General features: G+C 38.7%; 2 protein-coding genes, 2 long non-coding RNA genes and 1 pseudogene across 8 annotated transcripts; 3 read left to right on the top strand and 2 right to left on the bottom strand.

Moving 5' to 3' along the window:
* The first annotated feature begins 19488 nt into the window (after nt 1–19488).
* LOC150050207 (prefoldin subunit 3 pseudogene) lies at nt 19489–20053 on the top strand (annotated as a pseudogene).
* A 29124-nt stretch (nt 20054–49177) lies between these two features.
* LOC150050204 (uncharacterized) lies at nt 49178–213725 on the bottom strand. 3 transcript variants are annotated; one of them, XR_016538714.1, is made up of 4 exons: nt 213532–213725; nt 154613–154696; nt 137094–137183; nt 135521–136433 (listed from the first exon to the last, which is right to left on the bottom strand). It is a non-coding gene; the product is annotated as an uncharacterized LOC150050204 (long non-coding RNA). The 3 variants fall into 3 exon arrangements; XR_016538715.1 differs by lacking the exons at nt 135521–136433; nt 137094–137183 and adding an exon at nt 49178–49724; XR_016538713.1 differs by lacking the exons at nt 135521–136433; nt 137094–137183 and adding an exon at nt 151245–151503.
* On the bottom strand, nt 84645–89725 carry LOC150050206 (uncharacterized). The gene is made up of 3 exons (XR_016538712.1): nt 89583–89725; nt 85998–86068; nt 84645–85079 (listed from the first exon to the last, which is right to left on the bottom strand). It is a non-coding gene; the product is annotated as an uncharacterized LOC150050206 (long non-coding RNA).
* Ankef1 (ankyrin repeat and EF-hand domain containing 1) lies at nt 89822–107013 on the top strand. 2 transcript variants are annotated; one of them, XM_090352000.1, is made up of 10 exons: nt 89822–90139; nt 92743–93132; nt 96880–97079; nt 98090–98239; nt 99180–99303; nt 100431–101253; nt 102762–102988; nt 105022–105182; nt 105638–105775; nt 106613–107013. In XM_090352000.1, exons 2-10 carry the CDS (start codon nt 92787–92789, stop codon nt 106769–106771), a joined length of 2328 nt encoding a protein of 775 aa, XP_090208126.1. In that variant the 5' UTR covers nt 89822–90139; nt 92743–92786; the 3' UTR covers nt 106772–107013. The 2 variants fall into 2 exon arrangements, with proteins under 2 accessions (XP_090208126.1, XP_090208125.1); XM_090351999.1 differs by lacking the exons at nt 89822–90139; nt 92743–93132 and having other exon boundaries at nt 96991–97093.
* A 506-nt stretch (nt 213726–214231) lies between the features above and the next one.
* On the top strand, nt 214232–286699 carry Snap25 (synaptosome associated protein 25). Of its 2 annotated transcripts, none has more exons than XM_090351998.1 (8): nt 214232–214421; nt 259438–259573; nt 262594–262635; nt 268645–268693; nt 274323–274440; nt 278280–278405; nt 280688–280832; nt 285403–286699. In XM_090351998.1, exons 2-8 carry the CDS (start codon nt 259502–259504, stop codon nt 285469–285471), a joined length of 621 nt encoding a protein of 206 aa, XP_090208124.1. In that variant the 5' UTR covers nt 214232–214421; nt 259438–259501; the 3' UTR covers nt 285472–286699. The 2 variants fall into 2 exon arrangements, with proteins under 2 accessions (XP_090208124.1, XP_090208123.1); XM_090351997.1 differs by lacking the exon at nt 274323–274440 and adding an exon at nt 274618–274735 and having other exon boundaries at nt 214237–214421.
* Nucleotides 286700–288358: the final 1659 nt, after the last annotated feature.

Raw genomic sequence — 288358 nt, 5'->3', positions numbered from 1 at the left:
GAAAGCTCACTAATATAACTTTGGACACATTTCTAAGGATGGCAAGAACATTCATCTTTATTGGAAAACAACATGAGCTGAATACTGGTGGATCGCATCTGTAATACTAACTACTCAGAAGGCTGAAGACAAAAAAAAAAGCATAGTTCAAAGCCAGATTAGGAAAACAAAATCATGAGATTTTGTCTCTAAAAATAACCAGCAAAATACTGGGCTGGAAGTGTGGTTCAAATGGTAAAGCATTCCAAAGTATGCCAGCAAACAAGCAAGCCAAGCAAGTTCAAACTACTGAGTGGACACTTCAATATGGACAAAATTTAAGATCATTATGACCTTCAGAGCAATACAATTTAAATGAAAGGAAGGGAAACGATGAGAAAAAAAGAAAAAGAATGCATCTTAGGGTCCTAGAAGTGACATGGATATATAATTCCAAATCTGATTTTAGAAAATGTCTGATCAGGGCATTCAATTTGTGCTTCCCACGCTAATTTTTCATCTACAAAATAACAGAAGCAATTACTGCTTAGTCCATAGAGTCATTATGATTATCAAAGGAAGTGGTTTTATGGAGGAGAGACATCACATAAGCAAACAGCATGGAATTGGCCCCGGATTTTTTATTAATAACTTCGGATAAGTGTTTTTAAAAAGTACTTATCAAATTTCTGATCAATCATGGGAGAAGTTCATTTAAAATTACAATGTGTGTCTATATTTCATGTCTACCAATTCAAAGTGAAATCGAGGCACCTGGAGTGGTTATTCAAGCTTGACAACAACACACAAATTGGATGTGGCAGTTGTTATAAAGGGCCACCAACATTCCTTTTCCAGGGAAGATTTGGTTTTTAGACCTGGGATTATGGTCAGGACTCAACACTACTGGATTTGCCTCTGACACACAGAATACCATGTTCAAGAACCTATTTGCTACTTAGTCCAGACGCAGTGACTGATAGATATAAAGAACTTACTGCATGGCCATCTTGGTCTAATTCTCATGCAGTCCAGAGGCATCTTTCTTACTCTAGAGGAGAGTGATAGAGCTTAGCTCCGCTTTCTGCTTCTCTCTCTGACCCAGTCTACTTCCTTTCTCTTCATCCTTAGGAACACTGTTCAATACATCTCCTAAATACCAAGCTCTGTCTCAAAAATCTGCTTCTGGAGAAACCAACCTACTATATTTGGGAACCTTGACTAGAAGCACAAATCACTGGAGCCCTGAGGGATTTTTTAAGATTTAAGCTCATTTTAACTTAACTTTATTTTAAATTAATGTTTTAATCTTTAAGTGGACATACAAAGAAGTTTCAATTCAGCATATTGGTTTATGGATGTAAGCCATCAGTATCACTCTGTCCATCATTCTTTCCAGTCTCCCTAAACCCACTCAACCCCTCAATTCTCCTAGTTCCATTTTCACATTTTTACACTGACTATTTTGACTTTAAGGTCCACCCTTCTTCTCTACCTCTCAATTGCTCTCTCTACATATACAATACACACTTGCCCATGTGCACACGTGGGCACACACACACACACACACACACACACACACACACACACACACCACATACATTTTCTTCATCTATTTTCTTACTGAAGAGCATCTGAAGTATTTCTATAACTTGACTATGATAGGTGTGCAGCCATGAACATTGAAAATGTGCAACATAAGGCATTTCTAACTCTGTGGCCTATTAATTCCCTCTGACACACTTCACTCAACAAATATTTATTAATCAACTATTGCACATCTGGACATTTTATTGATATTGGAGTAAATAATAAGTATAATGATGCCTTTTTATTATCTTCTTAGGAAAAGTAACGTAACTCCTTTCTACCCTGAGCCAGTTCATTTCATTTAAAGAAAAGGAGAACATATTTTTCTCCAAGTTTTAGGACCATATTTATTGGTTGTTAGGCATTTTTTCAGGGGTATATTGGAACCTGATCATTTCTACCTTTGAGGACTGGAAGGAAAAGACAGGAACAGAGACACTTTGGGGTGTTTTGTGTTCCTAATGTGTCATTGTTTACATGTCACTTCCCTGGGCATAAATGTTTGCATTGCTATTTACAAAATTGTTGGGAGCCAGAGTGTGGAGTCAGACTGATGCATGAATCTGCATAACTCAGTAAGATAGCCACACAAAGATATGAGCTGTCATGTATGGAGCCCCATGCCTAGGAACTTTTGAGCTACATTGTCTGTATTGTGAGCTCCCTGACCTTATCGGTTTATTGCTTTATTGCTTTAGTGTTTTATGGCCTTGTCCTGCTTAACTGATCTGAGATTTACCTTTGTAAGAATGTAACCCCTGGCAGTTCCCTGGTTTCAAGAAAGTATGTAAGACTGGATTTTAAAAATAAACGGGGCTGCAGTCTTAAGCTCACAGCCTTCTTGGCTGCTGACTTGGGCTGTAGTCCTCCTGAATCCCATCTGTCTGTCTCTTTTCTACTTTTTCCAAGTCCCTGCCCCCTATTTCAGGAATCCTGGTTCGCTGCCGGCTGGTCCCAGCACAAAATGGGAAGGGGTATCAATGTTCAAAAACTAATGTATCCACTACCTGATGAATATAACTGTAACCCTCTATACATGACCCTGACAATAAAATATAACAAATATATATGTGTACATACATATCTTGACTTTAATACTCAGTTAAGCAGATTCTGAAACAGATTTGTGTATAAACTTATTTAGGGCATGAGCTCAAGAAACAAGGATAGTTTGGTTGGAATGAGAGGTAAGAGAAGGAAGGATGTCAGTAAAGGATATGGTAGCAAGACTTACTGTTCTGGAAGAGGGTATCTTAATCTGTGACGAGATCCTCTGGGAATCAGTGTAGAACAATTACCTGTAGCTTCCTCTTCCCAAGAGTGCAAAGGAGCTTAGGTATTTACCCACGGACTCCTCTCATTTATTATTTAGAGCTTTCCTGAAAAGGGAAATTCATGCTAATTTCCTAACACCTCCTGCATCTTCAGGAAGAGCAATTTCTATTGCCAGATCAAAAAAGAAAAATCACAGATGCCTGAAGTTGGAAGTCAGATTTTTTTGGTGCTGAGTTATGTAAGTACAGTGTATTAGCTGGAATCATAAAGAAGAACTTGAAAAAGGAAAAAAACTCAAAGGCTCAAATAACATGTGGGAAACTTCATTTTTAAATATCTATCTAGCTCTCTCTCTCTCTCTCTCTCTCTCTCTCTCTCTCTCTCTCTCTCTCTATATATATATATATATATATATATATATATATATAAAGATCTTGGCTGCCTAATAATTGTACTACATTGGTGAGCTTTGTACCAGTTACATATATCATTTAGTGATATTAGTTGGAAAAATCACCTGAAATCATCTTTCATTAATAGAATACTATCAAATTTACTGTAAATAGATATGACTGTCAGTAAGAGGTAATGCCTAGGTTAAAAGCAAATAAAATTTTTTGCCAGTCCTGGGCTTGGGCTCAGAGCCTGAGCACTCTCCTGGGGCTTTCTCGAGGCTAGAGCACTACCATTCGAGCCTCAGCACCATTTCCGGCTTTTTTCTATGTATATGATACGGAGGAATTGAACTCAGGTCTTTGTGCATGCTAGGCAAGCACTCTACCGCGAGGTCAAATTCCCAGCCCCAGGAAAAATTATGTTGCTTTCAAATTAAAACAGAACCTCAATGGACAAATGAATCAAAAAAATGTGCATATATACTATGAACAATGGAATTCTATATTTTTCATCAGAAAGAATAATATTGTACCATTCATCAAGAAGTGGAAAGACTTAGAAAAAATTATATTAAGCAAAGGAAGTCAGACCCATGTAAACATAAGTTTCATGTAGTCCCTCATTTGTGATAACTAGGATTTGCCTAGGTAAATGACAAAAAAAATACACTTGGATATTGTAAAATATACAGGACTCTAGACATTCTCATAATGAGACTAAAGGAGAATCATAAAGAAACAATAACTGTGTGTATGATCATATAAAATCCTATTTATTGAAATAAACTCCAAGAAATGGAAACAAGAGATTTTGTTTTTTGTTCTTCCTTTGCTATTGTTTTTGTTTTCTACACTTTTTATCTTGTTGGTAAGTTTGTGCAAGGGTAAGAGAAGCACAGAAATGGTAGGAAAAAAGGTGAACAAATGCAGTAGTAATACTTACTAGACACTACTTTTAAAATGAGCTATACGGGGAGTGGTGGCTCACGCCTGTAATCCTAGCTACTCAGGAGGCTGAGATCTGAGGATGGAGGTTCAAAGCCAGCCAGGGCACTAAAGAACTTGCAACTCCTATCTCTGGTTAACCACTAGAAAACTGGAAGTGAAGCTGTGGCTCTAGGGATAGGGCAGTAGCCCTGAACTGAAGAGCTCAGGGACAATGCCCAGGCCCAGGGGTAGTGAGGAAATCTTGAGCTGAAGAGCTCAGGGACAGCATGTAGGCCCAGAGTTCAAGCCCCACTACTGATAACAAAAAAAAAAGAAAATGAGCTATACAACTTGGAATCAGGGTGGGGTTGGGAGTTTAAAAAAACTTGGAAAAATTGAGAGAAGGGTGACACTTTTCAAAAAGAAATATACTTATTGCCAGACTTATCACTTTTACAATAAAAAAAATTATAAAACCTAATGTAATTCAACCAGGGCTAAAGTGGTGCCCCATGGTATAAAAGAACCCAAACTATTGTTACCTTGTTGATAGAGGCATGACTTCCACTCTCAGTGTAATGATTGCTGGATCATTAACCACTTTATCCCCTCACTAACGTCTGAAGAAAGAATGCATGTACTTCCCACTGGCAAGAACTTGTACACATGATCAGAACGAGCCACAAGAGAAGGTGGGAAAACAATTTTATTTCAAACTTACTGTCATATGTCCAATGAAACACAAATATTCATTTTGAAGAGATTTGAAAGGAAGTATTTTGGACATTTGTTAAAAACATAAAATGTGACTTAAAAAACATTAATATATAAGTAAGCTCTTGTAGAAAGTTTTAACTGTTTACTGGGAAGATAGATTTAATACTTTCCTGAATTCATGCTCTGGTCAAAAATCTCATCACTTAAAATAGTTAATATCAAAGATATACTGGATAAACAGCATGAGCTTATTCCAGATGTGTAGATGTACCCATTAAGAAAGATAAATTCTAATTCTACTGGGAGTTCTTTATTTTATCAAACCTACTATAGAGATATTCATACAATTTAACCTGCATGCATGACAGGTGACATAGTACTTTGAGCACAGAGGAAACATTTGTTTTCATAGGCCTTATCTTCACTAGTATAAACTTCCAACTCAAATTATTTGTTTGGCTCCTTCATCTTAGGAGTCTTCAAGTCTTGAAGACAAGTATCTTTAAGTCTCTTGATAATCCTATATCACAAACAGTCCTTCAAGTACATGTAATAAAAGATTTTTGAAGAAGAATTACAGAGATTTTTCAAGGTAAATTTTCCTATAGAAAACAGAAATTAAGGAAAAATTATACCATTGCCATTGTTCTCACTAAAAAAAAATTAAGCACAGATTTCATAGTTAAAAATAAAAGAGTAGTCTTCTGACAAGTAATATGGGTAAAAAAATGTTATTCTTCTTGGTGATTGTGTGGAAAATCAGACACAGCTTTTTCGTGTTGACTGGCCTCCTCTTTCTGGAGACCAGAAAAGGAATCCATCTGGACTTTTGCTAAAGAATAGCAGATGGAGCTGTATCACGTGACAATGAGCAGATCTCTCTGTCATAATCCACCAATGGAATGCTTTGCAGCAATAAAATTAATATATGTCTAAGAAATCATTTTCCCTTTATGTGTTAGCTCTGGAATTGTTATGGCTTGGCTTCCCCTTGTCAGGAGACAAAGTGAGTTATATGTAATCAGTATTTCAGAAAATTGGGAGAATTCAGATAGCATGATTTTGTATCTGGGAAGGTTCTTAAACAATTCATTGAAGGGCCATTTGAGGGCATCTTGAAAATTGCTGTATGTTAATTATATGCAACAATAGTTTTTCTTAAGTAAATCATACAAAACAAACGAAATTGTATAATACATTACTCATTACATATAATATGCAATGGTATTTAGTTTCATGTTTTTAAATTACTGTATTTTATTGTTAGGGTAATATATAGAGGGGTTTGCAGTTAAACTCACCGGGTAGTGGGTACATTACTTCTTGAACACTGATGTTCTCTCTCCTGTTTGGCTCCCATATTCCCTCCCGCCCAGTCCACCCAATCATCTTATTTTTCCCCTTCCCTTCCCTATTTCAAATAAGCATATATATATATATATATATATATACACACAATATACCAGATAACAAAGTCAGATACAATAACTACATGAGATAAACCATAAAGGGGAAAAAAGGAGAAAAGAAATAACTTTACATAGCACATTAAGAACAACCATCACAAAGGTAAACCTCTTGTTTCCACATCCTGGAGTTCATTTTGCTTAGCCTCATCCTATATGACCCTATGCATATAGCTTTTGAACTATTGTAATCCTCTGCTAGGAGAATCCTAGATGTGTACTAATTATTACAAATGAAGGAAACCATGGAGCCTATGTTTCTTGGAGTCTGGCTTACTTAATATGATTTTTTCCCAAATCTTTCCATTTCCTTACAAATGGGGAAATGCAGTTCTTTCTGGTGGCAGCATAGAGTTCCATTGTGTATAAATATCACACCTTCTTGATCTACTCATTTGCTGAGGGACCTCTGGGTTGGGTTCCATATCTTTGCTATGGTAAATAATGCTGCAATGAATATTGCTGTGCTAGTTAGCTTCACATTTTTGAAACTGTCACTTCCTCAAATCTTTGTTTCCATGATCAATATTTGCACAATCCTGATGCTCTACTTAGCAGTTTTTGCTTCACTTACACATAGCTGCCATCCGCCTTTGTCTTCATTACCCTCAATGGTGATCACATTGTTCATCTGTTTTCTGGACATGCTATTTAATCCTACACTATGTATTTATTAAATAGACCAGACTGTCGATCTTCTAAGTTTCCCAGTTAATTCCCTCCATGCCATGCTGAAGAAATCATTTATTTCTTAATTTTTCCATCTCTCTAGTTTATCTCAGATTTGTAGCCCTACTTATTTCATCAAAACCTTAAACTTTATTTTGAAACTTTTTTCTATGATGGCTCAAGGAGCTGCACTAGTTTTTTTTTTTCATTTCCTCAACATGATTATTTAGAAAAATCATGTGACCCATAATTATATGTAAAAGATTTAAGAACTGAAATGCATGGGATAGTAGAAAACCTGCCTAGAAAGGGAAAAGCCCTGAGTTTAAACACCAGCAATCATCTCCATTTTTTTAAAAAAGCCTGGAACACTGTTACATAAACAAAGTAAGTCACTACAATATGGTCAAAAAATATACAGAGGTTCGAACTTGGTAGAAAATATACCTTTTCCTTTTTCTAAAACTGTCAGGATCTATAAGGATGAATGGCATTTTTTTCTGGTCTTCATAGTTTTAATTCCTTTATTACTGCATGCTTTGACCACCAGAGTCTTCATTTCCTGTCAACAGGTTTTCTCTCTGGTTTTCCATTCATTTCCCAGAGACCAAGAGTATTCATTTCGTGGTTCAGATATTGTGAAGCATCCAGTTCTAGAGATAGCATCAAATCCTGCAGGTAATTCCTTGGAAAAATAGTGTCTCCTAGTTTTCAATGTGTTTTATTAATATAAATAAACTCTTAAGGTATAAACTATGAAATTTTTATACCAAGAGGAGAGATATTTCCAAAAATGGGGAAAAAGACAGCATAACACCTCAAGGATGCTTTACATATATATACAAAAAATGACTGTGGATCATAAGCTTATACTCAGACTTCTAATTTTCTACATTTACTTTACCAAGTATTAGGTAATATGCTTTGTTTCTACCTGTTACCATGTTGTGGAGAAATTCAAAGAAACCAGGTTATTTGACTCATGCAAGTGTCATTTCTATAAACAACAATGCTACCCTACACAGAAGCCTGTATGTAAATATAATAGCATATCTATACCTTACATGGGTGAATATAAAATTAGTAGCCATGCTTCCGTTGTCTTACCTTCATTTTCATGCTTTCAGAAAACTGAACAAACAGTAGGAACGAATCACTGTGCTAGTGGAACAGAGTGAATAGAAAGAGTCACAAAGTATAATGCAAAAGTCCACCAAGAAGGAAACATCATGGAAATATGAAAATAGTGATGTAAAATTTACAATACTAAAGAATGGAGATACCTAGTTCTCTAACAGTCTGCAATAAAAAGGTTTAAACTACTAGGGAATATTCAGGAAATTTACAAAGTGGCTAAAATGAGATCTGAAGAATGAGGATTAACTAGACCATGTGCATGATGAGGGAAGGATGAAGAGGATTTTTCTAAGAAAATAAACACCTTGCAAGCAAGAAATTGAGAGGAAGTGAATGTAATCAGGGCTAGATAGCACAGCTACAAGTTTGAAAGTAAAAGGGAGTGTGGTTTAAGGTAAAACTGGAAATGTAGGGATTAAGACTTCTGGGTTGTATGAAATCTTTCAGGCTGTGTTAAGTGGTGCTGGCTGTAAAGGAGCCAAACACCACTGGAGAATTTTAAGCAGGATGTGGGAGGCAAACTTGACTTTGAGAAGTTCACATAGGGATGCTTAGGAGTAGAATGGTTGCAAAACCCAGTTAGGATTCTTGTGTAAGTCCAAGTGGAACAGGAGGAGTCTGGCCAATGATGTACAAATAGAAATGGAGAGAAGTAAATTGGAGATATATTTAGATGGTAGATTTTTCAGAACTTGCTAATGACTTCAATATAATGAAGAAAGAATTATCAAATACAATTTTAGAGTTTCTATTTTGAGGAATTGGGCAGATGTTGTTTAACAGGATGTGGTTTACAGGGAAAGTTCTCTCTCTCTCTCTCTCTCTCTCTCTATATATATATATATAGATAGATAGATAGATAGATAGATAGATAGATAGATAGATAGATAGACAGATATAGATATAGATATAGATGATCTTCTGTAGAGATATTTGCTTTCATTCTCTATGTTAGGCTCAATTCTAAGGCTATAAATGGAAATCTGTGAATTTTTTTGCAGAACGACTATGGAAAATGAGCAAGGAATATGGAATTAAGAAAGGGGGAGGAAAAAATATTGAATTCTTGTTGAGAATAATGATACAATTAAGAGGAGCCTGCATTCATTTTTCTGGGCCTCCAGAAAATGAGGTAGACATGTCTCTAAGTTGTCTCACCTGATGGTGATGAATATAAAACATTTCTACACCACATTATAACCACCAATCGCTCAAATCTTCTTTCTAGGCTATTAGCTTGCTATATGCCTCTCTGGTGCTATGATTTAGACATTAATACTCTGAAAATCAGAAAATGACCTCAGACTTTTTCAAAAACACAACAGAGTGAACAGGAAAGGTAAATATTAAAGGGATATTAACAGAGGTGAGATAGTCTGTTGTCCTCTACTTCTCTCCTTCAGTAGTTTTTGTTTAACCATTTCTCTGAGTTTTTTATGTTAATATTTTTGTCCTTTCCCACTTTTTCTCCTCATTGCAATTTCTTTTTCATTGCCACATTTCAATTAAAGCATTGATACAGAAATTCTCTGACCTTCAAGTGAAAATGGCATGATTCTATTCCATTCCACACTTGTCACTTTGTATCTTTACTATAATAAGATTGAAATATATTGTGGAATCATGCTTAATTCTATGCTGATTAGAATGTAGTTAAAATTTTTTTTAAAAAAGATGGACTTGGCCATGTATACTCAACATAGGTCACAAGGACATAGCACTACAAATAATATGCATTTTAAAAATGCACAAATAGTCTGGGTGCACCAGTGGCTCACACCTATAATCCTAGCTACTCAGGAGCCTGAGATCTGAAGATGGCAGTTCAAAGTCAACCCAGGCAAGAAAGTCCAAACCACCAAAAATCTGAAAATGGAGCAATAGCTGCTATGATAGAGTGCTAAACTTCAGCCCAAAAGTTCAGGGACAGCAAATAGGCTCTATGTTCAAAACCCAGGATGAACACACACAACCAACCCCCCAAAAAAGAAAAAAAGAAAAGAAAAGAAAGCACAAATCACACTATCAGTGCATTAGTCCTAAACTGAAAAGTACAATTTCAACGTGGGAATCTAAATGCAAAAATTAATCCTTATTTTTACTAGTGACTCTCATCAAGAAGTAGAGAACACGGTTTACATTTGTGGCAGCAAGAGCTAGCACTTTGGAAAGCTGAAATACAGTATATAACACTGGGCAAACACGAGGTGCTCCATAAATATTGGGTGATTGCACAATTATACAGTCTTTATAGACATTCTTCACAGATCTGATATCAAACTTTTCTTGGTCTCTAATTCTTCCTTGAATATTACCTGATGTCTTAAGTTGATCAATTTTAAAGACACCTGATTTTGGCTCCTTCCATTCCATTTTGTACATCAAAGGAACTTATATAATAACATTTTTTTAATCATCACTCTCGGTCTCACTCTCATTCTCCCTCTCCCAACTCTTTTCAACTCTTCTCTTCCATGTTTAACTTTTCCCCATTACTTCCATCCATGCTCATGGATGGAAACCTACCCAAGTGTTTCCTAGAGAAACTCACTGGCTTTCTATCATGTCACTTCCCCATGCCTCTAAGTACCTTTGTGAAGAATAACCAGCACCCATTACTTACAGGTCCTCACCTCCAGACATACTAATAGAATGTTTGCCCAGAGAGCACCGAAAATATGCTACGCCAGCATTTTGTGACTTCTCCCCAATCCCAATACATCTCAAAAAACAAAATCACCTTTCTTTATCTTCGTGCACCAAAGCTATCTTCAGCTCTTTTCCAACATATTTTGAACTTCTTCCAAAGTTTTTTTCCATCCTTGCCTTTTATCTTCCTTCTGTAACTTTTTTCACTTGAGAAAATCTTCTACTTCGATGGAATCCACTTACTTAAGCTCAAAAGGGTGACTCATCAGTGAACCCCCATTTTACTACTCATTCCTTAGGCTTTATTTGGTTAGGACCATGCCGTCTACAATTTACAAATTCTCAAAAATTAGACAATTTTGCCACTTCTCTGGCATGCCTTGAGCTTCCCTGCCCCCTGTTTTTGCTTTAAGCTCCATTGCCAAGGGTGTGGCAATTTTTCCTTTATTCAGTGCCTATTTTCCGAGCCCTAAGCATCCAACTAAACCCATCATGGCAGTTGTCACTTTCTCTATAAAATCTGTCCCAGTGTACTTCAAGAAGAATGCATTTATCATCCTGCTGCATTATCTGATCTCCTTGCGGATATGTGTCATATGAGTTAGCCTTATCCCATAGACTAGCCCACTCTAGTCCCTACAAACAACCCCAGATTCATCATACTGATGAACAATGAATTTCCAGATTAGATCATCTACTTCTTCTCCCATAGTCTTAATCTTCTACTTCCTAAGTTCTAATCCCTATTTATCTCATCATCTGGGCTCCTGACACTTCGTGCGGTTGAGCCTACATTTTTGTCCCTGTTGTCTCTCACTAGGATTCGTATCATTGGCCTAAGGAAGGGACCAACTGAATGTCTCACCCAAAGACATTGTCAGCTGTCTCCAAATCAGAAGACAGCAAAATTTAAAAACCCCAATTTGTCTTGAGGTCAGGTTCCAGATTGATTCTAATTCAGTTAACAACAATCCTTTAACATACTGAATGTTTGATAATGGAATTTAAATGAATCCATAGACTTTTCTAGTTATAATAAATGACTGAAAACAAATGAAAGTGAACATAGGGTACTATGAAAATAATAATAATAGAAAAAGCTATTCATTTTGTAGAGTCATCTGAATAAACAATTTCAGTAGGGGCTCTGCACAGCTAAAGAAATTGGACAATATACCAAAATGGGGAAGCCAGAAAGCTCTGCAATTCTATGAAGCTGTTCTGACTTAAAATCCTCACTATCTACTGCTGATCTATAATTTAATGTTAAATTCCATTTCTTCAACTCTATGCTTAATAGAGTTTATATAGGGGGTAGTTACATAATATTTTTAATTGACATAAAAGTTATATAATGTGTGATACATATTCCATATTTAACAAATGTTAAATTATTATAAAAAATAATTAACAGTTATTATGTTAATTGAAATAAAGCACTTAAATAAAAGTCAAAGAATCCAAGAGAAAAGTTACCATCTTCATAATTTTACATATTGGTGGACCTGTGTCACGTTTCTCTCATAGCCAAAATATAGTCAGCAGTCAGCACTGCTTAAAAGAGATCAGATATGCAAACTGTTATAGAAGTAACCCAAGCTGTTTCTTGTGAATGTCCTGTGTAGGTACGTAAAGTCTGTTCCTATAACTGGTAGATGAAAAAAAATAGGATAAAGATCAGGAGAGCCAGTTAATTATGTCCCTGGACTAAAAGGAACACTCACAGCCTCTATTACATGCCATCAGCCAGAGCTCACTGCGTGATTGCAGGTAGTTGAAAGGGGATCTGGGAGATGCAAGCCAATAAAGAAAAGAACAGAAATAGAAGTTGAGGGCATGACGTTTTAGCCATCAGTGAACAGTACACACACCTGCCCTCAGGAATTAGAGGACCATTTTCAGAACATAACTAACACAGGAAGCAGCAAGCTCATAAGCACATTAATGATATCACCAAATCCTCCATCATGAGTTGTTGGTATCTTACCTACTGATGTAGGACCACACAGGTTCAACAGTGCTGGAGCAGGGAAACATGATTAATTAATCAGTTAGTGATTACAGGAGGCCCTACATATTATTAATATATATGTGCTAATATATGTACATATATATGTGTATATATAAACAACTATACACACATATATATGGATATATATATATATATACCCAGATCAACCTGAAACAAAGGATCCTGACCAAAAAAAACAGAGTAAAGTACTCAAAGGAATGAGCCTCAGATATAAGTATTAAGGTTTAAAGCCAGCCAGGGCAGAAAAATCCATGACACCCTCATCTCTATTAACCACCAGAAAACTAGAAGTGGCACTGTGGCTCCAAGAGGTAAGTGCTCACTAGCCTTGAGCATGAAAGCTCAGGAACAGCTGCTAGGCCATGTCTTCAAGCCCCATGACCAACTAACTAACCGAATAAACAAAACAAACAAACAAACAAAAAACTGGAATGAATTACTTCATGATAGGGTCTAATCTATCCTTCACGGACCATTTTGTAATTGTACTGAATGTCTGCCTATCTATCTATTTATCTCTATCTATCCATCTATCTATATCAAACTATATCTATGTGTGTAACACATTTATGTATATCTACACATATGTATGTGCATTTGTAGATATGCTTATATGTGTGTGTGTATATACATATACAGTGTCAACAGACAATAGCTAGCACTAACTTGGTCAGTCAAGTGAGTGAGCTGTACTGGAAGCAAGTCCTCCAGTTCCTGTCAAACCTTCAAATGTCTCTAGCTTGACTGACAAACTTGACTGCAGCCTCATGGGGCATTTTAAATGGAAATTGCCCAGATAAGCTCTCCTAAATCTCTGTCCCACATAAACTGAGACAAGGGAATATTTGATGTTTTGTTTTTGTTTCCTAAGAATTGGGTACAATTTATTGAATGATATTGTATTTATGAAGACAATGTATTATTACACAGCAATTGCTAACTAGTACAATAGAATTTTTTTTAATTTTCTCTTAATGTATTATTGCAAAATATGGTATTATATATACTAAACAATATTGTTGATTGACTAAGCCTCCAAGAACACAGTTAATTGTGCTTTTTACCTTAAGATCACATACAAACTCACACACACACACACAATTTAGCAAAACTACAATCATAACTTTAATTGTTTTACTTCTTCCGTAGTAGATGTCATTTTAATTTTAGAAAAGGACAATTTTCCATAATAAACATTTCAAATAAAAAAATTCATCCTGCAGAAAAGATAGAAAACATTTTTATACTCTGCTTTTCTTTTTACTTGAATATTTGAGCTACACAGTATAATTTTTTGTTTTGTTTTTTTACATCTGTGGGGTTTGAAAGGCATACAAGATAAAAAGATTAAAGGATTATCTAAAGGTAAAAGAATCATTTTATATCCAGAAGAACAAAAGATACCATCTTACATTTATACTGCAAGAGAGAAAAATTTTAAAGTAACCACCACCAACAAACAACTTCTATCATATAAGTGTTTTGAGGAGTAGCATTTGTATGTTTTGGATAGCAGAGTTGGAATAAATGAACTTATAATTTCTACTACCATGCAGCTTGAGTTGCTGCACAATCATAGACTCTGGAACTGATGAGATATCAAAGTTATCATGGTTATGACACTTGTAAGTTAAGATATATACATTTGAGTTTTTGTTGACTTTCCCCTCATACTCTAGCTTCCATTATCCTTACTCAGTTTTCATGTACTTCTAAAAGTACATATTCACAGTTCAACAAGAATTGCCTCAGAATAAAAATGTTAGTATCCTTGGGCCAGGAGTTTGGCCTAGTGGAAGAGTGCTTGCCTAACATTCACAAAGACTCGGGACCAATTCCTAGGTTCCACATACATAGACAAAAGAAAATCTGGAAGTGATGCTGTGGCTCAAGTTGTAGAGCTATAGCCTTGAGAAACCCAAGGACAGTGCTCAGGCCTGGAGTTTAAGCCCTGGGACTGACAAAAAAATATACTTTAAAGAGAGGGGGGGAGGGAGAGAGAGAGAGAGAGAGAGAGAGAGAGAGAGAGAGAGAGAGAGAGAGAGAGAGAGAGAGAGAGAGAGAGAGAGAGAGGGAGAGGACATAAAAAAATACAAAAAGCAAAATAGCAAATACTTCTTGTTTCCATTTCTTGGAACTGATTTCAATAAGCATCATTTTATATGAGTATATGCACATAGATATTTAGTCTTTCTGATCCCTCCTTTGGTATCACTATGTGAATGCTTAGAGTTCTGATTAATTTAGCATGCCCAAGTATAATTTTTTGTCTTTTTATCATGCATTGTGTTTACTTGATTATTATAGGCACATTCTATAGGCATATTTACTCTCTATAGGCATATTTACTCTCTTTACCACAAAGGCTGGGTGCCAGTGGTTCATGCTTGTAATCCGAGCTACTCAGGAGACATAGATCTGAGGATCGAGGTTCAAAGCCAGCCAGAGCACAAAAGTCCATGAGATTCTTAACTCCAATTAACCTCTAGAAAATGGGAAGTGGGGCATGACCAACAAAAAAAATGACTTGGGATAGACAAAATTCATAAAATATGTAGAATTGTACAATCAATATATAGAACTGTATAATATAGCATGCATGTGAATAACCTTCTCATCCCTTGCAAAAAAAACTACCTTATGACAGGAAAGATTTAATGAAGCAATTAATTTGTCCATTCTAGGAAAGCAGCTTAGAATTATGTATTATAAAATTTAGAAAGGCCAAGCCAACACAGTGTCTCACTCCTGTAATCCTAGCTACTCAGGAGGCTGAAATCTGAGGATCAAGATTCAAAGCCAGCCTAGCATAAAAGAATCTAAAACTCTTATCTCCAATTAACTCTAGAAAATAGGAAGTGGGGCTTGGCTCAAGGGTAGGGCGGTAGCCTTGAGCTGAAGAGCTCAGGGACAGCGCCCAGGCTAAGTTCAAGCCCCATGACCCCCCCCCCACACACAAAAAAATTAGAAAGACTATTAAGTAGATTGCACATTTAGAAAACATTAAGAGTGCACTGACAAACAACTTTAGGTAGAACTGTTTAAATACTGTAGCATTCACTTTTAAATAAATCTTGTTAACTGCCTTATTTTGTTGTTTCCAGTCCGAGAGTTTGAACTCAGAGCCTGGGTGCAGAAAAAAACATCTTTGAAGGTGTTAACTGGGGAGTGAATGAGAAACCTGTTCATGGTCAGTACAAACTCAACCACCAGGCCACACCCGCTTGGCAGCCCTCTATATCCACTATTATTCTCCCTCTCTATACTTTTGGCATAGTGTCAGGAAGAAGTCACCTCTCCCATCCCTTAACTATGGAAGTTCACTTTGGTAAATTAGAAATTCAGTGACATACACAAGCATAATGTTTTATGTGAACTTCTTCTTTTATATTTTCATAGTCACCATAGGGCTTATGCTGTTTAATCTTTTGGCCCCAGAGGAAGTGAGAGAAATAACATAAAGCTTCTTCCCCTACGCTATCCTGGGTAAGTAGGTCAGCCTAGAAAAGCATCTCCTACTGACACATAGAAGTACTCACAAAGTCAGCTGAGATCAGCCACACTTGGCTGGAATGAAACATCCCCAGACTTACAACCATTAACCTGCCTCAGGACAGACAAGCCAAAAGATTGTCACAGTATTATTTAGCCAACTGAAGACCTGAACTATAGAGACAATGAAAATAAAAAGAGGCCTGGAACTAATACAATATAAGCCAGTAATACAGGAACTGGGGATTAAGCTCAGTAACCTAGCCTGTGTGTGTCTTGGATTTACTGGTATGGATAGAGAAATTGGAAATGGAATGTGGCATGGATCACAGATTTCAGAGTTAGATGGTTGACAGTACTGACCAATGGAAAATGTAAGATTTAACATCATGGCAGTTACCTGTCTCCATCTTTACAGAAATAACCTGAAATGATAAAGCCAGTTAAATCTCACATGGTAAAAACCCAAAACAATATCCTTTGATAAACATGATAATGATGTCCAATGATGCATAATATCAAAGTGGCCTTACCTACAATTTTTGTGAGCTATCTTTGATCTATCTGTTTCTTACTATATCCTCGACTATAGCTTATGGGTTTATAAGCTCTCAATAACTGAAAAATGAAGAATATACAGGGTAAAAAGTAGACTTTCATAACATTGGAAAGCATGTTTGTGTGAGTTCTTGCCTCAAATTTCCCAGAAAGAAATTTTTACTTTTATGGGAAATCAAAATTCAGTTAAAATTAGGACAGAAATAGCCTTTTGGGGATCTGTGCCTAATTTCTCAGGCTTCTCTGAGAAATCTGGTGTTCCACTTTTATGTCACGATTTTTTTAAAGATTTTTTTACATTGTATTTTGTCAGGGTGATGTATAGAGGTTACAGTTACATTCATCAGGTAGTGGGTACATTACTTTTTGAATTTTGATACCCCTTCCCATGTTTTTTTCCCCACTTTCCTCTCCCCCACCCCCTATGAAGATTTTTTTAAGACTATATTTTAAAGGCAATAGAGTTATGTAAGTCAGGTAATGAGTACCTGTCCTTTTGAACAGTGTTGCCTCTTTCCTCATCCTCTCCCAGGTTTCCCCTCCCAATTCCCATTCCCTGCATTGTATAGTTCATAGTGTCTAGTGGATTTCACTGATGAATTAGTTCACCCTTTGTCCCACCTCTCTGTGCTTCCCCTTCCTCTTCTCAAATCAGATAAACTTGTATATAAATGGTACAGAATCAGAAATTCTACATAGTCAACAGACAAGACAAAATAATGGCATTTGCAGGGAAGTAGATGAATCTGAGTGAATCATGTTGAGTGAGACAAGTCAAGACTAAAGGAACAAAAGGCACATGGTATCCTTAATATATGGCTATTAGATCTAAACAGTACAGAACAAGGACTCAATATTTGCATACCCAATGCTATGGGAATGGTATTGGAAATATAAACAAAACTGTATAGACATAAAAATCTATGACTCCATAGACATAATGTTTTATTACATAGATTAATATGTATCTATGACATACAAATCCTCAGCCTAATTTTAATAATGTTCTAAAATCTAAGTGCCAGTGATTGTATATAGAGATTCCCTTCTTAAATACTTGTTAAATATGTCATTTGAAATATGATATAAAAATCAATGTTAATAAATTCTTTAATAAAAAAACAGTGACAGAGGGGAATAAACCAAAGTCATAAAAGGAAAAAAAAGACAGAGAGGAGAGGGAGGGGGGGAGGAAGAAAAGGAAGGAAGGAAGGAAGGATGTAAGGAGAACCACCAACAGTACAAAAAATTAAACCTCTCAAAAACAACTTTTTTTAGAAACAACAATCCAATTAATAAATGGCCTAAAGACTTAAAGAGAGACTTCCATGAAGAAAAAATACGAATGGCCAATAGACATGTGAAGAAATGCTCAATATCTCTGGCTGTAAAAAGACACGAAAATCAAAACAATATTGAGATCCCACCTCACCCCTTGGAATGGCCATTATGAAAGAGATTAACAATGGCAGATGCTAGAGAGGATGTGGCCAAAAGGGAATTCTACTACACTGTTAGTGGACATGTTCAACTACTCTGGAAAGCAGATCCTCAAAAGACTGAACATAGAACTTCCCTGTAACCCAGCATCTATCTAAATGACTGCTAACCAGGCTACACTATAGCCACCAGCATGACTATATTCATTGCAGCATTGTTTACCATAGCCAAGATATGAAATCAATCCAGATGTTCTACACTGGATGAATGGATCATGACAATGCAGTATATAGACACAATTCTATGCTTCTATCAGAAAGAATGACATTGTCCCATTGGTAAGGAAATGGAAAGGCTTGGGAAAAAATTATACTAAATGTAGTAAGCCAGACCCAAAGACATATAGGATGCATGGTTTACCTCATTTGTAATCATTAGAATGTGCCAATAAATCTACAGGTAGACCCAATGGATAGTAAAAGACAAATAATTACACCTGGATATATGATTATATATGATTAATTAAACGCCAATTTAAACATTCACACAGTGAAAACAAAGGAGGATATTCTTAGGAAAGGATCGCAAGGGCTTGATACCTATGTGCATATGATCATACTGCTTATGTGACAGAGTGCTTGTCTTGAGCAAAAGTGCTCAAGGACAGTACCCAGGCCCTGAGTTCAAGCACCAGGACTAGTTAAAAATAATAATGCCTATGAAAACAAATTTTAATATTATCAGTGCTGCCAGGTTCTAGTGGCTCCTGCTTGTAATCTTAGCTGCTCAGGAGTCTGAGATCTGAGGCTTATGATTCAAGGTGGGCAAAAAAGTCCATAAGACTTTTAGCTACAATTAACCACCAGAAAACCTCTCCTGTGGCACTGTGGCTCTAAATGATAAAATATCATCCTTGTGCAAAAGAGCTCAGAAACAGAGCCCAAGCGTAAGCCCCATGACTAACAACAACAAAAAATTGCTTAAGAAGGGGAGAGACCTATAATTCTGTGATGGCCTTGAACACAAATTGTCTTGAACATTAATTCAACCCTTTGTGTGAACCCTCTGTAAGCACTGCATGAGAAACACCAGGAATGTGAGTTAATTGCTAGCTCATTTTCTTAAGATGCCAGCTACTAAGGATGATGGTATCTTTGAAGATGTGGTTCCAGGGACTGGGCTGCAGGCTTTACTTGAGGATTCCTGAAGCCATGTTTGTGGAAGGTATAGATAACTTCATGAAACACGCTGGGAATAAGATTGCAGATACAGTACTGAAGAAGCTGGATGAACAATATCAGAAGTATAAATTTATGGAACTCAACCTTGCCCAAAAGAAAGAAGCCTAAAAAGTCAGGTTTCTGAAATTAAACAGACTTTAGAAATTCTAAAATAGATGCGGCAGAAAAAAACAATCCCCCAATTCAATGGAGAGCAGATTTTTATTGGCAGATAACCCGTACTGCGAAGCTAAAGTTCCTCCTACTGATAAAAGTGTGTCTGTGGTTGGGGACTAATGTAATGCTTGAATATGGTATTGATGGAGCTCAGGCATTGTTGCAAAAGAATTTATCTACCGTTACAAAGAACTTGCATTCTCTTGAGGAAGATCTTGATTTCTCTGAGATCAGTTTACTGCTACTGAAGTCCATATGGCCAGGGTTTATAATTGGGATGCAAAAAGAGGAAACAAAGATGATTCTACCAAGAGCAGAGCAGAAAGCTGACAACAAAAAATGTGATTCACTTTTACAAACATGTTAGTTTAAATATACCAGTGTTTACCTATGGCCACCTAATCTTTGATAAGGAAGCCAAAAAAATAGAATGGAAGGAAGACAGCCTCTTCAACAAGTGATGCTGGCAGAACTGGTTAAGCACCTGCAGAAAACTAAAGTTGGATCCTTCTTTGTCACCCTGCAGTAGAAATAACTCCAAATGGATCAAATACCTCAAGGTAAAAGCTGACACACTGAAAACTTTACAAGAAGGAATAGGAGATACACTAGGTGTCCTTGGCACAGGTAGAAACATTCTCAAAAAGGACCAAGAAACACAACAAATCAGAGAAAGTCTGGATAGGTGGGACTGCATTAAACTGCAGAGCTTCTGTATGGCAAAGGACATAGCTAGCAAATTAATTAGGACGTCTACAGAATGGGAGAAGATCTTGACTAACCATGCAACAGACAAAGGCCTTATATCTAAAATATATCAACAGCTCAAAAAATTGAATTACTCCAAGACAAATCTTCAAAGACACAACCATCCCATTAAAAGATGGGCCAAAGATTTAGAGTCTTCTCTGAAGAAGAAATAAATACGGCCTATAGACACATGAAGAAATGCTCGACATCTCTGGCCATAAAAGAAATGCAAATCAAAACAACTCTAAGATTCCATCTCACTCCAGTTAGAATGGCCAGGGTCAAGAAAACTAATAACAACAGATGCTGGAGGGGATGTGGCCAGGAGGGATCACTACTACACTGTTGGTGGGAGTGCAAACTCATTCAACCACTATGGAAAGCAGTATGGCAGTTCCTCAAAAGATTAAACATAGAGCTCCCCTATGACCTAGCAGTTCCACTACTTGGCATTTACCCAACCATCCAGAAACAAGGGCATACTAAATCTACTAGCACAATGATGTTCATTGCAGTACTATTTACCATAGCAAAGATATGGACCCAACCCAGATGTCCCTCAGTTGATGAGTGGATCGATAAGATGTGATATTTATACACAATGGAATTCTATGCTGCTGTCAGAAAGAATGGCATCACCCTATTTGTAAGGAAATGGAAAGACTTAGAAAAAATCATATTAAGTGAAGTAAGCCAGACTCAAAAAAACATAGGCCCAATAGTCTCCCTCATTTGTCATGATCAGTAGAAATCTTGGGTTCTCCTAGTAGAGATTTACAATAGAACAAAATCTAGAGACATTAGGCCAAATAGTATGATACTAAATGTAAGGACCTCCAGGATAAGGAAACAAAAGCCATATAATGAGTGACTGTTGTCCTTAATGTACTGTGTTATCTCTCATCTCTTTTGCCATCCCTTGGTTATCTCATATTGTTACAATGTTTCACCTTGTTATCTGATATATTTTATATTTGCTTAACTGGTTATTTGAAATTGGATAGGGAAAGGGGGAAATCAAGATAAGCAGGGGGGTGCTGGGAGGGAAATGGGGACCATGTCATGAGAAAGGGAAGGGTATCAATGTTTGTGAAGTAATGCACCTTCTATCTGGTGAATATAATGTAACCCTTCTATTAATCACAGTAAAAATATTTTTAAAAATATACCAGTGTCTTTCCTTTAAAAGTTGATGGTTTTATTTTTATTTTATAATTGAAATTTAAGATAAACATCCATTTTATTTATTTGTAAACAAAATTTATTTCAAATAGTGCAGAAGATTTTCAAACTAATGCTGTTGTTTTAATCCTTTTTTTAAAGGGCAACTCAACTGAAATGGCCAGAACTGTGATATATGCTATGAAACACTGAATGCTGCACCCTAGTGATTTACTTTTTCTTCAATAGTTGACATTATTTTCCCTTGTTGTTCAATCTGTCAGTATTAGAAACTGCAGTTTCATTATTTGTAAACTTGTTTTTCTTTAATACTTACAGGACATTATGCTGCACTCTCTTTTGTCGTCAGTTCTATAAATGGGATTTCATGGGTTACCACCTAGCCAGTTACTATTATTGTTCTGTACTATTGAGACAACACTTTTTTTAGATTTTTTTATTAAAGAATTTATTAACATTGATTTTTACATCATATTTCAAAAGTCATGTTTAACAAACAAGTATTCAAGAATGGAATCTCTGTTAAACAATCACTGGAACTTAGGTTTTAGAACATAATTAAACTTAAGCTGAGGGTTTGTGGATCATAGGTACATATTAATGTATGTAATAAAACATTATGACTAACAACAATTTTAAGCCCATATAAGTGCACAATGTGTTTATGTTGCCAGTATAAGGGAGATCTTGGCCAATGAGAGATAATATTACATATTTGAAATGCATAGCTGATTCTATATTTTTTGAAAAAAAGGCTCCGTAGCATCGTTAACAGGAATACTTGGACAAATGTAAATCTGAAATGGCTTTAAAAAAAGTTTTGAGCTTTTTCACTCATAAAACTGCATAGCAATAAAAAATATCTGTGAAAAAGCTTGATACTGTAGCTAAAATATTAGATGCTATCAATTCTGGTAAAAGAAAAACATGTTATTTCGTCTTCATGCAATGAAACATATACTAGTACAATATTAGTATACTTGTATTTCTTGTTACTGAGGCAATGATATTGAAAAAAGACCAGGAATGTTATAAAGACTGATGTCATTTGAGACCTTTTGGAAAACATGTTCATTGGACAATTATGCACAAGTATTCAGAAAAATGCATCTCTACATGGTTGTATTATCCATGATTGAACAGGATTGTGAACCTTTGAAAGTAGCTTTTGAGTAAGTATTTTAGCCCTAAATGCTAGGAAAACATCAATGAAACTGTCTAGAGTGAGTGTAAAACTGATGCCATAAACATTAGTATTTAATCACTAGGAAACAAGATGATTCAGCTAGAAGATATAAAATAGTGGTCAAAAGCATTAAAAGAAAATCAATGAAGTCTGATATCTTGGAAGCCATTTAAAGATGTAGAAATAGCTTTCCAATATCAAATACTGTAATCAGTTGAAGTAAGCAGTATTAGTGGTGATAATACTTATAAAAATAAAAAGATGAGATTTGTCAAAATATATTATGTATGTATTTTTATTGTAATTAATACAAGGGTTACATTATATTTACCAGATAGAAGGTGCATTACTTCACATACATTCATACCCTTTCTCATGTCTTCATCCCCATTTCCCTCCCCCCACCCCCACCCCTCATCTTGTTTTCCTCCTTTCCCTATCCGATTTCAAATAACCAAATAAGCATATAAACAATATATCAGATAACCAGGTGAAATACTATAACAATATGAGATAACCAAGGGACAACAAAAGAGATGAGAAATAACAAAGTACATCAAGGACAACGATCACTCATTATATGGCTTTTGTTTCTATATCCTGGAGGTCCTTTCATTTAACATCATTCTATATGGCCTTATGTATGTAGGTTTTGTTCTATTGTAAATCTCTACTAGGAGAACCCAAGGTTTCTACTGATTATGACAAATGAGAGAAATCATTGAGCCCATGTTCCTTTGAGTCTGGCTTACTTCACTTAATATGATTTTTCTGTCTTTCCATTTCCTTACAAATGGGGTGATGCCATTCTTTCTGACAGCAGCATAGAATTCCATTGAGTATAAATATCACATCTTGTCGATCCACTCATCAACTGAGGGACATCTGGGTTGGGTCCATATCTTTGCTATGGTAAATAGTACTGCAATGAACATCATTGTGCTAGTGGATTTAGTATGCCCTTGTTTCTGGATGATTGGGTAAATGCCAAGTAGTGGAACTGCTAGGTCATAGGGGAGCTCTATGTTTAGTCTTTTGAGGAACTGCCATACTGCCTTCCATAGTGGTTGAACGAGTTTGCACTCCCACCAACAGTGTAGTAGTGATCCCTCCTGGCCACATCCCCTCCAGCATCTGTTGTTATTAGTTTTCTTGACCCTGGCCATTCTAACTGGAGTGAGATGGAATCTTAGAGTTGTTTTGATTTGCATTTCTTTTATGGTCAGAGATGTCGAGCATTTCTTCATGTGTCCATAGGTCATTTTATTTCTTCTTCAGAGAAGACTCTCTTAAGTCTTTGGCCCATCTTTTAATGTGATGATTGTTTCTTTGGAGATTAGTTTTGTAGTAATTCAATTTTTTGAGCTGTTGATATATTTTAGATATGAGGCTTTCTCAGTTGTATGGTTAGTAAAGATCTTCTCCCACTCTGTAGGCTTTCTAGTTAATTTTCTAACTATGTCCTTTGCCATACAGAAGCTCTGCAGTTTAATGCAGTTCCACTTATCCAGACTTTCTCTGATTTGTTGTGTTTCTTGGTTCTTATTAAGAAAGTTTCTACCTGTGCCAAGGAGGCCTAGTGTATCTCCTATTTCTTCTTGTAAAGTTTTCAGTGTGTTGGCTTTTTACCTCGAGTTAATCCTGGTTCAGGGTGACAAAGAAGGATCCCACTTAATATTCTGTATGTGCTTAACGAGTTCTGTCAGCACCACTTGTTGAAGAGGCTGTCTTTCTTCCATTCTATTTTTTTGGCTTCCTTATCAAAGATTAGGTGGCCATAGGTATGTGTAAATATCTGGATCCTCAGTTCTATTCCATTGGTCTTCAGGCCTGTTTTTGTGCCAGTACCAAGCTGTTTTGGTCACTATAGCTCTGTAATAGAGTTATAGTTTGGTATTGAAATTCCTCTTGAGCTGTTCTTTCTGCTAAGTATTGTTTTTGCTGTTTTTTATGACTTTATTTTTATTATTTATTATTTTATTATTCCATATGAAATTTTGGATTGCCTTTTCTATTTCTTTAAAGAATGGCATTAGGATATTGATGGATATTGTATTGAATTTGTAGATAACCCTTGGTAATATTGCCATTTTCACAATGTTAATTCTTCCAATCCAGGAGCATGGGAGGCTTTTCCATTTCCTCAGTTTCGCTTTAATTTGCATTTTCAGGGTTTTAAAGTTTTCATCAAAAAGGTCCTTTATATTGTTAGTTAATTCCTCAGTATTTTATTTTCTTTGAGGCTATTGCAAAAGGAGTTGCTTTCCTGATTGTTCCCTCATTCCTCTCATCGTTGGCATATAGGAAGGCAGTTGTTTTTTGAGGGTTAATTTTATACCCCGCTACCTTGCCAAAGTTTTGAATCAGCTCAAGCAGCTTGGGAGTGGAGTCTATAGGGTTCTTTAAATACAGAATCATGTCATCTGCAAAGAGGGAAAGTTTCACTTCCTCTTTCCCTGTTAGGATCCCCTTTATGCATGCTTCTTGCCTTATTGCTCTGGCTAGGAATTCTAATAGTATGTTAAAGAGGAGTGAGAGAGTGAGCATCCTTGTCTCATTCCTGATTATAGAGGGAATGGCTTTAGCTTTTTGCCATTGAGTGTAATGCTAGCTGTGGGTTTGTGATACACAGCCTTTATTATACTGAGGAATGTTCCATGGATTCCTAGTTTCTCCAGAGTTTTTAGCATAAAGGGGTGTTGGATCTTGTCAAATGCCTTTTCTGCATCTATTGAGACAATCATGTGATTCTTGTCCTTGGTCCTGTTGATGTGTTTAATTATATTAATTAACTTGCATAGGTTGAACCATCTTTGCATCCCTGTGATGAATCCTGTTTGGTCATAGTGAATAATTTTTTTGATGAGTTGCTGAGGGCGGTTGGCCAGTATTTTGTTGAGAATTTTGCATTAATATTCATCAAAGAAATGGGTCTATAGTTCTCTTTCTTTGATGAATCTCTGTCTGGTTTTAGGATGAGGGTTATAGTGGCTTCATAGAATGGGTTTGACAAAGAGCCTTTGTTTTCAATTTCGTTGAAGAGCTTGAGAAGTATTGGTGTGAGCTCTGATTTAAGACCTTATAAAATTCAGCTGTGAATCCATCTGGCCCTGGGCTTTTCTTAAGTGGAAGGTCTCTCACTGCCATTTCTATTTCAGTGTTTGAAATAGTTCTGTTTAGTTGGATTAGCTCTTCTTGGTTCAGTGTGGATATGTTAATATTGGCTAGAAATTCACCTGTTTCTTCTAGATTCTCAAATTTGTTGGCATAAAGGTTTGAAAAGTATTCTCTTATGATGCTCTGGATCTTGGTAATTTCTGTCGTGATATTACCATTCTCATCTGTGATTTTATTTGGGTATGCTCCCTTCTTGTTTTGGTAAGATTTGCTAAGGGTCTGTCAATTTTGTTATTTTTTTCAGAGAACCAACTCCTCGTTTTGTTGATTCTTTCTATAGTTTTTTGGACTCCAATTCATTTAATTCTGCTTTGATTTTAATAATTTGCTTCCTACTAGTGAGATTAGGGTTGGTTTGTTGCTCTTTTTCCAAGAGCTTAAGGTGCAACATTAAGTTGTTGGTTTGCAATATTTCCAATTTGTTAATGTAAGCATTCAGAGCTATAAATTTTCCTCTGAGTACTGCTTTTGCTGTGTCCCAAAGGAGCTGGTATTTTGTTTGCTCCTTTTTGTTAAATTTCATAAACTGTTGAATTTCTGTTCTAAACTCTTCGATGACCCATTGGTGATTCAACAATGTGTTGTTCAATCTCCATGAGTTACAGGGTTTTCGTTGGTGGAGATGGGTGTTCAGTTCCAATTTGATGCCCTTGTGGTCTGAGAGAATGCAGGGAATAATTTCAGTTTTCTGAATCTGCACGGGTTTATTTTATGCCTTAAAATGTGGTCTATTTTGGAAAATGTTCCATGTGCTGCTGAAAAAAAATATATTGTATTGTTGCTGGGTGGAATAATCTGCAGATGTCTGTTAGATCTAGTTGGTGTATAGTTGTTCAATTCTGAAGTTTCTCGGTTGAGTTTTTGCCTGGTTGATCTGTCCATAGGTGAGAGTGGTGTGTTAAAGTCACCAACAATCACTGTGTTTCCATCTATGTGTGGTTTTAGTGAAAGTAAAGTTTTCTTGATGAAGTTCGGTGCTCTGGGATTTGGTGTGTAGATATTTAGGATGGTTATGTCCTCCTGGAAGAGAGATCCCCTTATTAGTACGTAATAACCTTCTTTGTCTTTTCTCACTAATTTTAGTTTGAAGTATATTTTATCTGTTATGAGGATGGCAACTCCAGCCTGTTTATGGGAGCCGTTAGCTTGATAAACCTTATTCCAACCTCTCACTTTCAAAAAATGTTTGTTTTGGGGGGCAAGATGTCTCTCTTGAAGACAGCAGAATGATGGATCTTGCTTTTTGATCCAACTAGACAATCTATGCCATTTAATTAGAGAGTTAAGTCCATTGATATTGAGGGTTAAGATTGAAAAATATTTACCAGTTCCTCTCATTTTTTAAAGCTTTCATTGGGGCCTGTGGCTTGACAGTTTTGCGGTAATTAGCTGGTATGATTTTTAGGTGCCATTTCTTTGTCAGTACCCTGTTTGTGTTGGTTTTCAACATGTAGAACATCTTTGTGAATTTTCTGTAATGCTGGATTGGTTGCTACATAATTTTGCAACTTTTCCTTGGAATGGAAGGTTTTTATTGTTCCCTCAGTTATGAATGAGAGCTTAGCTGGGTACAGTATTGTTGGTTGGTAGTTATTTGTCTTAAGGGCATGACATATATCCTTCCAATCTCTTCTTGCTTGCATGGTCTCTGCTGAGAAATCTGGGGTTATTCTGATTGGTTTGCCTTTATAGGTGATTGTTCTCTTCTCCCTGACTGCTTTTAGGATCCTATCTTTGGCCTCTATTGATCCAGTATGGATTATAATGTGGCGGTGGGATGTCCTTTTCTGGTCAGGTCTGTTTGGGGTTCTAAAAACTTCTTGTATCTGGATGGGTCTGCCCTTCTGGATATTTGGAAAGTTCTCTGAGATGATTCCCTGAAGTATATTTCCAATACCACTGACCTCTTTCTCCAGGCCCTCCTCAATACCAATTATCCTTAGTCTCCCTAATTGTGTCTTGGACCTCCTGAAGTGTTCGCTCATATTTCCTAGATTTGGTTTGGCTCATTTTCTGTTCTTTCTCCATAACAACTAGATTGTCGTCAGCTCCGGAGATTCTGTCTTTTGCATTGTACCTGCTATCAGTACTTTCTACTTTATTCTTCATCTCTCTCCCTTCCAATTGCTCATTTTTGATGCCTTGCATCTCTTGCTTGAGATAGTGATGGACTTCTTTAACTCTTTGATTTCCATTTGAGTGGTTAGCTCAGCAGCTTTACTCTCATTGGAGATTTGTTATTTGTGGATTCTATGAATTCAACCACTTTTCTTCGTCTAGCTTTCTCATGTTCACTTAAATCCTTTGTTATGGCCTCCTCACCTTCTTTCTGGTTACATCTCATTTAGATACGGCTTCCTCACGTATCTCTTTCTGTATGTTTTCAAAGTTTTCATTACTCGTGTTTATCAATTGCATTTGTATATCATTTAGAGGACTTTCCTCTAGTTTTGCCATTGATTGCTCCATTGCCTGTTTATATTGGGTTGGAGATGCTATTCCTTGATTTGCTATTTTTCTTGAGTTTCTTGTTCTTCCCATTTGAAAATGGGAGCAAAATTAGTACTGCACACGATTACAATTTTTAAGATATAAGCAACCCAGAACTCTTTAGCTGACCAGACAATAGATGTTCACAATTTTGGATTGGTATTTTCACTCTCTCTCTCTTTTTGAGCACTTAGAGACAAATCTAATACCATCACCAGTCACCGTTTTATGACCCCCCCCAAAAAAAACCCTCCACAATCCAATCTGTATTGTATTTAAGTCCCTCTGGATCTACAGCATAATTGAACACCTAGATTTATAGTATTGCTCAACAACCATCAACTGTAGATCCTTGCACTATTAAAGTAAAAGGATGAACAGAAGACCAGAGATAGAAAAATAGTATGAAAGACAAGAGGGGAGGTAAGAAAAGAGTATGTAGGAGTGTAAGATTAATGTAGTAATGAAGAAAAGGGATGGCATAGGGATAACTGACCTCAGGTGATGGAAAGGTAAAATAGTTGAGTATGAAATTTAGAAAAAAATAAGATAAAACATATGAAAATAAGAAGAGTAATAAGAAGAATATATAAAGAAAAGAGGAACATATATATAGGAGCGATCAATGATAAAAAAAATTTAAAGAAAAACAAGAGAAAAGGTGGGGGAAGATTCCACACAATAGTGAGTTCTTAGACAAGAAATACTAGGGTTAAGAACCAACAGATTAAAAAGCAGGTGACTGTGTCAATAAAAATATCATTTGTATCCAGTCTGTACCCATTGCTGTCACTATATTTCTAGGAACAACCACAATGACTGAAGGAAAACGGGGAAAAAATGAAAAGATTCATAATATTAAAAAAAAGTTGGAGGTAAAATGGCAAGAAAAGAATCCATAAAAATGCAAATAAAAAAGGTAGAACAAAAAAAGGGAGTATTCTTCAATTTGTTTTGTTTTTTGGGGGGAGTAGGGGATGGGGTATGAAACTTGTGTCTCCACTAAATTCGGGATCCAAACACTTCAAAAAGTCTTTTTTTAATTTATTTTTCCTATATTTTTTATTGTAATTAACACAAGGATTACATTATATTTGCCAGATAGAAGGTGCATTACTTCACATACATTTTTCTCCTGCAATTTGGCTTCCTGATTTTTTTTCTGATCCATTTGCTCGATTGGGTAGGAAAAAAAAAGCTGGAGGAGCTGCCAGCAGCTTTGTTTACCAGGAGTGCAGCCTCGCCCAGGGAAAGGAACTTCCGCTAGCACCTGAGGCTGATGTCCAGCTAAGCTGCCTCTGAGAAATCTTTTGACCTTTTGACTGATGGAGCTGCCAGCACCACTTCTCAGGCTCCAGTTGGTTTGGCCGGGTCTTTGTCAGCAGTCAAGATGGCACTGCTGTTGGCTGGTGGGGGGAAGGGATTCCTTCCCAATGCCGTTCAGTGAGCAGAAGTGGAAATGTCCACCGAGGTACTCACAAATTGCTGGATTTTCTGGTTCCGTGAAGCTGGCAGGTCCGCGCCACGGCCGGGTAATGGCTCTGAGCTCGCACATGCTCCGTGTGGCTCTGTCTGTGCTGCTGAGAAGCGCTGTCTGCTCAGGTGCCAGAGGGAGACTTTGTCTCCGTGGTGGCTCCAATGGGCTGGTGCCGCTCAAGCTGCCTTCTTTCACCAGTTTCCTGCCTTCTTCCTCTCTGACTGAGATCTCTGTGGTGCTAAAGCTTACTTAGGATGGATCTTTGGGTAGGAACTTTCCCCTTCGATGCTAGAACTGGTATATTGGTGAGAGCTCAGAAAGACTCACACTGAACTGCGGCCATCTTCTGCCAATCCCTGGTCAAGATATACTGTATGCATATATGAGCATGCCTTCATTGTAGAAACAATTTGATGCTAATACAAAATTCGAGGAAAACACTATACAAATTTAAAAAGCAAGGCAATCAATGCTAAAAACACAGGCCCTTACTATGTAAAGTATATCTGTTCCTCATTACACTACTCCAAATTAGTTATTATTATGCTATTTTACAGAAGAAAAAAGGAAACTGAGAGAGACTAATTAAAAGCACAGTGTGGCACTACTTATTTTTAAGTGTTTGAGTCCTTCCTTCTCCCACTTTAAAAATATCTCACTGGAGGGACACAGCCTTCAAAATAAAATGTAAAATCATTTAGCATACAATATCAATCATTGTCATTTCCAACCATATGTCATACAGTTCAGCAATTGTCAACTGCCCAAGTCTCAAATTGCCTTCTGCTCTCATGTTTGTATGCAGGTCACCAACAGCTTCTGTCATCCTTTTCATTCATCTACCAATATTTATCTTCACACAAGTTTCCCCAGAAACTGTTTCTATAATAACCTGAGGATATAATTTCTGTATGAATTTTGTACCAGGAAGGATTCATAAGAGACAGGAAAGGAGGAATCTTCTACAGGGTACAGTGTCAGCCCAGTTACTACTCTAACTTGCTTCAGGAGTCTTAAAGACAGCATTAAACAAATTTAACTGTCAATCCAGAATTCCAGGCTGTTTACTCACCAACTTCTTATTTACCCAAGGCAATTCTCAGTAGGAAGTCACTGCCCATATCCTTCTCCAGGGAGACACAAGGAAGTCAGTGGGTATGTTCCACAGTCTTCATGTAATGACTCTTTGGGTCAATTATCTATAGCATAGAAAAATTGAGGGGGCATATGTTAGGGTTATGTCAATTTCACTGAAAAAATCACTATGACATATTTGTAGAGTTATTCTATAAACACACCCACTCTAAACCAAAATCAATTCAAAACACGTTCTCCAAAATCTTTCTCCTTCCTTGGTATTCTTTGTCTTTTATACTGTCCTGGAATATCTTCTATGAACATATGAACCACATAATTAAGACATTGTGTACTAAGTAGTTGCCATAGGAAGACATTGCATTTGGCAACAGAGAAAGAGTTTATAAAAAGACTGGAATGAAATGATTAATTACAGATGTGGTGACTGTCACATAAGAATAGCAAATTGGTCACATGCCTGCTTCCTGTCTAGCAGTGTCTTTTTTTTTTTTTAATCAAGCATGGGCTCTTACTGTCTAGTTCAGAATGGGTATTCAAGAGGTAGTTGCCAACAATCAATGAGTTAATGAAAGGTGTTCCTCAAACTTTTTTTTGAAAACAATGAGCAATGAATACCTCCAAGTTAAGCTGGAAATATGAAATCTACTAGGTTCAGAAATCTGGGAAACTATCTCTCTTGACAGGAACATTAGGATGAAGTAATAGTCTTCACCTAGTTGTCACTCAGAATTAAGTCCCCTGTACTCTTTCTAACAGCATGCTCATTTTCCACAACTCAATCAAGCCAATTTTGTGGGCAGAATCATTGTGATTGATCAGATGTAATGAAAATGAGGCTTAAAAGGAAGCTTTTAATCCTAAAAGAAATTCCCACTATGAATTTTTAATTGCAGCAAGCCTAGAAGAGAAGAAACTACTTCCAGAACTCTTGGTGCAGTCAAGGGCAGTATTTTTTTGTATGCCACTGAATTATTCTTAACAAGAAATACAACCAGAAATTTTTTTGCTATCTTCATATTCAAAAATTAATAATTGGATTAATGACTTATGGACAGACTTCTCAGAAGAAATAAAAATGTCCAATAAGACACAAAGAAATGCTCAATATATCTTGGTTATAAAGGAGATACAAATCAAAACAACACTGTAATTTCAGCTCATTCCAGTTAGAATGGCTACTATCAAGAAAACAACAAATGCTGTTGAGAATGGTGCCAAAAGGAACTCTAATACATTTTTGGTGGGAATATAAGCTTGTTCAGTTACTCTAGAAATCAGTATGAAGGTTCCTCAAAATATTAAATATAGAACTACCCTATGACCCAGAAATACCACACCTGAGCATTTATTCTATAGAACAAAAATAAGACCACAGTAAAACTACTGGCACAACTGTGTTCATTGCAACCGAATTCATAAAGATATGGAAACAGCCAAGATGGCCCTCAGTGTACAAATGGATTGAAAAAGTGTGTTATATACACAGTGGAATTTTACTCATCTGTTAGAAAGAATGGTATTCTATCATTCATAAGGAAGCGGAAATATTGGGGAAGATTATATTATGTGAAGTAAGCCAGGCTTAGAGAAACAAAGGTTGCATGATTTCCTTCATTTGGTAGCTAGAATATACCTATGAATCTATAAGTAAAATATATTGAGTGATATGCAAGTTGTTAAAAATGAATTAACTGAAGTATGAGACTCTATGGAGAGCTCGAAAAGTATGTTTTTTTAGAAAAATTATGTCAGAGCCCCACAAAATCCAAGACATCTGTAAATTCAAGGGAGGGATGGGGAGAGGGATTGAAGAATGAAGGATGAAGAGAAGAAGCATGATGTCAAAAATTCATTGTATACATCAACAAAATGAAGAAAACTAAGAAGAAAAGTAACAGAAGGGGTGAGCTGAAGGGCAGTGAGAATGCTGAATGGGTTTATACTGATTAAGATTCATTGTTTTCACAAATTGCTTTGTTATTAAATGTCACCTCCTTTGTACAACTACTTAAAGATAATATATTTTAAAAATAGAAGTTCCTACATGTTTGTCTAGAAAATTTTCTAGGAGCCAGAAGTTCAAAAATAACAAGAACAGAAGAAATTTAATTATTCAGCAAATACAAGGATAGCCTTTATTTTCCCTTCTTATCTCACATTTCTCTAGAAATGGTTTAGAATATTTTACTATATGATCCAGTGAGCCATCTATTGGCTATTGATGGTAATTACAGGATAGTTAATCGTATGTTTTCTTTTTCTTAATGTATTTCATCATCGGGATAATGTATACAGGGGTTACAGTTACACTGGTCAGGTAATGAGTATATTACTTCTCAATACTTGATACCCCTTCTCATGTTTTGGCCCCCCTTTCCTCCCCCTTCTCCTCCCAATCATCTAGTTTTCCCCCTTCCCTATTTCAAATAAACAAATAAACATTTATACAATACACCAGGTAACAAAGTCAGATAAAGTAACCACATGAAATTAACCATAAGTGGAAAAACAGAGAAAAGAAATAGCATAGTACATTAAGAACAACAATATTTATTTTCATTACTGTTAGGTCACCGTATAAAAGTGTTTCAGTTCAATATATCAGCCTGTGGGTACATTGAATCTTAATCAATGTTACCTCTTCTATGTTACCTCAAACTGGAACTTGCTAAACAGCCAAATCCATTGAACACGGAATCCAATGGAGAAGAAAAATACACCCACAACAAGGTTTTCAGAAGCAGGAAAACAGTGTGACTTTGAACATTCACCAGGATCTGAGAGAGACCTGCCGACTTTCAGAAGGGCTGCTTTTGATTGTGCCAAACAGCTTTTTTTTCATGTTTTGAGGAATTATTTTATACAGAACACCTAGGGGATTAAAAATAAGATTTGTGCCAGGAGTGGTGGCTCATGCCTGTAATCCTAGTTATTCAGGAACCTGAGATCTGAGGATCACAGCTCAAAGCCAGCCCAGGCACTAAAATCCGTGAGACTCTTATCGTCAATTAACCACCAGAGAACCGGAAGTGGGGTCATAGCTCAAGGGGTAGGGGAGTAGCATTGAACTGAAGAATTCAGGGACAACATCCAGGCCCAAAGTTCAAGTCCCATAACTGACAAAAAAAAATCTGCCTTTTTTCAAAAACACAGTAATAGAAGAAAATCCAAATCCTATAATGAAAAATTTTTTTTCTCTCCCTCATGTAGTGATAAGGAGTAGAGTAAAATTTCATAGTGTTCTGTTGTGCCCTGCCTATGAGGAGACTTTTCCTTTTGTCCTAGGACCCACAGTATACATGCCTCTTCACCAGAAGTCACCCAGTCATGTGATGGTGATCAGATCTACTGCTTGTGCCCAAATAACACTTTCAGAAAGAAAGAAGCATACCATATTAATAAAATATCCACTACCTATCTTTTCATGGTTTCATTTTATTACTAGTTATTGATAACATCTCCCATGCCTTCTTTATAAGCTAAACTTTATCATATATATGAGTAAGAATGAGAGAGAGAGAGCTTTTGCTCCTAGTCATGCTTTCAGGTTTCCAGCTATCTACTGGAAATCTTTCAGCGTAATGCCTAAGAGGAATCTCTTACACTGCAAAGAATGAAAAGGAATAATATATGGGTCCTCTTATATTTGTGGTACTCTGAGTTAAAACCAGAGTCTTGTTTCTGTTGGCCAGGACTAACCTTAAATATGTGCCCAGCCCTTTGGTTTCTTATATTTTGTTATTGTAGTAGTGTTTTGTTAACTTTACCTGGGCTGAATCTCGAAACTAGGAGTCTTTTGTCTCTGCTTCCACAGTAGCTGGGATTACAGTCGTACATTGTCCTACATGACACTGGACCCTTGATTCCATTTTAGAACATGTTTTCTTTATTTAATGCCAGAATGATGTTATTTTGTTACTATAATTTCAGAGTATTATTTGAAGTCCAGTACTGTGACATCCATAGCACTCCTCTTTTAACTCGGGGTTGCTTTGGTTGTCAGGATATTTTGTAATTGCTATAAATTTTAGGATTTTTGTTTTCTGTTTCTCGGAAGAATGTCACTGGAATATGGAGGGCACTGGCCCTGAGTATGTAAATTACTTCCAGCAATAAAGCCTCTTTCACAATATTAAAGAAAGATAAAATGAACCGTGTAAGAATATAAAAGAAAACCCCAGTGGATGCTACTTCCTTGTGAAGAAGAGTATATACAGGTCCTCACCCCACTGCTCCGGCAGATTCTCACAACCTACTCTGCCAGCTGAGAGCATATCTCTCTGGCTCTCAGACAGCGTATTCAACAATCAGATCAAAGCAGTATTCCGTGCCTGGGAAAAGGTGGGGCTCTGATTGGCTCTGTGTCTCATGACTTTGTACCTCTCTGTGCTAGCACTCTGCCATATTCCCACAGTGACTGTCATTTCACCACAGTTGGGGCTGCAACTCCAGACAATTTTAGCTTCCCTCGGCAGCACAGCCCACACTTCCCTCCACAGCACATGGGTGTTGATGAATCTGTGTTCCAATGAAAACTAGACTTCTGGATCTACACTGACTTTTCACAGGGGTCATTTATTTCACCCGTGAAAATGGGACATTGAGCTGTCGAGATACAAGGAGTCCTGGGTTTTCTGTATTCAGTCAAAGTTCACTCTTATAAACACGGTGACCCTCCATGGCAGCAGAGACTATATTCAGATTTTCAGAGGGATGGAGACTTTGACGGCATCTGTCTACTGCAAACCTCCCTTCTTAAAGTTATTTTCGCAGCACACCAGCTGGTGAGCTGTGGTTTTTCCCAAGGCTTTTCATTCCTCTTTTGCTTGAATCTCATTTCAGGGTGGGGAAAATTCTCCATTTCAATCATTTTATTTAGCAATCTATGTTCAAGTATATTGCTTATTTTATGGATCTACAAATGTCATATTTTCTGGGATTGAGCCCAGCCAATGATCTCAACAAACCTTCAAGGTAATTTCAGTGCATGGCCTAGTTTGCCCACTGACTTAGAAAATTTCTTTGTCGATATCTCAAGATTCAGCAGCATTCTTCAATTCAGTTTTAGCATGTATTTTTTTGAAGCATTCCTCTTTTAAAACAAAGCATTGATTTTAGCCCTAAAAGAAATGGGCTTTCTATCATGAATAGCATGTGGATATTTCCATATTCTGTAATTCTTTCTCAGTTTTGTGGATTCTTCTGGCTCTAAATTTTCATCTCCTGGGTAGCTGATCACTATGGCTCATTTTGTTCTCATGCATTCTTTCTCTTAAATTGGCTTCTTTTGCAATGTCACATTTTTCTGTCCTTTCAACCTCCCTTCATTGTGCTGCAAGTTTTCATATTCATTTTCCAGCAGAAGTTGGACAGAAGGAGGTTTGCAAACCTCATGTTCTTTATGTGCTTTTCCAGCCCAGGCCAAGTTGACACTTCATCATTCAGTTAGCATAATGAATGGCCTCAATCTTTTCCACTTATTGTTAACTAAAATCTATTCAGTAGATATATATCATCTGTCATCTCTGATATATTTCATCTTCTCATGCTGGTGGTTTGCTAGTTATTTCAGCTGCCCAAGGCAATTATTCACAAACCTCAAAGTTGCTTATTTGGTAAATAAGAGTTTCCTCTAGGACATTCTGAGTTTTTTTTTAAAAAATGAACTGCAATCTGATTGCTTCTCCCAAGCTAACTCCAGTCTCTACTTCCTGTACTACTTCACACTCTTCTTAAGTCTTGATTGTTCATTTGTTTGTTTGTTTTTATCTCATTACCCTTCCAGAGTTTAGAATGTACCTCTTTTTGATGAATGAATTTTACTTTACTAAGGTTTTTTACTTTTCAATTCCAAGTTTCAGAAAATTCGTTGATAATATGTGACATTTCTGGTTGTCTGATTTTGTTTCACTCACGTGTGTCTGTGTATCTGTGTGAGACCTGCAAGGCAGGTAACATGCTTCCATTGAAAACTTACTGGTTCTTGGTCCTGTGCTGAGAAGATACCTAAGACATGTAATTTATTGAGCCTAGCAGCCTTATTAGAAAATGCCCATTGGTTTTTTCTTCATAACTTTTTTGGACTGTACAGTGATAGGGCTGATGTTGTTTTGCCAGTCCTGGGCTTGAGCTCAGCGCCTGAGCCCCTGTCTTTGGACTTTCTCAAGTCTAGAGCTCTACCACTTGAGCCTCAGCACCACTTCTGGCTTTTTTCTATGCATTTGGTACCGATGAATCAAACCCGGGTCTTCATGCATACTAGGCAAGCACTCTACCACTAGGCCAAACTCCCAGCCCGAGGGCTGATTTTTTATTAAAGAACTTCTTAATATTGATTTTTGCATCATATTTCCAATATCATGTTTAACAAACAAGAAGGAAATCTCCATATACAATCACTGGCACATAGATTTTAGAACATAATTAAAATTGAGCTGAGGGTTTGTATGTCATAGATACATATTAATATATGTAATAAAACATTATGTCTATAGAGTATGTAGCCCATCTTAAAGACCAGACTCTAAGGTCTGTGTCTGTCTTTTAGCAAATATGAATACAAAGCAGGTCACACAGAAAACTAAACACTCAGAAGCTGCTTACAAACCATATCAGGAGCAAATTATGAGAATTAATGAGCTCTGCAAATAACAAGTAAAATCACTTGGTTGGCAACATCATAGAAGAATTACGAACTTCAAATGCACTACTTTCTCATAAGATTGATATACACACATACATATATATATATACATATATATATGTATATATATATATACATGGAGAGAGAGAGAGAGGGAAGAAGTGAGAGAGAAACAGTGTGTGTGTGTGTGTGTGTGTGTGTGTGTGTGTATGTGTGTGTCAATCACACAAACTCATTAATGGCAGAAACAACAGAATGGTAAAGCAGGCTCCAGGATGAGTTAAAAAGATTAAAGTATATATTGTTAGCAAAAAACAGAATGTTGAGATAAAACTGTAAACTCAATATTAAATTGGTTTTTGTAGTGCAGGATTATACAATAGTGTTATTGCTCTAAAACTATGAGATATATATCATTTTCAATGTGTTAGATCTCCTGATGTTAACATTGGACTTTATAATATTATATATAGTAATATTATATATAGTAAATATTCAATCAAACAAAACCACAATGTGCTAAAGATGCTCTAGCCAACATGATAGCCAAGTGATACATGGCTCTTTTGATTCCAAGAGTTAGTCAACCTTGTATCTATTCAAAACTGAGTCCCTTGGTTGGTCTGGCCACATTTCAGATGCTCAACAGATATCCATGACTACTGTCTACCACAGAGAGCAACTGATATATAAAATGTTTCTGTCTCCATGGTCCCCTCGATGGACTGGACCACTGTGTTCTGGAGCATCATGTGAGCCACAAGCAGGTATGTGAAAGAACCCTTAGATCAGTCACCAGTGGCTCAAGATGATAATTCTGTCTATTCTGGAGGCAGATATCTAAAGATCAAGGTTCACAGTGCACCTGAGGAGACAAACCTCTATCTCCAGGTAATCATCAAAAAGTTGAAAGGAGAGAGAGTTTTTACTAAAGTAGTAGAGCACCAGCATGACAAACAGGAAAAAAAAAGCAGACTGAAATCTCAAGGCTTCAAGTTTCATTACTAGCACAAATGAATAATGAAATAAATAAATACTCTATTAGGAGACAAAAAGTAATTATTGTATAATATTCTTTCAGAATAGGAAGTATAGTTTCAGTCACTTGATAATCTCACTGGAAGAGATAAAAAATTGAGAAGTGTTGTTAGCTGTGCTGACAACTGGCATACCAAAGTATTGTTTTTCTTTGATTTAGTTTTTTTATGATGTGTTTTACTGTGGCTCATCTCAAATTTAACGTATCCTTAGCTCTATGTAGCTAAGATGCTAAGAGACACTGAAGTCGCCCACATATGAGCCTATCTGTAAAGGACATCCCATGACTGATGTATTCTAAAGCTAATTTTGAAAAACCATAGATTGTCTTACACGTCTTAGATTGAATCCAAGAATGTAATAACATGATTAAATCATATTTGGGGATGGTTGTTTCTTTGGAGATTAGTTTTGGAGTGATTCAACTTTTTGAGCTGTTGATATATTTTAGATATGAGGCCTTTGTCTGTTGTATGGTTGCTGAAAATCTTCTCCCACTCTGTAGGCTTCTTATTAATTTACTAGCTATGTCCTATGCCATACAAAAGCTCTGCACTTTAATGCAGTCCCACTTATCCAGCCTTTCTCTGATCTGTTGTGATTCTTGGTCCTTATTAAGAAAGTTTCAACCTGTGCCAAGGAGGCCTAGTGTATCTCCTATTCCTTCTTGTAAATTTTTCAGTGTGTCGGCTTTTACCTCAAGATCTTTGATCCATTTGGATTTAATTCTAGTGCAGGGTGACAAAGAAGGATCCAACATCCCATTAAAAGATGGGCCAAAGACTTAAACAGAGTCTTCTCTGAAGAAGAAAAAATGGCCTATAGACATATGAAGAAATGCTCAACATCTCTGGTCATAAAAGAAATGCAAATCAAAACAATTCTAAGATTCCACCTCACTCCAGTTAGAATGGCCAAGATCAAGAAAGCTAATAACAACAGATGCTGGAGGGGATGTGGCCAGGAGGGATCACTACTACACTGTTGGTGGGAGTGCAAACTCATTCAACCACTATGGAAAGCAGTATGGAAAGCAATATGACAGTTCCTCAAAAGACTAAACATAGAGCTCCCCTATGACCCAGCAATTCCACTACTTGGCATTTACCCAATCATCCAGAAACAAGGACATACTAAACCTTACTTCAGTGTTTAGCAAGAGCCATTATAAAGAATGAATTTTATAGTAATGTAATATTTACATCCTTTTTATGCAGCCTAAAATTGAATTTTTTTCTTTTTTCCTTTTTATAAATTGATTTTTTATTATGGTTCTCATATAGAGTTTTATCTTGAAGTAATATTTCCTCCATCTCAAAGCCTTGATTATTCTATATTCTTCTATGCCACGGAGCTGTATAAAATAAATTAAAATGGTTTTATATTGCAGAAGATTATAAAAGCCGAAGGGTTACATGATATTTGCCAGATAGAAGGTGCATTAATTCACATACATTGATACCCTTTCACATGTCTTGGTCCCCATTTCCCTCTCCCCCTCACCCCTCATCTTGTTTCCCCCCCTTCCCTATCCAATTTCAAATAACCAAATACAAATATATCCGATATATCAGGTAACAAAGTGAGATACTGTAACAATATGAGATAAGCAAGGGACAGCAAAAGAGATGAGAGATAACAGAGTACCTTAAGGACAACAATCACTCATTATATGGCTTTTGTTTCTATATCCTAGAGGTCCTTTCATTTAGCATCATACTATATGGCCTTATTTATCAAGGTTTTGCTCTATTGCAAATCTCTGCTAGGAGACCCCAAGGTTTCTACTGATTGTGACAAATGAGGGAAATCATTGAGCCTAAGTTCCTTTGAGTCTGCTTTACTTCACTTAATATGATTTTTTTCTAAGTCTTTCCATTTTCTTACAAATGGGGAGATGTTGTTCTTTCTGACAGCAGCATAGAATTCCATTGTGTATAAATACCATATCTTGTTGATCCACTCATCAACTGAGGGACATCTGGGATGGTTCCATATCTTTGCTATGGTGAATAATGCTGCAATGAACATGTTGTGCTAGTGGATTTAGTATGCCGAAGTTTTCAAACATACATTAAAATTACCTTGTGATTATTAGTAAGTCATAATCAATCAAAGCTTGATAGAGGTATTATAATTCATGTAAACCAAGCATTACACATAAGTGCAAAATTTTACTGTAAATATATCTCTTAATGAGATGTAAAGCTCTTTTCCAAGGTCATATATTTATGTATAATAAATTATCATAAATATTTCTGATGTTTTTGCTGGTTCTGGGGCTTGACCTCAGGGTTTGGGTGCTGTCTCTACACTTCTTTTGCTCAAAGCTAGTGCTTTACCACTTGAATCATAACACCACTTCCAGCTTTTATTGGAGATAAACGTTTCATAGACTTCCCTGCTCAAACTTCCTCTCCAGACTGATTTTGAACAGTGGTTCTCAGATCTCAGTTTTCTGAGTAGCTAGGATTTGTGGGGCAAGCTACCAGTGCTTTTATATGTTGTGACTGAAAAAAGATTATGTTTATAAACAAGTACATAACATCGGAAGAAGTATTGTGTGTATATGCCAGTACTTGGGGCTTGAGCTCATGATCTGGTGTCTGTCCCTTAGTTTTTTGCTCAAGGCTGATAACCACTTGAATTACACCTCTACTTTCATCATTTTGATGGTTAACTGAAGATACATGTCTCAGGGAATGTTTCTATGGAGCTAGCTGGGACCCTCTGATCTTAGCATCCTGGGTAGCTGGGATTATAGGCATGAGTCACAGGCACCACAGGCTGAAAAGAGTATTTTAAATAATAATGGCATTAAAGTATTTTAACTTTCTTGATGTGTGGAAAAAAAACACATGATCATGTCATTCAAACCTTTGAACTAGACGTGGAGCCCAGGGTAGAGATTGGGCATTTAAGTCGGCATCAATGAGTCTAAACCCCCAGAATCCCCCAAAACAAAACAAAACAAATACAACAAAACAAAAACAAACCTCTAAACATTTCTTAAAGCTATGAGTTTAAGTCCTCAAGCCCTACCCTATCTGCCAAACCCATTGTTATTACTTAATATCCATCTCAGGACCAGGAGTTTGGCCGAGTGGTAGAGTGCTTGCCTAGCATGCACAAAGATCCGGTTCAATTCCTCAGTACCACATACATAGAAAAAAGCCAGAAGTGATTCTGTGGCTCAAGTGGTAGAATTCTAGCCTTGAGAAAGCCCAAGGACAGTGCTCAGGCCCTGAGTTCAAGCCCAGGAATGGAATATATATATATATATATATATATATATATCTCCATCTCAGTTTCTAAAAAACAATAGTGAAAAGACCTCCTAAGAATAACAAAATATGATTAACCAGGTTTGCTACTCTATTTTCAACAAGAGATATTACCCTGATAATTTTTGGAAAATCAACATAGTGCTAGTTTTCATACACCTTTATAAATGGCATTTTTCCTTAAAATGTCTTAAGATATTATATCGTATAAATACACTTTTTTCTCATTAAAATCTCAGCACAACAGAGCCAAAAATAACGAAGTTGAATAGATGATCTAAATGGAAAAGTCAGGTCTTAATTTTAAATCTATTAGCCAAATCCATTTTATGTGTCAGGAAAAGAGTAACATTATCAATACAGATATATTATGATGTGCATGGAAATACCTTTCATATAGGATACTCCCATAAAGTATATTACTGAAAACATGCTTAAAAATAACATTATGGTACACTATGCAGTATAATATGTCAATATGCTACTATGTACTACTTAAAATACAGTTATTCAACACAGTTGAAATGATAAACTTATTTACAAAGCAAGAATATGACAAAAAACATGGTATTTCTTTGAGGTATGTATGTATGTGTGTGTTATATGTATGCCCATACATCTGGTGCATGTGTATATATAATGTATGATATATAGAGATATATGTACATTCTGGTGTTTATTTTAAAGAAGAATTAAATAAAATTTAAAATAAATAATAAATAGAGAGAATTTCTTAAATGACATTTGGTATCATGATCAAACTTTGTGTGTATAATTTCAAGTAAAAGCATAAGCATCTGTGAACAAATTGACTTGGCAGCCAGAATATAATTTATTTTTTTAATTGCAAGAGAAACAATGTGACATTTATAAACTGAAATTAGGTAAGGTCACTGTAATCAGGATAAATACCTAATGGTGCTATTTGATAAAGCAGACTCTGCTTCTTTTATTTAATAGTCACAAGTATGAAAGACTCTTGAAATTTTTCTCTGATATTTGTGCTGAATGACAGCATGATCCTTGAAAACATTCCACATTTCAATGACTCAGAATCACAAACTTGTGGTCTTTTATTCATTCAAAGATTGTTTCCTTCCTTTTCTAGGAATAAGGATTAGCAAGAGACCAAAAACTTTGATTGTTCATAGTGATATTTTTACATGAATAAAACTTGTGTTTTAGCTTCAGCATTTCTCATGAACTGTACTTTGTTTTCACAAAAACTACATCAGGAAGAACTCCATCCGTGACAGTATTCAAGGATCAGAAAAATTAAATCATTCACTCTTGAGTCCTCACTCTGAATGTAGAAAAAAATAATAATTCTGAGGTTCGCAGTTATTCCATGACTACAAGAAAATGAATATGAAATATGTAGATTTTGTTTGCCAAGTGTAGTTATTAAAACATGTGAAGAAACAAAAGACTAACTTACTCAAATAAAGAAAATAGAGTCGGGCACAGTGGCTCACACTGTAATCCTAGCTGCTCAGGAGGCTGCTCTGAGGATCTCCACTCAAAACCAGCACAGGCATTAAAAAGTCCGGGAGAGGCCTGGAGTTTGGTCTAGTGGTAGAGTGCTTGCCCAACATGCACAAAGTCCCGTGTTCGATTCCTTGGTACCACATACATAGGAAAAAAAAGTCAAGCGGTGCTGAGGCTCAAGTGGTAGAGTTCTAGCTTTGAGAAAATCCAAGAACAGTGCTGAGGCCCTGAGCTTAAGCCCAGGACTGGCACACACACACACACACACACACACACACACACACACACACACACACACAGTCTGTGAGACTCTTATCTCCAATTAATCACCAGAAAACTGGAAGTGGTGCTGTGGCTCAAGGGGTAGGGTGATAGCTTTGAGCTGAAGAGCTCAGGGACAGCGCCCAGGCCCAAAGTTCAATCCCCACAACTGACAAAAAAAAAAGAAATAGAAAGATAATGTGTGCAAAGCCAGTAAATAAATGATAAAAGAAATATTCAGATAATGATAGAAATTGTGACTAGAAATAACAACATAATAATAGTTAAGTAAAACCATAAGCTAGTCCGTAGAATTACTATACTTTGGATAGCTTTGGAAATGAAAATAGCATTCTGAATTGCCCTTTAGTATATCTGAATATTTGTTTACTTGTTTGGGATATAAATACATTTAGAAGAATAAATTAGACAGAATTTAAATAGATGAGTAAATTCAAGTAATTTAATTAGGACATGATGATGTATACACGAGATTCCAGTGTTTGGAAGATGGTGAAGGGAAGATGATAAGTTCACATATGGATATTTATTTGGTTTGTTCCTTTTGTTTATGAAATTTTCACATGTGGAGGCTATAAATTCTCCCATTTTACCACAAAATTGAGCAATATTTCCAGTGGATCACACGTAATTAGTCCACCACCATTTATTGCCATGTCTATTTTAATAACATAGTAATTTTCAGGTTGCAAAATTTAAAGAGATACAAACACATAGGCATGATTTGTTCTGTCTCTAGAGCTAAGTTAGTCAAACTCCATTTAAATATGTCTCCATATAATGAGATGAAGATAAAAAGCAAAGCTCTAATAGTTCTGCATCTGACAGCCTCTGATTAGAGCATGACTATTCTGCCTCTAACTACTTACCAAGGACTAATTAGAGAACACAGTGAAAGATGCTGTGTTAGAGATAGGGCTCTCACTTGTTTATTGACATACCTGGTTTTCATTATTCTCCTCAACTGGAGAATTTATAAAGCAAAAGAAAATACATTTATAAAGCAAAAGAAAACAACTGTCATGTTCTGAAAATGCATATATTATTTAATTCCTAATTATAATACCATGAAACCTATGTTTTAATATTTTCCATGAGTGTTTTAAGATATCTCCCTGCTTATAAGAAAAGCAATACAGTACCCATTGTTTAAGAAAATGGACTAAGTAAATTTTTCATCAGGTTTTATTGTTATAAAAACAGTCTACCACACAGAAAATTAGGCTGATATTAATGAAAAATAAAGGAACGGATTAACACACTTTTTATATATTTTTATTGTAATTAATAAAAGGGTTACATGATATTTGCCAGATAGAAGGTGCATTAACTCACATACATTGATACCCTTTCACATGTCTTGGTCCCCATTACCCTCCCCCCCACACCCCCATCTTGGCTTTACCCCCTTCCCTATCCAATTTCAAATAACCAAATACAAATATATCCAATATATCAGATACCAAAGTGAGATACTGTAACAATATGATATAACCAAGAGTCAGCAAAAGAGATGAGAGATAACATAGTACATTAAGGACAACAATCATTCATTATATGACTTTTGTTTCAGTATCCTGGAGGTCCTTTCAATTAGCTTCATATTATATGGCCTTATGTATCAAGGTTTTGCTCTATTGCAAATCTCTGCTAGGAGAGCCCAAGGTTTCTACTGATTATGACAAATGAGGGAAACCATTGAGCCTAAGTTCCTTTGAGTCTGGCTTACTTCACTTAATATGATTTTTTCTAAGTCTTTCCATTTCCTAACAAATGGGGCGATGTCGTTTTTTCTGACAACAGCATAGAATTCCATTGTGTACAAATACCACAACTTGTTGATCCACTCATCAACTGAGGGACATCTAGGTTGGTTCCATATCTTTGCTATGGTAAATAGTGCTGCAATGAACATTGTTGTGCTGGTGGATTTAGTATGTCTTTGTTTCTGGATGATTGGGTAAATGCCAAGTAGTGGAATTGCTGGGTCATAGGGGAGCTCTATGTTTAGTCTTTTGAGGAACTGCCATACTGCTTTCCATAGTGGTTGAACAAGTTTGCACTCCCACCAACAGTGTAGTAGTGATCCCTCCTGGCCACATCCCCTCCAGCATTCTAACTGGAGTGAGGTGGAATCTTAGAGTTGTTTTGATTTGCATTTCTTTTATGACCAGAGATGTTGATCATTTCTTCATTTGTCTATAGGCCATTTTTGTTTCTTCTTCAGAGAAGACTGTTTAAGTCTTTGGCCCATTTATTAATGGGATGGTTGTTACTTTGGAGATTAGTTTTGGAGTGATTCAATTTTTTGAGCTGTTGATATATTTCAGATATGAGACCGTTGTCCGCTGTATGGTTGGTGAAGATCTTCTCCCACTCTGTAGGCTTCCTAATTAATTTACTAGCTATGACCTTTGCCATACAAAAGCTCTGTAGTTTAATGCAGCCCCACTTATCCAGCCTTTCTCTGATTTGTTGTGATTCTTGGTCCTTATTAAGAAAGTTTCGACCTGTGCCAAGGAGGCCTAGTATATCTCCTATTCCTTCTTGTAAAGTTTTCAGTGTGTCAGCTTTTACCTCCAGGTCTTTGATCCATTTGGAATTAATTCTAGTGCAGGGAGACAAAGAAGGATCCAACTTTAGTTTTCTTCAGGTGCTTAACCAGTTCTGCCAGCACCACTTGTTGAAGAGGCTATCTTTCTTCCATTCTATTTTTTTGGCTCCCCTGTCAAATATTAGGTGGCCATAGGTCTGTGGTTTAATATCTGGGTCTTCAGTTCTATTCCATTGGTCTTCAGGCCTGTTCTTGTGCCAGTACCAAGCTGTTTTGATAATTATAGCTCTGTAATAGAGTCTAAAGTTTGGTATTGAAATTCCTCCTGCACTGTTCTTTCTGCTGAGAAGTGTTTTTGCTATACGGGGGATATTAATGAAAAATAAAAGAACGGATTAACATATTTTTGATATTACAAAACAATTAAGGTGGCTTGCCAGTCTCACACATCATATCTTTTACAAAAAAGATATTTTAAAAACATTATCAAACGGTAACTGGACTAATTAGAAAACTAATTTGCAATGAAACCTTTCAGTCAAAAGATAAAACAGCATAAGCAAGTCTTCCAGTTTGGCTTCTACAAAGAGAGAGTCACTCATCCTTGTGAAAGTTCACTCTATCAGCTAACTTATCACTTCCAACAAGCTAGTCCTAGGCTTAGTTGCTTTTATCAATAATCAGAATTTATCCCATGATTCAAATGGGTTAGTAAGTTAAGCTAGATTCAGCTCAGTATTCCCCTTTATGCATATGTAACCAAGGGCTGTAGGTGACTAGCTGCTGGCTGATAAAATTATATATTTGACTTTCTGAGTGTTAAACATTGTGGCCTGAAGCTGACAGAGGGCATTCACACACCAAGTCTCATGAAGTCTATTCTTCGAACTGGTGTATGAATATAAGACCAAGAGGAAAAGGGAGACGGTTTGCTTTTTTTTTTATTTTATTTTTATTATCGAGGTAACATATAGCGGGGTTCCAGTTACATTGGCTAGATAGTAGGTGCATCACTTCTCACACATTGATACCCCTTCTTATGTTTTTGTCCCCATTTCCCTTCCCCTACCCCTCCCAATCATTTTGGTTTCCACCCTTCCCTTTCGTATTTCAAATAAACAAATAAATGTATATACAATATACCAGGTAACCAAGTCAAATACAGTAACAATATGAGATTAACCAAAGGACAACAAAGGAAAAGACAAATAACACAGCACATTAAGAGCAACAATCACTCAAGATAAAGCTCTTGTTTCCATATCCTAGAGACCCTTTCATTTAGTCTTATCCTATATGACCTTATGTATCTAGGTTTTGTGCTATTCAAGAAGATGTGGTATTTATACACAATGGAATTTCTTGCTGCCATCAGAAAGAACGACATCACCCCATTTGTAAGGAAATGGAAAGACTTGGAAAAAATCATATTAAGTGAAGTAAGCCAGACAGACAGACCCAAAAGATCCTAGGCTCATTTGTAGTACTTGGAGACTGTTTTTGAAAACCAATAGGACACATTCACTCAGCATGTTGCTGTTGCCTTTACTTATGTGAGATGGAGCATCCCTGAAGTCACTACTAGAAGGACATTTGAAACACAAGAGCATGAATCCCCAATTGAGCAAATGTAGACCAACCAGAGACTGAAGATGGAAAGCAGCTTGCAGATCAATTATTTTCCCTTCTTTATCCTCGCCAGCCTTGTCCACCTAAATAACATACACAGAGAAAGATTCTCAAAAGATTACAAAATGATGGTGCAGGAACAGCATGACGATGAGGCCACACATGCCATGGGAAACTAGGAGCCTATTCAAAGAGGCAAAGGAATGTTCTTATAGATAAAAGGAGGAGAATTCGGCGATGTATGTTTCAACAACAAGCCTTGGTTGTTAACGTTCATTTGCAAGAGTGGCATCATTCCAGAACTAGGCAGACAGCTGTCGCACAGATGTTTCTGATGTTGATTGGGGCATCCTTTGTGAATCTGTTGTGACAGTTTTTGTTGTTAAGTAGGGCATGTAAAAGATCCTCCATGACCTTCCATAGTCATTAATTAGTCACTTCGTAAATGGCTTCATAAAGGTTTTGATTCTGACAACTCTCACCACATACTCTGAGATGCAATGTCGTTCTCGGGTTCCTCCAGGAAGTACCAGCGTTATCCCAACCATCACAGCTTTCCAAAAACTGGCTAGCTCTGAAATCAACCTACTTGGGTTTTCTTTCACCCCATCTTTGCTTTTGTTATTTTTTTCTTCCAGATTCACTATATTTGCTCTTTACAACAAATCATGAGAAGATTAGGGTTTTTTTTCCCTTACAGAAACAATGCTCTAAAACTTAGTGGCTTAAAAGAATATGCAGTTATATATAAGATGAGACTAAATGAAAGGATCTCTGGGATATAGAAACAAGAGCTTTATCTTGTGTGATTGTTGTTCTTAATGTACTATGTTATTTCTCTTCTCTTTTATTGTCCTTTGGTTAGTCTCATATTGTTACTATATCTGACTTTGTTACCTGGTATATTGTATATATGTTTATTTGATTATTTGAAATAGGAAAGGGAAGGGGGGAAACAAGATGATTAGGAGGGGGTGGGAGGAGGGAAATGGGAACAAAAACATAAGAAGAGGTATAAATGTGTGAGAAGTAATGTACCTACTATCTGGTGAATGTAACTGTAACCCCTCTATACATTACAATAAAAAAGAATACATATTATCTAATATGTAATACATATTATCTACAGTAATGCATATTGTCTAAAATATGAAGTACACTGGGGGGGGAGGTTTTGTAATGGTATGACTCCTGCTAACAGCTAACTTAATAGTTTAACAAAATAAATACCAGAAAGTTGAAACATGTGTTGCTGTGTGGAAGGAATCAAGGGAGTTAGTAGACTAATGATGAGAAAAAGGATATCTAAATACTGGCATAATATTTAATGTGCATGTATGAAAATGGAGCTAGGGAACATGAGAGGATGGGTGGGGTTGAAAGATGGAGAGAATTATGAAAAGGGGGACATTGTTCAAGATGCATTGTACTCATAAACTGATATGTTAAACTGAAATCCCTTTGGACAATCACTTAGATTATTTTAATTTTTTAAAAAAGTAAAATTACCACAAAAAGTCACAGTTCTGTCATTTGGCTGTTTGGATTGGCGTCAGCTCAGCCGTGCTTCTGATCTTGATGCTTCTGACTTTGATCTTCCATGCATAGCTTTGTCTAGTTGCTAGGTTAGTTGTGAGTTGGCTTGTTTGGGACAAATGGGTTCATTGCTGCTCCATTATGTAGCTCATCATAGGTAGGCTCTCAGTGTAGCAGATTGGAAACTCTGGAAAGCAAATAAAGGCATCTATGTTATCTAAGGATTAAGGTTAGAATTGTGACACTTTACATTTACCACATCCCAATGGGTCAAACCCATCCGGCACTAACTCTGACTCCACAGAGTGGAAGTAGAATCCATGCCTTAGGAGGGGAGTGCAAACACATTGCCAAGGTGGGACTGTAAGGAAGGAACAGAGAATCGGAGACATTTTTGTATTCTACTACAAGATGTTGACATTTCTTTACTCTTAGGCTTTATTTTCTATAGGAATATGAGGCTTATAATAGTTATCTATTGCACTAAAATGTGTTTTGAAACCAATGTCCATGAACAAAATGACTTCCTTTTCTTATATAAACACTATTAAGTTAAGATTAATTTTTAAAGTACCATATGCAATCCTGTCACTTCCTTAGGATATGGATTGTGTACGGTACTTTGGCATTCTAATTATTTTATGTTGCTTTTCCATGTGCAAATAACATTTACAGAAATAATTATGTAGGCTCCTTTAGCAAGATAGGGTCTAGGAAGAAATATTACTTGCACCATAGTCTGTTCTGTTTTCCATCTATATCCTTTATCCACTATTTCCACAATCGATCTATCTTCAAAAGTCCTGATGATAGTATAATATGCCAAACGTTGAGGGCATGAAGTTCATTTTCATTTTCCTCAACAGACATTTTATCTGATTCATCTTACTATTGTGGAAGAGTACACCTTGTAGTTTTATCCATGCTGACTTTAGGATAACAGGATCTAGGAGAGAGAGATTTTGTTTTCACCTCATAGATTTTAATGGTGTTTGACTATTTTACAATGTGGTACAATACTCACTTAACAAAAAAAAGTGATATACCAAGAAAATGCTGTCAACAGACATTCAAACTGTTAGACTATCCATTCAAAACTTCTTTCCACAGGCTGTCAGCACCAATTTCCAGGTCTATCATAATGGAATATCCTGGAGGCCTAAAAACTTGTCTGGGAAAACCTGAGCTTGTGTCTGCCTGATAATCATCAAAACTATACGTGAAAGTAATTAACCTTGATACTATTCCTGGAGCCTTCTCATAAGACAAACCATCTCTACCTACTCCAACACTGTCTGCAGTTGGTGACAGAAGCTCAGGAATTTACCCCAAAAAGCTAAAAGCACAAATCCCTGATGGAATTATTGTATTAGCTACCCAATGACCTCAAGTAAAAACGCAAACAAAAACTAAAATTGTGCTAGACGTTTTAGTAAGCTGTCTTACTAAAAGATTATCCTACATTTTACCCTAGTCTATTTTGGGCTCCAGATATTAAAATAAAGGGAGAGGGAACTAAAAATCATATGGGAAAAAAAAACTTTGAGGTCTTTGAATGGAAGAACCCAAACATCAATAGAAGTGACACAGCCTACCACACAAAGAAAGACAAAGCCTATATTAAAGCCTCCAGGTAAAAATATAAACTGAAACGTATTTTCAAAGATAATATCCTACTTCTCTTTTGATCAAACCTTACTTATCTGAAACTGACAGGAAGAACTGCCCAAATCTTTAAGAGTTTAAGATATTCTGGAATAACTGTAAGTCCACACGTATAAACCTAGGGGGGAAATTCCCTCTTAATAGATCAATCTCTGAGCTAGGTAGAAATGTGAAAAATGTGCCGCTTAGAGACAGACTATTCAGATGATAATGAGGAAAATGAAACATGATTTTTTTCTCAAATAAGAAGTTATTCTCAAAGGAACATAGGCTCAATGGTTTCCCTCATTTGTAATAATTAGTACACATCTAGGACTCTCCTAGCAGAGGATTACAATAGCGCAAAACCTAAGAACATAAGCTCATATAGGATGAGACTAAATGAAAAGGTCTCTAGGATATGGAAACAAGAGCTTTATCTTGTGTGATTGTTGCTCTTCATGTACTGTGTTATTTCTCTTCTTCTTTATTGCCCTTTGGTTAATCTCATATTGTTACTGTATCTGACTTTGTTACCTGGTATGCTGTATATAAGTTTATTTGTATATTTGAAATAGGAAAGGGAAGCAAGGAAAACAAGATGATTGGGAGGAAAATGTGGACAAAAACATGAGAAGAGGTATCAATGTGTGAGAAGTACTGCACCTATTATCTGTAACTATAACCCCTCTATCCATTACCTTGACAATAAAAAGTAAAATGAAAAAAAATTATTCTATTACCCTCAGAATCTTTCAGTTTCAATAAACATGTTCTCTAGAAGTAGATGTTGGCCACAATTCTTATTTTCTCCCTTGTACAAATAGACAAATATCAAAAAAAATCTTGGATTATAAATCTCATAGAAAGCCATATTGTTCTTCACTCCCAAGATTTTGCTTTATTTCTTATATTATTCTCCCTCACTTTTCTCTTACTCTGATTTAAGGGAAAACATTCTCAAAGTGAAAATAAGCTGTATTTCTCCAAAACCTACATTTTGATTTTGAAGCAAATTTTCTATGTTATCTGGCAAATTGATGCATGTAAATAAGAAAAGTCCTGAACCATGTTATAGTGAGAGAATCAGATACCCCATTCTAGAGGATTAGAGGAAAAGTTCCCTGCAAGGCTGGAACCACTCACACGTATACCAATCCAGACTCATTGGTATCCTTTCCAGGATCACTTTCTACCTCTTCTTCTTTTCCTTCACCTGTTAAACTAATTTCCTCCATTTGTAGCCAATTTATATCAAACCCATCAAACTGATACCTTTAAGTTTTCTCAAGCTTTTCTGATCTTGAAATCTTCTTATTTTGTTATTATCTGCAGTATTAAAAATGCTTATCTCAACTATGCTTATATCATTAATATTTCAAGGCGATGGTACTTGTTTTCTCAAAGTATATTGAAATGGGTCTTAATCTAAGATCAGTCTACCTACTTATCAATCTATCTATCTTCTCCTATGTATGTGTGTGTGTTTCAAGATACAATTTACCACTTCACCATTTTTACATGCAATTGTTCAAGTATTGACAAATAATATTTTCTATTGTTGATAAGTGATGTGTATCTTCTGTTGTATAAATATGTATATCTTGTTATATATATATATGTATATATATATACCACAATTTGTTTACTGACCCTCAAGTTAAAGAGTTTTTGAGTTATTCATTATGAATGGGACAATTCTTTCTTACCTATTTAAGGCCCAAATGAAATAATGAAATGCCTGAAATATTCTGGTATTTCTTTAATTTTCAGCCTCATTGACACAAGACTCCCCTTCCAGTCCTGTCTTCTGTATAGTATATAATCTGCCACTCATAAATGAAAATCCTAAAGGCTGATACACACAGTGAGAGTCCTTGGCAACTCTTGAGTATTATCTCAGTTACTCTCAGCCAGCAACCCAATGGAAGCAAGAGTACTTTGAATACAAAACCCAGACTTCAGAAGAATGTGGCTTGTATTATTTAGGGATGACACATCCTTTCATAGAAAAGTAATTTTCTCTCATTTCCCTTTTCCTTCCTTTTGGATTAGGCCAGTGAGAAACTGGACTAGGGTATCAGATGATGAGAAAAGGATTCAGAGGCATTCCTTTACCACTCCTTTGGCTTTCCAGTTCTGGAACGAAAGGTTGGAAGCACAGAGCAGAATACAAAAGACTGAGAATGGACACTACCATTTGGGGAAGACAAAGAGCCAATATATCTCTTTTCCTTATTCCCTACAAATCTTATCCTCAACAAAGCTCCACTTCGTGGTATAGTCACTCCCTTATTTATCCAATCAGAATGAAATTATTACTAAATTGAAAGAAATATGAGGGAGTTTAAATATACTTCCAACATAAAGAATAATCAAGATAGGTACTGTCAACGCATCTCTTTGGCTCTATTTTGTTCATTGTTGAACCCATTGGCTTGTGTTGACGAATTGGCGTTTCAGATTCTGAGGGAAAAACGTTCTTCAGAAAGTTGAAACTCCCTTGATAGTCTGTTTTCTTAAGACTGTATCATTATGTTGAATTTGCATATCAGAAATCAACCTTCCCACATGTCTCGTTTAGCTTCCCATGGAAAAGCCCTTCATTAAACTATGCTTTAACACTGGTTGTAATTGAAAGTCAGAATGAGAAATGGCTGTGCTGTGAGGAGTGTGTTTCTGCTGATTCTACAAAACTTTCAAAGATGGCATCTATTATATCCTGATATCCCTTATGTAAGCAACTAGATAAACTTCTCTTACAAGATTTTCTGAAAATGAGACCTCTAGTTTTGTGTCTCTACTTGTCATAATTGCTAAAATGACTGTATTAGATCTGATTTATAGAACACTGCTGCCTTAAAATGAGTCTTTTGTTCAGCTATTTTGAAATTTAGGATTTATTAATAGTATAAATAGGTTTCACATGAAAATTTCAAAGGTGTGTATAATATATTTTAAGCAAGCTTACACCCTCTATAATATGCCTTAGTCCCATTCCTTTTCTTTCTCTTTAAAAATCAGTATTTGGGTGGGGGAGTGGCAAGGAAGAGGTTCTTTAGATATACCTTCATACACACCTTCGATTCTTTTTCCGTTTTTCTTTTTTTATGTGTTTTTTGTTGTTGTTGTTATTGTTATTGTTGTTTTTGGCGGGGGCATCAGTCATAGGGCTTGAACTCTGGGCCTAGGAGTTGTCCCTGAGCTCTTCAGCTCAAGGCTAGCTCTCTACCACTTTAGCCACAGTGCCATTTCCAGTTTTCTGGTTGATAACTGGAGGTAAGTGTCTCAAGGAGTTTAGTGCCCAGGCCGGCTTTGAACCAGATTTCAGCCTTCTGAGTAGCTAGGACTACAGGCGGGAACTACGAGCGCCTGGCTCCTTTGATAGTTAGTCTCCAGGGCCCTCTTCATTTCTTTTAACTCCTCCCACCAATTGAACTCTCCACAAAGGACTCCTTTTGCACTCAACTGCAATTATGTGCTATGTCTTTACATTATTTTAGAATATATTCTGCATATGAACGGAAATATGTGCTATTTGGCTTTGAAAGCTCAGCTTATTTCACTCAATAAAACAACCTCCCGTTTCATCAATTTTCCAGGAAACAGCATAATTGTATTCTCCTTTATGGCTAAGTAACACTTTATTGTGTATGAAAGTATCACGTGTTCTTTTTTTCACTATCAGTTGTCAGACATCTAGGATGATTCCACTACTTGGCTATGTGGATAGAACCCTGATAAGCATTCATTTTGGTGTTCACTTATAATGAATGATCTGTTTGGTTTCTTTGAAAAGCCATGTCACCTCATTTTTAGAAAAAAAAGGAATGCAGATTAAGATAATAAATTTTAATAGTATATATTATGTATCTGTATATTTAACATTGCTAATAGGCTACCCAGCTAATGCTTATTTTATGATAGTACCCAAAATTGACTGAGACATAGATTCTCCCACCAAGAAGATTCATCTATTTCTTATATTTGGGCTTGGACTTCTGTCTAGTTTAAGCAAATACAATGTAAGGAAATGACAATTTTCCAGGTGTGTGCCTAGGCCTCAAAGGAACTTGTACACCTCTATCCTCTCTTCTGTAATCATACTTTTCCCATGAAAAGCAGTGCAAGATAGTTTCCTGGAAGACAGGAGCTCATGAGAAGAAATTGTCAGTCATCTTGACCAAGACCCAGTCACTGCAATGACCACTGTAACAATCCCTAAAGGAATCTGGCTGACCAACTGGTAATCAAGGTAAGTGAATGAATGAGACACTCCAGGCCTGTCTTACTTAGTTCAACAGAAGTACCCGGTTGACCTACAGATTCATATGAAATTTTTTTAAAAAGCTGCATGTTTTATATTACAAGCATTGAGGTATTTTATTATGCAGCAATAGCTAGCTGACACATTTTGAGGGTAAGTCAAAGTACTATTAAACATTATAGAAAAGGAGGATAAAATGTTCTGCCATAATATTTCTTTTAAAAAGCTTTCTTTCTATTCCCAACTCCTTTGCTAACTGGTTGGTGCTCCAAAGAAATTTATGTAGCCTTTCTGGACTTCGTTTTCAATATCTGTGATTTACATAAGATTCTGGAAAAGCAAGAAAGACAGGAAGGAATGGAGGTTCCAGTATTTCCTTTAAGGCCATTTTCCCAATGATTGACTTTCTCCAACTAGACCCGCACTTTTAAAGTTTTGCTATCTCCAGTTAACACCATCGGCTTCAAATTGGTCCTTCATGTAACAGCCTTGATGATCTTTATTCTCATTTCTTCTTTGTTCCTTTTGTCTCAGTCATTTATTTGTCCCCTCCTGCCTTTAAGTGACCAAATATTAGGAAGCTGTGAGTGGAATGATGTGCACTTGGGTTATTTAGAGATTGGTTTGTTCCTGGAGGTTTTTACCACCCCATTACAGAACAGCCTTGACTTCTACTTCACAATTCAGCAGAAATATGAGTAAAAGAGCATTTCCTTGTTTTCACTAAGTGGGATCTTTAAATGAATAACCGATTCACAAAGTTCTTCCAAGATTCTCTTGTATATAGGAAACAAGAACAACCTCACATTTCATGTACAGAATAAGCTATATTGATCCATACAGCATATTGCTCTGTTTATGCATGCATATGTGTGTGGATATATATATATCATATGTATCTATGTATGTATATAAATATATATTTCTGAAAGCAAAAATAAATACTTGAGATTGAGGAAATAAAAACAAACTGGGTTGTTAAACAGTTAACATCATATGTTTCCTGGGATGACTCTCTTGTTCACATTATACCCTCACAGGAAAACTAATGATTTTGTTATTTAGGTCATTATGTAACTTGTTATTTTGTAGGACAGTCTAGGGACTAAACACTGTTAGCCATAGGACATATTTTAATACTGGAAAGCTACTGAACGAGTCTTAGAACTGGTGAGCAACTCAGCAGAGAACTAGTGTAGGGTCATAAAAGTGCTCCGAGGAGCTGCTTTCTTATGATCCTTATGATCTTGATAGCCGATCAACAGAAACACCAGACCAGTAGGTGGTGCTGTTGCTATGCGTAACGCCTTGAAAAACAGAGCCATATATAAGGGAAAATATCTACCAGAAGGAAAACAGTACAAAAATACATTCTCCAAAAGGCAGTGGCCACATTTCTAAGATCCACCAATTATCCATTGTCTTACTGAGTTCAGTTTTTGTGATCCAAGCCTGTATGTCATTTTCATATGTAGATAGCCATAGTTCAACAGATCTCCAGGATTCCTCCTCTGATTTGAAGACATCTTACTCACCTACAGAAAAGGCAAATGCAAACTTTTAAAATAGAAGATGGTAGAAAGTTTCACAGAGTGCATCTGCTTTCTACATCCCTCGGTTAAATTATTCTATAGTTGGTGTTTAGGGGGGAAATGATTTTTAAAATCCTTTAACTTCCTCATGTGCAGTAAGCTTCTGTAAAGTTAAAAATAGCTCCCAAAATGAACATTAGCTTTGTAAAAGGAAAGAGGAGCAATATGGGTAGTTTATAAATAGTAGAGTCTTTTTGGAACATTGTTTTATCTGTGGTAAACCAGTTTGTTTCTTCTCTTTATGGTGGGCAGTACTGTTCCAGTGTTTGTTTTGTAAAAAACCATTTGTTTCAAAGAGAAGTCCAGATGTAGAAAGGAAGTTGCTTGGAATTAAAAGTTTGATATAAGCAATCAATCAGATCATAGTGTGGATGCATTATAAGAGTGATGGCTGGAGACAAATTCTTTGTGACTCCAGTGGGCTCACAAGAGCAGAGTAATCGAATTAAGCACCTTAAAAATCACAAATGACTTCAAAGAATCATAATCAAAGAGAAATAAGTGGTATAGGTTAAAAAGTAAAAAGAGCAACAAAAAAATCTGGCTTTTGTAAATGGTGTTTATGTTGGTCTTGGTAGCTTTTTGGAGAAATATGTGACAACAGATGATGAAAGCTTATCTTAATTGATTACTTAAGGCACTTTCTAGACTTTATATTCAAATTCATTTTTATCTTGTGCAGCGACCATAGAGGTAGATACCATCAATGTTCCCGTTCCCTACAGGAGACATTGCTAGATACTTTCCCAAGGGCAGGCTAGTGAACTAGGCAGGATTTTAATCCAGGCCGTCCTCACTGAGCCAGCGTCTCCTGAGACAAAAAATGGAGAGTAAAGTTGATATAAAATGTTAATTACAGGTGAAGTTGAACTTAGAATCAAAGTCTCAGTGATTTGTGGTCTTCCTTATATTCCATTCCATTGTAATTCAAGTAATACCTGACTTTCCCTTGAAATTAACACACTCTGAATGTATCAATCTAGATTTTCTACTACTTGACTAGTGTGCTATTTGCAATTTCATGAACACCCACTGGCTATAGATGTCACTGGAAATCAAAGATGGAATCTTTTTCAAGACTCATCCCATACGCAAAGCTATCATAGCTGGCTTAATGCTGTCAACAAGGGAGAGAATTTGAGCCGTTAAGACTGCAGATGTGTAATTCTAATGAAACAAATGACAATTGGAAGATGCCTTCACTCATAAGCTTCCAGCATTCTAAAATCAGCTTTCCTAGTCTCCCATACTTCACCAAAGACTAACAAAGAAAATTAATCAGGAGTACAGTAGTCCAGATCTTAAGATGTAATGTATCTTAAATTCTTCCAGGTTTTCTTGATTTATTCTTATTCAAGTTGTGGTTACAGTCACTAAGAAAAAAAATGCTGATCTTTTCAGTCAGCTTCAGCTAAATTACACTGTCATAACGAAAGGCACTCCTACCACTAAATCAGTACAGCTTTCTTTCTTGCTCATTTTACATATCAATCATAGATGGGTTGTGGATTTTCTATCTGGAGCCTAACTCAGGCTGAATGATGACTTCCATTCAGGACCTGCCAGCCTACTGGCTATGGGAAAAGAAGGCTGTTCAAACCACAGAAAGGTTCTGAAAGCTTTTAATTGGAGCTAGCTATCAATTGTTCTGATCATATATGATTAGTGGAAGCAAGTCATATGACCAAGCATGATGTCAATGGATAAAGATATTTAATCCTTTTTTATTATTTATCCAGAGGATCCTATCCTTAGGGCTCTGATTTTATTATTTCCTTATAATGGAAACAATAATAAAATCATCAATCTTAATTTAATTATATTATGGCTGAATAAATTAATAGAGTAGAAGTATAAGAAAGCTACCAGCCTCACCTAAGTCTATAAGAGAAACATTAATGTTATCTAAGCTTTGAACTTCCTCCAAATCTCTCTCAGAATTGCATACTGGAAAGAAAATCATTTCAGACTCTGTAGTTGATTTGAGAGGGCAATACAGAGTACTCAGGGCAGGGGGTTGGCGGGCTGCTGAGCCCACAGTAGAATCATTTATCCATCACCAGCTACACAGCATGGACCAGGTCGCACAGCTTTCTGTTCTGTAACACTGGCAAGACTCCAGGCCTCATTTATAACTCACTGCAATTCTTTTCAGGTGTGCTACCTGGACTTTTAAGGATTGATAGAGTGCTGGAAATGCCATTAGGTTGAAAGTCCAAATATACACAAATCCAATGGTAACATCGTTTAATTCAGAACGTTTGTGCCCAAGTCATTTTGTGATAGAAGCTAAGAGATTTATATTGAGACTTACGCAATCCGATGATCTGAAAAGTAGAAGATATTAAATGCATGGTTTATCTGCAAGGACCAACTATGAGTAAGCTTGAAATTGAGTGGAACTTTGATTGCCACTGGTTTCAAATGTACTTTAAACAATTGGAAATACATTTAGAACACAGAGTTGAATACAGTCTTTGGCAGTCAAAATAATCTGATTTATAATCAGAAAAGAACTCAACCATCAAGGAAATTTTGGAAACAATTTAAAAATGTATTATACTTCTTCTCTTTGTTAATAGATCCAATTATACATACATACATACATATATATAATTACCTACCATTCTTTATTGACTTTTCTCTATAGTTACATTATTTTAACACTTTATTAGTTTCCTTACTCTTTTCTTTTCATTTTTGTCATTAGTTCTCTCACATAACCCATTCTCTAAAAATTACTAAGTAGCCAGACACCAGTGGCTCACTCCTGGGATCCTAGCTGTTCAGGAGGCTGAGATCTGAGGATTGTGGTTCTATGCCAACTGAGACAGAAAAATCCATGAGTCTCTTCTCTCCAACAAACTATTCAGAAAAGGCCAAAAGTGGTGATGTGGCTCAAGTAGTAGAGCACTAGCCTTGAAAACAAGAGGCTCCCGGATAGTGCCCAGGCCCTGTGTTCAAGCTCCAGTTTAACATCCAGTTTAGTAACAACAAAACAAACACACACACACACACACACACACACACACACACAAGTATGGTGGCACTCCTCTTATCAGAGCACTTTACGAGATGGAAATAGGCAGATCTGGAATTCAAGATCAGCCTAGGTTACAGAGAAAGATGCTGTCTCCAAAACATCAAGGGCAAGAGTTATTCAGTAATAGACTACTTTCCAAGCATGTGCAAGGACATAGGTTTAATACCCAGCATAAAAAAGTGCTTGGTTTTTTTTTTTACATGCAACTACAAAAAAATTACAAAATAAAAATCACCTCAGAAGTCATCACCAGAACTGCCCCTTTCTGCATGTGTTTGCAACAAAAGTGAACCTACCTATACTGCTTAAGCTGCTTGTTGTACATAGCAATACTATAAAGACATCCTTCTTGTCAATAAATGTTTTGGTGGCCCAATTTACTTTTTATAGAATGGGAACGAATTGTATGCTAAAATGTAATTCATTTAAGTAGTCTTGTCAAAGAATGCTTATTTAAATAAAAATAGAAGTTCAAGGTCAAAAAAAAAGTGCTATAAACAGCACCAGTTTTTCACATCTATAATCTTAGCTACTCAGGAGGCTAAGATTTGCCAATTCTGTTTCAAAGCCAGCCAGGGCTGACAAACTGTATACACGTTTTATCTCCAATTAGCCAGGAAAAAGCCAGTAGTGCAGAATGATGGAATGCCAGCCTTGAGCAAGAATGTCAAAGGAGAGAGGCCCTAAGTTCAGCCCCAGCACCACAAAAGTTCCATAACCTTTATTTATTGCACACCATAATTCTTGTATTGCATCAAGAAGTTTCTTAGAAAAGGGTAAATAATTTGATAATAAAAGGTCCTACTACACAATGGGGTACAAATGAAAATACAAAGTCTTTCCTCTGCACACACCTGCCTCATTCTTCAAACATTTTCTGATTTTGGTTCTTCTAGTGATTAACTTTAAAACTCTAGCACCACCCAACCAAAATGCAATGCAAACCCATGCTTAATAAGTGTAGCAGTCATATTTAGAAAGTAAAAATAAATAGATGAAATAAAGTGTGTGTATATTTTTAGTTAACTCTATTATGTCCCAAGTGTTATCATTCACATGTCATCAAATATAAGTCAAGTGAATATTTTAAATTAATTTTCAGTCTAAACTGTATTTCAACGTTTATAGCACAAAGCAAGTCAGACTACATACATTTTCAATGTTCAATATATTCAGTGGCTGGTGGCTACCATACTTGACTAAGCAGCCTGTCAATCGACTCTTATTATCTAGTAATGTTGAATAGACACTTCTAGTTTTCTACCATGAAAATGAAGTTTAGCCCTTTCTATTACTGGTTCCTATCTTACAAATCTTGCCAAATATATATATATATATATATATATATATATGTATATGTTTGCTAATCCTGTTCTTGAACTCAGGGCCTGAGCATTGTACTTGGGCTTTCTCAAAACTACTGCTCTACCCTTGAACCACAGTACCACTTCCTGACTTTTTATGTGTATATAGAATCAAACCCAAGGCTTCATGCATGCTAGGCGAACACTTTATCAATCACAAAGCCATGCTCCCAGACCCCAAATTTATTTATATATATAAACATGTATAATTAATATAATATATTATTATACACTATATTTATTATATGTTATAGTATTATATAATAATATAATATGTTATATGATATATATTACATTGTATAATAATGTATTATATGTCATATAAACATATAATATTTGCATATTATATAATATAATAAAGTATATAAATAATATATTATATATTGTAATATTATATATTATTGATAAATGAATATATTTTTTGTCAGTCATGGAATGTGAAATCTGAGCCTAGGTGTTGTCCCAGAGCTCTTCAGCTTCAGGCTACACCCCTACCCCTGGAGCCACAGCTCCACTTCTTGTTTTCTAATGGTTAATTGGAGATAAGAGTCTCTTGGACTTTAGTGCTTGGGCTGGCTTCAAACCATCATCTTCAGATCTCAGTCTCCAGAGTAGCTAGGATCACAGGCATGAGCTACCACACCTGGCCCAAATTTATGTTTTTATCTCTTGCACTGGACCTCATTATTTTAAGACTATATTTGATTGTTTCCTTTATGCAATATCACTACAGAGTATATTCCTATAATATTTTTTTACTTCTATCCACCTCTCTTACTATTCCTTCAAACTCTCGTTGGTTACATCATAACTTTTAAATTGCTGTTTCTATTTGTAGATTTGGTTCCACCCCTATAACAAATTCAAGTATCTTGTGCTATTTTACATCTTTAGAATTCTAAAATTAGGGGCCGGGAGTTTGGCCTAGTGGTAGAGTGCTTGCCTAGCATGCACGAAGACCCGGGTTCGATTCCTTGGTACCACATACTTAGAAAAAGCCGGAAGTGGTGCGAAGGCTCAAGTGGTAGAGCTCTAGCTTTGAGAAAAATCCAAGGACAGTGCTCAGGCCCTGAGCTTAAGCCCAGGACTGGCAAAAAAAAAAAAAAGAATTCTAAAATTAGCCAATACTATTTAGACTATAAAGATTTTGGGACTGTTTATTGCAAAGCCAAGCCATGTGATCAAACCCCCTGGCCTTGCAAGCACTTTAGAAGTACAATTTGAGGTTCTCAATCACTGCCACTTAAAGAAGAAAGTTTCTGAATATTAAATTCCATAACTCATCATTTTCTGCATCTTGTCAATTTCTCAAAATTGTGCTTCAGTTTAGTTTGCTTCATTTGAGGACTCATGGCTCATCATCCAACTCTGTAGTTTTGTGAATTTTTATTACCTTTCAATGGCCTTGTTAGCTAAGAAATATCCTTGTTAGCTAAGAAATTGCTAGTAGATCTCTATTTTGCTTTAATAATTTGAATTTATTTCCTTTGATTTCAGTGATTCTTGGATTTAATTTTTACCCTTTCTTTCCCTTCCTTCCTTCCTTCCTTCCTTCCTTCCTTCCTTCCTTCCTTCCTTTCTCCCTTCCTTCCTTCTCTCCTCTCTTTCTTTTCTTCCTTCCCTCTTTCCTTCCTCTCTTCCTTCTTTTCTTTTCTTTCTTCTTTTCCTTCCTCAAGACCAGTGATCTACCACTTGAGCCATATCTCCATTTCCAGCTTTTGGAGGTTAATTGGTGATCTCCAGAACAGGCAGGCACTGGTGGCTCACTCCTGTAATACTAGCTACTCAGGAAGCTGAGTCTAAAAATCATAGTTCAAAACCAGCCCCAGCAGGCAAGACTATGAGACTCTTGTCTCCAATTAACAGCCAGAAAGTGCACTGTGCCTCAGAGTGGTAGAGTGCTAGACTTAAGCAAAAGAGCTCAGGGAGAGTACCTAGGCCCTGAGTTCAAGCACAACTGGTTGACAAAAAAGATTAAGAATAAGAAGAGGGAGGAAAAGGAGGAGGAGGAGGAGGAGGAGGAGGAGGAGGAGAAGGAGGAGGAGGAGGAGGAGGAGGAGGAAGAAGAAGAAGAAGAAGAAGAAGAAGAAGAAGAAGAAGAAGAAGAAGAAGAAGAAGAAGAAGAAGAAGAATAATTATATTTCATGAACTTTTCTACCTGGATTACTTTGAAACTGATCCTCAGATCCCAAATTCTTGAGTAGCAAGGATTACAGGCATGAGCCACCAGTGCCCAGTTTTACGGTTCTGTTTTTAACTTCATGATTTCTGAAATGCCAGAAATACCTTTAATATGAAGTTGTTTTGTTGGATAATAATCTCCAGTATTTTTTGCCAGTCCTGGGGCTTGAACTCAGGGTCTGAGTATTGCCCTTGAACTTTCTCAAGGCCAGCACTCTACCACTTCAGCCACAGCACCACTTCCAGCCTTTTTCTGTGAAAGTGGTTCTGAGGAATTGAACCCAATTCTTCACACAAGCTAGGCAAACACTCTATCACTAGGCCAAACTCTCAGCCATATTCTCTAGTATTTTAAAGACAAAAAGGAGTAAAGAGTGAATCTAAAAATTAGCTTTCTTAAAAAGGAATCTGTTTCTCCTTCATACTGTATTGGTGCATTTTAATTTTCCAGGAAACACCAGATTTTCATAGAAGCTCTACCTACGTGTTACAAGCACAAGTTAGTACATTTTATCCCTTACAAGTCTACAACTGCAGTGGATAAGCTACATAGTTAGGGGATAAAATGAATTCTTGGACTTCTTTCCATTAGGGAATTTATGGTGAAATAATCGCTAACCCTTGACCCATGGCCCCAGCTCTGTAGAAGCTGGGAAATCAAGTTTTATTATGCAAGGATCCCTGCGTAGATACTTGGAGGAATAACCACATACTGTCATGGTTAGAAACATCCTTTTTTCCTGTCTACAGTTTTTCCAAGACTTACTTACACACTGGATGCCTTTGAGATTTTGAAACCCACCCTTTGGATGAGGAGCCGGGGCAGCCATGTTGACAAAGCTGGTCCTTTTGGTGGTGGATCTCGTGCTTGCTTTGGCCATTGTTGTTACTCTCTATGCTGTTTACCTAATAGCAGCAGCAGGTATTATGATCTCAGTCATTTTCTGTGTCTTCAAAGAAGACACAGGAAATGACTTCTGAATTCAACAAGAACCAAAGCTGGTTAAGGGATTCATGCAGTGCAACTGGGAAACTACTCGGGAGAAAGCTCAGGGATGCTTCCAGTTTACATTTTCCCAGCTGTGGGAGAACCGGTGCTACTGCCCAAAGATGGTGATTCTCTCTTCTGAAGATCAAGATGCTCTGGACAGTGGAACAGCCATGTGGGAATGCCAGTCTATAATCAACCTTGCAAGAAATATTTTTTGTAAAGTGAGCTTGTCAGATGTTCAGTTAAATGCTCATTTTTGTTCTTTAGGGCCGTAGGAAGTTTGAACTGAGGGCCTTGTGCTTGCAAAGCTGCTGCTCTAGCACTTCAGCCACGATTCCAAACTCTGATAGCTTGTTGTTTTCAGGAAGGATCTTACATTTTTATCTGGAGCTAGACTCATACTTCTGTCTTCCTTCAAGGGATAACGGGTGTGAATCACAACACCCCCCTTTGTTTGTTGAGATAGGGATCTTGTTAACATTTTGCCTGGGTTGGCTATGAGCTCCTGTCTCTAGATCTCTATCATTTGCACCAGTCTATTCTTTCCCATATAGTCAGGACATGTGAGTTTGTACTGTAACTCAGTCTTTTGGGGGTTTTTTTGGTATTCAATGCTGTGACTGTTCCTTATCCTGCATATAGATTCTAGTAGTAGAGGCTTCTTTCTGCTAAATTCTAAGTTCAGTAAATACAGAACTTCACTTCTGAAATTTTTCATTTACCAGTCAATCAACCAGGGATACTTTGTTCTCTATTACAAATGACTGCAGCATAGGTTTCAAAAGGACTCTGGGATTCATTCAATTTACTTCTCATCCAATTAAGAAGATGTTAACAATATCCTTGAAAAATAACCATCCAATTTCTGCCTACGCTTTATCATGAGACAAGTTGCTTACTTTACAAGGTAGCCTGTCATTAAGAAATTCTTTTAAGGGCCCCTAGCATGTGGGAAGTCCTGGGTTTGATTCCTTGGTACCACATATACAGAAAAAGCCAGAAGTGGTGTTGTGGCTTAAGTGGTGGGGCACTACCTTGAGAAAGCCCAAGGACAGTGCCCAGCCTTGAATTCAAGCCCCCAAGATTGGAAAAAATAGAAAAGATATTCTTTTAATAGCCAATAGAGATCTGAGTCTCGGCAAATCCCATCTCTCTGTCCTTTTTCTCTGTTAGGTAATACAGAAAATAATTGACTCAGTACAAAGATTTCACTAGAACAATAAATTTGAAAAAGAAATACAGCATCTTCTTATGAAACTTCTACTCAAAACATTGAATAAGTGTCTTTTCTACTACAGATAGGATCCACTTTAATCGAACAATCTTGGTTCCTCTTTTATGACTTCTTACACATTTTTGCTAATTAGCAAGTCTGAAAATTGTTTTTCCAAAGCTTCTTTAACACTGGAAGCATTTCCAATTTGCATAGAAGAATAACATTTTATTAGTGCATTCATAACTATTGAGGTAACACTAATGCACTGACCCAATTGCACAGCATATGAAAAATTTAATTCAATCCCAAATGACTCTCACAGAAATCCATTCATTTTCTAGTGAATGCTATTGGGATCAAATGCATCTGAACATTTTGGAAAATTGTCAATCTTGTCAACACAGTGCTGGTGAACAGAGAAACAGCAGTATTACAGAATGAAGCCCCTCTCGTGAAAAGTACCTTGAGAACAGAGAAAGTAGGAAAAGGGTCTGGCCGTCCCATTTCTGGTGCCAGTGAGATGGAGCTAACCTGGAACTTGGGCTTCAAAGGGCGAGTTACCACGGAGAATTTTTGTGGTTCTGTCATTAGATTTAGGGAAGTTAGTGTAAGAAGCCAACTGTTGGCCGGGAGTTTGACCTAGTGGTAGAGTGCTTGCCTTGCTTGCCTAGCATGCACGAATACCCAGATTCAATTCCTCAGTACCACATACATAGAAAAAGCCGGAAGTGATGCTGTGGCTCAAGTGGTAGAGCCTAGCCTTGAGAAAGTCCAAAGACAGTGCTCAGGCCCAGAGCTCAAGGCCCAGGACTGGTTTAAAAAAAAAATCCAACTGTTTTCTGGCTTTGTGAATGGTTGGGAGAAGGAAATCAAGCTCAAAAGACAAAAAAGAAGCTTGAATCCTGGAAAACATACCCACAGTCATGTTTGTTTGTTTTTGCCTCCAGTGACATTCTTATATAAACTTTGAGATGATTTAAGAGTCCCATTGGTACCTGAATCATATCACTTACTGGAAACTGACTTGTGCCTGGACTCATTGATTTCCTGAGCCTTTACTTCCCCCATCTGTATGAAGCCAATGACTTCTAAAATTCCTTAAGGTCTGAATCTGGAGTCTAGCCAACAAAATCCGAAGCTTGGCCATACAACTTGGAAACTTACACATAGGATCCCTAGACATGTTTTGCTAATAACTGAAACATAAATGAAGTATGGAAGCATCCCAGGGACAAGGTGATAAATATTAGGAACATTTATCAGATTGAAGGCAAAACGCTCCGTGTAAATTTTCTTAACCTCTATGTTCCCTTTGCACCAATTAAAATGTGTCTTGTCACATTTGCATCCTACACGTGTCCATTGTCCCAGTATTACATACAGGCTATCCAACACATCCAAACCAGTGCATTTTCATTCTATCTACAAGGAAGGCACCTTTATGTACTCAGTAACTATCACTTCAATTACCTTCCCTTTAGGATCTCAATTTGTTCATTCATAAAATGAAGATATAGTGCGAACAATGTTATTATCCACTTCTAAGTGAATATTTTATTATTTGAAAGGTATATGGTCTTTGCTGCTCTCTCAATGAGGCAGCTTGGCAAATGACTTTTAAAGATCTCCCATTGTGTTGCAATTTCATGAGATCCATAACTTAGACATGCATTAAAAATTTCAGAAAAAGTAATCAACTAAACAAATAAAACTAAAAGTTTCTACAAAATTAAAAACTCAATAAGGCCTCAAAAGCTTGCCAGCTTTAATTTTATTCATTTTTAATATCCTGTGTTTGCAATGGGAAAATTAATCTAGGCTGTCCAATTGATTTGCATTACAAATCATCTTTTATGCCTTAGAAGACAGATTTTTATAAAAAGCAAGGGGGTGATTTGGCAATGATGTGTTTTGGATGTGACATCAAAGACACAACACAAAAAGTAAAAATTAGGTTTCCTCTCTTTAAAATCTGCTGTACAACAAATATATAATCAATAGAGTGAAAAGACAATCCATACAGTAGGAGAAAATATCTGCAAACCATGTCTCCAATGAGGGGCTCATACCCAAAGTATAGAAAGAACTCCTAAACTCAACAAGAAAACCTGACTAAAGTATCAGCAAAAGCCTTTTCTCAAAAAAAAAAAAAAGAAAGAATGGTCAATATGTCCATTAAAAGATGCTGAGTATTATGGATGGGTGGTTAGGGAAATACAAATCAAAAGCACAACAAACTATAACCACATATTATTAAAATATAAAAAAAGAAAAATAGCAAATGTTGACAAAGATGTGGAGAAATTGGGACACTTATTTGCTTTCAATGAAGATATAAAATGATGCAACTACCCTAGAAAACAGTACAATGTGTGCTCAAAAACTAGCATGGGATTCACCAATTCCATGTCTGGGTATATACCCAAAAGAATTGAAAGTTCTGAAGAGCTATTTGTTTATCCATGTTCAAAGTAATGCTCAACAAAAGAGAAAGCATGGATGTCTAGATAATCATGAGAAAACAATGTGGTTACTTCCCTGTGATTGTTTCAGGGACTTGTAGCTATCACTCCATTGAAATATATCAGGTACACTTATCTAGTGTTCTTTCTCTTCTACACACCATCATCAGTGATTCTACTTTGGTTGATGAGATTTGGCCATTGTAGGCTAGACATTTCAAATCTGAATTTGAAAGTGCAGATTGGACTCAAATTTTAGTCCACAGGTCCTTATCCACCCTCCTTGAACTTACATAAATGATGACCTTCTTATGATGAAGAACAGAGGGTCACTTGTGCTTATTTTTAAAGGGGAGGCTTGGAATTGTCATTTTATCGTTTTGGGTCACATTCCATTGGCCAAAGAATATCACAGGACTGAACCCAGTATCAGTAAGGCAAAGAAAATACATTCTTCCTATGGGGATTATGAGAAATGTGGTATTTGCTAAATAATAGTATACATATAAAATATAATAAAAAATCCACCATAGTATTACTTACTCCTTATTTTACATAAAATAAAATGAGTGCTTATCAAGGGTGACTTTTAATGTAGGGTTTGAGTTTTACAAAACTCCAGGTAAACTAAGTTAAAATTAAGATTGAATGCTTGGAAGCCAAACATTCTACAGCCATTTCTTTTTTTTCTTTTTTGCTTTATTTTTTTATTGTAATTAGTAAAAGGGTTACATGATATTTGCCAGATAGAAGGTGCATTAATTCACATACATTGATACCCTTTCACATGTCTTGGTACCCGTTTCCCTCCCCCCCCACACCCCCCACCCGTCTTGGTTTTCCCCCCTTCCCTATCAAATTTCAAATATTCAAATACAAATAAATTCAATATATCAGATAACAAAGTGAGATACTATACCAATATGAGATAACCAAGGGACAGCAAAGGAGATGAGAGACAACATAGTACATTAAGGACAACTATCATTCATTATATCTACAGCCATTTCTACAACCATTCTTTTACAACCATTCTTCAAGCCTAGAAATTGTTCTATAATGGGTTCTTTGAAGTCATTTTTCCACCTTCATCATTTCTGAGAATGGCTTAGCACTCCCAGAAGGGAAATAGCAGGTGGCAATTGTCAATAGTGCCTCAGGAGAGAAAACAAGGGCTTTGAGGCAGATACCAACTGGATCGATCATAGACTCTGAACGTGGGAAAGTTGCGTAAATTCACAAGTCTATAATCTATTTGGTAGAATTTGTCTGACTAGAACAGTAGTTGTGTCAATTGAGTTAATATATGAAAACTCAAAATATTAACCAGAAAATAGGTAAGCTTATGTATGAATATTTCTATATTTTTACTAATATTTTCTGAAGTCTTTATTCTAATTGTTCACTTTAATATATCTTTAGTAGACTAGTACCATAAAGAGTGGAACAAGAATTTTCATCTATTGATAAGTGATTAACAGTATATTATTAATTTATTGTTCTGAGTTACCCCCAACTAAAATCATTTATAATAAATACCATCTAAAATAATATCAAATATCATGGCTCCAAAATATCCATTTAGCTGTTTTATTTTGTTTTATAAACTTCCTTTAGGACAATTAAAGGACACAATTTTATTGCTAACTCTCAAGCTATGTGTCTCATTTGATTATGATTCCATTTTGATATCTGGAGATTTGCACATTTCCAGGATATTCAATTTTAAAGACTCAGATATAATATTTTCATAATTTTACCTACTTGATATCAACCACAAAGGAATTAATTTACTGAAACAAGTCATATTTTTCTCATTTTTATTATATGTGGTGATTTTCTCAGAAAATACCTCAAGGCTTACGAATATACAATGAACCAGCACTGTTAAGTAAGAATTGTGGAAATTTTCCATTTCATAGTGCATGCAAATGATTTACTGAATGACTGGGATATATGCCTTGGAAATTTTTCCATATTAAGTTTTGATCCATCCCAATTTTACTTAACAGCATCTTTATGAAACCTTATGATTTCATGTCATTGTTCATCTTGACTAGTTCAAAAGGAACAAATGAGATTCATGTTTCTGAAGTAAGCCTGCCAAATTTAGACAAAAATATGAGAAAATATTTTTATTCCCAGGGCTTGTGTGCTTATAGCTCAATTTATTTTACTGGTGGGTTCTTACAGTAAGATTGAGAAAAATAATATAAACATAGTTCTTGTGGAGACACATGGATTGTGTTTATGTGTTCATAAATCCTAGAGAAAATGAATATTTCAGGAAAATAGGCATGGCTGTAAGAAAATCTATCAATAACTGCATAAATTCTCTCTTAAATTACATTATCAGTTTATAAGTGTCAATACAAAACAGAGTAATGAATAAATATTTTTCCAAAAGTTTTTAAGTACAAAAAATACAGATTCTTCCAAAGTTCATACATTACTGTATAAACATTTTTAAGGGGCAGGAATGTGACTTAGTGGTAGAGTTTTTGCCTAGCATGTACAAAGCCCTAGGTACCCTTGGTACCACATACGCAAATTAAGGTGAAAGTAGTGCTGTGGCTCAACGGTAGAGTGCTACCCTTGAGAAAGCTCAAGGACAGTGCCCAGGCCTTGAGTTCAAGCCCCAGGACTGGCAACAAAGCCCCCCACATTTTTGATAACTTCAAAAAGCAGAAGACATCATTTCAACATGGAGATGACAATATGTGGAGATGATAAGAGATTGTAAGAAATCCCAAATGAATGACTTCACAAAAGATTTCACAATGTCTTTTTTATATATATTTTTATTGTAATTAATAGAAGGGTTACCTGATATTTGCCAGATAGATGGTGCATTAATTCCCATACATTGATACCCTTTCACATTTCTTGGTCCCCATTACCCTCCCCCCACCACCATCCCTCATCTTGTTTTCCTCCGTTCCCTATCCAATTTCAAATAACCAAATACAAATAAATTCAATATATCAGATAACAAAGTGAGATACTATACCAATATGAGATAACCAAGGGACAGCAAAGGAGATGAGAGACAACATAGTACATTAAGGACAACAATCTTTCATTATATGGCTTTTGTTTCACTATCCTGGAGGTCCTTTCAATTAGCTTCACATTATATGTCCTTATGTATCAAGATTTTGCTCTATTGCAAATCTCTGCTAGTAGAGCCCAAGGTTTCTACTAATTATGACGAATGAGGGAAACCATTGAGCCTAAGTTCCTTTGAGTCTGGCTTACTTCACTTAATATGATTTTTTCTAAGTCTTTCCATTTCCTAACAAATGGGGCGATGTCATTCTTTCTGACAGCAGCATAGAATTCCATTGTGTACAAATACCACAAATTGTTGATCCACTCATCAACTGAGGGACATCTAGGTTGGTTCCATATCTTTGCTATGGTGAATAGTGCTGCAATGAACATTGTTGTGCTAGTGGGTTTAGTATGTCCTTGTTTCTGGATGGTTGGGTAAATGCCAAGTAGTGGAATTGCTGGATCATAGGGGAGTTCTATGTTTAGCCTTTTGAGGCACTGCCACACTGCTTTCCATAGTGGTTGAACGAGTTTGCACTCCCACCAACAGTGTAGTAGTGATCCCTCCTGGCCACATCCCCTCCAGCATCTGTTGTCATTCGTTTTCCTGATCCTGGCCATTCTAGCTGGAGTGAGGTGGAATCTTAGAGTTGTTTTGATTTGCATTTCTTTTATGACCCGAGATGTTGAGCATTTCTTCATGTGTCTAGAGGCCATTTTTGTTTCTTCTTCAGAGAAGACTCTCTTTAAGTCTTTGGCCCATTTTTTAATGGGATGGTTGTTACTCTGGAGGTTAGTTTTGGAGTGATTCAATTTTTTGAGTTGTTGATATATTTTAGATATGAGGCCTTTGTCCGTTGTTTGGTTGGTGAAGATCTCTCCCACTCTGTAGGATTCCTGATTAGTTTACTAGCTGTGTCCTTTGCCATACAAAAGCTCTGCAGTTTAATGCAGTCCCACTTATCCAGCCTTTCTCTGATTTGTTGTGATTCTTGGTCCTTATTAAGAAAGTTTCGACCTGTGCCAAGGAGGCCTAGTGTATCTCCTATTCCTTCCTGTAGAGTTTTCAGTGTGTCAGCTTTTACCTCCAGGTCTTTGATCCATTTGGAGTTAATTCTAGTGCAAGGTGACAAAGAAGGATCCAGCTTTAGTTTTCTGCAGGTGCTTAACCAGTTCTGCCAGCACAACTTGTTGAAGAGGCTGTCTTTCTTCCATTCTATTTTTTTGGCTCCCTTGTCAAAGATTAGGTGGCCATAGGTCTGTGGTTTAATATCTGGGTCCTCAGTTCTATTCCATTGGTCTTCAGGCCTGTTCCTGTGCCAGTACCAAGCTGTTTTGAGAATTATAGCTCTGTAATAGAGTCTAAAGTTTGGAATTGAAATTCCTCCAGCGCTGTTCTTTCTGCTAAGAAGTGTTTTTGCTATACAGGGTCTTTTATTATTCCATATGAAATTTTGGATTGCCTCTTCTATTTCTTTAAAGAATGACATTGGGATATTGATGGGTATTGTGTTGAATTTGTAGATAGCCCCTGGCAAGATAGTCATTTTCACGATATTGACTCTTCCAATCCAGGAGCATGGGAGTTTTTCTGCTTTAATTTCCTTTTTCAAGGTCTTAAAGTTTTCATCAAAAAGGTCCTTTACATTCTTAGTTAAGCTAATTCCTAGGTACTTTATTTTCTTTGAGGCTATTGCAAAAGGAGTTGCTTCCCTGATTGTTGCCTCATTCCTCTCACTGTTGGCGTAGAGGAAGGCAGTTGATTTTTGAGGGTTAATTTTATACCCTGCTACCCTTCCAAAGTTTTGAATCAGCTCAAGGATCTTGGGAGTAGAGTCTATAGGATTCTTTAAATACAGGATCATGTCATCTACAAAGCAGGAAAGTTTTACTTCCTCTTTCCCTATTTGGATCCACTTTATGCTTGCTTCTTGCCTTAGTGCACTGGCTAGGAATTCTAATACTATGTTAAAGAGGAGTGGAGAGAGTGGGCATCCTTGTCTCATTCCTGATTTTAGAGGGTATGGCTTTAGATTTTTGCCGTTAAGTATAATACTAGCTGTGGGTCTGTCATACACAGCCTTTATTATACTGAGGAATGTTCCATGGATTCCTAGTTTCTCCAGAGCTAAGATCTTGTCAAATGCCTTTTCCGCGTCTATTGAGACAATCATGTGATTTTTGTCCTTGCTCCTGTTGATGTGTTGAATTATATTAATTGATTTGTGTATGTTGAACCAGCTTTGCCTCCCTGTAATGAATCCAGTTTGGTTGGCCAGTATTTTGTTGAGAAGTTTTGCATCGATGTTCATCAAAGAAATAGGTCTATAGTTCTCTTTCTTTGATGAATCTCTGTCTGGTTTGGGGATGAGGGTTATACTGGCTTCATAGAATGAGTTTGGTAAAGAACCTTCATTTTCAGTTTTGTTGAAGAGCTTGAGGAGTATTGGTGTGAGCTCTGCTTTGAAGACCTTATATAATTCAGCTGTGAATCCATCTGGCCCTGGGCTTTTCTTAGGTGGAAGGTCTCTTACTGCCATTTCTATTTCAGTGCCTAAATAGGCCTGTTGAGTTGTGTTAGTTCTTCTTGATTCAGTGTGGGTATGTTAATATTGGCTAGGAATTCATCCATTTCTTCTAGATTCTCAAATTTGTTGGCGTAAAGGTTTGAGAAGTATTCCCTCATGATACTCTGGATCTTTGTAATTTCTGTTGTGATATTACCATTTTCGTCTGTGATTTTATTTATTTTGGTATGCTCCCTTCTTTTTTTGGTTAGATTTGCTAAGGGTTTGTCAATTTTGTTAATTCTTTCAAAGGACCGACTCCTTGTTTTGTTGATTCTTTCTATAGTTTTTTTGGATTCCAATTCATTTAATTCTGCTTTGATTTTAATAATTTGCTTCCTTCTAGTGAGATTAGGGTTGGTTTGTTGCTCTTTTTCCAGGAGCTTAAGGTGACACATTAAATTGTTGCTTTGCGATTTTTCCAATTTGTTATTGTAGCCACTCAGAGCTATAAATTTTCCTCTGAGTACTGCCTTTGCCTTATCCCAAAGGAGCTGATATTTTTGTGTGCTCCTTTTTGTTAAATTTCATAAACTGTTGGATTTCTGTTCTGATCTCTTTGATGACCCATTGGTGATTCAACAATGTGTTGTTCAATCTCCATGAGTTACAGGGTTTTCGTTGGTGGAGATGGGTGTTCAGTTCCAATTTGATGCCCTTGTGGGAATAATTTCAGTGTTTCTGAATCTGTCCAGGTTTGTTTTATGGCCTAAAATGTGGTCTATTTTGGAAAATGTTCCATGTACTGCTGAGAAAAATGTATATTGTATTGTTGCTGGGTGGAATAATCTGCAGATGTCTGTTAGATCTAGTTGGTCTATATAGTTGTTCAATTCTAACGTTTCTCTGTTGAGTTTCTGCCTTGTTGATCTGTCCAAAGGTGAGAGTGGTGTGTTAAAGCCACCAACACTCACTGTGTTTCAATCTATGTGTGGTTTTAGTGAAAGTAAAGTTTTCTTGATGAAGTTCGGTGCTCTGGGATTTGGTGTGTAGATATTTAGGATGGTTATGTCCTCCTGGAGGAAAGATCCCTTTAGTAGTATGTAGTAACCTTCTTTGTCTTTTCTCACTAATTTTAGTTTGAAATCTATTTTATCTGATACAAGGATGGCAACTCCAGCCTGTTTATGGGGGCCGTTAGCTTGATAGAGTTTATTCCAACCTCTCATTTTCAAAATGTGTTTGTTTTTTTTGGGTAAGATGTATCTCTTGAAGGCAGCAGAATGACAGATCCTGTTTTTTGATCCAACTAGATAATCTATGCCATTCAATTGGAGAGTTAAGTGCACTGATATTGAGAGTCAGGATTGAGAAATATTTATTTGTTCCTGCCATTTTTACAAGCTCTCATTAGGGCCTGTGTCTTGATAGTTTTTGTGGTACTTAGATGTTATGAGTTTTAGGTGCCATGTCTTTCTCTGTATTACATTTGTGTTGGTTTTCCATGTGTAGAACATCTTTGTGAATTTTTTGTAGTGTTGGTTTTGTTGCTACATAATGTTGAAGCTTTTCCTTGGAATGGAATGTTTTTATTGTTCCCTCAGTTATGAATGAGAGCTTAGCTGGATACAGTATTCTTGGCTGGTTGTTATTTGTCTTAAGGGCATGACATATATCCTTCCAATCTCTTCTTGCTTGCATGGTCTCTGCTGAGAAATCTGGGGTTATTCTGATTGGTTTGCCTTTATAGATGATTGTTCTCTTCTCCCTGACTGCTTTTAGGATCCTATCTTTGGCCTCTATTGATCCAGTTCGGATTATAATGTGGCGGTGGGATGTCCTTTTCTGGTCAGTTCTGTTTGGGGTTCTAAAAGCTTCTTGTATCTAGATGGGTCTGCCCTTCTGGATATTTGGGAAGTTCTCTGAGATGATTCCCTGAAGTATATTTCCAATGCCATTGACATCTTTCTCTAGACCTTCCTTAATACCAATTAGCCTTAAATTAGGCTTCCTAATTGTATCTTGGACCTCCTGTAGCATTTTCTCATATTTCCTAGATTTGAATTGACTCATTTTCTGTTCTTTTTCTATAACAATTAATTATCTTCAACCCCGGAAATTCTCTCTTCTGCATTGTCTAACCTGCTATCAAAGCTATCTACTTTATTCTTCATCTCCCTTGCTTCTAATTGCTCATTTTTGATGCCTTGCATCTCTTGTTTTAGATCATGTATGGATTTCTTTAGCTCCTTGATTTCCATTTGAGTGGTTACCTCAGCAGCTTTATTCTTTTTGGACATTTGTTGGAGTTCAGTCACCTTTTTTTTGTGGATTCTATGAATTTGTCCATTTTTCTTTGAAAAACCTTTATTATGGCCTGCTTTATGGCTTCCCCTTTTTCACATATCACCTTGTTTATGGTTTCCTCTTGTTTAGCTGTGGCTTCCTCCCTTATCTCTTTATGTTTTCACATTTTTTATTAATGATGTTTATCAATTGCATTTGTATAGCACTTTGAAGGCTCTCCTCTAGATTTGCCACTGACTGCTCCATTGCCTGTTTATGTTGGGTGGGAGATGCCATTCCTTGATTTGACATTTTTCTTGAGTTTCTTGTTCTGCCCATTTGAGGATGGGAGCAAGATTAATACTAAACAAGATTATAATTTTTCAGATATAACCAACCTAGACCTTTTTAGTTGGCTGACAATAGATATTAGCTCTTTTAGATTGGTAATAACACTCTCTCTTTCTTTTTGTATACTTACATACAAATCTAATACAATCACATATGACAATAAGCCCCTCAATCCAATCTCTATTGTATTTAAGTCCCTCTGGACCTAGAGTATAATTGAACACCTAGATACACAACATTGCTCAACAACCATCAAATGTAAATCCATGCATTATAAGAGTTGAAGGATGAACACAGGTCCAGGGATAGAAAAATAATATGAAAGACAACAAGGGAGGTAGGAAAATAATAATACTGGAGTGTAAGAATATTATAGTAATGAAGAAAGGGTATCATGTAAGGATAACTGACCTAAGGTGATAGACAGGTAGAGTATTTGTGTAGAAAGTTTAGATGAACTTAGATAAAACTTATCAAAATAAGAAGAGTAATAAGAAGACTATAGAGAAAAGAGAGAGGTTGATATAGGAGATTTCAATGATACCAATTTAAGAAAGAAAAGAAAAAAGAAAGAAAAAAGAAACAAAACAGCAACAAAATAAAAGAAAACAGAACACACACACAAAAAAAAAAAGAAAAGAAAAAAGGTGGGGGGGGGAGATTCCTCACTGTTCTGAGTTCTTACCCAAGAGATACTAGGGTTGAGAACCCGGAGTTTAAAAAGCAGGTGACTCTATCAATATGAATATAGTTTTTGTTCAAACTGTACCCAGAGCTGTCACTGTGTTTCTGGGAATGACCACAGTGACAGCAGGATTGCGGGAAAAGAGAGGAGAAAAAAAGAAAAAAAAAAAGGAATGAATCATAACCTTAGAAAAAAAAGGTGTCGGTTAAATGCCAAAGAGGAAAATAGGAACATGAAATGGGGTAAAAAAAAAAAAAAAAAAAAAAAAAGATAAAAAAAGGGTATTCTTCAGTTTTTTGGGTTTTTTTGGGGGGTGGGTGGGAGGAGAGGTTAGGAAACGTGTGTCTCCACTAAATTTGGGATCTAAACACTCCACAAAAGCTTTTTCTGTTGTGATTTGACTTTGGGGTTTTTCGGATGAGATTGCTTGTTTGGTAAAACAAAGCTGAAAGATCCGTAGGCGGCTTTGTTTACCAGGTCTGTGGGCGGGTCTGTGGGCGGCGCAGGGGGATGGACTTCAGCAGCGCTGCGACCAGATTTCTGGCTAAGGGATCTCTGGGAAATCCTTTGCCAGTTAGATGGCGCTGTCAGCAACACCTCTCAGGCTCCAATTGCTTTGGCCGGGTCTTTGCCAGCAGTCAAGATGGTGCTGCTCTCAGCTGGTGGGGGATGGGCTCCCTCCCAATGCCGTTCCTGGAGCAGAAGTGGAAACTTCTCTTCGGAGTTACTCACAAATTGCTGGGTTCTCCCGTTCTGTGAAACTGGCAGGTCCGTGCAAAGGCCAGGTGTCTGCTCTGGGCTCTCCCAGGCTCTGTGTGGCTCTGACTGCAGTAGGTGGGTCTGCGCTGCTGTGGAGCGCTGTCTCTGCTCTGATTCAGAAGCGCCTTTGTCTCCCGGCCGCTCAGAGGCAGAGCTCCACACGGTCTTTTCGCGTTGGTATTCTTCCTTTTTTTCCTCTCTGCCTGAGTTCTCTGTGGTCCTAAAGCTTACTTAGGATCAATTTCTGTTAGAGGACTTTCTCCTGCACTGCCAGTACATGAATTTTGGCAGGAGCTCAGTATGTCTCACCCTGAACCACCGCCATCTTCCGCCAAATCCCCACACTGTCTTTTTTTGAAGTAATGATATAATCTTCCTTTCAGTGAAAATTCTTAAGGCCCTGAGAAAACCCTAACATACAAGAAGCAGGATACCTGAATACCAAAGAATATAATCCCAGGGTCAAGATGAGTATCCTTGATCTGAAGTGTCCTTTTAGGAGTCCACATGTATGCATATATGTGAAATGTCATGGAGTGTCAACTCTAAATAAGAAATTCATACATGCCCCATATTCATGAGATATGTTATAATCCCAGGTAATTCTATACATCTTTAATGCAATGTATTAAAAGAAGTTTCATAGTAGGGGATTTTCTACTTGTGATATCCTGTGAGTGTTCAAAACTTTTTGACTGTTGGAACATTTCCAATTTTAGTGTGTTTTTTTTTCTTTCAGATCTCAGATATCTGACCTATAGTAACAAATGAAATATCCATTACCAAAGCATTTCAGTTTTCCAGTTCAACATGGTCTTTGCAATGTGAATCATCATCATATTTCTTTGCCCTTTGCATCTTGGCCAGTTGGGCTGGTAAAACACATTGGAAATGAGGATAAGCATTGATTCCCAGCCTGGACCTAAGTGTTTAGAGACCATGCATTTCTGTTCTGTACTTTGTAGTCTTTCCAGTACCTTTGAAATGAGTTTCAATCAATTTCCTACAGAATGTGAGCCCACATGGAGTGAGTCCCTCACACATGGGAGAGAGAGCTACCAAGGTTATCAGAGGCATGCACCTGATCTGTAGATGGTCACAGGTATACAAGAAAGTCATCTGACACCAGAGGAACCAGCCAGAGCTGAGCCATAAATTTAGAAGCAATAATACCTACTTACCAGCTACTTGCCATTTTTGGTAACCCCAAAGTTGTGCCTCTCAATTCTTTTTGGTTTTAATTCACTTTTTTCCCTGTAGAAATCACTGTTTTTATGCTAGGGATAGGTGCAATGGCTAACACCTGTAAGCTGGGAGGTGGAGATTCCAGTTGGAGACCAGCACAAACACAAGTAGTTTAGTGTGATACTATCTTAACAATTAAGACACGCATGTTCCCATGATCCAGCTAAGTTGGGGGGATGCCCTCCCAGGAGTTATTTCTTTCTCTAGGAATGTGTTAACCATATTGGGGATGAGGATGCAATCTCTCTAGGCTGAGCAGAGTCCCACATATCAAAGCATCCAAATACAAATAGTGTACCTTTCTAATCCCAGAATTCAAGAAGCAGTAGAAACAGGAGAATTGTAAGTTTAAGGCTATCCCAGGATACATGGGGGAATCCTTTCTCAATCAGAGAAATTTTTTAAAACACCCAAGATAAATAAAACAGGGGCTGGGAGTTTGGGCTAGTGATACAGTGCTTGCCTAGCATGTACAGAGACCTGGGTTTGATTCCTCGGTACCCCATACATAGAAAAATGCTGGAAGTGGTGCTGAGACTCAAGTGGTAGAGCTCTAGCCTTGAGAAAGTGCTCAGGCCCTGAGCTCAAGCCTGGGACTGGCAAAAATAAACAAATTAATTAATTAATACAAATAAGAAAACAATAAAACAGAGGTACCCAATTTATACACCCCTATACAAGATTCCTTTTTTAATGTAAGGAAACACACAGAATTTGCTTCATGTGTTCCAAACTGACAAATATTCTATTTGTGTGATATAAATAATATGTGACCCTGCTGTTGGGAGTAATAAAACATCTGTGGCTCCTAGAAAATAAAACACAATTAGGAATGGCATGCCTGATGGAGTCATTATGTTTATGTTTAGTCTGTTTCTAAGTCATTCAAACTGTCATCCATATTAATAACAATGAAATTCTTATAAACAGAAATACCCATGAGGCAAGAAACGTTATAACACTTCAAAGCTACATATTTGGAGACATCATAACCTTGGGGAAAAAAATAGACTCTTCTAAGTGCAAACGCTCAGTTTTGGAGCGGATAAATGTTTTATCCAATGCCATTTGCAATGAAAATTTGTTGAAATATCTTTAGAGCTACCAAAATGTCAGTAATTAAATGGAAAAAAATACATCTTCAGAATGTCTTAGCAAGCCCAACATAAGCATTTTTGCTATTGTAGGTAAAACTGGCTGTTGTCTTTGTTGGTCTCAGCATAGTCCAAGGAAAAGCATTCTTTCCTACTCAACTGAAGAACTACATGAAGAGTGGGCAGACATAGCTTTTCTTTCCAAAATAACACCAGGAAAAGTACTTGCCACTCATATCACATTCTGTATTTCATCTCCTTTGGCTATTTGGAAAGCTTTTCCTATTTCCTCATTACATTATCCTTAACTTTTAATAAATTGTCTTTTAGCTACCCTATATTTTGTGTGTGTGCCATCCTGGTACTTGAAATCAGAGCCTGGGCACTGTCTCTGGCTTTTTTATTTTTCTCAAGGCTAGCAGTCTATCAATTGAGCCACAGTTCCATTTTTACTTTTAGGTGGTATTGAAAATAAGTCCCATGGACTTTTCCTAAATGGGCTGATTTTGAACCAGGATTCTCAGATATCTACCTTCTGAATAGCTAGAATTACAGATGTGAACCACCCTGTATTCTTTTTTTTTTGCCAGTTCTAGGATTTGAACTCAGGGCCTGAGCACTGCCCTTGGGCTTTCCTCAAGTCTAGTGCTCTACCACCTGAGCCACAATACCATTTCTGACTTTTCTATGTATGTGGTACCGAGGACTCGAACCTGGGTCTTTGTACATGCTAAGCAAGTATTCTACCACTAGCCAAACGCCCAGCCCCACTACCCTGTATTCTTAATCATGCCTATTCAAATGTTATGAATCCTAACAATCATTTTCCAGAACAAATAAATCCTTACAAGATTCATAGCTGCAAGTATAAATACCACATATTCTAAAGAAAAGTAGAAATTGATGATGAAACACCAATCAAGAAATAGAAAATATCAGTGGGTTTCTCTTCAAATATTCAAAAAAATATCCACATGTTACATATACATCCATTTGTTCATCATGTTACTCATAGTTACCTTATAAGCAGTTAAGGGGCAGGGAGGTTTTATTTCTAAACTTCCAGCCCATTGTTTCATAGTTAAGCTAAAATGTTAGTTGGTTTCAAAATAATTGGTCTATATAGAGATAGGTGGACAAAGGAATTTAGGAAAAGATGTGCACCTAGCAGGGCCAGGCTCCCCAGAAAGGTGAGCTGGACACAAGGACAAAGTAGATGCTGAACATTTTATAGTGACCAGTTTAATGCCTAGGACTTGCAGGATAAACTAGAAAGACCAAAATAAAGATGATTGTCAAGTTCATTGTGGGCAAGTTGCAAGGGGCAACATGCTAAGTGGAATAGAATTCACCTCAAAAGGGACCTAGAAAGACAGAGATCAGGAATGGTCTGCCAGCTTTCTGAATCCGTTTAGTGAGAGTGGTCACGAGGTTTTTCATGACCCTGAGATTCTCTGTGTTTCAGAATGGCTGGGAATGTCCTGAAAGGCAACTAAGTGAATGGCAGCTGAGAAGGTCCAGGAAAGAAAGTGAAGAGATAAGTGCTTAACTCACAAAGCCGAAGGTGTTCAAGAGGATATGAGCAAAGGCACAGGAAGGGCAGATATCAACCCACAGCGGCAGGTGTGCCTGATTGAAATCTGTATACCCTAGAAATCATGAGCACAGAACCACACATGCCCTTCTAGACAATATCAGAGAAAGGGCCTGTCAGCCACAGAAAGGATCAGGCAAACAGTGGCAGAGCAAAGGAAGCCAAGGCCTCAGAACCAAGCTCTTACTGTGCTTCAAACACAGACCAGCATCTGGGCTTGGTAGAGGGAGGGTGTCTTTCTCTGTGTGTGTGCTTGGTATTCAGCTGCTGCTATTTTAACTTGTGAGCTCTCACAGAGTAATGCCATCTGCCTGCCATCTTATCTATGCAATCATCAAGTAACTTTATTGCCTTAGGTGATCTGTGTTTTGTTTGCTGTAGGGAAAACTCTGAGGCTTTGCTTTGTTTGTGGGTTTTTTTCTTTCCTCTTCCCAATCTGGGAACCTGCATGAGCAGGTTATTATCTTAGTCTTCTTAGAAATGGACACTACAGAATAACAGGAAGGAGAAGGGGTTTTTATGCACTATATAGGGCACAGAAAACTCTTCCACCACCAAAGAGAGATGCAAACAGGGCCAGGTGGAGAAAGTGGAGGTATGGGTACTGGAAGTGATAAAGGATAGGTATTTCCCTTCCAGAAATTGCCATCAATGAGGCAGCAATAGCCTATGTTATACACTTTGTGATGATTATGCTGTGGTTAAAACCTAGCAAAGTGCTTACACAAAACCCACAGTAACAATTTTCTTCTAGCAGCTAAAGGAAGGAAAGGAAGTCAGCTCGAAGGAGCTACATCCAACTCAAAACAGCCATGAAGCACATTATTTGTTCACTTTTACAGAAACAAATCTTCAGCTTGTCATTAAATCTTCCCAATGAAAAGTCTTCTTGACTGTCACTGGAGAAACAAATGGGCTCATGGCTCTGGCAGCTGAACTATGTTAACAACTGTTCAGCTCTGATATTAGAAATGAACACATAGCAGGTATTATTAATTGCACTAACCATGGTTTTGGTCTATTACTAAGGTAAAGCCATTTACAACTGAAGGCTTTCACATAGAAAAGCCAGATGACACTGTAGGAAAACTTGGATTGCATGTTATCGATTTGACCAAGAATGGCACAAAGGAGACAGCAAAGAACTACAAAGGAAATGAGCTCGGTGGAATCACAGACCAAAAACCTCACTATGAGTCATTTCTTTCCAATGGAATTATGAAGCTTTCTTCCATGCTTTCAGGGACTGAGTAAACTGGCCCCATTACCCACTACAGATAAAGCTTCCTGCTGTCACATCAAATTCATCGCCTTCATACATTCAGAGTCCCACAGACATCTCTCCCAGTTTTCTACCTGGCATTCTTTAAAGGAAGCATCCTTGACCAGTTATGACTCCACCTCTAATTATTCATTCTTGCTTGGCTTAGAGTCTTTATTATATTCTCATTAGCATAAAGGAAAGGCTCTTGTTGCTTGGCAACAACATTTCTATTCATACTGAACAACATCCCTATGCTTATTGATTGGAATTTCTGCTTCTAGTTTATTTTTTCTCCTATGCTCTTGGATCTTCTCACTTTTATGACTGAGGAAATCCATTCCTCCCTGTAATTCTGCCCTATTTCTTGTTTTGTGGACTTCTCTACCATATTCACTTTGTCTCAACTGTCTTGAATTCATTACCCTTAATTTCTTTTTCTTTTTCTTTTTCTTTTTCTTTTTTTTTTTTTTTGGTCATGAGGCTTGGACTGTGGGCCTGGGCACTGTCCCTGGGCCTGGGTGCTCTCCCTGAGCTCTTCTGGCTCAAGTCTACCATCCTATCCCTAGAGCCCCACTCCCAATTTTCTAGTGATTAATTGGAGGTAAGAATCTCATGGACTTTGGTACCCAGGCTGGCTTTGAACCACAGTCCTCATATCTCAGCCTCCTGAGTAGCTAGGATTACAGGAGTGAGCCACGTGCCCAGCTCTTAATATCTTTTGTTTGTAGGCATTACCATTAATGCTCTCCCTTTCTTTACAAAGATAATCCCTATTGTCAACTCTTCTTTCATGATTAACAATTCCATAATTTCCCCACTTTTCTTTTGAAATATAGACTATATTATTGCTATCATGATGCAATAGGACACAGAGTTTTTTGCACCAATCTATTGCCCAAAAAACGTTAGAATGCCTTTCTTTTCTGACTGAATAGTATTCCTTTATATACATGCACCTCATTTTCATTATTCATTTATCAGGTGGAACTTTAAGTTGTTTATACGTCCTTTTTTTTCTTCTGTATTGGGATTTGACACCTGAGTCTCACTCTGGCTAGGCAAGCACCCATTATGCCATACTATTTACACTGGTTATTTTTGCGATAAAGTCTTGCTTCCTGCCCAGGGATGAATCTAAACTGCAATACTCCATCATAAACTTCCTGTTGTAGTGTATATGATGGGAAGATGCCGCGACACCAAGCTGAGAGTGGAAGAAGGATCACAAATGGGCCTGGGTGTTCTTTCATTCTATGCCTCATAGGTAATGAAGATTAGTAGCTTGAGGTCTCAGCACATAGAAGGTTTTATTCTGATTCTTAAATACTATGACCAATAAATGTGGGAGTGCAGTTATCTCTTAAGCATGTTAATTTTATTTCCTTTTGATAGACATGCAGGAGTGGGATGAATACATCATCATATGGTAGTTATGTTTCTTACTTTTTGAGAAAACTCAGTAGAATCGTAGTATGCTAGTGATATCCAAGGGATCTTTTACTGGCACATTTTTACTATTACTTGTTATCTTCAGGTGTTTTGGGTTTTTGTTTTTTTAGTAATTACCAGTTTGAGATTTTCTCAATTTCTTGCATTTCTATATGTATATTGGGATTAGCTTGTCAGTTTCTGCAAAAAAAAAACCACTTATTTTATTTTAAAAAGCAATTCAAAGGTATTTATTCTTTTGGGGGATAAAGGAAATGACATTTTTTTATTTCATATTTGTGGTCTTGTATGTTAAAATATGTGTTTTCAGAAGCCCCCACAAGTGATTCGTAGCCTGGGAAGTGTGAGGAGTGCTGCTTTGTTTTCAAACCAAACGAGTAACATTCTACATGCTGCTGCTACAAGGCCCATCGTGCCGATAGCTCTCCAATAAGGATGGGCTTTGCTAAATGACTCAGGATGCTGGGATCCTGAGGGCTGCAGTCTGAAGCCAGCTGGGGCAGGAAAGTCTATGAGACTCATCTCCAATTAAAGACCAAAAGCCATAAATATAGCTATAACACAAATAGTAGAGCACTAGTCCTCAGTATAAAAATTAATAAAAAATTTAAAAAGCTCAGTAACATTGTCCAGCCCCTGAGTTCAAAATTCTGAACAGTGAACTATTTAAAAAGTAAAATTCAAAATAAGGATGGACTTAGTACAGCATAGAAATAGACAATAGAACAAGAAGTAACTGAGTGAATTAAATGTTTTCAAATGACTGGAAGCAGCCAGGTAGTATGACAGGAGTTTTGTTGTTTCTTGTTTTCCATGCAACGATAAATTTGTGTTAAATATCTATTTCATTTCCAAGATAATTGCAATTTAGTCTTTTCCTGAATTTGGTGGATAAGTGAGCCATTTGAAATAATTACATTGATTATGTCAATGTATTATCTCCAATAATACCAATGATTGAAGCAGACCTTGCAAGGACAATTCTGCACAATTCTGCATCCCATTCCAGATTTCATACTGATTACCTCCGTGACCTTGAGCAAATCTCTTAGTGTTTCTAACTTACAGTTTCATCTCCTGAATAATGAGAGGATGGGACTAGCTTTCTTTAGTTTTTAACCTCTTTTGACTGTTTCCTATCCTACCAAATGTACCATTTAATTTTATAAACTTGAACTTCAAAAAAATTAGCATGAAAAAGGTACCCTATTTAGGTGCCAAGGTAGCAAGAAGAATCATCCTAAGAAACATGCCCAGGACATGTGTAGGATGAATAAAAATTTCAAGTACAAACAAGAAAAGGAAAATAAGTCCAAGAAGCTAAAAGTGAAGACTATGGGAAAGCTCCCCCTCCCCCACCCCAGCCACAGGTGCAACTAAGAAATCTGGCAAAAAGTAAGTTGTTCCTGTGCCTTTGATGATGGTAACTCTTGATTCCACTCCAATTAAATATCTGATTTCCTATCGTAACTTCTCTTGGCACCTGTGGAAAGAATGAAATGTCATCACTGGGTGCGTTAGGAACCAACACCAACAAAATAAACAGAAAAGGAACTTAATGCAAACAAGGAGTAAAGTCTGTGAAATAATCATTTTATTCACTAGTTGTGTGCAATGCAAACAGTGTCATGGTTCTTCCTGTCAGTGTAGAACAGGGTAGTGTGAACTAATCAGTCTATATTTCAGTTTTATTATTTATTCTATTTCTATTTTCCATTTTAGATTTAGTTCTATAATGATTGGACAACTTGTGGCATGCTTTTAACTTGTGAGAAAAGTGTCACAAACATCTAAAAAAACCTCCCAATCCATGATTTTACTTCCCTGCTAACTCTGACCCAAATATATTTTTGGATGTAGCTCAGAGGCAAAGTGCTTGCCTAGCAAGTGCAATGTCCTGAGTTTGATCTTCAGTACCAAAAAAGAAAAGGCAGAAAAAATACAGTTAAAAAAGAGAAATGGTATAAAGTTTTGTTATAATGTAAAAGATGGAAATCATTAAACTGATGCAAGTGTCACAAATTATGAAAACAAGGTGCTCAAACTGTACTTATTCCAAACTCATTGAACTGAGTGTGCCTTTTTAAACAAGTCTAATTACTGATTTGAATACTTATTGTATTTAACTACAAAAGAAGAATTGGATAAGAATGTACTTAGTAACAATAGCTAATCAGCTTGAGGTTAGTCAGCCACTTAGTTTGTTTATTCATGAAGATATAATTTAAAAAAAAACAATTGTATGTATGCTTTTCCTGGGCATATTCCTTCATTCTGGTCTATGTAGCACACAAGTTATCTGAGAAATATGTTAGTTGATTTCAGTAGATTTTCCAGAGAATTCTAAATAGGGTAGAAGAGTTTCTGCTTTTGTATATTTGCAAGAAATGTACAATGCCATTAACTTTCTGATTTCATGTCTCAACTATCTGATCAACAACATGGACATTTACTTTGCATTTCTACAGGATAGAAGGCTGGGAAGGAATAGCTATCATATAATGTAAGTCTTTCATAGTTAAATATTGCAAACCAACTGTAATTTTGACTTGCACCATATTTGCATTACATGGAAGAAATTAGCATCAAAGATTTACTGAAGTAAAAGTGCCAGATGTCAATGAATATTTGCTAGGCTCCCTAAAGGATGTTTTAACAGGCTACTTTTGGCCAGAAGAGGCTCATCTCAAAATGACTTAAAAATATGGTTAAGACAAAGTTAATTTCAGTTCCCTATTGCCACGAGTTCTTGGAATTTGCTCTGCTAATCTTCACTGGTCTTCCTCTAGCCAGAACAAGGCTGTACCTTCCCTTACAAAATAGCCTGAAGATAAGGTAGAAACCATGTTATTCCTATCAGCCCACAGATACATGACCATATAATTTCCATAACTAATCCATTCATCCTTGGCACAATTTCTATTTTCCTTGTTCATGGAAAAAAATAAAAACAAAAACAAAATGTTGTTCTATCTATTAATGTTGTTTCACATATGATTTTCTGTCTAATAATATTAAAAGAGCAGAGATACATAATTAGCCACTGAAATTCAAGTATTCTAAGTATTAATTAACATATGATCCATCACCTGGTACACATCTTCCCTGGGAGAGAGAGAAGAGAAGTAGAAAAAGGGAAAAAGAGATTCCTCTTCACTGGGAGACAGTGGTTCCTTAGGGAAACAGCAGGGGGCATGCTGGCTTCTGATGGATTCCTCAGTGTACTATATCCAGGAACTGAGCAGGTAGAAAGATCCATGTATTTTAATAATTACCAGTATGGCTGGTGTCCACGCTTGTCTAGGCTCTGCTTCACTGTTGCTCAACAGCATTCCCCTTTGGAGCCTCCAGGTTGTACATTCTCTTTTTTGTTTTATTTTAAACAACAAAAAAATCTCAATTTTTCTACTATTCCATTGTTAGGCCAGCTCACAACTTGTATTCCTCAACTAATTGCCATGTTTCTTTTGGAAATTCAGAAATTCTAAGGCTCTTGTTTGTTTCTCTCTGAAGGAAATGAAGAAGTAGTTGATTGGCTTTGCCTACCCAAATCTTGCTGGCTCAGCTCTTTCAGGGGGCTGGCTATCTTCAGAAATTTCCATATGAGAAATGGGCATAGTCTGGAATACACATCAGCTTCAAAAGTTTCCTGTGTTTCTATGTGTGTAAAGTAATGCTCCTTCTATCTGGCAAATAGAACTGTAACCCCTCTATTACTTATAATAAAAATATATGAGAAAAAATAAGCTTCCTGTGTAGACCTCGGTTTTCCTTGGGTCTGGCAGAGTTGGTTCTAGTGGTACGTTAAGTCAGAGCCTCAGAGTCCATAAGCCTGGAGCCAACTTCCTCAAATGCTCCCTTTTCTAGAATGTGATTCTCTCTTCTATCATCCTATTTCTTGTTTGCACCTCCTGTGGCATCATCATTAAGGGGGGACAGGGATAAGTCAGGCATTTTGTTGCAAAGTCTTCAAGTTTACCTGTGGATCTTCTAGCTCAGGAGATGATCTTGAGAGAGGGGAAAGCACTGAATAACATGGCATTCTAAGAAATGATGCACATATACTTTATTATTTAACTTCTCTTGTTGCTATAAGAGGACCTCCTCTACTAGGGCTCCGTATGTGCTTTATGGATAGTTTTTCCTTCCAGGTTCTTGGAATTCAACTCTGCATTTTAACCCAGATTCCCAAAAAATTTCTACAAGTTGTAACATACTTTAAAAAAACTAATTATTTTTAAGGTTCTACCAGCTTTTGAAGGTTCAGTGCCCAGAGAAACAAATTAAAATATAAGACTAAACATACGATAAAAATCGTATGAAACTGAAGGAGATTTTCAGTTTCCAGGTAGAATTTATGAAATACTAACCTAAATATGTTTTGGTTATATCCCACACTTCAAAGGTTGAAGAAGAAAATGGTGTGAGCTTTAAGAAAGAGATAACAACTTACATACAAAGCAGGAAGGGAAAAGCGAGAGTCTTATCTGGCAAGACACTGACTATGTTGGTAAGAGCAGAAAAACCATCTCCTGAAGTCCACACCCCGAGATGCCATTCCTCACTACAACCTCACAAGAGACCCAGGACTGAAGCTACTCCTCCAGATTCCTGGCACTCAGGCACTAGCAAATGGTTTGCTATAAAATGAATATATTCACTTACAATGAAGAATAAATGAGAAACTATCCAAGGAGCTTTGCTGTGGTTTTAATTTTCTGATCCATCCAACAACTATGTTAAAAAGAAAAACAAACAAACAAACAAAAACAACTCTTGGCTCATCTATTTTGTCCTTTTGGGGGTTTGCTTTTTGTAAATTTTTTCTTTTCCTCTTTCGAGATGAGAACTTCTGGGAAGGTTTGTAAGGCTGTACAGCACTTAGACGTGGATTCACTTTTGTTGTTGTTGTTTGTTTCACTGCAGCATTTATTGCTATATCCCCCCTCCCCCTATTTTATAACGATGTCGTCGTCGTACTTGTTATGATTGCTTACCGGATGCAGCTTTACTTTTCCCTAATCCAGGTCTGATCTGGAGTAGATGAGAGAAGAGACAATCTCCTCCTGCAGGCAGCTTGACCCTCAGCTAGGCCACCTGGGGGAACGATGGGGTGGGGAACGGGTGGTGGTGGGGCGTGGCCTGGGTGGTGGGTGTGGTCTAGGTGTGGTGGGCGTGGCCTGAGCGAGCCCCACCCCCGCCCACCTGGCGGTTGCCCTAACAACCCAGCCTGGCGTGACTGAAGCTCACAATCCGCCCAGTCTCTGCGGCCCTTATCCCACCCACCTTGAGCTCATCATCCGGTGCCAGTGCTCACCCTCAGCGGGCCCAGGGCCCATGGACACACACAACCTGCCCTGCTGCCCGCGTGCCAGCCCGCCTGCTCCCCCCACAGGGACATCATTTATTTCTGGGAGGCTGAAGTGGGTTCCAAAAGCCCAAGGTGGTGGCTGGGATCCGCGCTGGGCAACAGAAGAAGAAAAGCCCAGGAGACCCCAGACACCCTCCTGGGCTGAGGGGCGCTTGTGTCTGGAAATCCGAGGACTACTAAAAGGTGAGATGGGCCTCCTGGATGCTGCCACCTTGCCCTTCCTTTCAAATTTATGGCTTTACCCATCCTCACTCTTCTGCATTTTCCTGAGGACACAGAGATGTCCCCGAAAGATAAAGCAATCGCTGTGTGTGGGAGGGAGTGGAGTGAGGGGCCAAACCCAGGTTTATTCATTCATAGCTAGTTTCCTTCTAGTTCGCAGGTGAAGGAACCTGGGGGTCTGATTAAGTAGGTGACCCGGTCAGGTTCATACAACCAGCTGGTGGAAGTAAGGATACAAAGAGAAATCACCACAGGTTTCTCCCTCCAATCCTTCACTCCACTGGACAAGGCCACCTTCCTCTAGTTTTCTTTTTAATGAACCTCCCCTCTGTTTTAGACCCCATTGATAAGCTGCTGAGCTCTATGAAGATTTCCCCAGGGAGATATAATTTCAGGATATTCACATCCCAAACCTGGACCTCTGAGTCAAGACATGTTGTTCTAGTTCATTGTCTTTTGAAATTGGCAATTCAGAATAGTGAGTAGAAGTATGCTAAGATAGCCCTGGGTCTGGAAGGAGACAGAGATGTGTGTGCACGTAGAGACCTTTCTACTGGTTATATTATCTATGCCACACCCCATTGATGGGGTGTCTCCAGAGGCCAGGACTTTTATTTCCTTTTTATTTCTTCCTGGGGCAGGAGTGTTAGCTTTTGGTCACTCTTATAATGAATTACAAAGGATACTACATAGGACCTCTTTCTCTCCTCAGTGGGGCTTTAAATAATAGGCTTGCAATCCTTGGTAAATGGAGCCAGGCACTGTTGAATTCTGCATTGTAGCTTCATTGGACAGTTCTAGCATTAGTGCTATTTACCCCATCTTGGGATAACATTGAAGTCTCTAAGAAGTCTCTGTACTCACATTGAGGTAGCATTCATTCAGTGAAGTCCATAAGCTATTAAGAAGCTTCTTAGCCTATTTTGTGCATGTGTGGAATTGACACTGAGCCTCAAACAAACCATAAGGAGAAGCAGAAGTAAATGTCACCAGACCATGCCACAAAAGCCCAAGTAGATGATTCTGAGCTTGCCCTAGTTTTTCATTTGGAGACTGTTTACACAACATTCTATCTTACACACTGCCTTCTCTACTTCCCTAGTCTACCTCATGCTGAAGGGGTTACAGCAAACAGGACAAAAACACTGTCATGTTTAGTAGGATCTTAGTGATGATTATATAGGTGTTTGACTCATTTTTGTGCATAAAAATATTCATGTAAAAAACGATGGGAGTAGGGCTGAGAGTTTGGCCTAGTAGTAGAGTGCTTGCCTAGCATGCACGAAGACCTGGGTTCAATTCCTTGGTACCATATACTTAGAAAAAGCCAGAAGTGGTGTTGAGTTCTAGCCTTGAGAAAAATCCAAGGACAGTCCTCAGGCCCTGAGCTGAAGCCCAGGACTGGCAAAAAAAAAAAAAAATGATGGTAATGGAATCTGGCCTTACCTGTGCTATATTTTTAGGATTTTCTAGCCTTTTGTCTATTAAGAATGGAGTACATGGGAGAGTTTAAGGCCAGCTCTAGTAGAAAATGGGAGTGAAACCCCCATATGGAAAAGCATACCAGGAATGGTGGTACACATCAGTCATCCCAGTTCCGTGGGAGGTATAGGTAGAAGGGTCATGGTGCGAGGTCTACTGAGTAAGTCAAGACACAACTAAAAAGCTACCTATTGCCTAATTGTCAGCGTGTCTGCTCAAAAAGAGGAAGGCTCATTCAAATACCAATGCCTAGAGGTAAAACGAGGGGTAGGAGAGTCTTGATGACCTTGCCCTGGGCACTAAAAGGGTGGCTTTTAACCACAACCACAGAGAGGAAATAGCCAGTAAAGAAACTGAGGAGGAATGGGTAGTAATAGTGCGGAGCTGACATTGTCCCCAGGCTATGGGGACAGATGATCTGGTTTCCTAGGCAGGACCTATCTGAAGAAGGAGTGAGGATTCTAGGTAATGCTTTACCTACCACAGAGATTAAAGACCCAAGGATACAATTTGTGAGGCAGTTCTGTTACAAGAAGGGATGGGAAGGCTACGTTTGGTAACAAAAAAAAACACCTAGCAAGCTAATGTTCATTATGGTGGAGGATGGTTTAGAAATACATTGAATTTAGCTGCAATCCTAGATATTCAGGAGGCTAAGATCCAAAAATCAAGTCCGTGAGACTCTTATTAACCTCTAGGAAATGGGAAGTGGGGCTTGGCTCAAGAGTAGGGCAGTAGCCTTGAGCTGAAGAGCTCAGGGACAGTACCCAGGCCAAGTTCAAGCCCCATGACCCACCAAATATATATAGATATAGATATAGATATAGATATAGATATAAATATGTATATATAGAGAGAATTTTATACCAACAATATTTTTTAATTCATATGTAACTTCTGTTTTTGAAGTTGGCAATAATTAATTATGATTTAACAGTTTACAGGAAATAAACTCTCTTCTTAGATTTTTTTTTAAAAAATGACAGTACTTAATGAAAATAAAGGTGGTCCAAATTAACCCTGTGTTCTTTATTTTCCTTTTGTGTATGTATGTGTGTGTGTTGCTGCCGCTGCCACTGTAGTTTTTGTTTTCGCCCTGGAAGCATTTCTAAGAAGCTGATCAAACATGGCTTTAACAAATAAGAGGCTTGAGAATTTGCAGATCTACAGAGTTCTTCAGTGTGTTCGAAACAAAGACAAGAAGCAGATAGAGAAGATAACCAAACTCGGGTACCCTGAACTGATCAATTTCACAGAGCCTGTGGATGGGCTCAGTGCCCTACACTTGGCCTCCGTGGCCAACGACATAGACATGGTTACCTTTCTTCTCGGGCTCGGGGCTCACCCTGATGTGCAAGACCAAATGGGCTGCACTCCAGCAATGAGGGCGGCAGAACTTGGCCATGAGCTGACAATGGAAGTATTAGCCAAGGCAAATGCTGATATGACCATAGTTGACAATGAAGGACAAGGTAATGGGGCCAATTGTCTATCTAGCAGAATGCAGCCAGGAATTAATAACGTCAGTTCCTTGATTTTTTTTTTTTTTTTGCCAGTCCTGGGCTTGAGCTCAGGGCCTGAGCACTGTCCTTGGACTTTCTCAAGGCTAGAGCTCTACCACTTGAGCCTCAGCACCACTTCTGACTTTTTTCTATGTATGTGGTACCGAGGAATTGAACCCGGGTCTTCATGCATGCTAGGCAAGCACTTTAACCACTAGGCCAAACTCCCGGCCCCCTTGATTTTTTTTTAATAGTACATTACTCATGGTTTTATATGAAAGGCTAGAATCGCACTTTTGTGTGCTAGGGATACTGCCTCCTCATAATTCAAGAATGGTTTAGGTATATCTTAGGGAAAGCAGTCTGGAGAGTTAACTCATTGAAAAAGGAAATCAGAAGTGCATTAATTTCTACTTGGTGGTTTCTTTGAAGTGACAAAATTATCACCATCCTCGACACACACTGATATTACCACAACCACCCATTCTAAAATCTAAAATCTTAGGGCAATTAGCAAGTATGAAGTCCTAAATTCAAACCTTAAGACCACCTAGATAGATACAGAGAAAGACAGACAAAAAATTTTATTTGAACAAAAGATTCCATATGTTTAGAAGTACTAAGGTTAAGACTTTGGACTGATTTTATAGATTCCCAGTAGCAATCTCAGATTTGAGAATCTGTGGTTACTGGTATTATAAACTCCAACTTGTAGGATCTGTTTTTTTTCACTTATCCGGAAACAAGATTTTGAGGATTATTTGGGTGAAATAGCTGTACTTCAGTGTCCTCTGCCTTTCCTGAGTCCCCTCTCAAGACCATGGTATAGTGGTTTACCTAAGCAAATTAAGAGTTAACTCAGCCTCTTGAAAATCACCAAGGTAATACCAGTAGGCTTAATATAAATTGGTAGATTTAATCAGTTGTCCTAGAGAATTGCTACAAGTATCAAGCCATCAGCTTCAGCCCCACGCTAGAGAAATGAATTCCAGTTTACCAGAGTAATGTTTGCTGACAGGAGTGAAATCTACTTTTGTAACTGTCTCCAGAGTTGAAATTTGATAGATGACCTGGCTTAAAACAAAAGGAGAGGACAAAGCAAAAAAAAAAACAATTTTAATATAACCACATAACAAAATAAACTTCAAATGCATATAGAGGTCAAAAATGTTTGAATTTTTTTAAGAAAAGGCCCTTAAATCTTTATAGAGGAGTGTTTCTCAAAGTTTTTTTCCATGGACCATGAAACCACAGTGCTGTTAAGTACTATATGAAAGGCTAGTTGTATTATTTAACTCAGTTACAGATCAGTTGAATCATACAATCTTAGGCATGTTTCTTTCACATTGTTGGACTAAAAATGCTATCATTTCCCATACTTATTTAATCATAAAATGTGACATCTGAAACACTCTGAATTTTGTAGAATATTTGGAAAATACTGCAATGCAACAAAGTTCACTTTCTTGAGTTTGAGTGATTTAAGTCACACTCAAATGTGTACATATAAACAGCACAATGTGAAATTTTATAGCATACAAATCTAAAACTATAAGATAAGCAGACATTGGAAATAAAGTCAAGTATCTACTTGTAACAAATGCAGCAATCATTTAGTTAACATAGTAAAGCTATCTATATAGATGACAAATGATTGCATGAGAAAATCAAGATATGAACACATGGGAACAAACAAAATATAAAATGAGAAAGGTGAACAATCTTCAGTCACTCATTAGCTGACTCAGCATAAGTCATGGTTTGACTGTGACATTGGGTCCTTAGTTAGCTGACACTTGCCAGATTGCTCTGCTTTTTCCACAGTAATCTCTCTGCCACTAAAATCCTATTTCCTGGTGACTTATGTGGCTCGTGCACATTTATTCTAAAGGATAAGACAATATTTAAATGCCTACATGGATCTATGAAGGATGTGAGATAAGTTCCAAGTTCTAGGGTAAGCTAGGCCAGGATAGATTTTAACTATGAATTGTTTTTTATCATCATTCTATATAAATCCATTACATTATCATCTTTTTTTTTTTTTGCCAGTCCTGCGGATTGAACTAAGGGCCTGAGCACTGCCCGTGAGTTTTCTTAAGGCTAGAGCTCTGCCACTTGAGGCACAGCACCACTTGTGATTTTTTTCTATGTATGTGGTACTGAGGAATTGAGCCTGGGTCTTTATGCATGCTAGCAAGCACTCTACCACTAACCCAACTCCCAGACCCATTATCATCTTTTCTAATAATGGCTTTACCTTATACATATCTTGATGAGAGTTCTTAATTTTTCTTTGCAACCAGCATCCTTTTTCAATCTTGACATTCAGGTTTTTCAATTCAAGCAAGTTTTCTTTTATTATAACTTTGTGTCTAACTTTCTGTTATCCTTGGTCTTTCGTACTGACATGTTCTACCTTCCCCCACCCCAGCTCTTGACCATTTAAACTCTTCCCTCTCAATTACATTTTTCTTAATTTCTTTAAGTCTCTGACCATGGTGTTTGCAATTTTGATTTTCACACCATAGTTGTTTTATTGTTTCCCTGCCATTTCTTTCCTGGATTCTGCTTGCTGATTTTCATCTTTTCCTTCTATTCATCCTCTGTCTCCAGTTCTTCTTTTTCTTGGTCTTGGTCTACCTTTGTACTTTCTATTTTAGTTATATTTAAGTTCTTTGGAAGCAGAGAATTGGGTTAGTCAGTAATTTTCATTATCATTTTTCTAGTATGTAGTTATATGCCTTATATTATCTGTTTCTGTACCTATCTTTTAGTGTCTTTTTCATCATGTACATGTTGATATGCTTGTCTTATTGTTTGAATGAAGCCTCTTTTTAGAGTGAGTACACTAAAAGGTTAGTTTAGAGGTCATTGATTACTCATGACTTTTCTTTTTTCATATTTTTATCAGGGTGATGTATAGAGGAGTTGCAGTTTCATTTGTAAGGCAGTGAGTACATTCTTTCTTGAACACTGTTACCCCTTCGCATGTTTTTCTCCCATTTTCCCTCCTCCAACCCCTCTTAATTTCTAACATATCGCCTTGTGCATATCATTGTTACATTAGTTCATCCTTTGTCTTTTGTCTTACCAACACTGTTCGCTGGGATTAAAACAACACCCCTGATATGCAGTACAGTTTTGACATGGATTATGTTGAGGTTCTGTTGGTTAAAGGTGATATTTTTCTCTCTTCAATGGAACAAAATGATTTTCCAAAATGGTAGAGCCATTTCCATCTGTTTGTCTTTTCTTTACAGCAAGGTTCTGCTCCAGATAAATAAGTTAAGGGGGGGGGGCGGGAGAACAAAGGGTGCCACCAGGAAACCTCAAGAACACCCACTCTGCAGATTCTGAGAAGGGCCTGTGTGGGCATAGACTGTAAAACACTAGACCCCATGGTTGACCAGAACTCCCATGTCAGCCCTCTTATTCTTCCATGTGCCAAATTCTATTACATGTCATTTTAATTTTGCTATGTCAACAGAAAAGTTAAGTACAACTTGTACTAACTGTAGCTCTATCAAAGCTTTCTTTTCGTGCCTTTCTTAGTTGGTTTGGTTGGTTTCAGAAGGAAAATCAAGGCAGATAGATGTTCCTTTGTTCTGCCATCTCCTTAGATAGAGTTAAAATTATATATTTTCTCATATATATATATATATATACATATATGCTGTTAATGAAGTAGTTTAAGTGGGTTTTATTTTTCTGCAGGTGTCTTGTTTTACTGCATCTTACCCACTAAACGGCATTATCATTGTGCTCTGATTGCTTTGGATCATGGTGCAGATGTCAACAATTGCACCTATGAAGGAAAACCAGTCTTTCTTCGAGCTTGTGAAGAAGCACATGATGTGAAAGATATGTGCATGACATTTTTGGAGAAAGGAGCCAATCCAAATGCTCTCAACTCAGTATGACGATTCCTGTGATTATAAATATTTCTTTATTCTATTATGGTTCTATTAGTATAATCTTCTGCATTGACATGTACTGAAATTATCTTGTTTATGCATGCGTTTTGTTTCAATTCAAAATGCACAGAGATGATAGTACTCTCATTATCTTCACATCTTCATGACTTTACAGTCTAGTCCCTAATGATGCATATTGTCAAAATGTCATTAGAGGAAATAGCAGAAAATAATTACTGATACTCAATGAAAGTTTGTTCTCCTGGAAAGAAAATAGATAGTTCTGCTATCTCGCATAGACATTCGATTCCCTCTCAATTGGATATTGGGTATTTGGTTGAGTTGGTTTTGTTTTTTTGTTTTTTTTTTACATTTTAACTTCCAGACACCCACAAAATATTCTCATTAGAAAGTAAACGTGATTCAATTTTAGCAAACATTTCTTTTTTAAAAATTTTTGCTCATCCTTCTTTATAAGAAGCTCTTTAGCATGCTATTCTCATAGGATCATGCAGGGTGATTTTGACTGTGATTTTTAAACTTCTACAGTCTAGACATTGAATATTATAGTATTTACTTTATGTTTCCTCTTTCTTCTTTGAAACTAACACCTCTTGGAATAGTGTGCAGTTTTTTTAATGGAAAGCAAAATTGGAAAATAGATTCTACCTGGGATAAAAGTATTAAGTTGAAGGTGAATGGATGGGTAAAGAAGATCAAATACTTGATGCACATGTGTGAAAATAGGACAAGGAAGATTATGAGCATTTTCTGGGAAGGAAATAGTGGGGAAGAGGGAAGGTGATAGAAGAGGTGACTCTGAATGAGGAATGTCATATGCATACATGGACATGTTGGAAGGAAACCCTTATGCAGCTAATTGATGCCAATAAGAACATAGAGAACTAAACTTGTAAATCTAAGATCTGAAAAGTGGGAACTACATTTGCACTGAATATGCTTTTTTTTACAATAATGGGTGTAACAGCACTGGTGTGTTCCACGCCCAGTCCACAGGTCGCACGGCTCTGATGGAGGCAGCAAGAGAAGGGGTACTAGAACTAGTCCGAGAAATCCTGGAACGAGGTGGCAAAGTGAACACATATGACAACGAAAGACATCACGCTGCCCATTTTGCTGCCAAAGGAGGTTATTTTGAAGTAATGATCTTGCTCTTTTGCTTTAAGATTTGTCACTAAGACTTTTGGTTCTCAAAAAGCTCATGTATTGTTGAGGTAGAATGTTCTTTTAAGTTTCCTGACCTGTTACCATTTTAAAACCCTCAAATAATTCTCAAAAATTTAACTGTTTAAACCACATATGCAAGCCTTTGATTCAGCTTTATGTCTTCATGTGTTCACTTGGGTATTACTCATGATATTATTCTATGTTGTCATCTATGGCAAATAAAGATTCTTGCCACCTGAGATTACTTGATTTTATTCATCCATTATGTATTGCGATTTTAACTGTGGCACAATGGAATCGTGGAGGGGTGGGGATGACATCATATTCCATGCATCTCGCCTGGTGCTTGTGTGCATTTAATGATACACGGGATTCTAAACTCTAGAAATTCTGCAATCTTAGCAAAAGATAGCTCATAGATTCAGTGCTATCATAAATCACAATAAGAAAATGCTGTCCTAAATTTAATTTCTGCACTTTATTTAAAAATGTGTTTAGTACCTTTGAGTTTTGACTCCATGGCCTTTATTTTCCCCCTGGAACCACTTCCCTGTTGTAAAGGGCACTGTGATGGGTAAAGAATTTGTTCCCCTGGTATTCTTTGCTATGTTCTGAGGGTTCTTAAAATGTATCTATATGTACCAAAATGATAGTGTCCCAGCTGGTGGTAGGATTTTCAGTACTCCAGATCAGTAATGGTTGATAGAACTTGGACAGAAGATGGAAACATTAAGTGCCTCAGTTACACAATACACTAGCTACATGGTTTTGAGGACTGAAAATATGGCTAGAAAATCTAAAGAACTAAACTTTTACTTTTTACAGTTTTATTTCAATTTGAAATATCTGAATTTTGCAGAAATTACAGATTATATCCCTATTCCTCTACAAAACCCACTGTTTATTTTACAGATATTGAAGCTTCTTTTTGCCTACAATGGAGACATGGGGATCATTGCAATGAATGGAAATACACCACTTCATTATGCTGCTATGGGTGGTTTTGCAGATTGCTGTAAATACATAGCTCAGCGAGGTAAAATTGTCAGCAATTTTGAGCTTAAAGTTTTATGGTTTACCCATGTCACCAATGAATTAGGAGTGCTAGCAAGGTCCTTGTAAATCTCTTACCAAACTTCACTCATAGATAGAAAGGAAACAATGTTTTTCTTATACCATTTACCACTGATTCATAAATTTAGTGGTATAAATGAATAATATCCATCTTATTCAATACTTTAGGTTACTGTTAATTTTCTAAGTTCATGATTTATCAAATATTAAAATGCTTCTACTTGATTGGATTCCTTACTTTAAAAAACATATGTCTGTCCAACAAAAGATGTGTATAGAAAATCATGTCCTTTGTTCTGAATTTTTAATTATTTCATTGTATTTAAAAGATACTGTTAATGTCAAATACAAAAATATTTTTTCTAGAGATCTTGAAGTAATAAGGAAAAACAGCTTGAGGGAGACATGAAATAAAATGAAAAATTTTGCAGAATATTGATAATGCAAGTAATATTTGTAATTTTTGATTTTCCTGTAGCTCTGAAGTAGCTATTAGCTTAGAGACATAAACTCTGTTATGTATGGTATAGCTTAATGAGTTTCTTAAAATGAAAATATTAGGAGCTAAGCTTAGAAATATGAATCTATTTGCTGCTTGCTAGCTATTTAACAAACATAAGGGTTACCTCTTTATTTGAGATGGCATTGCATTTTGTTGAATTTTGTCTGCCTTATTCCAGTTCATGGGAAATAGACAGAAAAAAAGTCCAAAGGCCCTTGAGTAGAACAAGAGTGTTCTGCTTCTCTATCCTCCAAACAGGCAGAGAATTTGAGAAGTCACCTGAATATCCTATACTATAAACATTAACATGAACAGGACGAATAAGCCTGAATAACTGTGTAATTACCGACCCATTTTCCTTTCCTAAATACACATACTTTCCCCAAAATAAACTAATTTTAACAAGTTAAGGAGAAAAAAAAAAGGCAGAGAGCATAATTTGGCACCAATTGTCTGGTTTTTGGGGTTTGTTGTTGTTGTTGTTTTCCACCTCGATTACCAAGAGCGGTTCATTCTGACATCCAACGCTTGGCCGCCTGTCCCTACACATCCGTAAGCTCCTTGACAGTGACCCTTTCTTGTTTCAGGTTGTGACCTGAAATGGAAAAACTTAGAACACAAAACACCCAGAGCTGTGGCCAAGGATGGCGGCTTCAAGGCAGCAGGCAAAGAGATTCGCAGAGCGGAGAGAATCGCGAATAAACTGGCCAAACAGGGGGAGCAAAATCCCAACCCAGTCTGGGCCCTGCGACTCCACGACTGGTCCATAGAACACGAGGACGACCTCCGCGAAGCCTTCGCCATCGTGGACAAGGGCGATGGCACGGTGAGCAAGGAAGACTTCGTGCAGATGCTGGAGGAGAGACAGAGCTACGTCAACGCGGATCAATTGACCTTCGTGGCTCAGCTGCACGAGAAGACCCGAGGAGGGGGCGTCAACATCAACGACTTCTTCAAAGGCACTAAGTACTTGGGCAAGGCTTACGTCTTGGGATCCTACGGGCCTAAGAAAAAGAAGAAAGGGATGGGCAAGAAGCCCAAGAAAGGCAAGTTCATCCTCCCCTTCCCGATCTGTGTCATTCCCGAGGAAGCCTTCCCGGGCCGGCCAGATGGGGGGCCACCCTACTACATGATCGAAGCCTACCAGAACCTGACCGACTGCACCCGCTTCAGCAGAGACCGCCCGCCCGAGCACCCCATCCAAGACGACTCGGCTTGGTACATCGACGACACGGGCAGGGTCTACTCCAACATTAACTTCATCACCAAGGCAGGGGACATGGCCTCTCTGAAAAAGGCTTTTGAGTCCGGAATACCCGTGGATATGAAAGACAAGTACTACAAGACACCCCTGATGACGGCTTGTGCGAGCGGAAACATAGATGTGGTGAAGTTCCTTCTTGAGAGAGGGTACGTGGTTTGGTTGAGAGCGGTTCACTTTTTCTTGAGTATTTACACCCCCCCCCAAAAAAAGAAGAAGAATGCATTTTTAAAATTTCATTTTAATGGTTGGAGGGATTACATATATTTGCCAGATAGAAAGTGCTTTATTTCTCACGCGTTGATCCCCCTTTCTCATGTTTTTATCCCCATTTCCCTCCACCCACCCTCTCCCCTCATCTTTACCCCCTTTCCCTTTTCTATTGCAAATAAACAAATAAATGTATGTACAATATACCAGGTAACAAAGTCAGATACTGTGACAATATGAGATTAACCAAAGGGCAACAAAAGAGGAGAAGAAAAAACATAGTACATTAAGAAAAACAATCACTCATAATTAAGCTCTTTGTTTCCATGTCCTGGAGGTCCATTAATTTAGCCTCATCCTATATGGCCTTATGTATCTAGGTTTTGAGCTACTGTAATCCTCTGCTAGGAGAGCCCTAGGCTTGTACAAATGAGGGAAACCATTGAGCCTATGTTCCTTTAGGTCTGGCTTAGTTCACTTAATATGACTTTTTCAAGTTTTTCCCGTAAAGGTGAAGTACAGAGGGGTTGTGGTTATGGAAGTCAGATACAGGAGTGCATTCCTTTTTGAACACTGTCACCTTTTCCTTGCTTCCTCCCAGTCTTTCCCTCCTGTCCCCACCCAACTGTGGTTTCATTTAATGCTCAACATAGTGTCTAGTGAGTATCACTGCTGCATTTGTTCACCCTTCATCTATAGGCTAAAGACTTAAAGAGAGACTTCTCAGAAAGAGGAGTGAGAATGGCCAAGAGAAATAAGTGTTCAATATGTCTGGCCATAAAAGAAACACAAATCAAAACAGCATGGAGATCCCACCTCACCCCAGATAGATTGGCCATTCTCAAAGAAACTTAACAATAACAAATGCTGGTATGGAGGTTTCAGTTTTGATGAGTCTTCACACAAATGATAGTTATGTATGTGAAAAGGAACTAGGAAACTTGATGTGAGTGGTGAGGGGCAGGGGTGGGTGTGAATAGAGAAATGAACAACTGGGAGGGGTGAGTATACTTGAGATGCACTGAATGCATGATGGACATGTTAAATTGAGACCGCCTTGTACAACTACTTGAAGATAATAACTAATAAATCAATAAATAACAAGACAGACAGAGAAAGTAGATACAAAGTGAAATAACTTTTATTCATTATCAACTCCCATCTTCATGGGATCCTGTTTTATCATTTTTTTTATTTTTAACCTTGGCAAAAATTGGAATCTCTAGGGTCTCTGAGCCTTTTTAAAGCTAAATAAAATGTATACTGTCAAATAATGTAAAATAGAGAGATAGCAAGACCAATTACAGTGCTTAAAGTTTATTTTGGACACTTCTAGGTCACAGCCTGACAGGTCAGTATAATTCTATAAACCTTACTTTACCTTCTTTTAGCCACCTGAGCTTGGAACCTTTGACATTTTTAGTTGTGTGTGTCTCTTATTTTGCAGGGCAAATGTTAATGCAACAGATAATCTCCTGTGGACTCCACTTCATTTTGCCTGCCATGCAGGCCAGCAAGACATTGTTGAACTGCTTATTAAATATGGAGCTTCAATAGATGCACTTTCAATCAACAACTCAACTCCTTTAAGTAGAGCCATTGAAAGCTGTAGACTAGATACTGTAAAATACCTACTTGATTTAGGTGCTAAATTCCAGATGGAAAATAGAAGAGGTAAGTTTATATTATTGATGGTTCACAATAGAAAGAATTCATGTTAAATTTCAAACCCATTCAGTTGTGTTATGTAGAACCCTTATCATTACTTACTGGTGGAAACACAACCCTTAGGTCAATGTAATAGAAGCTTATTACTAGTGCTTCCTCAAATTATAGGTATTAAAGGACCAGTTCTTTATCTTTGCCATCTGTCATGGACTGATGCATTTATAAAATGCAATTAAAATGATGTATTGGTCTATGTTTAGTTTTTTGAGTAACCTCCAGACTACTTTCCATAGTGGATATACTAATTAAGAGCAGTTCAGTACAGTTATTTTCCCCCACATCCCTACCAGCATTTATTGTTGTTCAAATTCAAAATGTTGATCAATCTAACTGGAGTAAGATGGTATCTCATGATTGTTTACATTTGCATTTCCTTTATGGCCAGGGATGATGAGCATTTCCTCATGTGTTCCTTTACCATTCTTACCTCTTCTGAGAAGTCTCTTCCTAGCTCCCCTGCCCATGTAATAATAGGTATATTAAGTTGCGGGGTGGGGGGGGTAGTTTCTTGAGCTCCTTGTATATGTTGAGGAACAGAGGGAAACAGGTGAAAAAGTACACCAGACTTTGATGGAAGTGAACTGTGCAACTCCTGGATGGAGATAGGAGAGAGGGAATGGGAGAAAATGAGGGAACAGACATCACTATGAAAAAGGAAATGTACTTATTTCCTGATGTATGTAGAGGTAACTTCACTGTATATCACCTCTAAAACAACCACAAAGAAAATTGGGAAAAAAAAGACATATTGGAAAAAAATCCATAAAACCTAAGATCAGATTTCTTTTAAATCATTAAATTCAAATGCCATAAAATTCTTCTAATTAAGGTGGTATACATTTCTGAACACTTAATTTTTTTGTGTGGGTCATGAGACTTGAACTCAGAATGGGCACTGTCCTTGAGTTCTTCAGCTCAAGGCTACCACCCTACCCTTGATCCAAGCCCCACTTCTCACTTTCTAGAGGTTAATTGGAGATAAGAGTCTCTGGTTCTTTAGTGCCCAGGCTGGCTTTGAAACTGGATCTCAGCCTCCTGAGTAGCTAGGATTACAATCACCGTACCCAGCTTGGACACTTAATTTTTAATAGCCTTTTCATTATGGATCAATAGCATATTTGGTTTTGGAATTATACCCACTGGCAATTGTTGTCACTGTTTTGCCTTTTAATTCCTGATAATTGGCTCTATGGAGACTGGGACCTTTAAGAATCCTCATAAAGCTGAACAAAATAATTCCTGAATTGAGGAATTCATTATCTAGAGGAAGCACATAAATTTGTACAAGAATAAAATCATTAGAACAAATATTTGCGCTCCTTGTCTGCAGTAGTCATTTTCTTAATCGAAGGCCATTGCTTCCTTTGACTCTGAAGCAATATTTATACTTCTGACTGCTTCAGACCCTGCCCTTCAGTCACAGGGAGTCTTTGTAACATCATCAGTCCTGCCACTGATGCCTCTGCTAAAATGATACTCAGCCACCTGCTCAAATCACTTGTGAGCACTAGCTTCCCCAGACTTGGGGAATTTACTTCCTCCTATCACAGAAAGGGGAAGTAAAATTACCAAACAAAGGAAAAATGCACAAGGTGAGGAGAAAAAAAACAGTTGAGTATTCAAAAAAATCTAATATTTCTAGTAATCTAGTATTTTCTATCTGCATATTAACAAAAGTGGTGAACCAAAGTTTAAAAAATAATTTAAGGGCCAATAAATGACACATTATATCTTGGGATTATGGACAGTTTTTTTGTGGGGAAGTCTTAGCTTCTTTAATTTTTTTATTACCTTTACGTAGTTATACAAATGGGTTTCAATAGAGAATATCTGATCTGAATCTGTAAGCTCATACCATTGGCTTTAATAATCTTCCTGTCCCATGAATAGAACTTGTGACATGCTTAAGTGTTTTTCGACATAGTGTATCATTAAGTCTACATATTATGACTCAGAATTTGGGTTTCTTTGTTAAATAGGTCATAATGCCATGGATGTTGCAAAGGCATATGCTGACTATAGAATCATTGATGTGATTAAAGAAAAGCAAGATAGCATGGCCAAAACAGGAGAGAGTACAAAACTGAAAATGAAGGTGTCTAAAATGAAGACTGATGCTCTTGAACCCAAGAAAGAAGAGGTAAGTAACAACAGAAGACCACAAGACACTGGATGAAAATCAAGAAGAAAAAAATCAAATTAGAAAGGAATAGAAGCATTAAGTAGTAGAAAGTAGACGGGAAAAGTGGTGGGAAAGAAGAGGAAGAAAAATCAAATTCACACTTCTACTATGGGCACCATTTTTATTGTAAAATTCTATTCTCTGGCTAATAGCCACAGGTCAAGAATGAACTTTTTGAAGACTTGGTGTTCTATCACTGATAACGCTAATTAAGTGGAATCATACTATCTTTCTAGGCAAACTATCTTTCTACACTCAAAGTTGTTAAAATACTCTGTTTTATCTCAAATTCTAGCTTACATCATAGCACTTCAATTTATTTTATTTTCCAGGCTTTAAATAACATATAGAATAAATACTATTAGAAATCAGATGCTAGTTTTAACAATTCATTGTTTATATATTGCTTTCAGGAGTCACTTGCATTAAAATATAATATACCACTCATATCAGAAGAAAAGAAAGCACATAAGGACAACGTGGTTTATCTCAATTCATTGATTACCAGTGGTTATACAAAGAAAATGGATATCACATTTGTCCCACGAAGGGTAAGTACTTGGAGGGCTCTTCTTAGTGTGATAGATTCCATAAGGTAATTTTTAAGCATTTCCTATGCCATCATTAAAAAAATCTATTCAATGGCTATCTCTCCACTATTTGTGGAAGTACTTTTGCTAGGGAATGCACATTCAAACCAGTAAGTCTATTAGTTCCCAATATCTTGTCTCTCTCACTATTTCTGTATTAATAATTTTCTTTAAGTCTGAAATCTCTTTGGATTGGTGGTTTTCTCTACTAGTCACCGAGTTCTGTGTTTATTTCAGTACTCCTCAGACCCAATCCTCTCCTTCATACTCATTACCACCAACTGAACTCGGAAATTTCAAACTATTCAAGATTGGATATGTTAAGCTAGTCTGCTGAAGATCTACAATTAAATAGGTAGAGGCACCTTTAGGAGCCAAGAGTTGTCTCTCCAGTTCCTATCTATCCATACTAAATAAGCCAATCCTGCCTCTGTCATTGAATTCCAATTCCTTTGCTTCCCTACTTTGAGGCCCTAAAAATGAACAGACACTGGCCCAAGCATAACTGGCTAGCAAAGTAACTAAAAAATGCTTCTGAGCTCATGTTCAAAGTAGCTCTCATCAGAAGGAAGAGGCTCTTGGCCCCACTGATGCCATGGAACAGGGGAGAAAGAGTGAAATATATTTAGGAAGAAATCCGATCGTTTTAATTGAAAACCTTCTTAGGCGGGGAAATATCACTCAGTTGTGAAGGGCAAACCTAGTGTGTACTTAACACAAACAACATCTTGAAAATTGTCAGATACCCGTATGTACAATGCAGTCTCATCCTAACTGTTTTTGTTTGAATGTTTGAAGACTTGGAGTCCTGAAGCCACAACAGCAGAGCTTATCAAGAAGCGGGAGATGAGGCGAGAGAGGTTTACCTATGAAGTGGACTTTGAAGATTTCATGATGCCTTTCCAGAAGAACATCTTGGAGAGGGCAAAAGCATTGGAGGATGCCCTTAAGATCTAAATCACTACAATTCCTTCTTAGGGTAAATGCTTTAAGCGTCAGAGTCCAATTTTTAGATATTTCCATCAAATTCTACTGTCTCTCCCATTAAGAATTTGTTACCAAATACATGTTTATAACTTAACAACTATAAATATTCTGAGGGGTACAGCGAAGATGTGTTTCATTTTACAATGGATGGCATTCCATTTTAGTCTAACCCTCCCCCAATCATCATCAATAAAATAATAGAATTTTCTGGCTCATGGGTATAGGTGTTAGAATTAAAAAAAAACTTAAAAGGTATACTGTGTTACATTTATTAAAAGTAATTCTATCTGGGCATGGTGTCATATACTTGTAATAGATAGATGGAAGATGAATAGATGGATGATGGATGATACATGAATGGATGGATACAAAGGTGATAGATAGATGGATAGATACGATCTATGATTGATATAGACAGATAGATGAAGAGAGTGCTTCCGAGAGTTGGTTAACATGGTTGTGGGAACTAACTGGCAAAGAGCTAAATCCACAGGAAGGGCGTCCATTTCCTTCTGTGCCTGCCCCAAAATATTTCTAGCATTTACTTTTATAAATGTTAGAGAATTCCATAACCATATTATAACTTTCTAGATTTCTGCTGTTGAAACAACCATTATAATTGTCAATACCATAAACCTAACTGACCTGGAAGCTTAAGCACATTCTTTAAAAATATGACAGTAGAGAAAGCTGCCTAAGAATCAAAAAGATTTTATAAATTTTGCTAACATAAGACAGTCTGGCTGGGCACAGGTAGCTCATGTCTGTAATCCTAGCTACTTAGGAGGCTGAGATCTGAGGATCATGGTTCAAAGTTAGTCCAGGAGCTGAAGAGCTCAGGGACAGTGCCCAGGCCCAGAGTTCAAGCCCCTGACTAATAAAAAAAAAAGAAGAAGAAGAAGAAAGAAGACAGTCTGCCGGTATTACATGAAAACACAAAGTACATTATAATATTATAATCCATACAGTAATATTGAACTTGTAATATGTAATGCTAAGTAGTACTTTTTCTAGGTTTTACAGATTTATGGGATTTTCATTATCAATTATCTGAGTTGTACCATTTAATTTTAACTTACATGTATTTTCTATTTTTTAAAATAATGAACATGTATTACTTTGTAATAAACAACAAATATTTTATTTTTTAATTTGTTTTCCTATTTTAGGCAGTGTCTTGCTAGATAGTCTAAATTGGTCTTAAGCTCTCCACCATTCAAATCAACGGTCTAATCAGCTTCCCCGTCACTGGAGTTAATGGCCTACATCTTTATGCCGACTCAAATTCAGCTGCTTAAAAAAGGGGGTAAGGGAGATACAAAAGCCCAAATTACCAATTGATTGCCAAATTGATTTTTATTAGTATCTTTCTCTTTTATTTATTTTGGAATATTGTCTTCATAAAAATGTTCTCAATAGAAGTCTCTAAGCCAAGAATTCAGGAGCAGGTAATGCAGGGGATAGTCCCTCGATAAAGCAATGTGGGATGAGGCAGAGAGACACAGGACAGGGAAGTTAAAGAAGTCAAGCGAAAATGAGATTGTAGATAAAGTCTTAGCTTCCGAGTAGCCAGGTATGGAGGAAAGGGTTGACTCTAGAACACTAGAGAGGGGAAGGAGAGACAGTTCCTGTGCTCAAGTTTGAAATGATCGTCGAGCGTTACTGGCTAGAAAGCATGGAGAAGCCAGTGGGTACAGTGCAGAGCACAGCAAAGGGTACTTAAAATCAGCAGCTTGGATGTAAAAATCAATGTTAATAAATTTTTTTTAAAAAAATCAGCAGCTTGGAGAACTGTGTAAAAAGTGAAGGGCTTAGGACCGGGATCGTGGCCTAGTGGTAGAGTGCTTGCCTAGCATGCACAAAGACCTGGATTTGACTCCTCAATACCACATACACAGAAGGAAAACAAAAAGTGAAGGGTTTCCCTTTCCAAGGACTGAAAAACCTGTTAATCTCCAACTAGATACAGGGTGTTCAAGTCAACATGTCAGTTGGTGAGTACAATGCGTCTTGGTAAATGTTACCCCTTCTGTCCTTCTCCCCTATCTCTCTCAACTCCACCCTCCTCTTTTATTTGCCTGGTTCCATTTTCAAATACATATATTAAATCTTATAACTACAGTTCCTCTCTCGTCGGTCATCTGCTCCTCTCCCCTGCTTTTCCCTCCACATCACATGTTAGGGTTTCCTGGTATTCATTTCATTGAAGCGTAAGCTCAAACGAGTCTCACCTCTGGAATCCTCTCTTCCACATACTGTACTTCAGTTAAGGTGTTTGTGTATGTATGCATATGACCTTGTAGATGTCTACAAATGGATTTATAATTTAGATGTAATTTCACAGCCTGCTGACTTGGATTGAAGTCTCAGTTTCACAATTTATGAAGCAGAGATAAGAATTCACACATTCCTTAACAGACGTGTGCGAGTCGTGTGAATTGATGTATGTCATTACACAAGGTGGCATTCGGTAAGTGACTTCTTTCAAATCCTCTTCTAATCCCAAGCAGAAGACAAAGGGTTGAGGGCTCCGAGCTAGAAAATCCAAATAGGTGGGGTTTGCTGAAGCAAACTGAATTCTAGAGTGTTAGTTTGATTTAAACATGCACATTTGGGGGATGGGAATGTAGCATTGTGGTAGAGTGCTTGACTAGCATGTGTCAAGCCCTGGGTTTGACTCCTCAGTACCACATGAACAGAAAAAGCCCGAAGTAGCACTGTGGCTCAAATGGTAGAGTGCTAGCCTAGAGCAAAAGGAACTCAGGGACAGTACCGATGCCCTGAGATCAAGCCACAGAACTGGCAAATAAAAATAAAGGACATTTTATCAGCACACTTACCTAATTCATTTAGCTTCCAGTAGAGACCCATTGCTCTTAGAAATATTGACTAATATCTGTAGCAGTAATTTTTTTGGCTAATGGCCCAAAGAGTTATTGATTGATTGATGTAGTTAGTCTCTTAGGGTCTCTTTAGTTACCTGGAAGTAGAGTGCAGGTGGCTGATTCATGGAGGGAGAAACATTATCAGAGAATGCATAGCATCTCCTTTCAATGAAGAAAGAATTAAGACTGTGCTATCAATAGTAACAGAAAGGGAGGGAAAGGAGATAAATAAATGCAATCATGATCTTCAGTATAGATTATGTGGAAAAATGAACTATGCAACTTATAGACAGGGTATGGAGGAGAAAGGGGGGTAATAAAAGGACAGGGTGGCATTGCCCAAAAGAGAAATGTATACATTTACATGAATTATGCAAAGGTAATCCCTCTGTAGAACACCTTAATAATAATAAAATTACATATTGAAGAAAATAAGAGTTGGAATGTGGGCACCGGTGGCTCACACCTATAATCCTAGCTCAGAAGGCTGAGATCTGAGGATCAAGGTGTGAAGTCTACCTGAGTAGGAAAGTCTATACAACTCTAATCACCAATTAATCAGCACAAAGCTAGAAGTAGAGATATGGCACAAGTGGTAGAGTCCCTTTGAATGAAAAAACAGAGGGATATCTCCTAATTCCTGAGGTCAAGGCCCTGTATCAACACAGACACACACACAGACACACAGACACACACACACACACACACACACACACACACATACAGTTGGAATCTATCAGATACACACTGAAATTATATGCATTTTGTAGATTAAGAAGCTGATGTTTATCAAAGTTAACAGATTTAATTTAGCAAATATCATATAAATATTTAAGTCACAAAAATGAACTATGATGTATATTTGCCCTCAATACTGTACTTCTAGTCAACATAATCTCCTTACAATGTGAGAATGTGAAGCACTTAAGCATCTTCCTAATTTCAACATTATAACTGGAATATGACTAATTATTCATCAGATCCACTACCCAAAGAGTCCTCTGTATGATAAATCTTAAGTCCTCCTCCTCCAGTGTCATCAGGTATAAATAAAAAATGAAAGGAAAAGCAAAAGGACTTGGCTTCGATCTTGCTACAGTGCTGCCCATGAAAGGCTAACTTAAGAATGTCAAAAGGGATGACATTGATCAAGACACAGGGCGTTCATAAACTGCTTCGTTAAATAACCACTCTGTGTAACTACATAAAGACAAATAATAAAAAGGCTGCCTAGAGGGGAGCAGGCTGGGCTGCTACCTGGTAGGGAAAGAACCTTCATGAGGATCACCTGCTTGAATGGAAAGGTGGAAAGGTGACAGATGGTTGCCAGGGCCATCCTCCAGAAAGGAGGAAGCTGTGAGCCACTGACCACAGCCTCTGGGTATGGGTCAGCTGTCATAGGGAAATCTGAGTAGGGTCACACCATTTATGGATGCAAAACCCTGCAGGCAAAGTTTTACGAGATGTTCCTCTGCTGAGGACAATCCCAGACATCCACTAATTATTACAAATTTGGGTCTGGCTTACTTAATATGACCATATAAAATGATGCTAATTGAAATGGATGCCAAGATACGGAAACAAGAGGTTTTTCTTGTTTTTAATATACTGTGTGAATTTATTTCTTCTTGCTTTCATTTCCCCCCACTGTGGTTTATCCCCTGTTGTATTTGATTTCGGTACCCTGTGACTTGTTTATATGTTTATTTGACTTGGGGAAGGGAAGGGGAACCACAAAATTGTGAGACAAAGGACAAAGTGTAAAAAGATGCAACAGTAATCATCACAAGATGCTGTGTTGGAAATGAAATTTACACCTTGGCAGGGGATGGGGGAGGGAAAGTGGGAGAAAAATAAGGGAGAAAGTAACACTGTTCGACAAGAAATGTACTCATTACCTTACAATGTAACTGTAACCCTTCTGTTAATCACATTGACAATAAAAATCAAATTAAAAAAATTTACAAGGTGATTCCTTAAGATCATTTTGCAGAGCTTGATTTCTCGTCAAAGAAAATGTCCTTTTTCAGATTTTCTAACTTTGCTAATTCTTAAGAATGAATGATGAACAAGAATGACATTGAGAATGGCATGCTAATTAGAACAACTCATGAATCCCACTGGCAGTTTCTGTGTCTTCCAACTTAACTAGAACGCTATTAATCACGGAACAGCATAAGCATGGGGATGGAAGGAAACAGTCCCATGCTCAGGATGTGATCATGTCTAACTGGTACAAATGAATCAACCCCGAGAAGTTAGTTCAGCCACTTTTATTGAATTTGCAATTTAGGAAATTCACTATGCAGGCATGAAGAGTTCCTAAGGGAACCACTTAGATTGCCTCCTATGTTCAAGGGGAGTGGTATAAAAAGAGATAAAAGGAGAAAAGTCTGTTTGAAATTGGATAGGGAACGGGGGAAAACAAGATGAGGGGTAGGGGTGGGGGGGAGGGAAATGGGGACCAAGACATGTGAAAGGGTATCAATGTATGGGAATTAATGCACCATCTATCTGGCAAATATCATGTAACCCTTCTACTAATTACACAAAATATATGAAAATAAAAAAGGAGAAAAGTCAGTTTCTATACAGCGGTATACATATGAAGGGAGCAGTCATGTGAACCGTGTCTATTTTTTAAGTATTTGTACAGAATATGTTTCTATGGATGTTTTAGTAACAATGGGCCCTAGGAGGATTCACAAATGAAGAGAGAAAAGATGGAGGAAATTGCTAGAATTCTTCCGTGCTGACTACATCGAACCTTTTATTTGGCTGACAAGGATGAACTGTTTCCTCTGTTACATGGAGATTTCTTGCCTCCTAAGTAAATAGTTGTCCATATTGTGTGCTGTGTGTTGATGTGTGTATTTATTCAGGATTGATAATGGTGTATCCCTCTAATCTTCAGCATGGCAGACTTCGAATGGGAACTAATACACAGGTTTAGGGCCATTTCAGCTTTCTAATATGTGGGCAGGTCTCTGGGTTCTGTTCCTCCTAGGGGTAGTACAGCCACCTTTGTTACTAATATTTGGGCTGCTCCTCTGTGACCTGGGGGCCTTGCTGTCACTTCTATCACATGGGTAACTCTATCTTTGCTTTAGCTCCCCTTCACTGAGGAGTGCTGAGTGTAAATGATGTGCACCATCTTTCTCAGGCTGGAGCTTTTAACTTCAGGAACTATGATTCTCTCTGCTGGTGGTGACTGTGTCAACCTAGGAGTTGGGGGCAGGGTTCAAAGCTGCCCTCATGAACAAGACAGTGGGTTCCAAGAAATCAAGACTTCCGATTTCTGATTCTCCTCATTCCCAGCCTTATTTCACAGGCTTGTGGTAAGAACTTAATGGGATAATATAAAGTAGGCAATTGCTGAGCCCTCTGTCACACTGCAAAGTGCTAAATAGACGGTGTTTTCATATCAGGTTAGAATCACTGAGTATCAATATCCAAATCCTACCACTTAGCTTTGGGGATTTAATTTTCAAGTCTAGGGTTACACGATGTAAGTTATCTTTAGAACTGTCTTCTCTGACATTTAACTGTCATAAAATTATTGATCAAGTTGGTAAGTCACAATAGTTGATGATGTGCAAGAATCATTACAAATTTACTGTGCTCATAAAATGAACTCATAAAGGCTTAAAACATACCTAATCTTTCCAAGAAATAAGTATATGCAAATGATGGACTCAACTCTTGCCAATTGCAGTTGAGGGAAATCTTAATGGTTTATAAATGCTGTATTTAGACTTGTAATAAATCCAAAGTGTATGGGTTTAAAGAAAAAAGAAATAACTAAATAATAGTTTCTTCTACTTCTCGCCATTATTTTGTCAAATGTGTCCCACCTATAAGTACAATCTGTATAAATTAGAGCAAAATCTATTTTTACTACTTTACAGAAATTCTTTTGCTGGGTATGTGAGATCTTAATTCCCAGTATATTGTGAGCTTAAAAAAAAACAATATATTTGGCAGCAAAAATAGACAGTCATACTCCATTAAAAACCAACTCCATAATTTACATCTGGCTCCCACACCGATGGTATACTTAGCTTCCAAAGAGAATGAAACAGACTTTCCAATTTTATAATTTCCAGAGTCATGTTTTCTCAATTTTTAAAGAAAAGCATTAATCTTTATATTGTTTCTATGTGCTCTCAAAATAACAGCCTAAATGGTTTGCTTGACATTTTATTGTTTTTTATTCTCTCTGTCACTCTCTGTGTCTCTGTCTCTGTGTCTCTGTCTCTCTCTGCCTCTCTCTCTCTCTCTCTCTCTCTCTCTCTCTCTCTCTCTCTCTCTCTCTCTCTCTCTCTCTCTCTCTCTCTCTCTCTCTCTGAAAAGTAGGGTTTGAACTATGGGCCTTGTGTTTGCTAGGCAGGTGCCTTACCACTTGAATCTAAGTCTTTTGTGCTTTTCATTATTTTTCAGGTAGAGTCTTATTTTTTAGCTCTGACAGGCCATAAATACAGATTCTCATACTTATTTTGGGACCACAGGAGTGCACTGTGCCCAGCTTTGTAGTTGAAATATACTGGGAATTAAGATCTTATATACCCAGCAAAAGTTTCTGGGATTCTCAGCATGTACCACTATTCCTGGCTCTAACTTTACTAATATCTAGATGAGTGTGTTTGATTGCTTGACTATACAAGATATTAATCATGTTGGGTTTTTTTGTGTGCATGTGCTAGTCCTGGGGCTTAAACTCGGCCTGGACGCTGTCACTGGGATTTTATGCCCACGGCTAGAGCTCTACCACTTGAGCCATAGCTCTACTTCCAGGTTTTTGATGAATAATTGGAGTTAATAGTCTCTTAGACTTTCCTGCCACACTCACTTGAAACCATGATCCTCAGATCTCATTCTCCTGAGTAGCTAGAATTAAAGGTATGAGCCACAGATGCTCAACTAATCAATTTTTAATACTGAAAATTTTCTCATAAATATCTAAGAAAAAATATAAATTAGAAAGAAGATACGGGGGGAAACATGACTTGAACCTTAGAGAAAACCATTGTTTACCACTTGAAGACTTTACCCCATTGCCTTGGCCTTACAACTCTTTCCCATGAGGTTCTATGAAAACATGAAGGAAAACATGTTAAGTTTTAATCTTTGCTTCTAATTAGAATGTATATTTATGTAGCTTCTTACAGGGAATTTTGAAAGCAAGAAAATGATTAAGACCGAAAAAAAGAAAAACTCAGGGAAAAGCATCAGAGACTATCTTTTTTTTGTACTTTTAGTATAAAACTGTCCTTGCTGTTTCTACCTCACTGAGAAGATAAATTCTAGAGATGGCCCTTAGCAGTGTAGTTAATATTTTGAAAAATGCAAATGTTTGTTCACTTCCAAGTTGGAGCCCTTGGAGTTACCATGTAATGTATCCCTTTCATTTGCAGTATGGGGCATCCCTATGTGTTAAGGCTAGCTTGGTGCTGTAGCAACTCGATCTCTTCTCCCCCAAGATCTCTAGACAGGTGGATGGTATGGACTAGAAGACAACTGCAATACAATCATGAATGCTAGGACTTCAGATAACACAGGCACTGCATCATGGTATGAGAGAGAGACAAATTCACAAATTCTGGTGGGGAGTGGAGATTTTTAGGGGCTTTGCAGTATAGATGGGCTGAGGTAACTCACAGAAAAAAAGGGGGAGGGGGAGAGGGAGAGAGAGAGAGCGAGAGATGGGAGATATTAAGGGAAGGCTTTATATTACATAAGGACTCTGAATTTTATGCAGAAGCAATGAGGCAATTCAGCAGGGGAGTTGCATCAGCAGGTGTGCATTGAAGAAATAACATTCTCTATGTGTGGTGTATGTGCTTATAATCCAAGCACTCAGGAGGCTGAGGCAGACCCTGAGTTGAAAGCCAGCCTGAGCTACATTGTGAGACCCTTAAGGGGAGAGAAAAGACGGGGGAGTGGGAAAGGAGGAGAAGGGGGGGATGGGAGAGGATACTGGCTCTAGAAAATTGGGTAAACAGCATTTTTTTTTGCCAGATTAGAAAGAGAAAAGGTCTTGGGCCAGTAGTTTGGCCTAGTGGTAGTGTGCTTGCCTAGCATGAATGAAGACCTGGTTCAATTCCTTTTATTACATATAGAAAAGCCAAAAATGGTGATGTGGCTCAAGTGGTAGAGACCCGAGTAAGACCCATAGCACCATTAGTGAAGTCAGAGGGCATGAAGTGCAGATGATGCTGGGCTCTCATCTCTAAAACCTCTACGTAGCCAACTCTAGTGCTGCAAAACAAGTATGAAAATGTTACAAAAGATCATGGTGGGCCTGGGAGTTTGGCCTAGTGGTAGAGTGCTTGCCTAGCATGCACTAAGACCTGGGTTTGATTCCTCAGTACCACATACATAGAAAAAAGCTGGAAGTAGCAATTCCACTACTTGGCATTTACCCAATGGTCCAGAAACAAGGACATACTAAATCCACTAGCACAATGTTGTTCATTGCAGCACTATTTACCATAGCAAAGATATGGAACCGACCCAGATGCCCCTCAGTTGGTGATCAACAGATGTTGTATTTATATACAGTGGAATTCTATGCTGCTGTCAGAAAGAATGACATCTCCCCATTTGTAAGGAAATGGAAAGACTTAGAAAAAAAATCATATTAAGTGAAATAAGCCAGACTCAAAGGAACAAAGGAACATAGGCTCAATGGCTTCCCTCATTTGTCATAATCAGTAGAAACCTTGGGCTCTCCTAGCAGAAATTTACAAGAGAGAAAAACCTAGAGACATAAGGCCATATAGTATGACAAGAAATGGAAGGACCTCCAAGATCTAGAAATAAAAGCCATATAATGAGTGACTATTATCCTTAATGTACTATGTTATCTCTCATCTCTTTTGCTGTCCCTTGGTTATCTCATATTATTACAGTATTTCACCTGGTTATCTGATATATTGGATAGATGCATATTTGGTTATTTGAAGTCAGATAGGGAAGGGAGGAAAACAAGAATAGGGTGCAGGGGTCGGGGGAGGGAAATGGGGACCAAGACATGAGAAAGGGTATCAATGTTTGTGAAGTAATGCACCTTCTATCTGGTGAATATAATGTAACCCTTCTATTAATTATAATAAAATATATATACATATATAAAAAAGTTGGAAGTGCTGCTGAGGCTCAAGTGGTAGAACTCTAGACTTGCGAAAATCCAAGGACAGTGCTCAGGCCCTGAGCTCAAGCCCAGGACTGGCATAAAAAAGAATCATGGTAATTTATCAGAGCTACAGATTGAAGAGAGAATACTTCTAGTCTAAACAACAGTCATTTATAATACATTAATGAGATAGTTACCTAAATGGATGGCTAAAGGGCTTCAACAAACTTGCTAAGTGAAGAAATACATTGGATAAGTATAAGGACTTCACATGTGCCAGGGGTCCCTGAGGTTCAAGATTCATGCTTTTCTTTTGCCATTTTGGATGCTTACTGGATGAGTTACAGAGTTTCCTTAATCTAGATAGCTAGAACAAGAAGCTATATGCTCACCTCTCCTCTCTCTCCTCTCTCTCCTCTTCTCTCTCCTGTCTTCCTCTCATCTCTCATTCTTTCTTTTTTTTTAATTTTTAGTTTTTGCCAGTCCTGGGCTTGAACTCAGGGCCTGAGCAATGTCCTTGGGGTTTCTCAAAGCTAGAGCTCACCACTTGAACCACAGCACCACTTCCAGCTTTTTATTGTGTATGTGGTACCAAGAAATCGAATCTAAGTCTTTGTGCATGATAGGCAAGAACTCTGCTACTTGACCAAACTCCCAGCTCCCGTTCATTCTTTCTTTTTGGTGCAGCTGTTTGCAGATATGTTTATATACTCCCTTTTCTTTGTTTTTCCCCCCCAGCAGTAGGTAAGCAAATTTAACTAAATGGGTGAAAATTTTTAGATACAATATCAGGAAACCTGATGCGTCTTTCTTTTTTTTTAATTTATTTTTTTATTGTAATTAGTAAAAGGGTTACATGATATTTGCCAGATAGAGGTGCATTAATTCACATACATTGATACCCTTTCACATGTCTTGGTACCCATTTCCCTCCCCCCCACACCCCCACCCGTCTTGGTTTTCCCCCCTTCCCTATCAAATTTCAAATATCCAAATACAAATAAATTCAATATCTGATGCTTATTTCTTGAATGCACATTTTGAGATTGATATGGCTTTGTAGTTAAATTTTCACAAAGCATTAAATTTTCTTAAGAAATAATAAGTTAAATACCTTATTCATTCAACTCTGATAAAATAATTTCTTGTTGCTAGATATGTAGCACAAAATACATCCTATCAAATAGCTATAGAAACTTCTACCAAAGAGTATGGGTATCTGCACTCAGTGTATAGTCTTTGTGAGGAAAAGAAAGTTGATGAAAATAATACATAATAGCACATAAAATATCAAAGTTTCCATCAAAGTCACAGAAATTATGAACATAGAAGACAATCATAAACAGAGATTATAATTCCAGCAGTCAGAAATAGCCAGAAAACCAGCAAGGGTTAGAGGCTCCATTGATGGGGAGTCCAGTAGAGGGAACATAAAATTATATCATGGTAAAGAGGCTCTTTTTACCAGTATCATTTCAAAAATTCCTTGAAAAAGTACCATCTAAGCTGGTTTCATAATGCTTTAAAGCTTTTAATATGCTCTCTGCTTCCTGAACTTGCTCAAGGGTAAAGCCACATGTCTCCGGAGAATGTGAAAGGGAGAAACGAGTGAGTCAGGTAGACATTGAGGCTATGGCAAGAAAAATAAGCACTTTCCGAGTTTGAGGCCTTTGGGAATGATAGACCTGCTAAAACTTAACCAAATTTTTGGGGGGATGCCAGGTCATTTTTCATGGAGTACTAATATTCCAAAGAACTTCTAGATAAAGCATCAAGATGTGAAACTTCTCCTTGCACAAGAAGATGCACAGAGTGAGGGAAATTTGTAGCTCAATGCACTTGAGCAAGTTCACTTCCAAAGGGTCCTCTTCACCATATGTGGAGATGACTGAGAGTTAAGTTTTCTAGGCCCCTCAATAAAATGTAAATATCTCTCTCTCTCTCTCTCTCTCTCTCTCTCTCTCTCTCTCTCTCTCTCTCTCTCTCTCTCTCTCTCTCTCTCTCTTTCTCCCTACCTTTGCTTTCTTTCCTTTTATATTGACCTGTATTTATGATTCCTTCCTTTTTTGAGAGACCACAGTTTCCATATACCTTGAAACAGCATTTAGAGAAACTCAGTATGGACTATGGGATCTGTCAAACAATATTTGGTGAAAATGGCCTTGGAAAATATGATGATTAGTGGGAACAGAGTTACAAACTAGACAACAAAAATGTGAACATTAAAAATTTTACCATGTTGGGAGTGCAAATTCTTCAACCACTATGGAAAGCAGTATGGCAGTTCCTCAAAAGACTAAACATAGAACTCCCCTATGACCCAGCAATTCCACTACTTGGTATTTACCCAACCATCCAGAAACAAGGGCATACTAAATCCACTATCACAATGATGTTCATTGCAGTACTATTTACCATAGCAAAGATATGGAACCAACCTAGATGTCCCTCAGTTGATGAGTGGATCAACAAGTTGTGGTATTTGTACACAATGGAATTCTATGCTGCTGTCAGAAAGAATGACATGGCCCCATTTGTAAGGAAATGAAAAGACTTAGAAAAAAATCATATCAAGTGAAGTAAGCCAGACTCAAAGGAACATAGGCCCAATAGTCTCCGTCATTTGTCATAATCAGTAGAAACCTTGGGCTCTCCTAGTAGAGATTTACAACAGAACAAAATCTAGAGACATTAGGCCAAATAGTATGACACTAAATGTAAGGATCTCCAGGATAAGGAAACAAAAGCCATATAATGAGTGACTGTTGTCCTTAATGTACTATGTTAGCTCTCATCTCTTTTGCCATCCCTTGGTTATCTCATATTGTTACAGTATTTCACCTTGTTATCTGATATATTTTATATGTGCTTAATTGGTTATTTGAAATTGGATAGGGAAGGGGGGAAATCAAGATAAGTAGCGGGGGAGGGAAATGGAGACCATGTCATGAGAAAGGGTATCAATGTTTGTGAAGTTATGCACCTTCTATCTGGTGAATATAATGCAACCCTTCTATTAATCACAATAAAAAATTATTTTAAAAAAATCTTACCATGTGGAAAAACATTTAGAAGTCTATATTGTAGGAGATGGCTAACATATTTTCACTCCAAAGGAGAATGTGATTGCCAGGAATTTGTCCTTATGCAGTCCAAGATTTACATTTCTTCCTGTAGGACTCAGAATTTATATAAGCAAAATGAGGCAGAGGCATTAAGACCACTCTCCTCATATTTCTTATATGATCACCTTCTCCCAATCATCCAGATTGCGGTTTCAAGATCACATCCTTACAGAAGGGTTTTTCTAACTACTTAGCAATTTGGATTTATATTATGTACTGAAATACAGCACATGCATGTTTCAAAGTCAAGTAATTAGAAAACTTCAGGCCCTAAACACTGTTGTTTCATAGCAGCTGTTAGATCACTGCTTGTCACCCAAATGCTGTTAGCACTGTCTTCTAATTCCTCCTCCTCTCACCAAGCACCATAACTCTTCCTGGGGGATCTTTCCCTGGCTGCAAGAGCATCATCCAACATGCAGCACAAGGAAGTGTCTAGGAGGTGAGGCCTCGTAGAAGCAGCCTTCACAAGCATCAGATAGAGAATACTGGATTAAATATCCCCAAATCTCATCTTTCTTGGCTAGATCAACCATATGAGGTACAGACTACAAAATTTGCCTTGAGTCTCAGTTGCCCACAGCAATAACTGCTTTGTTAATTTTCTTCCTTCTCTGTCTTCCTTCTTGTTTCCCTTTCTCATCTTTCCACATAAGAAAATTAACCAAACGTGGAAGAAAGTAGCTGAAGATGAATTTGCATTGACAGTAACAGGATTAAGCAGTGAGAACACCTGCATTTAAGATTTGTAGATAACAACCCTGAGGATTCACAGGTGACACAATGTCTCCCCCAGGCCTTGTGGGAATTCATCTGCTGCCCTGTGCACAGGTCTGTAAGCAGCACTTGTTCATTTTTGCAGTGCTGTGACATTTCTACAAAAGGCCAACTTTCATCAGAAATTCACTCCTAAATTACTGCTGTCAATAAACTTGAGGATTGTGCCATAGCACAATTGCATAATTACCAAATTTTACTAATAGTGAATTCCTAATATGGTTATTTGCATGCAACACTTGTTTAATAATGAAACACCGTAGGTCATAGTATTTCCCCATAATAATGAAAAAAAAGTCCTCAATATTTTGTGAGTTTGGGCCCATGAAAACTTGGTGAATGTTAGACCACATTCTATCCCAGAATGACACTAACGTTGGATTCAAATTTCAAACTACCACAAGCAAATACCCACCATTTGGCAGCCTAATACTTACAAAAGAAACACTTTATAAACACATAGGCCCCAGCTCTTAAAAGAGCAAACATGCCTTTAGGGGAAAAGAAAAGGAAATATACACAGCAGTCTCACCAACCTTGGGTTTGCTATTTACTCTTCTTTTTTCAGTCAAAGCTGCTGAGTTTAAGCTGGGCCTCTTCCAGGTCCTTTATCACATTTCTCCAACAGTCTTTCCCCACCCTCGTCTCCACACCTTCCCCGCCATCCCCACAAATAAGAAAAATAGTGGCAGGGAAGAAAGCAATCAAACTTGTGTTAGTGAACCATTCCAATATGATTGGCAGGAAAGGCGTGCAATGAGTTTAATATTCACCATTGGTGGCCAGCAAGTTCTTAACCTTCTCTTCTCAGAAGCCTAAGTTACCTGCAAATGTTTGCAAGTTCATCTCCCCTAACTAGACTATAAAGTTGAGAAGCAAAAGATCCTCCCTAACTTGCCTCCAAATTCCCAGAATATATACATGTCAATTATCCATAGTATGAAGGCCTTGCCAGGGGTGAGAAGAAAGCAAAGACAGGACACCCATCCAGTGTTCCCCTAGGGGCTAAACTTAGTCTGAATTCATCTCCTGCTTGGCTTCCTTTACTTCCCAGTCATGCCTCCTCCTATGTCTCTCTCTTCATTTTCCCTTCCCCTGTGTCTCATGAGGGCCCTTGCTTTATTGTCACTTCATTCTCCTTTCACAGTTGGCTTGTAGAAACGACCAGGTTTGCCATGAATCCATAGAACTAAATACCAGAGCAGGAAGCAAAAGAGATAATGCTCAAAGGAATGACTGTCGTGTTGCTTTCAGGAAGGTTCCTTGACTTCCGTTCAGTGTTCCCTTAATGAAAAGTCTTCAGAAGGCTCTAAATTGCCATGAGTATACTATGAGCTTAGAGAAATTCGACAGTCACCTTTAACTTCAAGCCATAGGAGGATGGCTGGGATTCATCTTTTGCTAGAGATGTTTTACACTGATATAACAGGTGATGTCACATGGATTTAGGTTACTGTGGGAAGAAACTCTAGCCCTGGTGAGACAACTTACTTGGTGTCTCTTAGTGCCATAGGTCTCAATAGTAGAAAGCAACAAAATAAGATCTAAAGCATCTATCTGAAGTCTGGGGTCTATGTCATCCCAATCAGATATGGTCCTGGAAGGAAGGTTATCCATTTCCCCTTCTCCCCCCCATGTTTTTCCTTGTTCTTCCTCAACCCATTGAGACTCTTGATTCTGCAAACACTCCTTCCTTCCCCCAGGACACCTTTCCCAAGAATTCTACTCATGAATAGACATGTCTATTTTTCACTTCTTTATTTTGGAACAAATTCTGTCTGCCAAATGAGTTTTAAGAGTGAAGTAAGCAAAATAAAGTAAGTCGGGCTCAGAGAGACAAAAGATGTGTGTTTTCTTTTCAATGTGGATGATAGGTCTAAATTATAAATATAAATGTAAATACATGTAAGGTCGCATGAACACATGCACAGCATATTAATGAAAGTCTGATCTATGCAAGGCAGGAGTCCAGTGGTGTAACGCCTTTGAACAACTAGCTTACAGTTTAACAAATGAATACCAAGAAGGTGGAACATGTGTTGTTGGGGAGGGGAGGCTGCGGAATGAAGAGAGGAAGGGTAGACAATACCAGCATAATGGTCAATGTACAGATGTGAAAATGGAATCAGGTAGATTGAGGGGATGGGTGGGTTGAGAGAAGGGGGGAGAATGATGAAAGGGTGTCACTAATCAAGATGCGTTGTACTCACAAACTTGAATTGAAACTCTTTGTACAACTATCTATTGAACCTTTCTTTAAATGTCAAAAAAAAGAATGAAAAAATAAAAGGCACACAGATATTTGGAGATTGGTGGGGAAAAAAGTAAAATAACAGTTTGCCCTCTGATCAACTAAAAGGGCAGTTTAAATGTTTCTGGTGCTTACTTGCATTATTCCAATCCTTGAAACACTTAATGCACTATTCATTTTCTGGCTTCTGAAAGATGGCAATTGATCAATGAATTGTGAACAGATTCAACAAGGACTGTTTTCGTGGTTGCGTGCCAAAGTTCTTGCTCTTACTTGCTTAAGCAAATATCTACTTGTGATCTCTTTTGAGAGTTTCTGAACTTCATCAGACCTTTCCTTAAAGTTTAGATTATACTTAGGAAGGAATGCTTATTCATTGCAGGTCAGCGAACATTAGCACTTTCTAAGTACTTGCGTGCCCCAATTTCTAGGCAGTTAACCAGTTCAGCAAAGTCCTGGATCACAAGAAACGGATCTGTTTGCAGAAAAAGCATGGAACCCAATGCAAACTATGGGATCTCACAGAACAGTATTAATTTGTCATCAGCCAAAATAATTTGCAATAGTGGAGCAATTAGAGACAATGCTACTCATCTATTTGTTGGGGGAAATCCAAAAGAAAGCTGCGCCCTAACTTTGAGTTCTGCCTAGTCTTCTAATGAAAACCGTCTTATTAAACATGTAAATTTCTCAGTGATTTCTATTATAAAATGTATGGCAAATATCCTGCTGAGTGTTGCATAATCAGATGAATCCTCTATGAATTGGATAAGTCCTGCTATAAACTTGAAGAAAAGCTTTGCCTTTTTGGGAAGTTAGCATGCCATATACAGGAAAAGCATAGAAGAGTCTCTAGTTTCCAGATGAAATATATTCTCATACTCTGAATGGTAGAAAGAATAATAGCCTGATTCCCAGAAGTATCTTAATCCCTGCAAAACTATGAATATTACCTTACATGGAAAAAGGGGGTTTTAGAGATGTGTTTAGCAAACTTGTAAGCATAATAATTAATCCCTATTATTACATGCCACTGAGATTTGGCAGGAGCCTCTTGCAGTATCATTGTGATGATACTTGATGGATATACCAACTGTCAGCTAAGGAGAAGAAAGCTTTGAGAATCTATATGAAGGAAAGTCATATTTGTAGTATAGCCAAGCTCCCTTGAAACTAGGATTATTTTTTAGTTGCCTTCCTTCAGAGCAGCAAAGCCTGTCTTATCTACAATTAACCACGAAAGGCTGTGTTTCCAGGGGTAGAGCACCAAAGCAAACAAACAAAAAAACTCAGGGGCAGTGCCTAGGCCCGAGGTCAAGCCCTAGGACACACACACACACACACACACACACACACACACACACACACACACGTTCTTTTAAATCTCAGCTTCCATCAGGAGAGATGTTGCGAGTAGGAACAACTCTCTCCCTGTCACCCAACATTTTTATTCTAAGAAACCAAATCACTAGGGCTCATAGTTGAACCCATCTCCTAGCTTTTCTAATATACCTCCCAGAAATGGTGGCATTCATATGGGGAAGGCAGCAGTTTGAGAACTGCCCCCCCTCTCTCTTTTTATCTCTCCAGTTTTGGCTTGTAATAAATCAATTATTCCATTTTATCTATTTTGTGTCATTGGTTTCTTAATTTGAGTTCTATGCATCCAGCGACCACATCCAGAAGCAGGCCTTGGATGGAAACTCTGGTAACTGTAGGAATTTTATCCTAACCATTCCTGATCTTGCCTTCCTCTCTATTGATAAGAAACAGGACCTCTGCCAAGGCCTCCTGCTTCCTTCTTGCCTCAAAGGTAGAACAGATGTCTGAGTCTCATGTGGTCAGCAATCAGTGTAAGACTGAAAGCCAGAAGTAGCTTAAGCAAGGTAGGGCAGGAAAAGTGGAGACGGACTAGATTTGGATGATGTGGCTGGGTGGCTAAACTGCAGGCACCTACCTCCAGTCTCCTTTGCCTGAAAACATGTCTCTGAAAACACAATGTGTCTGAAAACACGATGAGCACATGTGTTGTGCAAGTTCTGTGTGTCACATAGGTTTCTGATGTTGAACATTACACCAGCACTGACCCCATATGCCTACTTTAGAGTTTGGCTTGGATGCATCAGAATGAGAATGCCATTTCCTGTGGGCTATAGAAGGAAGTAGGATGGAAATGTGAGGTTTCATATCTACTGGGCTGCAAGTACCTGTGGCATAGCGGAGAAGCAGCTCTCTCACCCGTTAGCACCAAATCAAAGCTCTCTCTTCTCTGTAACTTAATCTACTGTATCTAATCTATCCACCATTCTTAGCCCCTTCTGTCAAATATTTCCAAATTCCAGCCCGAATGAACCATTTACATGTTTTTAATTCCTAGAACAGTTGTTTGCTTTGGGCTATATGTCCCCCTCAACTGATACATCCTTGTCCAGACCTGCAGGCATTCCCCTTCAGTATGCCTTCTCCCTACAGGGACACTGTCTTCACAGTTCCATCTGTATCTGCTGCAGAAGCTGGGACATTCCCATCATGCATCAGGTCTTTAGTAAGTAGAAATAGCAAGAAATGAATGCAAGCTTACTTTATCTTGTGTCCAGCATCTCACCCAGGTCTATAGGTGTGTGTGGAAACCTGGTTGAGAGATTGTTAACCAAAATAGCCTCGCCCAGGAAGTTCTCTACTGCAGAGGAAGGAAATGAAGAGGGAAATGAGAGCTGATAATAGGAGAAGGAAAGATCAATTCCAAGGTACCTCTGATAACACGGGTCTCTGAATAGTTTAGGCCTCTTGGGAGCATTTCTTTTTAATGTTATTATTATGATTATTATCAGGGTAATGTATAGAGGGGTTACAGTTACATTTGCCACATAGTAGGTGCACCACTTCTCACACATTGATACCCCTTTATCATGTTTTTGTCCCAATTTCCCTCCCCCCATTCCCTCCAAATCATCTTGTTTCCCCCTCTTCCCTTTCCTATTTCAAATAAATAAATATATGTACAATATACCAGGTAACAAAATCAGATACAGTAACAATATGAGATTAGCCAATGGGCAACAAAGGAGAAGAGAAATAACATAGTACATTAAGAACAACAGTCACACAAGATAAAGCTCTTGTTTCCATATCCTAGAGATCCTTTCATTTAGTCTCATCCTATATGACCTTATATATCTAGGTTTTGAGCTATTGTAATCCTCTGGTAAGAAAGTACTAGATGTGTACTAATTATTACAAATGATGGAAACTATTGTGCTTATGTTCTTTGAGTCTAGCTTACTTCACTTAATATGATTTTTTCCAAGTCTTTCCTTTTCCTTACAAATGGGGCAATGTCCTTCGTTCTGATGGTGGCATAGAAGAGGTAGGTCCAAGATGGCCTAGCCAAAAGAAAGCAACACTCTGACCAAAAGATAATTAAGGGAAAAGTTATGGGTCCAGTTCAAGTAGAAGAACAACTGTCTAGCAAGTACAAGGTACTGAGTTCCAACCCCGGCCATGAATTTAAAAAAGAAAAAAAGGGGGCAAGTAGGATATAATGCCCTCAGGTTGGTTCACCCAAAGTAGGCACTGAAACAAAGATCTGAATCCAAATGTCTTGTATGGAAAGTAATCCATGGAAGACTGGGAGAATATGGAAATGACACAGTGAAGGGAGGAAAGCTAACCCAGGTGCTTTCATGAACAAATCACGTCTGCAGGTCACCGGAACTGTGGAAGTTCAGTTTCATCTGCTCTTCCTACACGGTTAGGGTTTGAGATGTCTCCTATCAACTCCCATTTCTCATTGGTGGAAGCTTGTTCCTAGGGGCATTTGGACAGCCATACCTGCGTTACTAGTAATTAAGCATGCTCCTTCAGTCATGGAAGGTCCCCAAGCAGAGAAACCACATGCTCACAGGAAGAAGCTATTGACACATCCAGGAGGGCTCAATGTTGCAGTAAGTGGGGAGGGTGTCAATGGTGTCTTCCCAGGAGGCTGTGATCTGTGGATCAAGTTTCAGAGCCAGCCCGGGTACAAAAGGAACTGAGACTCTTATCTCCAATTAACCTCTAGAAAGAAAGTGGGGCTTGGCTCCAGGGTAGGATGGTAGCCTTGAGCTGACGAGCTCAGGGATAGTGCTCAGGCTGAGTCCAATCCACATGGCCCCCACACAAAAAAAAGTATGATTCATAAAATATTTAATAAAAAGGAACAGTACTTATTATTTAATGTTAAGTGGTTTTATCCAAAGGGAGATCTAAATATCCATATTCAGCATAAAGAAAATATACTTAAACTAGAATCATCAAAACCATTACATATTGTGAAGTTTTGAGTGATCCATTTCTCTGCTTCTTTATAATTTTCTAAGCCTTACATGCTTTCCACAATTATCCTGTGTTGCTGTTGTACGTCCTCATACTATCCTGAGTGGAATGAGGGTTGGGGTTGGGGTATCTGATAGATATTTTGCACAGCCAACAATTTTCTGTTTGTTTTTGTTTTGTTTTGTTTTGTTTTGTTTTTGCCAGTCCTGGGCTTGAGCTCAGAGTCTGAACACTGTCCTTGGACTTTCTCGTCTAGAGCTCTACCACTTGAGCCTCAGCACCACTTCCAGCTTTTTTCTATGTACGTGGTACCTAGGAATCGAACCCAGGTCTTCGTGCATGCTAGGCAAGCACTCTACCACTAGGCCAAACTCCTTGCCCTGCAAACAAAAATTTTTAACCTGATTTTATGTTTATTGGGGTAACATAGAGAAGTAATGGGGTACTAAAGTCCCGAATTCCTCCACACACCTGAAAGCTAGGTTTCTGTTCAGCTGGAAACTTTCTCCTAATTGTCCTACACCTTCACTTTGGTTTTCAACCCAAGGATATAGCCTTGTCTTACAAGCAGAAATAGGTTGCCCATGAATGAATTGGTCAGTATATTATCTGACTCAACTAGCAGAGTTGACTTTTTTGTTCTCATTCCAAGGTGACCTATCTGCAGGGAAGGTTCACAAGAGTCAGATTCTTCCCCCTCCCTGCCCCCAACACCAACTCAGACCAAACCTGCAGCTATCAAGTCCATTTCCAGAAAACACCATGTGGCTTTCCTGGAACGCTAACGCCCTCTGGTGGTTATCTTGGGCTAAGATTCCTCTGATCTCAGCTGCCCTGTTTATCTCCAGCTGAAAAATTCAACAAGCCCTTGGATTTACCAAGAAAAATTAGATAGTCCTTTCTTTTGTTTCTCTTGAAATAGACAAAGTAAATTTATGGGTATGCACCTTCTGATATCAAGTTCCAAGTTGAGCTTCTAAAGACTAAGTTAAATATGGTCCCTAACCTCTAAGATGATTTGTGATTTAATAAACTTTTTTAAAAAAGACACAACTAACTGGGCATGTGGATTAGTGGTAGAGTGCTTACCTAGCATGCATGAAGCCCTAGGTTCCATTCCTCAGTACCACATAAAAGGCCAGATGTGGTGCTGTGGCTCAAGGTATAGTAGAGTGCTAGTCTTGAGTAAAAAGAAGCTCAGGAATAGTGCCCAGGCCCTGAGTTCAAGCCCCAGGGCTAGCAAAAATAAAAAAGCATCACAACCTCTGTGCATCTTATAATGGCTCTTCTTCATCTCAAATACATCTTTAGATTTGTTTCAGAGTTCCCCTGACTGCCTTTTACTCACAGAGACACAAAAGGACCAAGAGGAAAGAACGCGGATTTCCAAGCCCACAAACCAAGGTGCCTTTCCCTGAAAACCTTCTGTGTGTGATTCTAGTCTCCAAGGAACCGCAGCAGGACTGGGAGCCATTACTGCCATTTGTGACTTTGGGAAGTAGGTGAGCTCAGGGTGCAGTTTGACACTGGTTTCGTGGGTCATTTTTATGAATTGATTTGTAAAACCCCAGGGGAAGCTTTGCTAATATAAATAGCCTATATTATGACTCTGTCACCTTCATATGACCCTGGGGAACTCTAAAGAAAAGCCCATCACTTTCACCTGGCTTTCGGCCTGACCAAGCAATTAGGCCACCAGCCAAGAGGAGGCTGAAGGAAGAGATGGAACCCACATCTACACATCAGGTGATACCATGCCCTTGACCAGAAGAAAGAACCACAGAGGATAGCTCTGTTTGCATATAGTACTGAGTTCCTCACAGAGGGCCAGATATCTTTTCTCTTCTACAGATGAAGGAATCACATATCAAAGTAAAAGCCAGCAAGAGGATTAAGATTCAAACTCAATTATAGTTCTCCAAAAATCCTCCTCAGTATTATTAAGACTGGCAGTACTGGAGTTTGAACTCATGACATTACATTTGATAGACAGGCTCTCTACCACTTGAGGACCTCCAATGTGTATGCCTTTTTTTATTTTTCAAATAGGGTCTTGCACTCTCCCCCATCCCCCAGGCCTCTCGATGGTGATCCTCCTTCTTATGCTTCTTATGGAGCTTGAATCACAATTGCAGACCACTCTACCCAGTATTTTATTGCTTGAGGTAAGGTCACACTTGTTTTCTTCCTCATAGATGTCTTCAAACTTTGATCTGCTCCATCGTGTGTGTGTGTGTGTGTGTGTGTGTGTGTGTGTGTGTGTGTGTGTGTGTGCTTGATCTCAGGGCCTGGGCATTGAGCATTTTTTGCTCAAGTCTAGAGCTCTACTACTTAAACCACAGCACCACTTCTGGCTCTTGATTTTGGTGCTTAATAAGAGTCTTGAATTGGGTGCAGTGGCTCACACCTGTAAGCCTATCGACCCAGGAGGCTGAGATCAGTTCAAAGCCAGGCCGGGCACTAAAGTCCCTGAGACTCTTATCTCCAATTAATCACTAAAAAATTGGAAGTGGGGCTATGGCCCAGGGGCAGGGCAGTAGCCTTGAGCTGAAGAGCTCAGGACAGTGCCCAGGCCCAGAGTTCCAGCCCCGTGACTCACAAAAAAAAAGTCTTGTAGACCTTCCCGTCTAGGCTGGCTCCAAACTGCAATCCTCAGATCTCAGCCTCCTAACTAGGTGGGACTACAGGTGTGAGAAACCAGTGCCTGGCTCATCTTAGCTTCTGAAAGAGCAAGAAATACAGACATATCACTATAACCCAGTTTTTGTTTTGTTTTGTTTTGTTTTGCCATTTCCAGGGCTTGGACTCAGGGCCTGAGTCCTTGAGCATTGTCCTCAAGGCTAGCTCTCTACCACTTGAGCCACAGCACCACTTCCAGCTTTGTCTGTATATGTGGTACCAAGGAACTGAACCTGGGTCTTCATGTATGCTAAGCAAGCACTCTACCACAAGGCCCCGCTCCCAGCCCCTGTAACCCAGTTTTAGAACCCACTCTTTAACCAGCCCCTGTCCTCTTACCTCACCTTAGCTTTGGTTTCAGGCTCTTAACTCACAGATTATGTGAACGGTGTCACCCAGGAACTGCACAGTGTTCAGCCTACACATTAGTAGAGTGGCTCAGATCAGCTTCCGTTTTAAAACGCTCACATGCTCAAGATCTCTATCCCAGCTTGTAGTCTAGAGCCTTCTACTTCCTCAACTGTGGGCCCTGGGCTTGCAGCATCCACAGTGCTGGGAATTTTACAGCTGTGATATTCATTTTGTCACCTCTTCGAGTGAATCATTGTGTCCAAGGAAGCAGCCTACAGACAGAGATTCTCAGCTTTGAGGGACACTCAGATCACTTGGGGATCTTGTTGCATGCACATTCTGATTCTGAGGTTGGTGGAGGGGGTAATAGGTTTATTCCTGAACCACACTTGGAATAACATGGCTTTACATAAGTAATACTCTAACTTGAGCCTGTCCTCATACCATCTGGAGGGCTTGCTCGTGAATGCCAACTGCAGCCCCATTCCAAAAGCTTCTAATTCGGAGGGACAGAGATGGGGCTGTGGAATGTGCACTTCTCATAATCTCCCAGGAGACACTGGTGCTGCAGGTTCAGGAACCCGTATTGAACTCAACAGTGCTAGCCCATCCAAAACTTCTTTAGTTAGAAATCAATCCTACTGTGAATGAGTCTTTTCCTCTGTCCATAAGTCTACCTAAGTCCTTGTTTGGCATTTTAGAGCCAAAGGGACTAGCAGAGAACAGTTGGGGTCAGATAAGGAAATCCAGGTGAGGGTCTCACCCAAATCCATACCATCAACCAAGAGGCAGAGCTGGCATGAAGCGTTTTGACTCATGTGCTTGCCTGTTTATCCTGCTGTCTCTCCAGCTTGGTAAATTGTCTGGCCTCCAGCAACTGCAGTCTTTTTGATGAGCTTCCTAACTGAGGCCAGCTTTACAGATGTTAGAGCTCCTGTCATAATGCTCTCCTACCTAAAGCTCTGGGAATAGAAGGTCTTTGGAAAAGCCTGGCAGCCATGCTGGCTCATGTGATAGAGAGAAAACAGGAAATGCAGCAGCAAGCACACAGTGCCAGACAAGTGATTCAGCACAGAGGCCCCTGAAGCTCAAGGCTGTACTGAGACACTGCCAACAGCTGCTGCCAGACTCTCCTGGCATTGGTGAGAAGGTCACTTAACCTTTCTGACACTTTGATAGAGGGAAGACAATACTCATAGGAACACAGGGTTCCAAAGAAAAACTTGGGGTGGGGGTTGTATCAGTTTCTGTTATATGACACCTCTCCATACTCTGATCTTTTACAAAGGCAAATGTTTATTATTCTTACTTCCAAGTCTTTGAGGGGAAAGATAATGTGAAATTTTTCTCCCTAGGTTTGAGCCTGATAAGTCAGCATGTCCCGAGCCAGACACTTCTCAATGGGAAGAACTGTAATATATATTAAAAATTCCCAATTGGCTTCCTGTTACAGATAGCGGGAAGGTTTGTAACCATTCCTGCAAGGGGAGATTTTTTTTTTTTAGATTTAGCAGACACTGAGACAAATATGCCACCTACAAATGGTTTATCTGGGAAATGAAAGAAGTACAGATGGGGGAAAGAGAATCTAGGCAATGCAGAGGGGAAACAGCCAGTAAATGGGGTAAAAACAAGACAAGCAGGCATATTGGACAGTCCAGACTCAACGCCACTGAGCAACTAAGGCACTAGTGTAGGGCATAGACCTTTCTGTTGTCCTACCTGTTGGCCTAGCATGGAAGGAAGGTGGGAAGGACAGAAGGAGCTGGGATGTTTCTAATCAGTTCCTTTCAGACCTTTGTTGAGAGTTTCTCCAACGGGACATGAATTCCCCATCATTTCAGCCTTCCACATGAAGCAAAATAGCTTGAGACATGGGAACCAGGCCTTGACAAAAAAAAAAAAATTGAGAGCTGGCAGCCAGACACTGGCTCCCCGTCTCCACTGTGTACTGACAAATCCATGGCTACTCCTGCACTGTGGTGTGATAACAGAAAGAGACTGCAAGCTCTGGATTTTAAGTTGTTTTCAGTAAGCACTTTTTTTCCTCATAGTCTATGTTTCTATTGTCTTGCTGGCAAAGGCTGAACATGAGACAGCATCACAATGAGTTGTCCAGTGGCTTGGGGAATGAAATGCCAAGAGAGATGCTGGGTTGTCCTTGGACTTAGCAATGACCAGCAGTGGTCCTAGGGGAAGCCACTATCCCTGCCATGGGTAGACAGGACCCCAGGCACTCTCCAGTGCCACCTCTCTTGAGCAGTGGTGACAACAGCAGAGAACACAGAGGAAGGGGTGTAGTGAGGCACAGAGGGGAAGGCAGAGACAACTAGTTTCTAAATATTCAGATTCAGGAAACCCCCAGAGAAACAGTAAGGGAAAAGAAGCCACCCCAGAGGTTTTTGAAATGCGTGCAACATGGGATGAAAGGAAAAGTACGGAAATTGTGGTTGAGATTTATTCTTGGAAGTGTAAAACTGAAATAGATAAGGTTAGCAACAAGGGTCAAATTAATGTAATACTTTTTTTGCCAGTCCTGGGGCTTGAACTCAGGGCCTGAGCACTGTCCTCGGGCTTTCCTCAAGACTAGCGCTCTATCACTTGAGCCACAGCACCACTTCTGACTTTTCTACATATGTGGTACAGAGGAATCAAACCCTGGTCTTTATACATATTAGGCAAGCACTCTAGCATTAGGCCAAACTCCCAGCCCCAATGTAGTATTTTTGTGTGTGCTGGTACCTTGGCTTGAACTCGGCCTTTCAGTCTCACTCAGTTTTCTTACTCATGGCTGGCATGCTACCATTTGAGCTGTGCCTCCAGTCTAGCTTTTGACTGGTTAATTGGTAATAACAAATCCTATGAACTGATGCATTGTTACTCTTTTTATTGCCCTTGCCAACATCATCCACCTCTACTTAATCAAAAATTCTTTACTCTTGCCAACAACAAGAGGAGCAATGCAGAAATCAGGAAAGCAACTACTTTTGCAATAGCTTCAAAAAATAAAGTACTTAGGAATTAACTAAGAATGTAAAGGACCTCTATGATGAAAACTTTAAAAACCGCACCCAGATTGGAAGAATTAACAATGTGAACATAGTAATCTTGCCAAGGGTTATCTACAAATTCAATGCAATCCCAATCAATATCCCAATGTCATTCTTTAAGGAAATAGAAGAAGAATCCAAAATTTCATATGGAATAATAAAACACCCCATATAGCAAAACAATTCTTAGCAAACAGAACAGCACAGGAGGAATTTCAATATCAAACTTTAGACTCTATTATAGAGCTATAGTAACCAAAAGAGCTTAGGACTGGCACAAGAACAGGCCTAAAGACCAGTGGAATAGAACTGAAGACCCAGATATTAAACCACAGACTTATGGCCAACTAATCTTTGATAAGGGAGCCCAAAAAATATAATAAAGACAGCCTCTTCAACAAGTGATGCTGACAGTACTGGTTAAGCACCTGTAGAAAACTGAAGTTGGATCCTTCTTTGTCACCCTGCACCAGCAGTAACTCCAAGAATAAGAGATACACTAGATCTCCTTGGCACAGGTCGAAACTTTCTTAATAACAACAAACACAACAAATTAGAGTAAGTTTGGACAAATGGGACTGAATTAAACTGCAGAGCTTCTGTATGGCAAAGGACATAGCTAGCAAGTTAAATAGAAAGCCCACAGAGAGGGAGATTTTTCCCTAAACATACACCAGACAAAGGCCTCATATCTAAAATATATCTATGACTCAAAAAATTGAATCAATCCAAAACAAATCTTCAAAGAAACAACCATCCCATTAAAAGATGGGCCAAAGACTTAAAGAGAGACTTCTCTGAAGATGAAACAAGAATGGCCTATAAACACATGAAGAAATGCTCGATATCTATGGTCATAAAAGAAATGCAAATCAAAATCAACTTTGAGATTCCACCTCACTCCAGTTAGAATGGCCAGGATCAAGAAAACTAATAACAACAGATGCTGGAGGGGATGTGGCCAGGAGGGATCACTACTGCACTGTTGATGGGAGTGCAAACTTGTTCAACCACTATGGAAAGCAATATGGCGACTCCTTAAAAGACCAAACATAGAGCTCCTCTATGACCCAGCAATCCCACTACTTGGCATCTACCTACTCAAAAATCCAGAAACAAGGACATACTAAACCCATTAGCACAATGATGCTCATTGCAGCACTATTTACCATAGCAAAGATAGGGAATCAACCCAGATGTCCCTCAGTTGATGAGTGGATCAACAAGATGTGGTATTTATGCACAATGGAATTTTATGCTGCCATCAGAAAGAATGACATTGCCCCATTTGTAAGGAAATGGAAAGACTTGGAAAAAATAATGTTAAGTGAATAAGCCAGTCCCAAAGGAACATAGGCTCAATGGTTTCCCTCATTTGTAATAATTAGTACACATCTAGAACTCTCTTAGCAGGGGATTACAGCAGCGCAAGACCTAGATACATAAGGTCATATAGGATGAGACTAAATGAAAGGATCTCTAGGATATGTAAATAAGAGCTTTATATTGAGTGACTGTTGTTCTTAATGTACTATGTTTCACTTCTCCTTCGTTGCCTTTGGTGAATCTCATATTGTTACTGTGTTTGACTTTGTTACCTGGTATATTGCATATATGTTTATTTGTTTATTTAAAATAGGAAAGGGAAGGGGGGAAAACAAGATGATTGGGAAGGGGTGGGGAGAGGAAATTGGGCCAAAAACATAAGAAGGGGTATCAATGTGTGAGAAGTAATGCACCCACTTATCTGTGAATGTAAGTGTAACCCCCCTATACATTACCTTGATAATAAAAAATAAAATGAAAATAAAAAATTCTTTACAGCATCACACGGGGGGACTTTGGAATCAAGTTTGAAATTGTTTGTATGATTAAGAAATATTTACTGCACATTGGCTATGTGATAGCATGAGTCTCAGTTCTTTATTTTTTATTCTTATGACATGCACCCACACACCATTTTTGTCCCCATTTTATAGGTAAGAAAGTCAAAGAACAGAGGTTAAGTCATTTTACCAAATAGTAATATAATTAACAGTATCACTCAGCAAGTATCACAACATTGGTAAATAATCAAAACATTTATTTCACCAACCTTATAACTAGTATTGGTTATTTTCATGCTCAAATGTCTATAGAGTACTTCAGTTTAACTAACTATAAATGGAATGTGCCCGGTAGCCCTACAGTTTCTTGTTGGCTGGGCTTGACTTCAGCTTGCTGGATGGAGTCTGAGTTTGGCACAGATTCATTCTGAGTTACAACAGTAACTCAATAAGTACTTTTCTAATAGATCATTGAGGACAAGAACAAGAATATCTATTCAGGCAAATTTAATTATGGGCCTAATCACATCATGCCTAGTAGAATTCCACTGGCAAAACCAAGACTTGTGGAGATAACTAACGTATTTACCACATCTTTCTTCTGTGTGTGTGTTCATGTCATAATTTCTTCTTACAAGAACATGACTCATTTGACTGCTAGAAACTACCCTATGGACCATTTTTGTCTGTTTAGAGATGCTACCTCCAAAGAGGCAGAGGACATCAACAGATAAGTTCAATACATAAGAAGTTGATATGAGGACCAGATGTTTTAATGTTCATTGACAACTTAAATCTATGCAATAGATACATGTAACATTAACTACAATTTATCATGGTTTTCAATCATCACAATCAATGTAGAAGCAACAATATGTGAACAAGGCACCATAGTAAAACTGCCCAACAGAAATAGTGAAAGAATCCCTAGGAAAGAGGGAGGAAGATACATTAAAGGGGTAAAAGGATACAGTATTTTTATCACACTAATTCCAGTTCATTACTGTGGCTGTGTAATAGATTCTGTCCAAACTTAGAGGTGTAAACTAGAAACCTTTACTTCCTCATGAATTTATAGTTTTGACAAAGCCCTACAGGGTTAGCTAACTCAAGCTATACTTGTCATCTGTTGGGAAAGTTCAAAGTTTCACACAATGATGCCACCTTCCTGTTGAGACTTCCACTGACACATGGAGTTTTTCCCCATGGTCTGGATGTGACCGGGCTCCAAGGATGATGCTGAAAGAGAGCAGATGAGCGTGGGATATGCTTTCTGGTCAAGTCATTCAAAATCACCACTGCAAAGAGGCATGCATAAAGACTAACAAGGTTCAAGAGAAATAGATTCCTCTTTTGGATGGAAATTACCAAGGTTTAGAAGAGCAAAGCACACTGAACATTTCTGTCGTGCTCTTTTCTGGAAATGAAAGTTCTCCATATATCCCGACATTCCCACAAGAAGTTCTTTCCTAGACACTGGATTGGTTATCCTACTCTGGTCAGAACTGGATCTTTATACTGTGCTCAGTAACAGGAAGATGGCATTTGAAGCATATTTGATAGAAAACTTTTCAGAAGAGCTTCAGAAAATATAATTCCAATTTCTTCTAAAACTAAGCACACCTTGGAAGAGGTCAGTTCCTGGATAATCTTTCCATTTTAAAACTCTAACACAAGCAAGTCTCAGCTCTGAACCAGGAACTCAGATTTTCATCTACAAAAGCAAGTTTAAAGATTGAGGGCAGGTACCAGTGGCTCATGCCTGTAATCCTAATTACTCTGGAGGCTCAGATATGAGGATAGTGGTTTGAAGCCATCCAGGGGAAAAAAGTCTTAGCTCCAATAAACTACTCAAAGAAGTCATAGATAGCACCGTGACTCAAGTTGTAGAGTACTCACCTTGAGCAAAAAGAAGCTCAGGGACACTGTCCAGGCCCGTGTGTGTATGGGGGGGGGGGAGAATCACAGTACCTCATCAATTTTAAAGTTCTATGGAAACAGGAAGGGGAGTGGGGAGGAGAGAATGAATTAAGCAAATGGAAAAGCCTTATATTGGATCAAAGACAGAAGCTGCCATTGTTACTTGCTTTATGTTTGAATCCTGTGTATGGTTTTCATTATGGCAATAATAATTTACTGACAAAAAATGCTTTTTATTGAGTTGCCTTTTACTAAAGAGGCCTTACAGATGCTTTTTCACCAGTCAGCCACAATTAAAAACAGCAGTAAACAGAGCCTTTCTATTTAGATTGAAAAGCAACGATTAAGCTGGCCCATCTATAAATAGGAGACAGCTTCAATGTGCCCCAACCAAGCACATTAAACACTTAAGCTTCCAAGTCGTTTGTATCTATGGGATAAACTAATCAATTGTCCAAGTCTGACCTTAAACCTGACAACTTTATAGAAAAATGAAAGAAGGTAAATTATGAATAATTCCACGTAATTACTGGGATGTCTAAGAGGCCAGGAAATCTCCCTGCTCACTGGAAATCTAAATTTACAGGCTTCTGGTTGTTGTTATTGTTGTTGTTATTGGAGTTACCATTATCACACAATGCTTTAGCTCAGGCAGCTTGTCAGGAAAGGCTTGCTTTTGCCTAGAAGGCATGAAAGAAAAAGAATTGATTTTTAAAGTAGGATAGACAAGAGAGAAATTCTTTATCAGTATTCCTATTCATTCAAAGGATGTAATAAACTGATTAGAATATGGGGTGTTTGTGTTAAATGTTTCTTGAAGTTTTCTTGTTTGTGAAAGCTCCTCATTATACCTAGAAACAACAGATGGAATTATCAACATTGATTCACCCCCTCACTCCTTTTCAGGAGGAAACTAGAGGCTGAGGAAGCAACATAAATTGTCCAGTCATAGAGCTTGGCTCTGCCACAGGAAGAACACAATAGCTTTCGTGACCACCACTCCCATGATGAATGAATGAAAGCATTCGCCCTCTTCCCATTATTTTCAATGCAAAAGATCAAATGAATAAGATCTAAGTAATAGAAAGTCCAAAGGCTCTGTAATTCTTGGGGTACAAATTTCCAAAGATGAGAGGAATTTTCAACTTAGAGATAGTGGGTACCCTCTGCTTCAGTCTCCTCCCCCCCCTCATCTGAACCAATAATTTCTTATTTCTAAAAGATCCCAGTAGACTGAGTTGCTAAATATGTATGTGTATGTGGGAGGGAGCTCTGTGTGACTGTGTGTATGTGTATGTCCTTAACAGTATATTGGCATGTATGTACCCAAGACATTTGAATTCAATTTGAACTTGACCATAGGATATAGTTGTATAACACTAAATAGATGAGAATAAGATAGCTTCTTCTTGCCTCTTCCCTGTATTTTGAGTAATTTTTCCTAAGAAAAATGCCTCAGTAAGTAAGTCAAATTGCACATGAATTTTCATTTACAAATCCACTTCTTGGAATTCTCTCCTCAAATACGGACCAGAAATCTCTACTAGAAGTTTGTAAGAGTAGAAAATGATGTTGGGGAAAGAGTATTTGAATGACTAAAGATTTCTGCTGCTCATATTTTGGGGATGGGGGCAGTGATCCCAGTTTTATCTGAGCATTGAAAATCTGGCATTGGGAATATACTATCTGCCCAAGTGTGGGAGAAAAACCTCCTATGCAAATGTCAACTTCTAGTCAATAATATTGACTGGCCAACATTCTGTCATCAGTAGACCCTTGAGTCCAATTCTGGACTGTTACCAGCTAAACTAGAGGATACTTGACTTACAGCTCATTTATGTCTCTCTCTCTCTCTCTCTCTCTCTCTCTCTCTCTCTCTCTCTCTCTCTCTCTCTCTCTCTCTCTTTCTCTCTCTCTCTCTCTCTTTCTTTCTCTCAGAGGCAGTATCTTATTTCCTTTAAGGTTGGCCCTAAAGATAAAAAAAGGCACCTCTTGCTGACCCTTAAGAAGTATGCTATTAGGTAAAAGCAATATTACGGGCTTTCTGATTGGTTTAGCCATTTTTTGACCTATAGCTTGTATTTTATCACTTGGCAATTCCAAGTCTGGATCTATAGGTTAATCCTGTCTAGAAACCCAAATTACCCTGTAGTAGACAAAATCCATTACCACTGCAGTTTAGAATAGTATTTCCACAAAAAAGCAGTTGCTGGTTCTTGAGTGCATGCTACCTACCTGCCATTTTGCAGATGAAGAATCTACAGTTTGCATAGGAAGATTAATTTTCCTAGAGTCTTATGACTGGTAAGTGAGTAAGATTTGCCACAAACAGAACATATGGAGTGAGTCAGATATGAGCTCAGAACCCCCTGCCTTCCTTCCACCATATCCCCAACAAGTCATAGTGTTTCCTACTCTGACTTAGGCTCCAGCACTAGGTTTGGCTTTGATTCTCTTCCTACATGTTTTAGATGCTCTTTCCTAGTTAATTCCTCTCTTGTGCCCACTCATTTTCCCAGAGACTGACCCTTGCTCCTCAAAAATGCAGCTCTGTCTATCTACCATCATCCACCCAGACCAGAGCAGAAAGATCTCTCCTGAATATACACACTGCTTTTTAGAACTTCTAGCTTCAAAGCCCTGCTCACCTACTGCAGTGCTAGGCTATCACAACCAAACCTTGAAACCCTCTGCTACACATTACATTACACGTTCCTCAGAGAAAGAGCCTGAGAAATCAGATGTACAAAGTTTAATGCAGGAAGACTCAAGAGAAGCTTCTAACAGGAAAGCAGACAGAATGGAACCAGGCAAAGATGGGCACTCTAAATTCAGCCTGCTCCCTGAAAAGTTCTGGAGCATTCATCAAAATTTTGACTCCGGAGTATTCAAGTCAAGGCAAAAGAGCTGGCATTATATTCCTTTGTATGAGTTACTCATTGCTATAGGCTTTACTGGGCATCAATGGAAGCTAACTCTTAGGACAGGGTCCTCTGTGGTCCCTTAGCCCCCAACTCCCACAGCAGCTGAAGGCTTGGGGCCATGGCTATTCAACAGCACCTATTACAAGTGCCTACACCTTGAACACCAAACACTGGGATTTCAGCAATCAGCTTCTTTTTCTCACCTCCCACCACCACCTCCCTGTTCCAGCTTCTCATGCTCCTAGCTTCTTCTTATTGCCCACCAGCCTTATGGGATCCTGCCTTGTCAGCTTCCCACCTATAGTTTTCTGTGTGTTATGCCCTCTCAAGTCAACCACACTGGCACCTGATACTTTATTAGCGAGCTAAATCTTTGTTGACCGTTACCAAGACTCCCCAGATGCTGCACAAAAGTCAACAAGGAAATAAAAATCTACCAGCTGGTGTATCAGGAATAAAACCACCACAAAGGTAACAGCTGGCTGTGTGCCACTGTTCCTGGCCCTAAAGGCTCCTCTGGATTTTTTCCATGTATTTTTTATTGTAATTAATAGAAGGGTTACATTATATTCACCAGATGGAAGGTGCATTACTTCACAAACATTGATACCCTTTCTCATGTCTTGATCCCCATTTCCCTCCCCCTACCCCCACCCCTCATCTTGTTTTCCCCCCTTCCCTATCCTATTTCAAATAACCAAATAAGCATATATACATAAGCATATATCTGATATATACAATATATCAGATAACAAGGTGAAATTCTGTAACAATATGAGATAACCAAGGGACAGCAAAAGAGATGAGAGATAACATAGTACATTAAGGACAACAATCACTCATTATATGGCTTTCCTCTGCATATTTATAGTCTAATCTCTCTCAATGCTTTTCTGTGGACACACTCCTCCACATCTTGCATTCTTCTGAACCTTGCAAGCCTCCGGATGGTAAGGCAGTAATGAATTTTAATATGGTTCTATTGCCTATGACAACCCACAGGACAGAAATGAAATCCAATTGCCTGGGCTATCTGTAAAAGTATCTTGGAAGCTGGGAGCTGGTGGCTCACACCTGTAATCCTAGCTACTCAGAAGGCTGAGATCTGAGAATTGTGGTTCAAAGCCTGCCCAGGAAGGAAAGTCTGTGAGACTCTCATCTCCAGTGAAACACCAGAAAACCAGAAATGAAGCTGTGGTTCAAAGTAGTAGAGTGCTTGAAGAGCTCAGGGACAACACCCAGGTCCTGAGTTCAAGACCCATTACTAACAAAAAGAAAAATCTCTTGGAAAAAATTGATACCATCTTTCTCCACTATTTCCTTAATTCTGATATTGAATCCTGTGTTTGCTATTGTATGAAATTAACAATTTCTTTATTTATTTGATTATATTATTTGCTCACTCATTTATTTAGCAGTATTGGGGCAAACACAGGGCTTCATGCTTGCTAAGCAAGTGCTCTACACTGGAACTATGCCCCCAATCCTAAAAGCTAACACTTCAGTGTAGTTCTGAGAAACTTTGTCCAGCTTATCTCATCTGGAACTAAAGAAATTCAGGCTCTAGAGGAAAGCATGCAGAGGATCCAAGAAAACATATAATACCCATTGCCAGTCCGGCTTCATCCTTCTTGGTGTGATTTAAATGGTCACGTGCAAGAAACTCACAAGTTAGAAATACCATTAGGACAGCAACAAGCCTAGGAATTAAAACCTGGATTTCGAACTTGGTTTTAATGAGTCAGAATTGTACCCAAGAAAATCACTTACATTTTCTTTTCTTTCTTCTTTCTTTTTTTGCCAGTTCTGGGGCTTGAACTCAGGGACTGAGTACTGTCCTTGGGATTTCTCAAGGCTTGCATTCTACCACTTGCACCACCTCACCACCTCCTGCTTTTACTATTTATGTGGTACCAAAGAATCGAACCCGGGTTGTCATGCATGCTAGGTAAGCACTCTACCACTAAGGAAAACTCCTGGCCCCCATTCATTAATTTTTTTATATCAACTAAGAGTCTGTAATTGATGTGAGATGACAAGAAGCAATCGCTATGTATTCTGTAAATATTATTTCTATTTCATACACAGTTCAATGCAAATTCCTCTGATAGGTAAGATGCGGATTTCTTCATCTCTTTGTTTATTAAAATCCTGTCCATTCACACATATATGCAGGGGAAGAGATGATGGAAGATAGTTCACAGTCCACTGAAGAGGATAGGCATATGGCCACACATGATTGGAGGGGAATCTGGCAATATAGAGGAGCTATTAATTAAGAAAAAAAAGGGAAATGGCATTGGTGAGCAAATTTAGCCTCTACCAAACCTTTAAGCTTGGCTGAAAATAACACAAGACTAGGCTAAAGTTTACCAGAGGTCAATAATGGGTTAAGTATCCATGGACTGAGGAGAAATAACAGAAGAAACAGGACAGAAGACAAAAATCCTGAGAACCAAGTTCATGACTCCAAATATCTATGATATCTGTTGTTGAACTTTTATTGGTGGTACTAAAATATATACCCCATAGTAAGATAAAGAGAAATATGCTTCTTTCTAGCAAGTACCAGAAGTGTAGGGGGTCTGTTGAAGATTCTGGATTAGTCCACATAGACTACTTAAAAATAAGAGCAAAATGGGCCGGGAGTTTGGCCTAGTGGTAGAGTGCTTGCCTAGCATGCACGAAGACCTGGGTTCAATTCCTCGGTACCACATACATAGCAAAAAGCCAGAAGTGGTGCTGTGGCTCAAGTGGTAGAGCCCTAGCCTTGAGAAAATCCAGGGACAGTGCTCAGGCCCTGAGCCCAAATCCAGGACTGGCAAAAAAAAAATAAGAGCAAAGAGTAATGATAGCAGTCTTTACTCATAGGGGGTAAAAACAATCCATAATCAAAGAAAGGGCTGTAGTTATGAAGGATGAACTGATTATCAGAGAATGATGGTGAGGGGCTGGCAGAATCAAATGTTAATACATTGAAAAGTTGGGGAAGGGGTGGGGGCTGGGAATGTAGCTTACTGGTAGAGTCCTTACCAAGTGCTCATGAAGCCCTGGCTTTGATTCCTCAGTACCACATACACACAAAAACCTGGAAGTGGTTCTATGGCTCCAGTGATAGAATACTACCCTGGATCAAAAATAAACTCGGGGACCGTGCCTGATTTCAAGCCCCATGACCAGCAAAAAAAAGAAAAGAAAGAAAGAAAGAGAGAAAGAAAGAGAAAAAGATAAAAAGAAAATAATAATAGAGGGTTGATGACTCGCAAGGATCTTTGTTTACTGAGCAGTCTTTGCTCAATAAAATCTAGCTTTTAATAATAAGTCAGTTTTACAAGGTGGAATTTTCATTTTTCCATTATTTTGAAGGCATTGAACCTGAGTTTGATGTCAAAACTTAAAATGAGGACACGATTTCCATGTTTTTAAAATATTTTCACACTCTTATCTAATGCAATCACCTTCCTCAATCACCCTGCCCAATATGTGAGAATCAGAATTTCCTAATCCACTATTTCTGGAAGATCATGTAAGTAACATTCCCATCCTATTTTCTCTCCATCATCTGATTTTAGTCACATGCTTGGTAATCACCACATACCTTGGGTGTGTGACCAGAGAATAAAACACTCAGCTTTGGTTCATTCAGATGTTGGATTATTTTCTCTTATAGGGAGTATAAGAAGATGTTTGCAATGAACACTTCAGCTCACCTTGAAGACAGACTCATCTTTTGCCTGAGAATGTGCAAGCTTCAGGTAATAGCATCAGATTTTATTACAGTCTCATGAGGGTAAGTAAATGATACAGAATGTGTGCTTCATTCTAGCTGTATCCCATAGCAAAAGCCTAATATGTACTACAGTTAAGTATTGTACTATTTTCACAAGTGTAAAAGAATGATAGCTACTCAAAATAGGTCAGCATGGCCAAGTGAAAACTCATTTGCATATGATATCCAAGAAACCACTCTTCTTGATATGCCCTGATAATCTCATCTCCTTAATATATAGTTCTTATCATGAGCAAGACAGAATCAGAACAGTGTGACCAAGAATTAGCCTTCAAAATGTGATGTGAAATGGAGATGTGTGACATGGTTTGTAAGAGACCTAAGAAGGTGAGCATTGTTTGGTAGATGAACCCAAAATTCTCCTTAGATGATGTAATGATTTGAAAGAGGTGGCATACCCCTTGACACTCCACCATCTGAGAGTAGATCTGAGTTTCCAACCTATATACCTAGGCTCTGTTATTGCCTTGACTCACCAAGTGCAGTAGAACAGACACTGAGATTTATAAAGCAGTGTTTAATAAAAGTCATGCTGCTTCTTCCCTTTTTCTTGGAACCCTCACACTTGTGAGTCTTTAACTGCCATGTAAGAAACTCGATTATTCTGAGGCTGTCTTATTGGAGATACTATGCAGAGATGCCTCTAAGAGAAACAGTGGAAGAGTGGCAGAGAGAGATAGACAAGAGACAGAGAGATAGAGACCGAGAGAGAGAGAACCAAAAGCCTCTAGCCATTTCAGCCTAAGTGTTGACGTTTTCTAAGCCTAAATGTGGGAGTAATGAAAGCTTCAAAATGGCATTTGCCCTCTAATCACAGATAGCCTCATGCCAGATATGCCTGAGAGATTCAAATTAAATAGTCATTGTTTTAAATCACCACAATGGACAAGTAGGTCAGAAGATATGTGGCGCATAGTATGAAGGAGAACGCAAGCCAGATGATTCTGTTACCCACTAGTAGATATGCATCCATGACAGGCATCACAGCTAACAAAACTCAGAGACAAAGCATGACCTCACAAAACAGCTGACTTGACAGATATCTCTGTGGTTGTTTGAGAGAGACTCACTATAATCTGCCTCAAGAGACTGACCAAAGCTTTACCAAAGTAATTACTTCGATAAGAGCTATGACCTTGAAAACTTGATGAGTGTTAGCATTCCTCAAATACAGTCCGTTTTGAACAATGAACACTCGGGATTTTGAGACAGGACTGCCAAGGAAGCAGAGTGGAGAGCAAGCCTAGTAGATATACATTTTTCCCTTTCTTTGGTTCTTTGGTCTCAAAGACAGATTGTCCTTTCAGCCTCAGAGATAAGCCATGTGATCAAAAGTGCGATATTATATTCCTCCAGCCATTATGATTGGGGTGGGTCTGACTTGTGATCCAAGCACTTACTGATTGTAATTTAGAAGAATATTGCTTTGAAAATTGTTGGAAGCCAATGAAGAAGAAGAAAGGAAACACACAGGATCCTGAGAGTAGAGTGGAAAGAGAAGGAGCAATACTCAGAGGACACAGGAAAAAGTTAGGTCCTGATGTCCTTATCCCCAGGAGACTCTGTATTCCTGAAGCTGGATCTTTCCTGAACTATTTTATAATCAAAGCTCATAAATTTATTTCTCTTCATTGATTTAAGTAACTGAAAATTCTACAAAAAATTACATCAATTAATATGTGTATACTTATTTTTCTTCAACCTTACAATAAAAATTCCTTCTGTGGCTAAAAGCATATTTTGAAATAGCTAATATTTGTCCAGTTGACCTAATCGCTTTTTAAAAGAAAACAGTACAGTCAGAATTAGACTCTTCCCACCTGACTTAGTTCCAAGTAATGCTGTTGCTGCTGATAATATTTCCTGAGTACTAACCCTAGGCTGGGCACTGTTTTGAGTACTATGAATATATTAGCTCATTTAACCATCTCCCTAATATTACAGGATATTCTATTACAATCATCATTTATAAAGGATAAAACTGAATTGCAGAGTGGATAAATAGTGGCCCTCAGCTCACAGAGGAGGAGCTAGATTGTGCCTTCATTTATACTCTATATAACTTTCTGGCAAGGTAAAGATGTCTTTTGAGTCGCCCTGGAGTTCCAGATTCTGTCCCTTGGTCGTGCTCCCATCTTAAAATAGACAACCCAGAATGTCCTTATGATATGTCCATGGAAGAATGTTCACCACGGTGACTTTCCTCCATCATCTGTTCTGATTGCTGCCAATGATTATACGACTTACTCATGTCTGCTCAATTCTAAAATCTTTACAGTGAAGACAGAGATCAAAGGGAAGGAACATTTTTAACTTCAGTTGTCAGCTTACTTCTGAAAAATTATCATGCTTAAAAATATGGCACAGTACTTTAATCTCCAAAAGGAAATAAAACACACCTCAAATCGTAGCTGACTCCAATTCCCTGTTTCACTTGATTCAAGGAAGATGCAATCTCAGTGAACATGAGTTATTCTTGTCCACTCTGAACTTCCAAAATAACTCCAGAAGTTGTATGCAGCATGGAATTAGAAAGTTCTCTCCCCTGTTGCTTGGCCACCCTGTATGCTCATTGTTGAGATTAGGATAGGTCTCAGAAAGAAATTGTTAGACAACGCATTCTTATCAGTCTGGTATGCTGCCTTGAACATTTTCCCAACCTTATGTTGAACTTCCCTTTGTAGACTTCATTTCCATTCTGTTCCAAGGAGATGCAAAAGTGCAGGATCATAAGCTACTGCCTTTCTCTTGTTCTCCATTAAATCCAAACATTCTTACTTTGTGATTTCCTCCTGCCCTTAATACCCTAGCTTTCGACTCTACACTGTGTTACCTTCCATACAACATGGGTTAATGTCTCAATTAAATTGAACCCTTAAAGGAACCATGGGAATTTTAAACATTCAAGCATCATTAATTTTAATATCTTCTTAAACACTTTTTGAAAAACCTCTAAGAAGTCCAGCCAATGTAGGGGATAGTGTGTATTTTAATTGACCATTCAATTTCAGATAAATGTAAAGGAAATTGTAAGTCTCTATAGCAGCTCAGTGACAATTTAAAGAGAAAGAGGCCTTGATTGAAACATTTATTATGAATGTAAAAAGAAGACTCTGATTGGTTGGTCAAAGAAAAGGACTCAAGAATTTGTAAATTTTGTGTTACTTTGCTTTGATGAAGAACTTCAAATGAAGATAGATTTTATTCAGAACTTTGGGGTTTGCTAAACAGATGAATGCAATTGCTTTAGTTTGACAGTGAGAAATCTTTATAACAAACCTTTTCTTTTATGATTATATTATATATAATATATACATATGCATGATATATATATACATATGTGACTGCATATTTTCTTTTCTTTTTTTTTTTTTTTTGCCAGTCCTGGGCTTGAGCTCAGGGTCTGAGCACTGTCCTTGGACTTTCTCAAGGCTAGAGCTCTACCACTTGAGCCTCAGCACCACTTCCGGCTTTTTTCTATGTATGTGGTACTGAGGAATCGAACCCGGGTCTTCATGCATGCTAGGCAAGCACTTTAACCACTAGGCCAAACTCCCGGCCTGTGACTGTATATTTTCTTTTACTATCTTTAAGTCATTTTACAAAGGAGTTGCCATTTAGCAAAGCAGTTTATGAATTCAATGTGTCCTGATCAATATCATCCCTTTCAACTTTCTCATCCATCCCTTGACATCCCACCCCTTCCCTCACTTCTCTTAACTTTGTATAGTGTACATTGAATTCTTGATTCCATTCTATTCCCCATGACCTGGCTTTACTTAGCTTGTAGGCCCAATGCTTAGAAAAAAAACATTTCAATACCTTAGCATCTATTAACGTATATTGTTTAGGTCACATAATCAGGAAAATTCCTGATCAAGGGGCCATCTGTACGCACATAAAAAACACACTTCCCAGTTTATTTTATGACCCTTTGGGGATCAGTGGGTACAGATAGAGAGGGCTCAAATATGCCAATAGTCCATCAAATTAAAAGTTGGGAGCAAGAAAAAGGAAAACACTAGACAGTATTCAAAGTCTTTCTCATTGACTCATTTGCTCTTCTGACCCTATGAGGAGGGTTAAGAACAAAAGGTCAGTAGAATCTCAGGCTACAATTTAAGGCAGCCCCAAATTGGGACAGTCCCCTTGGCTGCTCTATGAATAGCCCAGATTTGCTTTTTTTCCTTATCTAGCCTCATGATCCATTGCTACATTTGGGGGGGGGGGTGGACCTTGGACTTTGTCCACAAGATTTCTGTGTTTAAAGAGTAGAGTTTTACCATTGAACATTCTGGAGTGAGCATGAGTCAGAGAGTGACTCAGGCAGGCCACCTTCTCAGAAGTGACTGGTCATAAATCAGCTTTTGTAGAATGTTAATCTCTTCTAGCTCCTTTGGAAATTTAGCAGTTGTTGGCCCATGGTTTGAGAGAATGTCTTCCAAAGAGGAATGCTAAGACAATGTCACTTCCAAACTCATCAGTGTTAGACAAGAGATATTTCTTCTCTCAAATTTCAGTGGATGGTCTTAGAAGATAGATGTAGAAACATGCTCCTGAAACCCATTATAAATGGCTAAGAAATACATTGAAATACTTGTTTACCTTCAAATGAAGGTAAAATACCAGGAAGCTATTTGACCCCAAAATAGATGGTTCTCTCTGCTCCTGGAATATTTTTCCAATCACTTTACAAATTTGGATATCTGAAAGCCAAGAGCAGACTATAAATAAAAAAATCTGCCCTTGTGCTTTGGTAAACAAAGGCACAGAACTAAGGGACTCAAGAAATGGATTTTGGGTTGTCATCTACTCCAGGCATCCATTGGAATCCAACACGGACATCTTTTTCTGTTGCTTTCCATACAACTAAATCGATAAGTTCTTAAAATTAAGGTTTTCCTACCAGAAGCATCAATATCACTAGAAAACTTGTTAAAATGCTAACCGTGGTCCACAGCAATACTTGGGATAGCTGAGGCAGGAGTATCGTGAACTTGAGCCTAGTCTAGGGCACACAGTGAGATCTTGGCTCACAGAAAAAATATTGACTAAACTAATTAAATCAGAACCTTTAGGATTGAGACTGGCATCTTCTTTTCAAGAGGATGCCTCCAAATTACTCTTATGCTGAGAATTACTGTTCAAATGTGGCCAGTAACAGAGCTAGTTAGTAAGAACTAGGAGTAAGCTGACAGGGAAGATTGTGGTTCAGAGGCCAAACATGTGCTTAGCTTGCAGGAGGATCTGGGCTCCATCTCCAGTACCAAAATATAATTTTTTTAAAGAAAAAGAGCAAATATACCAGTTGGGATTGTCTAGGGATATAAGAAAAATAACCCATATCACAGTGGCTTGATTACTATGCAGCAAGACAAATTCACTTATCCTTCTATCAAATAGAAAACCCCCATATATGGTTCAACGTAAGATTCAAAGCCACTACTGGACACTGTTGCTGTTTGTAGGGAAGCGAGTATGATGCACAGTGTCTTTTCTTCTTCTGATCTATTATATCACCTTTGTACGTGGTAGTGTAAATACGCCAGGCCCAACAGATTGTGAAGAAGGAATTGGGCTAAAGTTTAATGATAATGTCCCTTATTCCATAGACAATTATCAAGTGCTTAAGGACGTAAATTCCTCAACACCATCTCTCTTATTTGAGGACCATTGCTCTGTACCATTGAAATAGGGATTCTAAATCTAACCTGTGCCATCTTGGCCACATGGTAGATGATAGGGTATTATGATTAATGGGTGCCATCTTGTCTTCATGGTGGAAACATGGAAATCCCATCTCCAAGATGATTGGGCATGCCTGAATTCCTAGAGGCAGGGTTGGGAACGTGGACAATAGGTTACTAGACTTGCCAATTTGGGTGGTGAATTCTCAAGCTCCCTGTGACCCACCCCCTCACCTGACCCTATTTAGGCTGGGACCAGCTCAGGAACCATTATGCCATGCACATGTCTCCATGTCTTTATGTCTCCTGGCTCTTCTCTGGTCACCATGATATCCCACTTCAGCTCTCCATTGGAGCTGATCTGATGTGCTGGTATTGAGGGGGGGGGGTTGTTTTGTTTTTCTTTTTTGCTTGTTTGTTTGGATTTTTTTTGCCTTTTCTTTCCTCTCTGGCTCTTATGGCTCAGTTTTCTGACAAGGTTTTATGTGTATTCACAGGGCTGCAGGTCTTTGCAACAAGAGTCGGCCTGCATTTGATGGCCTTCTAAAAAAAAGACTCCCAATTCAACCTCTTAAGATGTAGTTCTCTGTTTTCTTGCTGTATAACACCATCTGTCCACAAGAAATGGCATCCAGTTTTTTTCACCTTTTGGATGGGGAAACTCAAACTCCCAGATTGGGCCCTTGCTGTTCATATTGTGGAACTATGTAAGTTCTCCCTATATTAAGCCCAAATATACTTCTCTGAGAAGCTAATTCTAGAGCCTAGGTCTACCCTCAGAACAAAGTCCTCTGCATGACATCTCAAACTCATCAAACATTTAGAGACAGGAATCCAAGCCTCCTCTAAGTTTTCTCTGATCCTCCTTTGAGGTTCATAATTCATTTTCTACATGGTGCCTCTCTGTTGTAGATTCACTTGGAGTCCGGACCAATCCCTTTCCTAGACTACCTGCCCATTTCCCAGCTGCTCTGAATATTGGATTCTACTTGTAGAAAGTACCCCCAGGTTGACAGAAATTACTGCAATAGAAATACTGTGTTGGCACCAAGTCAAACAGCCACAGACAATGGTAAAATACTATGGAAACACAAAAGCCCCCTTATCTCCAAGAGGAATAATCACAGATATATTCAGTCGAATCCCTTGCTTCTGAGAACCTTCTCTCCACCAATCCCTCAGCGAGAATTCCTATTTTAGGCTCTTCAAGGAAATTTGGCCTTAAACACTGCATAAGCTAAAACATTTCAGATAGCTCCTGTTGTATATTCCCACTCACAAATTTATTTGGTTATGCAGGATTAGAACAAACCACTAATCCCTAAAGGAATAATGCATAAAAGAAGGCTGAAGAGCAAGTCTGACTGATTCCACAGGTTTAATGCCATTATGCAACCCAGGAAGCCTCCCCAAGATACACACACACACACACACACACACACACACACACACACACACACACACACCTTGGTGCCTAGCCACAAACAGACTAGTAATAAAACAGGTCCTGATTTCCTAGCCCTCTCTGTGGGCACATTATCTGCAATGTGATTTTGCAGTTCTGACAATCCTGTTGTAGGCCATCTTCCCTCAGCCCTTGAATCTGGCCTCTGACTTATCTTGACCCACAGAATGTGCCAGAAAGTAAGTTTGTCAATACCAAGTGGTGTTGTCTAGGAGAACAGATGCATGTGTCTGCCCATTAAAGAGTTTAAAGGACAGAAGAATGTTTAAGGTACACAGAGTAAGTTTATTTGAAAAGAGATTATAAAAGACTTTCTATCCATTTGGAGAGGAGCCCAAAGAAGAGTCAAATGGAGTCTTCTTGGAGAGCAATTTTATAGAACAACGGTCCTCCCATATCTTCTCCCTTGAATTTTATACTGATTACTTGGTGGCTTATGTGTTAACCACCCTGCCTCTTTCTATTGGTTGAATAGGCACTCGGGAAATGGGAAGAAGAAACATTTCAGCAAGAGCCAGAAGCACTATGGGAACAAGAAACGACATGATGGAACACTTGTTATCTGCCATGTGTTAGAGCCAGCCATTTTTTTTTATTGCTATCTACAGAGCAATTCCTCACTTTCTCTCCCACAAACCTGATCCTTAGAAACTCATACATCTGGCTTTTTCTGCTAGCCATTTTGCCTATTAGATTCATACAGAGATGATGCAGGATAAAGGAGAAGACAATACAATTATTATTGTTATTTACTTTGCCAACCACAGGACTTGAACTCAGGGCCTGGTTTCTATCCCTGAGCTTCTTTTGCTCAAGGCTAGCACTCTACCACTTGAGCCACTGCACCATTTCCAGTTTTCTGGTGACTAGTTGGAGATAAGAGTCTTTGTAGACTTTCCTGCCTGGGCTGGCTTCAAACTACGGTTCTCAGAACTCGGTGTCTTTAAGTATCTAGGACTACAGATGTGAGCTGGTGCCCAGTTCTAAAATTACATTTTGAGCATCATTTTATTTCTCTCTGAAGCCCTTAGGTAGCACTGTGTAACCGTGCCCAGATTAACCTTCTGGAAAGCAACATACATGCAGCCTTGTCATATTATTCCTCAGACAGCGCCAACTTCCCACCAAACATGTGGGGAAGGACATCTTAGAGCAGCCCAGGGCTCTGATGGACATTGCAGCAAACCAGTGTCTTTGAGAACTAATAACTGGTTGTTCAAAGACACCCAGTTTGGTGAGGCACATTAGGCAGTTAATGGATGCCCCTCAAACATAAGATGCTCTGGAAGAAATCCCAATGTGAGAAGGAAATATTACACTAAAAAAAATGTATGCATGCTTGACTCTTGACTTGCAGAGATGGATCCACAGAGAAGAAAGGGGCTTTGGTGACCAGAGAACACAGGGCCGATGCAGTTCAGGCTTAGAGCCCAGAGGAAGGCCCTACAAACTACAAATAGCACAGCCTGAGCCTACTGTAGAGTCCCCAGAGAGAGGAAGTGATGAGGAGGCAGTTCTATTTTTATTATGTGGTCCAGAAAAAGTACCTGAGAAGCTAGCAGGGAGAAAAAAAATCAAGAAAGCTGCACGATGAGTCCAATGCAGGCTTCCATTTCATGAAAGATGGAGGAGAAAATGACAGAAATGTGAAATTGAGGGCTAAAAGTTGGAAAATCTCCTTTTTGTAGCTCTAGCCTTTTTTTTATTAGAGTGCAATAGCATACTAAGCTGGACAAATATTTGTACATGTAGCTCAGGACATTGATGATATAAGCTTCATGTAAACATGAAGGAACTTTCTAGAACTTAGAAGACTCTCCCGTGCCTATTCCTCCTTTTCTTTTGATAGCCCTGGGGCTTGAACTCAGGGCCTGGGTATTGTCCTTGAATTTTCTCAAGGCTAGCACTCTACCACTTGAGCTACAGCACCACTTCCAGATTTTTCTGTATATGCAGTACCTAGGAATTGAACCCAGAGCTTTCGCACATTAGGGGAGCACTCTACCACTAGGTCACACTCTTGGCCCTCCTATTCCTCTTCCAGAGATACTCCTTTTCTAACTCCAGTCACATAAATCAGATTTCCCCAGCACTGAATTTTATATAAACGAAATTGTGCTCATATAGCCTGCTTTTTCTTTTTTTTCTTTATTTTGAAATATTTTTTGTTTTGTTTTATCTTGTCAGTCATGGGACTTGAGCTCGGCCTGGGCACTGTTCCTGAACTATTTTTGCTCAAAGCTAGCACTCCACTACTTTGAGCCATAGCTCCTTTTCCAGTTTTTCTAGTAATTAATCTGAGATAAGAGTCTCACAGACTTTCCTTCCCTGGGTTGGCTATGAAATGCAATTTTCAGATCTCAGCCTCCTGAGTAGCTAGGGTTACAGATAGGAGCCACCAGCACTGGGAAAGAGCTCAGCTTTTTCTGGTGACCATTTTGCCTATTCAATTCATATATAAAAGAGGCAGGAGAGAGAAAAATTAAAACTAAGAAATATTTTTAAAAATCAGACTCCTTGGACCAGGAGTTTGGCCTAGTGGTTGAGTGCTTGCCCAGCATACACGAAGGCCTGGGTTAATTCCTCGGTACCACATACAAAGGAAAAAGCCAGAAGTGGTGCTGAGGCTCCAGTGGTAGAGCTCTAGCCTTGAGAAAATCCAAGAACAGTGCTCAGACCCTGAGCTCAAATCCAGGACTGGCCAAAAAAAAAAATCAGACTCCTGCATTAGAGGCAAAAAGCAAGTTTAAAAACAATAACAACAACAATAACAACAAAAATCAACAGCAAGCTCTACCCCCAATCACTATTTTAAGTGACAGGAATAAGGAGACATAAGGGGACTGACTTTGCACTATTAATAAGATAAATCTTCTCATGAATGGGTAAAGAGATAGAGAAATGGAAGTTCTGTTTAGCAAAAAAAAAAGTGCTAAAACTCACCCATTAGCACTGTGTTCTGGTGAGCCTTGGTCACGATTCCATGCTTTTGAATAGTAAACTGCACCATCTTACTTACTGGGAACCATCACATGCATGATTTTTCCCAGATCAGAAAGTATAAAGAGACATGGTTTTGAGTATTTACTCCCATTTTCTGCATTTTTTCCTAGCTCCCTCTATCTTATTCTATTATACTAGCATAAATCATTACCAGAACTTCTATCTTTCAATGTGGGTCTCAAATTCTGTGATAATTAGATGTGAAATAGGAAGATAAAAAAAAATCCCTCTAACGGAGCCAGGAGTTTAGCCTAGTGGTAGGAGTGCTTGCCTAGCATGCACCAAGACCCAGGTTCAATTCCTCAGTACCACATACATAGAAAAAGAAAAACAGAAATGGTGCTGTGGCTCAAATGGTAGAGCTCTAGCATTGAGAAAGGCCAAGGACAATGCCCAGGTCCTGAGTTCAAGGCCCAAGATTGGCAAAAAAAAAATCCCTTTATCTATCATAATGACATAAAGAGCATCTAGGGTGCTGTATGTCATAAGAATTATTTGTTTCCGTTCATTCTTCAGTATTCTGGAGCATAAATGTAATATGACATATTCTATTCTGATTCTATTGAACATGTTGACTGTTTCTAGTTTTGGTTTTATAAAATGTACTACTATGAAGATTGTTGTCTGACCTTTTGGAGCATATACACCTTCTCAGTAGCTTGTAATCAACCTCTTCTGGCCTTGGAAATGACGAGTCATAGTCACCATTCACCCTGGGAGAAAGAGAAAAGGGAAAGGAGGAGGAATGGAGTAGGTAGCGTCAGTAACAACAAAAATGGTCTTCAGTCCTCACTCATTTCACATATTCCCTCTAGCAGTTCTCTGAGGTGCTATAAATAATGATATTCATGCCAGGTGCTAGTGGCTCGTGCCTGTAATCCTAGCTACTCAGGAGGCTGAAATCTAAGGATCATAGTTTGAAACCAGCCCAGGAAGGAAACTCCTTGAAACTCTTATCTCCAATTAACCACCAGAAAACCAAAAGTAGAACCATGGCTCAAGTGACAGAGAGCTAGCCTTAAGCAGAAGAGCTCAGGGACAAAAGCTGAACCCTGAGTTCAAACCTCACAAGTGAGCCAAGCACGGTGGCTCATGCCTGTTATCCTAGCTACTCAGGAGTCTGAGATCTGAGGATGATAGTTCAAAGCCAGCCTGGGCACAGAAGGCTATGAGACTGTTATCTCCAATTAACCACTAGAAAACCGGAAGTGGCACTGTGGCTCCAGGGGTAGGGTGGTAGCCTTGAACTGAAGAGCTCAGCGACAGTGCCCAGGCCCAGAGTTCAAGACCCATAACCAACAAAAAGAAAAGAAAAAACACAACTGGTGCTTCCTCAAGGCCAACTTCCCCCTCTTATTTATGTGCCCCTCCCAACACAGAATGGTCACAAGACCTTCAGTGTCCATTAACTTCAGAGTTTCCTATAAATTCAGAATCTTAGACCGCACACTCGATCCATAGAATCAAACTCATTTTAGCAAGAGTTCTGAGTAATTCATATTCACACTTAAGTTTATCAAACCTGGATTCTCCCAGTTGATGCTTTATACAAAATTCTAACAAACAGAAGAAGATTCACTGTGCCCATTTTATCAGTAGGAATTGAGACAGGGAGGAGAACTTAATGTGCCAAGGACAGCCCATAGTCTCTGTATTATGGGAAGTTTCTCTTGAAGGAAGTGCTATTGATTTTCTGAGTATAGATACTTCTCTTATTTTATACTGAGAGCCATTCAAACGCCTATAGTTCATCATGCCAGCCAGCCTGTCCTCTCTAGAAGTGTTCCAGGAACATGTACTACAGCTGGGATTGACATATTTGGGGACTGGCATAAACAGCCACCAAGAAAGATATCCATGCTACATTATGGGAAGCAGGGATTGAGGGAAGAGAAAGAAAAGGAATGAGAACCCCAGGATACATGGCACAGAAGAACAGAGAGGGGCATGGAAACGGAGAGATAAAGTGTCAGCAGAGAGACATTCAGGCCTGGCTTTGCTGTCTGTTTCTCCCCTTGCCTGCAGTGGAGAGGTCTGTGCTGTGACGCAGTCTGTAAGAGGCTGTTGGCAGCCAGCCTGGAGCTGGCCCAGGTCCTCACTGCAGAGATTTTGTTTCTGCAGAAAGACTGGAGGTTGCCTGGTCTACCTTTGTCGGAGCTATAGAGCAGCCACCAGCACTTAAGGGTACAGGATTCTGCAGGAAAGCTGTACAGCCTCCAGAACTACCTGGACTACTGGGTATAGTAACACTGAAACTCAGGACATATCCTGCACGCTAGCAGGGTCTGGGGATGCTAGAGTTTCACCCACTTTTTGCCTCTCAGAAAGTTGCTCCAGGTTGCAGACTCCCTTCATTTGCCTTGAGTGTCTTGAGGCTTGCATTTAACCCTGAACCCCATGAGAAGTCCATAGCCAGCACGACTCTAGCTCAGCAAGACTGAGAGCTCCGATGAAGTTCAAGTTCAAGTCCAGCTAAAGAGGGCCAGAAAAGGTACCTGGAAGCTGCCTGCCCACTCAGAGGGATAAGAATTCTCAAAGGAAACACACAGACCCTCCCACATGCCCCATACAGTGTCAGACACCAATAGCACAGTTAGGGGTGGCTTCCCAAAATCAGGATCTGACTTATTCCCTAACCCACAAAGATGCGGGGATGGGGTATTTCCATCTTGTAAGATAGTTACTTAGGACAGATAAAAAATTAGAGGCTATCCAACTACAATGTACAATGATAGTCCCAATGGAGTATCAGCCATTAACTGAGACAAAAGAGTAAGCTCTTCCTACTGTCGTTACCACCATCTCACTGTCCTTCCTCCCACTGTCAGGTTTGCTGCCATCCATTTCATGCTTCTGCCATCCATAACTTTCCTTCCCCCCATCTTTCCATGAACACCTGTAGCCCATGCATTTGGTTGGGGTCAAACTGTATGTCAAAGAAACTGAATCCAACTTCTGTGCAACAGGAGCAGGGGAGTGCATTGGTGGGTCATAAGACATGAGGACAAGAAGTGGAAGTCACTGAAAAGGATCAGCCAAAACCACTATCTGAGAGTGAGTCATATCTTAAGGAACACAGAATTGGTTCCTACTGAGCCTTATAAAGAAAATTGTTTACCTTCTTTCCTACCCATTCCATCATCTGTTTGGTTTTTTTTTTTCTTTACGAAAAGCAGCTCCAGAATGCAGACTTGAATATCCCCATGCTTCCTCTTGATCCTGAGCCCTGTGAGAATTCTATAGCCAGTCTGAGTCTAGCACAGCAGACTCAGAGCTCACATCCAAGAAATTTTGCTTTAATTACATCTCCAAGACAAGAAACATCTCCAAATTCATTTGCAAAGCTATCATGACAGTGTGATTTCTTTTTAATCTTCATGACAGAAAACGTCTAGCTGCATGCTAGATACAAGTTCATTCCAGAAACCCTGTCTCCCTGAATTTCCATTTATTTTTTACCCTACCCATTCAACTGAAGCAACCAGAATTTTAAAAATCCCACTAAAATTTGATTTTTAAGTCTGCCACTAGCCACCTAGATACTGGTAATCCCTTCCTCTATTTATTGGGATAATAATGATCAAAGACACATTCTGCATGACTCATACTAGTCAGGAGGTCAACACTCTATCATATAGGAATCGATTTGCCCTGAAAATATTTATTAAACACCATCTGTTTACATGGCTCTCACTGTGGGAGGTAGTAGGGAAAAAACAAAGGAAGAGAGTTTTCCAAGGAAGACCTTGAAAAGCTTCAGAGACTGCTGGAGAAATGTTTAAGGTCATAAAAATTTCTTCCCTTTTTCTTTTGTTTTGTTTTTAATGTTGGGCTTGATCTCAGAGCTTTATTTTTTATTTTATTTATTTTATTTATTTATTTTTGCTGAGTGCTAGTACTCCATCACTTGAGCCATAGGTCCATTTTTGGCTTTTGGGTGATTAATTTGGAAATTAAGTTTCTGATACTTCAAACTGCAATTCTCAGATTTCAGCCTCCTGAGTAAGATTATATAAGCCACCAGCACCTAGAAAAATGGACCTTTTCTAATTGTAAAGCTGGACTTTTGTCACAAAAGTGTACGTTCCTTAAAAGCCTCTTACAGACCCCAGACTGTTAAATCCCAACCTGCATTTTAAGACAATCCCCAAAAGAATCCAAGCACATTCAAGTTTGAAATTCACTGATCTAGACAAGGGAAATTCTGGCAGCTCGGAGGAGAGAGAAGTTAGCATGCACATCAATTATTATGGAAACATTCTGCAGGAGTTTGCCTTTGAAGAATGTCTGGACTTTGGCTGGGTACAGAGGGCTCAAGGAATAGTAATTTCCCACCTCCACTAAGTTAAAAATTTCAAAAAAAAAAATAAATCCTATCTCCAGACTGCAGAAAGCACTAACATTTTGCAGATACATTTTCTACAAGAGCAAAAGCTTTCAGTCAGGTAGAATGAATCTGCAAATTTTTGTGGCTGATGGTGTCAGGATTCCCAAATGGCAGCTTGCCTAGTCAGGATAACTTCAAGGTCAGATCACCAAATGTCCTAGAATGGACCTGCCAACAACACAAGACTTCCAGCCTAGCCCGACCTACCTATCAATCAAGTAGATCAACCAATAAGAAACGACCTCATTATTTTCAGGCAGTTACTCAGCCAATCAATGGGCAGCCCCCCACCAATTGAGTCTCTGAGTAATATTATGCCAAGGTTAGTGGGGTGGCTGCTTTATCAGACAACACAAGAGACCAGATAAATCACTGTGAAGTTGTGATTAGAGACTATCGGTACTATGACTGTTGTTTCATATTGGATCAGCCTGAGTGGGTGTTTCAATTATATTCGTGCACTCACCCACCCTTGCACTCAATTTTAGATGGGAAAGTTTGGCTTTAAATTTGAAAACTGAAATAAACAAACCACAGACTCTCTACCATTCTCTCTTGTGTCTACCCACCACCTGCAAAATAAATGCTGGTCCTATAATTGAGTCAAGGAAAGATTTTATGGAACATAATATTCACCACTGAACGTATCACTTTAACCCAGCCTGCTCCATAGTGATAATACCTGCTTTTTGTTTCAGAAGTCATGCCAAGAAAGAACAGAAAATGTGATCCACACTCTCTTTAATCAGAAAGATCTCTCCTTGGTGTGATTTTCTAGTGGCAGGGATGGGTTTGTGTTGATCCATCTCCAAGGCAGCTGACTGGGATATAGAGATGGGATGAGGCAGAGAGACAGAACATAGCTGGCTGGCTTACATAAGGTGGAATGTAGGCCTCTGACTCATCAGCTGATCCTGTTGATGATGCTCAGTTCATACCAGGGCAATCACATCTATTCTAAACCTCCCACCACTGACCACTACTGCAACGCCTCAGCCTTCTTCCCTCTTCACCGAAGTCTTCAGGAAGCTAAAATCATTCCTCCTTCTTTTAACTATTATCAAAGATATTTTTTCAAATGGGCTGAGGTTCAGCTTGAGTAAGATGGAAGAAGGGGGCAGGTACCCACCAAGAAAAGTGGACATCCTCCATTCATATCTGAGGGCTTTGCTCTTTGGGAAAGGGCTTTGTGGTAGGAAAGTTCAAGTTCAGGGGTTCATCTCACCATGTTTTCCAGTGTCTTTCAGAGACTGAACATATGGTGTTGCATTTCTGAAATGATCAAATGAAACTATGAGAAGTCTGGAAGCCATACAGATAAGGAATGGCTGGAGGAACTGATGGTTCAGAGATGAAATGTTATTTCAAATGTTAGAGACATTGAGAAGAGGACAGCAGCAGGTATATCCTCTGTAGTTCCTACAGGGTGAGATACAAGCTCAGTGGAAGGAAATACTCCCTTACAGAGAAACGTCATTCAATAATGAGAGACAAGACCTATTTCTCCTGAGATCAGAGCTCTCCATTATTACAGGCCCTTAGTTGGAATAGAACTGTATCACTATCACCTCTGTAATGCATGAAAATCTAACATGCATTGGGTGGTTCTGTTGGTTTCATATAATATGTATTATTACATTTGCTCCCATTATAGCCCAATAAATTCAGTGTACCTATTATGTTATAGTTTGGCTTGTTCCTATTCCCTCGGTTTGAAAATGTTCCTAGCTCAGGTCTCTGAGTGTCTCCTTCCATTCATTTATTCTGATCTTCTCAGAGTATTATCTCTTCTGAAGGCTTTTCCTAGTTTTCCTAGTGACATGACTACCTCCTATCCCAGCCTTCCATGACTTGCCTTTACTTATTTGTCTGTATGGCATTTGGCATTATCTAAAGTTAGGTTAAAGTTGTATTGGTTTATGATGTAATTCTGTTATTGTTTGAATCCTAAACATCCCCCCAAAGACTTGGTCATCTACCTGGGACACTATTGAGAGGTGAGGTATTTGCTCCATAAAGAGCAACCTTCCCTCCTGGTTTGCCTCATCATAGGTCCCAAAACACTAGTCAACTGACCATGGTCTGAAACTATTAGCCAAATAATTTTTCTCTTTCTGTCTCCTTCTGTCTGTCTCTATCTGTGTCTCTTTGTCTCTGTCTCTCTGTCTCTGTCTTCTCTTCTCTTCTCTTCTTGTTGGTTCAAATTCAGAGCCTGGGCACTGCCCCCAAGCTTTTTCACTTGAAGCTAGTATTCTACCATTTTGAGCCCATGGCACCACTTCTAGTTTTCTAGTGGTTAATTCGATAAAGAGTCTCATAGACTTTCCTGCTCAGGCTGACTTTGAACCCTGCCATCCTCAGATCTCTTGAGTAGCTAGGGTGAGAGATGTGAGTCATTAATGTCTGGCTCAATCTTCTTTGCTTCTATGTAATCTTAGGTATTTTTCCACAGTGACAGAAAGCTGGCTGACAGTCTCCACTGCGAAAAGAAAATGGCCTGGTTGAATACATTCAGTGCTTTGTTGCCCACTTGACAAGTTGAGAACTGGCAAATGGTAGATGCTCAGAACACATAATATGAATAGATGAGTATTCCATGTTATAGATCTTAGTTTACAGGGTTTTTTGCCAGTCCTGGGGCTTAATCTCAGAGCCTAAGCATTGTCCTTGGGTTTTCTCAAGGTTAGCATCCTACCACTTGAGCCATAGTACCAACCCAGGCTTTGTGCATGCTAGACAAGCACTCTACCACTAGGCCATGATCCTGGCCTATTTTATAGATTTCATAGACAGGGAAACTGAGACACTGAAATGGTGAAATCATCTCCTAATGGCCCTGGAATGAGTAAGTAGAAGAGCCAGGATTCAAACAACATGGTTCAAGAGTCTGTATTCATGATCATTACCTTCCATTTGATATTTTGAAGAAATCATGTTCTCTCAAAGAGAAGTTTAAAAGTCCTTGAAGACTCAGTGAGTGGCACGGGATTTTGTTTTTTTATTTCAAATGACTTGTACCTAAATAAGCCTCTGGCCACTGGGAGAGAAATAGAGGACAAAAGTCTGAATATATGAACTACCTTTTTGCTTTGCTGGTCTGGCTTCACAGTAATAAAGTAAGTGGAGGAGGTGGGTCAGAGAGGGACAGAAAGCAGCTTGACAGGGGGCCGGGAGTTTGGCCTAGTGGTAGAGTGCTTGCCTAGCATGCACGAAGACCCGGGTTCGATTCCTCGGTACCACATATGCAGCAAAAAGCCAAAAGTGGTGCTGTGGCTCAAGTGGTGTAGCCCTAGCCTTGAGAAAACCCAGGGACAGTGCTCAGGCCCTGAGCCCAAGCCCAGGACTGGGAAAAAAAAAGAAAACAACAGAAAGCAGCTTGACAGTCACCTGGTCCTAATCTGTCCCTTGGCAAATAGATTGACTGACACAATTCCCATGTCTGGAATCTTCAAAACCAAATCTGCAAACTGAGAACAGGTTTCTTGCCTCTCCAAGAGATCTGAAACCATATTCAATGTCACCTTTGCAACAAAGGAGCTGAATTTATGTTCCTGCTCCCTTCTTCTGAGTAGGGCTAGGATTTTTTCCTTGATAAAATATATTTGAATATTCACAGGTCATTAGAGGGAGTCAACTGTTGACTTTTATAGTTAATAACAAAACAAAAACCAAAAGGAAAGATAAAATTCTAAACATCAGACTAACCTGAGTTAAAACTGAGGTTGCTTCTCTGGACTTCAGTTTTCCAATCTGCAAAACAGAAGCTACCCCTCCTCACATGTTTCTTGCTAAAGGGGATATCCACTGTTGGCTTTCTGTTCAACTGTCAAACCATTGCTTTCTCTCTCCATCTACCTTCTAATCTTGCTATAGCTGGGTTCAGATATAAGCATTATCTAAAACAGATATTAGGATTGAATCCAAAACAGGCAAGCTAAATTAATAACAAAAAAAAGGACATGGACATTCTAGTGCCTTGAGGCTATGGAGTACTCTAATGGCATATGGTCTGTACTCCTCAAATACAAAGGTCAGGCTTTGAGCCATCATCCTACCCCATACTCTGGCTCACTGGAAAGTTGCCTACCTGGCTACAAAGCTTTATCCTTATCAGAGCCTGCCCTGGTTAGGCCATCCTCTCTTAGAATACGTGATGAGAAGTAGAAACAACTGTGTTATGATAGATGTTTTTCAACACTCAGTTGGACCCGAGGGGCTGCCAGAAAATTCCTTCTATTTTTGAGAACTAAAACCCTGTCACTTAGTAATTGCTCATTCAGCCTAATGAACTCTCTCTTAAGAATTTTAAACTTAATATTATCATCGTTTATTAAGGGGTGTCAAATTTTGCTAGCATGTTTCATCCTAACACAAGATTTAGAATATATTTCCTGGGATGTACCTCAGTGGTAGAATACCTACACTTGTGTGCAATGCCCTGCACCAAAATCAGAATCATACTAGCTCATAAAATGCATTGAGAAATATGCCTATAAAATGAATCATTGTGCGTCCACCTGACACAGGCTGCATCACAAAGAAGAGGTGTGCAAAGGGCCACCACATAATCAGAGAGATTTTGTTCACCACTGAGAACACCAAAATGGGAACTTCCTGGCATTGTTATTTACTCAGTTTCAAACAAAACACAATAATAAACTTGATATCTTGAACATGAAATGCTAAGAGGAACTGGCATAGATCAGAGCTCAATAAATAATCTGAATGGATGAGATAGATGAGATAGCATAGTAATTTAAATGAACGGCTAAGTCACCCTGCCTCTGATAGCTGAGTGATAACAGGATTTTCCTGAAGTGCTGATGAAACAGGAAATATCTCAGTGGGTCATCTACTTCTAGCAAAAGATATTTTTTAAGTCTCAAAAAGGAAGGAGAGCTATTTGCCCCATCCCTGTGAGAATAAAGACCATTCTCAGCAATGAGACTGTCGACATTTCAGAAAATGTTGACATCACTCTGAAGAGATATATGGTGATCTTGAAGGAACCCCCCTCCTGTCTCCTCTCCCACACCCTACTTCTCCCCCCACCCCTGCTGCCCCTGAACCCTCCAGAAGGAATTCAACCACATCAATCACATTAATGTAGAACTCAATCTGTTTGGGAAGAACAAGGAGAGGCTTCGAGTTGACAAATGGTGAGGAAACAGGAAATAGGGGTACTGTCTGTAGTCAGGAACAGAACATGATCAAGGGTGTTAACACCGGGCTCCAGCTACCAGAGGTCCATGTACGCTCACTTCCCCATCCACTTCATTCTTCAGGAGAATGATGAAATTTGAGACTTCTTGGGTAAGAAAGACATCCCCAGAATTAATCCTTGATGGTAATGAACTTGTTTCAGATTGCTTTGGTTCAGCAAGAAGGATATTAGAAAAATTTTAGGTAGTGTTTCTGCTTCTGAAAAAGGTATGGTTCAACATGTAGATGAGTAAGATCTAAGTGAACCCAACTTCAGAAACACCATCCAAAATCCTAATACCAATTTTTTAATAATCCAATAGTGCAATAGTAGAATTCCAATGGGGGAAGAAAAAAAGAGAGAGAGAGAGAAAGGAGGAAGCTACTTCTGCTTTAAGTTTCACAATAGATTGATAAATAATAAAAATAATTTTTCTTATCTGAAGGCCATCATTTCCTTGGCCAGGTTTTCCTGAGTATCCCCAATAAGTGACATCAGTTTTGATCTTGCTCCCTACAGACATAACTGATATGGTTTCAGAGTTAATCATGCTATATACTTTTCATATATTTTATTGTAATTAATAGAAGGTTACAGTCTATTCTTCGCCAGATAGAAGGTGCTCTACTTCACAAACATTGATACCCTTTCTCATGTTTTGGTTCCCCCCTCCCGCCCCTCATCTTGTTTTCCCCCCTTCCCTATCCTATTTCAAATAACAACTAAACATATATACTATATATTATATAATATATAACCTAGGGGGGGGAGGGAAATGGGTACCAAGACATGTGAAAGGGTATCAATGTACGTGAATTAATGCACCTTCTATCTGGCAAATATCATGTAACCCTTTTACTAATTACAATAAAAAATGCAATATATATATATATATATATAACCTATATGTATATGGGGTGTGTGTGTGTGTGTGTAATTAGCCTAGGTTTTCTAAACTAGAGAGTAGAGCCACTTGGGACCGGATGACTATATAACTAAGTGAAAGGAGCTGGGTATTAAGGCGGCTTAGCTGAACATTGGATTCTAACCACAGTGTTGTATGTAGAGTCCCTGAATGGACTCTATTCTCCTCGTGTGGCATGCTTACATCAGGCCCAGGGTTATGGTTCCTAAATCTTTGTCTCCAGCCCCACAGCCACATTTGTGAGGAGGACAGTAAGTGCATCCAGACCTTACCAAATACCCCTAGGAGGCAAAATTGCCTCTGGTTGAGAGCCACTGGCCTTGAAATGGGTCAGCTCTTGGATACATTTGAATTAGGAGCTTTGCACTAATTATAAAGCTTCTGAGAATATAGCTCAACTGGTAGGGTAGGAAGCACAAGGCCCTGAGTTCAAACTCTAGTATTACAAATAGATAGATAGAAACATACATACATACATGCATACATACATATACACATATGCAGATTTGTCTCTAAATGATGCCTACCTTGTAGTCAATGAGACCTGAAACAAAATAGCTACTCATGCATGGAGACCAGAGATCTCAAAGGCCATCTAGTCCATAGAAAGGCTATTATGTCAAATGATACTATCACATTTAACTGTGATCCAGTTTTGTTTCCAAAAATCAAACACGCAACAGCATGTCGGTGTTCCACAAAATTATGACAAATAAGGTAAGAGGTGGGTCAAAGGGTGCTAAAAATGTTGAAAGAATGACACAGATCAAGATGCATTGTATACATAAACTGCTTTGTTAAATGGCCAAAAAAAATTCCAATACATACCCTACAAAGTTCAGAAAAGTGAGGGAAGCGGTGGGTTGGGAGGGGAAGATAAGAAGGTTGAAAGAGATGACCTTTATCAAGGTGCACTCTATTCATACACTACTTTGTTGAATGGCCACTCCTTTGTACAACCATTTAAAGATAATAAAAATATTCTTTTCTAAAAGAATCAATTATACTTCTGTGTCTACAAGGTTGGCCAGAGACATGCAGGGGCTATAGGTGAACAAAGGCAACTTTGTTCCAGGAATCTCATGGGGGCAAGAGGAGAAAAGAAAGGAGAAAGGAGAGGAAGAGAGGTGAAGTGGGATAGAGGTAAGAGGGAAGGGGAGGGGAGGGAAAGGAAAGAAAGGGCAGAAGACAGGAGGACAGAAGAGGGGGAGAGGAGATAAGTGGAAGGGAGAGGAGGGGTGGGGGAGGGGGAGGAGAGGAGAGGAGAAAACACATACTGACTTCTAAGGTTTAAGAAAACACATACCACACTGTCACTTCTACTGCCTCATACTACTGGCCTCTCCAGGTCACTTTCTTGCAAATTCAGAGAAAGATAGTAATTTTCTAGGGGGAAAACCCACCATTAGATCTTTGAACTTCAAAGGCCATATTTTCAAAACTACCACTAAAAAGGAGCCCTAGATCCTCAGTTCTCACTAGCCCTGAAAAATACAAAGATGGAGAGGTTTCACTGGCATTCGAATCATGTTTGCAAAACATATTAAGATCTCGGTGGAAAGATACACAACGTACATACCAATTATTTCTGCTACATTTAAGAACCCTTGCTATTGAATCAGAAGCTTAATGATCTTATTGTTTTGTTTTACCCTTGGTAAATAGTGTCATAACCTGAGTTATTTTTCAAGGGAACCTTAAGTACCCATGTTAATTATTGGGTCTGTATTTAGTGTTCTGGTTCTTTGAAGCAAGAATATTAAGTAAATCACTAGCACCTTGACAACAGCCAGCAGCTCAGGGCAGATGTACAAAATGTGTATTTTTGTTCTGCCTTCTTCTGTGCTCTGCATTAGTCATGGCCATATTAGAGAGTACTTAGAGCTGCTTGAGCTTCTCTGTTCTTTAAAGGGAAATACAAGGGAATAAAATGTACCCATCAGCAAAATTAGCATTGGAATGGAATAGATGTTGCCCACTTGTCAGCTCTTCAAGGAGTATCTCCCTTTGGTTTCATTGACTCATCAGTGTTCAAGCTATATTCCCACATATATTTCCCAAGGACCTGATTGAAGAGAACAAATGAGGAAAACTGAATTCAAAGCAAATCTCTATTATTCAAGGTATTCCTTTAAGGAGCAACAACAGACCCTAAGCTATCAGCACAGGTTTCCTGGCTTCCAATCCCAGGTCTTATAGCCCATCTAGTCTGTTTTACAAAATAAAAGAAATTGTGGGTATTTGGGCCTGAAGAAGACATCAGTAATTTGAGCTTTACATATTAAAGTCTCTTCTAATATTCAGAGTACCAAACTCTGGAGTCTCAAATGGACTAGGATAAGGTGACAATATGATAAGACTTTAAGTGAGAATTTTAAGTCTTCCTGATTAAATGTCTGTTCTGTAGGCTAAGCCCCATATTGCTTGAACTCAGGGCCTTAAACTCACACTTAGTTTTTTTGCACAAGACTAGCCCTCTGCCACTTGAGTCATGGCTCCAATTCCAACTTTCTGGTTGTTAGTCAGATATACTCTCCTGAGCAAGCTGGTATCAAATGACAAGCATCCTATCTCAGCCTAAGTAGCTAGGATCACAGGTATGAGCCAATAGCACCTGGCTTCCTGAAGCATAAAAATGCGTTGGCCAGTCCTGAGGCTTGAACTTAGGTTCTGGCTTTTTGTATGTGGTACTGAGGAATGAACTAGGGGTTTTCATGCATTTGCTCTATCACTAGGCCAAACGCCTGGCCCCTGAAATTTGTTTGTTTGTTTGTTTGTTTGCCAGTACTGGGCCTTGAGCTCAGGGCCTGAGCACTGTCCTTAGGCTTTCTCAAGGCTAGAACTCTATCACTTGAGCCATAGTACTGGCTTTTTGCTATGTATGTGGTACTGAGGAATTGAACCCTGGTCTTCATGCATGCTAGGCAACCACTCTACCAGTAGGCCAAACTCCTGGCCCCCCCTGAAGTATGTTTTTTTTGTTGTTGTTTTGTTTTTTGCCAGTCCTGGGCTTGAGCTCAGGGCCTGAGCACTGTCCTTGGAGTTTCTCAAGACTAGAGCTCTACCACTTGAGCCTCAGCACCACTTCCGGCTTTTTTCTACGTATATGGTATCGAGGAATTGAACCCAGGTCTTCCTGTATGTTAGGCAAGCACTCTACCACTAGGCCAAACTCCTGGCACCCCTCCTGAAGTATTTTTGAAGGCACAAACTGAACAAGAATTGGGAATGACAGAATTGCCTATAATCTGCTCTCTGTACAGCAGCTAAACTAACCACAAGATGGGCTCCTCAGTTCCACTTAAAGCCCAATGGCATTCTATCAAGGTGGTAAAAAACAAAAAAAATCCTGAAATCCTTATCCCATCTTCCCCTCCTGCTCCCACAGCTCACATACTTCAGCAACACCATCCTTTTAACACTCTTTAAAATTGCCAATTTAGCTTCCGCTCAGAGCCTCAGTCTTGTGATTTCCTCCTCTTTTCAAGACACTTTTCCATCAGATCTTGCCAAAGTTTATCCTCTTACTTTACCCAGGTCGTCCACTCAAAGGTACTTCTCAACAGTCACCCTCCAATCCAACACTACATCCTGTTCTGACTCTTATCCCTCCCTTGATTTGTGTTCTCCCCAGTATTTATCATTTCCTAAGATTATAGTATATCTTGTTGTGATGATAGTAGGTTCTATAATTAAAACTTGATTTAATATAATGTAATATAAATCGCATTAGCATAAAGAGTAGCATATACAGTTGGCTTTGTGGAATAAATGAGTAATTCCACTCTAATTCTCATAGTAGTCATCTGTTTTTTAGCTCTGAGGCATATAGTTTATAACCTAACTTGGTCTGGATGTCCTGTTTCAAGCACTTTTTGCTCTTGTGTATGTAAAAGTGGGTTTTAAGCATCTAAAAAATCCAACAAACAGGTACTTCTTTTGTGAATTTTGTAGACTGTTCATAGTAGAATTATAATATTCTAATGAAAGATTATATATTCCAGAGATGTAAACAAGCTTTTCTCACATTCTTAAAAGATCCAGTGAATTTGAATCTTTTGGCAGAATTCATTTCTTAAACAATCTGTAATAGGGAGCATCACAAACCACTGCTCAGAAATCATGATATGGGTCCACAATTTAAAAGAAAGGAGGCATCCTCATGAAAAAAATCTTTCTGTCATTTTATCCAACTCATCTGACCACTAGTTCTAGAGTTTAGTCAGCCAAACTTCCCACCGCTCATTCAGAAAGCAGTTCATGGAAACCATTTCAGTCTTTTACCTGTTTATAGCCCAAATGATGAGTTCAAGAGCAAGTATCTGGGTCAAGATCCTGGTGATTAAGATAACAGTGAGAAAAATAAAAAATAAGAATCCTCCTGATATCCACGTTTAGTAAAAGTTAAAAAGAATATATGACAGCTTTTATAAATCTGAATAGCTAAAAGTGGTGAGAATTCATTCTATCATTTGAACATATTCCCAAGTTTGTATCGGAATCTTAATTCATCAGTTTGGCATGTTGTTAGGTGGGGTTTCCTGAGAGATATATGGGCCATATATCCCTCATGAATGGAATAGCACCTTTCTCTCAAAAATGCATCTGTCTTTAATGTCTCTATCTTGTTATGAAGCAGTACAAAGCCTTTACCAAATATGGCTGGCTATCTAATCTTGGACTTTCCAGGATCCAGAACCATGTACCCAAATCAGCTTTCCTTTATACATCACCAGTCCCAAATAGCTTGTAATAGTCACACGATATAAACCAAAACAATCTCCATGTCCATCAACAGTAGAATGGACAAATTGTTATGCAATTCATGTCATGAATTCTGTTACAATAAAAAAGACAAAATGTAACTCGCAAATGCATGCTATAACGTTGATGCATGCTATAGTGTTGGGAGAAAGAAAACAAACACACAAGCTAACCCACTGCCAGGCACTGATGGCTCACAACTGTCATTCTAGCTATTTGGGAAGCTGAGGTTGGGAAGATCTGTGTTGGGGTCCAGCCAGGGCAGAAAAGTTCATGAGACCTCCATCTCAAGCCATAAGTGGGCACGATGTTATTTATCTGTTATTTCAAGCTCCGTGGCAAATTGAAATGGGAAGGATCATGGTGTCAGGTCAGTCTGGGTAGAAAAGATAGTGAGACTCTGTTTCCATGGGAGGAAAAACTGGGCACTATAGCAAGAGCCTGAGACCCTGGTGATAACAGAAAGCCTAAATCTAGGTGGACCATGGCTTAGACATAATGCCCAGATAGGAAATGAGACTTTGGCCTAGAAATAGCAAGTGAAAACAGGGGTGGAGACATGGCTTGGTAGTATTGCACCAATCTAATAAGCAGGAACCTTTTAGTCCAAAACCCCCAGAACCACAAAAAAGTCTACAACTAACTAAATAAATACATAACATGTACTAAATCTTCTATGTAAAACTAAAAGCTCAAAAACATGTAAATTACATATGAAGAAGTCACCTAGTAGTTAGCACTGATGGTTTAAAAGTGAAGGGGACATGAAAGAAGATCATACATCCCAGAACCTCCGGAAGTTGGTAACTATTTCTATACTTAGGTCCTCATTACATAGTTGTGTTAACTTTACCAAAACCCAAATTAATCGCATACTTATAATATATGCATATTCCTATATTTGATTTATATTTCAATAAGAAGTTTACTAAAAGAATACATCCTCATATGTTTAAGGAATTTTAAGCCAAGAAAATCTAAGTCCTCTTGCAGTATTCACAGATTGATCTGCCAATTTTCACATTCATCAAAAACATGTGTTAAAAAGAAGTTGAATTTTTAGCTAAATCTCATAAAAGGGAATTTATTTGATTCTGAAGATGTATAGCATCTTCATGATTGTCAAGATTCAAAGTTACTTTCCAAAATATATCACCCCTGTCTCTTCCTGGCTATTCACCAAAACATCTATATCTTCTTAATCTCTCTCTCTCTCTCTCTCTCTCTCTCTCTCTCTCTCGCCCTATCCTATACCTATATCTGTCCATATTACATCTGTATCAGGTATGTCTGTGTAACTATATCTGAAGAGGAAGACTGATGAAGAAAAGATACTGCCAGTTTTCTTCCACCTCAGCTCATACAATACTTAGAAAGTTATGTCTCATAACTCAATAGGTTGAAATAAGACAAGAAAGAAAGGGATTGAATTAGCAAGCCAACATCCCAAAACAGCTGTAAAACTAAAAGATGAACCATTATTTCTGACATCTTGTGCCCATCTGAGAAGAGATATCTGAGAAGTTGCAAAGGTGTTTTGTCAGCCTCACTGGGTCAAGAAGACAAGAGTGGGACTCAGAGTCCAACTTTCATGCCCAGCTCAGCTTTGAAATGCCTGGGTTTCCCGGATAATTTAAATCCTAAAATTGGAATAAAATAATCATAAATTGCTACTTTATTAGGTAAATGATGATATATATATATAGGTATGTATGTATACACACACACTTCTTTTTGGAAATTCATTATAGGCTAAAGTAACTTGCAAGTGTTTTCTGACGTGTGTAAGTGAAGAAATCAGGTGAAAACAGGAAGAAAAGGTAATATAAGCTGAAAAATTGACATGTCCAGATGCCAATAGCTCATATCTATAATACTAGCCACTAAAGACATTGACATCTGAAGGATAGGAGTTCAAAGCCAGCCCAGGCAAAAGAGAAAAGTTTGCAAGACTCCAACTCCAACAAATAACCAGCAAACAGTAGGGTTGGAAGTATGGCTCAAGTTGTAGTATTGTCAGTTGAGTGGGCAAATGAAAAACAAAACTCATCTTAAACAAAAAGAAAGAGAATTATAGCATATCTTCCTGAAACTTAAAAAGTTGAAATAACTTTATATAACATGTATGTTGACATTTTTAAAAATTGACAAAGATTTGGGGCCAGGAGGGTGGCCTCGTGGTAGAGTGTTTGCCTCACATGCACAAAGACCCAGGTTTGATTCCTCACTACCATGGACATCGAAAAAGCCAGGAGTGGTGCTGTGGCTCAAGTGATAGAGTGCTAGACTTGAGGAAGCTCAAAGACAGTGCTCAGGAGCTGAGTTCAAGCTTGAGGACTAGAAAAAAGACAAAGATTTGTAAACATTTTTTAAAGAACAAAATGAAATTGTATAACTGAAGAACAAATTGGCAAAGGAAAATGATTATAAATGATTAACAAGGGAATAGATAGAGTTAAAGAATTTGTGTATTGGTAGGGTAGAAGAGGGAGGAAAAAAACATCAAATGAAGCATGGAGAGATAAGAAAAATACTAATTTGATCAATAAACTGCTTCATCTAAAATTCTATATCCTTTTTACCATCATCAATCAACAGAACTCTGAATCTATATGCCATAATTCTCAATTCTTTCCCCCAGCATCAATGCATATTTTTGGCTATTTCAGTTTGATATGAAAAGATCCACAGCTGACAATCTTACAAACCACTGTCTGTAGGCTACCTTCTACTTACAGGAGAATTTCATTTCATCTTCCCAGGGTATTTTAAAAAAATTATGTACATGTCTTTTGACTGGGGAAATAGTCTCTAGATAATCATTGTCCCCCACAATTTTATTTTTAACTTCTAATAGTCTGTACTTATATTTTCTGCCTAGAATAGAGTCATTTTGAGTTTCCACTCCATGTGGATTACTAAGAAAGTCTCTTGTGGGGAAGAAAGATATATTGATGTCCCCACCTTCTGGTAGGTTGAAGATACTAGAGTTGGTTGGTTGGTTGGTTGGTGGAGGAGGGAAGTAAAAAAAAAAACAAAGACAGAGAAACAGAGAGAGAATGTTAATTACACAGAATACAGAATCCCCAAAGCCAAAAATCTCAGTACTGCGTTTCTGAGGGCCCCATTCTTCTGACTAAAGCTGTCTTTTGTAATGAGAAACAACTGAGGTAAAGCTCCAAACTATTTCTGAATTCACTACTCACAGATACACTCTCCGCTGCAATCTTAAGATATTTAGGAAATATTATCTCTAAACCTGAGTCAAGTTAGTGATGGAAAGAAAAAATAAAGGAAGTACATGCTAAAGACCAAACATGTGTGGTGACAACTTAGTGGATGACCAGTGTTTCCACTGTGAGATAGCCCCTCTATGAGATAAATCAACTCCTCTCTTCTCATCACTACTTGAAAATATTCATCTGGGACTCAGATTACCTGGCCTAAGATCTAAGCCCTGATCTCTGTGGGATCTACTTGTTTAGAGTTCGTAGTAGAGTTAGCTCCATGAATAACCTCCACATAGCTTTTTATAAAACCTTTTGTCAATTCTGAGCCTTGATGCTTTCACATAAAAGGATCCACACAGAGGATACTTTTGTTCTTGTTCTTGTTGTTTCTAAAATTACTTTCTTAAAAAACACACACAGCAGAATATCTAAAATTCTACACTCTAAAAAGGCAACATTCTATCTTTCAACTTGGGTTGTAGTTATACAATTATTTGCTCTAATATTTTTTAATTGAACTTCGATAACAACCTTCTAAATGTATAATTCTTGACATTATGCTGGAAGAGAAAAAGTAAGTCCTATCAGAGGAAGCCAGTCTAGTACCATTCTTGAATTCATATAAAGTTGGTGTGAATATTGAATGTCGGAGGCAAAAAGCCAAGAGCAGATTGAAGCTTGTAAAACTTCTGAAGCTATACAATACTTTGATGATAAGAAAGAATCAAAGACAGTAGAATGAATTGGAACTTGCAGGGTAAGTAAGATTGTTATAAGTCTATAAAAAGTCCTGTCAATAGTCCTTGGAGGAAATTGAAATCAAAGGATTGGTATTTAATGGTGAAATTTCCTCTTGGCTAATGTGACTATGGACAATGTGGAACAATATAATCTTCTTATAATTAACCAGATGTATTTTTTTTCCTTTTGGCTTTTATTTCTTTTGCAAAACATTTCTCTGGGCCACAACAATATCAAGATAACTAAGATATATACTTTTGAGAAGCAAGTTTACAAATCTCTATGTCATTTAGAACAAATTCCAATTCCTATTTCTACTGAGCTCCCTGACTTCACTTAAAGAATATGCATTCTTCCCTTCTCCATTCCTTGCTAGCACTCTGATACACTTCAGAAAGTGCTTTGCATTTGCTATGCCATCTGCCAAATACTCTCTTCCCTCTTCTTTACATGACTACTTCCTTCTTGTAATTCAGGTTGCTTTTCTGAGTGATGAAAGGGATAATACTGATCAAAATGCATTTTACTTATCAACCCATTTGCAGAATGGCAACATCTTTGTATGATTATTTCCAGATAATGAAATATAATTAAAAATAAAAGCATATAAAAGAAATATTTGAGCTCGGAAGGTGGCTTAGTGGTAGATTGCTTGCCTAACATGCATGAAGCCCTGGATTCAATTCCTTGGTACCCCATACACAGAAAAAGCCAGAAGTGGCACTGTGGCTCAAGTGGTAGAGTGCTACCCTTGAGCAAAAAGAACTCAGAGACAGTACCCAGGCTCTGAGATCAAGCCCCAGAACTGGCAAGGAAAAAAAAGTTTTTCTTGACCTGCAAGATGAAAAAGAAATCTGACGTCCTTCAGAGATTCCCTGCTTCCTCTCTCTAAAGTAGTATTTTTCCCAATCCCTTATATATGAAATCATGTGTTGTTATTTGCTTTTAAATTTTTATTTTTAATCATTATGCCCAAATGGCCAAATCTATGCCTGGCACACAGCAGTCGCACACTATGTATTTTACATTTATTATTATGTATCAGAGAATAGACAATATGTAATATGCTATAAAAGAGCTTTTCAAGTGATTTTTTAACATTCTATTCACTCACAAGATTTGTTTAAATATTATCAAAGAAGTTGGAAGGTAAAAGAAGGTACAATGAGTGCTCTCTGCATTTATGTTTTCTAATATTGGTTGGAGTTATAGGGGGCTCTCTAGATAGGGCCTTTAGCAGGGTTAAGAAAGGTGGAAAGGATTCTTCAAGGTCTGCAATGAGAGAAGATATCCAGGCCAAGTGAACAGCCTCAGAAAAACCACGAAGAGATAAGAATACACAAAAAGTTGCTAGCTCCTCCACTGATTTACAGTAACAGCTTTGTGGCCAGCAATGTCCATGTCAAGCAATTTTAGGACCTTCTATCGTTCATTAGTCATTGCCTATCTAGATTTCAATATAATAATATCTTAGTTTTTTTTTAAAAAAAAAGTTGCTAGCACAGGGGCTGAAAGGAGAAGTAATTCTCGGGCAATGATCTTAGGTAGCTTCGGACTTTTTCTAAAGGTGACAAGGATTAGAAAAGTGCAATGACCTTACCCAATTTATAGACATTTATTCTAATGACAATCTGAGGAATGGATCCTTGCTGGCCTGAGGGACAATGAATTTATGTGTCTGTTTATGCAAGCATATGTGCCTGTGCATAATATTTGGTACATTCACTGGGGAGAGAGAACCCTTCACTTTCATTAGGGCTACCTTTAAAAGGAATTTTAAAATGTTTAAATAATAAATTAAAATGTACACACAGATATGGACATAAAGCAAGAAATATCTGAATTGATAACAATGAGATCTAGCAAAGAAAATGCTTGCCCTTTCAAAGGTGATAAACTGAGTTGTTATATTTTGGAGAAATGCTCAGTTATCCATTATATGTATTATAAGCAAGCATTCATATAGATTGAAATTTTCTAGCAGGCAAGAGAATGACAATTTCGTATTGGTGTAATTTCTTTTTCCTTTTTCTTTTCTTTTTTCACTCTACCTCTTGAACCACACCATCATTTCCAGCTTTTTCTGTGATTAATTGGAGATAAGAGTCTCAGCAACATTCCTGTCTGGGCTGGCTTTTAACCATGATCCTCAGATCTCAACCTCCTGAGTGGCTAGGATTAAAGGCATGAACCACCTAGTGAAAATGGTAATTTCTTAAAGACAGGAAAAATAGCAAACTCAACTCTTAATAAAGGAAAAGAGAACACAATCTATGTGCAAGCATGTACTATGTGATTCTTGTTTGTGACTCAGAACCTGTGCCTTCTTAGGTTGTTGTTTTTCCCTGCTGAACTCTCCCTCCGACCCCCTGTAGATGAACATCCATTCTTTGGTCATCCTTGTGCTACTTTCTGAAGTCTAAAATATCAAAGTTAATCCATCTGCCCTATATTATGATGCTATTATACCAGAAGTAGAAACAGCCTTCAGGTTGAAAACAGTGAAATATTAGTGGTGAGATTAAGGAAAGAAGAATTCAGATGAGATACTGACACCTCAGGAAGATTTGGCATATACACAGCCAATTGTCATCTCTAAATGGGCCAAGGGGCACATTTAGAGAAAAAATAGAGGTCAACCAAGGACATTGGCTAGAGGAGACAACAGGCAGTACCATCAGCTGGCCTGATCCTTGCAGAAGCTATGCACATCCATATGAAGAGGAGGAAGTTGGATTGCAGGAATTGGCGTCAGTAGAAAAAGTTGCAGGAGCCAGGAGATGGAAAAATGTCTGCCATCTGGAGGAACTGTAGAGAGAAGAGTTGGAAGTCATGAAGATTTGGGGCTGGAAAATGGGACAGAAGAGATGTTATAGGGCCAGGATTCTCAGGCTCTGGTCAGGTTTCCTGACAATGTTTTAATTCTGGGAAGCAATGCAGTTTTCACATTTAGTAATGTCAGCAAGAAGAGAAAATAGTTCTGTTTCCAAATCCTCATAAATGCAGATTTTGAACTGACATTTAGGAATGCTGCCTTTTACTATGTAAATGTGATTCACATGAAATCCTATATTAAAAAAAATCCACCGTCACATCTCTGGAACCTTTAACAGCAATTCTACAAAGATTTGTGATTTGTGTTAGTTGTGAAAGAAGTTGTGTCTGTGTTCTGAGATATGAGATTTTCTTATTAGAAACCAGGCATTGGTAGCTCATGCCTGTAATCCTAGCTACTCAGAAAGCTGAGATCCAAAGATCATGATTCCAAGACAGCACAGGCAAGCAAGTCCTTGAGACCCTTATCTCTAACTACCAAAAATCCAGAAGTGACACTGTGGTCCAAAGTGTCCAGGCACTGAGTTCAAGCCCTGTGACCAAAAGAAAATAAATTATGGGAGTAGCCTGATACAGTAAACTTCCAGGGATCAGAAGAAAAAGTCAAAGTGTGATGACAAGTGGAAGCTTTTGAATGAGGCCGTGTGAGATCAGATCCTGCCTCCACCATTTACAAAGTTTGTTATCTTGAACAAACTCTTAGATGCTGTCACTTCCATTTCCTGTAAACCATATAATGAGATTAGGACCCACATCAAACATTTAAGAGGATTTAAATTAAACACAAAAATTTCTTGTAAATTATTCAGTACCTGGCATATTTAAACATTAAATGATTGTTGTATGTCTACTACCCTCATCATTAGTATTCAAGAGGGTTTCCGCAATTATTTGTGAACAATAGCTGTTTAAGATTGAAATCTTTTTTCCAGTGACTTGCTCTACGAATGTCACTGAATGTCTCAACTGCAAAAGAGAAACAGGATCTACGCCCACATTGATTTCAAGAAATTATATCTCAGGCATCATTATTATTGACACACATCTGGTCAATAAGAGTTGGGTTCTTGGTTAACCCTGTAACAAACACACTAGAGGACTAGACATGGCACACAGCCGTTCCAGGTCTCTTGTTTCTTCATCGATAAAGGTGGTTGAATAACAAAATCTTTGTGGTTCATTTGAGTTCTACCATTCTATTACTTTGCATGTTTCACTGTAAATGTGGCACTTGTGAGCCATAAGCAATGTAGCCACTCTTCCCTGGTATCAGTCTGCACTATGAATACCAAATAAGCATGGTATGTAAAGATATGATTTTTACTGGCTGCCTGCTCAGAACAGCCATTTTGTTCTTCCTTTGGCTGGCTGCCTCTCCAGTAAATTCCTGCAGCAGCCCATCTTTATCCCAGCCAGCAAGAGGAAAATGAATTCACCCAGCAGTCCTAGGCATCCCTTCGAATACTGCAGGGAGAGAGCATGCCAGGCATTTCACTGTTAATTATCAGCAGCCTGGCTGCTATGGCCCCCTGCTGTGCCAGTTTGAGAGATGAGACTCTTTACACTGCTTATTAGGCTCAGCTAAATAAATATTACCCGGCATTAGTGTTGTCAGAGATACAGTCTGAATTCAGCTCCCTGGAGTGGCTGTTGGTACCCAAGTTTTTCACCATCAATTTTCCTTCCTGTTTACCCTTCCCTTAGCAGGGAACAGCCTATCTTTTTCCTTTCTGGATTCTAATATTATGAGACTGAAATGATGTCACTGATTTAGCCCCTTTGCTTAAGATAATCAATGACGTGCTATTAGATTAATGGATTCCAGCACTGATTATTTCCTAGTCCTGCTCTTACAAATTTCAAAAATTCCCAGCTAATGTAGTTTATGTTAGAATCGTTTCCCCACTCCTCTCCAAGAGTGGGTTTGGAAAAGCTTTATTGGCTTAAAAATGACTACATGACCCTCATCAGGCTAATTATGGTCCAAAAGAATTAATGCCTAAGCCATTTGAAAAACAGCCATTCTCTTTGTAGCTGAATATTTGGCCTAGAAAATAATACACTAGAAACTGCTATTAAGCTATTTTGTATGCTTAAAGACAAAAACTACTAAGCATGGAGCCAACACTAGAAATGGTAAAAAAAAAAAAAAAAAGAAAAAGAATTAAAGAAAAGAAAGAACTAGAGAAAAGAAATTCATTTCTGGTCCAAGTACTTAAAAAACTAGATCAGGCTTTACTGGAAGCCACCCTAGTCTTTGGACATCTCAGTTTTGCAATGTTTTCTTTGTTATTCAAATTAATTTTAATTTTTCAAATTTTTATTTTAATTTTATCTTTAAGTAGTTGTATAAAGGAGTTGTTATTTAGCAAAGTAATATATGAATATAACAAATATATGAATAAATGAATATATGTACATATAGGTATGCACATACACATGTACATTGTAAGTTATCTCTTCTGCATGCTTATTTAAAGCAAGTGTCCTGGTCATTTTCACTCAGACCTCACTACAGTAATGCTCTTGTAGCTAAATTTAAAATCCTGACATTATATCCACCTCCCTGATTCCACCAAATTGAATCTTAAAAGACTTAAAGCCTCTTGGATATAGAAATTAACTTAAAGGAAGCAATCTAGTAATTTTGCCCCAGTACCAAACAGTCCAGAAGAGCTAGGTAATAAGCAGCCCTCAACCAAAGTCTGCAAGGATACATGTTGCAGTTCCATTGCTCCCTTGGCATAAGACTGACATATGAATTCTACATGCATGCTAGGGTTTTCCATGGGATGGAATCTAATTTATTTGATCACGTTATCACTTTCTCACTTTTCGATTGGTCTATTGGAACCAACTTATAGCTCAGTTACACTAGTACTCCTTAACTTATGATAGGGCTATATACTGATAAAATTATTATCATTGGATGAAACCATTGTAACTCAATAATACACTCAATACCCCTAGCCTACTCCATCTCCTAGCTTGGCAACATACCATACTGCAAAGAAGCATTTGTCTCCCCTTGTGGTCCTCTGCTCACTGCTGCTGACCAGCATGACAAGAGAGTTTCAGATTTATGTCCTTAGTCCAGAAAAATGCAAAAAAATCAAGAATCTGATTTTTCTTGATACGTGTCTTTCTAACATCCTGATAAAGAATTGTAAGTCAACTTATGGTAAATTGGGAATCATTTATAGTTGGGACTTTATTTATTTATACTTGAGACTATAAGGAGTTTGTAAAAAAAAAAAAGTAACATCTGCTTATAACTTCTAAGTGATAAATAAGGTGCTAAAAGAAAGATATTTAAGTAATGAGTAGGTATTATGTTTGGTTTATATTATTTTTACCCTTCCATCCTCAAATAAACAGATTATTTAAACCCAGACTTAGCCTAGAAGGAAGCTATGAATTAAAGACCCATGAAGACAAAGCATTCCTTACCTACAGGTGCTGTCCAAACAAGGAAGATTTTAGGGACAAAAAGAGAAATGAAAGTATGAATTAATCAAGGTATGAAGAATGCTTATAAAGCCTCAGACTTCTGAAGTTATTAATTTGTGGCCTTGAAAAATGAGCAACCAAGGCAGATCTATACTCTGGATATACTTTCTCCCCCATGAAACCTCTCTTCAGCTCCTCAATCCTCCACACTAAGAAAAACAGCATAAGGTATGGTGCACTCCAAATAGTATTTGTCAAATGAAAAAGTCACTTTTAAATAATGCACTCCCTGACTAACTCCCTGATGGGATATTATCTGTAATTTACATGAAAAAAAGGAATGTTAAAACACAGATTCCTTCGATTTATTTTTTTGTGGCACTTTAAGAAATTCATTCACTTTAATATTGATGGGGAAACACCCACTTCTTGACTGAGTTCCTTTCTATATTCAATCTTAAATCCTGGCTGAAGAACACAGATGGTCAAAGGCAATTCCATTGCACTCCTGTTAAAAAACATAATCATAGAACAGAGAAAGTAATACATTCTAGACAAAATGGCTCTATCTTCCCAATAAGGATAGCGAAGACACAATGTCTCAGGAGACATAACTGTACCAGACTTAAAGGATATCTACTCCAATTCACACCTGTAAAGGATGAGGAAAGAGATGAATGAATTAATGACATTCTTTACTCAATAATTCATAGCTAATTAGAGACATTCGATTCATTTTTGTTTTATTTTATTTTGCAGTGCTGGGGAATGAACTCAGGACCTTGTTCATATGAGGAAAGTGCTGTAACATTAAGCCACACCCCCAGCCCAGAACCTAAAATATCTTAAATGCATTACCTTCATACTATCCTCATTAATTTTCATTTGCCTTTTGCTGAATTCACATGCTTGTTTTAAAACCTATGTTAGATACAATATGGGATCTTTATTCTTATAAAACCTAGCATTGTGTCATTGCATTTGGTAGCCTTGGGCTAATAGTTGAATTGGGAAGAGACCTTCCCACAAAATGAGCATTATTACCCAGACATTACCTTTTTTAATCATGGCCTTTTATTCTCCCTTTAGCCTTAGTCATCAGCTTATACTGGAGATTCAATCTTAATCCATTTGGTTTGATGCTCACCTCAGATTTCAGACCCCTTCCTGGGTCTAAGCCCAGGTTCTTGCAGAGCCAGAAAAATGTCAGAAGCCATATGGACTTGGTAAGCTACCTCCTGAATAAGGTTGGATGGTACTCACCTAGAAACCATTTCTCTCCAACAGATAAAACAGATGGCATTCCACATATAAATATGCATAATGTAGACTTCTAAGATTGCTAAATAAGTATGTATTTTTAGAGGGATTCACAAAAATCAAGATTTTTTTAAGTAAATGAAGTGAAAGCCAAGCCAAGGGAAACAGAAGACATTGTTGAAAGCTTGTGCATTTCTCTGTATTTGTTGGCACTGACCTCCCCAGCATGTTCCAACTTCTAGAGAAATCAATGGAAAATAGCCAGGAAACAGTAAGTGGAAACTGCCACAATGTTGACTCCAGAACTCCATGGTATGAGACTCTGGAAAGGCTAGGGATGGCAAAATTTCACATTCAGAAGAATAAGAAATGAGATGAATATTTATTTCCTTGGTTTCTTATTTTCTTTCCTGACCCCTCATTAATAATTACATCCTAAGTATCCTATCCTCAACTCCACTTGCCTCAATCTAGCTGCCCCAGGAACAAGACTGAAAGATCATAAAGTAATGTAAGTCATAAGCCCTCCAGATGCTCCAGATGCTCTTTTACAAGCATCCAAGGGCTTTGAGCTCTTTGCACAGTGATACCACCTTACCTACTCAGTAATATCATGTCTACAGAACACTTTCCTGGTCAAGATCTCATTTGATTTGATCTTTCTAACAACCCCATGAGATAGAGCAGGAATTTTTTAAATTCTATTTTATATATAAGGAAATAGAGGCTCGGAGAAGTTCAATGATCATACCACTGGGGTATGAGCTCATAACTGACTGCTCGATTCTGTCAAGCAGTTACATCTGATCTGGAAGTCACCAAGGAATCAACAGCTGAAAAGTCTTCACAGGAAAATATTTCAACAACCTAATTTCAACAGTTGCTAGAACAATCTAATCCATGAGTTAACTGATTCTAAGAAATTAGAAAATGAGAGGATATAATGCCATGATATTCCCATATGGTAGGGACATTCCAAATGCAGAAACTAAAATCTTATTTATGCATTACCGATGCTAGCCAGTAACTTTTCCCTATATCTCTGAACTTTTGTAATTCTTCTTAGTAGTAGTAGGATGTATTTCTTGCTTCATTGATAATGTGTGTGGCAATGAAATGTTGGCAAAAGCAAGCAGACTGGAAATGGACTCATTTGAGTTTTCCCTCTTGTGTACCTATTAACTGTTCATGGTAATTCAATTGAACAAGGAAAATAATGTAAACAGATGTAAAGTTAATCCACAACATTGCGCCAAACCCATTTGGACTTGCTATACAGGTCATCTAACCTTCCATCAACAAATGATTCATGAATAAGAGGAAAGATTTTTGCTGATAAGTATTGACTGAGGGCTGATTTGTTATAGAATAATAACTGACTGATTTACTACTTTTCTTTCATCTTCTTGCCTCCAGTTCAATGGAACCAGACTCTTTGTAATCATGACTCGCTAGTTCTTTCCAAGCAGTGAATCATCACTTCTAAGTCGTCCTTCAGTAGATGTTTCAAAATCTCATCTCATTTCAAAATGTCGTGATAGAATTATAAAAATTTAATATTAGAGACCAAGATGATAGGTGGCGTAACACCCTTGAAAGATAATACCATGGATGCTACATAAGTATTTAATGAGTAATTAAAAATTTGCAGACATTCAACAGCTACTTTATGTTGAACACGTTATTGCTGTATAACAAGTCCTCAACACAATGGTTTCCAACAACAATCTTTTTATTAGTCATGTGCCGGCAGTTGACTGGAGGTTAGTTTACCTACACTGGAACTGGATGGGTTTCACTCAATACAAAAAAAATCTAATTCCCAAAGTAGGCTTAATTTCAAGAGCCCAAGAAAACAAAATTCTCTAGAAACCAGCCACCATCAGTCTCTAGAAAACTATGTAATTTCTAGATGCTTTATAAGCTCAAATCCTATATTCTCTAAGTAGCTACTATTGAGGTATGGTAGAAGGAGAAGAATGGATATATATGCCAGTCTTGGGCTTGAGCTCAGGGCCTGAGAACTGTCCTTGGACTTTCTCAAGGGCAGAGCTCTACCATTTGAGCCTCAGCACCACTTCCAGCTTTTTTCTATGTATGTGGTACTAAGGAATCAAACCTGGGTCTTTGTGCATGCTATGCAAGCACTCTGCCACTAGGCCAAACTCCTGGCTCCTATAAATTCTTTTATAGGAAAGAGGACTTGTTCTCTGGGAACAAGTTCCTGTAGATAATAAAAATTTATGATAAGATTTACTAAAGAAATAAGGAAGGCAAATAAGTCTCAGCCCCTTCTCTACCCATTAATCCATCATCCTTGCATTTCATATCAGTTTGCTCCATTCTATTTGTCACCCCAACTCTCCCTGACTCCAAATCTATGATTGAACCATCAAAATCCCCTAAGTATATTTTCTGGTCCTATTTCCTTTGAGTCCTTTGGCACAGTGCTGATTTCAGACTTGACTCTTGATACTTATAGATTATCCATTTTGGCTCTCAACTCTGTTTCTAATGTGCCCCATTAGGCTGTTTTATGCAGAACCCCCATCTTGAGTGCAGTCCCACATAGGTGAATTTGATTCATAATGTTATTCTTCCAAATAGCATCATGCTGGGCCCTGGGGTTCTTGCTAGAGCACTTACAAAGCATCTTTTTCCACACGAAATTTAACCCTCACAATGGTGCTTCTAGGATGCAGGAGGCTAGTATGTGCTTAACTGTTCAAATGAGGACTCGGAGTACAAAGAAGCTCGCTGAATTAATATAACAACGCTACCAAGAAATAGACTCATTTTTTTCTACCTCCAACTCTGGGATTCATTTCTTTGCATCATGCTATTTTTAAAAGTACTAGCACTGCTAAAATTCCTGGACATGCTTTATAAGACTCAACCTTAGAAGAGAAAGTAAGTCGTTGCTAAGAAAAGGAATGGTTGGTATGGCTAAAAACTGGCTGCAAGAGAACTAAAATACTTAGAATGCTCTTTTTATTTTCTCCCAATGATTATCAGCCACATTCCAACATATCAATGCAGAACTTAGAGTTCTGTGTTCAACTGGAAAGACTCACTTCTCCTAAAATAACTCCAGATTTAGTGAGTAGCATACACTTCAGTACCGACTTCCAGAATTTCATAAATTTTGGCTTCCAGACAAACTTTCCAAGTCACCTAAAGAAGAAATACCAGGAAAGACTGGTATTTGGAAGGCGTTGTAAGCCTTCCAAAATGTATAGGAACTTATCCTTTTTATAAATATCTACATCCCAAAAGAATTATCTTCCATTCGTTGAGCTTTTGAAATTAGAGGACCCTAAACTAGCACATGTTGCTTAGAAGGTACCCAGCATCCCCAGCACCCATGGTCCAATTCAGTTTCATTCTGCGATTCTTTCCAGATAAGCAGCTTGAGCTTGGGACAAAAAAAAAAAAAAAAAAGCTCTAAGTTAGGAGTAGAGAAGAGTTCTATTTTATTTCAGGCTGTGCCACTAACTGATTGGATGAAATCCAACAAATCTCATGGTCTGTCCTAACCCTCTTCTTCCCTCTCAATGTGCCAGGTATAGAGAATAGAAGAGTTCACAAGACAGAACCTTGGCTCTTGGGAAACTCACATTGTGAGAGTATGTCTGGTAAACAAATACACATATTTTTAAGGAAGGCATGAGATAAAAGCAAAAAGGATTAATGAGGTAAAGCCATAAACAGGATACTGTTATGGATTGGATGGTCTTTTGAGCTGTGAAATAAAGTAAGTATCAAGGTAGGAGGGATAGCAAATAAGAAGGCCCAGGGGCAGTGTCTGGTGAGTTCAAAGAATTGGGAGAAGAACAGTATCCAGTATGATAGGAGCCAAGGGTAGAAAGAGGAAAATGGGCGAAGAGGAAGTGAGAAATAACAGGGACCAGGGATGGAAGGTCTTCTAGATTTAATAATGACCCTGGCTAGGAGGTATGGGAGAGGCCTGAGTAGATGAAAGTAAGCTCTAACTTGGGCTTTCCCAGTGACCTTGGCAGCTGTTTGAAGGCAAAACAGCTATTCCACACCTGGAAACAGACCTATATAGGTTAGAGAAGCAGAGGCTTCCTGTTCCTGTATGAGCTGAGATCTCACAGCACAGGCTTTGTGGAACAAATCTCTGCCCATATTGATTGAAGCACATGCCAGGCCTGAGGTGGTTCCTTCATTCATTTCACTGGGTCAAGTATTCCCGTTCCTCTGCTATTAGGACACAGCTCCTGACTCCACTCACAAGGGGCAAAGTTCCTCTGCCTCAATTCTAATGACATCAACAACTGCTGTGAAACCCCGGGACCCTCTGTAATCTCAGCACCTCTGCAGCTCAGGCTGGTTTTGCTAGGACATACCTTTGGGTATGTTTGCCAGGGACATGACCAGTTGCTTTTCCTCATTTCCATAGATCCACTGGAAAAAGGCAGTGGAGTTAGAATAACGTGGCTTTCACCCATCAGAGCCGTTATTTAGTGGACGCAGAAAGCTTGGAGATTACACTTCCTTTTGCTTTTTCTGAGTCCACCTGCTTAGCTTGTGAATTCATCCAGATACAACCGTATTGATATCCCTAGAACAACCATAAACTGCATTTCTAGTCTCCTGCAGACAGACCGACATTGAAGCTTAGAGTCTGGGTAGGAGGAGGAGGGGTGGCTGGGTTGGAAACAGCACTCTTCTGGCTCTCCTGGAACTGTGGCCTCTCAGGTTTAGCTGCTTCCAAAAGTCCTGAATCACCTCATGGCATGTGAGGGTTCCTTTGTCCCCCCTTTTCCCCTGGTGCCAGCTTCCTGACGTGAAAGCAATACCGAAGCGATGCAATCATCTTCCCTCTGCAAAGACCCTGGGCTGTGGTGACAGTCCCCCTGGGGAGCAGTGGGGGAGGGCACTGGGGACTGGGGTGCGGGCGGGCCGGGCTCCCAGGAGGAGGGGGGGGGACGTGGGGACCGTGGGTGGAGGAAATCTGTCCCGCCAGGCCTGCCGCAGTGAGCTGGGTGACGGTGATTCGTTCTTGGGGCACCGGCTGGGAGGCGGGGTTCCTGACTCACTGCGCCACTGGCGGGGGCCGGGGGGGGGGGGGGGAACTGCCGAGTAGCCAGGGATGGAGAGGTGCCTCCCCCGCCCCCGGCAATCTCGTGGGGGGCGGGGAGACGTAGGCTGCTTTCCAGGCAATCCCTGGGTCAAGGCGTGGGGGGGGGGGTCCTGTGAGCTTTCCAAACAGCGCATTTCCGCTAGAGACCTTGGGGGCGTGGTGCTGTCATCGCCTCGTCTGTGGTTTTCCAGTCTGCTCTCCCTCCTTCCCTCCGTCCTTCCCTTCTTCCCACCTTCACTCAAGACCCCGCGACAGCAGAGGTCCACACCTCCTTGATGAAGTCGGGGTGGGAGGCGCTCGCTTTGGGCACTATCGGAGTAATTAGTAAACAGCAGTGGGGGGTGGCTGGGGAGGGAAGATGATAGGGAGGAGGGGGAGGGAGAGTTCAAGGAGGGACTTTCCTCCACCTCTGCAGAAGTGTATGCCACCTCCCGAGATGACAAGGGACTCTCTTCCACCTCCCCCTGCCCCAACCACCTACCAAGCTCCCTCTTTTACACTCTGGGTTGTCTTGCCAAAGTATGTTTCTGACTTAGTCTAGGTGCTCAGGAGCGAAGGAAAGGCACATGGGATGTCTTTTAAGCTCTTAGAAAATAGCGGGGAGGTCACCAGCAGAATAAACCCCCCAGTGATCCCTGACTGCTCCAGATGAATGTAACCAGAACTCACTTAACTGGCAAGGATACTGAGGGAGGAAGATAGACAGGAATCCAGGTTTTTCATCACTTTGTCAATTCCCTCCCTCCCCACCCCCACCCACCTAACACACAAACAACAGGGCAACCTGCCCTTGCCTTTCCCTGATTGTTCTTTTCATTTCTCCAAAATGAAATCTGTAGTAGAAGGCTCCAGAAAGCTGTTTGCCCCGGAGCTTTGACCTTGCTAGGAGAAGTCATGGAATTCTGGGTGCAGAGCCCCAGACAGCTGCAGCCTCTGAAACCTCCACACACCCTAGGGCTGTGCTCAGCTGTCAGTCCCAACCCTTCCCTCCACCTCCCACCTCCCACCCCATTCCACTCCAGGCTCTGGCAAGTTTCTGGGGCATCTCTCTGCACACAGCGTGGTGTGCCTCCTGCAGCAACAAACCCAGATTTTTGCCATCTCATCCCCACATTTGCAGACTCCAGATGGCTTCTTGTGATTGGTCAAAACTTTTCCCCACTCTGGAGCTATGAGGAGAATCCAGTCCTCCAACCAGCTGGGGGAAAATAACTGCGTAGCAACCGAGATGAGATTGTTCCACTAGGCCCTTATGGGATCCGGGGGAGTCAAGCATGAGCTCAGCAGGCAGAGGGGTTAGGGACTCCCCAGGGTTTGTGTATTTGATCCTGGGGGAAGCCCTTTGAGAAGAGAACTAACCTCCTGTACTTTTCATCTGGTAATGGTTGTGTCATAATGCATTGGGTAGGCTTTCTAGAACAAAACGTTTCTCAAGATTTAATTTGAAAACATTGTTTATCAGGGCTAGAAGCTTGTGTTCTACCTCAGATTAAAAGCAACTAGAACTTTCTGTCTGCCTAGCCAAGTCCCTGTGGTACCTCTGCCCAACACTGACCCTTGGTGGTAGAGGGATGGGGAGAGGCATCTCCAGGATGATGCCCTCATTAGCTAGTAATACCTCTATTGTAGCCATTCTCTGTTCTGGCTCTTCCAGGGAATTTCCTGAAGAGTTTAGAGTGAGACTAGTTTCCAGACCATCCCTAAGACTGAGTAAACCACAATTGGTAAGGTGATTCCTAGCAGATTTCAACTATTCCATGCTCGTGATAGCTCTCATTGTTGGCATGGGCTTTCTGATGTGCTTCCTTTACCTCTTCATCTCCATAACCCAGGGACCCCTCCTAAAATACTGTTCTTTTTTCCTCTTGGTACTAGCAAGTTACTAGTGTGACTGATCTTTGGTTTTTTGTTCTGTTTTGTTTTAGTTCTCCTGGGAAAAGGAATTGTAACGGGTAATGTAAGAAGGTCCAATGAGCATCGTTCTCACTAATGTGGAAACAGTATGTGGGAAGGGAAAACAAAGTCTTGGGCTCCAACAGACATTTTGTTACCACATGGAGAAAGTCTGCTTGTAAATTAAGGCACCATGAAGGGGAAAAAAGGAGATTAAGGATGAAATAAAAAGAAACTAAACCCTATTTTAACCTTATCTGAAGCCAGATTACCCTACCCAACCCCCACTCCTAGTAACAGAAATGAATAGATTTACTCATGCCAATTTGAGCTGTCTCTTTTATGTATGACATCCTAACAGAATTCATCTCTTTCCTACTAGGTATTTCCCGGAAGTACAGAAAACTAAGTTCTAACAGAATATCCAAGAAGTGAGCTTAGATGTTCAAGGTCAAAGATATAGGATCCTAATGATAACAAAAATGGTACTTGACCACTCTCAAGGATGGTGGATCACTTAAAAAGAAGTGAACAGGACTAAACCAACATGTTCTAGCCATTACTTTCTTCCATGAACATCAGGAACTGTGGCAACTTAATATTAGCTAAATATGAAAGAGCTTAACACAGGAAGAAACAGGTTCCAGGACTAAATTTTAATCATGTCTGTTAGAGCTTGTTCAGTCATCAATATGATTAATGCAACCCCTTCTATCCCTAGGCACTCCACTCCTTCCCTCAATTTTCTTCATTTTAAAAAATATACATTAAATTTTATGACTGTATCTCCCCTTTTCTCTTCATCCATTGGTATATAAGAAGTTATAGAAGCATGTAAAACCATTCAGAACAGATCATCAAGACGGTAACACTGGATGGTTTAGATTTCATTCTTTGTCAGGGCTGGTTCCCTGGAAATGTGTCCTTTGTCCACAGGTGCGAGTGAAACTAAAGTACTCACTGAATTGTAGAATGGAAAGTTCTATCAGTGAGTAATTGATGCATAACAAGCCATTCCAAAATTTAGTAAGCCGAGTGGATTACCTGTCTTAACCTTGTCTAGAACAGCTATTTGAGCTGGAATCAGCTGGATGGTTCTTCTGGTGTCAATTTGGTTCACTCATGATTTTGGAGTCAGTTTCTGATCAACGTAGAAGTTCTCTCTCTGAAGTTGAGAAATAATGGCTAAGGTAATCAAGGTGACTGTGACAGATATATCTTAAGTGCCTTCCACAAACCAGCCTAGGCTAGTTCTCATAGTCCTTGTGCTGGTCTCAAAAGTAGGAAGCATATTATACAAGATCTCTTGAGATCCAGGCCAGGAATTGTGCATTTACTATCATTACACCACATTTAGTTTATCAAAGCAAGTCACATCCTAATTTGTGATGGAAGGGACTTAAAAAATTACATTGTGGAAAGCAGTCTTGCACACCCTTCCTCATTTAACAGAAGAGAAATGAAAGCCAATGAGTTTAACCCAGGTTCTCCTCTGATTATTCAGACCTTCCCACTGATACTCTGTCGGCAAGGATGTTTGACCCTGTCTACAATACCACTTGTTTTCTTTTGCTGTTGTTGTTTGCTTGTCAGTTGTGGGGCTAGGACTCTGGGCCTGGGTGCTGTCCCTGAGCTCTTCAGCTCAAGGCTAATGCCCTACGCCTGGAGCCACTTCCGGTTTTCTAGTGATTAATTGGAGAGAAGAGTCTCACAGACTTTTTAGTGCCCGGGCTGGCTTTGAACCTCGATTCTCACATGTCAGCCTTCTGTGCAGCTAGGATTACAGGCATGAACCATAGTGTCCAGCCCACTTGTTGTTGTTGTTGTTGTTTTTTTGAAAACAATTATTTCCCATGAGATGATGGTCATTTGGATCCTAGACACAATATGGTTAAGGCATTCTTTTCCCAAATTTTCTGTCTCTCAATGAAACAAAATTGGCACTCTTACTCTCGAAGTAAATCCAGTTTATTGAAGTCTTGGCAGAGCGGTAAGAACACAACAGAAAACAGGGTGCACATGGTCCCATCTTCACAGAGCAATGGGGTTATTTACAATTTAGATAGTATGGCTAGGACTTGATCCAAGATCATCCCATACTCCTCTGCTTCTATTGTTCATTGCTAAGATTCTCCCCAGGCTGCTTTGTATATCAAAGGCAGTTGTTTCCATCTGAAGTAGTGCCAATGCAGATTTATCAATGGGGCTCCTAGCCCTTCTTCATTTTCCTCTCTATTCCTCACTTCAAAAAGTTCTCTCTGATCACTCAACTTCTTGTCCCCCTGCCTTTGTGGGGTAAAGACTCAGACTTTCTGATGGTGAATCTGCATAATGCATGGAGACCTTTTACAAGAAGCAGGAGGAAGAAAGGAAGAAAATGATAAGACAGGAAGTTTGAGTATGGAAGGGTTGAGGAGAGAACTAGAAAGGAGAGATCTGGAGGCTGAGCGGAACTATAGGCTGGAAAGAAAACTAGAAAGAGAATTATGTTTAACTGCTATACTGAGTTATGACAGCTATCTCATATTTTTCCTCCAGATGTTCAAGTAAAGTTTGATCTCTTATTTTTATTGCTTTGGGCTTCTAACTTTGTTGGATTTTTAATGTAACATTCTGGCGGGCCTGGGCCACATGGGAACTGAGAATTTATCTGGAGCAAGTTTAATTAAGAATCAGGAAAACCAAAGTAGTGCCTTCACAAATCAAATACCTTCCAAATTAAAGCATTAGCTGTTCTTTTCTTTAGGAATAGAAAAAAATAAGCCTAAACATCATAACACATCTAGGTCCAATTGTGTTTGCTCTAATAACATTTTTCTATTCCAAGATTCTAATTAGAATACCACATTACATGTAGTTTTCATGTCTTCTTAGGCTCCTCTGAGCAGTAAAAATTTTTCAGACTGTTGTTTTAGTTTTGTTTTTGAAGGATCTCAGTAGTTTTGAAAAGAGTAACCAGATATTTTGTAGACTTTCCTTCGATTTTAATTTTTCTGATTTTTTTCAAGATTAGACTTGCGTTATGAGCTGAAGGAGGATTACCACAGAGACAAACTGGCTTTTTTTTTCCAGTTCTGGGGCTTGAACTCAGGGCCTGGGCACTGTCCTTAGGTTTTCTCAAGGCTAGCTCTCTACCCTTGAGCCACAGCACCACTTCCAGCTTTTTTTGTATATATGGTACCAAGGAATCAAACCCAGGACTTTGTGCATGCCAGGTAAGCACTCTACTAATAGACCACACTTCCGGCCCCAAACTGATATTTTTAACTTATCATATCATGATATCATATCAAGTATACAATCAACATAAAGTATTACTAATGATGCTGACTTTGATCTTCTGGTTAAGGTAGGGTTTGCCAGGTTCATCTAATAGAAAGCCATTTCTTTTTTTGCTCAATGACATGGATGACATAGTTCTGTGAGATGAGCCATTTCTAGTTTTGGACAGAATGCAGATTTCAATGGATAAACTCTTTTATATCGGCCAATATCATTGGAGTTGGGCTTGCATGCAGTATAGATTGTGAATGCCACAGTCAAATGGACCAAATGTGTTATTCTTCCTGCTTCTCTGTCTCTACCCTGTTTGTAGAACTTAAGTGGAGAGGGAGAGGCAGACGACAACTAAATACAATTATAATCTGAATTATTCTTAATGAGTTGTCACATTAACACTTGTCACTCAGTTATTTTTTAAAAAGGCTCATTTTTAAATTGCATAATTCCTATCAGCTTACATGATTATAATGAAACTAGCCTCCTTTAATTAACAAAATTTTAATTGCAAATTAATATACTCATTGTAGGAAATAAGAGTTCTTATTACTTGTAATGCCAGAAGCTATAAAGCAAACAAATGTCTTGTGTATGTATTTAAATATATGCATAGATAGTAAGCCTCTATTTTGTGCCCTGTTTTTTTTTGTTTGTTTGTTTGTTTGTTTGTTTTTGCCAGTCGTGAGCTTGTGCTCAGGGCCTGACCACTGTCCTTGGACTTTCTCAAGGTTAGAGCTCTACCACTTGAGCCTCAGCACCATTTCTGTTTTTTTTCTATGTGTGTGGTACCGAGGAATCGAACCTGGGTCTTCGTGCATGCTAGGCAAGCACTCTACCACTAGGCCAAACTCCTGGCTGTGCCCTGTTTTATTAACAAACTACTGTGAAAAGTTTGCTCCGACATAAAATATTTTAAAGAACTACTTATTATTTACTTTGAGGTATATGTCAGTTTTATTCTTCTTAAACATGTGAGGTTTTCCCAAATTTTTCTTTTTTTTTAACCACCATACTCAAATCTCAGCTTCCAAGTAGCTAGGGTTACAGACTTGAGTCTCTGGCACCTGTCTAAACTGCTGATTCTTTTTTTTTATTTTTGCCACTCCTGGGGCTTGAACTTAGAGCCTTGGCACTGTACTTGAGATTTCTCAAGGCTAGTGCTCTAACACTTGAGCCAACGCACCACTTCTGGCTTTTTTGTGTATGTGGTACCAAGGAATCGAGCCCAGAGCTTCATGCACGTTTGGCAAACACTCTACCAATAAGTCATATTCCCAGTCCCACAATTTTGTCTTCATAAATAATGCTCTAATATTTGCCAACAGATTTCAAAGCAGTATGGATTTCTTTTGTTCTTTCCTCTTTATATTGGACATAATAGTAGCACTAGAAATATGCCACTGTAAGAGAAAATACTCTTCAATCTGTTTTAAGGAAGTATGCTTTTGTTTGTTTGTCAGTTTGTATTTGTTATGTTGTGGTACAGTACTCAGGGCCTTGCACTTGCTAAGCAGATACTCTACCACTTGAATCATGCCCAAGGAATATATTTTAAAATATTTCTTATTACAAGAGAAATAACATGGACTAATGAAACAATTTCATTGGGAATTTTTTTTTTTTTTGCCAGTCCTGGGCTTGAGCTTAGGGCCTGAGCACTGTCCTTGGACTTTCTCAAGGCTAGAGCTCTACCACTTGAGCCTCAGCACCATTTCTGGCTTTTATCTATGTATGTGGTACCGAGGAATCAAACCTGGGTCTTCATGCATGCTAGGCAAGCACTTTAACCACTAGGCCAAACTCCCGGCCCCTTCATTGGGAATTTTTAATGAATATAACTAGAACGTCATAGATAAAGCTAATCTCCTTGTTCCTATTTATCCTCTCTTTTCCTCTCTCAAGTAACCGACAGTCATAAATCAGGTGGGTATCTCTAAGTCCAAATGTTTATAATTTTACCACCCACATACAGAAAATATACAGAGTTGCTATTTTCTATAGCCAATGTTATTGGCCTGAATATAATATATGGACATTTCTTTTTTATCGTTGAGATAAAGTATAGACAGGTTACAGATACATTCATCAGGTAGTAGGTGCATTACTATCATGCACACTGATACCCTTTATCATGTACATGTGGACATTTTTATTTCCACTCAGTATTTCTTTTTATCACTTACTGCTGCTGCTATGTAACATTCCATGTGATTTAATATATTCTCTTTATATGTTTTATTGATGGTTGGATTGTTTCCAAATTTTCCCTAATTAACTAATACTACAGTTTATATATTAATTTGCTTCCATTGTTACAGACTGCAGAATTTCAGCCTTCTTTTAGTTAATATTTGCCTAGTATAACAAACATCTCTTCTTTTTTGTCAATTGTGGGATTTGAACTCAGAGTCTGGGAGCTGTCCCTCTTTGTGCTCAAGGTTAGTGCTTAAGCACAAACCTGAACCACAGCACCATTTCTGGTGTTTTTGTTTTTCTGAGTAGTTAACTGGAGATAAGAGTCTCATAGGGACTTTTCTGCCAAGCTGTCTTCAAACCAAGATCCTCAGATCTCATCCTCCTGAGTAGCTAGAATTACAGGCATGAGCTACCAGTGCCTAGGAGCAAATGTCTTTTATATTCCTTTATTTCTAACTTTTCTGAGCCTTCTTTTGAGTGTTTCTTTGGAAAGTATCAAATAGATGAATATTTTTGTTTGTTGCTGAAGATTGCAATAAGGGTTTTTTGGGGGTTTTTTTTTGCCAGTCCTGGGCTTGAGCTCAGGGCCTGAGCACTGTCCTTGGACTTTCTCAAGGCTAGAGCTCTACCACTTGAGCCTCAGCACCACTTCCGGCTTTTTCTATATATGTGGTACCAAGGAATCGAACCAGGGTCTTTGTGCATGCTAGGCAAGCACTTTAACCACTAGGCCAAATTCCCAGCCCAATGCAATAAGGGTTTTGCTCAGCCTCTTACACTGAACTATCAGTTTTTACCAATCTGATCATCTCTGCAGTATATGTATAATAATATAGTTATATAAATGTATAATACATAACCATATAAATATAATATATATGTCTATATACACATACACACATATTATTACTGGTACTCTTGGATTCCTCACAGCCATTTTGTTTTGTGCATTTGTTTTAGGGATATTTTTCTGTTTTTTCTCTTGGCTTCTGAAGTTTACAGGGATCCATTTTCTTCTGACTTCCTTTATTGGCTTAGATGTCATTTTTATTTCTACTATTTTAGTGGTTCCTCTTAAATATTTAAACATATACTTTAGAAGTCTCAAATCTATCTGTATCTCTTACTCTATCCTACTCTCTCATTATTATAGTGTAATATATTCTAGCATTTCTATGCGTTTGAGATGAGAGAAGAGATATTTGGATCAACTTCTAAACCTTCAATTGCAAATCTCAGGATAAAATTTCCAACATTTTCATTATGTGAAAATTTTCAAATGTATATGCAGAAAAATTGATAGCATCTATCTCGGGATGGTATGATTTACATTTATTAAAATTCTGAAGTTGGGCCTAGGTGCTATCCCTGAGGGTTTTTTTTTTTGCTCAGAGCTAGCACTTGAACCACAGTTCCATTTCTGGATTTTTGGTAGTACAATGTAGATAGGAATCTCATGGACTTTGCTGCATGTCCTGGCTTCAAACTGTGATCCTCAAATATCAGCCTCATAAATAGTTAGGATTACAGATGTGAGAGCCCAGCCCAAAATTCCTTTCCATGTTTTAATTTTATATGTTTACTTTTCCATAAGGAAGATGTAGAAAGAGGGATGGACAGGAAGAGTTCAATAACAGAAATAAGAAAATAGGAAATAACTTTCATTGCAGCATTGTTCTCATCTCTCTGTAATTTACTTTTCTGCTAATGTCAGGATATTTTTTCAGATTTGTCAATCAAAGGTAGCTCATTTTCTAACATGTGTTGGTTATCAATTGACAATTCCACATCATAGCAAATAATCCGACAACTCAATGACAAGCAACAAAAATCACTTTTTGCTCACAGATCTATGTCTGTTAATTTTGGTTTGGGCAAATAAGACTTTGAAAATGTGATTAATGTAAGGATCTTGAAATGGGAAATTGTCTCATTATCTCTGTGAAAGTGACATAAGCAAAAGGGTCCTCCAAAAGCATTAGCAGAAGATTCTGTAGGAAAAAATGATATGCTCCTGGCTTTGAAAATTTTTTAAATGCCAATAGGTCTAAAAAAGTTGGAAAAGACCGGAAAGCAAATTCTTCCCTATGCCTTCCAGAAGGAATGTAAGTCTTGAGACTCATTCTATACTTTTGATCTCTAGACCTATGCAAATAAATTTGTAAGCTGGGCACTGGTAGCACATGCCTGTAATCTTAGGTACTCAGGAGGCTGAGATCTGAGGATCCTGGTTTAAAGCCAGCCCTGGCATGAAAGTCCATGAGACACTTATTGCCAGTTAATCACAGAAAAACTGGAAGTAGCGCTATAGATTAAGTAGTAGAATGCTAGCCATGAGCAAAAGAAGTTTAGGGACAACACCTAGGCCCCGAATTCCAGGCCCAGGACCAGAAAAAAAGTAAATAAATAAATTTGTGTTGTTTGAGGTAGTGAAATTTGGCAATTTAGAATAGTGATACTGGGAATGTGACCTAGTGGTAGAGTGCTTGCCTAGCATGCATGAAGCCGTGGGTTGGATTCCTTGGCACCACATACACAGAAAAAGCCAGAAGTGGTACTGTGGCTCAAATAGTAGAGTGCTAGCCTTGAGAAAGCCCAAGAACAGTGCTCAACCCCTAATTTCAAGCCCAAGGACTGGCAAAAATAAATAAATAAATAAATAATAAAATAGTGACATTATAAAGTGAACAAATGGAAATATTTGCTTGTCAGATGATCCTACATGCTCTTAGTTGGGATGACTCGAATTATTCGGCTTTATATGTCTCAAACTAGGAAGTCTGGCATTAAGATGGTCTGATTCAAGGGCTTGGCAATGTCAAGTGGACATAGTTTCTTCACCCTGAAAGCCACAGTTCTGGCTTTAATGAATTGGTTTCCCTGAGTGGTCAAGAAATTCGCCATAAATAATACTGAGAACAGACTTCCTCTATCAACAAGACAGAGAGGAGAAAACTTGACCTTCGACTCAAAAGCTTTCTCTTCATTTCCATTGAGTCATCCCAGAAGAAACAAGAGTGAACAGAGGAATTCCTGTGTTGCTGGGCTACAGCCTAAGAGTAGGCACCATTTGTCATTAGCTTAGGTTAAGTGTCATTGCTATAACTAGAGGTAAGTTTTTTTTCTCCAGTCCTATAGATTGTATGAGGTAAAATGGACAACTAGTGAATTATACATATATGTATACATATACATGTATTCTTTGAAATAAATATATATACATATATACACATTCACACATATATTCTTTAAAATAGAAATCATATACTTCGTGTATTGTTCTTAGTATATAAAAGAAAGTCTAACATTTTCAAATCTAGTTTTCTTTCTTACCCAAACTAACTTTCTATATTTTATCACTTGACTTAATCAAAAGCCCTATACAATTCAGTGAAACTCAGTATTTATCTAGGGAGTATCCACTATCCCCATGGAGATATACATATGCTAATAATCTGTGATTAAAGTATTGAGGTTGCAAAATAAATCTATAAGAAATTTAGAGACTACTGGGAAAAATTTTAACACGTTTATTTGTTCTCACCTACCTTTACCTGCCTGATTTTTTTCCCTCCAAGTATAGAGAATTAGGGCCTTCAAACTTAAACGACAATTCTTCACATATTGTTTAATCGCCAATAGAGTGGTTTTCCCTGGCTTCTCTCCAACCCACCACTATTCTAGCTTCCTTTCTAGCAATAATTATAAATTATAACTGCTTATGTATTGCAGTTATAACAACTTATTTGTTTGCTAGTATACTGCCTGTCCTATGCACTAAAGTATAAGGTTTAGGATAGTAGATATTTCAAATATATTGTCCGTAACAGCATCTAGCAGCAGACATGGAGAAGCAAACAAGGCTTCCACTACTGACTAATTTGTTTTGCTTTCTGAATGGAATAATCTTTACATAGGTAAGCACTCTCAGAATATTATCTGGCTCTCCAAATGAGATCATTATCTCTCTTAGACAACAATGATGATGACCTTAGGATGCAAAGATGCTAAGCAACTTCCTCATGGACACACAATAAGAAATTTGAAATTCTAACTCAGGTCATTTGTCTCAAGTCCTGTGATCCCTTCTCTTTGACCTATTTCATAAAGCTCTCTACATTGAAGAACCACTTCCACAAGCCACATTTCTAGAAATCCAACTCTAATTAAAGAGAATAGAGCGAGTAAAGTTAGGGAGATCTGTAGCAACAAGGAACATTCTGGGAGAATTTGGGTGGTGCATTCTGGATATACTTTGAGATAACTTAGTCTTAGAAAATGTCCGGGGAGATAGGAGACTTCTTCAAGGCAAGCCCTCTCTACTTCTCTGGCTGGAAATAAAAACAAATAAACAAAAACACTTTCTATTGCCTTTAGTTGTACCCAGAATAATACTTCCTGTATAAGGAGAGAGTCTGGCTGGAGGACACAGTATTAAGATCACAAGGCAAAGGAGATGATATTTAGCCTTTGCCTTTCTGGAATGCTCCCAGAATTAGCAGTACACAGGATCAAGGCATCTCCTGCAGCAAAGGAAAAATCCCCAACTCTGCAAGCCTGTTCTACTCCTGCTTCAGGGATTCGTGGGGCAATGTATCTGTCAGGAGTCTGGGTAGCTTACCACAAATGAAGAGAGAGGCCAGCAGCAAGACAAGTAATTCTAGCAGGTTTTTTTTCCTCTCAGAAATCCTAATGCCTCTAAATTCGGGTGACTAAGGGAGCTCTGAAACAACCTCACCTCATCTCTGTGTAAGAATCTTCTCACCAGCATGATCCTGCTAAAGCCTACCTACCAGCCATCACTACCCTCATTCATCCTTTGATAAAACTTTATCCAGATGACCTAGGTTCATTATTTGTTTACTATGGCTACCATCACAGGGTAATATAAACCAATAGCTGAAAACTACAGAAATGGAGCCGAGAGTTTGGCCTAAAGGTAGAGGGGCTTGCCTAGCATGCATGAAGACCTGGGTTTGATTCCTCAGTACCACATACATAGAAAAAAACTGGAAGTGGCGCTGAGGCTCAAGTGGTAGAGCTCTAGCCTTAAGAAAGCCCAAAGACAATGCCCAGGCCCTGAGTTCAAGCCACAGGACTGGTAAAAAAAATAAACCCTACAGAAATGTATTGTTTCACAATTCTGGAGCCTTGAAGTCTCAGACAAGTTAGGATGATCAGGATCCCATTTCTTCTTTGCCTGTTCCTAACTCGTACAAATGATAATCAATCCTTGGTATTCTCTGCATTATAGTATTGCTAACACCTACCTCAGGCACCAGAAAGTATTTGTATTTATCTGTTCTCTGCTTCTACCTGCATCTCAGTCTTCATGAGCACTTCATGATTTCTAAACTCATTGGGTTAGGGCTCACACTAATACCTTAATCTTAATTTGATTACATCTCCAGAGGTCCTATAAATTCTAAATTCATAAGTACTGGGGATTACAATTCCTACCTGTCTTTTGCCCTTAAGAGGACAAAATTACCAAGCCTATTTTTTTGTAGGAGACAACTAAATTTCAAAGAAACTAAATGATCTGTGTCACATCCTTGTGATAGAAAAATTGTCACAGCAGCTCCAATGTGTTTGTGCCTCCCTGGGCCAAACTTTTGAATGTGTCTTTCCAGGTTATCTTTGAGTTTGGCTACCTGCTCTGCTTCAATCAGCAGGTCAGAGCATGCAGGTAGAGGGTAGAAAAAGCATTTGTGAATAGAACTTGCCACTGTTTCATATTCTGGAGCTCTGTGACCACCATGCTAGATGACAAGCAACTGTACAGAAGACATCAAATCATTTCTATGTCATCATGATAAATCAACCCGCACTAGCCAAAACTCCAGATGATCACAAATGCGAGTTGTTTCAATCCAAATCCGTAGAACCCATCCATATCTGACTCATAGATGGATAAGAAATCATCCACAAATGTTTCTGTTTGAAACTACAGAATTATGGGGATGGCCAATTACACAGAAAAAACTGATATTGTCACACAAACATGAGATGACAGAGTTGGAACTCAAATTCACTCAGAGACTTGCTTTGATCACAAAGCCCAGGATCCATAGGGTGATAGTTTATAATGTTCCTGCATATCATGACATGAACTCCCCAAGCACTGAGCCAACATGCACAACTGTAATTTCATTAAATATTATGGCTTCTCCTCCCCCAGCCTCCTTTCACATTCTCTTCCTTCTTAACCCTCCTCCTGCTTTTCCTTTTCTTTTTCTTCTCTCCTTTTCTCCCTTCCCTTCTTTTTCTCCCTCCCTCCCACCCTCTCTCTTTCTATGATTCCTCCCTCCTTGGGGCATGACTATCCTTGAACTTTAAAAGAAAATCAGGGCTTGGACTATAATATTTTTTTATTTTCTAACTTTAATGAGGTGGTATTCATAGGGAATGTGGCAAAAAAGAAAATAATAAAGAAGCAGAGTTATTGGACAGTGTTGCCTTTCTATGATGTGGCATTTGATTGCCTTATTTATGTACCAGGGCAGATGGAAGTTCAGTTTTGCCCCTTACCCCCTGTCATAGTAAGGAGACCACCCTAAGAGTTTCAAAAGATTCCTTTTCTCACCGGGCGTGGTAGCTCACACCTGTAATCCTAGCTACTCAGGAGGCTGAGATTTGAGGATCCTGGTTCAAAACCAGTCCAGACACTAAAAGGTCCATGAGACTCTTATCTCCAATTAATCACCAGAAAATCGGAAGTGGCCCTGTGTTTCAAGAGGTAGGGCAGTAGCCTAGAGTTGAAGAGCTCAGGGACAATGCCCAGGCCCAGAGTTTAAGTCCCCACAATTGACAAAAAAAAAAAGGAAAAGATTCCTTTTCTTCTCCTCCCCTATGAGTAAAATGATACCTCTTGAAAATATGCAGATATAATAAAGGAAATCTTGAGAATTAGAGGCCTGGCTGTTGTTAAAATGGGCTGACCTAGTTGTGGCACAGAAGAAGGAGGAGGCGGGTAAGGGAAAGAATATGCAAGGTATCCATGAACTTTTGTTACCGTTGAGCACAGCATCCCAAATTCAGTGAGCCTATGGATTTACTAGGAGGTTCTACAAATCTAGATCAGACGTGGCTGATCGTGGCAAAGCTTTCTCAGAAAGCTACTGTCAGTTGCCAGCTTAGATGTCAGCTCATGAGTGGACTGGGTGCTTTCAGCTGGGATGGCTTGGCTCTATTCCATTTATTTCTCACATCTCTTCAGCAGACTAGCTCAGACCTCTTATTTTTTTTAAGTAAGTGCTAAAACTTTATTTAGAAATTATTATTATTATTATCTAGAACAATTTTGCATGAAGAGGACTGACAATGAATGGATAATGGCATCCTCCAATCATTTCTTCCTATCATGTGAAACTGAACACATCTCCAGCATCTAGGAATGCTATGATTATACTTGTGTTCTCTAAGAAAATACATGTATTCAAAATAAAAAATTATTTATGCAATGAGATAATTAATTTAGAAAGAGAAATAAGTCACCACAAATTATGTCTGAAATACTTGACAGAATCTGCAGTTTAAAATGTAAAAATTCAAATGGAACATTTATTGACTCTCAGAAACATATAAGCATTTCAATATACTAACTGCTAGACCCTAAAAATTCAAATTTTTATTCTATTCTATTTCTTTTTTTACTGTTATTATAAATGTGATTAAAGAGGGGTTACAGTTCAGTCAGGTTAAGAGTCCATTTCTTTCTGGACAATGTCACCTCTCCCTCTTCCCAGTTTCAGAACTTCTCCCAATAGTTTCAAGTATTCAAGAAAAAGTCAAAATCTACATGCACTTTTTTTTGGAGCTCTCTTTTTAAAGAAGGGATCTATGATCGCATTAACCAAGTGTATCTCATGGCATCAAGCAAAATCAATGTGAAAGGTCACTAACGAAAGCTGTGAGTTAAAGAAGGATGATGCCATTGGTATAACAAGTCATTGTCCATGAAACTGGACAGAGAAATGGATTATGGGAAGGAAGAATACCAGAATGCCTGGAGTAAGAGAAATCGGGGCATTTCAGGAACTCAGAAAAGAGTGTGATAGCAAAAATGAAAGCATATTATTGCAGAGGCAGCTAAATAAGTATTCGGGTTACAGATAATCACCACCCCACATACCTACATACAGGCTGGCCAGCATTTCTCTGCCCTCTGTTTCCTACCAGCAACTACTCCTGCATTGATTAAGAAGGAGAAAGGAAAAGCTCCTAGAGACATAAGGGAAGATCCTGTAGGTACTAAGGATTTCCAATATATCAACTTGAAGAAGTAAATTGGTTTGAAAAGAGAGACAGCTGATCATTTCCACGACTTCTGTGGCCTTACAATCACTACCATCTTGCCTATACATGTATTATGATTTCTGTTTCTCAAATTTTTAGAATAAGATATATACCATTCTAATGAAAAAAAAACTACAGGAAATAATCCAAGAATATATAAAATGGAAAAAGTGATGGGGTGTTTCCGATCCCATTCCCAGCTGGTAATTACTGCCTTCAAATAGTCTTTTTCTTACACTTGCATTATGTCCTTTGTACACTATAAGCCAGAACTTAGGAAATGATGCCAGCATTCTGGGCATCACTTCTTGATAATCCAGAAAAAGCAATCACAACTTTAAGCCCTAGGAATGGAACAAAAATAAACAATTTCAAATTGTAATGCTTCATTTTTTGTTTAATAAGAAAAGATTGATATTATAGCTCAGAAATCTTTTTATGCCAGTCACGATCTTTAACTCAGGGCCTGGGCCCTGAGTTCTTTTGAGGCATTTCTTAGGCAGATGATCCTTAGCAAATTATTTAATCTCTTTGGGCTATAAGTTTCTTCATCTTCAAAAGTATTGGCTGAAGTATGAGGCACTTAACCATGAGATACTAGGACAACAATCATAGACCATAATAATCACTGCCAATTGTGTTTGTCCGGGGTCTGTTTCTATCTCTACAGTTTATAGAACATAAGCTAAGAGTTTGAGCTATCTTGTCATCCTTCCTTCTCAGTATCCCTAAATTATTTGAACCAATTTTAGATGTCATAATTGTTTCAATGCCAATTTTCTTTTCTTTCTTTCTTTTATTCTTTCTTTGGTTGGTCATGGGGCTTGAACTCTGGGCCTGGATGTTTTCCCTGAGCTCTTCATCTCAATGCTCTACCACTTGAGGTACAGTGTCACTCAATACCAATTTTCTAGTAGCTGCTTTTCCTTTTGTTGATCCAGTCAGTTCATTCCCATTCCACTTTTATGAGAATGTTCCTGCTTTATTTTGACTTATTATTATTATTCCTTCCAGGTCTTCTACTATTTCTAACTGATTCATTTTTTTCTGCAGTTGTCTCATTCAAATGAGGCTTCTTCTATACTTTTTGTTAGCATACATTTATAATAAAAATCCATTTCTCTTGTTTGAATTTTCTTATGCTTGTATTAAAATCAAAAAGTATGCTGAGATAGATAACATTCCTTTTATATATTAAAGCTTCATTTAAGCTGAGGTAGAGGATGAAAGTAATGCATTCTTTAAAATTACTAAAAAGTTTTCAAATTCCATTGTGATAATTTGTAGAGAAAGGGAATTTATTGTATATTACCAAACCTTTTTCTAAATCATGAGATGCAAATGAATATAAAAAGAAAATAATTATAAAGAAGTCTAGTATTTTTAATCAAAATAAGCCCTATATTAACAAATAAGAGGATTGATGTTTTCATGTTTTTCTAACTTTTTATTTCAATATGTACATAGAGGAGCACGCAAACAGTAAGTGTAGAGTTTGGTTACTTTCCACAATCTTAAGAAATTAAGTAACTAGCCCAAGGGTTGAGTTTTAATCTCATTAAAGAATTTTTTTTTAATTTTTTGCCCATCCTAGGCTTGAGCTCAGGGCCTGAGCACTGTCCTTGGGCTTTCTTAAGGCTAGAGCTCTACCACTTGAGCCACAGCACCACTTCCAGCTTTTCTATGTATATGGTACCAAGGAATCAAACCCAGGTCTTCATACAAGCTAGGCAAGCACTCTACCACTAGGCCAAACTTCTAGCCATCACTAAAGAATTTTTAAGCTGAACTCTGGAAAAAAAACCCTGTAGATTTATTTATATTGCAATTAAACTTTAATAGACATGGATGCCTTTCCAACCAAATTATGTATTCTTCATTGTTTGAGAGTAGGACAATAGTTCAAACTATTTTAGTGTCACAGAGCTAACTAAATGCCCCCAAATGAAAACATGTTCAATACATAAATATAAATCATATTCAGAATGAATTTATTATGCATCAGTGCCAATGTCTTCATGCTTGTTTCCTTTTTACATTCAATATCACTGACCTTTTCTTCTGTCCTCTTTCCAATTCCCAATTCCTAGACAAACTCTTTTGGCAATATCTCTCCCTCCTTTTCCCCCTCTGAGATCAGTTATTCCCAAGACTTTCTGTTTTAGTGGTGATAGTAATGGGATTTGAACTCAGGGCCATATCGCTAGCATTTCCCAGCACTTTACATAATGCCTAGAAGCTGCAGACTTTCAAATATAACATGTACTATTGTCAATTCGTTGCGCTGTTTTCCCAATTTATGTTTTACCATTAAAAAAGAATTTCCCGTTAAGAGACAGAATTTATTTCCCTGCCCATAGAATCTGATCTATTTTTGTAACTTTCTATGGTCGAAGACTAGGAAAGAGTATCAATTGTGAATATAAGCCTTTGCTTACTCTTAGAGCCTTCTCCCGTATGACGAAGGCAAAGCAGCCCACTAACAAAGCAGTTCACTACAAATCTTGTGTAGACCATTACATCAAAAGCCAGTCCTCAAGTCAACTCGAAACTGACCCACAAAAACCCACAGGAGACCAAAAGAGATCACCATACCAACCCGACCTCAACAATGAACCTGAAAATGTATAATACCACTGTAAGCAGTACTATTATTGGCTTGTAACAGAAAGATAGCCAGATTTAACTAGGTATATCACCTTAGAGTTAAATTTAGCCATGTTTTGAATGTCAACCTGATATCTCCAAACAGATTGATCACAACCATAAAACAATATCCCTTAACCAGTTGACTTTGACTGCATGTCTAAAAACCTCCCATTATTCTCCTCTCATATTAGCTTTCATCTTAAAGCTTCATTCATGTTCAGATTTTTGTCCATTAAAAGTTTAGTTTGAGACCCTTAAAATTTTTTCATTGTACTTAGACTCAATTCTAAATTCCTTTATAGTTGGGAAGGTTTTCTCATTACCTAATCCCTGCCACTCTCCAATCTCCCATCTAAATACTTCGTTCTTACTATTTCACCTCCTACCAAGTCTCTTCTCTTGCTCTTGTTTTTTGATTAGAGGATCACTGTATCTTTTATGTATCATATAAAAGATCACCATCTCCCATCTTTTCTGACTATGTTGCTTTACCTGGTTTTTCCTGCTGTACCATATCTCATCCTGCCCAATTCATTGAAAGTATTTTAACAGATGGTTCTTGGCATATTGGCTTAACTATTTCTACTTTTCTTGCCTGCTTTCTCCACACTACCAGCACTTCCATAAAAACAGAAATTTGTGTCTCCTTTGTATCATCAGTGCTTAGTACGATTTTGACCCACAACAGGACTCACTAAACACTAATTAAATAAATAAATGGATTTAGTGCAATACTTCTAATAGCACTATTTTTTCCATATATTTTTATTGTAATTAATAGAAGGGTTACATTACATTCGCCAGATGGAAGGTGCATTACTTCACATACATTGATACCCTTTCTCATGTCTTGGTCCCCATTTCCCTCCCCCCCACTCCCATCTAATAGCACTATTAAGTAGATTTTTACAATCCCTGTTTTATCTATGAGAAATCTGTACGAGAACACTTTTCTTATATATCACTCATGATGCTCAGACCAAGTAGAATGCACGAAAGTATACACAGAGACCAAGGCAAATAATCCGAGAAAGTGTGGAGAATAGAATATAAGTATTGCCCATCAAGATCCTAATCCTTACTTTCACACATTCAACGATTTAAGGACCATTCAATTATGGAGAGGAAATATTACAAAGGGAGATGAAAAATACAGTGTTTAATTGATACTAGGTGTTTTCCACTCTCTTGGACTGCTGTTTGCTCCTGCTACTGCTCTCAGAGTGACATCCTCACAAAGCTAAATCCACATGCAGGAAGGAAAAACAGACAGTAGTCTTAACTTATTCTTTCTCTTAGCAGAAAACAAAACAGTTTCCAGAATTCTTCAAACAATTTCTACTTACATCTCACTGACCAAAACTTGATCCACATCCACTACTAGATAAATGGTTTTTGAAAGTCTCCGAGGACCACATCTGCTCTATATTCACCACCATGCATTTCCACCAAGGCCAGGGCTCACTGACACTCAAGTGCATCAACATCCTGATATTTTTGATAGATGTCTTCTATGGCAACTCCATTGCTTTTATGTTTCTTTTATTTTACTTTATCATAGAAAGTATAGATTTCCTATGTTAAGTCAATGAACTAAGAAACTTAGAATTCAATCTGATGGCATCAAATTTCAACAAAATTACAGTCTAGTTCCCCTAGTAACTGATGAATCTGTGTGCTGTATTCATTCAAAGAATTTCAACCTTCCATCTCCTGACAATAGAAGACATATATATATATATATGTATATATATGACTATGTGTGTGATTAATGATAAAGTAGAAAGTTTCTTGATAAAATAAAACCACCCATGTTGCAAATGTAAATTTAGCACTTAATAAATGACCTAAATATGAAATTACTCTGTACATGTTAACTTTCTAAACTGTACAATATGATATCGCTTCCAAGGAAAGAAGTTAGTCAACTCTAGTTAACTATCAGGGCATTTATAATCTTTTGGCTCCACTTCTATGAGGGTATGGGAGGATTATACATTTCCAACCTATAAAGTAAGAATCTGTATGATTCGGTTTGCATAATTAAATATCAGCAGGGGAGATGTATGTCTTTTTTGGGGGTGGGGGTGATTGGTTTCCCTTTTCCCTTAAATTGGCAATGGTGGAATTCCAGAGTGGAGTCACCAAGAATGAAAATCATTAGAAACTATGTGGAAGAAATGTTCTACTTTGGATAAATACCAAGCTTTTATTATCATATGTCATTATGAACATGAAAGTATCTGTTACTGTAGTCTAATCTAGTCTATACTGACCAATGCATTATTCAAATCCAAGTCATATGATGCCAAATGGAAACAATGGGCTCTGAGTCTCTTATTTCATGATTGCAAATTTTAAAAAATTATGTATACAGACAAAGGCTTAGATAAGGATGAATATTCAAATTTGACATATCCAATCCTATGCATGGTTTCCTGTTGACATTAAATACAGAAAAAGACATGGCTCCCTGGTATGTGATGTCTATTTAAATTCTGCTGTGAGCTTTGGCTATTTTCCAGCTTAGCATTGAGGAAAAAAAATCTTTAAAATTTTCTTTACTGTCTTTCTCAATAAAAACTGATAAACCATAGAGATTAACCTGAAGTTTACTGAGTTAATTGTATTGCACTTGAATTCTAATGACCAGGATCTAAAGACAACCTGTGTTTTGAGAAGGAGAGGCAAAGGTATGAAAACAAAACAAAACAAGAACACAGAATAAAGACAAGGAAAGATATAGCTGGATGGAGGAGAGAGATTTAGAGAGAAGTAAGAAGAGGTAATGAGAAAGATTGGTTTTAGAAAGAAAGAAAACAAGGGCCAGGAGTTTGGCCTAGTGGTAGAGTACTTGCCTTGCACTCAGGTTCAATTCCTCAGCACCACGTACATAAGAAAAGCTGGAAGTGATGCTGTGGCTCAAGTGGTAGAGCGCTAGCCCTGAGAAAGCCCAAGAACAGTGCTCAGGCCTTGAGCTCCAGCTCAGGACTGGTGAAAGAAAGAAAGAAAGAAAGAGAGAGAGGGAGAGAGAGAGAGAGAGAGAGAGAGAGAGAGAGAGAGAGAGAGAGAGAGAGAGAGAGAGAGAGAGAGAAAGGAAGAAAGGAGGAAGGAAGAAAGGAGGAAGGAAGGAAGGAAGGAAGGAAGGAAGGAAGGAAGGAAGGAAGGAAGGAAGGAAGAAGTTAACATATAGTAGAAAAAGAAAAAAAGTTTTAATATTGAAATTGAAAGTTTGACTAAGACATTTACTTTCATACTCTGTATCACGTGCATTGAATAAAAATATATTTTTTAAAAGTACACTGTGTTTACAATTTGTATTGGGAGTTACTAATGGTAAGATCAAGGTGATTGGCACAAAAGACCTAAGTTTTGGGGAGAGGGGAGTTGTGTGTTTGTTTTTAATCCCAGAGCTTACATTTCTACCTATCTGACTGTTACAGTCAGCTTACTTTCCTGACTCATAAATTAAATAGAATCTAAATAGTAAAACTGATCACATATAGTCATAGAGAGGACAGGAGACTATTAGATATAGTAAAGAATCTAGGAGAGTGATTGACTCTAAGTAGAGGTCAGTAATTATTTCCTTTTCTCTTCTATGTTTATTGCAACTGTCTCTTTTTAATTTGATCAGTCGTGTGTGTGTGTGTGTGTGTGTGTGTGTGTGTGTGTGTGTGTGTGTGTGTGTGTGTATGTCCTTCATGAAGCTTCTTGAATGGGAATTGTCTAAGAACAAACTTTAGTTCCAATTCTGCAATGTATTGAGATCCTAAATGAAGCCGTTCATCTTTATGTTATTTCATCTTTACAATAACTTTATGTGAGTCTCCACCTTCTACCCACCCCCACTTTACAGAGGAAGCAGAAGTTTAGAAAGCTTTCCAAGCCCTTTCAGTTTCTTGGAGAGTCTTTTTAGCAATCTATTACATACCTCCCCCACATTCTGAACGATGACAGCCACCTTCTATCTAGCCTGATTCATCACTCTCAGTGTTAACCATTCTGCCCATGTTAGTTAGCTACCGTGGAGCCCATCTAAGCAACTGTAGCACTCATCTAGGCTTTGACACTCTCTTTAGTCTATGACCAAAGAGCAATAAATGGGCTTCAGGGAATAGAGGATTCTCTGGCCCTTAATAAAATTCCTGACTGTAGACCAGATAACTAGCCCTCCCACAACCTGATGCCAGGAATGTTCTTTTGGTTCAATGCCTTAAACTCCTTAGTCTTAGAAGAGAAAAACAAGGAAACCCATAAGAATTCTGGCAGAAAGGCTGCCTCTAACTTCCATGCTACTGACAGAGACTACCAGGGGCAAATATGCACTTCTGAGCCCCTATACATTCAAAGGAAGTAATATTGAGATGCATAATTTACCATAGCTGGAGATTATGGAAATTGTTTAGCTCATCCCCACACTAAAATATGGTCCATATGCCAGCAGCAGCATCACAAGGGAGTTTGTTAGGAATGTGATCTTTTGGATTCTACCCAAAGCCTATTATATCAGAATTTCAAGGGCTTCAACAAGAATCACTATTGGATCACATCATCTGACAGAGTCTACATTTTACTATGTGGGATGAATAAATGCTTCAAGCCTAAGCATCTTGCTGAGGGAGCCTTTGACCTTCCACCCAAACAGAGAATCACTGGTCTAAAGATGCACTAAACAAGAATGGAGGGTTTAGGAGAAAGTTATGTAAAAAGAGAAAGCCACTTCCTTCTCAATGCTTTTTCAATTTATGTGGAATCTTAGACAAAAAGATAACATGAAGATTCTCCTAGGTCTTAGGAATGTTTTAGAAGCACTTACAAGTCATAGGAAGGCAACTGGGTTGCTAAGTCTTAGGAGGAAGATGACAAGGGAATAGAACCTGAAATGAACAAAGTAGCCTAGAACCATCAGAAACATGGAGTCTTTGGACAGGATGGGAGAAGAACCAGGGTAGGTCATTTGTTGAGTGTACAGAAGCTTTGAGTCTTGGCCAAATGTAAATGTTGGGATGGTGGGCTAACACCAGAAGTCTAAAAAGAACATGTGACCATTTAGATAGAAGATTTAGAACTTTCAGCTGCAAAGCTGGCAGAAAAGTGAAAAATCTCCAAGAATTCAGAATAAGATGGCAGAATGGCCTGAGAAGAGAACGGTATGTGGAGAATATGATACAACACACTAACAATAGAAACCTTCAAAAGGTACATGAAAGCGACAGGGAAATGTGTGCAAATGTTGTAATGACAAGGTCTGAGCTCTTAGTACTGAGAAGATGAAACAAAGCCAGCAAAGGAGAGTAACAGTAAGATGTTTCTCAGTGTGCTAGTTTGGGACACCATGTGAGATGATTAATTATGAATGTAAGAGGAGAAGCAAACTCTTTCAGTGGAATGAGTGAATTCAGGTTGATATGCCTTTGATCCATCCACAAAAGGGTATCCAGAAAGATATTAAGACCATGAAGTTGAAGCTTAGGAAGGTAAATGAGACTGGGGATATGAAACAATGTGTGTATGTATGTACATATATGCATACACACATATACATATACATACATATATGCATAGATGGGTACGTAATATATTTGTGTATGTATGTGCAAATGTGTGTATGTATATGTATATAATACTCATTAAACTTAAGGACTGAATCAGATATTTTAGCACATACCTATAGTTGTGGCCACTTGGCAGAAGATCTCTCTATCAAGGACAAAATAAAAACAAAAGGGCTGGGAGCATAACTCAAATGGTAGAAAACTTGCCTTGCATGTGGATGATCTTGGGTTCAATCAAGAGAGGAAGGAAGGAAGGACGAAAGGGAGGGAGGGAGGGAGGAGGGAAGGGAGGGAAAGGAAGGGCAGGGTAAGACAGGGAAGGGAGGGGAGAAGAGGGAAGGGAAGGGAAGGGAAGGGAAGGGAAGGAAAGGAAAGGAAAGGAAAGGAAAGGAAAGGAAAGGAAAGGAAAGGAAAGGAAAGGAAAGGAAAGGAAAGGAAAGGAAAGGAAAGAAAGTAAAAGAGTAAATATCCTTCAGGACATTGAGTCTCCTTTTGTACCACAATCAAAATGGAGAACTGGAAGACAAATCAGAATTATAGATTATCTGATATGGGGTTTAGAATAGAGACTTTCACTATTCCAACTCTACCATTACCTATGTCATGTAAGATCTTAATATATTAAATAATTAGAAGAGCAATTACTATTATATATAACTTAAGGAGTTGTTGCTGTTTTTAAATGAGATCTGTGCATGGCACTGCTTTGCAGCTTGTTCAAAGCTATATGTAAACTTACTTTCCCTGTCTTTGGCCTGGAGTACCCAGCATTCATGGGGCAATTTCCATGCACATATGGTCCTTCCAGGGGGCCTTGTGTGGGACTTAGGGAAATGTCCAGCTCAACCTGCTGGGAACTACTATTTTCTACTTAAACCCATCTGCCATGGGAAGTGAGGAGCCAAAAGGAACAAAGAGACAGAGGTGAGGAACCTGATAAAGAAAGCGCTTCTAAATGAAAGTGTATTCATAACTATTAGATATCAGTAACTCTTTCTGTCTCTCAAGATAGGTCCCTGTCTCATAGCTTGTCCTGCATGGAACAATGATGAGTAAGGGCAGAAAGAATATAAAGAGAAGATTGTAAATAAACCGTGTGGAAAATAGGCCAAGGAATCAAAATAATCTGTCAAATCATACATTCTTTTCCTGAATCTTGTGTCCTCACAGAGTGTTCTCCCACACTGTCAGAGGGTCCCAGGGGAAGGAATTTGGAAAAAGTACTTCTGTGCCCAGCTAGTTCTTATATTTTTCCCAAGCTGACTTTGGAAATATCATATGGTTTGATTATTCCTTCTGAGGTTGCAATCATTGAATCCTGAGCCTTACTTCAGAGACACAGCTTGAGCTACTACAAACTGGAATATGTGGGGTCGTTGCCTATGAGCCAAAGCTTCCAGAATTATCAGAGCATAAAAAGCCATTCAGCAGAACAAGCAATTTTCTCCTTACTCATGAAATGAATTTTGAAGTATTATTCTACATATTGGTTCTTTGTAGAAATAACTCATGAGCTCCTGAATTACATCGGAGCTTGTTTTCTAGCACCTTACTTTTCTGTAAGCTGCAGGCCCAGGCCTTTTGTAAACCCTGAGTAATCTGGGGACTGCTAGCTCCCTACAGGCAAGGATGACTGTGGGTTTTCAGTCAGTTTTTGTTTTATTTTATTTTAATAAAATGATGTGAATATCCTGGGGGGAGGGAGACTCTCATGGTCATATTCAAATTATATTCATAGGTATGGGTCATAGGTAGCAGATTTCTATTTCCTCACTGAATTTCAAATTAGACGTTCATTTCTCAAAGCATGAAAACATTCCAACGGCATCATTTTCAAGAGTGGTACACAGCTATGGAACAGGCTCACATCATTCTGTGGGGCCTGGGGCATTTTCTGTGAATCCTTGAATCAATCTGACTCTCTGCTCTTATCTGTAGTGTTTGAAGATGTCAGTGTGGGGCGTCTGCTGCGGAAAACTCAGAATACCTCCCCATTCTCCCCTATGGCTGCCACACAGCTTCTGCCTGCAGGATGAGACTATCGCTGACGTAGTTCCTTTTTTTTTTTTTAAATCTGGAAAATCCCCCGCCTCCTCTATTCATTTACAAAACTTTCAGTCCAGATCATTTCTAGTTTGACAGTCATAAATGTCTTTATTTCTCCCCATTTCAGGTTTGTTTGCTGTTTTCTCTTCAGACTCCTTCATGCTGCCTCTTTCTTTCTCGTTTTCTTGTTTTTTTTTTTTGTCATCTTTTTTTTTTGGGAAAAAAATCCTAAGTATAAAAGATTATTCCTGGCTTGCTTTATAATGACACTATGAATAATAATTGGCTGGGGAGGGTCGTTGACAATTGACTCTCTCAGGACCAGTGCGAATTTCTCTTCATGGTATAGGAATCTTAAATGTGTAATGAAGGCTTAAGTAAACACATTCCAGCAACATTATGTTGGGAACACAGATTTAATTTTTTTTAAAAAAAATCCAATCACGACTTGCTAATTATGATTGCAAATATTCATATTTCAAAATACCCTGTGGGTCAGGGAAGCTTTAGGAGGCAATACCGCTACTGATCTCCATTAAGAGTATCTTTCATTACTTTCTTAGGGCCTCCCTCTCCCAGCCCTCCACCCACCCACCCCAGTCTCAAGCAGTTAAACGCTTTATCAATAATTAAGCCTAGGTTCTCAGAGGCCAAAGGAGGTGTGGCGTGGGGGTGGGGGGCCTGGGTGGGGAGGGGAGTGTGTGCACCTCGTTGCTGGTTTGTTTTTGTTTACCCGGGACCCCCCCCCCCCGCTCTCAAATGGTTTCTTCTAAAAGAAGAATATAACGATTTTTCCTTCCCCGCCCGCACTCCTTCTCTCCCTCCCTTCCCTCCTTCCCTCCCTCCACCACCATCGCCCCAAAAGAGGCCATCAAAGTTTGTGTGTGTGTGTGTGTGTGTGTGTGTGTGTGTGTGTGTGTGTGTGTGTGTGTGTGTGTGTTTTAAGATTGCGAGGCACGACTTCACATCGCATCCTCCGCGGAAAAGTACTAACAGTTCCTCCGCCGAGGTGCCCCACCTCCCCCGCACCGCTCCCCAGCTCGCCCTCCCCGCCGAGCGCCGGGCCCCGACACCTGTGAATCATCCACCGCCGGGCCGGGCTGCACGCCGCCGCCGCCGCCACGCGCGCCCTCCCCGGACCCATGCCGCGCCCCGCGCCCCGCGCCCCCGCCCCGCGCCCCGCGCCCCGCGCCCGGCCCGCACGCTGTCTCATCTGATTCCGAGGACCCACGCGGGAGGCTCGGAGAGCCCCGACCCCAGCCAGGGACTTCACACTGAATACACCACCCCCCCCACCACCCCAGCCAAGAACAGTATTGCTTCTCACCCCGTCGTCCTTAGAATTAACACGAAGAAATAAAATAAAAACCCTCTTCCTGCTCTCCCAAGCCTGATGCCTGGACACCTGCCTCTGTGGACTGGTCCCAAGAAATTGCGCACAAAATCCTCTCCTCTCCCCCCCCCCCACCGCCCCACTCACTCCCACCCCTCCCCCCCCACCCAGGCCCCAACTCCAAGTTCCACGCCACCACGTCATCGACTGTGTCCTGGACAAACAACTCTCAACTCCAAGGCCCTGACACCCCCTGAAAAAGCCAACCCAGGCTGGGCTGGGCTTCGTCACCACCCTCCCTTCCCCGGCCCTGCTCCCCCCTCCACCCCGCCCCAGCCCCGCTCTCACCCTCCCTCTCTCTCTCCCTCTCGTGGTGGTAATTGCTCTGACGTACTTGAAAATCAACTGCGCCCGTCCGTCTTCCCCACTGGACGTGATCCCCGCGAGCTCCCGGCCCCGGAGGCTGTTCCGATCCAAGGATCACTCATCGAGAACCCGGGCACGTGGCTGGGGCTGGCGGGTGGGTGTGGACCGGGACGACCCCTCAGTCTGGACCTTCTTCACGGGAAGGGGGACAGACACCACCACCACCACAGAACCCGCAGCTCCCATCTCCCCACACCCGCCTGCCACCACTCTCCAGTCCGACACAGCTTCGCAGAGGAGCTATAAACACATGCATTTCGTATTAGATTCGATATTACGTGTTACGTATGTGCAGTCCATGTGTACACACGTGTATGTGTGTGTGTGTGTAGGCGTGTACCTGCATCTATACGCTTAACACACACGCACACAAGCAGAAGTGTTTGCCCCGAACCCAGTTAAAATGGAGTCCTAAGAATCACCCCCCCCTCCTCCTCCCTCCACACTCGGTGTTTATAAAAGATAAAATACAGAGGTTTGCGGTGCAGCGCCCGGGGGAGCTGAGTCAAGCGGCTCTGCAGCAGCCTCCCGGCTCCGCCCCTCCCGCCCCCGTCCCCTCCCCCTCCTCCCTCCGCCCTCCCTCCCCCCCACTTCCTCCCCGCCCCTCCAGGACACTGGCTATTAAAAGCTGCTGACGTCAAAAGGGACGGCCATCTTTGATGAGGGCAGCGCTCACGTTGCCTTGAAGACGAACCTCGGGGAGGTCAGGCGCTCGTCTTTTCCTTCCCTCCCGGCTGCGAGCAGGAGCCGGAGCCGGAGGAGGAGGAGGAGGACGACGAGGAGGAAGCTGCTGGCTGCTCCAGCCTGGCGTTCTGCACACCAGACCCCAGCCGACATCACCGTCGGGAGAGAAGCCAGGTAAGGAAGCCTCCCCACCACCCTCTCCACCACCTCCCTCTCCACATCGCGGTGCTGGCTCTGGGTGGCCGCAGACCCAGGAGAGGGGGACTCCCCCCCTCCACCTACACACACGCACACACACACTTCCCCTTACACCCCCACCCCACACACCCCGGCGGGCACATCCAGTGCGCCCGACGGAGCGGACGCCAGTGTCCGTGCGCCCGGGGTGCGGCATTCCGCGCGTGTGCGCACCCGGCCCGGCTCCCGCCCCGCCGGGGGGCTCTCGGAAAGTGTGTCCGAGGAGGAGCGGGGGAGAGATCCGGGTCGGGGAGACGTGGCGGGGGGAAGAGCCGGGGGGACGTGCGGAGGCATAACTTACTCTTCCCAACAGTCGTGGGACCCTCTCCTCTCCCTCTCCCCCCCCCTCTCTTCTTCCCTCTTTCTCTCCTGGCCATGTAGTTTGCAGAGACGTTCAGGTTGCGGGGCTTTTGTCTGACCCATCGTAGAAGGAAAATTAAAGAGCTAAAAGGAGGGGGGGGCGGTGGAACCCCGGTGGCGGCTGCTGCTGTTGTTCCAGTTGAGCTCCATTATTCGTTTTCCTGTGGTCAGCCAGGGAAGAATTCAGGAGAAGTCGGGGTGTGGGCACTGGGTGAGCCGGGGAGTTCCCGCCCCGGGCTGAGCTGGGCTGCGGCAGGCAGCGACAGCCGCCTCCATGTCCCCCCCCTCACCCCCGTCACCAAGGCGGCTCTTCGTCCTCTGCAAGGCTTGTGGGGGGTGGAGGGGGGACGGGAGGGTGGCGCGGGGTGGGAGGGCTCATCCTCTCCACCCCCACCCCGACTCCCTCGGAGGGAGACCGAGCCCGCACTCAGCACCCTGGACAGCGAGGCTCGGGGTCCCTTTCAGCACCGGGGACAGCGGTGCCGCTGCCCTTGGCCCAGCAGCCTGCAGCCTGCAGCAGGGACAGGTAGAGCTTGCCAAGGGGAGGGAGGCCAGCGGCTCTATGTGTGGGACCCTGGGTCTTCCAGAGACTGCTGGACCCAGGACGCAAAGCAGGGTACACGAGTAAGACATCAATCCCGTCCCCAAGGACCCCTGTTTAGATTCCTTGGCCCCCTGTCCCCTTCTCACCTCCTGCAGAAGAAGCAAAATAATAATAATAATTAATAATAATAATAAAATATTAAGACAGTCTACTTGTAGAAATCTGGGTTGCCCCCCTCTGCCCTTTCTTTTAGGCAGGATATGAACACTCAAATAAATAAATAGGAGTGTATTCCCCCCCTACACTGTGATATCAGGTTGTTGTTTGTTTTGCTTTTTAGCTCAGAGTACATTGTCTACAGACCTTCAAGGGGGCATGAATGAGGTGTATCTGAAAATGCCAGCGCGGTCTGTAGATGTGACCGATCTCTCTGTTTCTACATGATAAAAAAAAATTGAGGATTTGATTAGGTCGGCTAAGCAGAATCAACTTTAAGAATGAATCCCTCTTCTTCTACGGGGCTGATACATTTCTTACTTGTGTTAACTAGGCAGCTGCACACAGCCACAGCCACAAACATCTACATCTGAGTAATACTGCAGATTCAGTCTTCTCTGTAGGAATCTCTCTGGGCCATAGTTTAGGAAATATTGTCTATAGACCTTGGTTAGGAATTACTGAGAGCTTTGGATGTTTGACAACATTCAGGCTGGTCTTCCTTCCTCAGGAGAATCCAAGCGTGTCCTTCCGGGTAATGCAGGTAAAAGAACTGTAGTATAGATGGAAACTGGATTCTGACCTACAGATCTACTGCCGTTTCTATTGCAGCACTGCGGGATTTTGTGCAGGTGATGATAAGTGCGTTAACTATTTTCTTCTCCAAGGTTTGGAGCCTTTGAGTGAGCAAAAAAAAAATCTCTGTAGGAATATATATATATGTATATGTATATATATATATATATTCCCTCTTCTAACATCATTTTTTTAATGACCAGAAAACTGCACTATTGCGGCAATGGGCAAACAGCAGCAACAGTGTCCTATGTTAGGCTATTTAAAACATATTAAAACGTATTTTGATCCCCTTGAAGGACTCAACACATAAGATCTTGAATGGTGCTTAATTTTCCATAGCTTCAGTCACCTATTAGAGGTATCAAAATTCCCTGCCCAGGTACAAAGGTAATTTTATTCCCAACTATTTGTTTGTTTACCTGTATTTTCCCTTTTCCTGGATAACCTTGGGTTTGGATGTACGTATATGTTAATAGGTTCTTGTGCATGAATGGAACTCTCTTTAGGTGAAAATTTTACTTGAGTGTGCAACTGCATGGAAGAAGTTGATAACTCTGAAATCTTCAGGAAAAAATAAACGACTGTGTCTTAGTGATGGAAGAAAGGAGGGGAGAAAGGAAGGGCAAGAATCCTTTACAATGCTTCAGCTTCATGTCCAGATAGCTCTCTGCATAGTTGCATCAAATGAAAAGCCCAATGGTGCCGGAATGATGTGCTTGGCCGTTAGTAATTACTGCCAGTCTGATTTCTGGTGGAAGACTGGGGGTGGGGAGATAGAGGACTGCAGTGAAGCTGGCAAAGGGTGCAGAGCTGGGAGGCAGAAGCAAGGTGAAAAACTATAGAGAAAATTCTCGAAGGGGGAAAAACCCATAATTGGAGAATGACTCTAACTTTTATGCTTCAGAGAAACTAAAGCAAGAGATTGGTTTCCCATGTTAAGTTTAGAATTTAAGAATACCAGGGTAATGCAGCAGAGAGGTAGGAGCAAATGGATATAAAGATGAGCCATTTATACAGACCCTTTCATGATACCTGCCTGTTGTTTCCTTGGCTTTTTTCTGCATGACTATCTTAATGTTCATAATTATGAAATAATTTACAATCTTCATATCCTCTCTGGTTTCAAAGTCTCCCACTAACACACCATTTTATGCTTGCTTTGTTAAACATGCACAAACCTAATGAAAACTCCCCATAATTACCTTGTAAAAAGATATTCTCAAATGCTAAATGTTAACCGCAGGATGAGGGGTTACAGACTGAACGATTGGCGTTTCTTCCAGGAATACCTTTTAGCTGCGCAGTTGCTGGCCTTCAGCAGAGGATGTAGGTTTTTGAGCATTCGTAGAAATGAGAAAGAGATTAAAAGAGGAGATGTGGAGGAAAAATAGAAAAATCTGCCCTTCAGATAATGTATTGCAAATAATGCTTTTTACATTCTGTGGCTGGTTTGCCATTCCAGAAAGTTAGGAAAATTCATGTTTTCAGCCTCAGTACCAGATACATTTCTGCAGAGTCATCCCTTGTCAGCAGAACCGGTCAATTGGTAAGCACCAGATATGTAAGTGAACCACTTGAGGGCTATAAAGTTTCATGGTTTAAGGTCTTTTATCTCAATAAGTTTAAGCCTTGAATAATCTTAATAAAGCAATGAACAAAAAAAAAGCTTAGTAAATAATCACAGAATGAAAACATGATAAGGCAGTGAAAGAAAAAATACAAGGCCTATCTACTTAATTTGGAAGTGTATGTGACCACTGATAAAGAATATATTTTCAAAACAGGGCAATAGCAGACTAAAATGATCTGATGGGAGGTAGAACTTGAACTGGCTTTTTGGAGATTTCAGAGAGATTGAGGGAAAAAATGCTGAGTAGAAGTTACACTATGTATAAGTAGAACTTCAAGTTAAGCTAGCCCAAGTTATCCTGGCTAAGCAAACCTCAAAATGAATGGGGGTGGGGAGCTTGTGTGAAGGAATTTGCTAAAATGGAGAGTTGGAGATTTTATGGAAGGCATGAAGTGACATGTTAGGAATTTAATATAATGTTCTCTGAATTTTCTGAGCAGAAACTGATATAAGAGTTTATAACAAGGTCCTTGTTAATATCCAGAAATTGATATTCACCTCCTAGATTTGTGATGTTCAGAAGGACACATATTGTTATTCTAAGGAATTATTATGTTTTTAAATCAGCCTGTATTTACACCTATTTGAAGATCACTCTTCGGGATAATAGAAAGGTAAGCCGTGCTCTGAAGCTAATAGTATGTTTCAGTTTTCCATTATTGACTAGAACAAATTATTTGAGATGAGCACCTGCCAGAGAGATTAAAAAGCAGGTCAGGAATCAGACGACAGGTCTCAGAAGGTACATTTTCATAACAGACATGATGCAGAACACACACAGGCTCATTCTCCCCTGCACTCTTGTGAGTATTTTGCATCATCAAGTACACTGATTGGATGAGTGGAAAAAAAGAAATGTCAGTTCTGAGCATCCTTCTGGCTGCTGACAGATACAACTAGTTCCCACTGACTGAAAATAGGGGAGGAGAAGAAAGATGCTTTGTAAAGCTCAGGTAAGGTGAGGGTGGGCAACATGTTACATTTCTATTGACCTTGCTTATTCTTGCTTTTTACCTTCCACCTACCCCTCCACCCTGCCCCCCAGGCTAGTTTAGAGCCTGAATTATACACATTTCACTTTTAACCTTCTGCTTACTGTAGTCTCACAGCAGAGCTTCAAGATTCCAAGTGTCGACAGACTATTGAAGCAAAATAGCCAGTAGGCTGATATATAGAGGGAGAAATAGCAGTTGACAGACAAGGATTTTGGGGCTGAGTGTAGCTCTAAAATTTCTAAGAGGCCATTTTATTTTTAATTATCTTCAAAAACTATTTTCCTTTTCTTTTTTGCTGACTTCCTGGGGGGGAAATTTGAAGGTAGTAGCATTTGATGCTTGAAGATGAGGTTGGGTTGTTGATCTTGAAGCTAATCTGAGAGGGCCTTCTTCAGGGAGAGGAAAGGAAAGAGTGAGTCATAGCGTTGAGGAAGCAGCTGTGGTGAGTGGAGGAAAAGTTCAGGAGAACTAAATGGAAATAAATTAGTCTTACAAAAGGAAGGAGACTTCAGAGAGCCTCAGTGACAATGTGGAATCTTCACAATTACTTTGCTTCCTAACAATAATGCCTGCTTCTATTTATGCACACTCTCTTCACAAAAATCTCCTGCAACTTACTCAATATAAAAATACAAGCAGTTTTTGATTTCTGAACAATGTAAACCATGAGTCCTATGATTGAATTTATTTAGAATGACCTGGATGCCCAAAACAGTGACTAATCAGAAAAAAAAATCCACCACTCATTCTAAATTTTTTATGTGTACTAGCTCACTGAGTGCTTCCACAAACCTATAGTTTAGTTGTGACTTTTATTTCAACTTTGTAGATGAAGAAACTGAGGCAGAGCCGTGACAAGTTCAGCAATTTGTCATGAGGCACAGCTAGGACCTAAATGCAATCGATTTGGTTTCAGGGACTAAGCTATTAACTGCATACTATGCTATGTCTTGCATTAAGCACATATTTTTTTTTCTTACTGGTCAAATGAGGCATAGAGGATGTATGTACATTTTTTTTTACAGTTCCCTTTCCTCTGTATTTGAATAGCAAGGCATGATGGTAAGGATACTGGCTGTGAACATTCACATAATCTCTCATTTTGGAATCAGAGTCCTTAAACAAGCTTCAAGCCAGTCAAGCCCTTCTTATACTTAGTTTTTCATCTTCAGACTGACAGAGACTAATGTTAGTCAGTATCTCTACCGCTCAGAAGCTGATTTAAAAAAAATGCTGAAAACCTCCCAGTAAAGTGCCTGGGTCTAATAACTGAGGGGCTCAGCTGATATTGCTTTAATAATGTTTCAGTTACTAATCTACCCTCCCCTGGAAAGATTAAAGTATCCCTTTCCTATTTCATTCACAATCTCCTAGTGTCCTTTCCCACCCCCAAAAAATTACATTGACATTGTCTTTCTCAAGATTTTCTAGTCAGACAAGAAATCCTGGCTTTCTCTAAAATCCCTATTCTAGGTCATCACTGCTTTGGGTATTATTCTTCTAAATCAAATTATAGTTGAGTGGCATACACTATGTCCTATTACCTGCCTAAATATTGTATACTTATTTTTTCAACCGAATTGTCTGCTTTTAAATTCTTTTCTAGCTGTTCAGCATCTATGTGTGGTTTGAAGTAATTTATTTGACTTCTGTTTCCTCATTCCTCTCTCTTTCTCTGCCACTTAAAAGAGAAAACAAATATTGTCACAGAATCTGTGAGCTGTTAAGTACTTAAAAAAAATAACCTTTCTGTATAACCTGAATCATGTGACACTGCCACCAGCTAGCTCAAAATCTAATCACTGGAGGCTGGTGGCTATACAACAATGATAGTTCAATCCTCAACACAGGAGGAATGGTGTTGTGTGTGGGGGGGGGGAATCATATTGCCCAAAATGATATGAAACATAAATGTTCTGTCACAAAAGAGACATTTGATTCTCTTATTGCTGATTCATTAACATTAACCTCCACAGCTATTACCTGATTGCTGAGGAAAATCAGTATCCCTAAAAAGACATGGGAGAAAAATCTTGTTTAAGGATTAGTACTTCCTTTTAAAAGTTTAATGGCCATTGTAATTGTAGGAACTCTACAATAATTATTATGCTCAGGCTTGATAGTGACTGCCAGCTGAATGAGGCTTATGGTTTGCTCTTTGGTCATAAAACATGTGTGTGCTCCTTTTCTTATTGTTGTGACTGGCCTGATTTTGTTTGTATTATCCCAAAATGTGTAATTCTCATATATTAAAGGAAGACCACAGTGGCTTCTGCTTGTAATCCTAGCTACTTAGAAGACAAAAGTCAGTAGGATCAAGGTTTGAGACCAAGATTCATGGCACTCCCTTCTCAACCAAAAAAAAAAAGAAAGAAAGAAAGAAAGAAAACTAGGCCTGTTGATATACATATGTCATCCTATTTATGTAGGAAGCCTAAATATAGAGGATTGTGATCCAGGCTGGCCTGAATATTAATGGGAGACCCTATCTCAAGCAATATCCAAAGCAAAAAGGTCTGAAGGCATGGCCCAAGTGGTAAAGCACAAAGCCCTAAATTAAAAGTGAAAGGAAAGCAGGGAAAATAAAGCAAGGAAATAGACTGTATGGAGAGAGCCATCCAAGGTAGCACATTTTTATTCATACAAGAGCAAGGTATTTTCCTCTACAGTTGACAAGTTTTACAAAAGGACCACCTATTCTTAACTTTCTTATCCCTTCCTTTATTCAAATGACACTAGTTACAGATTTTTTTTTTCCCTGAGCTTTGGCAGATACTTTTCCAAGCCTGCAGGTTTGAATCAGTGGTTTCTATCCTTTTACAGGCAACAGCATGAAAGAAAATGAAAGCCTCTTAGGTGTCCCCCTGAGAACAGAGGTCATCCCTGCAACTCCTGTCTCATTTCTATTTTAAAGAATTCCCAGTTGAGCTGTAGGAACTCAGGTAGCAAGCTGCTGAGAATTTCCCTTTCCATAGAGTCTCAGGAAAAGTTGCAGATCTTCTTTGTTTTAAAATAAACTTTCCCTTTTGATCTCTTTTAGATCACCCTTTATCTAGCTTCAAAGAATAATAACTGAAAAATTACAAAACAACAAAATTAAAAAAATTTCCTTGCCGTGAGTGGAAGCCAGCTATATAGCTAAGTCATACTGTGAGTTTCGTTGATGTTTTTCCATTTTCAAGAAGACGTCCCATGTGTTCTTCAGACAAAATCATTGCTATAATGGTGCTTTTTATTCATTCATTCACTCATCCTTATTGATCACCTTTCATCTACCAGGAAAATATTATATTGACTACAACGGCATAGCAGTAAATAAAACAGGCATAGTTCTGCCCTAAATATGTTATGTTGAACATACTTGGAGATCTTATTTTAGAAAAAAATATTTAATAAGATCTCTTTTAGGTTCTAAGACATTGCCTCAATTTAGAAAAGAAGTTGCCTTGCTATCTAATATGTGCAGTTGAGTCTCCTGGGTCATCAGTATCCATAGAAAAATTCCTGCATCATAAATGAGTATATATGAAGACCAGCCATTGCCATCCAGGAGCTAATTAAATAAACATAAACATTTGTGTAAACTTGTCCTTAGGATGTGACAAAGTGTCTTTTAAGTGCATTTTTTAATCTAATATCCCAGTCTACTAAGACATCTCCTATACACATCATTTCCTCATACTCAAAAAGAGAGAGGGTGAAGCTTCAAGAAGTATGATTACTCCTGGCCAGGAAAAAAATCTCCCAATTCCAAAACTCAAGGAGTAATGCAAGATCAGGGTGACAAAGAGCACATTCTCTATCTTTCGATACTTCTCAAGCTGATATACTAAGCCACTCTGGAAAATCCTTATCACTGAACATGGTGCAGAGATTGAGAATCAAGAAGAAGTATTCATCAATATTTACTTTTAGTAATTTGCCTCTTTTAAGCAATTACAATGTTCTTGCATCCCTTGTAAGGTTTATCACATTGCTTTGCAATTACTTACTTATACATTTCTCTCCCTTAGTAGAACATGAAAGTCTTTGAGAACAAAGATAATCCATAATCCACCTTTGAACCTTCAGTACCTTTAACAGAGCCTGTCATATACCAGGTAGGTAGGAAGTGAATGAGTGACTGGGAATACCAGCTTCCCTTCGCAGAGAAAAGAATTCTACCGTTGTAAGTAATTCTGCCTTTTACTGATCATTTTAAAAAGAACAATCAGGAATTGCCTGGTAGCCTTGCAAGTAAATTCTCCCCAAATGTTGGAAACAAAGCACTCTGTTTCCCCCAACTAGCTGCCAAAAACAGCAAGTAATTTATTACTCTAACCTGCTAGTTTATCACCTGTGAGTCAGGGGTTAAAATATGAATGAAGATTTAGAGATTCTCTAGAAAAATGTTGCTACATGTAGGAGTATATTCAAGAGATAATAGCTATTGCCAAAGAGTGACTAAATCAGCTTCACATAGAAAGCCAAGCTGTTTAATACACATACAATATAATTTAAAGTTCTTTAAAATGTATTAAGATCAAAGATTGTTTTTTTTTTAATTTTCTCCACTCATGTATCTATTGAGGCATAGGTTTGTGATTTTGGCCAGCTCTTGTCTTCAGGGTCTCATACTTGCTCTATTCGAATTCACCTTGTGTTGTGGATTGGTTTGGCTTTCCGGAAAGTCTCTTTTTCCTTTTCTTGCCTGTGTTCTCTTGCTTAGGAATTAGGGTATAAATCTTAGTGTAATGTGGAAATGCAGTACCATTTATCCTTAGGGGAAAGTCAGCAGTAACTGAGAAGTGAATTTTGCTTTTCTATATTCCATTCGTTCTCATAAAACAAGTCTAAAACCAGTCCACCAGGAACTACTTTATATCACACAAAAAGTAACTCATTGATTACCTACGATATTCCACACTAAGCCCTTGGAATATCTTTCCCTTTGAGACATATAATCTCCACAGCAACATTGACTGAGTTGGGAATCTTTGTCCTTCTAACTACAAAGTCCAGATTTTTTTCCCCATTAGATTCACACAAATCTTTGAAATTCTCCTTCAGAAAACATGCTACCACTATGGATTAGTAAAGAGGTCAGTCCTCCAGGTTCAAATGACGCATGATATTATGAGTGACAAAAGAAAGTTAAATGCACAGGTTAGTTTATCAAGCACTGGACAGAAGGTCAGATGGCTGTGGATCAATTCTATCACTTTAGTTGATACCTTGGACAACTTGCCTGTTCTAAATTGAGTTTCAGTTTTCACAGACTTAAAAAGAAATCAACAGCAGTCATGAATATATTAGGAAACCATCATGTGACCTAAAGGAGTTAATGCTTGTACAATTGTGCTTCTTCCATTACTGAGAAAGTGGAAGAGATGATTGTCATGATCCTTGAGGTGACATTTGCCATGTCAGATTTTCAGTCTTCTTGACTGCAAGTTGTGTGAACCCCAAATGCCTCTTTTCCTCTTTATTTTGTGGTTTTTCTTAGAGAAACTATGCATCTTAATATCATATTGGTTTGTAGCTCAAATAAAGTACATGGTAAACTGGGAAGATTGATGGTCAACTGTATTTGATTTGAGTTTTGATTACCATCTCTGTTTTGGAAATGGCTTCGTGATTCTCAGGATAATCTTCGAATACTCAAAAGTGCTCAGTTTTTTTTTTTAATTAAATGCTGTCTCCTCCTTTACTTAACACACTGGGCTTCAAAATCCTGTAAAGATTTAAAAGAAGCAACAAAACATGGTGGCTCACACCTGTAATCTATTCACGAGGCTGAGATCTGAGGATTGCAGTTCAAAGCCAGCCCCGGCACTAAAATCTAAAATCCTGTGAGACTCTTTTTTTTTTTTTTTTTTTTTTGGCCCCCTTCTCTTTCTGGCCCCGCTCGCTCCGGCCACCACTCGGTTGGGCTCCGCTTTGCTTGCTTTCGCTCTCTGTCGCTTGTTGCAGTCTCGTCTCTGGCACTTCCGGCTTGGTTGTGTCTCGTCTCTGCCACTTCCAGCTTGGTTGTGTATGTGGGATACCGAGGAATCGAACCTGGGTCTTTGTGCATGCTAGGCAAGCACTTTAACCGCTAGGCCAATCTCCCGGGCCCTCCTGTGAGACTCTTATTTCCAGTTAATCACTGGAAAACCAGCTCCAGGGGTAGGGCAGTGTGGCCTTGAGCTGAAGAACTCAGAGACAATGCCCAGGCCAAGGGATAGGATGGTAGACTTGAGCTGAAGAGCTCAGGGACAGCCCCCAAGCCCAGAGTACAAGCCCCAAGACCAAACAACAACAACAAAGATTTAAAAGAAACAATACAAAAAAATGTCTTTATGGGCCAGAAGTTTGGCTTAGTGGTAGGGTGCTTGCCTAGGATGCACGAAGGCTCCAGTTTGATTGCTCAGTACCACATACATAGAAAAAGCCGGAAGTAGTGCAATGGCTCAAGTGGTACAGCTCTATCTTTGAGAAAGCCCAAGGATAGTGCTCGGTTCCTAAGTTAAGTACTAGGATGGGCGATAGAGAAAGAGACAGAGAGGGTGGGGGGGCTCTTGTTATTCATTAGTTTATGAAACTAAAACTTGCTACAAACTATTTAGTGAACCATGATTGAAACCGCATATGTTGGCTTCATTTTATGTTTAGCTTTGTGATAAGGTGGTTTGTTTCAAGGCTGGAGAGAGAGAGCAGACTCCTTGTATTATATATGAGTATTAGTTTTGGTATATGCACAAAATATACAGGCAAAGAGATGCAAGCTCACTTTTTCTTGAGCCAAACTTGGTACAGGATTCCTATGCATATCACCATATCACCATACTATCAAAACTTTATCCTTCTACCACTTAATGTAGAATCTGTAAAGACTGTGTGTGTATATAAAGTTATATACTTCTCTCCATATACATAAATAATACATACATTATATATACATATTAATATATATATTCTCCAAAAGTGTATTCACAGAATGAGTCCCCTTCAGCTTGTTAAAAGCTATCCCACCTCTCCCCCCAAATCCCTGAAAATAAACAAGAAACAACAAAAAAAAACCCTCTAGTAGTAACAGTGACCTCAAAGTCTTTGGAGAGCACTGCAGACACAGGCTTGCAAGAGAGAGGTTTTGAAATGCCTGTCTTTTGGTCATCAACTATGTGTTAGTTATTATACTTCTGAATATTGTAGCTGGTTTTATATTTCATTTTTTAGGGGCCTCCTGGGTGGTCAGGGTGGTTTTCCATAGTTGATTCAGAGAGGATTTTGTTCGCACAAGATTTTGCCAAAGATTCTAAGGTGCTAATTGGGAACCTTCCCTCTTAAACCAGTTGATACATAGATAAGGGTTAGTAATCTCTCATGTCTTTCTGGGCTCATACTTCTCTGGTTGTATGGGATATTCCTTCCATATGAAAATAATTCATCAAATATGTATTGTGCCTTTTCCATATTCTATGCACTGTTTACAGCCATGGAAATAAACGAAGAATAAAGAAGCCAAGTCCTTGCTCTCATACAGCTTACTTTTAGGTGGAAAATGACAGATGATGCTCTGAATAAAATAATGTAGGAAGAGGGGGAAAGAGTGATGACACTGTGTGGTTGAACTGATGGCTTAGAATTGGCAATGTCAGAAAGATTCTCTGATGGGGTGGCATTTAGGCAGAAGCCACATCATCTGCAAGCTCAATGATTTTTTGTTTTCTCCTATTCCACATGTTCAGCAGAACTCCAGTACTTTATTCCATCATTTTTTTTCAGCAATTGACCTGAAGCATATTCTTTCCCATCATCTTCTCATTTCTCTCTCATTATTTCAAGCAGAGACTCTATTGCTTTCAGGTGCAGTGAGAGAAAGTAACAAACAGTGCACTCTAGCCAAAAGGAGACATGACATGACTGTGGTCTTCTGCTGCAAAGCTTTCCTTGGTTCATTTTGCTTCACACTATAACCATGTTATGTGCCCAGATATGTGAATGATCTAGGACAACTCTGACCTCTATAGTCTGAAGGATACACAGATTAGAACCAGACCTAAGAATATGACAGAAAAAAATTGGAGTAGCTAAGAAATTTCCTTGTGCCTGATTTATAGTTAGGTTCTTTTTGCAGCTACTTAGATGTACCATGTGAGCTTCATGAAGACATACATTGCCAAGTGAGAAAAGAGATGAGTAGTAACCTTTGCTTCACTTAACCCCAATATTTAACCCAGTCACAGATTTCCTTGGATACAGTGACAAGAAGGAAAGAGAAGGAGGGAAAGGGAAACAATTTCTACCTCTAAATTTACTAACTGAGATTGGTTTCTTCTGTCAATCACCAAGAGTCTAGTGAAAAGCTGAGTTATCTCTAGCCTGCTAGGAAGGTAAATATTAAGAATTAGCATCTTAATTAGATATCCAGGTGCAAGAAAGTACATGACTGGGCCAGGAGCATGGCCTAGTGGTAGAGTGCATGCCTAGTATGCACCATGCCCTGGGTTTGTGCATACGACATACACAGAAAAAAACAGAAGTGGTGCTGTGACTCAAGTGGTAGAATGCTAGCCTTGAGAAAACTCAAGGATACGGCCCAGGTCCTGAGTTCAAGCCAAAGAAAGAAAGAAAGAAAACCATAGATGAAGGAAAATTAGACCCAAAGATACCTTTAGACAAGTTTGCTAAAACTAAGATTCAAGTTTCAAATCCATTCTACTTGCTGTAGGCCTTTCTTGCTCCAGTCTTCTGGGAGTCTAGGTTTTCTTTCTTTTCCTTTTATTTGAATGAACATATTTTTAACTTTGGTTTCCCGAGTAAAGTTGCTTATGTATTATTAAACTGGAAATTTGTCCTCTACTTCATGGCTTTGAGACTCACATGGGTGGCCATTTTATGTGTTCTATCCTCTAGATTCTACTGAAAACTCTGACCCAGCAAATCACTGTTGGCCTCATGGTGAAGTAGAAAATGTCTTCTTCATTGTTGTTGATGTACCTTTTTTAAAAAATTTCACAGACTAAAGAATAAATTTAGCAATCTTAGATTTTATCAGGCCACTTACAAACAAATTGTATCAACTTACTTTGCAATGGATTAGGTACAATTGTCATTTTTCCAAACAGTTTCTTTCCCTGTCTAAAATGTAATTTTTGTAAATTCATGACAGCTCTGTAAAGAAAGAAGACCTTTAAAAAAGCTATGACCACCATGCAGATTTAAAACTAGGGCATAAAAAAAATAATTAGCCTAGAAAAGATCACCATCTTATTCTATGACAGAGGCTGTGCAGGTATGAAGGTTGACCAGATGTCCAATTTCACTTCTTTACTGTTTAATTTTGTTCTGTGATTTTTCTGCTTTGTCTACCACAGCTGACCACTACCTTACTCTTGATCCAGAAAACAATTTTTCTATAGGCTCTATACTATAGACAAACTTATTTTATTTGGTCAACACTGGCATTGCAAAATCATTAGCCTAATTGACTTATGACAAAGTATTTCCTCTCTAATTTTCTTTTTTCTTTTTTTTGCCAGTCCTGGGCTTGAGCTCAGAGTCTGAGCACTGTCCTTGGACTTTCTCAAGGCTAGAACTCTACCACTTGAGCCTCAGCACCACTTCCGGCTTTTTTCTATATATGTGGTACCAAGGAATCGAACCTGGGTCTTCGTGCATGCTGGGCAAGCACTTTAACCACTAGGCCAAACTCCTGGCCCTCCTCTCTAATTTTCTACAGCACTTAACACTATTAACACTACATACCTTCTCCGGCCTATATACTTCATTATCTATTCAGCACTACAAGCATGAATTTTCTTTCATTGCTTACCAAAGTTATGGGATTCTTCATGAATTAATAGTATTCTGGAATTAGAAATGGTTAGAAATCTTTTTGTGTGTGTCTTCACATGTTTGTCAATATTTAAAAGACAAGGTTGGAAAGCTAAATATACTGCCAATTTTTATTTGAATAGAATTCAAGAGGTCATAGATTTTTGCTTTTCCCAAGGCCCCTCTGTCAGTGGGGTAAAACCTATGGATTCCTTTTCAGAGTTCTAGATTTTGGATGTAAAAAAGAAAATATATATGATTATATAAAAAACTAATTATACTGAATTCCAACTGTCAAGATCTTTTTATTTTTATTTTTTGGTGCCAATCCTTGGGCTTGAACTCAGGGCATGAGCACTGTCCTTGGGTTTTCTCAAGGCTAGTGCTCTACCACTTGAGCCACAGCACCACTTCTGGATTTTCCATGTGTATATGTGGTACTGAGAAATTGAACCTGGATCTTGATGCATGCTAGGCAAGCACTCTATCACTAGGCCAAACTCCCGGCCCTATCAATATTTTTTTTAATTTATGATTTAGTAAGATCTAGTTTATTTTAAAGTAAAGCATTAAATAGCAATGGATTATGATACATCTAATAACTACTCTAATTTTGATGAGATTGTAAAATATGCAAAAATCTGCAACAACTACAAAGTTGATATCTTGGATTTCTTGTGGCACAACATTGATACCTAAGCTCTCCTGCACCCTTCTAAGTGGTAAAATAGAGGAAACTAGCCAACATGATGGAGGAGAGGACCCACATGTTATCCAAAAGCCAGTAATAATCCGGAAACTATGAAACAGTTGCTTTTGTTGTGTAACAAACTACTCCAAAACACTGTGGCTTAAACCACCCATTCTTTTTTATTGCTCTTGGGTTCAGTCTCCTGGTACATTGGTTGAGATCTGTTTGGGCTGTGGCATATTCACTCACATTTCTGGTGGTTATTGCTGACTCAGTGGTAACGGAACCAATGTCTCCACCAACAAGCTAGAGTGTTGGCAGATGGACCTGGTAGCAGTTAGAGTTCCCTGAAAATAACAAGACAGGGTGAGTCTCAAAGTGTGAGTGCTTTTCCAGTCTCTGTTGAGGCCACATTTGCTATAGTTCCTTTGACTAGAGGTAGTTGCAGAATCAAGCTTAGAGTCCATGTGGAAAAAGGAATTGAGGATACTTAAGAGGGAATGATTATAGCCATTACTTTTACAAAGAAAAACAAAAAAACTTACCAGTCTTGGGGCCATACATGAGAAAGATCTATCAACCAAAGGCAGGGAGGGTATAGAGTTGATAGGGCCACATACCTTCCACTAAGTTGTACAAATCAAGGAAATTAAACAAAATAAACTACCCACACTGGGCTTCTGCTTTCTTTCCTAGTTAAATTTGGAGTGCTTAGGTGGAATTTCATGTTATTTGGGTGAGAAGATATATATATATATATATATATATATATATATATATATATATATATATATATATATAGAGAGAGAGAGAGAGAGAGAGAGAGAGAGAGAGAGAATATTTAGTAGCATCTCTCTAAGATAGCCAAGACATCACAGAATCCAAGTACCAGGTAAATTCAGGGGATGAAAGGTGGGAAAAAATTTCTCTGAACGTGGACAATGATTCAGTCTTTCTAGATTCGAATTACAAAAATCTTACTGTTTTGTGGTAATGTTTCTTTATCCAAAATTTTGCATGAGTCTATTTGGTAAAGGAAATTGCATCACCTCTGTTTAAATAAGAAAACCCTGAGTTCCTCTTTAATTATAAGAGCTACCCATAATGCTAGAAACAATTCTTACCCAGCCCTCTGCCCAGTGAGTGCTTTGGAGAGGCAGTGGAAAAAACCCTGAAGGCTTTTCCACTGTGCTGCTGCATCATGGAAAAAAAAAAAAAAAGCCAGAAAACAACATTAAGGCCTCACAGCAGGCTCCCAAAGCCTTCTCTTAGTTAATCCCAGAGATTACCAGGGAATGGCTGACTCATCCAGTTGGCTAGTCAGGTGCTTTCAAAGATCATTCTGACTTAATGGCTGCATATTTTCTCAACTCTTTTTCACCATCATATGGCAGACCCCGATGACTCTATCTTGGGCAGAATAATGGATGCCTTTCTCAGTTCCTACACCAGCTTCACTTGACTGAGTTCCAAAACAAAATTTAAGACCAAACAAAAATTTAAGCTAGATGAAGATTCAAAGAAAGTCATATAGGGCCATTAATGAACAAGTTGCCACTTCCTAGGGCTCAGTCTTGCTAGAGCCCTCTCTTGGAAGTGAAGGTACCATATTCCTGAACTGTCCTGCCTAGAGGGCAAGGAAACTAAGGTATTTATGCACTAGCTCCCATGGCTGCATCCAGAAACATTACGGGCACCCAGCCCTTTGGGAAGTGAGACCTACTCTTTAAATTAGAGGGAACCTAATGGTGGTAAATGTTGCCTTGTTTGAACACGCAACATTAGTGTGTGCAGAAAGGGTGGGTGACAAGGAGACAGAAGAAACATCAGCTGGCTGCTACATTTTTGCAAACTATCAGGGGCAGAAACTTTAGCTTCACCACACTGATATCTCAGACACTTTCTTCTTTACCACATATTGGGTATTACTATTCTATTGGCCATCATGTATTCAACACCTATTTTCTGGGAACTAACTTAAGTTTTTGCATACTTACTCACAAGGTATTATTACTTTCAGTTTTACACCTGAGGTGCAATGAGATTAAGTTACCTAAGTCACTCTAATTAAAAATAACAGGGTTGACATTCCCTACAGGATCTGCCTTCAAGTGCAAGCTCCAACCACTGTAAGCCCTACCCCGATCCAGTTGAGATTCTATTCTATGACTTATATAGCAGAAGCTCCGCCATGTCAAGCCTCTCCACTGCATATTTTTTCTCCTGAGCCCCTTTCTTCTCCCTTCTTTATCTCTCTTGTTCTTAAGTTGACTCCGAGGAATTTCACTCCAGTCCCTTAGATGTTCCAAACCCTTCCTTGCTGTCTCTGACATTCTCCATCCTTGGCACTGTGACTGCTGCCTCCAAGCTTAAAGTATCATTGATTTTTTTCAAGTCCTTAAATACCTTTGAAACTGCTCTTCTCCTGACACTGCCTCTGTTCCTTATGCCAGCAATGGTCAGAAATTTCAGCACGTATTGCTCCTTCTGGCATTTTAATGGGAGAGGAACCAGAGAATCATCCCTACATGGCATTTTAAAGCTATAGGGCTTGTTTTACCTGGACACCGAAGCAAACTGAACCAAATGGCTTGTCTTTAAGTATCAGGATCTGTTAAGTCAGACCCAATTTAGTGTGGGAGTAGTTTAAAGATAAAATGATGGCATGGACCAAGAGAAGGAATGAATAACTCTAATCTGAGAGCAAGAGTGGGAGGGAGGTGGCAGTCCTGACAGCCCCAGGGATAACATCACAAAAGCCAATGCAGAGTGGTAGTTTCTGTGTGGGAAATAAAAAACAGGAAGGGGGGAGAAGGGATACAGGATGGTGTTATGGGACACTATTGTAGAACTCTTCTATTCAACCTCATGAAGATGCTCAGAAGCCAGTATCAGTGAGAGATAGATTCTCTACACCCTTCCCAAGCCACAGACAGAAAAATAGAAGAGCTGAACAAATGTGACAGAGAGCTCTGGTGGGAAATTCCCTGAAACAGATCAGTGAGTATAAATTTTATACTGGGTCTCAACCATTTCAGTAACAAAATCCAAAGTGTTTTTAATGGAGAATGGTGGATAAGGGGTCATTTAGATCTGTTTTTAAGCCCAGCTTAGATCTCTACTGCAGTTTCCTTTGAACCACTTAGTATGTCACAGCTCCTCTGTGGCTTTAGAGAACAGCAAAATTTCATACCCACAGGCATGTGTCATGGAGTGACAGGGACATGTTCTGAGAAATACATTGTTAGACTATGTCACCATGGAGAGTGCTCAAACCTAGATCAAGGTCAGTCACTTCATGTGGGTCTCCTGTGGCAATTAATAGATAGTGGTAAAGTCAAGGTGTATGAAGTTACTGGTAGCCTAACAGTGTATTGTGTTTATTTGCATTTGTTTGTTTATTTTCAGTGTTGAGGGTTGACCCCAGAGCCTCACTCATACAAGACAAGCAGTCTCCACTGAGGAGCTACACTTTGAAACCTAGCATATCATTTTATTGTAACCTTATTAAATAACAGGAGTACAGTCTCAAATAATGATAAAAAAGTATGACAGAGGAAAATACATAAACCAGTATCATAGTAATTGTGTATCACTGTCAGATATCACATGCTATATAGAAGAATATGTTATACTTCTACACACCTGGCAGAGTAGTAGGTATGGTTTCACCAGTATCACCACCAGCACCTGAGTAATGTGTTTTATGGGACACTTGTCATCAGTGTGGTCTGTCATTGACTGAAACATTGTTATGTGGCACCTGACTACATGAAATCCATAAATACATTCTTCATAAGTGACATTTCAAGTAACAGAAAAGTACTCTGCAGAAAAATAAAGTAGGAAGATCAAAGAACAATCGGGATATTGTATCTAGATGAGAGCAAGCATTTATATATTTTGGCTTTGGAACTCAGTTGGATTCTTCCTAGGCCCTGATCTGTCTTGTCATTTTTTATTTTTTGAGACAGAATCCTTTCCACCTTCTTGCCCCCTCTCAGTTGTTGAAAGTGCATGCAGTTACCACCAGGTACAACACTATATACTTTTTATAGTGTAAACTAGAGTTAATCTGATAACCCTAAGAAGAGCTATAGTAGTGCAGAATATACAGTGAGGAAATTACAAATTCCGTATACTACTAGACACTAAGCCAAGTGTTCTGTCATTCATATACTCACTGTCCAGATGCAGTGGGTATGTCAATAGTTTCACTTAGTGCTGGGGAAATGGAGTTTTGATACGGAATTTATCCAGAAGTCCTTGCTTGTCAGTAGTAGAGTAGTTACTGGAACCTGAGTGACATTGGGCCAAAGTTCCTAAGCTACATCCCCTGAGTGAAGCACAGAAGAAGGCAAGAAGAGAGGGAGGTAAGAAGCAATGTTAGGTATCTGACTTGGGGAGGAGAGCAGCATGGGTTCTCTGTAAGGACCTGTCTGAAGCCCAAGTCAATTAGTTAGCTATTGCTGTGTAACAATATTGTGACACATGGCATGGTAGAAATCTCTGTTCAGAGTCTAATGAAGTTGCTGTAAATCAACTGGCTATTGGCAGAACTCAGTTCCTTGCTCTGAAGGACTGAGGTCCTATGTAGCAGTTGGCTGGTCAGCCAGGAGCCACACACAGCTCCTTCCCCTTGGTTCTCTCATGGGCCACCCAACTTCATAAAGCCTTGTAAAAGCATCTCTAAAGATGACCATTACTGTCCCTGCCCCCTCTCCCCACTTTTTTTGGTCATGGGGTTGAACTCTGGGTACTGTCCCTGAAGTTTGGGGTTTGTTTGTTTGTTTTTGTTCAAGGCTAGTGTTCTATTGCTTTGAGCCGCAGCACCACTTCCAGTTTCCTGATGGTGAAATGGAGATAAAAGTCTCTTGGACTTTCCTGCTAGGGCTGGCTTCGAACCACAACTCTCAGGTCTCAGCCTTCTGAGTAACTAGTATTCCAAGAGTGGACCACTGGCACCCAGCTCCAATTCCTTTTTAAAGGCTCACTCCACCCCCAGATAAGTTTCATTACTTCAAAATCAACTGATTTGGGATGTTAATTACAAATGCACAAACTACCCTCCTTGCCACTGTCATTTAGCTTTGCTCTTATGGCCTCAAACACTCCTACCTGCCTTAGCCCGAAAGCTTGCACTGGCCCCACAGTTCACCTTAGGCCTCTCTTGAGCAGAGCAAGCAGCATTAGACCTCTAGTTTGGCTACATGGAGCCTCAGCTAAGCAGCAGAGCATTCTCAACACCCTCTCTTCTCTCTCCTCCCTCCCCCAGTAGCCACTTCAGAGCTGTTTCTCCAGCTCATTGTCAGACATTGCCAGTGCCCACTGTGATTGCTGGCTCCACGGAGCACTGAAGCTATTCCCATCACTCCCCATGTCGCTAATGGCGAACAGAAAGAGAATGCTCCAGAGCCCCCTGCCTGCTCGGCGAGCCTCACCTCTTCTGGAGTCGTGATTGTGGATTGAGCAATCAAAGTAAAAATTATATATATAATATGTATATATATTATATATATGCAGGCTCCAACTCGGGTAGGCAAGAGGGTCTGAAAACATCAAAATTACTTTGTTCAAAAATGAGACTCAGCAACTGAGAAATGTTCTTTTGTCAGGCCACTGATGTGAACCAAGATCTCTTTAGGGTAGGAGCTTGTGTAATCTAGGAAGAAAGCTTTCAAGGATGGCTGAGGGAAGCTGCATAGCACTTATCACAGGATAGAAGGTGGAATTCTAAAATGACTTCACTGTAGCTGGCCAATAACAGCTTGAAAATGTGGTCATAGCCAAAGAAATGTGAACCCAGAGAAGCAGGATGACTGACTAGAAACTTGCATTTACACAGGGATGGCCAGCCGGGAACCTTAACTTCTGTCACTCTGTTATTACTTACCGAGAGCAGAGTGGAAACGAATATTTAAGTCGTTTCCCTAAATGCACTGAACTTTGAGTGCAAGTGTGTCAGGGAAGGATGATTTTTTAGATGAAACTTAAAGAAGCAAGGGAACAGGATAGTGAAAGATAAGAGACAGCAAGGACACAGCCCCATCTGGAGAAAAGTGTCCCCAGATTCTGAGTGCAAGAATTGCATCATGGTTAAGTTTTACATTCAGGTAAGACTGGATGGGCTTGGGTAGTTCTATATTAGTCATATGGAGTGGGAAAGCAAGCACCTTTAGTAGAGAAGGCTCCTTTCAGCCACAGACAGGACTCAGGAGAAGTCATGGGTGTAAACTGTGAGCTGCAGCAAGCTCAGCATCTGAGAAGCAAGTGCACTGCAGGTCTTACATTAGCCATATCTTCACTGAGAATGGAGAGGGAGGGTCCAAATTTCTAAAATAAATGAGTTAGCCTGGATACTTATTGCAGAAGCAACCTCTCACTACTCACAGATTCTTTTCAAAATACCTTTTAATAGCCAGCTGCCACAATGCACTTAAAATAGGAATCAATTTGAAGGTATTCTGTTCACCCACTTTCTCAGCAATAAGAAGCTACATGCTGGAAGGCTGTATCTGAATGTCCACGTACTGCGAAGAGAAAGAGATTAGGACCAATGCCAAGACATTAACCCATACCTTAAAAGAGATCTGACCCTCTTGTTTCAGAGAATCAATGTGGCTTATTAGCAAAGAGTGCTTTCCTTGAAAGAACCATTACACTGTGATTGCTAAGCAGTCAGTGAGTGGGATCACTGAATAATATGTCTGCCCCCTGGGACTGCTACAGCACTTTTTAAATGATAGAGGGTTTTGCCACACAACTGTGTAGCTTTTTCTAACATAGACCAGTGCTTTGAGGTATATCTACACATCAGAATATCCAGGGATCTTATTTTTAAAATTTCAAAGCCTAGTCATATTTTAAACCAAGGCAGACCTGTTAGAAAGTGCTTTTTTTTTCTGGGATAACTTTACATCTGTAGGAAAGCTATAATGATAGCATAACTCTCAACCAGTTTACCCCAAACTAACACCTTACATGAATGTACATTCATCACAATCAATAAACCAACATTGATACATTGTTGTTCATCAAATTAGGACTCAAATTTCTAAAGCATATATGAATTAATTTAAGAAATTTCTTACAGTTGGGACCTCTCATTTATCATTTGCATCTTGTCCATTTATTCCCTTCTCCTGTTCTAAGACCCATCCAGAACATCAGTACATCCTATGGTTCTAGTAAATCTACATGGCATTGCTTCATTCTGAAAGTCATATTGCCCGTCTCTCCATTACAGTGTTACTATATTCCTCTTTCCTTTCCCATTATCTGAGCCTAGCCTCAAAAAGTGGTATTTATGGAGATGATGAGGATAGGAATCAGTCGGAAATCTTCAAGGTGCATTCCTGTGGCCACCACACCATCCTTGTATTTTCCCTTTAATTCCCAATTATTGTTGAGCAAACTTTCCCAGACAATCCAAGACTTGAGATCCCCTGGAATTGAACTACCCTTCTGGTGTCTGTACCCTTGGACAAGTTATGGAATTCTTTCTGAACTTTATTTCCTCCCCCCCCCCAGAAAATGTTGGGTTTTTTTGTTGTTGTTGTTGTTGTTGTTATTTTGAATTTTGTTTTTGTCCATTGTGGGACTTGAACTCTGGGCCTGGGCGCTGTCACTGTCACTGAGCTCTTTAGCTCAAGGCTAGCACTCTGTCACTTGAGCCACAGCACCACTTCCAGTTTCCTAGTGGTTAATTGGAGATAAGAGTCTCAAGGCCTTTAGTGCCCAGTCTGGCTTTGAAGTGCAGTCCTCAGATCTCAGCCGCTTGAGTAGCTAGGATTACAGGCATGAGCCATCGTGCCCAGCCTATGAGACAATATATTGTCTCCAATAAACTCAGTGAAAGCCGAAGTGATGCTGTGGCTCAGTTGGTAGAGCACTAGCCTTGAACACAAAGAGGCTCCAGCACAGCACCCCAGGCCCAGTGTTCAAGCTCAAGGATTGGTATAAATAAATAACAAAAAACATAAAATCAGCCCTACTTTATAACTAGTAACTCGTTATTCATGAAAAGAAAAAAAAGAAGAAAGAAAAAAGAAAAGACTGTGCTGTAGTTCCCATTTTATTGGTGAGGAGACTAAGGCCCAATGAAGGTGCAGCTTGCTTAAAGGCACACAATTGAGGCAGCTTGCTTAAAGGAAAACACTCAGTGATCTGCAGAACCAAGATTTGTTCTGAGGCAGTCTTTCCTATATACTTGTAACTACTACACTGTAGTCACTGGGTAAAAGGAGGGCTTTCTCTGGTAAGGAAAGGTGAACCTAATCAAAGAAATCATCTATTAAGTCTCAGGTAGGCATATACCAGTAAGTAAGAGGTGCAAGAGTGGAGGAGGAGAGGAGAGGTATTTCAAAACACTGCTAAGACTTGTGGTCAAGTGGAGTGTTCTCTCTAAAAGCTGAGGGGATACTGGGAATCCCTTCTCTGTAACTTTCTCTTGCTCTCTCAACTTCTGAATGTATGGGAAGTCAGTAATCCTTTGATTTTTAAGGAGATTGGAAGAAAGAAGGCATCTTATTCAGCAACTAGAATGCATTATCTACATCATCAAAGAATCTGGGCCATTCACAACATCCCCAGCTACACAAACAAACACACAACCCCCAATCTCATGCTTTATCTTGCACAGTTAAGAAAAATAGTGTATGTATACTGCCATTAATTTTCTGACTAGGATATTGGTAATGCAAAGGAAGCTTCTGATTATGAAAAGTTATGTTTGAGGTGATGGCATGTTCATTTGAATCTGGGGATCTAAAGTTGATGCTGCTTTTCTATGATGGTGTGAGTTTCAAAGCATTGCACTTAGCTCTTCACATTGGGTGTGTCCCCAGATCCACAAACTTCCAACAGTTCCTACAAAGTGTTCAATCTATGTTTTACATGAATTTATAATTAACAAGACTCATGATAAAATGCATGAAGTACTTACTACCGCATGGATGTTTAAACCCAAGGTCACGTTTAAAGCATGTTTGTCCTTTCCTATTGACAATATAAAATCCCACCTATTATATTGACCAGGACTAATAGTATATAAATTTGCTTCGTGATGGAACTTTTAAAAAATGCTTTTACTGAAGTTGAGGCTTCAGATCTGTGTGTCCTCGAGTTCAAATAATGGAATGTCCTTAAGTGTTGGACACTTAAGGCAGCTTGTTTCCACTTCTGTGAGAAGCCTGTTAGGAAAAGAAAATTGTTAGGAAAATTTGGAATTCCAGTCGTTTACTGAGGACAGATGGATCCTGCACCAATTCTAGGTCATTTCCCAGATATTCCATTACAAAGGCAGAACCTCACACTGAATTTTCCTGGTTTACAGTAAGAGAGAAATAGCAGAGGTTTGTTCTCTGTGTGTGTGTGGGGGGGGGCGGTCGGGGGTGTGTGTGTGTGTGTGTGTGTGTATGTCTGATGGGGAGAGGAATAGATGAGAAGCAAGAGATGAAAGGGTGTGGGTAAGGGAGTATAGAAAATTTCACTCTCAAGACTTTCCTTGTCAGTGAAGACAGAATGGGTAGCTGAGCCCATGAATGTTGGTGTCTAGCTAGAACACCTTACAGAAGAAAGCTCAGTCACTCATGGGGCAGGTGAGGTGGGGCAGGGGACTTTGCTAAACAAAGTTTAGCTCAGTTGAGTGTCCCAGCCCTCATCCACAATGCTTATACCACCCAAGTGCAAATAGAACTGAGAAAACTACTTTTCAGTCTCCCAAACTTCCTATGAATTTCCACCTTTTACTTTCTTGGTTCCCTTGAAATCCAGAAAGGAAAAATATACCAAACCTAGACCTTTGAGCAGGCAGAAGGGTAGAATAAATAAAGGCTTCCTCACCAACATTGATCCTAAAGATACTCTCCCATATCCCTTAGGGCTCACAGTATCCAATCAGGTACAATATTTATTGAGAATCTCTCATGTCCCAGGCACTGTCCTAACATCTGGTATCATTGCCACATAAGGGTTAAAGGCAAGTGTGCTGGCTGAGATAGGAGGATGTTATTAAAATGTGCTTAGTTGCTTCATGTACATAACTGGGCTGTTGTGAGTATCTGTATATACAAAGAAATCAGACAAGGCTGAGCATGAAGTGAGCTCTTCATGAAAGCACTGGACATACAAGATGGCCTCATGCCTATAATGAAAACACAGATAACCAATGCTAGGAAAGTACTGGAAATGTATATGCAGAGGCAAGGGTCTTGCTTACTTGCTCAAGAGCTGGGGGAAATTGCAGAGAATGCTCTCATTCTTCCCAGAACTCAGCCACTGGTTACTCATTAATTGGTGTCCAATAGCAGAGTGGTAAAAGGTGCCACCAGAAACCCCTTTATGCTCATTGGTGGTAACTGTTGGGCCCAGCTCAACAGAAATTCTTTTAGGCTACTGACAGAAAATGAGATGACTAAAGTCTCTTACTAATTCACTACACACTTTTCATATCCTAGCCTTACAACCTCAGTAATCCCTTTCAGACAAGCTAGGCATTAACAAGAAGCAAATTTCAGCTCCAGTAGAGAAAAGACTAAGAATAGAACCACTGGTTGTTTCTGAAATGCCATATGAAAAATTTAGATTAAATCAGGCTTTGTTTTTTCCTCTTGGCCTGTTTTCTCTTAAAGGATGTGAAGACAAGCACCTTCCATTTCTGATGTGCCTTCCAAGCATGCTTTATTTCTGCTCTACTTACTGCCTGCTGCTTACTCAAACTGATAGCCCAACTGTCTATAATACTACAAATAGAAAAGAAAGAAAAGAACCAGGCACCGGTGGCTCGCTCCTGTAATCCTACTATTCAGGAGAATGAGATTTGAGGATCATGTTTCAAAGCTAATCCAAGTAGTCTGTGAGACTCATATGTCCAATAAATTACAATAAAATAATAATAATATAATAATAATAATAAGAGCCAGAAGCGGAACCATGGCTCAAGTGGTAGAACATCAGCCTTGGGGGAAGTGTAGGGGAAGCTCAGGGATAGTGCCCAGGTCCTGAATTTAAGCTGCAGGAAAGGAAAGGAAAGGAGGTTCCAAGAAAAGAAAGAAGGGAGGAAGGAAGGGAGGAAGGGAAATAAAAGAAAGGAAGGGGAAAAAAGAAAAAAAAGTAGTTCAAGACTATAATTTTAGCTATTAATTATGTCATGTATGGCAGGACAACTGTATTTAAATGTCAATGTCATGTGTTAGATTGACGTACCTTAAGTCATATTTGCTCCTTCATTTGTATTGATTTATTTAATCTCTATGAAGATCACTTTGGGGCTGAGAACAGTGAGGCTGACTCTTGTGTTTGAAATCACAAAGGCAAGTAAACCATGGAGCCATTCTTCAGACCATTTGCATCTATGAAGGCCCCCACTGGTTCTTACTTCCTGTGCTACTCAAACTTCAGTGTGTTTTGGAATTCCCTGAATGACTTGTTAAAGTGACAAGGCCCACCACTGGACATTAAGATTCAGTTGGTCAAGGTGTGAAACCTAAGAGTTCCATTTCCTAACATACTCTTAGTTGGTGCTGCCATTATGGGCTAGTAGCTTTCTTTACTGAGTATCTCTCTTGACAGCTGTGTTAAGATGCATATAGCTCATTCCACTTCAAAGATGAGAAAATGCTAAGTTCCAAGAACTTCAAAAAGTCAGCCATAAACACAGTTGATCAGCTCTTTTTTGAGTCCCTTTTCTGGTATAATCTCATAAACAATAAACAGAGGCAATCTTCTCATCTAATAGCCCATGCATTTCTTCTAGTGAGGGTACAGTGCTCAGAAAGGTAATTCAAAGAGGCAGCCAGTCTAAGAGCTGGGAATTACACTGTGTAGTGTGTAGATTACATTAATTCAATCATACATTCATATCATTTTCTTGATGAGGAATGCTACCTACCTATGAAGAGAAGCAGTATGGCCCTAGCCCCCAGCAGCTTTCACACTGATATTTAAGTGACTGTTTCTAAGTGATAACCATTCATAGCAAGTCAGGGCCTGAACAGAAACAAAATAATTCACAAAGATATTACTTTTTGAAACTACAGAATAGGCCTCTGTGCTGTTTTTAAACACCAGAGAGCCTGATATTATTTTGCCAGAGTTCTTACAAGGGCTAAAAAAAAAAGCTGTAATTGCAAAAAGCCTTCCTGATGTAGCTGTGATGGTCAGGTAGAGTTACCCTGAAGCTTTCTAGGCATTCTTGATTGTGGTTCAAAGTCTGGCCCAAGGACTAGCAGCATTGTTCTATAACTTTGTAGAAATGCTGCTTCATAGACCTCCCCTGAACCCAACAGGACTATAATCTTGAGAGTCTGAGACCTGGAATCTGTGTGTTAACAAGCTCTCTGGGTGATTTTTACAACTAGTTTTTAGAAGCCTTTCTCTACCGAGAACTCTGCGGAACTAATTACATACATCCAGCCCTCATATCTGTGCCTTCTGCATGCACACATTCATCTAATAACAGATTGAATAATAGTCTGTGAATTGGGTACTAATAGGAGAAAAGAGAGTGAAGGAAGGTGAATATGATCAAAACACTTTAACACATGTGAGAATGGAACAAGGGAGCCTGTAGAGATTGGTTTGGAAAGAGAAGAGACTGGAGACAAGAGTTATATAAGGGGAATGTTGTGTGCATATATAGACATGTCAAAATGAAATGTCCTTATACAACTAATTGATGCTAATTAAAAAAACGTGTTATGGGAAAAATAGCCTCTATACTGAATATATGTAGGCACCTTTTTCTCATGATTTTTCCCTGAGAAATACAATATAACAATCACTTATACAGCATTTACATTGTACTCTGCATGAGTACAACACTAGTATTAATACACTGGTGTACAATATTATACCATTTTACATAAGGAGTAGAGAGTGATCAATGTGTTGGTTATTTCAATGTTATTTTTTTTCTTGCAGGATAAAAAAGCAGAACTTCTTACAGTAGAGTTAAAACTAGCTTGTTGTGGATTTGGCTGTTATCCCTCTTGCTCCTGATTTCTTGGAAATTCTAGTAAATATTTAGTTTTGACTTGGTAATATGGAACTATAGTAGGAATAGCACTATTTTGGTTGACCTTTGGCCTAGTGCAGGGGCTCAACACAAATCATGATCTCCTCTATGTTTTATTTAACAAAAATGAGAAATAAGTCCTTCTTGTCCTCAGAATTATAGGCCATACTTTCCAGGTGCTGGGCACATAGACTAACAGGATTTTTGTTGTTGTTGTTTGTGCCAGTCTTGGGGTTTGACACCAGGGACTAGGTGCTGTCCATGAGTTTTTGTTTGGTTTTGGTTTTGGTTTGGCTCAAGGCTGGTACTCTACCACTTGATCCACATCTCTACTTCTAGATTTTTACTGATTAATTGGAGATAAGATTCTCCTGGACTTCCTGCCCAGGCTGGCTTTGAACCTTGATCCTCAGATCTCAGCCTCCTAAGTAGCTAGGATTCTAGGGGTGAGTTTCTTTTGAGGGCTTGTCACAATGTATTGGAAAACCATAGGAAAGAATATAGCATTGTTGCCCCAAAGCCACAGGTGAGTCCCGAAGAGCCAGTGACTCAGGCCAGCAGCTTCCTCCAGCAGATACTGTTTACAGTGACTTTTGAAGGCTGTGTGGAGCTCTCCAGGTAGAGAAAACGGAGTAAGCTTAAAGGAAATGTATGGCAAATGCAATAACAGACATTTGGAGTACTTTAAAAGTAAGCATTTGGTTTGTTCCTAAGAGAGTGATGGTTAATAACCAAGAAACCTGATTCCTTGGAAAGTGTTAAACAAACCTGCTGCTCACTCCAAAAAAGAACACATAAATCTTTTTGAAGGGAGACACATTGCACTTGTGATTAAAGCAGACTAACCGTTCTTGGGTGGCTTTTATATTCTCATTGTGTTATTCATGACATTTTTTTCATTTTCATCATATCCCCTTGAGGTTCTTGCTGAATGCTACAGGCCCAGAAAAGCATGTTTGTCTAAAATATATCCTCCTTGAGTGAGTTTATGGAAAAATTTTTAAGTGTTTGTACATCTACCAGAAAGAAAATCTCAAATCTCAGGGGATAGAGAGAATAGGAGCCCCAAGAGACTTGAGAAGCAAATTTTGTGCGCACTTCTTTGTGTTTGCTGGATATCTTCACCAATGCATGCCAAAAAAAAGTATGAGTAAGATTCACAAGTTTATTTTCTAATATGTTTTCCGTGGCCTTCTAGAACCATCTAGAACTCTGTCAGTCTTCTTCATGAAACAAGCTTTCCCTTCATCAGTCAGGGGAAAAATGCCATGATTTGCTCTCTTGACAGCCTGATGATACAGTCTACATCTACACACACTGTGACACGTGTACACAAACTTGCCTGTGACAAAGTATAATTTCCAAAGAATCAGAACATGACTCATATGAATATAGAGTATGTGTCAGCCAAACATTTATTTACTTCATTAGTGAGGGAAGCAGTAGGCTGGTATAGATTATTCTCCAAAATAGTTAAGAATCAAAGATTTATAGAGTCAGTTGGAAAAGAAATTAAAATAAATTTGTTAAAATGGGCTCAGTACTGATTAATATCCTATTAGGTAAACTACCAGCCCCTAAGATTATCCTTTCTACCAGAGAGAAGTTGTTTGAATCTATACTGGACCAAAGTCACTTGTTCAGTCTTTTATAAGGTAGTATTTAACTTAACAAGGTGGTTTCTAATCAAGAATAAAAAAAAGAAACAACTTTTTGGATGATAGGTAAGTTCATTATTTGCATTGTGGTAGCGATTTCATGGAAATTTCTGTCAAGTTTTATGATGTGCATTAAATATGGGCCTTTATGTATCTCAATTATACTTCACTAAAGTTGCTAAAAGGGAAAAAAATTAGTAAACTAGGGAGGTTACATTCCCCTACAAAACTAGAAAAATGCTTGGATGAGCCTGAAGGTATTGTCTTCAAGTTATTCAACATTCCAGTGTAATGTATAATAACACTTTCATCCGTTCGTTCTACTTGGAAGTTTTTTTTTATTACGTTTTAGTAATACCAATTAACCTAGGTATTCTAGAGTCTAAGAAATTTGGGTTTTGGAAACTTACTAATTGTGTAACTATAGGAAAAATATTTAACCCTCCTGAAGGCTCAGATAATCTTTCTGGAAAACAGCTGGACCTAGTAAATAGATCTTGGTTGTAAATCTACTACTAGGCTTAAACAATGATGAACTAACAAACAATTTAATATGAATTCCAGGAAGCTGACAAATTGCTTAGTTGAATGGAGTGGTCACAAAAGGCTCCAGAGGAGGCAAATGAATAGAAGGAAAAATGGTGGTCTAATATAGTCATAATACTTAAAGCATATGCATGAAATTGGAGCTAGGAGACTTGAGGAGATGAGGGATCCGATAGATGGGAAGGTGGAGAAGAATGATGGGAGGGATGGCACTATCCCAGATTCGTTAGGCAGAGCTGGGTGCCAGTGGCTCACCCCTATAATCCAGTACTCAGGAGGCTGAGATCTGAGGATCACAATGTGAATCCAGTAGGATTTTGGACAGGAAAGTCTGTGAGACTCATCTCCACTAAACTACCAAAAAGCCACAAGTGGACCTGTGGGTCAAGTGGAAGAGTGCTAGCCTTAAGCAAAACACCTTCCAGGCCCTGAGTTCAAGCCCCAGGATCAACACACGCACGTGTGAGCATACACACACACACGCACACACGCACACACACACACACACACACACACACAACATTGTACCTATAAGTAGACATGTTAAATTGAGAACCCTTTTTACAGCCATTTAAAATTTATTGATAATAATATCAACAATACTAGAATATGAAAGTCAAAATGGGTTCTAACTTTTAGCACCACATTTACTCATCAAGCCTTGAGCTAAATCCTAATGAAATTCTTTATTCTTTTAATCTAGAACCTATTAATAAGTACTTAGGTCTTGGGCAAGTATTGTGGCAGTATTGGCTACTGACAAGGAAACTGAACTCTGGTTGCTTGTAGTAAGATCTCCAAAAAAACAAATCTGAACTCTGCCACTTGCCACTTACTAGCTACATGATCCTGAGCTATCTGCTTAATCCCTCAATGTCTTATTTTCCAGCCTACAAAATGGGGGTTATAGAGGCACTCATTTCCCAGGGAATTGTGGGGGCTCTTCCAATGAATTATCACATTCAAGGATCTGAACAAGGCTTGCTGGGCACTCAGAGCTCATTCCCATTATTATTTGAGCCTTTGGACAAGTGACTGGACATGATCTTACATGTTCAATATGACAGAGAATGGTGATGGACTCCTTAGAATAATGAGAGTTGAAAATGTAACGTATCTGCATAAGACTGTCCCGTCCGGTGGGACGTCAACTAGGGCCAAGAACCTAGAGGGAGGAATGAAAGGGACAGGAGACATGAAGAAGGCAGCAAGACAAGCGTTCTGATCAAGCTGCAAATTTTATTTTTTACACAGGGGTTTATATGCCTCTTCAGGAGAGGCAGGAGGGGGTTGGGGTGTAGGAACCGCTCGGGGCAGGGGGTCTGGTAGTGGGATGTTTGCTCCTGCTCTGGGTAGAGGCCAGGTGGTAGGATGTTTGCATATCAATGCAAGCAGGCATGCAGGCACATTCTTACACCAAGAATTCAGGGAAGGGGAGAGTGTCTCCGACATAAGACGACCTCTCTGGAATATCAGCAGTCATTCCAAAGGTGTATCTGGAATACTAAGACAAGTTATCAGACAACTGTGTGTGTGCGTGTGTGTGTGTGTGTGTGTAGCTTAATGATATAAACATGCCTTGTGGTCTACATATCCTGCACCCTCTCCTCTGGAAAATACCTTGATACTGCAAAGGGGTCACCAGGCAGGTTTCAGGGTGACTTGGCCAGGCCTTCTACCCCGCTGACTGGCAGGGTTCCCTAATCAGGATGCGGCCTCCTGTTCCCACAGAGCATACAGATGGCTTACCAACTTCTTCCAATAAGGTGGCTCTTCCCTTGTTCAGCCTTCATGACAGGTTCATCTCTAGAGGGTTCCTAACACAGGCACAATGGATCTACCATGAGACCACCTAGAATCCCTTACCAGTCAATTTCACAGCTCCCCCATGCTTAGCTAGATACCACCAGTGTTCTTACTCATACAGAGGGCTGTTTCTTCCATCATATAAGGGAACAGAAATGCCTGGAGCTTTTGCAGTGCTTTAGCCAATGACTAGCTAATGTGGCAATCTATAAATTCAACAACCTGGTCTACAGGTGTGACATTCTCTGAAGTGCATTGAACACCCTAGAGCCCTTGGAAGGTGAGAATCCTCCTTACATAGCTTCTTTCCTCTTCTTCCTCTACTCCCTTCCCTTTCTGGTCTACCATGGAAACACTCCTCTAAATCACTTGCACATGGACTTAGGGTTCAGGGTGGGCTGGTGTGAGAAAGCAGACTAGGAGCCACTTCTTTCCCAACCTTCAATTGTACCTACAAACAGAAAATGCTGATTTCTTTTTCTTTTGTGTGAGGTGATAGTGATAACTCTGAGCTTCATGTCCTAATTTTAAGTCAGGTTATTAAAGACAGAACAATGAAACTTGACTGACGTCCTAAAAATATCTAACCATAAACAAATGAATAGTAAATAACAATATTCTGAAAATAAACCCAACTAGATTCAGAACTAGTAATTGATCAACCATAGAAAAAGCTCTTTTCAAAGAGGAAGCAAGGATATAGGCAACGTTAGAGGAGAACACTTAAAGTAGAGCAGATGGATTCAGGCAGACCTGTCTGTGGCAAAGCCACAAGCTGCTTGCAGACAGATTAAAGGCATCTTACAGAAGATGACCTCTGAGTTGTTTTTCAACACCTAAGTATTCTATAAATGAGTGAGAATTAAAACCAGAATGAGGCATCTCTAAAAAGTAATGATGGTTAAAATTCAGATAAAAATACATCTAACCTAATTTGTTAGCAATTTTAATCCTTGTTCGTATGCAATCTGCAATCTACTCACTAATGCAAAACACAATTATTTAGCCTACATACTCTTATTTAAACTTCTTAGAGTCATAAACCAAAGAAAGGATTATTTAATAAGTGATATGGAGAAGGAGCTGCTTAGAAAAATACCAGTTGGAGTTTTAACTCTTCCCATATATACATAGTGAACAAAATTAAGAGGTTAAACTAAAATGACCACTGAGGAAAACTAGAAAGATGAATTTTTAACTGGATTGTGCAGCTATTTTGATGTTCAATATCAGAAAAGCATGAGAAAATTGCAAATAAAAACATGAAATGTAACTTGGTAAGGCTTTGTAGAAAGTAATGATGAAAATGATTTTCAGATGTCCTTAAAATTTTCACTTCCCCAGTCTGTAAATCTACTCTCTGGACAAAAAGCTTTCTGGTTTTAAAGGAAATGCTCTCTAGGTGGCCTCCAAAACTGCTGGAGTCTTTTGCCCACAAGGTCTAATGCAAATTGCTTTTTTATCCTGTAACATGTTAATGATAGCAGACGACAAATTGAGCAATGAGAGAAGTGAAGTTTTTCACATTGGAGCAGTTACAGTCATGCTAGCTACTCATCTTAAGCAAATGGAGATTTGGGTAAATCTAATTTTACAAATCAGTCTTCTGGCCCCATTGACTTACACAATCACTTCAGAGGCACTTTATCATCATTTAGAACTCTTCTGCCATCAGCTGGGATTCCTGACACTTTGCCTGGGACTCCTTTTATGTTCCTACTCTGTGTCAAGTACTTAATGATCTGAAAAATGCCAGAATGTAAGCTAGGAGCTTTGCTTTTTAAAGCAACTCTGCAGTGAATTTGTTTCAAGAGCAACTTATTTTCCAGTGGGTCTCTTGGCTTAACTGCTTAGTTGGTCAGTAAGTAGTGAGTTTGTATGGACTGAGATTATTTCCTTGGGTCACGGTTTGAAGGAGAGACACAGAAATGATATCTAAAGCCAAAAATACTTGTTAAATCAAAAGTGAGCATTGTAAAGACAAGGTAAAATGATTTACATGAGCTCATGCTTTACATGAGTTGTCAGATTAATTTAAGGAATAACAGGTAGGGTGGAATTTTTCATCTTTCACCTACAAATTTTCTGGCTCCTTCCTAGGAATTTTCTGCCTCAGGGAAAGTCTTCCTTACTTAGGTTCATAGTGAATCCTTAAATATTGACAAGAAGATGATGTTTCTTTTGGCATGATAGAACTTTCCCCAAAAGAAGAGTGGGTAGAAAAAAATGCCGATGTTATCATGCATGTACCTTGATTTCCTTGGTAGAGCCAGAGACCCCAGGTACAGAAAATAATTTACATATCACCTGATCCAGTGCCCATCCCATAAATGAAGTATGTCCAGAATAAAATCCACTAGCTGATCACCCGGCCTGTTCTCAAATACTTTCAGGAATGGGAGACTCCCTTCTTCCAGTTTTCCAACCCAGACATGAAGCAGACCTTTCAGAAAGTTCTTTATGTGACTGAACTCTGTTTTTCCTATAATCTCTCAGTGCTGATGATTTTATTCCTCAGAGCCTGTTACAAATTGTCTGCCACTAGTTTGGTAATTTCTAGTAATAATTTTATTAGATGTTAAGTGATAACATTATGTAGGCCTCTACCTTCATCACTTTGATTTTACTTTTTTTTTTTTGACAATCCTGGGACTTGAACTCAGGACTTGGGCATCATCCCTGAGTCTGTGCTCAAGGCTATACCTCTACCACTTGAGCCCCAGCTGCCACTTCCAGTGACTTTGAAACTAGATATTGAAAGAAAAAGAAATCATCAAATGGATTCTTCTCTTCATTTAAGTATTCATTACAAAGCAGGCATAAGGTTCAGTGCCCAAGCCCTGAGCTCAAGCCCTGGACTTGCACACACACACACACACACACACACACACACGTCTTATAAGCAAATTACAATATTCTAGGGGTAGGACTCAGGCGACTTTGTCATCAGATTAGATAAAAGTGTTTCTCAAAGTGTCTTCCCTGAGCTATCAGCAACACATTGCCTGAGAACCATTATTTTTAATGTTATCTGGGTATCTGTGGCTTAGGCCTGTTATCCTAGTTGCTCAGGAGGCTGAGATATGAGGAGGGGGATTTGAAGTTAACCTGAACAGGAAAGTCCATGAGACGATTTCCACTAAAGTGGACTGTAGCTCAACTGGTAGAGTGCTAACCTTGAGCACAAAAGCTCAGGACAGCATTGGGCCCTGAGTTCAAGCCCCTGAACAGGTTAAAAAAATAAAGAAGAAAATACTTATTATAGCTCAATATTTATCCTGTAGGATATTGCCCATCTTCCAAGAACCCAGGCAAGTGCCTTGCAAGACAAACATCTTTATTAGTTCTCTACCAGGCAAGGTGGAGGAGAACAAGAAAACAAAAGGGCTTCTTGCTAGAGCTTCTAGATCCATTTTGGGGAGGCTTTTATTCCACTTCCTCTGTGGGCTAGATGTGGCTTTCATAACAGTAGCACACAATAAAAGCTGGTTAAATGAGTGCACCAATTGTGGTTTGTTTTGCCTATGATTGGGATAAATGAGACAAGGTTTGGTTGGTTGTGTACCTCCCTCTCTCCTGGTCGGGGAGGCTACCATGCTTCAGCTCCCAAGTAAACAATCAGAAACTGTTGCATAATACAAACCAGAGTGCTAAATACCCATTTAGCCACATTTGCAAAACAGACAAAAGAAACATTGGCATTTTTGAAAAAGAGAGATTACGGCATAATCAGTGTTGGTTGTGGCTGGCTGCCCTGGTACAATTAAGAAATGCCAATGCTGGCTGCATTTAAATGTAAAACCACCCTGACCCAGCAGTACCCTAAAGAATAAAACCCAAGCCAAAGCCACCTGACATCTCTACTGCCTAAGTCTGGAAGGGGCCTATGACAGCATGAGAGAAGCCAGACATCTCTTTTCAGTAGAAATCAGATAAGGACTATTTAGATTAGAATAGATAGATAGGCAGGCAGATAGATAGATAGATAGATAGATAGATAGATAGATAGATAGATAGATAGATACAGATGGACGGATGGACAAACACACACACACAGAGGGGTGGGGTGGTAAGGTGGTATGGTGGTCTGGAAAATAAGTAAGACAACTTTGAAAGGAAGCAAGTTCTATGTCTGTCCTCAGAGACCCTGAAGAAGAGAGTAACACTGTATGAGCTGATTGAAATACCTGTCACTCAAGATGTTTCTTCAGTCAAATATTCCAATAAGAAATTTTTTAAAATATATTTTAGTGTCAAGGTAATGTATAGAGGGGTTACAGTTACATTTGTCAGGTAATGAGTACATTACTTCTTGAACACTGATACCCTTTCCCATATTTTTCTCCCACTTTCCCTCCCCCTAACCCCTCCCAAGTTATAAAGTTCATCTCCAACATATTGTCTTGTGAATTCATGTATTCATGACTTTCAACCTAGCACACATCATGCCATCATACTGAAGTGGAGAGCAAAAGAGGCCCCTTTCTCAGATCAGGATGGCCTCCTAAATGTTGAGGAACAGCAACGTATGCTGTTACAGGTTTTATCATAAAGTTACAGGATTGTTCCACTTGATACTTGCAAAGACCTTTAGTCTTAAGTGGTCTTACACACAGATCATTCTGTACCAGGCTGCATAAAAAGACATAAGCTTGTTAAAGTGCACATTTGATTTTACTTTCACAAAGCTCTTTCCACAGGTGCCAAATCTGGAAATTTGCATTTAACAAAACTAAATTTTTTTTCAGTCAAGGAAAGCTCCTTTGTGAACAGTTGTGACTTATCCATTAATCAGATTTCAGACGTAAAATGGATGCAAGTTCATGTACTGTTTATTCATAGTCCATGTATTCATCATATTTGAAATATACTCTATTGATTTAAGTAAAAAACTGATTGTAACCAGTGGTATTAAAGAGGAAACTGAATTTTATACACAAGAATGTTCAAGATATAACAGATTCAAGTTTGGTTCAGGTTCAGTCCAGGTTTATAATTTAAAAATGTATAAATATGAAGCATATTTTCTAAAATGGCCGTTCTTCATGACAGATGTGCAAATGGAGCTTTGCTACATATCATTTATCAAAATCATTTTTTGCTTTCGTTCTTAGTTTAGCAGTAAAACACAAATTTTAATTATTATTTACAGAGGAACAAAAATTCACCAGAATCATCTATAGTCTCCAAACTTCAAAATCCAGAGTGTTCTCTGTCTATTAAGTTCTAGCATTAGTAGATGGTTGTTTGAGGAAGATTGAAAAGGTTAAGCAAATATCCCAAAGTGCCTTTGGTATATACCCAAAGGAATCACAATCAGCCTAGAGCAGGGTAACCTGCACACCCATGTTTATCGTGATGCTCTTCTCAATAGCCAAAGTATGGAATCAGCCTAGATGTTCAACAATAGATAGATAATGGCTCAAGAAAATGCAGTATATATACATGATACAGTTTTATTCAACATAAAGAATAATATGTTATTTGTAGGAAAATCATCATATTAAACAAAGTCAATCACATTCAGACAAGCATTGAAATTTTTCACGCATACATGTAATCTAGAAATAAAAGAAAATGACATGAAAGTAGTAGTGATACTATTAGAGAAGAGACAAGACATCAGGGTGAGAGGGAAGGGAGATTAGGGATGGAAATGCTGAGCAGACATGATGAAAGTATGTTGTATCATATTTAAGGATGTCATAATGAATCCTATTATTTTACACAATTAATATGCCCTCTTAGCTTAAAAAAGAAAACAGTGTATTTTTTTTCAGATAACTGAAATCTGCTAGCTTCCTGAAGAAAAGACACTTTCTCATGGACACTGACCAGTTTGTACCACTCCATAGTGGGAGGGTACTCTTAGGGACACTTATGGTCCATGGCTCCATGGAATTTCAATCTTTTTGGGATGCCATTAATGCTGGAAGTCTTCAGGCATGTAAACTGAAGAAAGTAAAATTATGATACTCTGCTTTAGTCATAACACATGTATTACTCTGTATGCCATCAATATGGACAATTAATAAGTGACAAAGTATAAGTAAATGAAATGGAAACTGAGGTGGAGTCCTCAGTGGTGGGAAACTCAAGTCTCTTGCCTACCCCCTCTGTTTTGCAAAGCAAATCAATTTATACTTTATCTTTTTTCAGGCCTGTGGTTTAAGGTTACTTCCCAGGCTAGTCATGTTTAATGTCTTGTTTGGATCCAGAAAGTCTGAGCATCGTTTCTTTTGACTTTTTCTTTTTTCTTTTTTTTCTGAGCTTCATTTCTATGAAGTGCCCAGGCATGGCTGGTATGGCTCTGAGGATCATTCATCTAGAATAGCAAAGATTGGAGTTCCAAAAACAACAACAAACAAACAAAAAACATGGTTAGGTTGGTTGGTTGGTTTGCTTTCTTGCCTGCCTGCTTGCTTTTGAGAAAGAGTCTCACTATGTGGTCCAAACTGGCCTCAAACTCATGACACCATACCCACCATAGTGTCTCTCTCTCTCTCTCTCTCTCTCTCTCTCTCTCTCTCTCTCTCTCTCTCTCTCTCTCTCTCTCTCTCTCTCTCTCTCTCTGTGTGTGTGTGTGTGTGTGTGTGTGTGTGTGAAGTTTCGGATTCAGCCCCTGATATTACATTGTCAAGCATTATGTGGCCTGAATGTTAGGGTTTTTGTTGAAAATGACCCAATCTCATCATCTGAAATTGAGCTGAGTGTTGATTTACTAACTCTAAGCCTCAGTGCCCTAATTCACAAAGTGAGGACAGGAACAGGGTGTACAATGTGTGTCATTATAAGTTGCATAAAATTTGTTGCCATATAGAGTCACATAAAGTGGTGTCCCTAAGATAGGCCTCAACAGTGATAGTGAGCATGATCTTATCAATAGGTAAGGAGAATTGTCCCACTTAGTTTATTAAAACTCCTCTGTTCTTCTTTGGACTTGATTGTTGTGCATATGCTGTTCTTGTGTTGAAGTGTGCCTTCCCAGAAGGCTGACAGGATCTATAAGTGGGGGAAGTCCATTCCAACGGTTAGCACTGGGCAGGCATCAAATGTACATTTGAAATCTCCGTGGCACTCGGATAAGATGTGTTGATTCGTATAGACTTGTTTATCTGCTTTCTTAACTAAAAGAGGAGACATGGAAAGAAATAATGTATTAACTCGAGGTACTCCTTATGCCTCCTTTAAGCTATTTTCACTTTGGTCTTGGTCTAATTGCTATCACTTCTGTGTTGTAGCAATACCACTGTCTCCCTTATAAACAGCAAGTTACATACTTGTACCTCCAGAGTCACTTACTCTTCCTGGAACCAATCTCGTGTTTTAATCCAGATTCTATGGTGATAAAGAAGTTTTACACTAATGCTCCTAAAGAAGTAAGTCCTTTAACACAAAGAAACTTCTTTTTTGTGGAGTCCCTTTTCCCCATGTTAGCTTTCTATCACTGTGGCAAAATACCTGAAATAACTTAAAAGGATGAAAGAGGCATTTTTGGATCACAATGTTAGAGGTTTTAGTCCGGGAATGATAGGCTTCATTGCTTTCGGCCTGTGGAGGAGCATATTAAAAGGAATTTGCTTCCCTGGTGGTAGCCAGGAAGCAAAACAGAGAGGGTAGGAAGTGCCAGTGTCCCAGTGACCTTCCTCACTCCCACCAGTGACCTAACTTTCATCCACTATGCTTTACCATCATTTTTTTCTTTCTGGCCGTGCTGAGGCTTGACTCAGAGCCTTGCACCCGCTAGACTGATACTGTGCTTTGAACATATCTTTACCTTCTTTTTTTTTTTTGCTGGTTATTTGGAGATGGTACATAAGGAACTTTTCTACTTGAACCTCAAGTCTCTGGATCTAAAGCCCCTGAGTAGCTAGGATTACAGACATGAATCATCAGCATCTAGCCTAATCCTCACCTTTGAAATGTTCTACCCCATCGTAGTAGTGCTATGCTGAGGACCAAACAGGTATTAACCTTTGGGGAGTCCTTCTAGATCGAGATTATAGCACTTCCCGTCCCATGAGAGGCACAAATAGATTTGCATGGAGTGTTAGCAAATGTAGAGGTACACAAATTATCCTTAATATAAAAAGTAACTTCAGCTTGCCCATTGTGTGCCATTACCTCCATAGTGACAGTGCTAGTAGCTATTTCTCCCATATAACCAGCCCAGCACTTCTACCTGTTAGCAATGGGAATCTTTGTCTGCTGCTAAGCAAAGAAATGAGAATGATCACGAGAGCTATAAGGGCACCCCATCACCTCATAAGTTACTGGATGAACTCAATCTAGATTTGTGATCTTAAATCCTATAGGCATAGTCAATCAAAGGCAAGTTCATTTTTCTAGTTTATGTTCTCACTCCATTCATCATTTCTTGTTTTAAAATATGTTCCAGAAAATACCACAGAAACCTCAATGAAAAGGATTTTATAGACAAAAACAGAAAAGAATACTCCACACTGTGTGTGCATATAAATATATATATATATATATCCTTACAGATATTACAGACACATAAGGAATGCTTAAGGATTTCTGTTTCTGCCTCTGTTTAAATTTTGTTTCTTTTTTAAGCTAGGATTCATAAATGTTTTGGGAGCCAAATAGTAAATATTTTCAGTGTTGTGGACCATTGTAGCCTGAAAGACACCAATGAGAGTAGCAGGTAAACATATGAACAAACATGTGTGCCAATAAAAACTTCCTTTATAACCCCTAAAATTTGAAATTTAATTTTCATGTGATTTTTTCACATATCAAAAAGTTTCTTCAGCCCCAAGTCCTTTTACCTTCATATATATATATATATATATATATATTTATTATATATCATGTTAGCTCAAGTCCAAGTAAAAGCAGATAGCAAAGCTGGATTTGGCTCATGAGCTCTAGTTGTTAGACAAAGCTCATGGTCTATTTAGTCTACTGCTTTCCCATTCTTGATAACTCAGAGTCTCTTCCCATCCTGACAGTTACTGATGTCTAGAGCAAGGGTTCTGTGGAGTGTGATCTGTGAGCCAGCAGCATGCTTCTTTACCTAGGGGCATGTTAGAAATGCAGAATCTCAGACCCCTACCTCATGTCAAACAAAGCAGATGTCTGAGACTGAGACCCAGCAACATGTCAGGAAGGTTTATGGTGATTCTGACTCCTCTTGGATGTTCAGAAGGACTGTCCTTGAAATTGCTGCTTTGAGGCCAGATATAGTGGTATAGGTCTAGAGCTGTTGTTATTCAAGAGTCAGACATAAGGGAATCAGGGTTCTGAGACAGCCCAGGCAACAATGAGAGTCCTTACCTGAAAAATATACTAAAAGCCAAAGAACTCAGGGCTTGCGTTCTATCCCCAGTTGACTTCCTCTCCAACTCTTCCCCCCTCCCCCAGTTCTGAAACTATTGTTAGAATATAGCAATCTAGGCAGGCCCAGTGGCTCATATCTATAATCCTAGCTACTCAGCAAAGATCAGAAGCATCACTTTTTAAGGTCTTTTGCCCAAGCAAAAATTTCACAGGACCTCATCTCAACCAATAAATAAAAAGCAAGATATAGTGGCGTGTGTCATCCCAGATATTGGGAAACAAACTGTTTCAATCCAAGCCAGTCTGGGAATAAACATAAGACCCTACTTTTAAAAATTAATAAAGTGAAATGGCTAGGGGTAGAGATGGCTCAAGTGGTAAAGCATCTGCCTCACAAACATAAAGCCCTAAGTACAAACCCCAGTACCGTAAAAAAATAATGATGAGAAAAGAATACAGCAGTTCATTTCATCATCCATTCAACAAGTTAATATGAAGCGAATTCCTGTGAGGAGCCAGATCTTCACACTGTGTTGGCAGTTTCACATAACTAATAGGATACCATTGGGTCTTAAGCCAGGCACTAATGGCTCTCACCTATAATTCTAGCTACTTAGGAGTCTGTGATATGAGGATCATAGTTCAAAGTCATTCTGGATAGGAAAATTCGTGAGACTCTTCCTTCCAATTAACCACCAAAAAGCTGGAAGTAGAGCGGCAGCTCAAGTGGTAGGGTGCTAGCCTTGCCAGAGAGGGGTGGGGCTCAGGGACAGTATCTAGGCCCTGAGTTCAAGCTGCAGAACTAGAACAACAACAACAACTACTACAAATACACTGTTGGGCCTTCAATAGACCAAGGGTGGGGGGGGGAGGCTCAGGTATTTTATATCACTGCCCCAGATAATTTTTTTCTGTAAGTTGCTACCTTCCTCACCTCATAAGCAAGCTTGGCTGGAAGAGGCCATACCGCTACCTCAGCAAGATACAAGATGGCAATTCAATTCATTGTGCTAGTAGAAGTGAAGTATCCCAAGACACCTTGATAATAAATGCCTCTCATTGTTAACTTCCTGTTTCAGCTCCCAAAATGACTCATGTTCTGCACCATTGTGCCTGTCTCCTACAGTGCAGATATGCGTTATACATGAAATCTGAGGCCTGTGGGACAATCCATCAAATGCTAGCAGTGAACAGCCCAACAGAAGACAGGATGTGCATTCAAGTCCCACTTTCCAGCAGTTCTCATTGGCAGATGGATATTCCTGTCTCGATTTTAAAATACTGTGTGGCTGGAACCTGTCAGAGACATCAGCTCTCCTTAAAAGCCACAGACAGTAGCCCACGTTTAAGAGGGAGACAAAGGTGGGGTGATCCTGTGGAGAAACCATGAAAGTAATGAAAACAAGACTATCTGCCACATGGCTTCCCTGCCAGCAGGTCACGTGCCCCCCCCTTGCAGGTTGTTGAAGCCAGGGGCCCAGCAGCTGTTTTTCACATGCTGAGAATAGCAACTTAGAGAGGACATTGCCAAGGAAACGCATGAGATATGAGAGGGAGAGAGAATGCACAAAATTCATCAGTAACGAAACCTAGGGCGTAGTACAAGTGTGAAGGAAAATACAGCTCTTAAAGACAGTAAATCAGAAAGATGTTGCACAAGGTTAGAGGCACCTTGTTTGTCCTCACTGGGCAATCATTAGGGAAATGTTGCTTGGAGACTGGATACTCCAATCTCTTCTGGTTTCCCTGGTTTCAGTCTTCTGCAGGCACTAGACACCAGCAATGCATGCCTTATGCCCAGTCATTAGTAGTGGCAAGCTAATTAACAGAGCCTGAACCTGTTTTTTGTTGTTGTTTTTGTTTTTGTTTTTTGGGGTTTTTTTTTTTGCAGAAGGTATGGGGGTCATTCTGGATGAACAAGGCTTTCAGAATTTTCAAGTCCCACATTCTTACAAAGTGGATGGGAACTTTCTGCATTTATTCCCTTCAGCAAACCTATGAGATCAGTACTGTTTGCCTTGTTTGCTCAGAGAAGGCAATGAACTTATCCAGAGTCACCTGGATTCTGAGTGTCAGAGACAGCAATTCAACTTGGTCTTTCAGACATTACAGATCTGACCCCACTCTATGAAGCTCTGGCCCATAAACTACCCAAATTTCCCAACGATGCACCATTTTATTCTAGAGGGTATATTTCCTGCCTCTCATAGGATCATTGGAATTTGTTCTTGTTTAGCTTGAGGTTCAGTTGTCTTGGAATAAATTCTCTCCAGTTTCTGTTTCCTAGGTCACTACCTTCTAAACTAGAGACCTGTATTCAAGGAAAGAAGAAAGTATTTGCAGTGTTGTCATACCATAAGCCCATATTCTGGGGTCAGCAAAGACATTTGAAATTTCGCAGGTTCCTGGTATAATGAACAATGTCCCATCATTTTGTGAACAGACTAGCCATAAAACTAACATAGAGGCTCAGTGCCTCTTTGTTACAGGCTCATGCCTGTAATCCTAGCCACTCAGGAGGCTGAGTTCTAAGGATCACAGTTCAAAGCCAGCCCGGGCACTAAAGTCTGTGAGATTCTTCTCTCCAATTAACCACCAGAAAACTGGAAGTGGCACTGTGGCTTATGGGGTAGAGCGGTAGCTTAGAGCTGAAGAGTTCAGGGACAGTGCCCAGGCCCAGAGTTCAAGCCCCATGACCAGAATAAAAAAAAAACAAAAAACAAAAAAACCTAAAAACCTAACATAGAATAAACTTACTTTTTTTAAATGCTAGTAGCAAAATGCAGCCCTGAAGCTTCCTTTCTTCTACTCTTGGTTGTAATTTTGTGCTTGACACTTGGTCCAAGAATCAGAGTAGGGAAAATCTGTGAAGTTTGTTGTCTCTAAAGAGCTTTCACAATAGGATTGTTTCTATCCAATAAATCTAAATAGTAAGACTTGTTTCACAAAACTGAAAAAAATTTTCTAGTAGCATGTACCAATTGAAGTTTCAGAGGAATTAAACGTTAGCAGTTGAGAAAGGCCTATAATAATGGAATTATTCTCAACAACAGAAAAGAAAGAGCACTTCTCTGGACTTGACGATGGGGTGGGGATGGGTGGAGTGGAGTGTTGGATAGGACTACAAAGAGAATAAGGAAAATTGGGAACTTCTTTATTTTCCTGATTGTGGTCATGGATTCCTGAGTGTCTCCATATACTCAAATCTTTTAAATTGTACCTTACAAAAGCGTGAGTTTGGTTGTACATCAATTACATTTCAGTAAAGGTGATAAAAAATAATTGTGAAGTTAAAAGTGTACTAACCTTTATCCCATCATTCTCAAACATTATTTGGTTTGTGTCTTTCAAAATACTTTGAAAAGGGGCACTGTGGCTCCAGTGGTAGAGCAACAACCTCAAGGGACAAAGTTAAGGGGCAGCATCCATACCCTGAGTTCAAGCCCAAGTACTGGCACCAATTAAAATAAATAAAATTAGAAGTACTTCATATGACAAAGGCGGGGTGGAGAAGCTTGTCAGTTTTAGGCAAATTTAGTCTAAATGGTGAGGAATCTATCTCAAAAAATAATTATAGGGAGACGGGTATGTATCTCATGATTGAAATTGTCAAATAAAACATATATATAATATAATATTATATATATATTTCCATCATCTTTGGGGAAATAACCAAATTCTTTTCACCTGTCTGAGTGTACCTTCCAGCCATGGGAGCAGTGTCAACTGCTTAGATCCTCCAGCCTTTGCAGACACACACATCATCATACACTCATAGAAACTCTCACATTTTCAAATCTGCTTCTTCACAGATTCTGTGACCAAATCCATCACTGATTCCTGGGTCTAGGAGCCCAACCACCCCCCAACGCTACAATGGCCGAAGATGCTGATATGCGCAATGAGCTGGAGGAGATGCAGCGGAGGGCTGACCAGCTGGCAGATGAGGTGAGGAATAAAGATTCCCAAAGGCCAGCAAAAGACAGCAAGCTGGGTGGTTTGAGGCCTTTTCTAACATTTCAATTAAAAAAATAAATAAAACAAAAGCAGCAAGATTTATAGCTAAATCTTCTGCAGACTAAACTAGGTTGATTCTAAAATGGGTAATGTCTTGGCGTAATCTCTTGAATTCTAGAATCTTTCAATGTCTTCCAAGAAAAACTCTGTAGCATGTCTTGCAATGGGCTGCGTCTGATTCAGTTCTTAGAGCTGGTTGTTGATACTGTACAAACTGGTTGCTAGGCATGGCTATTATTAAAATTGAATTATATAACCTGACAACCACGCAGACTCTGTTAACAAGCAAGGTACTACATTCTCAAAATCCATCACTTTTTAACTACATTACTACATTTCACTACTGTCTATTTGCTTGAGTTATTTACATCCATGTCATCTATAGGTTGGGAATGTGGTATAATGGCCCACAGTGGATTTTCCCAGCTCAGCATTCAGTGACATCATTATATAGACAGAAATCAGGCAGGCAAGATTTACAAAACAGACTCTATAAATACTACAAATCAGAGGTTTACCTATTCTTTTGTTGATTGCAGTTCACAAACAAGTAAAGATATTGATTATATAGATCAAATTTAAAACAAGGCTACCAATACACTAAGAATCATACAGGATTTTGAGGAAATAGTCTATTTTGTGTTAACTGATTTTTATTTAGTGAAGCAATCTCTTTCCTCTTCGGTTCAAAGTTTTAATGCATGTCTTCATGGTTTCATTTTTCTGTTACTCATGAAGACAAATGGAATTATCCAGTCAACATTCACAGCTTTCTCACAGATTTAGCCTCAGAGACAGTATTCAGAAAGAAAAAAAAAGGAGTTGCTATTGAACAAAGAAGTTTATAAATACAAAAAAAGAAAGAGAGAAAAAAAGTTAACAGGAGCTTCCTGTGAGAATCAATTGTCTATATGAAATTTACAATAAAAAAGTGACCTATAAGCTCATGCCTATAATCTAAGGCTGAAATCTAAGGATAGAGGTTTGAAGACAGTCCAGGCAATAAAGTCCTTTAGAGACCCTTCTCTCCAATAAACTACCCACTACCTGATGAATGTGACTGTAGTCCCTCTGTACATTACCCTGACAATAAAATTTAAATTTAAATTAAAAAAACTGTAATTCCTCCTGCGCTGTTCTTTCTGCTAAGAATTGTTTTTGCTATACAGGGTCTTTTATTATTCCATATGAAATTTTGAATTGCCTCTTCTATTTCTTTAAAGAATGACATTGGGATATTGATGGGTATTGCATTGAATTTGTAGATAGCCCTTGGCAAGATTATCATTTTCACGATGTTGATTCTTCCAATCCAAGAGCATGGGAGGTTTTTCCATTTCCTCAGTTCTGTTTTAATTTCCTTTTTCAGGGTTTTAAAGTTTTCATCAAAAAGGTCCTTTACATTCTTGGTTAAGTTAATTCCTAGGTACTTTATTTTCTTTGAGGCTATTGCAAAAGGAGGTGCTTTCCTGATTGTTGCCATCATGTTAAGTGAAGTAAGCCAGACTCAAAGGAACATAGGCTCAATGGTTTCCCTCATTGGTCCTAAGCAGTAGAAATCTTGGGCTCTCCTAGCAAAGATTTACAATAGAACAAAATGTAGATTCATAAGGCTATATAGAATGACGTGAAATGAAAGGACCTCCAGGATATAGAAACAAAAGCCATATAGTGAGTGATTGTTGTCCTTAATGTACTATGTTATCTCTCATCTCTTGCTGTCCCTTGGTTATCTCATATTGTTACAGTATTTCTCCTGGTTATCTGATATATTGTATATATGCTTATTTGGTTATTTGAAGTTGGATAGGGAAGGGAGGAAAGCAAGATGAGGGGCTGGGGTGGGGAGAGGGAAATGGGGACCAAGACATGAGAAAGGGTATCAATGTATGTGAAGTAATGCACCATTTATCTGGTGAATAGAATGTAACCCTTCTATTAATTACAATAAAAATATATGAAAAAAACTGTAAGTGGTACTGTGGCTTCAATGGTAGAGCACTAGCCTGGAGCACAAAGAGGCTCAGGGACAGTGCCCAGACCCTGATTTCAAGCCCCAGAACCAGTAAAAAAAAAAAAGACCTTGTATTATTTGTGAATTCTCTTCTATTCACCTTTATATCAGTAAAATAATAAATTTGAAGACATGTAAATGGTTTTTAAATTATTTTCTAGAGATCTAGTTGTTAGACATTTTCTGACATATCACTGCTTGCACCCTTTCTATTAAAAAAATATCTTCCAAGAAAAACATCTTCTAGGTTCCTGGAAAATCTCCTCAATAAGTTTGTTCACTAAAAAATCATGGCTTTGTGACATCACATTGGAAATTGGGATATGAGAGTGTCAAAAGAGCTGAAAAAGAGTGTGCCTTAGGGACTAGCCCCTAAGACACTCACACTTTCCATCACAATTTTCCTTATCTAAGAATAAAGATAATTACTAGAGCTGTCTCCTATAGGCTCATTATTCTAACCATGCTTGATTTGTATTGATAACAACCTCCAATTGTATTTATATGAGCTTTGTAAGAAGAAAGTTGATGTCATATTCATCTCAATTCATGAAAAATTATGTTTATGTTTAATATTCAATAGTCCTAGCCTAGGGAGGCCAAATTAGTCTTTAGGGTATTTGAGATAATTTTTTCATGCATCCTGAGCATACAGAATTATCTTTTCTAGATTACTTTGTCTTTGGTATCAAGCTCAGCTTCATATGATTTTGATTTTATGAAAATAAACTTTCATGTAATTGCTTTAGGGAATATGATCATGTAGAAATCCTGATAGAAAAGAAATTGAGATTAGAAAGACATTTTGTGTTTCGGTTGAAAACTTAAACTAATATGTGATAGAGACCCTTTGGTTTCTTGAATGAAGAAAGTATTTGTAATGTTCCAAATCTCTGATTTTCCACTTATACTATTTATGCTTTTTTTTAAATTTCAGTCACTGGAAAGCACTCGTCGTATGCTGCAACTGGTTGAAGAGGTAAGGAGGGACTGACTTTTAAATAAAGAAACTAATTTCTTATGTTGTTCTCTTCCTACTCCCTAATTCCTTTCCCTTGGCTATGATCCAGTTGCTTCCATTATTAAATGTAGCTATCAGGATGCTTCAAATGAAGGAGATGGTGCATGTAGCTGCCAGGTAGCAGTCAAGGTAAATTCTCTCTCCCTGGGAGCTGAAACCATCACTGTAGTCTGGAATATAGAAAAGCTGAAGTATTCAGCTTTTGTGATTCCAAGCCAAGAATCACATTACCTAACATGTACTATGGAAATTCTGTTTTCATTTTAGTTGGGTATATAACTTTAAGAAAGTAGATCTCTATATATGACTTTTTTTCCTAAAATTGTTATATTTAGATTCAGACACTAAAAATCTGATGGGGAACAAAAGCTGGACTAATCTTCAGTAAGGAGAACAAAATTAAATGTAATGATAAAAATATAAAAGCTCCTTTATATTCCTGAGTCTAGGTTATGCATCCATTTGTGAAGCATAGTTAATGAATTCTTAAACTAGTTTTAAATGGGTAAAATAGGGCAGAGAGCAATAATGGAATCCAAAGAACATTTGCAATAAGCCTCACTCATTCCAACTTGGTACAGCAGCAGTCAACCAGGAAGAATAAATGGATTAATTGAACTTGCCTATTGGGAGAGATAAAGTGGAAAAAGTATGGGTTGAACTATATTTATCTTCACTAATAAAACAAGCTTAATGGTTTTTATTCAGTGAATGCTGTTTTAGGTACACTTTTAGTCCTACTGCTTATCAATGTATAAATTCATACACGATTATCATTTTCAGCAAGCTTGAGCTTTCTCTGGCAGGACAATTAAATAAGTCTACTCACCTCATGGTACTGCAAATTGCTTATCCACTCACATAAAAAGAGAAAGGGAAAAGACAAATTTTTCAAAGGCTAAAAGGAAAGAACCATCTCTTACACGATAGGAGCTAACACCTCATCTTATTTCTGTAGCTCAAATTCTCACCTAGGAATAACGCACAGCTAAATTTAAATTTCCATAGGAGGAATAGACTAAAGGTGGTAACAACAAATTCTCTTTAGAAATGTATTTTAAGCCAGGCACAATGGCTCACAACTGTTTTCCTAGCTACTAAGAGGCTGAGATCTGAAGATTGCAATTCAAAACCAGTCCAGCACTACAGACAGTGAGACTCTTATTTCCAATTAACCACTAGAAAACTGGAAGTGACACTGTGACTCCAAAGGTGGGGCAGTAGCCATGAGCTGAAGAGCTCAGGGACAATGCCCCAGGCCTTGGGGTAGGGCAGTAGACTTGAGCTGAAGAGCTCAGGACAGCACCCAGGCCCAGAGTCTAAGCCCCACAACTGATAAAAAAAAAAAAAAAGTATTTTAAAAATAATGTTTTAAGGCTGCAGTATAGCACAAATTGGGACCCTCAAAGCAGTTCATCCAAGAGAGCAGCCTTAGTTCTCAAAATGAAGAGAAATGTGTTCTTTGCTCTGTTCTGGTAACACCAGTCATGCAGAAAGTCTTGAGGACCCAGAAGAAGGCAGATTCCTAAATCAAGGAATGCTAGCAGGGTTCCATCATAAGAAATGACAAACATTAGTAACATTGCTATGTGAGTTCTGATGTTAGGGAGGAAGGGAGACCAGATGCAAAGTGAGGTCATTATTTTATTGCAGACTATTCTATTATTATCCTGATATATTTTATGACCTTCAAATATAGATTCCAGTTTCATTTTCTATTTTCACCTGTGGGTTATGCACACAAGTATACATTTCTGCAGTGCTGAAATTGTCTCCAGTTCACCCACCTGTGCAGTGGTGACAGGTTCCCAGAATGTAGACAGTGCTGCAGCAATAACATGTACTACATGTCTTTCACTCTTCATAGGCTTAGGGACATGGATATTCCTTTTGCATGTGTCTTCTAAATGTACAAATAATGTCTGCCACTCACAAAATCAGGGTCTGCTCTAATTAATTCTAAGTTAAAAGAAATCCCTCAGCCTCTATTGATTGAAATAAAATTGTCAAATTGCATGTTTTTGTCTCTCCTAATGGGTTTCTCAATCAAGTACAAAGCTGAATTTCAGAACAAGGAAAGAAACAGAAGGAAACAATCTCCTCCCTTCAGTAAATATGAGGTTATATCAGTTCCTGTGCTTTGCAGATTGTGAGCCAGGCATTATTAGAGTAGATTGATTTGCTCTTCCTTCCTTCCGGGTTATTTTATATTTATGGTCAAACACCCTTGATATCTAGGGCATTTACTATTTACATGGTGTTCTACTTTTCAATCAAAAAGGAAATTCTCTTTAAAGAGAATCAGCATTAAATATTCACAGAGGGCATCAATCATTTGGAAAATCTGAACTCTGAAATATCAAGATCATGCCCATGATCCCAAAATTCATCAATGCTACATAAATTTGAATTCAACTGAATCCTTATTGAAATTCATTCTCAAAGACAGGAAAGGTTACTAAAATTGGAAAATGTCCTTAAGGCAAACAATCCTTTCAGTGGAATATGCCACTTCACACCATCCCTAATAGACTCCAGGCTATGACAAGGGTAGGGACTTAATTTTTAGTAGAAGTCATCTGAATTTCAAGGACAACATAAAGCTACCAAGAGGTCAGTAGGGAAATTCAGAAAAGCTGACAACCATAGAAGGGTAAAAAGACAGGACTGGAGGGGTAGCCCAGCACGAGAGCATCTGCTAAGCAAGTGGGTAAGCCCTGTGTTCTAACCCTCCAACCATCACCACCAAAAAGAAAAAAAGGAAAAAAGGTTAATAGCAATTATGTAGTGCTATAGTATCTGATTTCCAGTCTACATATAGGAAATCGGCTACATCCAGATGTATTCAGATGTATCTCAATAAACACAGATGCCTACTTCTGGGACAAGAGGAAAAATACAAATATCTCTCCAAATTCAAAGTCATACCAGAGTAGAGAATATAATGGATAGAATTACTGATTTTTGTAGGAGAATCACCAAGGTATTCCTGAAGAGAGATTATTTGATTACAGACAAAAAGACTAGTTAACTTGGCTAATAATAAATGCAGAAACAAAGTCTATCTTTATTGCCCAATGCCTTGGGCAATAAAACCTAAGCCCAGAAAAAGCCACACTACTTTAGGAAAGGTAAATCTGAAAGCACCATGGAGCTTTCATAGCATAGTTATGGAAGCACTAATATAAGATAAGTGTTTTAGGAGCTTGTCTTTCAAAACACGTTGGCTATTGGAAAGGCATACATACTCTGAAGCTGCATTTGTGTTATGCCAACTTTTTTGCTCCAAATGAGGATCAGGGTTCAGCAGTTCTTTTCAGATATGCAGGTGTGGGGTCTTTGGAACTCAAGAGTTCCTGGGATAGCCTTCCTTTAGATATAATAAATTCCCAGGGAAGCATCTCAATATAACAAAGGAAGCATTTTATTAATGTTCTATAAACATGGTCTTAGTCCATCCTGCAATAAAGAAACATAAAGTTAAAAATGCTGGAAAAGGGGGAGGGAAATGGGTACCAAGACATGTGAAAGGGTATCAATGTATGTGAATTAATGCACCTTCTATCTGGCAAATATCATGTAACCCTTTTACTAATTACAATAAAAAAATTTTTAAAAAATGCTGGAAAAAGGGCCAGGAGTTTGGCATAGTGGTTAAAGTGCTTGCCTAGCATGCACGAAGACCCGGGTTCAATTCCTTGGTACCACATACATAGAAAAAAACCAGAAATGGTAGAAAGTCCAAGGACAATGCTCAAGCCCTGAGCTCAAGCCCAGGACTGGCAAAAAAAATGCTGGAAAAAATTCTAAGCAAGAAATAAAACAAAAAAGTAAAATCTCTCCTCTTTCCAGCTCCCTATTTAAGTAGGCTGTTCCCCACTTGTCTCAGAAACTGAGAACACAACTAAGATAAAAATAGAACCACCTCTTCTTGCTCTTGCTCCCAGCTATTAAAACACAGTGCTCTTCGAGGAACAGGAGAAAGTAATATTCTGCTGTCACTTTAGTATTTTCCCCATCTGTCCTTTGACCTTCTGAGTTTCTCAAAGATCAACCCAGTTATTTTGAGAGAAAACATTAGCAAAATAGTGGAATTACATTTAATTTCTAACATTCATTGAGAACTACACATGCCAGGTACTGGCCATAGAGCCATCATCATCATCATCATCATCATCATCATCATCATCAAATATGTGTTATCTAGGTTAATCCTTACAGCCACATGCTATGACTACATTGACACCCATTGACCATGGGAAAATTTGAGGCCCACAGTATTTAGATAACTTGCTATGACACATGGCTAGAAGTTGCAGTTTCCATTAAAATTGGGGTCTGCCTGATTCCAGAGAATGAATTCTACACACCACGTGTATCTTTCATTCTAACAGCAACTCCTACAATGTTTTTTCTTTGAGAATTCTTCCACTGAGGACAAGACCTAAAGGGAACAAGACATGTCTTTCTATCCCAAATGAAACCTCCCTCTTGCTATATTCCTTTCTGAACATAGATCTGCCTTCTATAGAGGTGAATTCACTTTTAGAGGAGTTTACTTTCTGGAGTTTATTTCCTCTTCCTGTCCTCAACTGATTGCTGGGCAAGCTGAGCTACTGAGCAGCTGACTATAGAGCAACAAGCTTTCCAAGGGAGATCTAGAATCCAGAGTTGCTGATTCCAGGATTCCAGTTCTGTTCACCTACCAAATTACCTCTTATACTGAGGAGATTACTTGCATTTTATCATCGATGAAGGAAAACATCCTAAAGAGGCCAGATGACTTTTCTAGTCTCACAAGTAGTTGGAGGCAGAACATCATTCAGCTTTCCTGAGTGCCAGGTCACAGGTGGTCCTGACAGGCTCTACTCCTGTCCTCTCAAATCACAGCAAGTTCAAATTCTCCTGCCCCTTTGGATTACTTCTGTACATCATTCTAGTACCAGAACAAAAATTCACTGCCAATTTAAATAAATATGAAACTGTAGTTGCAGAGCTTCTTTTAAAATAAATGGATATAACAAAAAGTCAAGGTGGGTGTATAAATACATGAGAGCTTGACTGACCAAACCAAAAGCACCAATGTTATTTCCATGCACTGTCCTGAGCAGAATAGAACAGAGTCCAGGTACAGCCTTGATTGGTTCCTCAAGGGAAAATGTGTTTTCTAAAATAACTCTGCCTGCATTATCATATCAATTGTCTGAAAGCTATCTGCTTTTCATCATTTGATCACATAGGCATTGGCTAATATAGGCAGAGAAGGGCAAAGAACTCACTACCAAACAAGTCCATATAGACAAAATTCTATTTCCTGAATATTTTTTTAAAAAGATTCAAATGTCTCTTGTGGCCTAGAGGCTCTCTGCTCCTCTGTGTGTCCTTGTAGTAGTAATACTTCAAGAGCTTCTTAGAAATGCAGAATCCCATGTACTCAAAATATGAATTTTAATAAGATGACTCATAGGCCAAAGGTTAAAGTCTGACAAGTAGTGTTCTAAAAGTGTCTGATGGCAAAATGAGATGATGATGTTTTTTTTTTTAACTTGCCTAGGTTATGGCACTTGGTCATGTTAACTATAAACTAAGCTCCGTTCTAGCATATTCCACATATTAATTTAAGTTCACAGAAGAACTTAATAGGGAATAGTCTTTTAGGATTGCTATATTACAAATGCATAAACTGAGGCACGGAATGAATAGGATACTTGCCTGAGGTCCTGCAGGTATGAAATTAAGTCACCGGGATTCCATCCCAGAATCTGGCACCATGTTTCTTCATGGACACTGGGTCCTCTGGGTCCTTGCCTAATGTCAGAAGGCCTTTGCCATATTTCCTCCCTTATTTTTCCTTTTGGTCCTTCTTCATTTTCCATTTCTAGGGCTAATTGTTCTCTTACTGATTTCTCTTTCTCTCTTTTCTCTTTCTAACTCCTTTTCAACTTTGCTACCATTATTGGAATGTAGAGTAAAGATGCTGGTATCAGGACTTTGGTTATGTTGGATGAACAAGGAGGTAAGTTCAGATTTCTTCAATAAGAACAATTCCTCTCATCCAAATGAAATTGCATTTTTAAATTCTTTGTGTACCTGCAGGTGGCCATTTTTAATGTGTGTTACATGTGCATGCAGGTGTAAAGGTTCAAGAATATTCATCTTGCTAGTTTTCTTGCTCTGTTGAAAAGGTTGGCAAATGTGTGGAGATGTTGATGCATTCTCTATAACTAAGTGAATGATACAGCCATCCTTGTTATGTATATAAGGAGAACAAAATTTTGAAGGCAAAGGCATGTGTTTTTTAAAGGGTATTATTTTGAAAAATAGTAAAATTTCTCTGTTCTCCAAACCCCAAATTTCCCAACGAAATTGGTTTCCTTCCAATAACATCTGGATTGAACTAGAGTATTGTATATCTGACTCTTGACCATCCTAACTCTGTATCTGAAAATTTTAACTTTTCAGGACACTGTAGAGAGTCCTTAAATAACCGGATGCTATTTTTGACTGTGAATAAACACAGGGAAATCATTCAGAAAATAAGAAATTGAGCCAACTATTTTTGGCCTGTTTTTAAAATTTGTTTGGAAATGCTTGAAGCAATAAGAATTAGAGACCTAGACATTTTATCCTCTTTTATCCTTTTTTCTTCTTACTTTTTGTACTCTACAGTGGTAACTAGAAAACTAATACAATTTTTGTTCAATGTATTTAGCCATATGGTGATATTTTATATAATTATAGCCACAAGTTATTTACCCATTCCATTCTGAGTTATCAAAACTAGTAGTTTCATGGTTTGTGAAGCATTAGGAAAAAAATGCAGAGCAGTGAATGATTTTAAGTAGGAAATGTGAAACTTATTCACAGCATGGAACACAATTTATCTAAGTATAAATCTCAACCGGGAAGACGATAGGAACAATACATATGAAACAATTTTAAAATATACAATGCCCTTGCATATCATCAAAGAAAGAAAAACTAAAAGAAAAAGGGCCATACAATATAGATCAGCAGTTGTGTAAAGTTTTACTTCAACTATATTTAGCAAATTGACACAAATGTTAAAAGTGATGAGAAGCTGAATTATGAGTGGCACCTCATTTCTAGAGAAAAATTAAAACATAACCACTTAAATAATTAACATTTCAATCTTATTACCTCTTTGAATTAATAACTGGCCATGCATGCAAAGAAAGTGGAAACAGAGAAAACTTGGGAAAAAACAGATTATGCCTTTTTCATTAAATATGAAGCAGCATGACAACACATGGAATTTTTTTAAGAGAGAAAGAAATTGGGGCTGGGGAAGTAGCTCAGTGATACAGCACCAGCTTAACCTGCACAGCCCACAAAAAGGAGGGAGAGAGACAGAGGCAGACAGAGACACAGAATCAAATGTACTTACTTGAGTTTTAAATAACCTTTTATTATTATGAAGAAAATCTAAAGACTGTAGTGTTCCATACTCACTGCACAAATGTTGAAAATACAGTTGTTAAATAGAAATGATTGTCAAGGAGGCTGGGAATTTGGCCTAGTGGCAGAGTGCGTGCCTAGCATGGAGGAAGACCCAGGTTCGATTCCTCAGTACCACGACAGATTTCTTTGTGAGACAGGGAATTTTCTCAGCTAGGCCATCGAGCTGCATCCAGCTTCCTTAGTTTAAGACTATTTGTTTAGAGAGCGTGGGTTTTGTAAGACTGCAGTAAATATGCTGATAGTGATGAGAATCATGAAACTGCCAACTCTCCAAAAATGGGAGATTTCTGCCTCACCTTCAGAGGCCATATTATATAGTTACTGTATAAGTAGGCTTGGCATTTTTCAATGACAAATATGAGTAAGCCAACTCCTGTCTTCGTAAATGCCTTTTAATTCTGCATATGTATGTTTGTTTAGATGAGTAACTGCTTTGCAATTCTCTTCAATGATGCTTCACTAATTTTGTCTATGCCTGAATTGCCAAAAGTGTTGACTGTTTCTACCTCACAGCTGCTCAGGAGCCTGAAACAACAGCCATCATCTAAAGAACCATTCTACCTGCTGTCAGGTCAAACCAGACCACGGCAGGTTGTCCAGCTGAACGGTTGTACTGGAAAATGCTTTATAGGGTTGTTTCATACCCAGGTATCAGGAGACCACAAGGACAGTCCTGGAGACATACTTTACCCTGGGACTTTTAGTCACCCAAAACAAAAGCAAAAGCAAACCAAATCCTTGTCTCCCGGGAAAAGTCCTTGGATGATCTAACCTTTTCCTTCTGTTTTTCTTATTATTTTTGATGGCCTTTGCTGAGCTACTCTGTTTATTCTGATGGCTGAGTTGTGGCTCTTTAAGAAGTCCATTGCGGACCAGGAGTTTGGCCTAGCGGTAGAGTGCTTGCCTAGCATGCACGAAGACCCGGGTTTGATTCCTTGGTACCACATACATAGAAAAAAATGCTGGAAGTGGTGCTGAGGCTCAAGTGGTAGAGCTCTAGCCTTGAGAAAGTCCAAGGACAGTACTCAGGCTCTGAGCTCAAGCCCAGGACTGGCAAAAAAAAAAAAATCCACTGAGATGAATTTCAAGCTAAAACAGTGAAATCTCCCACCACCACTTCCTGCAAAAGAAAGACAAACTGAAGCCCTATCCAAAAAGTCAGTCAACTACCTTAGAATGTTCCTGGCACTACAGCAGTGCACCTGAGAAAAACATTCCTTTTGCTAGCATCCAATCACTAAACACCAGTGGTGAATGACCGAGGCTTCACTGTCCAATATGTTTAGCTACTGGATGTATGTCGTCTTTTATTTAAGTGAGTTTTTAGGTTAAGAAAAGTGAAAATCCAGCAGGGAGTTTGGCCTAGTGGTAGAGTGCTTGCCTAGCATGCATGGATTCCCCGGGTTTGATTCCTCGGTACCACATACATAGAAAAAAGCCAGAAATGGTGCTGAGGCTCAAGTGGTAGAGTTCTAACCTTAAGAAAGTCCAAGGACAGTGCTTAGGCCCTGGAGCTCAAGCCCAGGACTGGCAAAAAAAAAAAAAAAAAAAAAAAGGAAAGTGAAAATCGTGTAAAATCACATTTTATATACTCATGGAGGTGTGCACAGTAGATCAATAGCATCATACTCATAGTGTGTTTTGCCTTTTAACCACATTGAAATGTTTATTCATGCTTACAAGGCAAGTGCGCTACCACTTGAGCCACATCTCCACCCCTTTGGCTTTAGATTATTTTTCAGATAGGATCCCTTTTTTAATTTTTTGCCTGGTCCTGGCCTCAACTGAAATCCTCCCATCCATGGGTGACAGGTGTGTGCCACCACGTATAGCTTGATTAGCTCAGATGAGAATCGCACAAACTTTTTGCCTAGATTGGTCTCAAACCTCCATTTTCCCAATATCCAACTTCCCAAATAGCTGGACTTTTCAGAGATGAACTACCACTGATAGCTCAGGTGGAAGATTCCATGACACTCATTCATGTTGCTTTACTTAGATGAGATTAATAGAAGACATCTACGCAGATTTTGACCATTTCACCACCGGCGGATGTATTACAAATCACCAACATTCTGGTGTCATGACCAAAGAATGTTAAAGCTCTGATCCCAAATACAGTGTTAATTTACTGAAATAACTACTATCATTCAAATTACTCTTCTCCCAGACCCCAAGATTAAACAGAAAACAGGGTTAACAGAAGGAAGAATCAGACAAGATGGCATGATAGCATTTTACCAGCCTCATAGATATTACTGTCCAGCCATAAAGAAATGAAGACATTAGTTGCTTTCAAACATTTCCTGAGAAGCATCTTTGTAGAAATCATACAGGTTCTATGAAGTCCCAATACATTTAAATACACTCACAAACATAACTCGGTAAACTCCAAAAATCAATAGACTTGTTAGAAAGCTTGTGACAAATGATTTTCTTTTTTTAAAAAAAAATCATTTGTACCTGCATTTATTTAACCAAAGCTCTTCAGCCTCTACCATTATTCCCCTTAGGTAACAACTGAAATTCTGTTTCCATCAGACATTTCTTGAAAGCATAGCAGACATAATAGATTTGTCTGTAATAACCTGAATTCTGGGGCTGGGAATTTGGCCTAGTGGTAAAGTGCTTTCCTAGCATACACAAGGACCCAGATTTGATTAGAAAAAGCTGGAAGTGGTACTGTGGCTCAAGTGATAGAGTGCAACCCTTGAGAAAGCCCAAGGACAGTGCTCAGGCCCTGAATTCAAGCTCCAGGACTGGCAAAAAAGAAATAAATAATGTGAATTCTACACACCAAAAAGCATGTACAAATCCATAGTTCCATACTCCAAATCCATGGTTTCCTTAATTTGGGCCACCGGTAAATCAATCTTTGATTTTGCAGTGACAACTTCCTCTGTACAGTTTAATGGAAATCTGTTTCTAAGTGATTATTTATGCCCTTAGAATAAAACTAAAACGCACATTTTTAGCCTAAGCATGCCCTTATTCCTAGAGGCATAAACATGCATGCATGCGTGCATGCATGAAACACAGATGAAAAGTGAAATGGCAATATAATTAGGTCCTGTAATTAGATGACAGCCAGGATATATCTTTGCTCATGTTCTTGAATGAGCTTAAAAAGCTGTTTTAAAACCTTCTTCATCAAAATGGTAGGTACCTCAGTTTGGTAACATCCTTTTGAACAATCAATCCAGTTGATGCATGTAACCCTGGTAACCTAGAAATATGATTCATTGTTATGACTATCGATCTAGATACACGGAGGTCAGCCTTGCTGGCCACAAGAGTAAAATGCTATTCTAAGTTCCACTCTATCACACCTCCACCAAGGAGAGACATTCATTCTCCCTGCTGGCGCCCCACCCCTCAACCAGTTGTAGACTTTGGAGAATCAGGAGCTCAATGAGTTAAATGCCTTCCAAAGCATTCATAGCAAGAAAAAACAAAATGAGAGAGGAGTTGAGACATACTGGTATTGTCAATAGTGCTGGGCTGATGTTGTTTTCTTTTCTAGCTCCAATGAATTAAATACAGAAAACCAACAATAGTGCACTACCTTTGCTCATATTGCCACTACTAAGAGAAGAAAAATATTCCAAACCCATTGTAAATGAATGCTGTTGTTTTCTCCAAAGAAGAACATGAATTTGATTTTCTACCTTTATCTGGTTGAGGATCCTTAAAAAAAATCAAAAGATTTTGATTTTTCAAAGTCCATATGGAAACTTTCTTTATTAGCATTAGATGAAAATACCTTAAACATAGACTAACATTCTGTTTTTATTTCTCTTGGGTTCATAGTCTCTGAGTGAGGGAATATGATGGAATGTTTCAAACAAGCCTCCTGAGTCCATCCTTTCATCTTCAAACTACAGACTGTTTTAAGCATCGTTCTTGTTCATTTCTTTCTACCCATACCTGTCTAGGGAGATCTCAGCAACCTGCAACAATGCATCTACTGGGCCAATGCATTGTAATAGTGCTCTCTCTCTCTCTCTCTCTCTCTCTCTCTCTCTCTCTCTCTCTCTCTCTCTCTCTCTCTTTCTCTCTCTCTCTCTTTCTTTCAAATTCTGTTTCACATAGTCATTTCTCATGTTCTGTTTGGAAACCCCCAAAAAATTCATTCCACACTATCATCCCTTTGTCCTAACCAGAACAACTGGATCGTGTCGAAGAAGGCATGAACCATATCAACCAAGACATGAAGGAGGCCGAGAAAAATTTAAAAGATTTAGGGAAATGCTGTGGCCTTTTCATATGTCCTTGTAACAAGTAGGTACTGGGGTACCAGCTATAATCTGTGGCGTCCAGTTTTCATTCTTTCTTTTTTTTTTCTTTCCCCCCCTTTATTTTAATGTCAAAGTGAATGTCTGAAGTTTTGTCTTTTTTTTCTTTGTCCTTTTCCATCTGCTTCATTCTGTGGGGATAAAAATACTTGTGTTTAATCAGAACAACTGGAACGCATTGAGGAAGGGATGGACCAGATCAATAAGGACATGAAAGAAGCAGAAAAGAATTTGACGGACCTAGGAAAATTCTGCGGGCTTTGTGTGTGTCCCTGTAACAAGTAGGTGCTGCCTGCCTGCCTGAAGCTTTGGTTTCCCAAGGCCCATCTTCCAAGCCTTGACTGGCTCATTCCTGCAGGCTCACAGGCAGGATGAGCATGTGGCATGCAGAACAGATCAATACCGTCTCCAATGCATTCATCTCATAGCATAGATGATATTAGTGGGAATTACTGTTGATGCATTCAAAAAAATCAGGCATACTACAGTGAAAGCTTCACCGTCGGCAACTTTTATTGATGAACGTTTCAACATTTTCCAGAAAGTGTACTTTCACATAGAAGTACCTAGGCAACTTGATGAATCACAACTCCAAGAACCAAAATTGCCCCTGTAGACAACAAGGCAGTGGATAAGTTTGGAGGATGAGAATCACTTATCTCAAGGTTTGCTTTTTTTTCCCCCCAGAAGTAAAAAGGACAGGTGATTTGGCCCAAAGCAAGGACTCTGTAAGCTAGAGCATATGACAGAAATTCTCCCTTCCTACTGCCCACCTGTTTCCAAATTCAGTCACGAGAGGCTAGAACAGCACCCGATACAGAGACAGTGTGCTCACTGGCCTAAACTGGGCCCAGCTCTCTTAAATACTTCTCCTTGGAAGATCTATTTGTACACTGGCTGAAATGTTGAAATGTGTAGATTTTGCATGCACGACATCACAAAACATTCAACTGTTCTAAAGGTTCTGCAACGCTTTTTTTTTTGGAATGTAGCAGAAATGTGACATGTGGTTATAAAGGTTTGCAACCAAAGGAACCTGGAACTGAGGTTTCTGGAAGATAGTCTCATTTTGATTAGTCATGAAAATATAATAAATGCATGTGTGGATTGTCCAACATGCATTTGGAAAATTAAACTTAGAACCCAGTCTCCCTTGGCCCCTCCTGCTTCCCTTTTGAAAAGAAGCCTTTCTTCTCCCTAAAAGCTCTCCTGATCCTAGCTTTTAGAGTAGAACTCAGTGTTGTTCTTAGCAGATTATATGACCATTCACATCCTTTAAACTTTTGATTTAAAATATCCCACTTCCTGCTTAGGAGGGGGAGGGGCTCAATTCACCAATAAATACAAGCATGTTTTCCAAAAGAATGATCTACAGTAAAGCCTGACTAACTGGAATCTAGCTCACTAGAACTCTCAACCCTCTGCTTTTATCTCTTCCATGTTTCACACAAACCGAAAAAGCAATGGGACAGACAGAAATCATTAAGTAGATTTTAAGATGTTTTTTCTTCCAGGGCATCTACATCGTTTCATTGTCTCACTCAGTCTCTATCCTCCTATGATGTTTTTTATTTAAAAAAAAGTCAAGAACCATAAACTGTCCTGAAAGAAAAGATCCTCAGATATATCACTGCCATGGAACGATCTGAGCATTCACTACCAAAGACTGAGCTAAGAAGTGCCCAACTGCCCTTGAAACATAATTTTCCACCACAACTAATTAGTCATCATATAATTCACCAAGATGACTGTTTGCATTCCAGTTAGTCAAGATTTGAACTGTACATCCTTTGCAAAGGCCACTTAACTCATGAGGTTTCCATCGGTTTTGTGGTGAACTCCAACAAATACATTCCCCCCTTTGTCAACTGTGTATGAAGCAAGGGAGGAGGCAGACCCCCTCCCCAGGGTGGATTCTAAGGTGCAAATGAAACATGACCCCTATGAGAATTCCACATAGAAGTGGTCACCAACTCCTTAATACGCAAGAGACCCTAACTAAGCTTCAAAGCTTGACCAAGTGTTTCCTATTGTGTCTAAATGATGCTTTAAAAAGAAAACCATGTGTCACAATGCAGTGGCTGGTGGTGCCCTGGATTCTCTGAGGGCTTTGCCCTGTCTCGGCATGTTTCAAAGGACTATGGTAGATGTACGGCAGTGATGTGAGTCTATGTGCAGCATTGTGGGTGCAGTGGTTTGCCTTCTTCTGGAAACGCATATTTTCTCCTCCTTTGACTCTGCCAAAGATGGTCTATCAGACATTTTTACATAGCAGAAAACATCACAAAGTCCATGCAGCTTCTTCAATACAAGCAGATAGGGATTTGGGCATGGGAATTGCCAAGATCTAAACTCTATTAAATTAATTTGGGGATCTTTTTCTATTGATTGGACCCACGGCACTTTGATGACATTACCATCAAAGAGCCTTGTGACATTGTACACCAAATTATGAGAGTTGCTGACATTTCGAATGGTGCAATTTTCTAATTGGTTGCCAATTTGCTTGATCTCCAATCTGCAAGAATTTGAACCAATTTCAAAATAGCTGCGGCTCACTAGTGAAAGGAAGAAAAAAAAATAAATTCTGATGTCTTTATAAAAAGAAATGTGAAAATTAGGCCCCAGGGTGTCTCTTGGACTAAGAAGCATGTGGTTTCTACTATGCAAAGAACCTAAAAACATCTTTGATTGCTTTAAATGACAGTACACCCACCAAAATATGCTGCACATGTTTCTATTGGGCACCAAAAGGTATGCCTGGATTTTAAGATTCTCTCCAAGGCAGTTCAGTGAAATACAGCCCATGGAGACCACACCAGTTCCAAATCACTCTCCACTGTCACAACCCAGGATAGTTTGAAATAGGAGTTTGTAAGCACTCTCTCTCTGTCCTGCCCTTCTACCCAACAAAGAAGCTACTGAGCTGCGTTTCAAATCCTCCTGAAGGCTATTACTGTCCTGCTAGTGCCTTTTTCGAGAATGGTCAACTTCTGAAGTAGTTTGGCTTCAATGAGAATGCTTCACTTTCTACTCATGCCTGTAGCTGGTGCATGAAGAAGATATAGAGGGGTTTCCCTGGTGCTAGATGGCTTGTTCTCTCTTCTCTTTTCCTGCATTCATTTCACTATGCTTCTTTTACTTTTTGTCTCTGTGGACAAAGGTTTGTACATCAACTCTGGATGTATAGTGACTGTTTGGAAGTACCGATATATTATCTAATTCAAATCAAGCTAGAGGCAACTCCAAGATCATTATCCTTGGCCAGCCACCAGGCTTTTGTGTCCTTCATGAAACATTGGAAATGTTAGCTCCACATGTGTGTTGAGGGGAAATATTCATCAGGGATCTTTGCATGATAGTGTGTGAAATCTTGGTCTCAAGTATGTTTTCTGGATGACACTGTGTTTCTGTGGTGTGACATGCACAACACTACTTGGCAGTCTTGTTTTGTATCTGTCTGCCAGTATGTTTTTCTATGTTTCGTGTCTCAAAATATAATTATGTTACTGAAATAGAATGGAATGTACTCCAGCTACATAATCTGTAACTTAAATTCAATAAGAACTGCAAAACCAAACCAAAGATTTCAGTCTTGACCGTGAATTGCAATTAATTCAATTGGAAATGAAAGGCTGAGTAGCTGGGGCGTGGTGGTGGCCAACTATTGGGGTCATGATTATGATATATCGGTATTCTCTAATGCCTCAGATGTAAGACTCATTTTGCTTGATTCGATTCTTCTTCGCTTGAAGAGATAACAATTGCTTTGAGCGTACTCCTCCCCGCCCTGTACCTCTTCACTCACCCTCCTTTTTCGTATAGGCTTAAATCAAGTGATGCTTACAAAAAGGCCTGGGGCAATAATCAGGATGGTGTGGTGGCCAGCCAGCCTGCACGTGTGGTGGATGAACGGGAGCAGATGGCCATCAGTGGTGGCTTCATTCGCAGGTAAGTTTCCCATATCCCACATTGGAGTCGTTCTCTGTTGTTGGACAATCAGCCATCTATTATGTTATTACTCATCAAGCTATCTGTTGGCTGGGAGTGCTTGCTTGAGCCTTTTCTGAGCTTACTTCTAGGACTGGAAACAAATAGGAGTGGAGTAAGCCAAGATGGCAGCACCCAAATAGTGACTGGCTAGAACACCGGTGGTTCATCTCTATCCTATTCCACATGGTCTTCCAACCTGGGTCTCATACATGGTAATCACATCATACCAGAGTGGAGAAAGATCCAGTGTGCAAACACTTATCAAACCCTGGCTTATGCCGCTGAATGTATAAGAGTGTCATTGGACAAAGAAAATGACACGACCACAATTTAGAATCAGGCCGTCAACTAGACTGTTATGAGTTTAATTGAACAAAGTTTATTAAGGGACTATTTACAGAGATGTGTCCAGGGTTAAGAAGAGTGATTGATGAGGCATTTATGCACTAGCAATATCAGGAATCTATTGCCTCTCTCTGCTCTCAGGAAAATTGGACCAATGGCTCTTAAACCAATGATTGTACATCAGAATCAGCTAAAGAGGCTTAAAACAAAAGGAAACAAGAAATAGATGCCTACCTCTAATCCACACCAAACAAATCATTTTTCTGGACATGAGACACAACATGCGTATTTTTCAAATCCCCTCAGTTGAGTCTACCCATCAGTAAAAGCTGAGAACCACAGAACTCTAAATGCATGTTTGTGATAGTTGTTTAAACAAATTCAATATATGAGAAAGTGAAGACTTTCTACCCTGTTTTTTTTAAAAAAAAATATTCTCTGGCCTACACATCTTTTAAAAAAATCAAAATGGGCCAGTTTATAGTGGAAATTGCCCATAGGGAAACATTTTCTTTCTTTTTATTTCCACAAGCAGTAAGACTATTCTGGAATAAGTGCTTGCTGGTATTTGCAAAACAAGTATCTTCTTAATCTTGCAGTTGGACAATGGAAAAACTAGTAAAATGCCTTGGGGGCCAACTCCTTCCTCCTCATTCTCACGGCATTTTAAACGGAAGCAATAAATCTGTCACAGTTTTCTACTCAGCAATCACTCATTCACAAAGCCACTTGAAAATCCATGGCATTAAATTATTATGAAACACAAATCAGCCTTAATAAATATTTTTCTCTGGAGTTCTTGGGAGCTACTAGTATTAAGAGGCAGACTGTAACATTCACTCTCTACCCACTGATGTTGATTTCAAGTGGGGAAAGAAAGAAGCAGGGATCTACTGAGTACACTGTCTTTTAAAATAGAAATTCAAGCTGGGTGCCAGTGGCTCACACTTGTAATCCTACCTGCTCAGGAGGCTGATATCTGAGGATTGCAGTTGGAATCTGACCTGCACAAAAAAGCCTATGAGACTCTTATCTACAATAAACTACCAAAAAAGCCTGAAGTAGAGCTGTGGTTCAAGTGGCAGAGTTCTAGCTTTGAGCAAAGGAAGTTCAGATACAGAGTCCAGGCCCAGAGTTCAAGACCCAGGATCAGCACAACCAAAGAGAAAAAGAAAAGAAACTCAAGCTGGACGTAATAGCATATACCTATAACCAACCTTTGCACTCAGGAGACAGGCAGGAGAATCAAAATTCTAGGGAATCCTGGACAATATAAAGAAACAAGAAAAAGAAAAAGGAATGAATTGAAGAAAGGAGAAACAAATGAGCCAGAAGAAAGGCAAAGAAAATGAATAAGAGGAGGAAAAAACTGTAAGAAAGAAAACTTAAGGGTTCAAAATGCAATTTCATTTTTTATTTAAATGCTAGAAGTGAAACTTAGAGATTTACTGATTTAGGCAAGCACTCTCAACTGAAATAAATTTTCAAGTCAAGACAAAATTTTATTTTTATTTTGGCTTTTATGTGGTGAGTGCTTTATTTGAAGAAGACATTATTAATTTTGGTAATCAAGCTCATGTAGATAAAACCTTGCATGTTTAATATAGTGATTTATCCTCATACAAATTTTAAAAATTAACTTTTACCATTTCTAGGACAATATAGCTATTAATTTTTGTGTAATGAAAATGTAATATGGTACACTAGGATACTTTCTAGACAACTTAATAATTTTCTAGTATACTGAAGCTAAAACATTTTTTCTTTAATTGAATGGCATCTAAAGACAGTAAAAATAAATCCCTATGTGTCTGTAGACTTGCCCGAAGCTTCAAGCCTTTGGTATTCAGGTTTCTTCATCCTCTATCTTTTGAACATTTCTCTTTGGCTCCCAGGGTAACAAATGATGCCCGAGAAAATGAAATGGATGAAAACCTGGAGCAGGTGAGCGGCATCATTGGAAACCTCCGTCACATGGCCCTGGATATGGGCAATGAGATCGATACACAGAATCGCCAGATTGACAGGATCATGGAGAAGGTGAGCATGGGACAGTCAGCGTGACACTACTGCTTGTCAATTCTCAGATAAATATTAGGAAGCAAGAAGGGCATAACTAGGCGCTAAATCCGTGACATCGGATTCAAATACACTAAATGCTATATATTCCATTCTAAGACAAGGACATAGGAGTCAGCAGTAGAATCGGAGTAAATATTGGAATCTATGTTTTTGTTGCTATTGCTGTTCCCTTGTCCTGTGGTGAGAATCAAACACAGGTCCTAAGGTATGCTACACAGGTACTTTATCATTGAGCTACACCCCAGCCTGAAAATAGAGAATTTCATCAAACAGCTATTTCTCCTTCCTGCCAGACACTGTGCTAGATCTTGTATAACATTAAAAAAAAGATGAAAAAAACATTATTTCCACTGCCAAAGAATTCACAGCCTATAGGAGGCAATGGGTTATTGGATTAATTCACTACCACAATATAATACAATCCATTAAAAAAAAATCATCCAGGTCAAAAGAGGAAGGATTTCAAGAGGCAGGGTGGGGGAAAATCTGAGAAAAAGTCACTTTTAAGTTGAGTCTTGAAGGTTAGTTAGAGATTTACTGGGTGAAGATGGTAAAGAAACAGAATCAGAAAATGTAAGAAATAGGGTTCATTTAATCAGAAGGTGTGTCACAACTTGGTTTTTTCATAAAAGCTAACACTGTCATGGTAGTTCAAAAAGATCCAGGTTCCAATTCCAATCCAACAGTTTGCATCTCACATCTCAAAACAGGAAACATCTGAGGCCGGGAGTTTAGCCTAGTGGTAGAGTGGTTGCCTGGCTTGCATGAAGACCTGGGTTCAATTCCTAAATACCACATACATAGAAAAAAGCCCAAAATGGTGCTGTGGCTCAAGTGGTAGATCTCTAGTCTTGAAAAAGCCCAAGGACAGTGGCCAGGCCCTGAGTTCAAGACCCAGGACTGGCAAAAAAAAAATTAGGAAACATCTGATAAAGCAAGCTTATAAGCTCTAAGACACCCTCTAATCAGAAAGAACCAAAAGGAAGACCGTAGAGAATAGAATGGAAAGAGATGGGTTTGGAGCACCAAAGTACAATAGAATAGAAAGGAGCACTAGAAATTTTCTGTAGTTAGGGCAAAAAGCTGATATTCTATTCTACAAATAGAACAAAACTGGATATAAGTCATATTTCCTTGAATTTTACTCCTTTCTTCAATGGGTAGTAGGTTGTTGAATATTAATAATAATCTAATTAAGCAATTGAATGCCACAAATAGACACTTAAACTTCTGTCTGGCTAATGTTTTGTTGCATTCATTCTCTGTGAGATATTGAAGTCCAAGGTCCTGATTTTCTTTAAAATTAGTCATTCACTCCTGTGAGTATGGAAGGATATGTTAAAGACTTGTGTTATCTTTAAGTAGCTGTGAGAATTTCAATTTCAACATTTCCACTGTGAGCTCGATGTGTCTTAATCCCTATCATCCCTTACACCATTCTCCCCCATCTCTCCCAGTCCTACCCATCCCCTCAAGTTACCTGATCCCACTTTCAAATATCTACATTGCACCTCTGAGGTCCCTTAAACCAAAGGCTAACTATTAGTTTCTCATAACTGAACTATCTTTCTATGTCTTGAAACAGGAATAAATCAACAGAAAAGGAATATATTGCCCATTTTTGTTTTATGTACTCCATATTCGTTGTGTAATATTTTGGCAGATCAATACTGACCTACCCAAATGCTTGTGCTTTGCTTATTCCTGCAAGTTATGACATACTTGGCATTTTTATAAAGCTTTTGATCTGATAAATCTTTTAAAGGATTTTAGAATAATACTGTGTTTCAAAAAAATACTGGAGCCAACCCAACCTGACCTAAACCATTATGGCCCAGAAAAAAGTGGACTAAGAAATAATGGCTGAACTGCTTTCCAACACAAAAAATGATTTGAGAAAATAGGAAGTATTCATTTTGTATTAATGGGCCAATTTACTCAGATGCAAGCAGCTAATGCATGAAAACCAATTAAGGCCCCTGAAGGATAAGTTTTACAAATATTGAGGTCAAACTCTTATTGACAGAGTTATTTGGACTTTACACATGAAGTATTCCTGAAAAGGCAAGTGCTATATTGCTCTACTATTTCTACTTTTTATTTTTTAAGGAGAGCATTTTTATTTTAGGCCCAGTATACAACCCAGGCAGAGATTAAACACATCCATAAAAGCTAGACAAGTGGATGAGAACTAACTGTTCCTGTGTCTGTCTGTCCTGGACTACTGAAACACTTTAACAGTTGAGGAGGGGCTTCATTGCCTTGCATAACTAGTTCAATCCAATTAGTACTTTAAATAGTACCACCACACGTATATCCACGCTTTTCAAAATCATAAGCTGGATGTGATTTAGCTGGAGTCTATCTCAAGACAATGTTATCACAAATAATTTAATTAAGTCCTGGAGTACATATATAAGAGAATAAAAAAGCCTTCTCCAAATACCAGGAAGACACCTAAGAGGCTCTTCTATCAGAACTGCTTTTCTAAAATGCTATGCGTCTCTAATGAAAGGAAGATGTGGTACCTTTCATGTCATGTATTGTATGAGCTGGAATTTGAATACCCTTCAGCAAAAGTTGAAGTGGAAATCACAGATGCCCGTTGAACTAAGATCTGTTTTAGCTCTGCCCACAACCTTTGAGGATACAGAAAAACTAAACTCAGAGTTCTACTTGTGTCATGGGAAGAAGGCTGGTCGGGGAGCTTGCATGCAGGAATGTCATTTATTTTAAGAAGAATTTTTTTTCTCACTTGATCTAGTCTGAAAGTTTCGTCAGCATAGTTCAATCCATAGGAGCATTTCAAATTGGTCTGAGCTAGTAATTTCCCTTTGCACCAAAGTATCATTATTTCTGATTTAGAAGGAGAATATAAGAACCTAATAAAATTAGAAGGATTGTTTGTTTTCCAAATGAAGAGCCTGAGGTCAAAAATATAACTCTATAGTGGAGACTAAGGAAAATGGATGTTCTATCTTTTGATGTAAATACCTTCTTTTTGAAAGACAACTCCTGATTAACTAAACAGATGGCAGAGAAATGTATCTGGTAGTTCAAAGTTATGAATAATCTACGTCTGTTCAACTTGGCACATTTTTTAATTGCTATTATAAAGGTAATATACAGAGTGGTTGCAGTTATGTAGGTCTGATAAAGAATACATTTCTTTTTGGACAATGTCACCCTTTCCTTTGCTCTCTTTCACATTTGTTTTTGAATGTAGATAATTCTAGTGTCCTGAGAATTCACAAGTCAAACTGCATAAAGAAGGTTCAGCTTAGTAGAGAAGAAAATGCTGCAAGGATGGTAGTAGGTAAAAAGTCAGTAATCACTGAAGAGTATCCTTTGGGGAACAAGGCTACACCAACAATTAGCTTGATTAGGAAAAAAAAATTAGTTTATCTACTCTTATCTAGCAGTTTCCTTCCCTTCTGCAAAGGCACAGACAATATTAACTGTCAGGGTAGGAAAGAAGAACAGCCCAAGCACAGCTCTTCTTCACCTCTAACTTACTGAACTCATCTTTCTCAGTGGTCAGGAGAATCATTCATTTTCTAGAACCCCCTGGATTCCATGCTGCATATATATTAGAATGCAACACAAGCCATAGGTAGCCAAAGTGGCCAAAATCAGAAAGATGGAAGACTAAGGAAAATGTGTCCCTGTTGAAGACATGCCAGTTATCAAACTAGTGGCAATGAATCTTCAGCAATGAGGCTAAAAAATATATTAAGCCTCTTCAAAACAAGGCGTGTTTTCACCTGATAGTAGTACCTGCAAGATAAGAAACCTTGAGGGCTTAATGTTCACAAAAAAATTATTCTAAGCACATTATATATGTAACAGTCCTTTCAGCAAATCCAGGTAGAGAGGAATGATTAATAATGTGGACTGAAACCCCTGGTGATTTGCATTCTGTGGTTCTTTCACCTACTAAGGCCTTTCTTCATTAGGAAAAATTCTAAGGAAAAGTTGTTTGACCTTTACCTGCTTATTTTCCTCCCTCGTAAAATCAAGCTAATATTCATACGGAACTAGTAGAGTATGTTATCAAAGTCTACTGAGGGGAACACAGGTATGCTCAGTATTATTTATTGTCTCCACAGTGTAGGACAGGAAAACTAAAACCTTGGGATGTAATTTGGGGGAAGTGATATATTACCCATGATTTGAATACAACTCGTGCTAATCCAGCCTAGCCCAACAGAAGTGAACCATCTATTATAGTAGAATACTTCCACAGAAGTCAGTGACTGTCCTTCCAAACTGATAACATCTGTTTTCCAAAGGATGTTCTCCAAATAGAGATAGCAGTTTTAAAAACAACAACAACAGAATCAAGGCTTCTGTGATCACATCCAAATGGAGCCATGGCAGAATTACTAGGAATACAAAAGGAGTACTCAGTTTGCCTGGGGAACTTTCAAGATGGTTTTCCCCAAGGGGAAACATTTGAGCTACATCCTGGAGAATAAGTAGTTTATGGTGGTAACCTGAGTTCTGTTTTGCTTTCATTTTCTTCTAGGCTGACTCCAACAAAACCAGAATTGATGAGGCCAACCAACGTGCAACAAAGATGCTGGGAAGTGGTTAAATGGGAACACCGGTACTCTCCAAATGCTGTTGGGCAAGATAGTTCCTTCATGCTTTTCTCATGGTATTACCTAGTAGGTCTTGCACACTCAACACACACACATCAGTCCACACCCATCGTGAATGTTGTCCTGTGTGTCACCTGTCAGCCTCCTGACAATACGATGTGTCTTCTGTTCTTTTTTCTTTCCAAAGGTTGTATATAGTGGTCCTTTAGTGGCTCTATGTAAATGTCTTTGGGGTTTCGTATCTTCCCCCCCCTTTTCTCCTCAGTGGTGTTTGCTGAATGACAACAATTTAGGAATGCTCAATATGCTGTTGATTCTTTCAATACACAGTATTGTTCTCGTGAAACTGTGACATTCCACAGAGCTGCTGCCACTGGCCCTTCTTTGAGTGTCAGGCTCTGAATCTCTCAATGTGTGCAGTCTTCAGTTCCTCATGGTTGTCATCTGTCTTTACGAGTTCATGATTAAACAATGTGGAATTACATTAACAAGCATTGCACTAAAAAGTGATGTGATTTATGCATTTATGCATGAGAACTAAATAGATTTTTAGACTCCTACTTAAACAAAAACTTTCCACGACAGTAGCATACTGATGAGAAAAAAATGCACACACACATACACACATACATACACACACAACAGCAACAACACAACGCATGCTCAGTATTGAGACACTGTCAAGATTAAGTTATACCAGCAAATCCTGCAGTAGTGTCACTTTCTTTCTGTCAACATATAGACTTACTAATCATGACCATCTTTTTTTTTAAGTGTTTTTTTTAAAAGATGGATTTAACATACTTACCATTGAATCATTTCTAGCAAAATATATGTGGCTGAAACTCTGTGAAATGGATGTAATATAGGGTCTTTTTGTTGCTTTGGAAGGCCATGTTTTGGAGATAGCAGTCTTGCTGTGAAACAGTGTGGATATGTAAATTTTGCTACTCACCAGTCTTCCTGACCCACCCCCTGCTTTCTTATCAGTACAGTTCTTTGTTGCTTAACCTAGAGCTATGCACACCAAATTGCTGAGATGTTTAGTAACTGATTTAAAAAAAACTTTAGAAAATAATATAAATGAATGAAATATAGATAAACTGTGAGATAAATATCATTATAGCATGTAATACTAACTTCCTCTTGTCTCCTCTGTCAGTTTGTGAAGTGATTGACATTTTGTAGCTAGTTTAAAATTATTAAAAATTATAGACTCTAGTGCTCTGCTGTCATTTTTTTCCATGAATTCATCTGATTTTTCTACTACATCGGGAGGTGAAGTCTGGCTATTATGTACCACTGCTTCTCAGAAACTAGCTGTATGAGATAAAGACAATGAATGGAAAAACAAAAACAAGACAACACAAAAAAGCAGTTAATTTTTTCAAACAGAATTCCAATGGCGGCTGACAAGTTGGGTTGCTTTTCACAGTTTGTTGTAGAAATACTTGTGTGTGAATTCAGTGTTACCTCTGGAGTGAATATAGTTTTCAGCATATGCAGACAATCCATAAGGGGGAAAAATATCTGTGGTTCTCAGACTTGACCTTGTATAAATTCAGATATAACAGATGTCAATCAGCTCTTACCCTCTTTTTTTCTTAGAATGTCCCACAAGCTACCAGACGAACTTAGTTCTTTATTACCATCAACACCACCAACAACAACAATCACAACCTCAACAACCCTGCCCCCATTTTTTTAAAACTTGTCTACGGCTTCTACCATAGAGTTCACTCCTTTAACCTAAAGTTGTAGTTCAATTAAACACTTGCGCGGTTCTACTCTCAGCACTGTGAAAGAAAATTTGTAGGTCTACTCTAGTTAAATATGAGTCTTATTTTTTAGTACATTCAGAATTCTAACTTCAGAACGACTTTGTCGTCCAAAAACAAAACCTCTAGCCAAATACCTGTGGCTCACACCTGTAATCCTAGCTACTCAAGAGGCTGAGATCTGAGGATCGCAGTTCAAACCAGCCAGGGAAGAAAAGTCACGGCGAGACTCGTCTCCAATAAACTTCCTCAAAAATGCCAGATTAGTACTTCAGCTCAAGTGGTAGAGTGCTAGCCTTGAGCCCAAAGAGGCTTGTGAATAGCACCTAGGCCCTGAGTTCAAGCTCCAGGATTAGAAAAAAAAAAGAAGAAGAAGAAACCCTGATTATTCCCTCAACTGTAGGTAACTACTAGTTTAGTACTTTGATAGTTGTCTCTCCAGGTTTGCCTATTTCTGAATATTTCATATAATAAACTACAAAGGGTCTTTTGTGACTGGCTTCCTTTACTTCTCATAATGTTTCCAAGGCTCATCACTACTGCATTCCTCTGTAAGGCCTAGATATACTCCATTGTATAGATTTAGCACATTTATTTATCCAATCATCTTTGTTTGTTTGTTTGTCTTGATACCTGGATTGTTTCTGCTGTGACAAATGCTACCAGACAATCATGGCGAAGTTTTTGTGTGTAGAGGTGTTTTCAATACTCTTTGCATCATATGTTCATCCCCTTATGGCTTCTGACACCAGCAACATCTCTGCCCTCATCACCTCCTCTATTGCCTCCTCAAAAACCATCCTTACTAATCTACTACCTCTTCTACTTGTCTACCTTGTTAACTGGTATTTGCATCATCTCTATACCCTTATTACCACCACCATTACCATCACCATTATCCCCTGCCAAACCACTAATACCATCACCACCACCATCACTATCCCCCTCTATCACCTTTACCATCATTTCTACCAATCACATTGGCTATCCTCATTACCTCTCTCCAAACCACATGGTTACAATGTAGCTAAGTTCTATTTGGTTGCCCTGAGTGGCTGCTCAGATCATTTGTATCCATTAAAGCATCTCTGAAGGCTTGATG

The sequence above is a fragment of the Megascapheus bottae genome, chromosome 18 (assembly GCF_031878675.1).
Source record: "Megascapheus bottae isolate mThoBot1 chromosome 18, mThoBot2.hap1, whole genome shotgun sequence".
NCBI lineage: Eukaryota > Metazoa > Chordata > Mammalia > Rodentia > Geomyidae > Megascapheus > Megascapheus bottae.
Note: the sequence above shows the minus strand (reverse complement) of the source record. Positions and strands in the feature narration are given on the sequence as shown.

Bases quoted from the DNA above. Each gene is read 5' to 3' on its own strand.
- Ankef1 (XM_090352000.1), top strand. From the start codon at position 92,787: ATGGCTTTAACAAATAAGAGGCTTGAGAATTTGCAGATCTACAGAGTT. The intron at 98,240-99,179 runs GTAATGATCTTG...TTTATTTTACAG, and splicing joins CCAAAGGAGGTTATTTTGAA to ATATTGAAGCTTCTTTTTGC. The intron at 105,776-106,612 runs GTAAGTACTTGG...GAATGTTTGAAG, and splicing joins TCACATTTGTCCCACGAAGG to ACTTGGAGTCCTGAAGCCAC.
- Snap25 (XM_090351998.1), top strand. From the start codon at position 259,502: ATGGCCGAAGATGCTGATATGCGCAATGAGCTGGAGGAGATGCAGCGG. The intron at 274,441-278,279 runs GTAGGTACTGGG...TTTTTCGTATAG, and splicing joins TTCATATGTCCTTGTAACAA to GCTTAAATCAAGTGATGCTT. The intron at 278,406-280,687 runs GTAAGTTTCCCA...TTTGGCTCCCAG, and splicing joins AGTGGTGGCTTCATTCGCAG to GGTAACAAATGATGCCCGAG.